This window comes from Ranitomeya imitator, chromosome 6, assembly GCF_032444005.1.
Source record: "Ranitomeya imitator isolate aRanImi1 chromosome 6, aRanImi1.pri, whole genome shotgun sequence".
Classification (NCBI taxonomy): Eukaryota; Metazoa; Chordata; class Amphibia; order Anura; family Dendrobatidae; genus Ranitomeya; species Ranitomeya imitator.
The window spans coordinates 635071-923428 of record NC_091287.1 but is presented as its reverse complement, the minus strand read 5'-3'; the positions used below and the strand labels follow the sequence as shown (position 1 = coordinate 923428).

Genomic DNA, 288358 nt, shown 5'->3' with positions numbered 1-288358 from the left:
GAAACCCCGAATTACAAAAGAAAGGAGAAACCAAGGTAGCAGAACTAGCCCGATTATTAAGGGCAAATTCGGCAAGCGGCAAAAAGGTAACCCAGTCATCTTGATCAGCAGAAACAAAACACCTTAAATAAGTTTCCAAGGTCTGATTAGTTCGTTCCGTCTGGCCATTCGTCTGAGGATGGAATGCAGACGAAAAGGACAAATCAATGCCCATCTTAGCACAGAACGTCCGCCAAAATCTAGACGCAAACTGGGATCCCCTGTCAGAAACAATGTTCTCCGGAATCCCATGCAAAGGAACCACGTTCTGAAAAAACAGAGGGACCAACTCAGAGGAGGAAGGTAACTTAGTTCATCTGGTCCCCTTGCCTATCTTAGAAAAGCGGTCACACACAACCCAGATGACGGACATTTTTTGAGAGACAGGGAGATCCGAAATAAAGTCCATGGAAATGTGCGTCCAAGGCCTCTTCGGGATAGGCAAAGGTGACAACAATCCACTGGCCCGAGAACAGCAAGGCTTAGCCCGAGCGCAAACTTCACAAGACTGCACAAAAGAACGCACATCCCTCGACAAGGAAGGCCACCAAAAAGACCTGGCCACCAAGTCTCTAGTACCAAATATTCCAGGATGACCTGCCAACTCAGAAGAATGGACCTCGGAGATGACTCTACTGGTCCAATTATCCGGAACAAACAGTCTTTCAGGCGGACAACGATCAGGTTTATCCGCCTGAAACTCCTGCAAAGCACGTCGCAAGTCTGGGAAGACAGCCGACAAAATCACCCCATCCCTAAGGATACCAGTGAGCTCAGAATTTCCAGGGGAATCAGGCACAAAACTCCTAGAAAGAGCATCCGCCTTCACATTCTTTGAACCTGGCAGGTATGAAACCACAAAATCGAAACGGGAGAAAAACAGTGACCAACGAGCCTGTCTAGGATTCAGAAGCTTGGCAGACTCAAGGTAAATCAGATTTTTGTGATCAGTCAAGACCACCACACGATGTCTAGCACCCTCAAGCCAATGACGCCACTCCTCAAATGCCCACTTCATGGCCAAAAGCTCCCGATTACCAACATCATAATTCCGCTCAGTGGGCGAAAACTTTCTAGAAAAGAACGCACATGGCTTCATCACCGAGCAATCGGAGCTTCTCTGTGACAAAACCGCCCCCGCTCCAATCTCAGAAGCATCAACCTCAACCTGAAAAGGAAGCGAAACATCTGGCTGACGCAACACAGGAGCAGAAGAAAACCGGCGCTTAAGTTCCTGAAAGGCCTCCACAGCCGCAGGAGACCAATCAGCAACATCAGCACCCTTCTTAGTCAAATCCGTCAAAGGCTTAACAACACTAGAAAAATTAGTTATAAAACGACGATAAAAATTAGCAAAGCCCAAGAACTTCTGTAGACTCTTAAGAGATGTAGGCTGCGTCCAGTCACAAATAGCTTGAACCTTGACGGGATCCATCTCAATAGTAGAAGGGGAAAAAATATACCCCAAAAAAGAAATCTTCTGGACTCCAAAGAGACACTTTGAACCTTTTACAAACAAAGAATTGGCCCGCAGGACCTGAAACACCTTCCTGACCTGCTGAACATGAGACTCCCAGTCATCAGAAAAAAACAAAATATCATCCAAATACACGATAATAAATTTATCCAGATATTCACGGAAAATATCGTGCATAAAGGACTGGAAGACAGAAGGAGCATTAGAAAGTCCAAAAAGCATCACCAAATACTCAAAATAGCCCTCAGGCGTATTAAATGCGGTTTTCCACTCATCACCCTGCTTAATCCGCACAAGATTATACGCAACCCGAAGATCAATCTTAGTGAACCATTTAGCCCCCTTAATGCGACCGAACAAATCAGTCAACAAAGGCAAAGGATACTGATATTTGACCGTAATCTTATTCAAAAGACGGTAATCTATACAAGGCCTCAAGGAACCATCTTTTTTGGCCACGAAAAAAAAACCTGCTCCCAAAGGAGACGAAGATGGACGGATATGTCCCTTTTCCAAAGACTCCTTAACATAATCCCGCATAGCAGTATGCTCTGGCACTGACAGATTGAACAAACGACCTTTAGGAAATTTACTGCCAGGAATCAAATCTATAGCACAATCGCAATCCCTGTGAGGAGGAAGCGAATTGAGCTTAGGCTCCTCAAAAACATCCCGATAATCAGACAAAAATACAGGAACCTCAGAAGGAGTAGATGAAGCGATAGAAATCGGAGGTGCATCATCATGAACCCCCTGACATCCCCAGCTTAACACAGACATCGTTTTCCAGTCCAAGACTGGGTTATGAGTTTGTAACCATGGCAGACCAAGCACTAAGACATCATGTAAATTATACAGTACCAGGAAGCGAATCACCACCTGATGAACGGGAGTCATACGCATGGTCACGTGTGTCCAGTACTGAGGTTTATTCATAGCCAAAGGTGTAGAGTCAATTCCTTTCAAAGGAATAGGGCCTTCCAGAGGCTCCAGACTAAACCCACAGTGGTTGGCAAATGACCAATCCATAAGACTCAGGGCAGCGCCTGAATCCATATAGGCATCGACGGAAATGGCTGATAATGAACAAATCAGAGTCACAGACAGAATGAACTTAGACTGTAAAGTACTAATGGCAACAGACTTATCAACCTTTTTTGTGCGTTTAGAGCATGCTGATATAACATGAGCTGAATCACCACAATAAAAACACAACCCATTTTTCCGCCTATAGTTTTGCCGTTCACTTCTGGACTGAATTCTATCACATTGCATTGTCTCAGGTGCCTGTTCAGAAGACACCGCCAAATGGTGCACAGGTTTGCGCTCCCGTAAACGCCGATCAATCTGAATAGCCATAGTCATAGACTCATTCAGACCTGTAGGCGCCGGGAACCCCACCATAACATCTTTAATGGCCTCAGAAAGGCCATCTCTGAATTTTGCAGCCAGAGCGCACTCATTCCACTGAGTAAGCACCGACTATTTCCGAAATTTCTGACAATATATTTCTGCTTCATCTTGCCCCTGAGAGAGAGCCAATAAAGCTTTTTCAGCCTGAATCTCTAGGTTAGGTTCCTCATAGAGCAAACCCAATGCCAGAAAAAACGCATCCACATTGAGCAACGCAGGATCCCCTGGTGCCAATGCAAATGCCCAATTCTGAGGGTCACCCAGCAGGAAAGATATAACAATCTTGACTTGCTGAGCAGGGTCTCCAGAGGAGCGAGATTTCAAAGAAAGAAACAACTTGCAATTGTTCCTAAAATTCAGAAAACTAGATCTATCTCCAGAAAAAAACTCTGGGATAGGAATTCTAGGTTCAGACATAGGAGCATGTACAACAAAATCTTGTATATTTTGAACCTTAGCAGCAAGATTATTCAGGCTGGAAGCCAAACTCTGGACGTCCATGATAAACAGCTGAGGTCAGAGCCATTCAAGGATTAAGAGGAGGTAAGACGCAGCCAGGCTGCAATTAAGGCTAGGCAGCAAACTCTGAGGGAAAAAAAAAAAAAACTTCCTCAGACTACTTATCCTCCTACTTCAGCCAATACGATTACCACTTTTGGGCCGGCGATACTGTCATGATCCCAATGGCAGGGGATCACAAAAGGACAAGCACACAAAAAACAGAACAAGCTCTAGGGTGATGGAAACTGAGCTGACCGCGATCCTGAACCTAATTCACAACACTAGCAGTAGCCGGGGAACGTGCCTACGATGATTCTAGACGTCTCGCGCCAGCCGAAGGACTAGCTTCCCCTATTAGAAGAAACAAAGACCTCTCTTGCCTCCAGAGAAACACCCCACAGAAATAGCAGCCCCCCACATGTAATGACGGTGAAATGAGAGGAAAGCACATACGTAGTAATGAAAACAGATTCAGCAAAATGAGGCCCGCTAAAACTAGATAGCAGAGGATACAAAAGTGAACTGCGCGGTCAGCGAAAAACCCTACAAAAAACCATCCTGAAATTACCTGAACTCATGTGCCAACTCATGGAACATGAGGAGTAATATCAGCCCACTAGAGCAACCAGCAACAAGGAATCACATAACTGCAAGCTGGACTAAAACAAAAATAAAGCAAAACGTGGAACAGGAAAATCAAAAACTTAGCTTGTCCTGATGATTACAAAAGCGGAAAGCAGAGGTAACAAGACACACTGATTACATTGATCGCCGGCGAGGAAATGACAAGAAAGCCAGGTTAAATAGGAAACTGCCATATCCTGACAGAACAGGTGGACACCAGAGACCGCAGAGAACACAAGTCACCCAGTACCATCAGTAACCACCAGAGGGAGCCCAAAAACAGAATCCACAACAGGAGCAGGCAGGACCGCACGTGTCAGGCTTAGATACAGCACGGAGCAGGCAGGACCGCACGTGTCAGCTTGGATACAGCGCGGAGCAGGCAGGACCGCACGTGTCAGCTTAGATACAGCGCGGAGCAGGCAGGGCCGCACGTGTCAGCTTAGATACAGCACGGAGCAGGCAGGACCGCACGTGTCAGGCTTACATACAGCACGGAGCAGGAGGACCGCACGTGTCAGCTTAGATACAGAACGGAGCAGGCAGGACCGCACGTGTCAGCTTAGATACAGCACGGAGCAGGCAGGACCGCACGTGTCAGGCTTAGATACAGCACAGAGCAGGTAGGACCGCACGTGTCAGGCTTAGATACAGCACGGAGTAGGCAGGACCGCACGTGTCAGGCTTAGATACAGCACAGAGCAGGTAGGACCGCACGTGTCAGGCTTAGATACAGCACGGAGTAGGCAGGACCGCACGTGTCAGCTTAGATACAGCACGGAGCAGGCAGGACCGCACGTCTCAGCTTAGATACAGCACGGAGCAGGCAGGACCGCACGTGTCAGCTTAGATACAGCGCGGAACAGGCAGGACCGCACGTGTCAGCTTAGATACAGCGCGGAGCAGGCAGGACCGCACGTGTCAGCTTAGATACAGCGCGAAGCAGGCAGGACCGCACGTGTCAGCTTAGATACAGCGCGGAGCAGGCAGGACCGCACGTGTCAGCTTAGATACAGCACGGAGCAGGCAGGACCGCACGTGTCAGCTTAGATACAGCGCGGAGCAGGCAGGACCGCACGTGTCAGCTTAGATACAGCACGGAGCAGGCAGGACCGCACGTGTCAGCTTAGATACAGCACGGAGCAGGCAGGACCGCACGTGTCAGCTTAGATACAGCACGGAGCAGGCAGGACCGCACGTGTCAGCTTAGATACAGCACGGAGCAGGTAGGACCGCACGTGTCAGGCTTAGATACAGCACGGAGCAGGTAGGACCGCACGTGTCAGGCTTAGATACAGCACGGAGTAGGCAGGACCGCACGTGTCAGCTTAGATACAGCACAGAGCAGGCAGGACCGCACGTGTCAGGCTTAGATACAGCACAGAGCAGGTAGGACCGCACGTGTCAGCTTAGATACAGCACGGAGCAGACAGGACCGCACGTGTCAGCTTAGATACAGCACGGAGCAGGCAGGACCGCACTTGTCAGGCTTAGATACAGCACAGAGCAGGCAGGACCGCACGTGTCAGGCTTAGATACAGCACGGAGCAGGCAGGACCGCACGTGTCAGCTTAGATACAGCACAGAGCAGGCAGGACCGCACGTGTCAGGCTTAGATACAGCACAGAGCAGGTAGGACCGCACGTGTCAGCTTAGATACAGCACGGAGCAGGCAGGACCACACGTGTCAGCTTAGATACAGCACGGAGCAGGCAGGACCGCACGTGTCAGCTTAGATACAGCACGGAGCAGACAGGACCGCACGTGTCAGCTTAGATACAGCGCGGAGCAGGCAGGACCGCACGTGTCAGCTTAGATACAGCGCGTAGCAGGCAGGACCGCACGTGTCAGCTTAGATACAGCACGGAGCAGGCAGGACCGCACGTGTCAGCTTAGATACAGCACGGAGCAGGCAGGGCCGCAAGTGTCAGCTTGGATACAGCGCGGAGCAGGCAGGACCGCACGTGTCAGCTTAGATACAGCACGGAGCAGGCAGGACCGCACGTGTCAGCTTAGATACAGCGCGGAGCAGAGGCAGGACCGCACGTGTCAGCTTAGATGCAGCGCGGAGCAGGCAAGACCGCACGTGTCAGCTTAGATACAGCGCGGAGCAGACAGGACCGCACGTGTCAGGCTTAGATACAGCGCGGAGCAGGCAGGACCGCACGTGTCAGCTTAGATACAGCGCGGAGCAGACAGGACCGCACGTGTCAGCTTAGATACAGCACGGAGCAGGCAGGACCGCACGTGTCAGCTTAGATACAGCACGTGTCAGGCTTAGATACAGCGCGGAGCAGGCAGGACCGCACGTGTCAGCTTAGATACAGCGCGGAGCAGGCAGGACCGCACGTGTCAGCTTAGATACAGCACGGAGCAGGCAGGACCGCACGTGTCAGCTTAGATACAGCACGGAGCAGGCAGGGCCGCACGTGTCAGCTTAGATACAGCACAGAGCAGGTAGGACCGCACGTGTCAGCTTAGATACAGCACAGAGCAGGTAGGACCGCACGTGTCAGCTTAGATACAGCACAGAGCAGGCAGGACCGCACGTGTCAGCTTAGATACAGCACGGAGCAGGCAGGACCGCACGTGTCAGCTTAGATACAGCGCAGAGCAGGCAGAACCGCACGTGTCAGCTTAGATACAGCACGGAGCAGAGAGGACCGCACGTGTCAGCTTAGATACAGCAGGAGCAGGCAGGACCGCACGTGTCAGCTTAGATACAGCACGGAGCAGAGAGGACCGCACGTGTCAGCTTAGATACAGCGCGGAGCAGGCAGGACCGCACGTGTCAGCTTAGATACAGCAGGAGCAGGCAGGACCGCACGTGTCAGCTTAGATACAGCGCGGAGCAGGCAGGACCGCACGTGTCAGCTTAGATACAGCACGGAGCAGAGAGGACCGCACGTGTCAGCTTAGATACAGCACAGAGCAGGCAGGACCGCACGTGTCAGCTTAGATACAGCACGGAGCAGGCAGGACCGCACGTGTCAGCTTAGATACAGCGCGGAGCAGGCAGGACCGCACGTGTCAGCTTAGATACAGCAGGAGCAGGCAGGACCGCACGTGTCAGCTTAGATACAGCGCGGAGCAGGCAGGACCGCACGTGTCAGCTTAGATACAGCACGGAGCAGGCAGGACCGCACGTGTCAGCTTAGATACAGCACAGAGCAGGCAGGACCGCACGTGTCAGCTTAGATACAGCGCGGAGCAGGCAGGACCGCACGTGTCAGCTTAGATACAGCAGGAGCAGGCAGGACCGCACGTGTCAGCTTAGATACAGCGCGGAGCAGGCAGGACCGCACGTGTCAGCTTACATACAGCGCGGAGCAGGCAGGACCGCACGTGTCAGCTTAGATACAGCAGGAGCAGGCAGGACCGCACGTGTCAGCTTAGATACAGCGCGGAGCAGGCAGGACCGCACGTGTCAGCTTACATACAGCGCGGAGCAGGCAGGACCGCACGTGTCAGCTTAGATACAGCGCGGAGCAGGCAGGACCGCACGTGTCAGCTTAGATACAGCACGGAGCAGGCAGGGCCGCACGTGTCAGCTTAGATACAGCACAGAGCAGGCAGGACCGCACGTGTCAGGCTTAGATACAGCACGTAGAAGGCAGGACCGCACGTGTCAGCTTAGATACAGCACGGAGCAGGCAGGACCGCACGTGTCAGCTTAGATACAGCACGGAGCAGGCAGGACCGCACGTGTCAGCTTAGATACAGCACGTAGTAGGCAGGGCCGCACGTGTCAGGCTTAGATACAGCACAGAGCAGGCAGGACCGCACGTGTCAGCTTAGATACAGCACGGAGCAGGCAGGACCACATGTGTCAGCTTAGATACAGCACGGAGCAGGCAGGACCGCACGTGTCAGCTTAGATACAGCACGGAGCAGGCAGGACCGCACGTGTCAGCTTAGATACAGCACGGAGCAGGCAGGACCGCACGTGTCAGCTTAGATACAGCACGGAGCAGGCAGGACCGCACGTGTCAGGCTTAGATACAGCACAGAGCAGGCAGGACCGCACGTGTCAGCTTAGATACAGCACAGAGCAGGCAGGATCGCACGTGTCAGGCTTAGATACAGCACAGAGCAGGCAGGACCGCACGTGTCAGCTTAGATACAGCGCGGAGCAGGCAGGACCGCACGTGTCAGCTTAGATACAGCACGGAGCAGGCAGGACCGCACGTGTCAGCTTAGATACAGCACGGAGCAGACAGGACCACATGTGTCAGCTTAGATACAGCAGGAGCAGGCAGGACCGCACGTGTCAGCTTAGATACAGCACAGAGCAGGCAGGACCGCACGTGTCAGCTTAGATACAGCACGGAGCAGGCAGGACCGCACGTGTCAGCTTAGATACAGCACAGAGCAGGCAGGACCGCACGTGTCAGCTTAGATACAGCAGGAGCAGGCAGGACCGCACGTGTCAGCTTAGATACAGCACAGAGCAGGCAGGACCGCACGTGTCAGCTTAGATACAGCGCAGAGCAGGCAGAACCGCACGTGTCAGCTTAGATACAGCACGGAGCAGAGAGGACCGCACGTGTCAGCTTAGATACAGCAGGAGCAGGCAGGACCGCACGTGTCAGCTTAGATACAGCACGGAGCAGACAGGACCGCACGTGTCAGCTTAGATACAGCACGGAGCAGAGAGGACCGCACGTGTCAGCTTAGATACAGCAGGAGCAGGCAGGACCGCACGTGTCAGCTTAGATACAGCACGGAGCAGAGAGGACCGCACGTGTCAGCTTAGATACAGCAGGAGCAGGCAGGACCGCACGTGTCAGCTTAGATACAGCATGGAGCAGAGAGGACCGCACGTGTCAGCTTAGATACAGCAGGAGCAGGCAGGACCGCACGTGTCAGCTTAGATACAGCACGGAGCACGCGGACCGCACGTGTCAGCTTAGATACAGCACGGAGCAGGCAGGACCGCACGTGTCAGCTTAGATACAGCACAGAGCAGACAGGACCGCACGTGTCAGCTTAGATACAGCAGGAGTAGGCAGGACCGCACGTGTCAGCTTAGATACAGCACGGAGCAGAGAGGACCGCACGTGTCAGCTTAGATACAGCAGGAGCAGGCAGGACCGCACGTGTCAGCTTAGATACAGCACGGAGCAGAGAGGACTGCACGTGTCAGCTTAGATACAGCAGGAGCAGGCAGGACCGCACGTGTCAGCTTAGATACAGCACGGAGCACGCGGACCGCACGTGTCAGCTTAGATACAGCACGGAGCAGGCAGGACCGCACGTGTCAGCTTAGATACAGCGCGGAGCAGGCATGACCGCACGTGTCAGCTTAGATACAGCAGGAGTAGGCAGGACCGCACGTGTCAGCTTAGATACAGCGCGGAGCAGGCAGGACCGCACGTGTCAGCTTAGATACAGCACAGAGCAGGCAGGACCGCACGTGTCAGCTTAGAAACAGAACGGAGCAGGCAGGACCGCACGTGTCAGCTTAGAAACAGAACGGAGCAGGCAGGACCGCACGTGTCAGCTTAGATACAGCACGGAGCAGGCAGGACCGCACGTGTCAGCTTAGATACAGCACGGAGCAGGCAGGACCGCACGTGTCAGCTTAGATACAGCGCGGAGCAGGCAGGACCGCACGTGTCAGCTTAGATACAGCAGGAGCAGGCAGGACCGCACGTGTCAGCTTAGATACAGCGCGGAGCAGGCAGGACCGCACGTGTCAGCTTAGATACAGCACGGAGCAGGCAGGACCGCACGTGTCAGCTTAGATACAGCACAGAGCAGGCAGGACCGCACGTGTCAGCTTAGATACAGCGCGGAGCAGGCAGGACCGCACGTGTCAGCTTAGATACAGCAGGAGCAGGCAGGACCGCACGTGTCAGCTTAGATACAGCGCGGAGCAGGCAGGACCGCACGTGTCAGCTTACATACAGCGCGGAGCAGGCAGGACCGCACGTGTCAGCTTAGATACAGCAGGAGCAGGCAGGACCGCACGTGTCAGCTTAGATACAGCGCGGAGCAGGCAGGACCGCACGTGTCAGCTTACATACAGCGCGGAGCAGGCAGGACCGCACGTGTCAGCTTAGATACAGCGCGGAGCAGGCAGGACCGCACGTGTCAGCTTAGATACAGCACGGAGCAGGCAGGGCCGCACGTGTCAGCTTAGATACAGCACAGAGCAGGCAGGACCGCACGTGTCAGGCTTAGATACAGCACGTAGAAGGCAGGACCGCACGTGTCAGCTTAGATACAGCACGGAGCAGGCAGGACCGCACGTGTCAGCTTAGATACAGCACGGAGCAGGCAGGACCGCACGTGTCAGCTTAGATACAGCACGTAGTAGGCAGGGCCGCACGTGTCAGCTTAGATACAGCACGGAGCAGACAGGACCGCACGTGTCAGCTTAGATACAGCACGGAGCAGAGGCAGGACCGCACGTGTCAGCTTAGATACAGCACGGAGCAGGCAGGACCGCACGTGTCAGCTTAGATACAGCACGGAGCAGGCAGGACCGCACGTGTCAGCTTAGATACAGCACGGAGCAGGCAGGACCGCACGTGTCAGCTTAGATACAGCACGGAGCAGGCAGGACCGCACGTGTCAGCTTAGATACAGCGCGGAGCAGGCAGGACCGCACGTGTCAGCTTAGATACAGCACGGAGCAGGCAGGACCGCACGTGTCAGCTTAGATACAGCACGGAGCAGGCAGGACCGCACGTGTCAGCTTAGATACAGCACGTAGAAGGCAGGGCCGCACGTGTCAGGCTTAGATACAGCACGGAGCAGGCAGGACCGCACGTGTCAGCTTAGATACAGCACGGAGCAGGCAGAACTGCCCGTGTCAGCTTAGATACAGCGCGGAGCAGACAGGACCGCACGTGTCAGCTTAGATACGGCACGTAGAAGGCAGGGCCGCACGTGTCAGGCTTAGATACAGCACGGAGCAGGCAGGACCGCACGTGTCAGCTTAGATACAGCGCAAAGCAGGCAGGACCGCACGTGTCAGCTTAGATACAGCACGGAGCAGGCAGGACCGCACGTGTCAGCTTAGATACAGCACAGAGCAGGCAGGACCGCACGTGTCAGCTTAGATACAGCGCGGAGCAGGCAGGACCGCACGTGTCAGCTTAGATACAGCACGGAGCAGGCAGGACCGCACGTGTCAGCTTAGATACAGCGCGGAGCAGGCAGGACCGCACGTGTCAGCTTAGATGCAGCAGGAGCAGACAGGACCGCACGTGTCAGCTTAGATACAGCAGGAGCAGACAGGACCGCACGTGTCAGCTTAGATACAGCACGGAGCACGCGGACCGCACGTGTCAGCTTAGATACAGCACGGAGCAGGCAGGACCGCACGTGTCAGCTTAGATACAGCACAGAGCAGACAGGACCGCACGTGTCAGCTTAGATACAGCAGGAGTAGGCAGGACCGCACGTGTCAGCTTAGATACAGCACGGAGCAGAGAGGACCGCACGTGTCAGCTTAGATACAGCAGGAGCAGGCAGGACCGCACGTGTCAGCTTAGATACAGCACGGAGCAGAGAGGACCGCACGTGTCAGCTTAGATACAGCAGGAGCAGGCAGGACCGCATGTGTCAGCTTAGATACAGCACGGAGCACGCGGACCGCACGTGTCAGCTTAGATACAGCACGGAGCAGGCAGGACCGCACGTGTCAGCTTAGATACAGCGCGGAGCAGGCAGGACCGCACGTGTCAGCTTAGATACAGCAGGAGTAGGCAGGACCGCACGTGTCAGCTTAGATACAGCGCGGAGCAGGCAGGACCGCACGTGTCAGCTTAGATACAGCACAGAGCAGGCAGGACCGCACGTGTCAGCTTAGAAACAGAACGGAGCAGGCAGGACCGCACGTGTCAGCTTAGATACAGCACGGAGCAGGCAGGACCGCACGTGTCAGCTTAGATACAGCACGGAGCAGGCAGGACCGCACGTGTCAGCTTAGATACAGCGCGGAGCAGGCAGGACCGCACGTGTCAGCTTAGATACAGCAGGAGCAGGCAGGACCGCACGTGTCAGCTTAGATACAGCGCGGAGCAGGCAGGACCGCACGTGTCAGCTTAGATACAGCACGGAGCAGGCAGGACCGCACGTGTCAGCTTAGATACAGCACAGAGCAGGCAGGACCGCACGTGTCAGCTTAGATACAGCGCGGAGCAGGCAGGACCGCACGTGTCAGCTTAGATACAGCAGGAGCAGGCAGGACCGCACGTGTCAGCTTAGATACAGCGCGGAGCAGGCAGGACCGCACGTGTCAGCTTACATACAGCGCGGAGCAGGCAGGACCGCACGTGTCAGCTTAGATACAGCAGGAGCAGGCAGGACCGCACGTGTCAGCTTAGATACAGCGCGGAGCAGGCAGGACCGCACGTGTCAGCTTAGATACAGCACGGAGCAGGTAGGACCGCACGTGTCAGCTTAGATACAGCACAGAGCAGGCAGGACCGCACGTGTCAGGCTTAGATACAGCACGTAGAAGGCAGGACCGCACGTGTCAGCTTAGATACAGCACGGAGCAGGCAGGACCGCACGTGTCAGCTTAGATACAGCACGGAGCAGGCAGGACCGCACGTGTCAGCTTAGATACAGCACGTAGTAGGCAGGGCCGCACGTGTCAGCTTAGATACAGCACGGAGCAGACAGGACCGCACGTGTCAGCTTAGATACAGCACGGAGCAGAGGCAGGACCGCACGTGTCAGCTTAGATACAGCACGGAGCAGGCAGGACCGCACGTGTCAGCTTAGATACAGCACGGAGCAGGCAGGACCGCACGTGTCAGCTTAGATACAGCACGGAGCAGGCAGGACCGCACGTGTCAGCTTAGATACAGCACGGAGCAGGCAGGACCGCACGTGTCAGCTTAGATACAGCGCGGAGCAGGCAGGACCGCACGTGTCAGCTTAGATACAGCACGGAGCAGGCAGGACCGCACGTGTCAGCTTAGATACAGCACGGAGCAGGCAGGACCGCACGTGTCAGCTTAGATACAGCACGTAGAAGGCAGGGCCGCACGTGTCAGGCTTAGATACAGCACGGAGCAGGCAGGACCGCACGTGTCAGCTTAGATACAGCACGGAGCAGGCAGAACCGCACGTGTCAGCTTAGATACAGCGCGGAGCAGACAGGACCGCACGTGTCAGCTTAGATATGGCACGTAGAAGGCAGGGCCGCACGTGTCAGGCTTAGATACAGCACGGAGCAGGCAGGACCGCACGTGTCAGCTTAGATACAGCGCAAAGCAGGCAGGACCGCACGTGTCAGCTTAGATACAGCACGGAGCAGGCAGGACCGCACGTGTCAGCTTAGATACAGCACAGAGCAGGCAGGACCGCACGTGTCAGCTTAGATACAGCGCGGAGCAGGCAGGACCGCACGTGTCAGCTTAGATACAGCACGGAGCAGGCAGGACCGCACGTGTCAGCTTAGATACAGCGCGGAGCAGGCAGGACCGCACGTGTCAGCTTAGATGCAGCAGGAGCAGACAGGACCGCACGTGTCAGCTTAGATACAGCAGGAGCAGACAGGACCGCACGTGTCAGCTTAGATACAGCACGGAGCAGGCAGGACCGCACGTGTCAGCTTAGATACAGCGCAAAGCAGGCAGGACCGCACGTGTCAGCTTAGATACAGCGCGGAGCAGGCAGGACCGCACGTGTCAGCTTAGATACAGCGCGGAGCAGGCAGGACCGCACGTGTCAGCTTAGATACAGCAGGAGCAGGCAGGACCGCACGTGTCAGGCTTAGATACAGCACAGAGCAGGCAGGACCGCACGTGTCAGGCTTAGATACAGCACGGAGCAGGCAGGACCGCACGTGTCAGCTTAGATACCGCACGGAGCAGGCAGGACCGCACGTGTCAGCTTAGATACAGCGCGGAGCAGGCAGGACCGCACGTGTCAGCTTAGATACAGCAGGAGCAGACAGGACCGCACGTGTCAGCTTAGATACAGCACGGAGCAGGCAGGACCGCACGTGTCAGCTTAGATACAGCGCAAAGCAGGCAGGACCGCACGTGTCAGCTTAGATACAGCGCGGAGCAGGCAGGACCGCACGTGTCAGCTTAGATACAGCGCGGAGCAGGCAGGACCGCACGTGTCAGCTTAGATACAGCAGGAGCAGGCAGGACCGCACGTGTCAGGCTTAGATACAGCACAGAGCAGGCAGGACCGCACGTGTCAGGCTTAGATACAGCACGGAGCAGGCAGGACCGCACGTGTCAGCTTAGATACCGCACGGAGCAGGCAGTGCCGCACGTGTCAGCTTAGATACAGCGCGGAGCAGGCAGTGCCGCACGTGTCAGCTTAGATACAGCGCGGAGCAGGCAGGACCACACGTGTCAGCTTAGATACAGCACGGAGCAGGCAGGGCCGCACGTGTCAGCTTAGATACAGCACGGAGCAGGCAGGACCGCACGTGTCAGCTTAGATACAGCGCGGAGCAGGCAGGACCGCACGTGTCAGCTTAGATACAGCACGCAGCAGGCAGGACCGCACGTGTCAGCTTAGATACAGCAGGAGCAGGCAGGACCGCACGTGTCAGCTTAGATACAGGACGGAGCAGGCAGGACCGCACGTGTCAGGCTTAGATACAGCACGGAGCAGGCAGGACCGCACGTGTCAGCTTAGATACAGCAGGAGCAGGCAGGACCGCACGTGTCAGCTTAGATACAGCACAGAGCAGACAGGACCGCACGTGTCAGCCTAGATACAGCACGCAGCAGGCAGGACCGCACGTGTCAGGCTTAGATACAGCGCGGAGCAGGCAGGACCGCACGTGTCAGCTTAGATACAGCGCGGAGCAGGCAGGGCCGCACGTGTCAGCTTAGATACAGCACGGAGCAGGCAGGACCGCACGTGTCAGCTTAGATACAGCACGGAGCAGGCAGGACCGCACGTGTCAGGCTTAGATACAGCACGGAGCAGGCAGGACCGCACGTGTCAGCTTAGATACAGCACGGAGCAGGCAGGACCGCACGTGTCAGCTTAGATACAGCGCGGAGCAGGCAGGACCGCACGTGTCAGCTTAGATACAGCGCGGAGCAGGCAGGACCGCACGTGTCAGCTTAGATACAGCGCGGAGCAGGCAGGACCGCACGTGTCAGCTTAGATACAGCAGGAGCAGGCAGGACCGCACGTGTCAGGCTTAGATACAGCACAGAGCAGGCAGGACCGCACGTGTCAGGCTTAGATACAGCACGGAGCAGGCAGGACCGCACGTGTCAGCTTAGATACCGCACGGAGCAGGCAGGACCGCACGTGTCAGCTTAGATACAGCGCGGAGCAGGCAGGACCGCACGTGTCAGCTTAGATACAGCAGGAGCAGACAGGACCGCACGTGTCAGCTTAGATACAGCACGGAGCAGGCAGGACCGCACGTGTCAGCTTAGATACAGCGCAAAGCAGGCAGGACCGCACGTGTCAGCTTAGATACAGCGCGGAGCAGGCAGGACCGCACGTGTCAGCTTAGATACAGCGCGGAGCAGGCAGGACCGCACGTGTCAGCTTAGATACAGCAGGAGCAGGCAGGACCGCACGTGTCAGGCTTAGATACAGCACAGAGCAGGCAGGACCGCACGTGTCAGGCTTAGATACAGCACGGAGCAGGCAGGACCGCACGTGTCAGCTTAGATACCGCACGGAGCAGGCAGTGCCGCACGTGTCAGCTTAGATACAGCGCGGAGCAGGCAGTGCCGCACGTGTCAGCTTAGATACAGCGCGGAGCAGGCAGGACCACACGTGTCAGCTTAGATACAGCACGGAGCAGGCAGGGCCGCACGTGTCAGCTTAGATACAGCACGGAGCAGGCAGGACCGCACGTGTCAGCTTAGATACAGCGCGGAGCAGGCAGGACCGCACGTGTCAGCTTAGATACAGCACGCAGCAGGCAGGACCGCACGTGTCAGCTTAGATACAGCAGGAGCAGGCAGGACCGCACGTGTCAGCTTAGATACAGGACGGAGCAGGCAGGACCGCACGTGTCAGGCTTAGATACAGCACGGAGCAGGCAGGACCGCACGTGTCAGCTTAGATACAGCAGGAGCAGGCAGGACCGCACGTGTCAGCTTAGATACAGCACAGAGCAGACAGGACCGCACGTGTCAGCCTAGATACAGCACGCAGCAGGCAGGACCGCACGTGTCAGGCTTAGATACAGCGCGGAGCAGGCAGGACCGCACGTGTCAGCTTAGATACAGCGCGGAGCAGGCAGGGCCGCACGTGTCAGCTTAGATACAGCACGGAGCAGGCAGGACCGCACGTGTCAGCTTAGATACAGCACGGAGCAGGCAGGACCGCACGTGTCAGGCTTAGATACAGCACGGAGCAGGCAGGACCGCACGTGTCAGCTTAGATACAGCACGGAGCAGGCAGGACCGCACGTGTCAGCTTAGATACAGCGCGGAGCAGGCAGGACAGCACGTGTCAGCTTAGATACAGCGCGGAGCAGGCAGGACCGCACGTGTCAGCTTAGATACAGCACGGAGCAGGCAGGACCGCACGTGTCAGGCTTAGATACAGCACGGAGCAGGCAGGACCGCACGTGTCAGCTTAGATACAGCACAGAGCAGGCAGGACCGCACGTGTCAGGCTTAGATACAGCACGGAGCAGGCAGGACCGCACGTGTCAGCTTAGATACAGCACGGAGCAGGCAGGACCGCACGTGTCAGCTTAGATACAGCACGGAGCAGGCAGGACCGCACGTGTCAGGCTTAGATACAGCACGGAGCAGGCAGGACCGCACGTGTCAGCTTAGATACAGCACGGAGCAGGCAGAACCGCACGTGTCAGCTTAGATACAGCACGGAGCAGGCAGGACCGCACGTGTCAGCTTAGATACAGCACGGAGCAGGCAGAACCGCACGTGTCAGCTTAGATACAGCACGGAGCAGGCAGAACCGCACGTGTCAGCTTAGATACAGCACGGAGCAGGCAGGACCGCACGTGTCAGGCTTAGATACAGCACGGAGCAGGCAGGACCGCACGTGTCAGCTTAGATACAGCACGGAGCAGGCAGAACCGCACGTGTCAGCTTAGATACAGCGCGGAGCAGGCAGAACCGCACGTGTCAGCTTAGATACAGCACGGAGCAGGCAGAACCGCACGTGTCAGCTTAGATACAGCACGGAGCAGGCAGGACCGCACGTGTCAGCTTAGATACAGCGCGGAGCAGGCAGGACCGCACGTGTCAGCTTAGATACAGCACGGAGCAGGCAGGACCGCACGTGTCAGCTTAGATACAGCACGTAGAAGGCAGGGCCGCAAGTGTCAGCTTAGATACAGCACGGAGCAGGCAGGACCGCACGTGTCAGGCTTAGATACAGCACAGAGCAGGCAGGACCGCACGTGTCAGCTTAGATACAGCACGTAGAAGGCAGGACCGCACGTGTCAGCTTAGATACAGCACGGAGCAGGCAGGACCGCACGTGTCAGGCTTAGATACAGCACAGAGCAGGCAGGACCGCACGTGTCAGCTTAGATACAGCACGGAGCAGGCAGGACCGCACGTGTCAGCCTAGATACAGCACGCAGCAGGCAGGACCGCACGTGTCAGGCTTAGATACAGCGCGGAGCAGGCAGGACCGCACGTGTCAGCTTAGATACAGCGCGGAGCAGGCAGGGCCGCACGTGTCAGCTTAGATACAGCACGGAGCAGGCAGGACCGCACGTGTCAGCTTAGATACAGCACGGAGCAGGCAGGACCGCACGTGTCAGGCTTAGATACAGCACGGAGCAGGCAGGACCGCACGTGTCAGCTTAGATACAGCACGGAGCAGGCAGGACCGCACGTGTCAGCTTAGATACAGCGCGGAGCAGGCAGGACCGCACGTGTCAGCTTAGATACAGCGCGGAGCAGGCAGGACCGCACGTGTCAGCTTAGATACAGCGCGGAGCAGGCAGGACCGCACGTGTCAGCTTAGATACAGCAGGAGCAGGCAGGACCGCACGTGTCAGGCTTAGATACAGCACAGAGCAGGCAGGACCGCACGTGTCAGGCTTAGATACAGCACGGAGCAGGCAGGACCGCACGTGTCAGCTTAGATACCGCACGGAGCAGGCAGGACCGCACGTGTCAGCTTAGATACAGCGCGGAGCAGGCAGGACCGCACGTGTCAGCTTAGATACAGCAGGAGCAGACAGGACCGCACGTGTCAGCTTAGATACAGCACGGAGCAGGCAGGACCGCACGTGTCAGCTTAGATACAGCGCAAAGCAGGCAGGACCGCACGTGTCAGCTTAGATACAGCGCGGAGCAGGCAGGACCGCACGTGTCAGCTTAGATACAGCGCGGAGCAGGCAGGACCGCACGTGTCAGCTTAGATACAGCAGGAGCAGGCAGGACCGCACGTGTCAGGCTTAGATACAGCACAGAGCAGGCAGGACCGCACGTGTCAGGCTTAGATACAGCACGGAGCAGGCAGTGCCGCACGTGTCAGCTTAGATACAGCGCGGAGCAGGCAGTGCCGCACGTGTCAGCTTAGATACAGCGCGGAGCAGGCAGGACCACACGTGTCAGCTTAGATACAGCACGGAGCAGGCAGGGCCGCACGTGTCAGCTTAGATACAGCACGGAGCAGGCAGGACCGCACGTGTCAGCTTAGATACAGCGCGGAGCAGGCAGGACCGCACGTGTCAGCTTAGATACAGCACGCAGCAGGCAGGACCGCACGTGTCAGCTTAGATACAGCAGGAGCAGGCAGGACCGCACGTGTCAGCTTAGATACAGGACGGAGCAGGCAGGACCGCACGTGTCAGGCTTAGATACAGCACGGAGCAGGCAGGACCGCACGTGTCAGCTTAGATACAGCAGGAGCAGGCAGGACCGCACGTGTCAGCTTAGATACAGCACAGAGCAGACAGGACCGCACGTGTCAGCCTAGATACAGCACGCAGCAGGCAGGACCGCACGTGTCAGGCTTAGATACAGCGCGGAGCAGGCAGGACCGCACGTGTCAGCTTAGATACAGCGCGGAGCAGGCAGGGCCGCACGTGTCAGCTTAGATACAGCACGGAGCAGGCAGGACCGCACGTGTCAGCTTAGATACAGCACGGAGCAGGCAGGACCGCACGTGTCAGGCTTAGATACAGCACGGAGCAGGCAGGACCGCACGTGTCAGCTTAGATACAGCACGGAGCAGGCAGGACCGCACGTGTCAGCTTAGATACAGCGCGGAGCAGGCAGGACAGCACGTGTCAGCTTAGATACAGCGCGGAGCAGGCAGGACCGCACGTGTCAGCTTAGATACAGCACGGAGCAGGCAGGACCGCACGTGTCAGGCTTAGATACAGCACGGAGCAGGCAGGACCGCACGTGTCAGCTTAGATACAGCACAGAGCAGGCAGGACCGCACGTGTCAGGCTTAGATACAGCACGGAGCAGGCAGGACCGCACGTGTCAGCTTAGATACAGCACGGAGCAGGCAGGACCGCACGTGTCAGCTTAGATACAGCACGGAGCAGGCAGGACCGCACGTGTCAGGCTTAGATACAGCACGGAGCAGGCAGGACCGCACGTGTCAGCTTAGATACAGCACGGAGCAGGCAGAACCGCACGTGTCAGCTTAGATACAGCACGGAGCAGGCAGGACCGCACGTGTCAGCTTAGATACAGCACGGAGCAGGCAGAACCGCACGTGTCAGCTTAGATACAGCACGGAGCAGGCAGAACCGCACGTGTCAGCTTAGATACAGCACGGAGCAGGCAGGACCGCACGTGTCAGGCTTAGATACAGCACGGAGCAGGCAGGACCGCACGTGTCAGCTTAGATACAGCACGGAGCAGGCAGAACCGCACGTGTCAGCTTAGATACAGCGCGGAGCAGGCAGAACCGCACGTGTCAGCTTAGATACAGCACGGAGCAGGCAGAACCGCACGTGTCAGCTTAGATACAGCACGGAGCAGGCAGGACCGCACGTGTCAGCTTAGATACAGCGCGGAGCAGGCAGGACCGCACGTGTCAGCTTAGATACAGCACGGAGCAGGCAGGACCGCACGTGTCAGCTTAGATACAGCACGTAGAAGGCAGGGCCGCAAGTGTCAGCTTAGATACAGCACGGAGCAGGCAGGACCGCACGTGTCAGGCTTAGATACAGCACAGAGCAGGCAGGACCGCACGTGTCAGCTTAGATACAGCACGTAGAAGGCAGGACCGCACGTGTCAGCTTAGATACAGCACGGAGCAGGCAGGACCGCACGTGTCAGGCTTAGATACAGCACAGAGCAGGCAGGACCGCACGTGTCAGCTTAGATACAGCACGGAGCAGGCAGGACCGCACGTGTCAGCTTAGATACAGCGCGGAGCAGGCAGGACCGCACGTGTCAGCTTAGATGCAGCAGGAGCAGACAGGACCGCACGTGTCAGCTTAGATACAGCAGGAGCAGACAGGACCGCACGTGTCAGCTTAGATACAGCACGGAGCAGGCAGGACCGCACGTGTCAGCTTAGATACAGCGCAAAGCAGGCAGGACCGCACGTGTCAGCTTAGATACAGCGCGGAGCAGGCAGGACCGCACGTGTCAGCTTAGATACAGCGCGGAGCAGGCAGGACCGCACGTGTCAGCTTAGATACAGCAGGAGCAGGCAGGACCGCACGTGTCAGGCTTAGATACAGCACAGAGCAGGCAGGACCGCACGTGTCAGGCTTAGATACAGCACGGAGCAGGCAGGACCGCACGTGTCAGCTTAGATACCGCACGGAGCAGGCAGGACCGCACGTGTCAGCTTAGATACAGCGCGGAGCAGGCAGGACCGCACGTGTCAGCTTAGATACAGCAGGAGCAGACAGGACCGCACGTGTCAGCTTAGATACAGCACGGAGCAGGCAGGACCGCACGTGTCAGCTTAGATACAGCGCAAAGCAGGCAGGACCGCACGTGTCAGCTTAGATACAGCGCGGAGCAGGCAGGACCGCACGTGTCAGCTTAGATACAGCGCGGAGCAGGCAGGACCGCACGTGTCAGCTTAGATACAGCAGGAGCAGGCAGGACCGCACGTGTCAGGCTTAGATACAGCACAGAGCAGGCAGGACCGCACGTGTCAGGCTTAGATACAGCACGGAGCAGGCAGGACCGCACGTGTCAGCTTAGATACCGCACGGAGCAGGCAGTGCCGCACGTGTCAGCTTAGATACAGCGCGGAGCAGGCAGTGCCGCACGTGTCAGCTTAGATACAGCGCGGAGCAGGCAGGACCACACGTGTCAGCTTAGATACAGCACGGAGCAGGCAGGGCCGCACGTGTCAGCTTAGATACAGCACGGAGCAGGCAGGACCGCACGTGTCAGCTTAGATACAGCGCGGAGCAGGCAGGACCGCACGTGTCAGCTTAGATACAGCAAGCAGCAGGCAGGACCGCACGTGTCAGCTTAGATACAGCAGGAGCAGGCAGGACCGCACGTGTCAGCTTAGATACAGGACGGAGCAGGCAGGACCGCACGTGTCAGGCTTAGATACAGCACGGAGCAGGCAGGACCGCACGTGTCAGCTTAGATACAGCAGGAGCAGGCAGGACCGCACGTGTCAGCTTAGATACAGCACAGAGCAGACAGGACCGCACGTGTCAGCCTAGATACAGCACGCAGCAGGCAGGACCGCACGTGTCAGGCTTAGATACAGCGCGGAGCAGGCAGGACCGCACGTGTCAGCTTAGATACAGCGCGGAGCAGGCAGGGCCGCACGTGTCAGCTTAGATACAGCGCGGAGCAGGCAGGACCGCACGTGTCAGCTTAGATACAGCACGGAGCAGGCAGGACCGCACGTGTCAGGCTTAGATACAGCACGGAGCAGGCAGGACCGCACGTGTCAGCTTAGATACAGCACGGAGCAGGCAGAACCGCACGTGTCAGCTTAGATACAGCACGGAGCAGGCAGGACCGCACGTGTCAGCTTAGATACAGCGCGGAGCAGGCAGGACCGCACGTGTCAGCTTAGATACAGCACGGAGCAGGCAGGACCGCACGTGTCAGGCTTAGATACAGCACGGAGCAGGCAGGACCGCACGTGTCAGCTTAGATACAGCACAGAGCAGGCAGGACCGCACGTGTCAGGCTTAGATACAGCACGGAGCAGGCAGGACCGCACGTGTCAGCTTAGATACAGCACGGAGCAGGCAGGACCGCACGTGTCAGCTTAGATACAGCACGGAGCAGGCAGGACCGCACGTGTCAGGCTTAGATACAGCACGGAGCAGGCAGGACCGCACGTGTCAGCTTAGATACAGCACGGAGCAGGCAGAACCGCACGTGTCAGCTTAGATACAGCACGGAGCAGGCAGGACCGCACGTGTCAGCTTAGATACAGCACGGAGCAGGCAGAACCGCACGTGTCAGCTTAGATACAGCACGGAGCAGGCAGGACCGCACGTGTCAGGCTTAGATACAGCACGGAGCAGGCAGGACCGCACGTGTCAGCTTAGATACAGCACGGAGCAGGCAGGACCGCACGTGTCAGCTTAGATACAGCACGGAGCAGGCAGGACCGCACGTGTCCGGCTTAGATACAGCACGGAGCAGGCAGAACCGCACGTGTCAGCTTAGATACAGCACGGAGCAGGCAGGACCGCACGTGTCAGCTTAGATACAGCGCGGAGCAGGCAGGACCGCACGTGTCAGGCTTAGATACAGCACAGAGCAGGCAGGACCGCACGTGTCAGCTTAGATACAGCACGGAGCAGGCAGGACCGCACGTGTCAGGCTTAGATACAGCACAGAGCAGGAGGACCGCACGTGTCAGCTTAGATACAGCACGGAGCAGGCAGGACCGCACGTGTCAGCTTAGATACAGCACGGAGCAGGCAGGACCGCACGTGTCAGCTTAGATACAGCACAGAGCAGGCAGGACCGCACGTGTCAGCTTAGATACAGCACAGAGCAGGCAGGACCGCACGTGTCAGCTTAGATACAGCACGTAGAAGGCAGGACCGCACGTGTCAGCTTAGATACAGCACGGAGCAGGCAGGACCGCACGTGTCAGGCTTAGATACAGCACGGAGCAGGCAGGGCCGCAAGTGTCAGCTTAGATACAGCACGGAGCAGGCAGGACCGCACGTGTCAGCTTAGATACAGCACGGAGCAGGCAGGGCCGCAAGTGTCAGCTTAGATACAGCACGGAGCAGGCAGGACCGCACGTGTCAGCTTAGATACAGCACGGAGCAGGCAGGACCGCACGTGTCAGCTTAGATACAGCACGGAGCAGGTAGGACCGCACGTGTCAGCTTAGATACAGCACGGAGCAGGCAGGACCGCACGTGTCAGCTTAGATACAGGCGGCATCTGTGAGTGTCGCCGTTTGCGCAGCCGCAGACGTGCTGGAGCCTCCCGTGTAGCGCTCACACGTCGCCCATGCGCTCTCCGACTGCGTATACCAGCCACACCCTCTAACCCAGCCACGCCCACATCTGTCATCAGCTGGGCCACGCCTCCATTTGCTCCGTCAGTAAGAATACGCCCCACTAGAGTTTACGGCTTATTAACGGCAGCCGCGGCGCACTCTGGGAAATGTAGGAAGTTACAACAATTTGCTAAAGTAAATGCAACATCTAAACTACATTATCCATAATACCCTGCGTGTACCCCACCGGCATTTGAGTAAGGAGCGCGCTGATTGGACGGAGAGCCGGCGACACGTGGGGAAGAGTGCGAGGCAAATACCGGGAGACGCGCAGAGAGGTGATCGACGGCCTGAGGTGAGGAAGAGCGAGAACCGGGGAGAAAGAGGGAAAGAACCGGGGAGAAAGAGAGAGGGAACCGGGGAGAAAGAGAGGGAGGAAGAGAGAGGGAACCGGGGAGGAAGAGAGAAAGAACCGGGGAGGAAGAGGGAGAGAACCGGGGAGAAAGAGCGAGAACCGGGGAGGAAGAGCGAGAACCGGGGAGGAAGAGAGAGGGAACCGGGGAGAAAGAGAGAGGGAACTGGGGAGGAAGAGAGGGAGGAAGAGAGAGAACCGGGGAGAAAGAGCGAGAACCGGGGAGGAAGAGAGAGGGAACCGGGGAGAAAGAGAGAGAGAACCGGGGAGGAAGAGCGAGAACCGGGGAGGAAGAGAGAGGGAACCGGGGAGAAAGAGAGGGAGGAAGAGAGAGGGAACTGGGGAGGAAGAGCGAGGGAACCGGGGAGAAAGAGAGGGAGGAAGAGAGAGGGAACCGGGGAGAAAGAGAGAGGGAACCGGGGAGAAAGAGAGGGAGGAAGAGAGAGGGAACCGGGGAGAAAGAGAGAGGGAACCGGGGAGAAAGAGAGAGGGAACCGGGGAGAAAGAGAGGGAGGAAGAGAGAGGGAACCGGGGAGAAAGAGAGAGGGAACCGGGGAGAAAGAGAGAGGGAACCGGGGAGAAAGAGAGAGGGAACCGGGGAGAAAGAGAGAGGGAACCGGGGAGAAAGAGAGAGGGAACCGGGGAGAAAGAGAGGGAGGAAGAGAGAGGGAACCGGGGAGAAAGAGAGAGGGAACCGGGGAGAAAGAGAGAGGGAACCGGGGAGAAAGAGAGAGGGAACCGGGGAGAAAGAGAGAAAGAACCGGGGAGAAAGAGAGAGGGAACCGGGGAGAAAGAGAGAGGGAACCGGGGAGAAAGAGAGAAAGAACCGGGGAGAAAGAGAGAGGGAACCGGGGAGGAAGAGAGAGGGAACCGGGGAGAAAGAGAGAGGGAACCGGGGAGAAAGAGAGAGGGAACCGGGGAGAAAGAGAGGGAGGAAGAGAGAGGGAACTGGGGAGGAAGAGCGAGGGAACCCGGGAGAAAGAGAGGGAGGAAGAGAGAGGGAACCGGGGAGGAAGAGCGAGGGAACCGGGGAGAAAGAGAGGGAGGAAGAGAGAGGGAACCGGGGAGAAAGAGAGAGGGAACCGGGGAGAAAGAGAGAGGGAACCGGGGAGAAAGAGAGAGGGAACCGGGGAGAAAGAGAGGGAGGAAGAGAGAGGGAACCGGGGAGAAAGAGAGAGGGAACCGGGGAGAAAGAGAGAGGGAACCGGGGAGAAAGAGAGAGGGAACCGGGGAGAAAGAGAGGGAGGAAGAGAGAGGGAACCGGGGAGAAAGAGAGGGAGGAAGAGAGAGGGAACCGGGGAGAAAGAGAGAGGGAACCGGGGAGAAAGAGAGAGGGAACCGGGGAGAAAGAGAGGGAGGAAGAGAGAGGGAACCGGGGAGAAAGAGAGAGGGAACCGGGGAGAAAGAGAGAGGGAACCGGGGAGAAAGAGAGAGGGAACCGGGGAGAAAGAGAGAAAGAACCGGGGAGAAAGAGAGAGGGAACCGGGGAGGAAGAGAGAGGGAACCGGGGAGAAAGAGAGAGGGAACCGGGGAGAAAGAGAGAGGGAACCGGGGAGAAAGAGGGAGGGAACCGGGGAGAAAGAGAGGGAGGAAAAGAGAGGGAACCGGGGAGAAAGAGAGAGGGAACCGGGGAGAAAGAGAGAGGGAACCGGGGAGAAAGAGAGAGGGAACCGGGGAGAAAGAGAGAGGGAACCGGGGAGAAAGAGAGAGGGAACCGGGGAGAAAGAGAGAAAGAACCGGGGAGAAAGAGAGAGGGAACCGGGGAGAAAGAGAGAGGGAACCGGGGAGAAAGAGAGAGGGAACCGGGGAGAAAGAGAGAGGGAACCGGGGAGAAAGAGAGAGGGAACCGGGGAGGAAGAGAGAAAGAACCGGGGAGAAAGAGAGAGGGAACCGGGGAGAAAGAGAGAGGGAACCGGGGAGAAAGAGAGAGGGAACCGGGGAGAAAGAGAGAGGGAACCGGGGAGAAAGAGAGAGGGAACCGGGGAGAAAGAGAGAAAGAACCGGGGAGAAAGAGAGAGGGAACCGGGGAGAAAGAGAGAGGGAACCGGGGAGAAAGAGAGAGGGAACCGGGGAGAAAGAGAGAGGGAACCGGGGAGAAAGAGAGAGGGAACCGGGGAGAAAGAGAGAGGGAACCGGGGAGAAAGAGAGAGGGAACCGGGGAGAAAGAGAGAGGGAACCGGGGAGAAAGAGAGAAAGAACCGGGGAGAAAGAGAGAGGGAACCGGGGAGAAAGAGAGAAAGAACCGGGGAGAAAGAGAGAGGGAACCGGGGAGAAAGAGAGAGGGAACCGGGGAGAAAGAGGGAGGAAGAGAGAGGGAACCGGGGAGGAAGAGAGAAAGAACCGGGGAGGAAGAGAGAGAGAACCGGGGAGAAAGAGAGAGGGAACCGGGGAGGAAGAGCGAGAACCGGGGAGGAAGAGAGAGGGAACCGGGGAGGAAGAGCGAGAGAACCGGGGAGAAAGAGAGGGAGGAAGAGAGAGGGAACCGGGGAGGAAGAGAGAAAGAACCGGGGAGGAAGAGCGAGGGAACCGGGGAGAAAGAGAGAAAGAACCGGGGAGGAAGAGAGAGGGAACCGGGGAGAAAGAGAGAAAGAACCGGGGAGAAAGAGAGAGGGAACCGGGGAGAAAGAGAGAGGGAACCGGTGAGAAAGAGAAAGAACCGGGGAGAAAGAGAGAGGGAACCGGGGAGAAAGAGAGAGGGAACCGGGGAGAAAGAGAGAGAGAACCGGTGAGAAAGAGAGAGGGAACCGGTGAGAAAGAGAGAGGGAACCGGGGAGGAAGAGAGAGGGAACCGGGGAGAAAGAGAGAGGGAACCGGGGAGAAAGAGAGAGGGAACCGGTGAGAAAGAGAGAGAGAACCGGGGAGGAAGAGAGAGGGAACCGGGGAGGAAGAGAGAGGGAACCGGGGAGAAAGAGAGAGGGAACCGGGGAGGAAGAGAGAGGGAACCGGGGAGGAAGAGAGAGGGAACCGGGGAGGAAGAGAGAGGGAACCGGGGAGGAAGAGAGAGGGAACCGGGGAGGAAGAGAGAGGGAACCGGGGAGGAAGAGAGAGGGAACCGGGGAGGAAGAGAGAGGGAACCGGGGAGGAAGAGAGAGGGAACCGGGGAGGAAGAGAGAGGGAACCGGGGAGGAAGAGAGAGGGAACCGGGGAGGAAGAGCGAGGGAACCGGGGAGAAAGAGAGGGAGGAAGAGAGAGGGAACCGGGGAGGAAGAGAGAAAGAACCGGGGAGGAAGAGCGAGGGAACCGGGGAGAAAGAGAGAAAGAACCGGGGAGAAAGAGCGAGAGAATCGGGGAGAAAGAGAGAGGGAACCGGGGAGGAAGAGGGAGGGAACCGGGGAGGAAGAGGGAGGGAACCGGGGAGGAAGAGAGAGGGAACCGGGGAGAAAGAGAGAACCGGGGAGGAAGAGAGAGAGAACCGGGGAGAAAGAGAGAGAGAACCGGGGAGAAAGAGAGAGGGAACCGGGGAGAAAGAGAGAGAGAACCGGGGAGGAAGAGAGAGGGAACCGGGGAGAAAGAGAGAGGGAACCGGGGAGAAAGAGAGAGGGAACCGGGGAGGAAGAGAGAGGGAACCGGGGAGGAAGAGCGAGAGAACCGGGGAGAAAGAGAGGGAGGAAGAGAGAGGGAACCGGGGAGGAAGAGAGAAAGAACCGGGGAGGAAGAGCGAGGGAACCGGGGAGAAAGAGAGAAAGAACCGGGGAGAAAGAGAGAGGGAACCGGGGAGGAAGAGGGAGGGAACCGGGGAGGAAGAGGGAGGGAACCGGGGAGGAAGAGGGAGGGAACCGGGGAGGAAGAGAGAGGGAACCGGGGAGGAAGAGAGAGGGAACCGGGGAGAAAGAGAGAACCGGGGAGGAAGAGAGAGAGAACCGGGGAGGAAGAGAGAGGGAACCGGGGAGGAAGAGCGAGAGAACCCGGGAGAAAGAGAGAGGGAACCGGGGAGAAAGGGCGAGAACCGGGGAGAAAGAGGGAGAGAACCGGGGAGGAAGAGAGAGGGAACCGGGGAGGAAGAGGGAGAGAACCGGGGAGAAAGAGAGAGGGAACCGGGGAGAAAGAGCGAGAACCGGGGAGAAAGAGAGAAAGAACCGGGGAGAAAGAGAGAGGGAACCGGGGAGAAAGAGAGAGAGAACCGGTGAGAAAGAGAAAGAACCGGGGAGAAAGAGAGAGGGAACCGGGGAGAAAGAGAGAGGGAACCGGTGAGAAAGAGAGAGGGAACCGGGGAGAAAGAGAGAGAGAACCGGGGAGGAAGAGAGAGGGAACCGGGGAGGAAGAGCGAGGGAAAGAACCGGGGAGAAAGAGAGAGGGAACCGGGGAGAAAGAGCGAGAACCGGGGAGAAAGAGCGAGAGAACCGGGGAGAAAGAGAGGGAGGAAGAGAGAGGGAACCGGGGAGGAAGAGAGAAAGAACCGGGGAGGAAGAGCGAGGGAACCGGGGAGAAAGAGAGAAAGAACCGGGGAGAAAGAGAGAGGGAACCGGGGAGGAAGAGGGAGGGAACCGGGGAGGAAGAGGGAGGGAACCGGGGAGGAAGAGGGAGGGAACCGGGGAGGAAGAGAGAGGGAACCGGGGAGGAAGAGAGAGGGAACCGGGGAGAAAGAGAGAACCGGGGAGGAAGAGAGAGAGAACCGGGGAGGAAGAGAGAGGGAACCGGGGAGGAAGAGAGAGGGAACCGGGGAGGAAGAGCGAGAGAACCCGGGAGAAAGAGAGAGGGAACCGGGGAGAAAGAGAGAGGGAACCGGGGAGAAAGGGCGAGAACCGGGGAGAAAGAGGGAGAGAACCGGGGAGGAAGAGAGAGGGAACCGGGGAGGAAGAGGGAGAGAACCGGGGAGAAAGAGAGAGGGAACCGGGGAGAAAGAGCGAGAACCGGGGAGAAAGAGAGAAAGAACCGGGGAGAAAGAGAAAGAACCGGGGAGAAAGAGAAAGAGAACCGGGGAGAAAGAGAGAGGGAACCGGGGAGAAAGAGAGAGAGAACCGGTGAGAAAGAGAAAGAACCGGGGAGAAAGAGAGAGGGAACCGGGGAGAAAGAGAGAGGGAACCGGTGAGAAAGAGAGAGGGAACCGGGGAGAAAGAGAGAGAGAACCGGGGAGGAAGAGAGAGGGAACCGGGGAGGAAGAGCGAGGGAAAGAACCGGGGAGAAAGAGAGAGGGAACCGGGGAGGAAGAGAGAGAGAACCGGGGAGAAAGAGAAAGAACCGGGGAGAAAGAGAGAGGGAACCGGGGAGAAAGAGAGAGGGAACCGGGGAGAAAGAGAGAGGGAACCGGGGAGAAAGAGAGAGGGAACCGGGGAGAAAGAGAGAGAGAACCGGGGAGAAAGAGAGAGGGAACCGGGGAGGAAGAGAGAGGGAACCGGGGAGAAAGAGGGAGAGAATCGGGGAGAAAGAGAGAGGGAACCGGGGAGAAAGAGAGAGGGAACCGGGGAGAAAGAGAGAGGGAACCGGGGAGAAAGAGAGAGGGAACCGGGGAGAAAGAGAGAGGGATCCGGGGAGGAAGAGCGAGGGAACCGGGGAGAAAGAGGGAGAGAACCGGGGAGGAAGAGAGCGAGAACCGGGGAGGAAGAGAGCGAGAAGCGGGGAGAAAGAGAGAGGGAACCGGGGAGGAAGAGAGAGAGAACCGGGGAGGAAGAGAGAGGGAACCGGGGAGGAAGAGAGGGAACCGGGGAGGAAGAGAGAGGGAACCGGGGAGAAAGAGGGAGAGAACCGGGGAGGAAGAGGGAGAGAACCGGGGAGGAAGAGCGAGGGAACCGGGGAGGAAGAGCGAGGGAACCGGGGAGGAAGAGCGAGGGAACCGGGGAGGAAGAGAGGGAGGGAACCGGGGAGGAAGAGAGGGAACCGGGGAGGAAGAGAGAGAGAACCGGGGAGAAAGAGGGAGAGAACCGGGGAGGAAGAGCGAGGGAACCGGGGAGAAAGAGAGAAAGAACCGGGGAGAAAGAGAGAGGGAACCGGGGAGGAAGAGGGAGGGAACCGGGGAGGAAGAGGGAGGGAACCGGGGAGGAAGAGGGAGGGAACCGGGGAGGAAGAGAGAGGGAACCGGGGAGGAAGAGAGAGGGAACCGGGGAGAAAGAGAGAACCGGGGAGGAAGAGAGAGAGAACCGGGGAGGAAGAGAGAGGGAACCGGGGAGGAAGAGAGAGGGAACCGGGGAGGAAGAGCGAGAGAACCCGGGAGAAAGAGAGAGGGAACCGGGGAGAAAGAGAGAGGGAACCGGGGAGAAAGGGCGAGAACCGGGGAGAAAGAGGGAGAGAACCGGGGAGGAAGAGAGAGGGAACCGGGGAGGAAGAGGGAGAGAACCGGGGAGAAAGAGAGAGGGAACCGGGGAGAAAGAGCGAGAACCGGGGAGAAAGAGAGAAAGAACCGGGGAGAAAGAGAAAGAACCGGGGAGAAAGAGAAAGAGAACCGGGGAGAAAGAGAGAGGGAACCGGGGAGAAAGAGAGAGAGAACCGGTGAGAAAGAGAAAGAACCGGGGAGAAAGAGAGAGGGAACCGGGGAGAAAGAGAGAGGGAACCGGTGAGAAAGAGAGAGGGAACCGGGGAGAAAGAGAGAGAGAACCGGGGAGGAAGAGAGAGGGAACCGGGGAGGAAGAGCGAGGGAAAGAACCGGGGAGAAAGAGAGAGGGAACCGGGGAGAAAGAGCGAGAACCGGGGAGAAAGAGGGAGAGAACCGGGGAGGAAGAGAGAGAGAACCGGGGAGAAAGAGAAAGAACCGGGGAGAAAGAGAGAGGGAACCGGGGAGAAAGAGAGAGGGAACCGGGGAGAAAGAGAGAGGGAACCGGGGAGAAAGAGAGAGGGAACCGGGGAGAAAGAGAGAGAGAACCGGGGAGAAAGAGAGAGGGAACCGGGGAGGAAGAGAGAGGGAACCGGGGAGAAAGAGGGAGAGAATCGGGGAGAAAGAGAGAGGGAACCGGGGAGAAAGAGAGAGGGAACCGGGGAGAAAGAGAGAGGGAACCGGGGAGAAAGAGAGAGGGATCCGGGGAGGAAGAGCGAGGGAACCGGGGAGAAAGAGGGAGAGAACCGGGGAGGAAGAGAGCGAGAACCGGGGAGGAAGAGAGCGAGAAGCGGGGAGAAAGAGAGAGGGAACCGGGGAGGAAGAGAGAGAGAACCGGGGAGGAAGAGAGAGGGAACCGGGGAGGAAGAGAGGGAACCGGGGAGGAAGAGAGAGGGAACCGGGGAGAAAGAGGGAGAGAACCGGGGAGGAAGAGGGAGAGAACCGGGGAGGAAGAGCGAGGGAACCGGGGAGGAAGAGCGAGGGAACCGGGGAGGAAGAGCGAGGGAACCGGGGAGGAAGAGAGGGAGGGAACCGGGGAGGAAGAGAGGGAACCGGGGAGGAAGAGAGAGAGAACCGGGGAGGAAGAGAGAGAGGGTACCGGGGAGGAAGAGAGGGAACCGGGGAGGAAGAGAGAGAGAACCGGGGAGAAAGAGGGAGAGAACCGGGGAGGAAGAGCGAGGGAACCGGGGAGGAAGAGCGAGGGAACCGGGGAGGAAGAGCGAGGGAACCGGGGAGGAAGAGAGGGAGGGAACCGGGGAGGAAGAGAGGGAGGAAGAGAGGGAGGGAACCGGGGAGGAAGAGAGGGAGGGAGAACCAGAGAAGACACTGGAAAAAGAGAGAGAACCGGGGAGGAGGCTGATGGAAGGAGGGAATGTGGAGGACACGGTTTCTGGGGGACGTGTGGGGGGTCGTGGGCTTCTGCGGTTGTCTCCATGTTGCCCCTCATTCTCCTGTCAGTCGCTCCATGGAGTCGTTTCTGATCCTCCATACTCTCCCCCCAGGCTTCTCGGAGTGTCTGACCCCCTGATCTGCAGACATGCCTTCTGACCTGGCTAAGAAAAAAGCGGCCAAGAAAAAGGAGGCCGCTAAGGCTCGGCAGAGGCCCAAGAAAGACAATGGAGAGGTTGGCCCTGAGGAGGCCGAGCAACAGCCTGTGAACGGTACTGTCACCCCCGGTCAGTATCTTCTGGATGCTCCTCGGGATGCTTGGTTTGAGGAACAGAGGATGTCAGGAGCAGCACAGAGGATGTCAGGAGCACGTGGACCCTGTGTGAGGACAGGATGAATGTGGTATAGTACAGGACACAGCAGCACAGAGGATGTCAGGAGCACATGGACCCTGTGTGAGGACAGGATGAGTGTGGTATAGTACAGGACACAGCAGCACAGAGGATGTCAGGAGCACGTGGACCCTGTGTGAGGGCAGGATGATTGTGGTATAGTACAGGGCACAGGAGCACGTGGACCCTGTGTGAGGGCAGGATGAGTGTGGTATAGTACAGGACACAGCAGCACAGAGGATGTCAGGAGCACGTGGACCCTGTGTGAGGGCAGGATGAGTGTGGTATAGTACAGGACACAGCAGCACAGAGGATGTCAGGAGCACGTGGCCCCTGTGTGAGGGCAGGATGAATGTGGTATAGTACAGGACACAGCAGCACAGAGGATGTCAGGAGCACGTGGACCCTGTGTGAGGGCAGGATGAATGTGGTATAGTACAGGGCACAGCAGCACAGAGGATGTCAGGAGCACGTGGACCCTGTGTGAGGGCAGGATGAATGTGGTATAGTGCAGGGCACAGCAGCACAGAGGATGTCAGGAGCACGTGGCCCCTGTGTGAGGGCAGGATGAATGTGGTATAGTACAGGACACAGCAGCACAGAGGATGTCAGGAGCATGTGGACCCTGTGTGAGGGCAGGATGAGTGTGGTATAGTACAGGACACAGCAGCACAGAGGATGTCAGGAGCACGTGGACCCTGTGTGAGGGCAGGATGAGTGTGGTATAGTACAGGACACAGCAGCACAGAGGATGTCAGGAGCACGTGGACCCTGTGAGGGCAGGATGAATGTGGTATAGTACAGGACACAGCAGCACAGAGGATGTCAGGAGCACGTGGACCCTGTGTGAGGACAGGATGAATGTGGTATAGTACAGGACACAGCAGCACAGAGGATGTCAGGAGCACGTGGACCCTGTGTGAGGGCAGGATGAATGTGGTATAGTGCAGGACACAGCAGCACAGAGGATGTCAGGAGCACGTGGACCCTGTGTGAGGGCAGGATGAATGTGGTATAGTGCAGGACACAGCAGCACAGAGGATGTCAGGAGCACGTGGACCCTGTGTGAGGGCAGGATGAATGTGGTATAGTGCAGGACACAGCAGCACAGAGGATGTCAGGAGCACGTGGACCCTGTGTGAGGGCAGGATGAATGTGGCATAGTACAGGACACAGGAGCACGTGGACCCTGTGTGAGGGCAGGATGAATGTGGTATAGTGCAGGACACAGCAGCACAGAGGATGTCAGGAGCACGTGGCCCCTGTGTGAGGGCAGGATGAATGTGGTATAGTACAGGACACAGCAGCACAGAGGATGTCAGGAGCACGTGGACCCTGTGTGAGGGCAGGATGAATGTGGTATAGTGCAGGACACAGCAGCACAGAGGATGTCAGGAGCACGTGGACCCTGTGTGAGGGCAGGATGAATGTGGCATAGTACAGGACACAGGAGCACGTGGACCCTGTGTGAGGGCAGGATGAATGTGGTATAGTGCAGGACACAGCAGCACAGAGGATGTCAGGAGCACGTGGACCCTGTGTGAGGGCAGGATGAATGTGGTATAGTGCAGGACACAGCAGCACAGAGGATGTCAGGAGCACGTGGCCCCTGTGTGAGGGCAGGATGAATGTGGTATAGTACAGGACACAGCAGCACAGAGGATGTCAGGAGCACGTGGACCCTGTGTGAGGGCAGGATGAATGTGGTATAGTACAGGACACAGCAGCACAGAGGATGTCAGGAGCACGTGGACCCTGTGTGAGGGCAGGATGAATGTGGTATAGTACAGGACACAGCAGCACAGAGGATGTCAGGAGCACGTGGACCCTGTGTGAGGGCAGGATGAATGTGGTATAGTGCAGGACACAGCAGCACAGAGGATGTCAGGAGCACGTGGCCCCTGTGTGAGGGCAGGATGAATGTGGTATAGTACAGGACACAGCAGCACAGAGGATGTCAGGAGCACGTGGACCCTGTGTGAGGACAGGATGAATGTGGTATAGTACAGGGCACAGCAGCACAGAGGATGTCAGGAGCACGTGGACCCTGTGTGAGGACAGGATGAATGTGGTATAGTGCAGGACACAGCAGCACAGAGGATGTCAGGAGCACGTGGACCCTGTGTGAGGGCAGGATGATTGTGGTATAGTACAGGACACAGCAGCACAGAGGATGTCAGGAGCACGTGGACCCTGTGTGAGGACAGGATGAATGTGGTATAGTACAGGGCACAGCAGCACAGAGGATGTCAGGAGCACGTGGCCCCTGTGTGAGGGCAGGATGAATGTGGTATAGTACAGGACACAGCAGCACAGAGGATGTCAGGAGCACGTGGACCCTGTGTGAGGGCAGGATGAATGTGGTATAGTACAGGACACAGCAGCACAGAGGATGTCAGGAGCACGTGGACCCTGTGAGGGCAGGATGAATGTGGTATAGTACAGGACACAGCAGCACAGAGGATGTCAGGAGCACGTGGACAATGTGTGAGGGCAGGATGAGTGTGGTATAGTGCAGGACACAGCAGCACAGAGGATGTCAGGAGCACGTGGACCCTGTGTGAGGGCAGGATGAATGTGGTATAGTGCAGGACACAGCAGCACAGAGGATGTCAGGAGCACGTGGACCCTGTGAGGGCAGGATGAATGTGGTATAGTACAGGGCACAGCAGCACAGAGGATGTCAGGAGCACGTGGACCCTGTGAGGGCAGGATGAATGTGTTATAGTACAGGACACAGCAGCACAGAGGATGTCAGGAGCACGTGGACCCTGTGTGAGGGCAGGATGAATGTGGTATAGTACAGGACACAGCAGCACAGAGGATGTCAGGAGCACGTGGACCCTGTGTGAGGGCAGGATGAATGTGGTATAGTACAGGGCACAGCAGCACAGAGGATGTCAGGAGCACGTGGACCCTGTGAGGGCAGGATGAATGTGGTATAGTACAGGACACAGCAGCACAGAGGATGTCAGGAGCACGTGGACCCTGTGAGGGCAGGATGAATGTGGTATAGTACAGGACACAGCAGCACAGAGGATGTCAGGAGCACGTGGACCCTGTGAGGGCAGGATGAATGTGGTATAGTACAGGACACAGCAGCACAGAGGATGTCAGGAGCACGTGGCCCCTGTGTGAGGACAGGATGAATGTGGTATAGTACAGGACACAGCAGCACAGAGGATGTCAGGAGCACGTGGACCCTGTGAGGGCAGGATGAATGTGGTATAGTACAGGACACAGCAGCACAGAGGATGTCAGGAGCACGTGGACCCTGTGAGGGCAGGATGAATGTGGTATAGTACAGGACACAGCAGCACAGAGGATGTCAGGAGCACGTGGACCCTGTGAGGGCAGGATGAATGTGGTATAGTACAGGGTACAGCAGCACAGAGGATGTCAGGAGCACGTGGACCCTGTGAGGGCAGGATGAATGTGGTATAGTGCAGGACACAGCAGCACAGAGGATGTCAGGAGCACGTGGACCCTGTGGGAGGTCAGGATGAAGGTGGTATAGTACAGGGCACAGCAGCACAGAGGATGTCAGGAGCACGTGGACCCTGTGAGGGCAGGATGAATGTGGTATAGTACAGGACACAGCAGCACAGAGGATGTCAGGAGCACGTGGATCCTGTGGGAGGTCAGGATGAAGGTGGTATAGTACAGGACACAGCAGCACAGAGGATGTCAGGAGCACGTGGACCCTGTGTGAGGGCAGGATGAATGTGGTATAGTACAGCAGCACAGAGGATGTCAGGATGAATGTGGTATAGTGCAGCAGCACAGAGGATGTCAGGATGAATGTGGTATAGTACAGCAGCACAGAGGATGTCAGGAGCACGTGGACCCTGTGGGAGGTCAGGATGAATGTGGTATAGTACAGCAGCACAGAGGATGTCAGGATGAATGTGGTATAGTGCAGGACACAGCAGCACAGAGGATGTCAGGATGAATGTGGTATAGTGCAGCAGCACAGAGGATGTCAGACTTTTGTTCTCCGCAGATGTGGATGAAGTGACCCGTCAGGTGGAGGAGTTTGAGCTCCGGAAGGCGGAAGCGCGGGCGGTGACGGGGGTCCTGGCCTCCCACCCTAACAGCACAGACGTTCACATCATAAATATGTCTCTGACATTCCACGGTCAGGAGCTGCTGAACGACACAACCGTGGAGCTGAACTCCGGCCGCAGATACGGCCTCATCGGCCTCAACGGGACAGGTGAGCGCTGTGTCCTCCCCATGTCTCGGCCATTCTCTGCCTGCTGGTCGTGGACTGCCCACTCTGTGCCCTCCCCCTGTCTCGGCCATTCTCTGCCCGCTGGTCGTGGACTGCCCACTCTGTGTCCTCCCCCTGTCTCGGCCATTTTCTGCCCGCTGGTCGTGGACTGCCCGCCCTGTGCCCTCCTCCTGTCTCGGCCATTCTCTGCCCGCTGGTCGTGGACTGCCCGCCCTGTGCCCTCCCCCTGTCTCGGCCATTCTCTGCCTGCTGGTCGTGGACTGCCCGCCCTGTGTCCTCCCCCTGTCTCGGCCATTCTCTGCCCGCTGGTCGTGGACTGCCCGCCCTGTGCCCTCCTCCTGTCTCAGCCATTCTCTGTCCGCTGGTCGTGGACTGCCCGCCCTGTGCCCTCCCCATGTCTCGGCCATTCTCTGTCCGCTGGTCGTGGACTGCCCGCCCTGTGCCCTCCCCCTGTCTCGGCCATTCTCTGCCCGCTGGTCGTGGACTGCCCGCCCTGTGTCCTCCCCCTGTCTCGGCCATTCTCTGCCCGCTGGTCGTGGACTGCCCGCCCTGTGCCCTCCTCCTGTCTCAGCCATTCTCTGTCCGCTGGTCGTGGACTGCCCGCCCTGTGCCCTCCCCATGTCTCGGCCATTCTCTGTCCGCTGGTCGTGGACTGCCCGCCCTGTGCCCTCCTCCTGTCTCGGCCATTCTCTGCCCGCTGGTTGTGAACTGCCCGCTCTGTGCCCCCCCCCCTGTCTCGGCCATTCTCTGTCCGCTGGTCGTGGACTGCCCGCTCTGTGCCCTCCTCCTGTCTCGGCCATTCTCTGTCCGCTGGTCGTGGACTGCCTGCTTTGTGCCCTCCTCCTGTCTCTGCCATTCTGTCTCCTTGTCGTGGACTGCCTGCCCTGTGCCCTCCTCCTGTCTCTGCCATTCTCTGCCCGGTTGTCGTGGACTGCCCGCCCTGTGCCCTCCTCCTGTCTCGGCCATTCTCTGCCCGCTGGTCGTGGACTGCCCGCACTGTGCCCTCCTGTCTCGGCCATTCTCTGCCCGCTGGTCGTGGACTGCACGCTCTGTGCCCTCCTCCTGTCTCGGCCATTCTCTGTCTCTTGGTCGTGGACTGCCCGCCCTGTGCCCTCCTCCTGTCTCGGCCATTCTGTCTCTTGGTCGTGGACTGCCCGCCCTGTGCCCTCCTGTCTCGGCCATTCTCTGTCTCTTGGTCGTGGACTGCCCGCCCTGTGCCCTCCTCCTGTCTCTGCCATTCTGTCTCTTGGTCGTGGACTGCCCGCCCTGTGCCCTCCTCCTGTCTTTGCCCGCTGGTCGTGGACTGCCCGCTCTGTGCCCTCCTCTTGTCTCTGCCCGCTGGTCGTGGACTGCCCGCTTTGTGACGTATTTCTCCCCCCCCCCCCCCAGGGAAGTCAATGCTTCTGTCGGCTGTGGGGAATCGTGAGGTGCCGATCCCAGAGCACATTGACATCTATCACCTGACCCGGGAGATGCCCCCAAGTGACAAGACGGCTCTGCAGTGTGTGATGGAAGTGGACCATGAGCGGACCATGCTGGAGAAGGAAGCTGAGCGGCTGGCACATGAAGATGGTAAGCTGCCTACTGTGCCGTGCCCACGCCTCTCCCGCAGCCTCTGATCGTGTTTCGCCCGCCGTCCCTGTTCTGTTGCCCGCTGTCCCTGTGCCCATGCCTCGTCCGCTGTCCCTAAGCTCTCAGCCTCTGCACGTGCCTGTCACGATTCACACCGTGACCGTCACCCCTACGTCACGGGTTGGGGTGACTTTAGGCCAACAGACGGCTATCACATGTGCAGGGGGGCTTATCTTAGTTATCCCTCCACTGCTAACAATGTGATGAGAAAACACACACAAGGCTATTGACCTCTTAGCTTACAGCAGGGGCTTATTCTAGGTATCCCACTGCTTTCAATATACCACAAACTGCAGGGATTTATGTATATCCCGCTTACAGTTCCACTTAACCCTTGCAGCTCTCTGGCGCCCCCTTACTCTCAGGTCAGATTAGGTACTGCACCCTGGGTAATTAGTCGCCAGAAAGGCTGCCTGCTATGTACTGGCTATTGGGCACGCTGCAGCGACGCGGTAAACTACTCCCACTCAGGCAGGAACAATAATTATCAAACCCGCAGTCGCTTCAGCATAACCCAAAAGTCAGCACACTATCGCTGCCACCAGCTTCGATTAAGCGGGTCCGAAGCTAACCCAACACAACAGTAACAGTAGCGTATTTCACTTCAGAAGACTGGGTAAGTTTAGAGCATGGAGAATGAACTAACATATGATATTATATCCCATAAAAAATTAGGCAGTGCTTTATCAAAAATATTTTATAAAGATGTTACAAATGAGACAATTGCAAATATGTATACGGGTAATTATGAAATAAACAGGGATTAAATGAGAAAAAGTAACACTCACATGTTCAAAGCATGGCAGGCAACCAGGCTAGTGCAGTTTTCCATACGTCCCAGTTCATGGGACGTGCTCAGCTCTTCCAGGAAAAGAAGAAGCAAGCAAGCAGGAAGAAGAGACTCCTCAGAGCCTTCCAGACACTTAAAACCTTAAGGCTGTGACATCACAGAAAGGCTGGCTTATCCAGACCCTCCTCTCTCTACATTCTGCCTAAACTTTAAACTATTCTCTCTAATTTCTATAACTTCACTACAAAACATGACAGTCATACCAAACCCATAATTCATCTCGGATTAACGTGCGCATTCTAATGAGATCAAATATGTCCTATCTGGGATACATATTTACAGAGAAAACCCTACTTCTTTACCAGATGGAGTTAGAAGTTCATGTTTACAGCGGATGACAGCTCCGCCGAGTGACGTTAAGGAATATATATTTTTCCTATTTCTAGCTTAAATCGTTTGCCTAATATCTTACAAAAACTAAACAAAGAATCTTTCATGGATCCTCGAAGTTTCTAGTTCACTTATAGCTGGACAAGAGCTTACACAGGAAATGCCGGTCGTAAATACTTTTGCTCTCCGAGCTAGAGGTAATAAACTCTTCTTCCCCCATCTACATTGGCAAAGCAGCTCTTGGCTGAGTGAAAGGGAAGGGGGCTTGTTAGCCCACAGCCTTGAGCAAGAGAAGCTGCTTATATGATATTTCATACCATATCGTGACAGCGCCTGCCGTCCCTGTGCCCTCGCCCGCTGTCCCTGTGCCCTCGCCCGCTGTCCCTGTGCCCTCAGCCTCTGTGCCCATGCCTCGCCTGCCGTCCCTGTGCCCTCGCCCGCTGTCCCTGTGCCCTCAGCCTCTGTGCCCATGCCTCGCCTGCCGTCCCTGTGTCCTCGCCCGCTGTCCCTGTGCCCTCAGCCTCTGTGCCCATGCCTCGCCTGCCGTCCATGTGTCCTCGCCCGCAGCCTCTGTGCTCACGCCTGCTGTCCGTGTCCTCGCTTGCAGCCTCTGTGCTCAAGCCTGCCGTCCCTGTGTCCTCGCCCGCAGCCTCTGTGCTCACGCCTGCTGTCCGTGTCCTCGCTTGCAGCCTCTGTGCTCAAGCCTGCCGTCCCTGTGTCTTCGCCCGCAGCCTCTGTGCTCACGCCTGCCGTCCCTGTGTCCTCGCCCGCAGCCTCTGTGCTCACGCCTGCCGTCCCTGTGTCCCCGCCCGCAGCCTCTGTGCTCACGCCTGCCGTCCCTGTGTCCTCGCCCGCAGCCTCTGTGCTCACGCCTGCCGTCCCTGTGTCCTCGCCCGCAGCCTCTGTGCTCACGCCTGCTGTCCGTGTCCTCGCTTGCAGCCTCTGTGCTCACGCCTGCTGTCCCTGTGTCCTCACCCGCAGCCTCTGTGCTCACGCCTGCCGTCCCTGTGTCCTCGCCCGCAGCCTCTGTGCTCACGCCTGCCGTCCCTGTGTCCTCGCCCGCAGCCTCTGTGCTCACGCCTGCCGTCCCTGTGTCCTCGCCCGCAGCCTCTGTGCTCACGCCTGCCGTCCCTGTGTCCTCGCCCGCAGCCTCTGTGCTCACGCCTGCCGTCCCTGTGTCCCCGCCCGCAGCCTCTGTGCTCACGCCTGCCGTCCCTGTGTCCTCGCCCGCAGCCTCTGTGCTCACGCCTGCCGTCCCTGTGTCCTCGCCCGCAGCCTCTGTGCTCACGCCTGCTGTCCGTGTCCTCGCTTGCAGCCTCTGTGCTCACGCCTGCTGTCCCTGTGTCCTCACCCGCAGCCTCTGTGCTCACGCCTGCCGTCCCTGTGTCCTCGCCCGCAGCCTCTGTGCTCACGCCTGCCGTCCCTGTGTCCTCGCCCGCAGCCTCTGTGCTCACGCCTGCCAAGCCTCCGGCTCCCTCATACGTGGCTCATGTGTTAGTGATACACTTACCGTAGTACAATGTGACCTCCAGCCTCTCGTCACTTTGATACAATAATTGGGATATGTACATAGAACGTAAAACTAATTGTAACCACCCAACACACTGTGCAGGAAATACACAAATAAGCACCAAAATGATGGCAGAAGTGGCTGCAGTGCACACTGGATAGAACACTGGAGCCTAGATGTGAAGACCATAGTGTCCTGCATTGATGTAATAAACATATCGTACCTCACCATGCGATGTCCAGCATATGAGGCCCACGCAGCCTCCCCGTGTCCAGCATATCAGGCCCACGCAGCCCCTGACAAGGGCACGCTGCTGAAACGCGCGTGGGGGAAGTGGCACCATCACATGGCGAGGTACGATATGTTTATTACATCAATGTAGGACACTATGGTCTTCACATCTATGCTCCAGTGTTCTATCCAATGTGTATTGCAGGCGCTTTCTGTGCGCAGAGTCCCGTCATGCAGAGCATTGAGTACTCGGCAGCTGTGCTCTGCAGGTGAGCAGCACATCACGTCCCTCCATGCGCTGCTTACAAGCATAAAGCAGCTGCTGACCTCAGAACAAGATGCTGCAAGGGAGCGCCAGGAAGGTAAGTGTATTAGTGTAGGTTTTTTTTAAATGATTTCTGATTGGGCCATGCATACGAGGACCAGGGTTGGGAGGCTATCCTACCAAGACGCGATTAAAGGGAATCTGTCACCTCATTTTGTCGCTATAAACTATGGCCACCGCCATTAGAGGCTTATCTACATTATTCTGTAATGCATTCTGTAATGCTGTAGATAAGCCCAGATGTATCCTGAAAGATGAGGAAAACAAGTTAGATTGTGCTCACCCCGGTGCGGTTCGGGGCCGATGGGCGTCGCGGGTCCGGTGCCTCCTATCTTCATGCATTACAGAATGCTGTAGATGAGCCCTAATGGCAGCAGCCGCAGTTTATAGCGGCAAAATGAGGTGACAGATTTCCTTTAAAGAGACATTAATATTCACTGCCCTTCACGCCCATGGGCGTGGAATGCAGTGAATATTCATTTCTCATTAGTAGCGGGCACAGGAGTCAGCCGCAACCCGTGTCTCCAGCCTCCTGTGACCCAATGCCCCGCAGATGCTGCTCCCCCTCCTACCCACCACATCCGGACTATGAGACACACTTCCCATTTTCCTCCACATTTTTTGAGTAAAAAAAGTGTCTTGTAGTTCGAAAAATACGATAGACAGCAAGTGGGCACTGTGCGGAGCGTGGGCCACTGTTCTCAGCCCCTCGGCTGACTCGGTCCACGGGCTGCGCTTAGAGGGTCTGCCCTCTCCTGTGGTCCTGGGACTTCCTGGGCAGACTTGGGAGCTGGTAAAATGCAGTGCGGATTGTCAAGGACACGGCTTGGGTACCCGGTTGGCTAGGGTGGTTACCCGGTTGGCTAGGGTGGGTACCCGGGTGGCTACGGTGGATACCCAGTCTGGGCCTAAACACCTGTCTGACTTTGGGGACGTGTTCTCGAGCCCCATAGTCTTTATGACTGCGCCATTAATCTTGTGCCTAAGAGCAGACAATATAATATCTCTGGTCCAGAGACACAGGCCATGAAGGACGACATCGCGGAAAGTTTGGCTAAGGGCAGTCGTCCCACTAGGAACTTATGACCCCAGATATTGGGAATGATTTCAGGGAGGAGAATTCAGTGCAACCCAGAGGGGCGGTGGTAAATATGGGAGGGGCGAGCGAAGGGTTAAAAGTTAGCTACGCACCTTCAGGGTATGTGCACATGTCAGGATTTTCAGCTGCTTTTTACAACACCAGCAAAGCCTGTGATATTTCAGAAATCTCATGCACAGACTGTTTTTTTTGTGTCATCAGGATTTTGTGCTTTGCTGCGTTTTTTGGACACACAGCATGTCACTTCTTTCAGCGTTTTTTTTTTTTTCTCAGCGTTTTCCACCCACTGACTTGAATGGATGGTAGAAAAACACTGGAAACACGCAGGTTGACTTTTCTTGCAACGTATTTGCAGCAGAAAAGTCAAGGACAGCAGGATGTGACGTCACACTCGGCTCTACTACATCTAGATGGCAGCTGCATGATGCATCCGTACAGCCTGTCATCCAGCAGAGCGGACCCCATCCCGTTCACTTGAATCGGGGGTCCGGCATTAGTGTTTGACACGCTGTTAGAAGACAGCGGAGCACTCAGCTGTGATCGCAAGTGTAAACTTCACCTCCGGTCACTGGTGTCAGCTGATGGGACTACTGCGCCCATCATCTGACACCTACAGCCGCTAATTACAGTGACAGCAGCAGCAGCGGATGGCAGTTTTCATCTGCTCCTACGCTATAAATAAAAGAAAGAAAACCGGCGTGGGTTTCCCCCTATTTTTGATAACCAGCCAGACAAAACTCACAGCTGGGGGCTGGTATCCTCAGGCTGGTAAGGGGCCATGGATATTGGCCCCCCAGCCTAACAATAGCAGCCCGCAGCTGCCCAGAGAAGGCACCTCTATTAGATGCGCCAATTCTGGCACTTTGCCCGGCTCTTCCCACTTGCCCTGTAGCGGTGGCATATGGGGTAATATTTCTGGGGTTAATGTCGCCAGTGATATTAGAGGGAACCTGTCACCCCCAAAATCGAAGGTGAGCTGCGGCCACCGGCATCAGGGGCTTATCTCCAGCGTTCTGCCCCGATGTATCCTGAAAGGTGAGAGAAACAGGTTACATTATACTCACCCAGGGGCGGGCAGTCCGATCCGATGGACGTCACGGTCCGGGGCCTCCCATCTTCTTACGATGACGTCCTCTTCTGGTCTTCACGCTGCGGCTCCGACAGCTGAGCAAAGTACTGCAGAGCGCAGGCGCCAGGAAAGGTCAGAGGCCCTCAACAGGACAGATAAAATACGCCGGAGCCGCAGCGTGAAGACAAGAAGACGTCATCATAAGAAGATGGGAGGCCCCGGACTGGACCGCGACGTCCATCGGACCGCCCGCCCCTGGGTGAGTATAATGTAACCTCTTTTTCCAGGACTTCCCTCCTGACAGCACCCTGGAGGACATCCTCCTTCCCTTGCTGGGACAGGAAACACGAGAGTTCAAAAGGTCATGTCCCAGCCCCAATCCTCTGTTTTTCCTGTCCCTGCAAGGGACGCACGAGAGAAGCTACGCAGCTTACCGGAGCTCAGGGGGATCGTGCGTCTTACCAATACCTTTCCCCCTGTCAAGAGGCTCAGGGCAGAAACCCTTCAGAGGGGGTCCCTCTCCTCCAAAGACCAGGAGTGGGACGAAGCTCCTGGTGGCAGCCGCTCCTCCCGTTGGGAGGCTCTCGGCTGCGGTTCCATGTGGCAGGGAGTCGTGACATCCAGAGCGCTGTAGCGCCCTGCACGGCGTCTTCCGAAAATTCCCAGTGAACCGCGTCAATTCCGGTATTGCGGCATCCATTACTGTCACTTCCGGTGACGCTGTTGGGCTACGTTCACATTAGCGTTATGCATGTTTGCATCGGGCGACGCAGCGGCGACGCATGCGTCATGCGCCCCTATATTTAACATGGGGGACGCATGCGTCTTTTTGTGCTGCGTTGTGCGACGCATGCGTTTTTTTTTTGCCGCAGGCGTCGGGCCAAGAAAACGCAACAAGTTGCATTTTTCTTGCGTCCAAATTTCGGCAAAAAACGACGCATGCGTCGCAAAACGCAGCGTTTTTGCGTGCGTTTTGATGCGTTTTTGTTTGCGTTGTGCGTTGCGTCGCCGACGCAGCGGCGCACAACGCAAATGTGAACGTAGCCTTAGAGCGGGGGAAGTGTGTGCGCTCCAGTGTGGGAACGCGTAGCAGCTGAAGCGCCTCTGTCTAGCGTTGTGAGCTGCGGGGACCTGCTACCTCGGGAGTCGTCATGGAAGGAAACATGCCAGCCGAGGAAGGGGATAAGGGAACCCCCGCTGCCCCCCTGGTCAAGCTAAGAAATCCGGCAAGGTCTCTGCAAAATCCAGCAGATGCCCTATATGTAACATGAAGCTTCCGGACACTCATGGCAAAACCTTGTGTGCAGATTGCACATCTAAGGCTATAAGGGACGAACAGTCTGCACTTTTGTCAGAAATGAGGTCCCTAATACGAGAAGTCCAAGCTTCGTTGTCCAGTATTGTGGAGAAGTCCAGCCCCATTCCCAGCCGCAAGAGAGCCAGACGGGAGCGACACCTAAGAGAGCCGGAGTTTAGTTCTGAGGACAAGTCTGACTCAGAAGACTTTTGTCTCAGAAGAAGAGGGGGAGCTCCCTCAGGGAGCCAGGACCACCAAAGGAAATACCTCTTCCAGGCGGAGGAGACGAATGATCTCGTGCAGGCTGTGCGAAGCACAATGCAGATAGAAGAGACATCTAAGCCACAATCCAGGCAGGACCTGATGTTCGGGGGACTTATGTCACTTTGGGGGACTTGTCACGTCGGCAGACAGTCTTCCCAGTTAGTGAGCATATTAAAGCCATGATACTGGAGGAGTGGAAGGAGGCAGAACGTCGGCTGGTTTTGTCTAAAGACTTCAAGGCTCGTCTACCATTCGAGCCGGAAGAAGTCAAACTATGGGAAGAGATACCCAAAATAGACGTTCCGGTGGCAAAGGTTGCCAAAAAGACAGCCATACCATTCGAGGACTCGTCAAATTTGCGCGATCCCGTGGACCGCAAAGCCGACATACTGCTAAAGAGGGCCTGGAAATTGTCCGCGGCGCTAATTAAGACTAACATAGCAGCTACCTCGGTAGCCCAGTCTATGTACCTATGGATGGGTCAATTGGAAGAGCATCTGTCCAATAAAACCCTGAGGTCCGATATTCTAAATTCTCTCCCTATAATGAGATCAGCCATGGCCTTTCTGTCCGATATGACAGCTGAATCGGTCAGATTTTCGGCTAGAAGTGGTTCATTATCCAACGAGGCTAGAAGGGTGGTCTGGCTAAGATCCTGGTCAGGTGATAATGCCTCTAAAACCAAACTATGTTCAATTCCCGTCTCAGGAGCAAGGGTGTTTGGTCCTTTCCTAGATACTATCCTAGAGTCGGCCTCTGATAAAAAGGGGTTTCCGGAGGACAAGCCTAAGAGGTCTTGGTCCTTTCGGAGAGGGTTTCCCTTCAGGAGACAGTCCGATTTCAGAGGGGGTAGATCCAATAGAGGATTTAATAGGGGTTCCCGTAGCCAGGGCAATAAGAACAGAAGTTTCTTCTTCAGCCCCTCCTCTAAATCTAAGACACAATGACGCCACTTTTATCGGGGGAAGGCTTCACCACTTTGCGGAGAATTGGGCCCGAATCACTCAAAATCAGTGGGTCCTTCGGACTGTCTCAGAAGGCTACAGTATCGAGCTTTACTCCCCTCCGCCCGACAGATACATCGTACCTACGGTGGTTATGCGAGACTCTCCCATGATGATAGACTTACAGGATATGCTTTCCTCAGAAGTCATAATTCCAGTTCCGCCACTAGAAGTAGGCCAGGGACACTACTCTTCCATATTTTTCCATAACAAAACCATCCGGCGACTCTCGCACAATAATAAATCTGAAACCTCTGAATGCCTGGGTCAGGTACAAGAGGTTCCGTATGGAGTCCATACGATCAGCAATCCTCCTCATAGATCGGGATGCAGTGATGTGCACTCTCGACCTGAAGAGTGCCTATTATCCGGTCCCTGTCCACCCCTCATCTCAGAGGCTTCTGAGGTTTGCAGTAGTTCTGCCGTCCGGGACCTGTCACTACCAGTTTCAATGCCTTCCGTTCGGACTTGCACCTCGTATATATATATATATATATATATATTTACAAAGCTGGTGTCAGAGATTGTCGCTTTCCTGAGAAACCAGGGATCATAATAGTCCCATATCTCGATGACTTTCTCCTGGTAGCAAGAACGCCAGAGATTCTGTCAGACCACAGGAACCGAACCGTATCTGTGATGGAACAATTAGGATGGGTCATAAACTGGCAGAAATCTGACCTGACTCCGGAACACAGGAAGATCTTCCTGGGAGTATGTCTGGACTCAAGAAACAGGATATCCCTACTACCCGAGACCAAGCTGGAGGCAATACAGATCCAAATCAGGCTCCTATTAGAACGCAGAGCATCAATAAGGATGGCCATGAGAGTACTAAGCCTAATGACGGCTTGCATACCGTGTGTCAGATGGGCACAGTTCCATTCAAGACCTCTGCAAAGATTAATCCTTTCTAGATGGGACCGTTGTCGGTCTTCTCTGGACAGTATTTTAAAGCTGACGTATCCAGTACGAAGGTCTTTCCTCTGGTGGACACAACCAGAGAAGCTAAGAATCAGAGTGTTATGGTCTACCGATCCCTACGTAGTAGTTACTACAGACGCCAGTGGCTGGGGAGCTCCTCTAAAAGGCAGGATCCAACAGGGGAGGTGGCCAGCAGATGTCATTCACAGCTCCTCCAACTTCAAAGAGCTGTATGCTGTTTGGGAGGCCTTGAGAAGGAACCGACACACTCTTGCAAATTGCCATGTCAGGATACTATCCGACAATGTAACAACGGTTTCTTTCCTGAAACATCAGGGAGGCTCAAGACACCATCCGCTTCAGGAGCTTGCGAGAAGAATATTTCGCTGAGCAGAAAATTCGGTCCTATATAGACCTATTTGCAGACAGGAGAAATTTGAAGGTCTCGATTCTTTTCTCTGAACCCTCGGGATCTCCCGGAAGGGATAGATGGTCTGAGCCAGGACTGGACGGAACCTCTTTCATATGCATTCCCACCTCTGGCACTGATCCCAGCTGTCCTCGGAAAGATCAAGGTGGATCGAGCTCGAGTTATATTGATTGTTCCATATTGGCCAAGAAGGAGCTGGTTCTCTCTCTTCTGGTAGAGCTTCCTCTCAGGGCAGATGTAATCCACCAGGGTCCAGTGTACCACCCGAACCCAGAGAATCTCCATCTCTCAGCATGGATCCTGAAGGGAACATCCTGAAGGCAAGAGGGCTGTCGGACCAAGTGGTAGCCACTATTAAATCCAGTAGGAAGCCAGTCACATCGGCAATTTATCTAAAGATCTGGAAGCATTTCTGTCTGGAGGGTGGCAGGTCTGAGGTTACGGCGGACACTCCCGACTTACCCAGAATTCTAGATTTTCTGCAGGCCGGGTTTGACAAAGGTCTTAAACCAAGCACCTTGAAAGTGCAGATCTCTGCACTTAGCTCTTTTTTTGACTATCCCCTAGCAGCTCTCCCGTGGATAGTTAGATTTATCAGAGCCACCCAGAGGTTGCGCCCCACCATTAGACAATTGTCGCCTTCCTGGGATATTAATTTGGTCCTCAGATTCCTTTGTAAAGATGATTACGCCTCGGCTGATAATATGCCCATTTTAGTCCTCACACGTAAAGCAGCATTCTTAGTAGCGATTACCACGGCTAAGAGGGTGGGGGAATTTCAAGCCCTGTGCGCTAGGGACCCGTACCTCCAGATTAGAGAGGATAGCTTAATCCTTAGACTGGATCCCTCATTTATCCCAAAGGTGGGAACGGTTAAAAATAGAAATCAGGAAATCGTGTTACCGTCCTTTTGTAATAACCCGGCTAATGCAAAAGAAAAAGCTCTCCATTCACTTGATGTCAGACAGGCAGTCTTGGACTACCTGGCAGCCACCAACTCGTGGTGCATTGACCCAAATTTGTTAATTCTGTTTGGAGGAAATAATAAAGGAAAGAAGGCCTCTAAGGCTTCAATCGCTCGTTGGATCACGTCCGTGATCTCTGAGGCCTACCAGTCAGAGGGGGTCCCACCTCCAAAGGGTCTCCATGCACATTCTACTCGAGGGATAGCTACTTCTTGGGCTGAGAGGGCTGGCGCCTCTCTAGAGCAAATTTATAAGGCTGCAACATGGGCTAGCGCCAACACCTTTTGTAAACCTTTTAAGCTTGATGTTTTGTCTGGTCAACATACTGCATTTGGGAGAAAGGTTCTCCAAGCGGTAATTCCACCCTGAGGAAGTGCTTTAGTACTCTGCAGGGTGCTGTCAGGAGGGATGTCCTGGAAAATGGGTATTAAACCTACCGTTAGTTATGTTTTCAGGAGTCCATCCTGACAGCACTGGTTGTTCCCTCCCTGGTGATATTTATATGCATGATGTAATATGACCCTGGCATATGATGTAATACATTCCTGGCATATGATGTAATATGTTCTATTTACCATTAAAGAAATTTTTTTCTGCATTTCTATGAGGCGGTTCTTGTTACAACACTGAGGATTGGGGGTGGGACATGACCTTTTGAACTCTCGTGTGTTTCCTGTCCCAGCAAGGGGGAGGAGGACGTCCTCCAGGGTGCTGTCAGGATGGACTCCTGGAAACATAATTAACGGTAGGTTTAATACCTATTTTCTCATCTTTCAGGATACATCGGGGGCAGAATGCTGTAAATAAGCCCCCAATGCCGGTGGCCGCAGCTCACCTTCGATATTTTTTTTTTTTTTTGGGCTACAGGTTCCCTTTAAGCCCTAAGGTTAGTAATGGAGTGGCGACTATAAGACCCCCATCCTATAGTTGGTACATGTAAATACACAGCCAGAATAAAGTCCTTTTAAAGGAAATAAAACACACACACACTTTTACCATTTTATTATTCAGGTAATCCACGCAACACCTTCGAACTCCTGTAATAAAAATAATAAACCAACACAAATCCTCCCTGGTCTGGCACAGTCCAATATAATGAGTGTCCCACTCAGTAATCCTTATCTGGGGGAGATAAAGTTTACTACAGGGAGTGCTGCTAATGTAGATTGTGAGCCCTCGTGGGCAGGGTCCTCTCCTATAGACTGAGCCCTCGCGGGCAGGGTCCTCTCTCCTCCTGTAGACTGTGAGCCCTCGTGGGCAGGGTCCTCTCCTCCTGTAGACTGTGAGCCCTCGGGGGCAGGGTTCTCTCCTCCTGTAGATTGTGAGCCCTCGGGGGCAGGGTTCTCTCTCCTCCTGTAGATTGTGAGCCCTCGGGGGCAGGGTCCTCTCCTCCTGTAGACTGTGAGCCCTCGCGGGCAGGGTCCTCTCTCCTCCTGTAGACTGTGAGCCCTCGTGGGCAGGGTCCTCTCCTCCTGTAGACTGAGCCCTCGCGGGCAGGGTCCTCTCCTCCTGTAGACTGTGAGCCCTCGCGGGCAGGGTCCTCTCTCCTCCTGTAGACTGTGAGCCCTCGTGGGCAGGGTCCTCTCTCCTCCTGTAGACTGTGAGCCCTCGCGGGCAGGGTCCTCTCTCCTCCTGTAGACGGTGAGCCCTCGGGGGCAGGGTCCTCTCTCCTCCTGTAGACGGTGAGCCCTCGGGGGCAGGGTCCTCTCTCCTCCTGTAGACTGTGAGCCCTCGTGGGCAGGGTCCTCTCTCCTCCTGTAGACTGTGAGCCCTCGGGGGGCAGGGTCCTCTCTCCTCCTGTAGACTGTGAGCCCTCGGGGGGCAGGGTCCTCTCTCCTCCTGTAGACTGTGAGCCCTCGGGGGCAGGGTCCTCTCTCCTCCTGTAGACTGTGAGCCCTCGGGGGGCAGGGTCCTCTCTCCTCCTGTAGACTGTGAGCCCTCGGGGGCAGGGTCCTCTCTCCTCCTGTAGACTGTGAGCCCTCGGGGGCAGGGTCCTCTCTCCTCCTGTAGACTGTGAGCCCTCGTGGGCAGGGTCCTCTCTCCTCCTGTAGACTGTGAGCCCTCGGGGGGCAGGGTCCTCTCTCCTCCTGTAGACTGTGAGCCCTCGGGGGGCAGGGTCCTCTCTCCTCCTGTAGACTGTGAGCCCTCGGAGGCAGGGTCCTCTCTCCTCCTGTAGACTGTGAGCCCTCGGGGGGCAGGGTCCTCTCTCCTCCTGTAGACTGTGAGCCCTCGGGGGCAGGGTCCTCTCTCCTCCTGTAGACTGTGAGCCCTCGGGGGCAGGGTCCTCTCTCCTCCTGTAGATTGTGAGCCCTCGGGGGCAGGGTCCTCTCTCCTCCTGTAGACTGTGAGCCCTCGGGGGCAGGGTCCTCTCTCCTCCTGTAGACTGTGAGCCCTCGGGGGCAGGGTCCTCTCTCCTCCTGTAGATTGTGAGCCCTCGGGGGGCAGGGTCCTCTCCTCCTGTAGATTGTGAGCCCTCGGGGGCAGGGTCCTCTCTCCTCCTGTACCAGTTGTGACTTGTATTGTTCAAGATTATTGTACCTGTTATTATGTACACCCCTTCTCACATGTAAAGCGCCATGGAATAAATGGCGCTATAATAATGCCACCGCTCCTGGCTGTAACCTCCTGGGGAATGAATGAGACGCAGTGATGTCACCGAGCCTGCGCTCCCTCACAGCCTGATCTAGAGTAACCTCTGCACCGTGGGAAAATACCATGAAAGAGGTTACCGCAGGTAATGTATCTATGTATTCTATCTACAGGAAATTTGTTTTTTTCCCCTCTGGGGCAGTCAATTTTCTTGGCATGCACAAAGAGTAAAAAAAACACATGAAAAAGACAAACGCACCTAAACTTGCGTTTTTTTTTTTTTTTTTAATTATTTTTATTAGGGGATTTTTACACTATAGGGGATAATGGGTCAGGAAAGTAATGAAGGGAAAGGAAGAAGATCCGGTTTTGCTGCAGGAAAAAAAAAGCCGCAAAAATGCCCAGTGTGAACTTAGCCTTTGTCTTTGTTCTGCCATGGAAGCCACGTCACGTGTGGAGACGGAGCAGGAGCGAAGAAGGTTCCTGTGGATACGAGATCTCCATCCATCCAACAGCAACCTGCACCCCGCTATTACCTGCACCCCGCTATTACCTGCACCCCGCTATTACCTGCACCCCGCTATTACCTGCACCCCGCTGTTACCTGCACCCCGCTATTACCTGCACCCCGCTATTACCTGCACCCCGCTGTTACCTGCACCCCGCTGTTACCTGCACCCCGCTATTACCTGCACCCCGCTGTTGTCTGCACCCCGCTGTTGTCTGCACCCCGCTGTTGTCTGCACCCCGCTATTATCTATTACTCTGTATAGATTTGTAGTTTCTAGTGCGCCGTTCGGCAATTAAAATATCAATTAAGTTTGGGCCCAATTTTCTGTCCAGTTAAAAAAAAATTCTGTCAGGCTGCCGTCACACTGTCAGTATTTGGTCAGTATTTTACATCAGTATTTGTAGCCAAAACCAGGAGTGGGTGATAAATACAGAAGTGGTGCAGATGGTTCTATTATAGTTTTCCTCTATTTGTTCCACTCCTGGTTTTGGCTACAAATACTGATGTAAAATACTGACCAAATACTGATAGTGTGACGGCAGCTTTAACCTGTTAAATTTCAATTAATTTTCAGTCCAATTAAAGTAATTGGACAGATTCAATAATTTTAAATAAAATGTTCATTTCTAGTACTTGGTTGAAAACCCTTTGTTGACAATGACTGCCTGAAGTCTTGACCTCATGGACATCACCAGACGCTGTGTTTCCTCCTTTTTGATGCTCGGCCTTCACTGCGGTGGTTTTCAGTTGCTGTTTGTTTGTGGCCTTTCTGTCTGAAGTTTAGTCTTTAATAAGTGAAATGCTGCTCAATTGGGTTGAGATCAGGTGACTGACTTGGCCATTCTAGAATATTCCACTTCTTTGCTTTAATAGACTCCTGGGTTGCTTTGGCTTTATGTTTTGGGTCATTGTCCATCTGTAGTATGAAACGACGACCAATCAGTTTGGCTGCATTTGGCTGGATCTGAGCACACAGTATGGCGGCTCTGAAGACCTCAGAATTCATTCGGCTGCTTCTGTCCTGTGTCCCATCATCAATAAACACTAGTGACCCAGTGCCACTGGCAGCCATGCATGCCCGCGCCATCACACTGCCTCCGCCGGGTTTATGCATGCCCAAGCCATCACACTGCCTCCGCCGGGTTTATGCATGCCCGCGCCATCACACTGTCTCCGCCGGGTTTATGCATGCCCGCGCCATCACACTGCCTCCGCCGGGTTTATGCATGCCCGCGCCATCACACTGCCTCCGCCGGGTTTATGCATGCCCGCACCATCACACTGCCTCCGCCGGGTTTATGCATGCCCGCGCCATCACACTGCCTCCGCCGGGTTAATGCATGCCCACGCCATCACACTGCCTCCGCCGGGTTTATGCATGCCCGCGCCATCACACTGTCTCCGCCGGGTTTATGCATGCCCGCGCCATCACACTGCCTCCGCCGGGTTTATGCATGCCCGCGCCATCACACTGCCTCCGCCGGGTTTATGCATGCCCGCGCCATCACACTGCCTCCGCCGGGTTTATGCATGCCCAAGCCATCACACTGCCTCCGCCGGGTTTATGCATGCCCGCGCCATCACACTGCCTCCGCCGGGTTTATGCATGCCCGTGCCATCACACTGCCTCCGCCGGGTTTATGCATGCCCAAGCCATCACACTGCCTCCGCCGGGTTTATGCATGCCCGCGCCATCACACTGCCTCCGCCGGGTTTATGCATGCCCGCGCCATCACACTGCCTCCGCCGGGTGTTACAGATGATGTGATATGCTTTGGATCATGAGCTGTACCGCACCTTCACCATACTTTTCTCTTTCCATCATTCTGGTAGAGGTTGATCTTGGTTCCATCTCTCCATAGAATGTTCTTCCAGAACTGTGCGGCTTTTTTAGATGTTTTTTAGCCTTTTTCATTCTTGATGCTTATGAGTGGCTGCACCGTGCAGTGAACCCTCTGTAGTTACTTTCATGCAGTCTTCTCTTTATGGTAGATTTGGATATTGATGCGCCGACCTCCTGGAGAGTGTTGGTCACTTGGTCGGCTGTTGTGAAGGGGTTTCTCTTCACCATGGAGATTATTCTGCGATCATCCACCACTGTTGTCTTCCGTGGGCGCCCAGGTCTTTTTGCATTGATGAGTTCTCCACCTCAAATCAACTCCAGGCCTTTTATCTGTTTAATTGAGAATGACATAACGAAGGGATTGCCCACACCTGTCCATGAAATAGCCTTGGAGTCAATTGTCCAATTACTTTTGGTCCCTTTAAAAACAGGGTGGCACATGTTAAGGAGCTGAAACTCCTAAACCCTTCATCCAATTTTAATGTGGATACCCTCAAATGAAAGCTGAAAGTCTGAACTTCAACTGCATCTGAATTGTTTTGTTTAAAATTCATTGTGGTAATGTCTATAACCAAAATTAGAAAAATGTTGTCTATATATATATATATATATATATATATATATATATATATATATATATATATATATAATCTATCTGTATATAGCACGGCCCACGCAGTATATAGCACGGCCCACGCAGTATATAGCACGGCCCACGCAGTATATAGCACGGCCCACGCAGTATATAGCACGGCCCACGCAGTACATAGCACGGCCCACGCAGTATATACCAATGTGGGCACCAAATACCTGTGAAAAAAAGAATTAAACTAAAAAATAGTTATATACTCCCCTTCCGGCAGCCCCCGGATCCAGGCCAGGCGTTTAGCGATGCTCCTCGCGACGCTCCGGTCCCAAGAATGCATTGCGGCAATAACACGTGATGATGTAGCGGTCTCGTAGACCGCTATGTCATCTCCGGTCACTGCCGCAATGCATTCTTGGGACCGGAGCGTCGCGAGGAGCGGGAAAGGTGCCAGAAGGTGAGAATGTAATGTGTTTTTTTTTTTTTTTTTTTTGTCTTTTTAAATTATTTTTAACAGATCTTTTTACTATTGATGTTATATAGGCCGCATTAATAGTAAAAAGTTGATCACACAGGGTTAGTAGCAGTGTTAACGGACTGCTAAACCGCAATGGGGGCACTGACTGGAGGGGAGTAGGGAAGGGCAAATTCGCGGCCAGACTGCCGGGATTTCCGTGACAGACAAACAGACGGAAGTGACCCGTAGATGAATCAAAATATATATTTACTACCCTCACTGCAGATTGCCCCAATAACCAGTCCTGACAGGGCTTCCTCTCCGGTGACTACTTATCCTAGCTGTAGTTCCCTGACTGACCTGAGGGTAAGGGGGTGCCAGAGAGTTGTGACTGTAAGCTCCATCACGGATTGGTGATGACGGGGGGGATTTATGTATCTCCCTGGCCCTCTCTCGCCTGTGTTTTCCTTACAATGACCTATTTATTCACCTGACCTTGAGTCACACCATGTACATGTCAGGCAGGTCTTACAGATACTCAGAGATAATATCTTTTACTGTCTGTGTCTTCAAAACAATTTGTTGTCAGAAATTTAATATGCAAATTGCCTCTTCAGGGCAGGGCTCGGGGCCCTGGTTTGTTGGTGAGGCGGGGGGCCCTGGTTTGTTGGTGTCTGTGAAGGAAACACAGTTCCTCCCACGTCACCAATCCATGACGTAACTACACAGGCACAGCTCTCCGGCGCCCCCTTTGTCTCTCAGGTCAAAAAGGGAACTGCACCTAGAGCAAATGACCGCCGGTGAGACTGCCCTGTTACCCACGCTGGGTAGTCTAAGATTCGCAATCAAGAGTAAAAGGATCAGCCCAAAATTAATTTATGACTTAATTGCCTTAAAGGTGCACTAGGTAATTACAAAAAATATACAGTAAAAATATATTAAGAGTTAGTCAGAGTAAAATATAGCAATCATAATACAAGGCTTAGAGGTATAAAGCTGGAGGTCAATTTACCAGGTTGAAGGACGCTTGTGGGGGGGGGGGGCACTCAGCGTTCTGCAGGTCCAAGACTTAGTTGCCGGGCAGCCCCCAGAAAGCGTGTGCTTTCTCCCCTCTGGCTGGCTGGCGGGCTCCCTTAGTTCCTTAGTCATCTTCCTCTGATCTGCCCCACTCTCCAAGGGTCCCAGCTCTTAACCCTGCTGTGTCCCTCCCCCCTGTACCTGGGCGGGCTAAGAATCTCCACCCCTCAGCTTCCCTGCAAGATCTGTATCCAATATCTAAAATGGGATAACTTCTCTCAGGATGATCGGATCAGCACACGGGCGGTACCAGCGCACAAGGTTTGTTCTTCCGGTCGCACAGGGACCAAACCCGGACCCATTCGGTCGGTGGGAGGCTGAGCTCCATATCTCAGGTTCCAGAACTCCCACGGGCCCGGGAGTTGCACTGTTAGATGCACAATTTCTTTAGGGCGAGGGAGATATTTTTTATGAGCCTGTACCTCGAACGATGCGTCCATAATTCATGATTCCATGTTGGAGACGGTTCGACTGGAAAGCCACAATAGACGTGTATCCTGTGGCCACTCGACATGCGTGCTTTAATTGAGCCCCCAGGCACCTCCTTGTCCCCTGCTGGTGTGGCTTCCTCATTGAGCTTTGAAGTACCTTCTGCCTGCTACACTGAACTTAATTCCATTACCATGCTAAAAGGAACTTTATTCATGAGAAAAGGTGGGGGCCAGGAGTGCTAATCTCTGCAGACCTGTGACCAGGAGACATAATGGAGTCACGGCAATCTCTGTTAGTATGCCCGTATGCAAGATGGCGGCTGCTCCCTCCTCACAGTGTCACTGTGATCTTTCTCACTCACGGCTTTGAACACTTCTGGATGTAAGCGTTGTCAGTTTTTTTAGACTGGAAGCTCTCATAGGAGCATTGTTATCGCGACCCTAGTGTGCGCTGATATGGGGCGGGCGACCCTAGTGTGCGCTGATATGGGGCGGGCGACCCTAGTGTGCGCTGATACGGGGCGGGCGACCCTAGTGTGCGCTGGTACGGGGCGGACAACCCTAGTGTGCGCTGGTACGGGGCGGGCAACCCTAGTGTGCGCTGGTACGGGGCGGGCGACCCTAGTGTGCGCTTATACGGGGCGCGCGACCCTAGTGTGCGCTGATACGAGGCGGGCGACCCTAGTGTGCGCTGGTACAGGGCGGGCGACCCTAGTGTGCGCTGATACGGGGCGGGCGACCCTAGTGTGCGCTGGTACGGGGCGGGCGACCCTAGTGTGCGCTTATACGGGGCGCGCGACCCTAGTGTGCGCTGATACGGGGTGCGTGGCCTTTGTTTTCCACTCTCATACACTGGCACAATATTTTGTATCTTGCGTCAATGTGAAATGCTCAGATACCGCTGACTTCTTAGGATGCTTCTTCTGTAATATGAATTCACTCTCAAAATAATTTTGTCCTGTAAAAAATAAGTTGTATTGTAATTCCTGCAAGAATTGGGAATCGTGTAATTTTGGATAGAAATAAAACAAACTTTGCAAAAAATCAATAGTACAGGTGATGACATACACTGGACTATAGCTTTATGCAGTTTATTGAAAGTTTGGATAGGTTTATGAAGTACTTGCCTAAGGGTATGTGCACACGTCAGGATTTTCTAGCAGAAAAAAACCGACAAAAACCGGACATTGCTGCCAGAAATCAGCATGCGTTTTTTTCGCGTTTTTTTTTTTGTGCGTTTTTTCCCAAATGCATAGAATAGCGGGAAAAACACAGAAAATCCGCAAAATTAATGAACATGCTGCTTTTTTTTTACCGCAATGCCTTTTTTTTGCGGAAAAAACCGCATCATGTTCACAAAATTGCAGAATGCATTCTAAATGATAGGATGCATATGTCTGCAGTTTGTAATGCGTTTTTATCGCGAAAAAACGCAAAAAAACCTGAACGTGTGCTCATACCGTACCCTAAATCCTGTTCACACTAGCAGTTCTTGAGAGGAGTGCAGGGCTGCAGGCATTCCTTATCAGTGGCTTATTGTTCTGATCTGTAGAGGAGATTCACTACTGAGCATGGACATAAAGTGCAGCACAGATTCATCTCGACCAAAAGCAGAGATCCTGAGATCAGGAAAAGAACAGACCTTTATAGGAGATTTCACAGCTTCCCCAAATTATTAGGAAAACATTCTCCTTGGTCAGGCCTCATCTGGATACTGTGTCCAGTTCTGGGCTCCACATTGTAAAAAATATATATTGAAAAACTGGAGCAAGTTCAGAGAAGGACGACCAGGATGGTGAGCAGACTGCCAACTATGTCCTACGAGGAACGGCTAAAGGATCTGGGAATGTTTAGCTTGTAAAAAAACAAAGCTAAGAGGAGACTTAATAGCGCTCTACAAATATCTGAAGGGCTGTCACAGTGTAGAAGGATCTTCATTATCATTTGCACACGAGAAACAATGGAACAAAACTGAAAGGGAGAAGATACAGATTAGATAATAGAAAAAACTTTTTGACAGGTGATCAATGAGTGGAACTGGCGGCCACGAGAGGTGGTGAGTTCTCCTTCAATGGAGGCTGGACACATCTGTGTGAGATGGTTTAGTGAATCCTGCATTGTGCAAAGGGTTGGACACGAGGACCCTGGAGGTCACTTCCAACTCTAACATTCTAGGATTCTATGCATTTAAATATTGTACCCAATGTATTATATATTGCCGGAGTCAGTGCATGTTATACCAGCTCCACATCCCTGGTGCTTGCCGCCCTTAGCTCACGCCTTGCTTGCTCTCGCCTCTTCCTGACCTTTCTTTTCTCTTGGCAGCTGAGTGTGAGAAGCTCCTGGAGCTGTATGAGCGTCTGGAGGAGCTGGATGCCGCCAAAGCTGAAGTGCGGGCGTCTCGGATCCTACACGGACTCGGTTTCACCCCGGCCATGCAGCGCAAGAAGCTGAAAGATTTCAGTGGAGGTTGGAGGATGCGCGTGGCCCTTGCCAGGTAAGGCCACAGCGGGGGGAGGAGGAGGCTGCCTGGGCCGTCACACTTGACCTATGCTGACGCTGCTCTCCCCTCCGCAGAGCCCTTTTCATCCGCCCCTTTATGTTACTCCTGGATGAGCCAACCAATCACCTGGACCTGGAGGCGTGTGTGTGGCTGGAGGAGGAGCTAAAGTCGTGAGTAGCTGCCTCCCGTGGGGGCTGACAGAGGGGGCCACGTCCAACACTGGTTACAGACCAGATGGATTCTTGGGTGCGGTGATGGACAGTCATGATGGGAGGTGCCAGGTGGGATTGGCGGCTGCGGCCTCTGGTGGGATTAGGCGGCCTACGGTGTTATTGCGTGGCCGCGGCCTTCGGCGTTATTGGGCGGCCGCGGCCTCAGGTGTTATTGGGCGGCCTCTGGTGGGATTGGGCGGCCTCTGGTGGGATTGGGCGGCCTACGGTGTTATTGCGTGGCCGCGGTCTTTGGCATTATTGGGCGGCTGCGGCCTCTGGTGGGATTGGGCGGCCTCTGGTGGGATTGGGCGGCCTCTGGTGGGATTAGGCAGCCTACGGTGTTATTGCGTGGCCGCGGCCTTTGGCGTTATTGGGCGGCTGCGGCCTCTGGTGGGATTGGGCGGCCTCTGGTGGGATTGGGCGGCCTCTGGTGGGATTGGGTGGCCTCTGATGGGATTGGGTGGCCTCTGGTGGGATTGGGCGGCCTCTGGTGGGATTGGGCGGCCGTGGCCTCTGGTGGGATTGGGCGGCCTCTGGTGGGATTGGGCGGCCTCTGGTGGGATTGGGCGGCCTCTGGTGGGATTGGGCGGCCTCTGGTGGGATTGGGCGGCCTACGGTGTTATTGCGTGGCCGCGGTCTTTGGCGTTATTGGGCGGCTGCGGCCTCTGGTGGGATTGGGCGGCCTCTGGTGGGATTGGGCGGCCTCTGGTGGGATTGGGCGGCCTCTGGTGGGATTGGGCGGCCTCTGGTGGGATTGGGCGGCCTCTGGTGGGATTAGGCAGCCTACGGTGTTATTGCGTGGCCGCGGCCTTTGGCGTTATTGGGCGGCTGCGGCCTCTGGTGGGATTGGGCGGCCTCTGGTGGGATTGGGTGGCCTCTGGTGGGATTGGGTGGCCTCTGGTGGGATTGGGCGGCCTCTGGTGGGATTGGGCGGCCGTGGCCTCTGGTGGGATTGGGCGGCCTCTGGTGGGATTGGGCGGCCGTGGCCTCTGGTGGGATTGGGCGGCCTCTGGTGGGATTGGGCGGCCTCTGGTGGGATTGGGCGGCCTCTGGTGGGATTGGGCGGCCTACGGTGTTATTGCGTGGCCGCGGTCTTTGGCATTATTGGGCGGCTGCGGCCTCTGGTGGGATTGGGCGGCCTCTGGTGGGATTGGGCGGCCTCTGGTGGGATTGGGCGGCCTCTGGTGGGATTAGGCAGCCTACGGTGTTATTGCGTGGCCGCGGCCTTTGGCGTTATTGGGCGGCTGCGGCCTCCGGTGGGATTGGGCGGCCTCTGGTGGGATTGGGCGGCCGTGGCCTCTGGTGGGATTGGGCGGCCTCTGGTGGGATTGGGTGGCCTCTGGTGGGATTGGGTGGCCTCTGGTGGGATTGGGTGGCCTCTGGTGGGATTGGGCGGCCTCTGGTGGGATTGGGCGGCCTCTGGTGGGATTGGGTGGCCTCTGGTGGGATTGGGCGGCCTCTGGTGGGATTGGGCGGCCTCTGGTGGGATTGGGCGGCTGTGGCCTCTGGTGGGATTGGGCGGCCGTGACCGCCTTTCAACAGCTTCTTATCGGTCTGTTCTCTTCCAGTTTCCGTAGAATCCTTGTCCTTGTGTCGCACTCGCAGGATTTCTTGAACGGGGTCTGTACAAACATCATCCATCTGCACAACCGTAAGCTGAAATACTACACGGTGAGTAAGCTCTGTGGTCTGCACTTTGTGCTCTGCAGTCTTGTGCTCTGACCCTCTGCGCTATGTGGTCTGTCACTCTGCTCGGCGCTTTGTGCTCTGGCTCTGCGCTTTCTGCTCTGCGATCTGGTGCTCTGACCCTCTATGCTCTGCGGTCTGGCGCTCTGGCTCTGCGCTTTCTGCTCTGCGATCTGGTGCTTTGACCCTCTACGCTCTGCGGTCTGGCTCTGCGCTTTCTGCTCTGCGGTCTGGTGCTCTGCTGTCTGCCGCTCTGGCTCTGACCCTCTACGCTCTGCGGTCTGGCTCTGCGCTTTCTGCTCTGCGGTCTGGTGCTCTGCTGTCTGCCGCTCTGGCTCTGACCCTCTACGCACTGCGGTCTGGCGCTCTGGCTCTGACCCTCTACGCTCTGCGGTCTGGCTCTGACCCTCTGCGGTCTGGCGCTCTGCGGTCTGGTGCACTGGCTCTGACCCTCTACGCTCTGCGGTCTGGCGCTCTGGCTCTGACCCTCTGCGGTCTGGCGCTCTGCGGTCTGGCGCACTGGCTCTGACCCTCTACGCTCTGCGGTCTGGCGCTCTGGCTCTGACCCTCTACGCTCTGCGGTCTGGCACTCTGGCTCTGACCCTCTACGCTCTGCGGTCTGGCACTCTGGCTCTGACCCTCTACGCTCTGACCCTCTACGCTCTGCGGTCTGGCACTCTGGCTGACCCTCTACGCTCTGCGGTCTGGCGCTCTGGCTCTGACCCTCTACGCTCTGCGGTCTGGCGCTCTGGCTCTGACCCTCTACGCTCTGCGGTCTGGCACTCTGGTTCTGACCCTCTATGCTCTGCGGTCTGGCGCTCTGGCTCTGACCCTCTACGCTCTGCGGTCTGGCGCCTGGTACCACCGCTCTCGTGTCTTTCTGTGCAGGGGAATTACGATCAGTATGTGAAGACGCGGCTGGAGCTGGAGGAGAATCAGATGAAGAGGTTCAACTGGGAGCAGGATCAGATCGCGCACATGAAAGTGAGCGCTCAAGTGGAGCCTTGCGTGGGGCGGTGGGTGTTCCTGTGCTTGGGTGGGGGGGGGGGGGCACAGCGGGTGTACCCGTGCTCGGGGGGGGGGGGGGGGGAGCGGTGGGTGGACCTGTGCTCGGAGGATGAGGGGGCTGTGCTCGGGGGGGGGGGGGGGCGGTGGGTGGTCCTGTGCTCTGAGGATGAGGGGGCCTGTGCTCAGGGGGGAGGTGAGTGGACCTGTGCTAGGGAGGGGGCGCGGTGGGTGGACCTGTGCTCGGAGGATGAGGGGGCCTGTGCTCGGGGGGCGGTGGGTGGTCCTGTGCTCTGAGGATGAGGGGGCCTGTGCTCGGGGGGGGGGGGGGGGGGCGGTGGGTGGTCCTGTGCTCGGAGGTAGGAGGACCTGTATGTGGGCGGCTGTGTGCAGAGGAGGCCATGTGAGATCAGACCTGTGACACTGGATGCTTCGTCTTTCCCCCGTGCAGAATTATATCGCTCGCTTCGGACACGGCAGCGCTAAGTTGGCTCGTCAGGCACAGAGCAAAGAGAAGACGCTGCAGAAGATGATGTCGTCAGGACTGACGGAGCGAGTGGTCACTGACAAGGTGTGTGTGTGGGGGGGGGGAGATGATGATGGGGGTGGGGGGGGAGATGATGATGGGGGTGGGGGGGGGAGATGATGATGGGGGAGGGGGGGTGCCACTTCTTGTTTCTGCCTCGTGCTCAGTCAGCGTCCATGGTGGGCTCTCCACGGCGCGGACCTCGCACGTGTCTCCACAGCGCACTCACCGCATGCGTCTCCACAACGCACTCACCGCACGTGTCTCCACAGCGCACTCACCGCACGTGTCTCCACGGCGCACTCACCGCACGTGTCTCCACGGCGCACTCACCGCAGGCGTCTCCACAGCGCACTCACCGCAGGCGTCTCCACAGCGCACTCACCGCACGCGTCTCCACAGCGCGCTCACCGCACGCGTCTCCACAGCGCGCTCACCGCACGCGTCTCCACTGGTTCTCTGTATTTCAGACGCTGTCGTTCTATTTCCCGTCCTGTGGAAAGATCCCGCCCCCAGTGATCATGGTGCAGAACGTCAGCTTCCGATACACAGTGGATGGGGTAAGCACCAGACCTGACACCTGAGCGGCACCAAGAGGCGCCATGTGTAACCCCCGTCTCTCCACCATTCAGCCGCTCATCTACAAGAACCTGGAGTTTGGAATAGACCTGGACACCCGAGTGGCCCTTGTGGGGCCGAATGGAGCTGGAAAATCCACCTTACTAAAGCTGCTGACGGGGGAGGTGAGGCACAAATCCTCCCTGCGTCTGCCCCTAACCTGTGCTCGCCCTCCGCCTCTCCTCTGCCACCTCGCCCTCCGCCTCTCCTCTGCCGCCTCATTGCCCGTCCCCCTCTCTGCCACCTCGCCCTCCGCCTCTCCTCTGCCACCTCGCCCTCCGCCTCTCCCCTGCCGCCTCATTGCCTGTCCCCCTCTCCTCTGCCCCCTGCCTCATTGCCCGTCCCCCTCTCCTCTGCCCCCCCCGCCTCATTGCCCGCCCCCCCTGCCTCATTGCCCGTCCCCCTCTCCTCTACCCCACCTCATTGCCCGTCCCCCTCTCCTCTGCCCCCGCCTCATTGCCCGTCCCCCTCTCCTCCGCCCCCCCGCCTCATTGCCCGTCCCCCTCTCCTCTGCCCCGCCTCATTGCCCGTCCCCCTCTCCTCCGCCCCCCTCTCCTCTGCCCCCCCCCGCCTCATTGCCCGTCCCCCTCTCCTCTGCCCCCTCTCCTCTGCCCCCCCCCCGCCTCATTGCCTGTCCCTCTCCTCTGCCTCCCCGCCTCATTGCCCGTCCCCCTCTCCTCTGCTGCCTCATTGCCCGTCCCCCTCTCCTCTGCCTCATTGCCCGTCCCTGTTATGTTTGCTAATGACAGGTGTTATGAAGGCAATCCAGAAACACAGTGTGCATAGCGATCAGAGCGCACACAGTGATCTGACAAATACCCAAAAATACAAGAACGAGCTCTGAGACGTGGAAACTCTGTAGACTGCACACCTGATCCTATCCTAAACACAACTAAAAGCGGCTGTGGATTGCGCCTAACAACTACCTAGGCAACTCGGCACAGCCTAAGAAACTAGCTAGCCTGAAGATAGAAAAATAGGCCTGACTTGCCCCAGAGAAATTCCCCAAAGGAAAAGGCAGCCCCCCACATATAATGACTGTGAGTAAGATGAAAAGACAAAACGTAGGGATGAAATAGATTCAGCAAAGTGGGGCCCGATATTCTAGGACAGAGCGAGGACAGTAAAGCGAACTTTGCAGTCTACAAAAAACCCTAAAGCAAAACCACGCAAAGGGGGCAAAAAAAACCCACCGTGCCGAACTAACGGCACGGCGGTACACCCTTTGCGTCTCAGAGCTTCCAGCAAAACAAAAGACAAGCTGGACAGAAAAAAAGCAACAAAAAAGCAAAAAGCACTTGGCTATACAGAGCAGCAGGTCACAGGAACAATCAGGAGAAGCACAGATCCAACACTGAAACATTGACAAGGAGCAAGGATAGCAGCAGTTAACGAGCTCACCAGAACACCTGAGGGAGGAAGCTCAGAAGCTGCAGTACCACTTGTGACCACAGGAGTGAATTCAGCCACAGAATTCACAACAGTACCCCCCCTTGAGGAGGGGTCACCGAACCCTCACCAGAGCCCCCAGGCCGACCAGGATGAGCCGCATGAAAGGCACGAACAAGATCGGAAGCATGAACATCAGAGGCAAAAACCCAGGAATTATCTTCCTGAGCATAACCCTTCCATTTAACCAGATACTGGAGTTTCCGTCTAGAAACACGAGAATCCAAAATCTTCTCCACAATATACTCCAATTCCCCCTCCACCAAAACCGGGGCAGGAGGCTCAACAGATGGAACCATAGGTGCCACGTATCTCCGCAACAACGACCTATGGAATACATTATGTATGGAAAAGGAGTCTGGGAGGGTCAAACGAAAAGACACAGGATTGAGAACCTCAGAAATCCTATACGGACCAATAAAACGAGGTTTAAATTTAGGAGAGGAAACCTTCATAGGAATATGACGAGAAGATAACTAAACCAGATCCCCAACACGAAGTCGGGGACCCACACGGCGTCTGCGATTAGCGAAAAGTTGAGCTTTCTCCTGGGACAAGATCAAATTGTCCACTACCTGAGTCCAGATCTGCTGCAACCTATCCACCACAGAATCCACACCAGGACAGTCCGAAGACTCAACCTGTCCTGAAGAGAAACGAGGATTGAACCCAGAATTGCAAAAAAATGGAGAAACCAAGGTAGCCGAGCTGGCCCGATTATTAAGGGCGAACTCAGCCAACGGCAAAAAGGACACCCAATCATCCTGGTCTGCAGAAACAAAACATCTCAGATATGTTTCCAAGGTCTGATTGGTTCGTTCGGTCTGGCCATTAGTCTGAGGATGGAAAGCCGAGGAAAAGGATAGGTCAATGCCCATCCTACCACAAAAGGCTCGCCAAAACCTTGAAACAAACTGGGAACCTCTGTCAGAAACAATATTCTCAGGAATGCCATGCAACCGAACCACATGCTGAAAGAACAAAGGTACCAAATCAGAGGAGGAAGGCAATTTAGCCAAGGGCACCAGATGGACCATTTTAGAAAAGCGATCACAGACCACCCAAATGACTGACATCTTTTGAGAAACGGGAAGGTCAGAAATGAAATCCATCGAAATATGTGTCCAAGGCCTCTTTGGGACCGGCAAGGGCAAAAGCAACCCACTGGCACGAGAACAGCAGGGCTTAGCCCTAGCACAAATCCCACAGGACTGCACAAAAGTACGTACATCCCGTGACAGAGATGGCCACCAGAAGGATCTAGCCACTAACTCTCTGGTACCAAAGATTCCAGGATGACCAGCCAACACCGAACAATGAAGTTCAGAGATAAGTTTATTAGTCCACCTATCAGGGACGAACAGTTTCTCTGCTGGACAACGATCAGGTTTATTCGCCTGAAATTTTTGCAGCACCCGCCGCAAATCAGGGGAGATGGCAGACACAATGACTCCTTCCTTGAGGATACCCGCTGGCTCAGATAAACCCGGAGAGTCGGGCACAAAACTCCTAGACAGAGCATCCGCCTTCACATTTTTAGAGCCCGGAAGGTACGAAATCATAAAGTCGAAGCGGGCAAAAAATAACGACCAACGGGCCTGTCTAGGATTCAAGCGCTTGGCAGACTCGAGATAAGTCAAGTTCTTATGATCAGTCAATACCACCACGCGATGCTTAGCTCCTTCAAGCCAATGACGCCACTCCTCGAATGCCCACTTCATGGCCAGCAACTCTCGATTGCCCACATCATAATTACGCTCAGCGGGCGAAAACTTCCTGGAAAAGAAAGCACATGGTTTCATCACTGAGCAATCAGAACCTCTCTGTGACAAAACCGCCCCTGCTCCAATCTCAGAAGCATCAACCTCGACCTGGAACGGAAGAGAAACATCTGGCTGACACAACACAGGGGCAGAACAAAAACGACGCTTCAACTCCTGAAAAGCTTCCACAGCAGCAGAAGACCAATTAACCAAATCAGCACCCTTCTTGGTCAAATCGGTCAATGGTTTGGCAATGCTAGAAAAATTACAGATGAAGCGACGATAAAAACTAGCAAAGCCCAGGAACTTTTGCAGACTTTTCAGAGATGTCGGCTGAATCCAATCCTGGATGGCTTGGACCTTAACTGGATCCATCTCGATAGTAGAAGGGGTAAAGATGAACCCCAAAAATGAAACTTTCTGCACACCGAAGAGACACTTTGATCCCTTCACAAACAAAGAGTTAGCACGCAGGACCTGAAAAACCATTCTGACCTGCTTCACATGAGACTCCCAATCATCTGAGAAGATCAAAATGTCATCCAAGTAAACAATCAGGAATTTATCCAGATACTCACGGAAGATGTCATGCATAAAAGACTGAAACACAGATGGAGCATTGGCAAGTCCGAACGGCATCACTAGATACTCAAAATGACCCTCGGGCGTATTGAATGCAGTTTTCCATTCATCTCCTTGCCTGATTCTCACCAGATTATACGCACCACGAAGATCTATCTTAGTGAACCAACTAGCCCCCTTAATCCGAGCAAACAAGTCAGATAACAATGGCAAGGGATACTGAAATTTAACAGTGATCTTATTAAGAAGGCGGTAATCAATACACGGTCTCAGCGAACCATCCTTCTTGGCTACAAAGAAGAACCCTGCTCCCAGTGGTGATGACGATGGGCGAATATGTCCCTTCTCCAGGGATTCCTTCACATAACTGCGCATAGCGGCGTGTTCAGGCACGGATAAATTAAATAATCGACCTTTAGGGAATTTACTACCAGGAATCAAATTGATGGCACAATCACAATCCCTATGCGGAGGTAGAGCATCGGACTTGGGCTCTTCAAATACATCCTGATAATCAGACAAGAACTCTGGGACCTCAGAAGGGGTGGATGACGAAATCGACAAAAATGGAACATCACCATGTACCCCCTGACAACCCCAGCTGGATACCGACATGGAATTCCAATCCAATACTGGATTATGGGTTTGTAGCCATGGCAACCCCAACACGACCACATCATGCAGATTATGCAAAACCAGAAAGCGAATAACTTCCTGATGTGCAGGAGCCATGCACATGGTCAGCTGGGCCCAGTATTGAGGTTTATTCTTGGCCAAAGGTGTAGCATCAATTCCTCTCAATGGAATAGGACACCGCAAAGGCTCCAAGAAAAACCCACAACGTTTAGCATAATCCAAATCCATCAGATTCAGGGCAGCGCCCGAATCCACAAACGCCATGACAGAAAACGACGACAAAGAGCACATCAAGGTAATGGACAGAAGGAATTTGGACTGTACAGTACCAATGACGGCAGACCTGGCGGACCGCTTAGTGCGCTTAGGACAATCAGAAATAGCGTGAGTGGAATCACCACAGTAGAAACACAGACCATTCAGACGTCTGTATTCCTGCCGTTCAACTCTAGTCATAGTCCTATCGCACTGCATAGGCTCAGGTTTAACCTCAGGCAGTACCGCCAAATGGTGCACAGATTTACGCTCGCGCAAGCGTCGACCGATCTGAATGGCCAAAGACAAAGACTCATTCAAACCAGCAGGCATAGGAAATCCCACCATGACATCCTTAAGAGCCTCAGAGAGACCCTTTCTGAACAAAGCTGCCAGCGCAGATTCATTCCACTGAGTGAGTACTGACCATTTCCTAAATTTCTGACAATATACTTCTATATCATCCTGACCCTGGCACAAAGCCAGCAAATTTTTCTCAGCCTGATCCACTGAATTAGGCTCATCGTACAGCAATCCGAGCGCCAGGAAAAACGCATCGACACTACTCAATGCAGGGTCTCCTGGCGCAAGAGAAAATGCCCAGTCTTGAGGGTCGCCGCGCAAAAAAGAAATAATAATCAAAACCTGTTGAATAGGATTACCAGAAGAATGAGGTTTCAAGGCCAGAAATAGCTTACAATTATTTTTGAAACTTAGAAACTTAGTTCTATCTCCAAAAAACAAATCAGGAATAGGAATTCTTGGTTCTAACATAGATTTCTGATCAATAGTATCTTGAATTTTTTGTACATTTATAACGAGATTATCCATTGAAGAGCACAGACCCTGAATATCCATGTCCACACCTGTGTCCAGAATCACCCAAATGTCTAGGGGAAAAAAAAAAAAGTGAACACAGAGCAGAAAAAAAAAAAAATGTCAGAACTTTTTCTTTCCCTCTATTGAGAATCATTAGTTTGGGCTCCTTGTACTGTTATGTTTGCTAATGACAGGTGTTATGAAGGCAATCCAGAAACACAGTGTGCATAGCGATCAGAGCGCACACAGTGATCTGACAAATACCCAAAAATACAAGAACGAGCTCTGAGACGTGGAAACTCTGTAGACTGCACACCTGATCCTATCCTAAACACAACTAAAAGCGGCTGTGGATTGCGCCTAACAACTACCTAGGCAACTCGGCACAGCCTAAGAAACTAGCTAGCCTGAAGATAGAAAAATAGGCCTGACTTGCCCCAGAGAAATTCCCCAAAGGAAAAGGCAGCCCCCCACATATAATGACTGTGAGTAAGATGAAAAGACAAAACGTAGGGATGAAATAGATTCAGCAAAGTGGGGCCCGATATTCTAGGACAGAGCGAGGACAGTAAAGCGAACTTTGCAGTCTACAAAAAACCCTAAAGCAAAACCACGCAAAGGGGGCAAAAAAAACCACCGTGCCGAACTAACGGCACGGCGGTACACCCTTTGCGTCTCAGAGCTTCCAGCAAAACAAAAGACAAGCTGGACAGAAAAAAAGCAACAAAAAAGCAAAAAGCACTTAGCTATACAGAGCAGCAGGTCACAGGAACAATCAGGAGAAGCTCCGATCCAACACTGAAACATTGACAAGGAGCAAGGATAGCAGCATCAGGCGGAGTTAAGTAATGAAGCAGTTAACGAGCTCACCAGAACACCTGAGGGAGGAAGCTCAGAAGCTGCAGTACCACTTGTGACCACAGGAGTGAATTCAGCCACAGAATTCACAACACGTCCCCCTCTCCTCTGCCTCATTGCCCGTCCTCCTCTCCTCTGCCCCCTGCCTCATTGCCCGTCCCCCTCTCCTCTGCCCCCTGCCTCATTGCCCGTCCCCCTCTCCTCTGCCCCCCGCCTCATTGCCCGTCCCCCTCTCCTCTGCCTCATTGCCCGTCCCCCTCTCCTCTGCCTCATTGCCCGTCCTCCTCTCCTCTGCCCCCTGCCTCATTGCCCGTCCTCCTCTCCTCTGCCCCCTGCCTCATTGCCCGTCCCCCTCTCCTCTGCCCCCTGCCTCATTGCCCGTCCCCCTCTCCTCTGCCCCCCGCCTCATTGCCTGTCCCCCTCTCCTCTGCCCCCCTGCCTCATTGCCCGTCCCCCTCTCCTCTGCCCCCCGCCTCATTGCCCGTCCCCCTCTCCTCTGCCTCATTGCCCGTCCTCCTCTCCTCTGCCCCCCCACCTCATTGCCCGTCCCCCTCTCCTCTGCCCCCTGCCTCATTGCCCGTCCCCCTCTCCTCTGCCCCCTGCCTCATTGCCCGTCCCCCTCTCCTCTGCCCCCCGCCTCATTGCCTGTCCCCCTCTCCTCTGCCCCCCTGCCTCATTGCCCGTCCCCCTCTCCTCTGCCCCCCGCCTCATTGCCCGTCCCCCTCTCCTCTGCCTCATTGCCCGTCCTCCTCTCCTCTGCCCCCCCACCTCATTGCCCGACCCCCTCTCCTCTACCCCCCCACCTCATTGCCCGTCCCCCTCTCCTCTGCCCCCCCCCCCCCCCCCCCCCCCCGCCTCGTCCTCACTGATCCCTTCTCCTTTTGTCGGTGCAGCTTCTGCCATCAGACGGGATGATAAGGAAACATTCTCATGTCAAGATTGGCCGCTATCACCAGCACCTGACAGAGCAGCTGGAGCTCGACCTCTCCCCGCTGGAGTACATGATGAAGTGTTACCCCGAGATCAAGGAGAAGGAGGAGATGAGGAAGATCATCGGCCGCTACGGCCTGACGGGGAAACAGCAGGTGCGTGCGGCCAGGGGCAAGAGTGGGGCGGCGGCCAGGGGCAAGAGTGGGGCGGCGGCCAGGGGCAAGAGTGGGGCGGCGGCCAGGGGCAAGAGTGGGGCGGCGGCCAGGGGCAAGAGTGGGGCGGGGCCAGGGGCAAGAGTGGGGCGGGGCCAGGGGCAAGAGTAGGGCGGAGCCAGGGCGAAGATTCTACCCTAGCACAGATCACAGCTGTCAGAAGTTATAAGAGGGGATGAAATCAGTCACACATGATGTAATGTCTGGAGGTTATATCCGTACTGGAGCGTTATAAAAGGGGCTGATATCGGTGTCCTGGCCCATGGAGTTAACCTGACTGAGCACCAAAGTCTCTGGCATCGGTCTGTACCACAATCCGCCCAAGCACCTGCGCCAGATGCTCTAGGTGTTCCTCCCAGAAGATGGCAATATCATCCAGGTATGCGGCCACGTACCCTTCAAGTCCCTTGAGCAGTGTGTTGACCATCCGCTGAAAAGTGGTAGGGGCATTCTTCATGCCGAACGGTATCACGGTGGACTCATACAGTCCAAAAGGGGTAATAAAGGCAGAGTGTTCCCATGCCTCACGGGTCAGGGGAATCTGCCAATATCCCCGGCTCAGATCCATGATGGTCAGGTACTTATCCCCGGCCCACTGGTCGAGCAGGTCATCGATGCGTGGTATGGGGAACTCATCGGTGACCGACAGTGTTGAGCCCCCTGTAGTTCATGCAAACCGGGTTGTTCAGTCCTTTTTGGGGACGAGGACTAAAGGAGAAGCTCACGTGCTGCTGGACGCTTGGATCACCTCTAGCTTCAGCATTTGTTGGCGCATCTGCTTCTGCACCTCATCATAGACCCGATATGCTGAACGCCGGATCGGGGGGGGGGGGGGGGGGGGGTGCAATTTCCGGTGTTCGCTGCTGAACAGCTCCTGGAAGGGTTGCAGGGTGACCTTCACATCCTCAATGGATCCACCTGCCTTGGCTTGGGTGAGCAGATCCAGGAGGGCGTCTGCCTCTCTTCCTTCGGGATGGTTGCACATTAGGAGGGCGCAGGCCTCCCGCTCATGATGGGCCTTCATCATGTTCACGTGGAAGGCCTTACACGGACGTGGTCCAGGGTGACCAGGTATTTGACTGCGTAGATCTGCTGGCACATGAAGTATGGGCTCTCCCAGGCCACCTGAAGCTTGTTCTGTGGTAAGGGGACCAGTAGCCACACCTTTTGGCGCACCTGGTAGGTCCTCTCGCAAGCATTCGGGTCGTGTTTCTGGTCAGTCTGGGCTTGCACCATATTGTCATACACCAGCCGCGTCAAGGTCATCAACTTGTCCCTGAAGTGCACAACATACTCTATGACCGACAATCCAGGGGTGGCCAAGTCCCCTTCCCATGCCTCTTTCACCAGATCCAAGGGCCCCCACACATGTAGCCCATACAGAAGCTCAAAGGCGGAGAACCCCGTTGAGGCCTATGGAACCTCCTGGTAGGCAAATAACAGATGTGGGAGGTACCGCTCCCAATCTCTCCCGTGGGAGTCGACCAACATCTTAAGCATCTGCTTCAAGGTGCCATTGAATTGCTTGCACAGGCCATTAGTCTGCGGATGGTACGGGCTGACCACCAGATGTTGCGTTTGTATTTGCTTACAAAGGGACTCAATCATCTCCGTCATGAACTGGGTCCCTTGGTCGGTGAGCACTTCCTGGGGAAATTCCACTCGGGAGAAAATCTCCAGTAAGGCGGTAGCCACCTTATTAGCCCGAATGGATGACAAAGCTACTGCTTCCAGGTACCGGGTGGCATAATCTACTACGTCAGTATGAAGCATTTTCCGGAGCGGCTACGACTGGACAGCTGTCCAATGAGATCCACAGTGACCCTCCTGAAAGGCTCCTCAATGATGGTCAATGGCGCCACCCCACCTTCCTCACTCTCTGACAGATGTCACACGAACGGCAGTAGGCAGCTACATAGGCCTCCATTTTAGGCCAGTAGAAATTCTGAGCGAGCCTGGCCTTGGTTTTAGCAATCCTTAAGTGTCTGGCCATCGGAATCTCATGTGCGATCTGCAACAATTCCACCCTAAACGGATAGGTTACCACTAGCTGTCGGTCCCGGCGCCACACCTCTGGTGGACCGTTACCGGTACAGCCGTCCCTGGTCCCAGACCACCTGCTCACAGTCTGACTCTATGGGAGGCTGTGCCACCTGCTCCTTGAGAGCCTTCATGCTGTCGTCAGCTTCTAATGCCGCCTGAAACCCCTGACTAGACGTGGCCAGAATTGACTAAACCGTCACGTCTTCTGTCAGTTCCCCAAGACCTGTCTCCTGGCCTCCGTCTGACTCGGCAGCCAGTTGGTCGGAGGTAGGGAAGCTACCAGACCTCCTTGAGGTTACTTGGGCTCTGGTGCTTCCACTCCTGCTGACAGTGGCCACCACTGCTGCGACCATGGGTAGTGCCTGCTTTTCCTCCACTCCTGACCAAGTCGCTGGGTCAGGCAGACTAACCTGGCCTTCTGACATCCCTGATGTGGGGGACTCCTGCCCTGGGACCTTACCTGGTGGCTCCACGTCTCCTGTGACACCACCACTCCCCAGGGTCTGTACCTCTCCCTGCAGCGGTTCTGAACTCAGCAGCCTGGACTCATCTAGGGGCCCTGCACTTCCCGTGGCAGCCTCCCCCACCCTGCAGCTCCATGTCCCCTGCCTCTCCCACTAGAGGACAATAGATCCCAGCACACTGGCAGATCACACCTGAGGACATCTTCACACCTCTCGCCTGTCACAGCTGCCTTCCCTGTGCATGTAGTGTCAGTGTATGGGAAAGTCTCAGATTTTGCTTCCCCCTCCACAGCAGGAGGCACATTCAATACATTAACATCAACCTCATTAGCAGTGGACATTTCAAGACCGTCTATGGGAGCCGAACTTGGGGGTTCAGTGGCCACATACTGGGACACTGCCCCAAATCAGTCCCAAGCAAAACATTGGTGGGAATATTTGCTGATACCCCCTCCTCCCGCATTCCCCTCCCAGCACCCCAGTCCAAATACACCTTGGCGGCGGGCAGTGCCGGTTCGACTCCTCCAATCCCAGAGACAGAGTTTTTCTGGGTACCAAATCCCGGGTAGACACCACCTCAGGCTGTACAAGGGTCATCTCGGCGCCGGTGTCCCACAGTCCCATGACCGCTGCGAGGCCAATGGTGATGGGTTGGTAATTGTCAAGAGACCCACCACCACCTCCCCACAGACTAAACAGTGGACGGGGCCTTTTGGCGCTGGGGACACATGGCCTTGATGTGTCCTGGTTGGTTGCAATGATGACATTGGCGGGATTCCACTGGCCATAGCCGCTTGCAGAAGGGCATACGATCCTGCTTGGCTCGGGTGGACAGATGAGGGGCAGCCCACTGCAGGACTGAGCACATTGGCAGGTTCCTTCAGGAGCATTGGCTGGACTCCCCATTGCCTTGAGCAGCACAATCGTCCAAGTCCTCCCCATCGACCATAGCATTGGCCATTTCCTGGCTTTGGGACCTGGTGCCTCTGGCCATTCTTAACCCTTTGGTTACTGACACAGAAGTGCGACCCGTGAACCCACACACCTTATATTATTTGCACTCTTCACAGTCTAATGCTGAGCTGATCTTATCCCAAAAGCTACCGCTAGTAATCCTTAGTGTGTGTGGGACCCCTATTCCTAGACACTAATATCTCGATCCCACCGCTGCCACCACTTGTGAGGAAAACACACGACGGAGCCGGGAGATACTGATATCCCCACCACCACCACCACCGTCACCAATCTGTGATGGAGCTTACAAAGTCACAGCTCTCTGGTGCCCCCTTACCCTCTGGTCCGTCAGGAAACTGCACCTAGGATAAGAAGTCCCAGAGAGGCTGCCATGTCACTTACTGATTATCGGGGCACTCTGGCGTGAGGGCAGTATATATATCACCAGTCCCAGGCCGGAAATATACACTGCTCACAAAAATAAAGGGAACACTAAAATCCCACATCTTAGACATGAATGAAATATTCCAGTTGTAAATCTTTATTCATTACATAGTGGAACGTGTTGAGAACAGTAAAACCTAAAAATGATCAACGTAAATCACAACTAATATCCCATGGAGGTCTGGAGTTGGAATAATGCTCAATATCAAAGAGGAAAATGAAGTTACAGGCTGATCCAATTTCAGTGGAAATGCCTCAAGACAAGGAAATGATGCTCAGTAGTGTGTGTGGCCTCCACGTGCCTGTATGACCTCCCTACAACGCCTGGGTATGTTCCTGATGAGGTGGCGGATGGTCTCCTGAGGGATCTCCTCCCAGACCTAGACTAAAGCATCCGCCAACTCCTGGACAGTCTGTGGTGCAACGTGACGTTGGTGGATGGTGCGAGACATGATGTCCCAGATGTGTTCAATCGGATTCAGGTCTGGAGAACGGGCGGCCAGTCCACAGCCTCAATGCCTTCATCTTGCAGGAACTGCTGACACACTCCAGCCACATGAGGTCTGGCATTGTCCTGCATTAGGAGGAACCCAGGGCCAACCGCACCAGCAAATGGTGTCACAAGGGGTCTGAGGATCTCACCTCTACCTAATGGCAGTCAGGCTACCTCTGGCGAGCACATGGAGGGCTCCAAAGAAATGCCACCCCACACCATTACTGACCCACTGCCAAACCGGTCATGCTGAAGGATGTTGGAGGCAGCAGATCGCTCTCCACGGTGTCTCCCGACTCTGTCACGTCTGTCACATGTGCTCAGTGTGAACCTGCTTTCATCCGTGAAGACCACAGGGCGCCAGTAGTGAATTTGCCAATCCTGGTGTTCTGTGGCAAATGCTAAGTGTCCTGCACGGTGATGGGCTGTGAGCACAACCCCATCTGTGGACGTCGGGCACTCGGACCATCATCATGGAGTCGGTTTCTAACCGTTTGTGTAGACACATGCACATTTGTGGCCTGCTGGAGGTCATTTTGCAGGGCTCTGGCAGTGCTCCTCCTATTCCTCCTTGCACAAAGGCTGAGGTAGCGGTCCTGCTGCTCGGTTGTTGCCCTCCTACGGCCCCCTCCACGTCTCCTGGTGTACTGGCCTGTCTCCTGGTAGCACCTCCAGCCTCTGGACACTACGCTGATACACAGCAAACCTTCTTGCCACAGCTCGCATTGATGTGCCATCCTGGATGAGCTGCACTACCTGGGCCACTTGTGTGGGTTGTAGAGTCCGTCTGATGCTACCACGAGTGTGAAAGCACAACCAACATTCAAAAGTGACTAAAACATCAGCCAGAAAGCATTGGTATGGAGATGGGGTCTGTAGTCCCCACCTGCAGAACCTCTCCTTTGTGTCTTGATGATTGCCAATAATTTCCATCTGTTGTCTATTCCATTTGCACAAGAGCATGTGAAATTGATTGTCGAACAGTGTTGCTTCATAAGTAGACAGTTTGATTTCACAGAAGTTTGATTTACTTGGAGTTATATTCTGTTGTTTAATTGTGCCCTTTATTTTCTTGAGCGGTGTATATATAAACTTCCGATCCGTCGTGCCAGGATCCCCCAATAATGCCGGGACGGTATGCTGCCACCAGTTCCTCATTAGATATAAACCCGCTCCATTTACAAGCTTATATCGGGTCAGAAACCAACCCCAGGTAGCATTTAAGTACTAGCCGGACTCGCAGACGTGGGAAATAGGGTTTTGAGATTAAAAAGAAAAAAAAAAAAAAACAGCCCAAATTAATTGCAATTTTAATTGCCGAAAGGCGCACTAGGATCTACATATACTGTATATACAGAGTAATATTGGAGCCAGAGGTACAGATAAGAGTAGGGTGCAGGTTGGGGATAGCAGTTAGCTGTATGTGTCACGTTACCGTTTCTTATCACATGTGGATGGAGGGAAGCTCTCGTATCCACAGGCACCTACTTAGTTTCTGGTCCGTCTCCACACGTGACGTGATAGAACAATGAAAAAGTCTAAATGTGTGTAGTTAGCTTTTAACCCTTAGCTCGCCCCCTCCCATGTTTGCCACCACCCCTCTGGGTTGGACTGAATTCTCCTTTGACCTCCTAGCTTAAATAATTCCCAATATCTAGGATGGGTCATAACTTCCAGGGGGAATCCAAACTGGATGACTGACCTCTCAATGGGTTTGTTGGGGCTGGACCAATAGTCCAAACTTGGGTCAGCTAAGGCTACTTTCACACTAGCGTCAGTACAGGGCCGTCGCCATGCGTCGGCTCGACATACCGACGCAAGCTGTGAAAAAAAATTAAAACGGGGGCAGCGGATGCAGTTTTACAACGCATCCACTGCCCCATTGTAATGTCAGGGGAGGAGGGGGCGGAGTTCCGACCGCGCATGCGCGGTCTGAAATTGCAGACTCGACACACAAAAAATCCTTACATGGAACGTTTTTTTGAGCCGACTGTTCGCCAAAACGACGCATCCATCGCGCGACGTGTGGCCATACGCGGCAATGCGTCGGTAATGCAAGTGTATGGAGAAAAAACGCATCCTGTGGGCACATTTGCAGGATGCATTTTTTTCACCAAAAACGACGCATTGCGACGTACGCCAGAAAACGCTACTGTGAAAGTAGCCTAAGTGGTTCTGGAGAGCCAGTCTCGATAGCTCGGTATCCAGGACAACTAGAGAAATGAGACGCGGGGGTGCGTGCGGAGGGCTCCCAGGGTTCTGGTGGTATATTGGACTTAACCCTGAGATGCACGGTACTCTCATAATTTATCTCTAGGGGTCGGTGCCCAAGTGTCTAGAGCTTTCCCTTGCTGTGGTCCGCCTTGCACAAAAGACATCAGGGGGTCCCAGCTCTGCTCCACCTCGCCTTCATTAACACGTGGCCTCTAATTCTCTGGCCAAATCGTGAAGTTCTGTTCTTTTGGGGGATATGTGTACTTTTCCCAAGCGGAGGGGCATATTTCAGGAGTGAAAAGGGAGATCTCAGGATAATCTATGGGGCCTGAATTAATCCAAAATGGAGTCTCCTGTGTCCCTTACAAACCCCTTATAACACTCTAGTACTGATATAACCTCCAGACATTACACCATATGTGACTGATATCAGCCGCTCCGTTGTAACTCCGTGGTGTTATGGGGGCTGGGAGGTTTCTGCTTTCTTTGACTCCTGTTAGTCTCCAGAATTGCTGATAACTGAGAGAACAGGCTGTGCGTACTGTTCCAGGGTGAGTTGGCAGTCTGGTGCTGAGGTTTTCAGGCCTAGTATTCTGCTCTCCGAACGTGTGCCCTTCCGCCCGTCTCCCGTCCATCCGTCTGTCCGCCCTCCTCCCCTCCCGTCTGTCCGCCCTCCTCCCCTCCCCTCCCGTCTGTCCGCCCTCCTCCCCTCCCGTCTGTCCGCCCTCCTCCCCTCCCGTCTGTCCGCCCTCCTCCCCTCCCCTCTGTCCGCCCTCCTCCCCGCCCGTCTGTCCGCCCTCCTCCCCGCCCGTCTGTCCGCCACCTGTACGTCATACCCCCATCCCCTGGTGACGCCTTTCTCTCGACGCAGGTGAGTCCTATTCGTAACCTGTCCGATGGGCAGAAGTGCCGCGTCTGCTTCGCCTGGCTGGCCTGGCAGAATCCCCACATGCTGTTCTTGGATGAACCCACCAATCATCTGGACATTGAGACGATCGATGCTCTGGCAGACGCCATCAATGACTTTGAAGGAGGGATGATGCTTGTGAGCCACGACTTTCGGCTGATCCAGCAGGTGAGATATCGTTCACAGACAGGTGGCATTTTCCATGGAGCCTGGAATTGACTGATGGGTTGTGTTAATGGCAGGTGGCTCAGGAAATATGGGTGTGCGAAAAGCAGGCGGTCACCAAGTGGACCGGAGACATCTTATCCTACAAGCAGCACCTGAAGTCCAGACTAAATGAAGACGAGCCACAACGAAAGGCCAACTAGCCAGCGGAGGGAACGATGATCTGTGTTCTTGGAGTATATGGGAAACCTATGGCAAATAAAACTGCCCCATAGTCATCAGCAACAGATTCATGTGTGCACTGCTCTGTACCGCGCCCGTCGCCCCCGACATCACTGTACTAGGACAGTTGGTGTTCATAGGCCATGGACAGGACTGCAGTGCCGGAGGCTTCGGGGCATCTGCACTCTGTGCCGCAGTCTCCTCATTGATGAGCAAATTTGTCTTTGTTTGTTTCATTTAAAAAATAAAAAAATATATTTATCTGTAATTGAAATGAATAAAGACAGAAACCGAACTGATCATCTTCTATCCGCTGCTTGTCTGTCCAGATCACCAATGCAGTGGTTACAGATGACGAGAAACTGGTACTGAATATACCGCAGTGAACACAGTCCTTATCCGCTGCTTGTCCAGATCACCGATGCGGAGCGGTTGTAGATGACTGTCATGATTCACACCATGACGGTCAACACTGTAACGGATCCCAGCAGTATGTCAGGGATCCCGGGGAGGATATCTTTATCGTCCCCACTACTCACACCAATTTGTCATGAACTGGGGTTTGGTTGCCTCTGGTTCCTTCTGGAGGGGATTTATCTATTTCCCAGTTCCGGTTTGGAACTTGCAGCTCTCTGGCGCCCCCCCTTACTTTCAGGTCAGACTAGCTACTGCACCTAGGGTAATTAGTCGCCAGAACGGCTGCCTGCTATGTACTGGCTATTGAGCACGATGCAGCGAGGGCGGTATAACTACTCCCACTCAGGCAGGAACAATAATTATTGCACAGGACAAGGTATGCTGCCACCAGCTCCGATTGCACCAAAGGTTAGCGGGTCCGGAGCCAACCCAAATCAGTAGCGCAATTCACTTCAGAGGGCTTGGTGTACGTTTTAGAGCAAAAGCTAGTAATTTATATATTTTACTCCATAAAAGAACAGGCAGTGTTTATAAAAGGTATATAAAGATGTTACAATATGAGACAAAGTATATACAAAGCAATTATAAAATAACATGGATTAAAGAAGAAAGATAAAACTCACATGTGCTCTGATCATTTCTAGCAAACCATGCTGGTAGGCGGAGCTCCAAATGTCCCAATTCATGAGAGTCTTTCTGTGGTGAGATCCCAGGGAAGAAGGAGGGTTGGGCTCACTGGCAGTAACTTATACCTGCAGGCTTGTGACCTCACTAAAGGGCTGGTTTGCCTGCCCCCTCCCCTTAGCTGCCAGGGTGCATATTTTGGTATGGAACTTATAAAACTCCTAGATGTGCTTGCGAACCTAGCAGGGTCACAGAACACACATCCCTCATCTTATATCGAAATTAGCTTTCTATTGAATCCAAACGTGATCTAATTATCCCACACGGTTCTGGAGAAATTCGTTTCTCTGGTTCTTTTGGGGCCGGACTCCCGCAAGAGGACCCGCTGTGAAACTCTATTAAATCACATTCCGAATATGTATCCATCATTTTTCTATCATTGATTGGGCCCGAGATATACCCTTTTATTATCTCCCATATACACTGTGTTCCAAATTATTATGCAAATATTTCCTCATATTTTCTGTAAATTACCTATCTGAATTGCAGTCGTTGTTTTTCAGTCATCTACTATTCTAGTATAATTGCAATGTTTTAGAACAAACTGCCTAAGAAAACAGTATCTTTTTTAAAAAAAAAAAAATACACTCAAAATGCATGTTCCAAATTATTATGCACAGCAGAGTTTTCAGCCTTTTTTATTTAATTTTGAACAAAAAAGTGGTCACTTGTGAATTTATAAGCATTATCCGCTTATTACAAAATGAAATCAATCAGTTTTCAAGTGAAAACTTTATTCTAGGTGATGTTATATTTGCACATAGGACCCCTTGTTGGAAAGAAGCTTCTGAACTCTCTCGTCCATTCAATTTGTCAGTTTTTGGATGGTTTCTGCTTCCATTGTTTTGCATGTGGACAGAATCTCCTCCCAGAGCTGTTGCTTAGATGTGACTGCCTCCCGCCATCATAGACTCTCCTTTTGATGATGCTCCAGAGGTTCTCAATGGGGTTGAGGTCAGGGGAAGATGGTGGCCACACCATAAGGTTGTTTATGCCCATAGCAGCCAGAGATGCAGATGTGTTTTTTGCAGCATGAGACATTATGCATTATCGTGCATGAAAATGATCTTGCTGCGGAAAGCACGGTTCTTCCTCTTGAACCATGGCAGGAAGTGTTGGTTTAGAAACTCCACATAGATTATGGAGTTCATCTTTACCCCTTCAGGGATCATAAAGGGGCCGACAATCTCTCTCCCCATGATTCCAGCCCAAAACATTACTCCACCTCCTCCTTGTTGGCGCCTTAGCTGTGTTTTCATGGGGTGTCCATCAACCAGCCATCCTCCATTCCATCCATCTGGACCATCGAGCGTTGCACTCACAGGTGAACAAAACAGTTTGGAAGTCAGTCTTCATGTATCGTTTGGCCCACTGGAGCCGTTTCTGCTTGTGTGCAGTGGATAGAGGTGGTCGACAGGATGGCTTACGCACAGCTGCAAACCTCTGAAGGACCCTGCATCGTGTTGTTCTGGGGACGTTGGAGGCACCAGCAGCTTCAAAAACTTGTCTGCTGCTATGACAAGGCATTTGTGCAGCTACTCTTCTAACCTTACGCAATTGCCTGTTGGAAAGGGTCCTTAATTTTTCCTTTTCAGCATGCACACGTGTGTGCTAGGAATCAGATCAGTTACATACCTCTTGATTGTGCGATGATCACGATGAAGTGTCTTGGCAATGTTGATTGTAGTCATGCCTCGACCTAAATACTCCACAATTTGTTGCTTCTCAGCAGCCGACACATCCTTTTTCTTTCCCATTTTGGCCAAAAATGTAGGCTGCTTAATAATGTGGAACAGCCTTCTTAAGTAGTCTTGCCTTTATTTGGACACACCTGCCAAACTAATTAGCACAGGTATCGGCAATTGCTTTCAGTGATATAAAAGAGCCCTGACACACATCACCATCAATGAGTTTAAATGACAAACAAAAAAATTATAACCTGATCACTCCTAAACTCTTTGTGCATAATAATTTGGAACACAGTGTATAGAATATATATAAAATTCCTTCCTAATTAACATTCCTGGCTTACAGGGGAGGGGGGGGAAGGAGTGTAGAGTTACAGTGGGTCTATAGTAGCGTGTGTAGTGCTGTGGAGGAAGGGGTGGAATCTGCAGTGTGGGTGTTCAGGACCATAGCTACAGGTGCAAAAATCATATGCCATTTTATACATTAACGTGACACCTCCCCCATTTGGTGTGCACTAAGGAGGCAGGACCTCTCGGTACTCCACCATGCGCACCTCAGCAGGTTCACCCTGGTGGGCCAACCCATCAACATTGCCATGCTCTGGCTTCATGGTGCCCCCGCCTATCCGGTGCCCCACGTAGTGGTCCTCACTCATGCCCATCTGGCACTTTCCCGGCATGATAGTCCAGCTCGGTGAATTTGCCTGAGCACCTCCGAGATGCTGCAGGTGTTCCTCCCAGGAGGAACTGAAGATGGCAATGTCATCCAAGTATGCCACTGCGTACTTCTCAAGTCCTTGAAGCAGGAGGTTGACCATCCGCTGGAAAGTGGCAGGGGCATTCTTCATGCCGAAAGGCATGACCGTGGACTCGTACAGTCCAAAGGGTGTGATAAAGGCGGACTTCTCCTGCGCCTCGGGGCTCAGGGGAATCTGCCAGTATCCTCGACTCAGATCCATTATTATCAGGTATTTTGCGCCAGCTAACCTCTCAAGCAGCTCCTCGATGCGCGGCATTGGGTGCGCGTCAGAGGCTGTGATGGCATTGAGCCCCCTGTAGTCCACGCAGAGCCGGGTTGTCCGGACCTTCTTTGGCACGTGAACTACAGGTGAGGCCCACGCGCTCTTTGACCGTCGAATCACCCCCAGCTGTAACATCTCATCGATCTCCTGGCGCATAACCTGCTGCACCTGGTCGGAGATTCGATAGGGTGTTCGCTGTAGTGGGGCATGATACCCGGTGTCCACCTCGTGGACTGCTAACTCAGTCCTTCCAGGTCGGTTGGAGAAAACGGCCCGGAAGAGTTCCAGCTTTGTCCGCAACTGCGACCGCTGGGGTTCGGTTAGTGAGGCCCTTACCTCCACATCCTCGATGGACCCACTGGCCTTGGCTTGGGCCAGCATGTCCAGGAGGGTGTCTTCCTCCCCGTCTTCGGGTAAGCTGCAGACCGGTAGGACGAAAGATTCACGTTCGTGATGAGTCTTCATCATGTTGACGTGAAAGGCCTTTAGCCTACCCCGAGCGTGGTCAAGCGTGGCCACGTAGGTGACCAGGTTGAGCTGTTGGTGGATGACGTACGGGCCCTCACAGGCTGCCTGAAGCTTATCCTTTGGTACGGGGACCAGCACCCACACCTTTTGACCCACGTGGTAGGTCCGCTCCCGGGCGTTCTGGTCGTACCAGAGCTTCTGGTCAGCCTGAGCCTGTGTCATGTTGTCATGCACCAACTGCGTCAAGGTATGCATCTTGTCATGGAAGCGCATGACATACTCCACTATGGACACTTCAGAAGGGTTCGGCTCCTCTTCCCAGGATTCCCTTACCAATCCAAGGGGTCCCTGGACTTGCCTGCTGTACAGGAGCTCGAAGAGGGAGAACCCCGTCGAGGCCTGTGGAACCTCTCGGTAAGCGAATAGCAGGTGGGGGAGGTACCGCTCCCAGTCGCGCCCTTGGGTCTCAACCAGCATGCGTAGCATCTGTTTGAGGGTACCATTGAAGCGTTCACACAAGCCATTGGTCTGTGGGTGATATGCACTCGATACCAGGTGCTTCACCTGCATTCTCTTAGGCTAGGGTCACATTGCGTTAGCGCAATCCGCTAGCGCTAAACGGATTGCACTAACGCAATGTTTTCTATGGGGCTGCAGTCGGGGTCGCGGTAACGTCCCCGCTCTCGCAGATCCCCGATCTGCGAGAGCGGGGAACGGACCGTGGGCGCGCCTCGGAGGCTGCAAGCAGCGTCCGCGGCGCGCCAGGAATCACCGGCGCGTCGCTAACGCGTGCCGAACATGGCACACGCTAGTGAAGCGCGTTCCCATTAGCGTGAATGGGCGCGTTAACGGCCGCGTTGCACGGCGTTAATTTCGCCGTGCAACGCTGTCCGTTTAACGCGGTCCCATAACGCAATGGGAACCCAGCCTTACAGAGAGCTTCCATTAGGCGAGACATAAATTGGGTCCCTTGATCAGTAAGCATCTCCCTGGGAAATCCTACAACAGGGCATCCGCCACCTTATCTGCCCTAGTTGACGACAGAGCTACTGCCTCTGGGTACCGGGTAGCGTAGTCTACCACAGTAAGGATGTATTGCTTTCCAGAGCTGCTGGAGACGGCCAGCGGGCCCACAATGACCACCACGATCCTCTGGAAAGGCTCCTCTTTCTCCATCGTCTCATTGGGGGACACAGGACTGTGGGTGTATTCTACTGCCGCCAGGAGGCTGACACTAAGTAGGTATAAAAAAAAAAAAGTTAGCTCCTCCTCCATAGTATACACCTTGCCACTGGCCCTGACAGCTCCAGTTTATGCTTAGTGTCCGTAGGAGGCACATCTCTGGGTTTTCCCAGATGCTTTTTTCTCTGAAGATAAGACAGGGGCGACGGACCCTTTTGAAGGGGTCTGATCTCCCCAAACCAACAACGGGCGAGCACGTGGAGTGTCGCCTCCACGTATCCTCTCCCGCGACGTGGGATTTTTTTGCCGGACTAAGAACCTGACCACCCTGAGGTAACGGAACCCTAGGTTGTACAGGCATTCATTCCTTGTCCGTGCAGCCTCCACTTCATCACCAATGCACGGCTACGGTGTTTAAAGGAGGCAGACGGTCCCTCTCCTCGCCTTCTGAAGGGTGTAAGGAGTTAGGGTGCCTGCACCGTCTTTTTTATATATGTATATATATATATTTATATGTGGATTTTTTTGGGCTAACCTCATCCGCTCTCAGAGGGCTGCACAGGGGGCTCCTGCTTCATCGCGCGTTCTACTGGTACTGCACAGGTGGCGACTATTATCCGGCGCTGTGCTGGTTTCCAGCGTTATTCCCCACAAGCAAACTTCAGCAGGAGCATGGGCGGAAGTCCCGCCCCTTTTTTTCGGCGGTTTCCTGTTCTCTAGGCAGCCTGAGGCATTATGGATCTTGTAGTCTGAGCATGGGCGGAAGTCCCGCCCTTTTTTCGGCGGCTTCCGGTTTTTCTGTACAGCCTGTAGCATTATGGGTCTTGTAGTCTGGGGGAAGTCCCGCCTCCATCGGCGGCGGTTTACTTCCGGTTTTGAGCACCAAGCTTTCCCGGGAGAGCAGGGGAAGGAGTGAAATCTAGTTCCCTGCTTCGGCCTAAACCGGGTCCATGCGCGGTAACTCCTCCCACTTTTTTCAGGCATCCGCCCTATAATTTAGTATATGTGTGTGATTTGCACAGGAGACATGGTTCAGTGTTTGAGAGCATACGGGGACACAGGACTGGGGTGAGTGCTACTTCCCTCAGCCTGACAACAGTATTTGTTCTAGACCTAGTAGCTCATAAGGAGATACGGAGCATAGCGGCTTTAGAGTCATCATGTCTAGAAACCCTAAGACTCACTCAGTTCTGTATTCCTCATGCATTACCTGTCGGTCTGCTTTTCCGCATGCGCAAAGTAACCATCTCTGTGAGGCTTGTGATTCCGAGCGCGTGCAGGAGCCCCCGTCTGCTACCCTGCCTGTTACCCCGCCGGCTATCCTGCCGGGTGTGCCTGTACCTGGGTCGGCAGTGTCTCCCCCTGAGTGGGTCATATCATTAACGCAGTCTATGGCGTCTCTAACAAAGGCAGTTGAGTCCCTTCAAGCCCCTGTCAGGGACATTCATCCGCCTGTTTTGGAAAGATCCTCCGATTTTCAGGATCCTCCGGCCTGCAGGGGCCGTACTCCCTCTAGGCAGACACAGGGGAAACGATCCCACACAGCGTCTCCCGGTCCGTCAGGTGCATCAGCATCTTTGAATCCCGTCTCTCGATCTCCCTCTCCTGCGGAATTGAGTGAACACGGTTCGGACTATAACTCAGAGGGGTCTTTTGATTTAGAAGCTCCTGGTTATCAGGAATCTGTTGACAGTCTCATTGAGGCCGTTAACCAGACTTTGGGAGTAGAGGATGTGGCCACCTTACCTTCTGGTCATAAGGTGTCCTTTAAGAAATTCAAGCAACCTCATAGGGTGTTTTCTACTCATCCTGAGTTTGAGGATTTAGTCCAACGTCACATGGAGCGACCAGATAAGCGTTTCTGAGGCCAGAAGGCCCTAGGTGCAAGGTATCCTTTTGCTCCAGAGCTTTGTAAAAAGTGGGCAGAATCCCCTTCAGTGGATCCTCCCGTGTCCCGTTTGGCCTCTAGTACGTTGCTGTCTCTTCCTAATGGGTCGTCTATTAAGGATCCGACTGATCAGCTCCTAGAGAGTCTAGCTCGGTCTCTGTTTGAGGCTTCAGGGTCAGCCCTCGCGCCGTCTTTTGCGGCCACATGGGTTGCCAAAGCTATGATAGCTTGGTCAGAGTCCGTAACTAAAGCTCTTCAGGATAAGGGGTTTCCTGTAGAGGTGATAGAGATGTCAAATCAGATATCTTTAGCAGGAAATTATCTGATTAATGCATCCTTGGATGCGGCAAATTGTTCAGCATTGGCTGCGGCAAATGCTATTGCTATCAGAAGGGCCCTATGGCTAAGAAATTGGCGGGCGGACTCTACTTCAAAAAAGTCCCTTACATCCCTCCCTTATCAAGGTGTCCGTCTTTTTGGCGAAAAACTGGATCAGCTTATATCTGATACCACGGGAGGTAAAAGTAATTTCCTTCCTCAACAAAAGGTTAAGCAACCTTTTCGTCGCCAATTTCAAGCAAGATTTAAATCCTTTCGTAACTCCCGGTGGTCTGCGGCACCAAGCGCAGGTCCCCAAAGTCGGCCTGTCCAAGACAGGGAGCACCAGGTCTCCCATAGGGCCAATCCATTGGCAAGAATGCGGTATCAACCATCAAGATCTAGGGGATCTAGATATCCTCGATCTTCGGCTAAATGACGAGGCAGCCTCTCGTTGCTTTCAACAGGGTAGGCGGTCGCCTACTACTGTTCCATCAGTCCTGGCTGTCAGTTGTTCAAGACAGATGGTAAGAGACCTGGTGGTTTCAGGGTACAAAATAGTTTTCCTGTCTCCCTCCAGGCCGTTTTTTTCCATCCAGTCTTCCCAGTTCAAAAACCCGTCTAAGAGCTTTATTCAGAGCAGTCGAGTCTCTTCAGTCCAACGGAGTCATTGTCCCTGTTCCAAAGGAAAAAAGGTTCAAAGGGTTTTATTCAAATCTGTTTACGGTTCCCAAAAAGAATGGGACCGTGAGACCCATTCTGGACCTAAAGTGTCTAAACAAATTCATCAGCACTCGTCGCTTCCATATGGAATCTCTCCGCTCGGTCATTGCGGCTATGGAAAGGGGAGAATTCCTGGCTTCCATAGATATTCAAGACGCCTATCTGCACGTTCCTATATTTCCTCCTCATCAAAAATTTCTACGGTTTTCCATAAGCGAGCGACACTTCCAATTCACTGCATTACCTTTCGGGCTCGCCACTGCTCCCAGGGTGTTCACGAAGGTGATGGCAACAGTGGTGTCAATCCTGCACTCTCGAGGCATAGTCATTCTGCCTTACTTAGACGATCTCTTAGTCAAAGGACCAACTTTTCAGGCATGCAGGGACAACGTCAACATCTCTTTGGACACCCTAGCTCGTCTAGGGTGGCTGGTCAATTTAAAGAAGTCATCTCTAGTACCATCTCGGAAGATCTCTTTTTTAGGGATGATCTTCGACACCTCTCGGTGGCTAACTATTTTACCCCAGGACAAGGTGCTTTGTCTCTGGCAGGAGGTAAAAATTCTTCAGCAGCCGAGTTTCCATTCAATCCGGTTCTGCATGAAGGTCTTGGGCAGGATGGTAGCAGCTATAGAAGCGGTTCCATTCGCCCAATTCCATCTTCGTCCACTCCAACAGGCACTTCTGTCAGCCTGGGACAGGAGTCCTTTGTCTCTCAACCTCAGGTGTCTGTCTCCTGGGGTCAGGCAATCCCTGATATGGTGGATGAGGAGTTCCTCCCTACTTCAGGGGAAAGCCTTTCCTCCAGTTCATTGGCTGGTAGTCACTACGGACGCCAGCCTTCTCGGTTGGGGAGCAGTGTTTCTCCAGCACACGGCTCAGGGTCGTTGGTCCCCAAGGGAATCAACCCTTCCAATCAATCTGTTGGAGATAAGGGCAATTTGGCTGGCCTTGCAGCACTTTCACCATCTTCTGGCAGGTCGCCCGGTGCGGATCCAATCGGACAATGCCACGGCCGTGGCCTACGTAAATCATCAGGGGGGCACTCGCAGCAGATCAGCCATGCGCGAGGTAGGACAAGTCCTCCGCTGGGCCGAGAACAATTACTCTGTGATCTCGGCAGTTTACATCCCGGGCAAGGAGAACTGGGCAGCGGACTTTCTGAGCCAACAGGGTCTTGCGCCCGGGGAATGGTCTCTTCACCCCGATGTTTTTCGGCAGATATGTCTACGCTGGGGAATCCCGGACGTGGATCTAATGGCCACCGGGTCGAATACCAAAGTACCCAGGTTCGTTGCACGGTTTCGAGATACAGGAGCAATTGCCGTAGACGCACTAGTCCTATCTTGGAACCAATTTCGTCTTCCATATCTGTTTCCCCCTCTGGCGCTGCTTCCAAAGGTCGTCAGGAAGATCAAGTTAGAGGGAGTTCCGGCAATTCTAGTCGCCCCAGATTGGTCTCGGAGGTCATGGTACGCAGACCTAGTTTAGCTGATCGTCGGGGTTCCTTGGCAGCTACCAATGCAGCCAGATCTTCTGTCGCAGGGGCCGATATTCCACCAGAACTTAGAGGCCCTGCGTTTGACGGCTTGGCCGTTGAATCTTGGATTCTGACCCAGGCCGGTCTTTCTCAGAAAGTAGCCTCAACTATGGATAATGCTCGAAAGACAGCTCCAGCACGCATTTACCACCACACCTGGAAAGTCTTTCTCTCATGGTGCAGGAAGAAGGGTCTTCCTCCTCTTCGGTTTTCCATTCCTAATGTCCTAGCTTTTCTCCAATCTGGTCTAGACTCAGGTCTCGCTCCAAGTACCCTTAGGAGGCAAATATCCGCCTTATCGGTTCTTTTCCAGCGCAGGATCGCTACCAATCTGCAAGTAAAAACTTTTTTGCAGGGAGTCTCTCATATAGTCCCTCCTTACAAAGCTCCGATAGAAGCTTGGGACCTTAATTTGGTCTTGAGTGTTCTTCAGGAACCTCCATTTGAGCCCCTCCAAGATGTTCCTTTAAGGTACCTTTCTTGGAAGGTTTTGTTTCTGGTAGCTATAACATCCATTAGGCGGGTATCGGAATTAGCGGCCTTGTCCTGTCAGGCGCCGTTTCTACAATTTCATCAGGATAAGGTGGTGCTGAGACCAGCACCTTCCTTTTTGCCAAAAGTAGTCTCCTCATTCCACATTAATGAGGACATTGTCTTGCCTTCTTTTTGTCCTGCGCCTACACACCGGGTGGAAAAAGCTCTCCATACTCTAGATTTGGTGAGAGCTCTGAGAAGATACGTTTCTCGGACCGCTTCTTTTCGAAAGACGGATTTTCTGTTCGTTCTTCCTGCGGGTCATAAAAAGAGTCTCGCAGCCTCTAGATCGACCTTAGCCAGATGGATAAGAACCACTATTCAGGAGGCCTACCGTATCAAGGGTGCAGCCATCCCGGCTGGGGTCAGGGCACACTCTACTCGGGTGGTAGGGGCTTCCTGGGCGCTTCGGCACCAAGCTTCAGCAGAGCAGGTTTGCAAAGCGGCCACTTGGTCCAGCCTGCACACTTTCTCTAAACATTATAATATCCACACTCAGGCCTCTGCTGATGCAAGTTTGGGAAGGAAAATTCTTCAGGCTGCGGTATTGCACCTATAGGCGGTAAGTGCCTAGGGGTTTTTTTTTTCCAGTGAGTCTTCTTCCCACCCTGGGACTGCTTTGGGACATCCCACAGTCCTGTGTCCCCCAATGAGACGATGGAGAAACAGGGATTTTTGTGTTACCGTAAAATCCTTTTCTCCGAGTCGTTCATTGGGGGACACAGCTCCCTCCCTATTCATTTTATTTGTCTATGGGGTTGTTCAGACTGTAGTATTATTCTAGACATGTTGTCTTTGCTCTAATGCTGTTTTGTTTTCTCTATCTCCTACTGCTTGTGCACCAAACTGGAGCGGTCAGGGCCAGTGGCAAGGTGTATACTATGGAGGAGGAGCTAACTTTTTTTTTTATACCTACTTAGTGTCAGCCTCCTGGTGGCAGTAGCATACACCCACAGTCCTGTGTCCCCCAATGAACGACTCGGAGAAAAGGATTTTACGGTGAGTAACACAAAAATCCCTGTATCACTGGCAAAGGGATCAGGGGAGCCTTAATAGCAGGCCCCGCCTTCCCCACTCTTTGACAGGTGACACAGGAGCGGCAGTAGTTTGACACATCTGTCCCCATCTTAGGCCAATAGAAGTGTTGAGACAGCCGGGCCTTAGTTTTGCTGATCCCCAAGTGTCCAGCTAGCGGGATCTCATGGGCAATCCGTAACAACTCACCCTGGAATTGCTGCGGGACGACCAGCTGTCTTTCCCTCAACCACTCCTTTTGTGATTCTCCGGGTACTGTCTCCCGGTATAACCTTCCTCGTTTCCAGAACACCCTCTCCTTATCAGTCACGGAGGTGGATGTCTCGGCGAGTTGTCTCAAACTCTCTGGGCTCGCATCTGTGTGCAGAGCGGCCTGAAACTCCTGGCTAGGGGAAACCAGAAGCGATGTCAGGGTCCCTTCCCCACGGGAACCCTCTTGGACATGCTCTGGGTCCACGTCTGGTTCAGTCACAGTAATGACTGAGGAGGGTCCGGAAGGCAGACAGGTATCTGCGTTCCGGGCACTCTGACTGCGGGTGACAGCAGCTACGTAAGCTGTCACCCCGGGGATTTCTACAGACCCATCAGCCGACGCTGCTATGGGCTCTACCTCCCCATCCACCCCAACACTCTAGGGGCAGTGCTACTTATGGGCCATTTAATTTCCTCGTTGGCACTGGTCAATTGCATGGCATCACCTTCCTCACGGTTCCCATGCATCTCCCCATTTCCTATAGCAGCGACACTTGCCCCTGCTAGGGGTTCCTCAGCCGTCTCACTCCGTAGAGCGACGTGGCTGAGCACGCCTGTACCTATGGACACATTAATCTTTGCAGAAAAATCATTATCCGGTTCAGTTGGCACAGGTACAACATTTTCACCATCAATTCTAGGGAAAAAATGGTTACCAGATTCATCATTACAAGATAAAGCATGGTGAGGTAACACATGCGATTTCCCATCATCATCAGGGTTAACGTTACTCTTATTATCAGATTGGGGAGGGGTGTCGGGAACGTAGTATGCAACCATCCTCCCCAAATCAGTCCCCAACAAAACATCAGTGGGCAAATTATCAGACAGCCCCACTTCCTTCACCCCACTTCCTTCACCCCAATCAATATAAACCCGGGCCATTGGTAAGGGACAGCTGATGCCCCCAGTGACTGTTAGGGTTTTCCCCGGAATGATTTCTTCAGGGGCCGCCAGTTCAGGTCGGATGAGGGTTCGTTCGTTCAGCCCCGGTGTCCTTGAGGCCTGTAGCAACATGGCCTCCCAGAGTGACATGCTGTACGTTGTCACACACCCTCCCAACCACACCACCCACCAAAAGAACTGCTGAATTAGGCCCTGGGGCCTTGGATGGGGGGTTCTTCGGCCTGTCTGGACAGTGGGGACTGATATGACCAGTCCGCTTGCAAAAGAAACACTGGCGAGGTTCGGTGGTAGGTCTGGTGCTGTTGGCCACGGGGACAGGACCTCTGGTGTATTGGCTGGCAGGGGTATTGGCGTTGGTGGCAGACTTACCCCCTCTCCAGCTGGTGGTGACTGGCTTCCGCACTTCCGATCTACGGTTGGCCTCATAGGCATTGGCAATCTGCGCTGCTTTCATCACATCTTTGGGTTCTCTGTCCATCACGAACTGTCGCACCTCAGCTGGGCAAAGATGTAAGAACTGGTCATTGATCATCAGGTCTCCCAGCTGCTCATAGGTGGTCACTGACAGTCCTTGGGTCCACTGGTCATAGTGGGTCCCCAGTCCATGCACCACATCACTGTAACTGTCGTGTGGGCCACATTGAGGTTCCGGAACTTTCTACGGTAAACCTCAGGTGTAAGCTGGTACTTGGCTATCAGAGCCTGCTTGTTGGCCTCATAGTCACCATCTTGTTCTTGAGGGAGGGCAGCAAATGCCTCCAGAGCTTTGCCTCTCAGCCCTGGTATCGGGTATCGTGCCCATTCATCTGTAGGTAGCTGGTACTGTCTGCAGGCTTTCTCAAAGGCCCGCAGAAAAGTGTACAAGTCACCGTCCTTTTCCATAACAGGAAAGCGATTGGGCCGGGGCTTCGGTATCTGAGCGCTGGTGGGCTCACGGCTCCGGGCGGTGGAGGGCATCACCTCCTGCCAGAGCATCTCCAGTTCATATTCTCGCTGGGCTTGGTGCTCAGCTCGTTGGGCCTGGGCCTCCTGCTCGGCTCGGGCCTCTCGCTCGGCTTGCTGGGCCTCCTGGTATTGCTGAATCAGCTGCCGACGTCCTTCATGGTCATCAGTGGGGAATTCTTCCAAGGCCACCAGCAGGTGGGGGTCCAATTCGCCCTGATTGCTAGTAGGGCTGGCATTCAGTGGTTGGACCTCTACTGCAGCACCCCCTCTGCTTGGGCCGGGTTCTGCACCCACTGGGCTCTGGCTGGTTTCCCATTGCACCAGAGCCGCGACCAGTTGACCTTTGTTTTTGTTCGTGGTGTTGATCTGCCACACCCCACACAGGGCAATAAGAGTGTCTTAAGCTGCTTATACCACTCTTCTCCCATTGCAGCCATGGTTGCCAAATAATAGATAAGACAGAAAAACAAAGAGAAGGGTAGGGGATAATTACCATCACACACAATTGTCTCAGGACTAATAAACAGAGTTCATTCTCCAAACTTATTTGCGCAGAGTTCTCGCAAGAACTTTGCAAGTTTTTAGTGAGCGGAATGATCACTCAAACCAAATCACTAATGCTCTAAGATCTCCCACCGCCTTGCCACCAATTTGTCACAAATCCACTCCGCTGCCATCAATACGTCACGATTCACACCGTGACAGTCACCCCTACGTCACGGGTCGGGGTGACTTTAGGCCAACAGACGGCTATCACATGTGCAGGGGGGCTTATCTTAGTTATTCCTCCACTCCACAATGTGATGAAAAAACACACTCAAGGCTATTGACCTTTTAGTTTACAGCAGGGGCTTATTTTAGATATCCCACTGCTCTTCAATATACCACGAACTGCAGGGATTTATGTATATCCCACTTACAGTTCCACTTGAAACTTGCAGCTCTCTGGCGCCCCCTTACTCTCAGTTCAGATTAGGTACTGCACTTAGGGTAATTAGTCGCCAGAAAGGCTGCCTGCTATGTACTGGCTATTGGGCACGCTGCAACGAGGCGATATAACTACTCCCGCTCAGGCAGGAACAATAATTATCAACGCCGCAGTCGCTACAATGACACCCAAAGGCCCCGCACATGGTATGCTGCCACCAGCTTCGTTTAAACTGGTCCGAAGCTAACCCAAAACAGTAGCGTAATTCCCTTCAGAAGACTTAGGGTACGTTTTAGAACAGGAAGAACGAATCTAGTATTTTAAATATTTTACTCCATTAAAATTAGGCAGTGTTTATGAAAAATATTACAAGGATGTTACAATATGAGACAAATGAAAATATGTACAAGGTAATTATAAAAATAACGGGTTAAATGAGAAATTAACACTTACATGTGTTCAGGACATTGCAGGCAAACAGGCTAGTGGGGGGGGGGAGGGAGTTCCCATATGTCCCAGTGCATCAGGGCTAGCAGTCAGGGCTTCCCAGGTAAAACTAACTGCTGGGGGCCTGGCAGAAACGTATAAACCGCAGCCCGTGACATCACCAACAGGGCTGGTTTACCCAGACCCTCCTCTCTCTTCAGTCTTCTAGTTTTCTCCAACAATTCTTATGACTCTGACATGTTCTGGACCGAAAATACACAAATTATAACACACCCAGCGTTCACCTTATTTTAACATTGGCGTTCTAATGAGACCAAATTTGGGCTTGATGCGATGCTTAGTTCCAGAGAAATCCATACTCTGTCCCTGTTGGAACTAGAAGCCCGCGTTTACCGTGGCGGTTAGATCCGCCGATGGACGTTAACCATATATACTTTTATTTTTCCTAGCCTAAATCGTTGGCCCAATATCTTGCAATATTAGGACAAAGAGCCTCATGGATTTTGGATAACTTCTGTACCAGTCCTAGCTAGTACAGATGAGAGGGGCGGGTAAGTTGCTCAGAGCTTGGAATTTATGGCCAGCGCAATAAAACCTCTTTTACACATACACATCTCAGAAACACACAAGGAAGGGGTTTTTTAGCCTGCAGCTTTTGAGACAATGGTCAGAAGTGCAAAAATCCCTCAGCTATGGTTTTTACATTATCGTGACATACGTGTGTGTGTGTGTAATGGCAAGGGAAACATATACACCAGTTTATACATTAACGTGACATTGGGGTCCTATAGCTTCCCTGTATTTGGGGTCCTGTGGCTGCACTGTATATGGGATCCTGTGGCTGCACTGTGTATGGGGTCCTGTGGCTGCACTGTGTATGGGGTCCTGTGGCTGCACTGTATATGGGGTCCTGTGGCTGCACTGTGTATTAGGGGTCCTGTGGCTGCACTGTGTATGGGGTCCTGTGGCTGCACTGTATATGGGGTCCTGTGGCTGCACTGTGTATTAGGGGTCCTGTGGCTGCACTGTGTATGGGGTCCTGTGGCTGCACTGTGTATGGGGTCCTGTGGCTGCACTGTGTATGGGGTCCTGTGGCTGCACTGTGTATGGGGTCCTGTGGCTGCACTGTGTATGGGGTCCTGTGGCTGCACTGTGTATGGGGTCCTGTGGCTGCACTGTGTATGGGGTCCTGTGGCTGCACTGTGTATGGGGTCCTGTGGCTGCACTGTGTATGGGGTCCTGTGGCTGCACTGTGTATGGGGTCCTGTGGCTGCACTGTGTATGGGGTCCTGTGGCTGCACTGTGTATGGGATCCTGTGGCTGCACTGTGTATGGGGTCCTGTGGCTGCACTGTGTATGGGGTCCTGTGGCTGCACTGTGTATGGGGTCCTGTGGCTGCACTGTGTATGGGGTCCTGTGGCTGCACTGTGTATGGGGTCCTGTGGCTGCACTGTGTATGGGGTCCTGTGGCTGCACTGTGTATGGGGTCCTGTGGCTGCACTGTGTATGGGGTCCTGTGGCTGCACTGTGTATGGGGTCCTGTGGCTGCACTGTGTATGGGGTCCTGTGGCTGCACTGTGTTTGGGGTCCTGTGGCTGCACTGTGTTTGGGGTCCTGTGGCTGCACTGTGTATGGGGAGCTGTGGCTGCACTGTATTAGGGGTCCTGTGGCTGCACTGTATATGGGGTCCTGTGGCTGCACTGTATATGGGGTCCTGTGGCTGCACTGTGTATGGGGTCCTGTGGCTGCACTGTGTATGGGGTCCTGTGGCTGCACTGTGTATGGGGAGCTGTGGCTGCACTGTATTAGGGATCCTGTGGCTGCACGGTGTATGGGATCCTGTGGCTGCACTGTGTATGGGATCCTGTGGCTGCACTGTGTATGGGATCCTGTGGCTGCACTGTATTAGGGATCCTGTGGCTGCACTGTGTATGGGATCCTGTGGCTGCATTGTATATGGGATCCTGTGGCTGCACTGTGTATGGGATCCTGTGGCTGCACTGTGTATGGGGTCCTGTGGCTGCACTATGTACCCTCTCCTTATCAGTCACGGAGGTGGATGTCTCGGCGAGTTGTCTCAAACTCTCTAGGCTCGCATCTGTGTGCAGAGCGGCCTGAAACTCCTGGCTAGGGGAAACCAGAAGCGATGTCAGGGTCCCTTCCCCACGGGAACCCTCTTGGACCTGCTCTGGGTCCACGTCTGGTTCAGTCACAGTAATGACTGAGGAGGGTCCGGAAGGCTGACGGTTATCTGCGTTCCGGGCACTCTGACTGCGGGTGACAGCAGCTACGTAGGCTGTCTCCCCGGGGGTTTCTACAGTCCCATCAGCCGGCGCTGCCATGGGCTCTACCTCCCCATCCACCCCCAACACTCTAGGGGCAGTGCTACTTATGGGCCAGTTACCTTCCTCGTTGGCACTGGTCAATTGCATGGCATCACCTTCCTCACGGTTCCCATGCATCTCCCCATTTCCTATAGCAGCGACACTTGCCCCTGCTAGGGGTTCCTCAGCCGTCTCACTCCGCAGAGCGACGTGGCTGGGCACGCCTGTACCTATGGACACATTAATCTTTGCAGAAAAATCATTATCAGGTTCAGTTGGCACAGGTACAACATTTTCACCATCAATTCTAGGGAAAAAATCATTAGTAGATGCATCATTACAAGATAAAGCATGGTCAGGTAACACATGCGATTTCCCATCATCATCATCATCAGGGTTAACGTTACTCTTATTATCAGATTGGGGAGGGGTGTCAGGGACGTAGTATGCAACCATCCTCCCCAAATCAGTCCCCAACAAAACATCAGTGGGCAAATTATCAGACAGCCCCACTTGCTTCACCCCGCTCCCAGCACCCCAATCAATAAAAACCCGGGCCATTGGTAAGGGACAGCTGATGCCCCCAATCCCAGTGACAGTTAGGGTTTTCCCCGGAATGATTTCTTCAGGGGCCGCCAGTTCGGGTCGGATGAGGGTTCGTTCAGCCCCGGTGTCCTTGAGGCCTGTAGCAACATGGCCTCCCACAGTGACGGGCTGTACGTTGTCACACACCCTCCCAACCACACCACCCACCAAAAGAACTGCTGAATTAGGCCCTGGGGCCTTGGATGGGGGGTTCTTCGGCCTGTCTGGACAGTAGGGACTGATATGACCAGTCCGCTTGCAAAAGAAACACTGTCGAGGTTCGGTGGTAGGTCTGGTGCTGTTGGCCACGGGGACAGGACCTCTGGTGTGTTGGCTGGCAGGGGTACTGGCGTTGGTTGCAGGCTTACCCCCTCTCCAGCTGGTGGTGACTGGCTTCCGCACTTCCGATCTATGGTTGGCCTCATTGGCAATCTGCGCTGCTTTCGTCACGTCTTTGGGTTCTCTGTCCATCACGAACTGTCGCACCTCAGCTGGGCAAAGATGAAAGAACTGGTCTTTGATCATCAGGTCTCCCAGCTGCTCATAGGTGGTCACTGACAGTCCTTGGGTCCACTGGTCATAGTGGGTCCCCAGTCCATGCACCACATCACTGTAACTGTCGTGTGGGCCACGTTGAGGTTCCGGAACTTTCTACGGTAAACCTCAGGTGTAAGCTGGTACTTGGCTATCAGAGCCTGCTTGTTGGCCTCATAGTCACCATCTTGTTCTTGAGGGAGGGCAGCAAATGCCTCCAGAGCTTTGCACTGTGTATGGGGTCCTGTGGCTGCACTGTATATGGGGTCCTGTGGCTGCACTGTGTATGGGGTCCTGTGGCTGCACTGTGTATGGGGTCCTGTGGCTGCACTGTGTATGGGGTCCTGTGGCTGCACTGTATATGGGGTCCTGTGGCTGCACTGTGTATGGGGAGCTGTGGCTGCACTGTGTATGGGGAGCTGTGGCTGCACTGTGTATGGGATCCTGTGGCTGCACTGTATATGGGGTCCTGTGGCTGCACTGTATATGGGATCCTGTGGCTGCACTGTATATGGGGTCCTGTGGCTGCACTGTATATGGGGTCCTGTGGCTGCACTGTGTATGGGGAGCTGTGGCTGCAGTGTGTATGGGGTCCTGTGGCTGCACTGTATATGGGGTCCTGTGGCTGCACTGTATATGGGGTCCTGTGGCTGCACTGTATTAGGGGTCCTGTGGCTGCACTGTATATGGGGTCCTGTGGCTGCACTGTGTATGGGGTCCTGTGGCTGCACTGTATTAGGGGTCCTGTGGCTGCACTGTATATGGGGTCCTGTGGCTGCACTGTGTATGGGGTCCTGTGGCCGCACTGTGTATGGGGTCCTGTGGCTGCACTGTATATGGGGTCCTGTGGCTGCACTGTGTATGGGGTCCTGTGGCTGCACTGTATATGGGATCCTGTGGCTGCACTGTATTTGGGGTCCTGTGGCTGCACTGTATATGGGGTCCTGTGGCTGCACTGTGTATGGGGTCCTGTGGCCGCACTGTGTATGGGGAGCTGTGGCTGCACTGTGTATGGGGTCCTGTGGCTGCACTGTATATGGGGTCCTGTGGCTGCACTGTGTATGGGGTCCTGTGGCCGCACTGTGTATGGGGTCCTGTGGCTGCACTGTATTAGGGGTCCTGTGGCTGCACTGTATATGGGGTCCTGTGGCTGCACTGTGTATGGGGTCCTGTGGCTGCACTGTATTAGGGGTCCTGTGGCTGCACTGTATATGGGGTCCTGTGGCTGCACTGTGTATGGGGTCCTGTGGCCGCACTGTATATGGGGTCCTGTGGCTGCACTGTGTATGGGGTCCTGTGGCTGCACTGTATATGGGATCCTGTGGCTGCACTGTATTTGGGGTCCTGTGGCTGCACTGTATATGGGGTCCTGTGGCTGCACTGTGTATGGGGTCCTGTGGCCGCACTGTGTATGGGGAGCTGTGGCTGCACTGTGTATGGGGTCCTGTGGCTGCACTGTATATGGGGTCCTGTGGCTGCACTGTGTATGGGGAGCTGTGGCTGCACTGTGTATGGGGAGCTGTGGCTGCACTGTATTAGGGGTCCTGTGGCTGCACTGTATATGGGGTCCTGTGGCTGCACTGTGTATGGGGTCCTGTGGCTGCACTGTATTAGGGGTCCTGTGGCTGCACTGTGTATGGGGAGCTGTGGCTGCACTGTATTAGGGGTCCTGTGGCTGCACTGTGTATGGGGTCCTGTGGCTGCACTGTGTATGGGGTCCTGTGGCTGCACTGTATTAGGGGTCCTGTGGCTGCACTGTATATGGGGTCCTGTGGCTGCACTGTGTATGGGATCCTGTGGCTGCACTGTGTATGGGGTCCTGTGGCCGCACTGTGTATGGGGACCTGTGGCTGCACTGTGTATGGGGAGCTGTGGCTGCACTGTATTAGGGGTCCTGTGGCTGCACTGTATATGGGGTCCTGTGGCTGCACTGTGTATGGGGAGCTGTGGCTGCACTGTATATGGGGTCCTGTGGCTGCACTGTATTAGGGGTCCTGTGGCTGCACTGTGTATGGGGTCCTGTGGCTGCAGTGTGTATGGGGAGCTGTGGCTGCACTGTATATGGGGTCCTGTGGCTGCACTGTGTATGGGGTCCTGTGGCTGCACTGTGTATGGGATCCTGTGGCCGCACTGTGTATGGGGTCCTGTGGCTGCACTGTGTATGGGGTCCTGTGGCTGCACTGTGTATGGGGAGCTGTGGCTGCACTGTATTAGGGGTCCTGTGGCCGCACTGTGTATGGGGTCCTGTGGCTGCACTGTGTATGGGGTCCTGTGGCTGCACTGTATTAGGGGTCCTGTGGCTGCACTGTGTATGGGGTCCTGTGGCTGCACTGTGTATGGGGTCCTGTGGCTGCACTGTATTAGGGGTCCTGTGGCTGCACTGTGTATGGGATCCTGTGGCTGCACTGTGTATGGGGTCCTGTGGCTGCACTGTGTATGGGGTCCTGTGGCTGCACTGTGTATGGGGTCCTGTGGCTGCACTGTATTAGGGATCCTGTGGCTGCACTGTGTATGGGATCCTGTGGCTGCACTGTATTAGGGATCCTGTGGCTGCACTGTGTATGGGGTCCTGTGGCTGCACTGTATATGGGATCCTGTGGCTGCACTGTGTATGGGATCCTGTGGCTGCACTGTGTATGGGGTCCTGTGGCTGCACTGTATATGGGGTCCTATGGCTGCACTGTGTATGGGGTCCTGTGGCTGCACTGTGTATGGGGTCCTGTGGCTGCACTGTGTATGGGATCCTGTGGCTGCACTGTGTATGGGGTCCTGTGGCTGCACTGTGTATGGGATCCTGTGGCTGCACTGTGTATGGGGTCCTGTGGCTGCACTGTGTATGGGGTCCTGTGGCTGCACTGTAATTGGGATCCTGTGGCTGCACTGTGTATGGGGTCCTGTGGCTGCACTGTAATTGGGATCCTGTGGCTGCACTGTGTATGGGGAGCTGTGGCTGCACTGTATATGGGGTCCTGTGGCTGCACTGTGTATGGGGTCCTGTGGCTGCAGTGTGTATGGGGAGCTGTGGCTGCACTGTATTAGGGGTCCTGTGGCTGCACTGTATATGGGGTCCTGTGGCTGCACTGTGTATGGGGTCCTGTGGCTGCACTGTATTAGGGGTCCTGTGGCTGCACTGTATATGGGGTCCTGTGGCTGCACTGTGTATGGGGTCCTGTGGCTGCACTGTGTATGGGATCCTGTGGCCGCACTGTGTATGGGGTCCTGTGGCTGCACTGTATATGGGGTCCTGTGGCTGCACTGTGTATGGGGTCCTGTGGCTGCACTGTGTATGGGGAGCTGTGGCTGCACTGTATTAGGGGTCCTGTGGCTGCACTGTATATGGGGTCCTGTGGCTGCACTGTATATGGGATCCTGTGGCTGCACTGTATATGGGGTCCTGTGGCTGCACTGTATTTGGGGTCCTGTGGCTGCACTGTATATGGGGTCCTGTGGCCGCACTGTGTATGGGGTCCTGTGGCCGCACTGTGTATGGGGTCCTGTGGCTGCACTGTATTAGGGGTCCTGTGGCTGCACTGTGTATGGGGTCCTGTGGCTGCACTGTGTATGGGGTCCTGTGGCTGCACTGTATTAGGGGTCCTGTGGCTGCACTGTGTATGGGATCCTGTGGCTGCACTGTGTATGGGGTCCTGTGGCTGCACTGTGTATGGGGTCCTGTGGCTGCACTGTGTATGGGATCCTGTGGCTGCACTGTGTATGGGGTCCTGTGGCTGCACTATGTATGGGGTCCTGTGGCTGCACTGTGTATGGGGTCCTGTGGCTGCACTGTAATTGGGATCCTGTGGCTGCACTGTATATGGGGTCCTGTGGCTGCACTGTGTATGGGGTCCTGTGGCTGCACTGTATATGGGGTCCTGTGGCTGCACTGTGTATGGGATCCTGTGGCTGCACTGTATTAGGGGTCCTGTGGCTGCACTGTATATGGGGTCCTGTGGCTGCACTGTGTATGGGGTCCTGTGGCTGCACTGTGTATGGGGTCCTGTGGCTGCACTGTGTATGGGATCCTGTGGCTGCACTATGTATGGGATCCTGTGGCTGCACTGTGTATGGGGTCCTGTGGCTGCACTGTGTATGGGGTCCTGTGGCTGCACTGTATATGGGGTCCTGTGGCTGCACTGTGTATGGGGGGCTGTGGCTGCACTGTGTATGGGGTCCTGTGGCTGCACTGTGTATGGGGTCCTGTGGCTGCACTGTGTATGGGGTCCTGTGGCTGCACTGTGTATGGGATCCTGTGGCTGCACTGTATATGGGGACCTGTGGCTGCACTGTGTATGGGGTCCTGTGGCTGCACTGTATTAGGGGTCCTGTGGCTGCACTGTATTAGGGGTCCTGTGGCTGCACTGTATTAGGGGTCCTGTGGCTGCACTGTGTATGGGATCCTGTGGCTGCACTATGTATGGGGTCCTGTGGCTGCACTGTGTATGGGGTCCTGTGGCTGCACTGTGTATGGGGTCCTGTGGCTGCACTGTGTATGGGGTCCTGTGGCTGCACTGTATTAGGGGTCCTGTGGCTGCACTGTATATGGGGACCTGTGGCTGCACTGTGTATGGGGTCCTGTGGCTGCACTGTGTATGGGGTCCTGTGGCTGCACTGTGTATGGGGACCTGTGGCTGCACTGTGTATGGGATCCTGTGGCTGCACTATGTATGGGGTCCTGTGGCTGCACTGTGTATGGGGTCCTGTGGCTGCACTGTGTATGGGGTCCTGTGGCTGCACTGTGTATGGGGTCCTGTGGCTGCACTGTATTAGGGGTCCTGTGGCTGCACTGTATATGGGATCCTGTGGCTGCACTGTGTATGGGGTCCTGTGGCTGCACTGTGTATGGGGTCCTGTGGCTGCACTGTGTATGGGGACCTGTGGCTGCACTGTGTATGGGGTCCTGTGGCTGCACTGTGTATGGGGTCCTGTGGCCGCACTGTGTATGGGGTCCTGTGGCTGCACTGTGTATGGGGTCCTGTGGCTGCACTGTGTATGGGGTCCTGTGGCTGCACTGTATATGGGGTCCTGTGGCTGCACTGTGTATGGGGTCCTGTGGCTGCACTGTGTATGGGGTCCTGTGGCTGCACTGTGTATGGGATCCTGTGGCTGCACTGTGTATGGGATCCTGTGGCTGCACTGTGTATGGGATCCTGTGGCTGCACTGTATTAGGGGTCCTGTGGCTGCACTGTGTATGGGGTCCTGTGGCTGCACTATGTATGGGATCCTGTGGCTGCACTGTGTATGGGATCCTGTGGCTGCACTGTGTATGGGGTCCTGTGGCTGCACTGTATATGGGGTCCTGTGGCTGCACTGTGTATGGGGACCTGTGGCTGCACTGTGTATGGGATCCTGTGGCTGCACTGTGTATGGGATCCTGTGGCTGCACTGTGTATGGGATCCTGTGGCTGCACTGTATTAGGGGTCCTGTGGCTGCACTGTGTATGGGGTCCTGTGGCTGCACTGTGTATGGGGTCCTGTGGCTGCACTGTGTATGGGGTCCTGTGGCTGCACTGTGTATGGGGTCCTGTGGCTGCACTGTGTATGGGGTCCTGTGGCTGCACTGTATATGGGGTCCTGTGGCTGCACTGTGTATGGGGTCCTGTGGCTGCACTGTGTATGGGGTCCTGTGGCTGCACTGTGTATGGGGTCCTGTGGCTGCACTGTATATGGGGTCCTGTGGCTGCACTGTGTATGGGGAGCTGTGGCTGCACTGTGTATGGGATCCTGTGGCTGCACTGTGTATGGGGTCCTGTGGCTGCACTGTATATGGGGTCCTGTGGCTGCACTGTATATGGGGTCCTGTGGCTGCACTGTGTATGGGGAGCTGTGGCTGCAGTGTGTATGGGGTCCTGTGGCTGCACTGTATATGGGGTCCTGTGGCTGCACTGTATATGGGGTCCTGTGGCTGCACTGTATTAGGGGTCCTGTGGCTGCACTGTATATGGGGTCCTGTGGCTGCACTGTGTATGGGGTCCTGTGGCTGCACTGTATTAGGGGTCCTGTGGCTGCACTGTATATGGGGTCCTGTGGCTGCACTGTGTATGGGGTCCTGTGGCCGCACTGTATATGGGGTCCTGTGGCTGCACTGTGTATGGGGTCCTGTGGCTGCACTGTATATGGGATCCTGTGGCTGCACTGTATTTGGGGTCCTGTGGCTGCACTGTATATGGGGTCCTGTGGCTGCACTGTGTATGGGGTCCTGTGGCCGCACTGTGTATGGGGAGCTGTGGCTGCACTGTGTATGGGGTCCTGTGGCTGCACTGTATATGGGGTCCTGTGGCTGCACTGTGTATGGGGTCCTGTGGCCGCACTGTGTATGGGGTCCTGTGGCTGCACTGTATTAGGGGTCCTGTGGCTGCACTGTATATGGGGTCCTGTGGCTGCACTGTGTATGGGGTCCTGTGGCTGCACTGTATTAGGGGTCCTGTGGCTGCACTGTATATGGGGTCCTGTGGCTGCACTGTGTATGGGGTCCTGTGGCCGCACTGTGTATGGGGTCCTGTGGCTGCACTGTATATGGGGTCCTGTGGCTGCACTGTGTATGGGGTCCTGTGGCTGCACTGTATATGGGATCCTGTGGCTGCACTGTATTTGGGGTCCTGTGGCTGCACTGTATATGGGGTCCTGTGGCTGCACTGTGTATGGGGTCCTGTGGCCGCACTGTGTATGGGGAGCTGTGGCTGCACTGTGTATGGGGTCCTGTGGCTGCACTGTATATGGGGTCCTGTGGCTGCACTGTGTATGGGGTCCTGTGGCTGCACTGTGTATGGGGTCCTGTGGCTGCACTGTGTATGGGGTCCTGTGGCTGCACTGTATATGGGGTCCTGTGGCTGCACTGTGTATGGGGTCCTGTGGCCGCACTGTGTATGGGGAGCTGTGGCTGCACTGTGTATGGGGTCCTGTGGCTGCACTGTATATGGGGTCCTGTGGCTGCACTGTGTATGGGGTCCTGTGGCCGCACTGTGTATGGGGAGCTGTGGCTGCACTGTGTATGGGGAGCTGTGGCTGCACTGTGTATGGGGAGCTGTGGCTGCACTGTATTAGGGGTCCTGTGGCTGCACTGTATATGGGGTCCTGTGGCTGCACTGTGTATGGGGTCCTGTGGCTGCACTGTATTAGGGGTCCTGTGGCTGCACTGTGTATGGGGAGCTGTGGCTGCACTGTATTAGGGGTCCTGTGGCTGCACTGTGTATGGGGTCCTGTGGCTGCACTGTGTATGGGGTCCTGTGGCTGCACTGTATTAGGGGTCCTGTGGCTGCACTGTATATGGGGTCCTGTGGCTGCACTGTGTATGGGATCCTGTGGCCGCACTGTGTATGGGGACCTGTGGCTGCACTGTGTATGGGGAGCTGTGGCTGCACTGTATATGGGGTCCTGTGGCTGCACTGTGTATGGGGAGCTGTGGCTGCACTGTATATGGGGTCCTGTGGCTGCACTGTGTATGGGGACCTGTGGCTGCACTGTGTATGGGGAGCTGTGGCTGCACTGTATTAGGGGTCCTGTGGCTGCACTGTATATGGGGTCCTGTGGCTGCACTGTGTATGGGGTCCTGTGGCTGCACTGTATTAGGGGTCCTGTGGCTGCACTGTATATGGGGTCCTGTGGCTGCACTGTGTATGGGGTCCTGTGGCTGCACTGTGTATGGGATCCTGTGGCCGCACTGTGTATGGGGTCCTGTGGCTGCACTGTATATGGGGTCCTGTGGCTGCACTGTGTATGGGGTCCTGTGGCTGCACTGTGTATGGGGAGCTGTGGCTGCACTGTATTAGGGGTCCTGTGGCTGCACTGTATATGGGGTCCTGTGGCTGCACTGTATATGGGATCCTGTGGCTGCACTGTGTATGGGGAGCTGTGGCTGCACTGTATTAGGGGTCCTGTGGCTGCACTGTATATGGGGTCCTGTGGCTGCACTGTATATGGGGTCCTGTGGCTGCACTGTATATGGGATCCTGTGGCTGCACTGTGTATGGGGTCCTGTGGCTGCACTGTATTTGGGGTCCTGTGGCTGCACTGTATATGGGGTCCTGTGGCTGCACTGTGTATGGGGAGCTGTGGCTGCACTGTATTAGGGGTCCTGTGGCCGCACTGTGTATGGGGTCCTGTGGCTGCACTGTATTAGGGGTCCTGTGGCTGCACTGTGTATGGGGTCCTGTGGCTGCACTGTGTATGGGGTCCTGTGGCTGCACTGTATTAGGGGTCCTGTGGCTGCACTGTGTATGGGATCCTGTGGCTGCACTGTGTATGGGGTCCTGTGGCTGCACTGTGTATGGGGTCCTGTGGCTGCACTGTGTATGGGGTCCTGTGGCTGCACTGTATTAGGGATCCTGTGGCTGCACTGTGTATGGGATCCTGTGGCTGCATTGTATATGGGATCCTGTGGCTGCACTGTATTAGGGATCCTGTGGCTGCACTGTGTATGGGGTCCTGTGGCTGCACTGTATATGGGATCCTGTGGCTGCACTGTGTATGGGATCCTGTGGCTGCACTGTGTATGGGGTCCTGTGGCTGCACTGTATATGGGGTCCTATGGCTGCACTGTGTATGGGGTCCTGTGGCTGCACTGTGTATGGGGTCCTGTGGCTGCACTGTGTATGGGATCCTGTGGCTGCACTGTGTATGGGGTCCTGTGGCTGCACTGTGTATGGGATCCTGTGGCTGCACTGTGTATGGGGTCCTGTGGCTGCACTGTGTATGGGGTCCTGTGGCTGCACTGTAATTGGGATCCTGTGGCTGCACTGTGTATGGGGTCCTGTGGCTGCACTGTAATTGGGATCCTGTGGCTGCAGTGTGTATGGGGAGCTGTGGCTGCAGTGTGTATGGGGAGCTGTGGCTGCACTGTATTAGGGGTCCTGTGGCTGCACTGTATATGGGGTCCTGTGGCTGCACTGTGTATGGGGTCCTGTGGCTGCAGTGTGTATGGGGAGCTGTGGCTGCACTGTATTAGGGGTCCTGTGGCTGCACTGTATATGGGGTCCTGTGGCTGCACTGTGTATGGGGTCCTGTGGCTGCACTGTATTAGGGGTCCTGTGGCTGCACTGTATATGGGGTCCTGTGGCTGCACTGTGTATGGGGTCCTGTGGCTGCACTGTGTATGGGATCCTGTGGCCGCACTGTGTATGGGGTCCTGTGGCTGCACTGTATATGGGGTCCTGTGGCTGCACTGTGTATGGGGTCCTGTGGCTGCACTGTGTATGGGGAGCTGTGGCTGCACTGTATTAGGGGTCCTGTGGCTGCACTGTATATGGGGTCCTGTGGCTGCACTGTATATGGGATCCTGTGGCTGCACTGTATATGGGGTCCTGTGGCTGCACTGTATATGGGGTCCTGTGGCTGCACTGTGTATGGGGTCCTGTGGCTGCACTGTATTTGGGGTCCTGTGGCTGCACTGTATATGGGGTCCTGTGGCTGCACTGTGTATGGGGTCCTGTGGCCGCACTGTGTATGGGGTCCTGTGGCTGCACTGTGTATTAGGGGTCCTGTGGCTGCACTGTGTATGGGGTCCTGTGGCTGCACTGTGTATGGGGTCCTGTGGCTGCACTGTATTAGGGGTCCTGTGGCTGCACTGTGTATGGGGTCCTGTGGCTGCACTGTGTATGGGGTCCTGTGGCTGCACTGTATTAGGGATCCTGTGGCTGCACTGTGTATGGGATCCTGTGGCTGCACTGTGTATGGGGTCCTGTGGCTGCACTGTGTATGGGGTCCTGTGGCTGCACTGTGTATGGGATCCTGTGGCTGCACTGTGTATGGGGTCCTGTGGCTGCACTATGTATGGGGTCCTGTGGCTGCACTGTGTATGGGGTCCTGTGGCTGCACTGTATATGGGATCCTGTGGCTGCACTGTAATTGGGATCCTGTGGCTGCACTGTATATGGGGTCCTGTGGCTGCACTGTGTATGGGGTCCTGTGGCTGCACTGTATATGGGGTCCTGTGGCTGCACTGTGTATGGGATCCTGTGGCTGCACTGTATTAGGGGTCCTGTGGCTGCACTGTATATGGGGTCCTGTGGCTGCACTGTGTATGGGGTCCTGTGGCTGCACTGTGTATGGGGTCCTGTGGCTGCACTGTGTATGGGGTCCTGTGGCTGCACTGTGTATGGGATCCTGTGGCTGCACTATGTATGGGATCCTGTGGCTGCACTGTGTATGGGGTCCTGTGGCTGCACTGTGTATGGGGTCCTGTGGCTGCACTGTATATGGGGTCCTGTGGCTGCACTGTGTATGGGGGGCTGTGGCTGCACTGTGTATGGGGTCCTGTGGCTGCACTGTGTATGGGGTCCTGTGGCTGCACTGTGTATGGGATCCTGTGGCTGCACTGTATATGGGGACCTGTGGCTGCACTGTGTATGGGGTCCTGTGGCTGCACTGTATTAGGGGTCCTGTGGCTGCACTGTATTAGGGGTCCTGTGGCTGCACTGTATTAGGGGTCCTGTGGCTGCACTGTATTAGGGGTCCTGTGGCTGCACTGTGTATGGGGTCCTGTGGCCGCACTATGTATGGGGTCCTGTGGCTGCACTGTGTATGGGGTCCTGTGGCTGCACTGTGTATGGGGTCCTGTGGCTGCACTGTGTATGGGGTCCTGTGGCTGCACTGTATTAGGGGTCCTGTGGCTGCACTGTATATGGGGACCTGTGGCTGCACTGTGTATGGGGTCCTGTGGCTGCACTGTGTATGGGGTCCTGTGGCTGCACTGTGTATGGGGACCTGTGGCTGCACTGTGTATGGGATCCTGTGGCTGCACTATGTATGGGGTCCTGTGGCTGCACTGTGTATGGGGTCCTGTGGCTGCACTGTGTATGGGGTCCTGTGGCTGCACTGTGTATGGGGTCCTGTGGCTGCACTGTATTAGGGGTCCTGTGGCTGCACTGTATATGGGATCCTGTGGCTGCACTGTGTATGGGGTCCTGTGGCTGCACTGTGTATGGGGTCCTGTGGCTGCACTGTGTATGGGGACCTGTGGCTGCACTGTGTATGGGGTCCTGTGGCTGCACTGTGTATGGGGTCCTGTGGCCGCACTGTGTATGGGGTCCTGTGGCTGCACTGTGTATGGGGTCCTGTGGCTGCACTGTGTATGGGGTCCTGTGGCTGCACTGTATATGGGGTCCTGTGGCTGCACTGTGTATGGGGTCCTGTGGCTGCACTGTGTATGGGGTCCTGTGGCTGCACTGTGTATGGGGTCCTGTGGCTGCACTGTATATGGGGTCCTGTGGCTGCACTATGTATGGGATCCTGTGGCTGCACTGTGTATGGGGTCCTGTGGCTGCACTGTGTATGGGATCCTGTGGCTGCACTGTGTATGGGATCCTGTGGCTGCACTGTGTATGGGATCCTGTGGCTGCACTGTATTAGGGGTCCTGTGGCTGCACTGTGTATGGGATCCTGTGGCTGCACTGTATTAGGGGTCCTGTGGCTGCACTGTGTATGGGGTCCTGTGGCTGCACTATGTATGGGATCCTGTGGCTGCACTGTGTATGGGATCCTGTGGCTGCACTGTGTATGGGATCCTGTGGCTGCACTGTATTAGGGGTCCTGTGGCTGCACTGTGTATGGGGTCCTGTGGCTGCACTGTGTATGGGGTCCTGTGGCTGCACTGTGTATGGGGTCCTGTGGCTGCACTGTGTATGGGGTCCTGTGGCTGCACTGTGTATGGGGTCCTGTGGCTGCACTGTATATGGGGTCCTGTGGCTGCACTGTGTATGGGGTCCTGTGGCTGCACTGTGTATGGGGTCCTGTGGCTGCACTGTGTATGGGGTCCTGTGGCTGCACTGTATATGGGGTCCTGTGGCTGCACTGTGTTTGGGGTCCTGTGGCTGCACTGTGTATGGGGTCCTGTGGCTGCACTGTGTATGGGGTCCTGTGGCTGCACTGTATTAGGGGTCCTGTGGCTGCACTGTATTAGGGCTCCTGTGGCTGCACTGTATTAGGGGTCCTGTGGCTGCACTGTATTAGGGGTCCTGTGGCTGCACTGTATTAGGGGTCCTGTGGCCGCACTGTAATTGGGATCCTGTGGCTGCACTGTAATTGGGATCCTGTGGCTGCACTGTATATGGGGTCCTGTGGCTGCACTGTGTATGGGGTCCTGTGGCTGCACTGTATATGGGGTCCTGTGGCTGCACTGTGTATGGGATCCTGTGGCTGCACTGTGTATGGGGTCCTGTGGCTGCACTGTGTATGGGATCCTGTGGCTGCACTGTATATGGGGTCCTGTGGCTGCACTGTGTATGGGATCCTGTGGCTGCACTATGTATGGGATCCTGTGGCTGCACTATGTATGGGATCCTGTGGCTGCACTGTATATGGGGTCCTGTGGCTGCACTGTGTATGGGATCCTGTGGCTGCACTATGTATGGGATCCTGTGGCTGCACTATGTATGGGATCCTGTGGCTGCACTGTGTATGGGGAGCTGTGGCTGCACTGTGTATGGGATCCTGTGGCTGCACTATGTATGGGATCCTGTGGCTGCACTGTATATGGGGTCCTGTGGCTGCACTGTGTATGGGATCCTGTGGCTGCACTGTATATGGGGTCCTGTGGCTGCACTGTATATGGGATCCTGTGGCTGCACTGTGTATGGGATCCTGTGGCTGCACTGTGTATGGGGTCCTGTGGCTGCACTGTGTATGGGGTCCTGTGGCTGCACTGTGTATGGGGTCCTGTGGCTGCACTATGTATGGGATCCTGTGGCTGCACTGTATATGGGGTCCTGTGGCTGCACTGTGTATGGGATCCTGTGGCTGCACTGTGTATGGGGTCCTGTGGCTGCACTATGTATGGGATCCTGTGGCTGCACTGTATATGGGGTCCTGTGGCTGCACTGTATATGGGATCCTGTGGCTGCACTATGTATGGGGTCCTGTGGCTGCACTGTGTATGGGATCCTGTGGCTGCACTGTGTATGGGGTCCTGTGGCTGCACTGTGTATGGGGTCCTGTGGCTGCACTATGTATGGGATCCTGTGGCTGCACTGTATATGGGGTCCTGTGGCTGCACTGTATATGGGATCCTGTGGCTGCACTGTGTATGGGATCCTGTGGCTGCACTATGTATGGGATCCTGTGGCTGCACTGTGTATGGGGTCCTGTGGCTGCACTGTGTATGGGGTCCTGTGGCTGCACTGTATTAGGGATCCTGTGGCTGCACTGTATATGGGGTCCTGTGGCTGCACTGTGTATGGGATCCTGTGGCTGCACTGTGTATGGGGTCCTGTGGCTGCACTGTGTATGGGATCCTGTGGCTGCACTATGTATGGGATCCTGTGGCTGCACTGTGTATGGGGTCCTGTGGCTGCACTGTGTATGGGGTCCTGTGGCTGCACTGTATATGGGGTCCTGTGGCTGCACTGTGTATGGGGGGCTGTGGCTGCACTGTGTATGGGGTCCTGTGGCTGCACTGTGTATGGGGTCCTGTGGCTGCACTGTGTATGGGGTCCTGTGGCTGCACTGTGTATGGGATCCTGTGGCTGCACTGTATATGGGGACCTGTGGCTGCACTGTGTATGGGGTCCTGTGGCTGCACTGTATTAGGGGTCCTGTGGCTGCACTGTATTAGGGGTCCTGTGGCTGCACTGTATTAGGGGTCCTGTGGCTGCACTGTATATGGGGTCCTGTGGCTGCACTGTGTATGGGGTCCTGTGGCTGCACTGTGTATGGGGTCCTGTGGCTGCACTGTGTATGGGGTCCTGTGGCTGCACTGTATATGGGGTCCTGTGGCTGCACTGTATATGGGGTCCTGTGGCTGCACTGTATTAGGGGTCCTGTGGCTGCACTGTATTAGGGGTCCTGTGGCTGCACTGTATTAGGGGTCCTGTGGCTGCACTGTATATGGGATCCTGTGGCTGCACTGTGTATGGGGTCCTGTGGCTGCACTGTATATGGGGTCCTGTGGCTGCACTGTATATGGGGTCCTGTGGCTGCACTGTGTATGGGGTCCTGTGGCTGCACTGTGTATGGGGTCCTGTGGCTGCACTGTGTATGGGGTCCTGTGGCTGCACTGTGTATGGGGTCCTGTGGCTGCACTGTGTATGGGGTCCTGTGGCTGCACTGTATTAGGGGTCCTGTGGCTGCACTGTATTAGGGGTCCTGTGGCTGCACTGTATATGGGATCCTGTGGCTGCACTGTGTATGGGGTCCTGTGGCTGCACTGTATATGGGGTCCTGTGGCTGCACTGTATATGGGGTCCTGTGGCTGCACTGTGTATGGGGTCCTGTGGCTGCACTGTGTATGGGATCCTGTGGCTGCACTGTGTATGGGGTCCTGTGGCCGCACTGTGTATGGGGACCTGTGGCTGCACTGTGTATGGGGACCTGTGGCTGCACTGTGTATGGGGACCTGTGGCTGCACTGTGTATGGGGTCCTGTGGCTGCACTGTATATGGGGTCCTGTGGCTGCACTGTGTATGGGGGGCTGTGGCTGCACTGTGTATGGGGTCCTGTGGCCGCACTGTGTATGGGGACCTGTGGCTGCACTGTGTATGGGGACCTGTGGCTGCACTGTGTATGGGGTCCTGTGGCTGCACTGTATATGGGGTCCTGTGGCCGCACTGTGTATGGGGACCTGTGGCTGCACTGTGTATGGGGACCTGTGGCTGCACTGTGTATGGGGTCCTGTGGCTGCACTGTATATGGGGTCCTGTGGCTGCACTGTGTATGGGGGGCTGTGGCTGCACTGTGTATGGGATCCTGTGGCTGCACTGTATATGGGGTCCTGTGGCTGCACTGTGTATGGGGTCCTGTGGCTGCACTGTATATGGGGTCCTGTGGCTGCACTGTGTATGGGGTCCTGTGGCTGCACTGTGTATGGGATCCTGTGGCTGCACTATGTATGGGATCCTGTGGCTGCACTGTGTATGGGGTCCTGTGGCTGCACTGTGTATGGGGGGCTGTGGCTGCACTGTGTATGGGATCCTGTGGCTGCACTGTATTAGGGGTCCTGTGGCCGCACTGTGTATGGGGTCCTGTGGCCGCACTGTGTATGGGGACCTGTGGCTGCACTGTATATGGGGTCCTGTGGCTGCACTGTGTATGGGGTCCTGTGGCTGCACTGTGTATGGGGTCCTGTGGCTGCACTGTGTATGGGGTCCTGTGGCTGCACTGTGTATGGGATCCTGTGGCTGCACTGTGTATGGGGTCCTGTGGCTGCACTGTGTATGGGGTCCTGTGGCTGCACTGTGTATGGGGTCCTGTGGCTGCACTGTGTATGGGGTCCTGTGGCTGCACTGTGTATGGGGACCTGTGGCTGCACTGTATATGGGGTCCTGTGGCTGCACTGTGTATGGGGTCCTGTGGCTGCACTATGTATGGGGTCCTGTGGCTGCACTGTGTATGGGATCCTGTGGCTGCACTGTGTATGGGGTCCTGTGGCTGCACTGTGTATGGGGTCCTGTGGCTGCACTGTGTATGGGGGGCTGTGGCTGCACTGTGTATGGGATCCTGTGGCTGCACTGTATATGGGGTCCTGTGGCTGCACTGTGTATGGGATCCTGTGGCTGCACTGTGTATGGGATCCTGTGGCTGCACTGTGTATGGGGTCCTGTGGCTGCACTGTGTATGGGGTCCTGTGGCTGCACTGTATATGGGGTCCTGTGGCTGCACTGTGTATGGGGGGCTGTGGCTGCACTGTGTATGGGATCCTGTGGCTGCACTGTGTATGGGGTCCTGTGGCTGCACTGTATTAGGGGTCCTGTGGCTGCACTGTATTAGGGGTCCTGTGGCTGCACTGTGTATGGGGTCCTGTGGCTGCACTGTGTATGGGATCCTGTGGCCGCACTGTGTATGGGGTCCTGTGGCTGCACTGTGTATGGGGTCCTGTGGCTGCACTGTGTATGGGGTCCTGTGGCTGCACTGTGTATGGGGTCCTGTGGCCGCACTGTGTATGGGGTCCTGTGGCTGCACTGTGTATGGGGTCCTGTGGCTGCACTGTGTATGGGGTCCTGTGGCTGCACTGTGTATGGGGAGCTGTGGCTGCACTGTGTATGGGGACCTGTGGCTGCACTGTGTATGGGGTCCTGTGGCTGCACTGTGTATGGGGTCCTGTGGCTGCACTGTATTTGGGGTCCTGTGGCTGCACTGTGTATGGGGTCCTGTGGCTGCACTGTGTATGGGGTCCTGTGGCTGCACTGTATTAGGGGACCTGTGGCTGCACTATATATGGGGTCCTGTGGCTGCACTGTATTAGGGGTCCTGTGGCCGCACTGTGTATGGGGTCCTGTGGCTGCACTGTGTATGGGGACCTGTGGCTGCACTGTATTAGGGGTCCTGTGGCTGCACTATATATGGGGTCCTGTGGCTGCACTGTATTAGGGGTCCTGTGGCCGCACTGTGTATGGGGTCCTGTGGCCGCACTGTGTATGGGGACCTGTGGCTGCACTGTATATGGGGTCCTGTGGCTGCACTGTGTATGGGGACCTGTGGCTGCACTATATATGGGGTCCTGTGGCTGCACTGTATTAGGGGTCCTGTGGCCGCACTGTGTATGGGGTCCTGTGGCTGCACTGTGTATGGGGACCTGTGGCTGCACTGTGTATGGGGTCCTGTGGCTGCACTGTGTATGGGGACCTGTGGCCGCACTGTATTAGGGGTCCTGTGGCTGCACTGTATTAGGGGTCCTGTGGCCGCACTGTGTATGGGGTCCTGTGGCTGCACTGTGTATGGGGACCTGTGGCCGCACTGTATTAGGGGTCCTGTGGCTGCACTGTATTAGGGGTCCTGTGGCTGCACTGTGTATGGGATCCTGTGGCTGCACTGTATATGGGGTCCTGTGGCCGCACTGTGTATGGGGTCCTGTGGCTGCACTGTGTATGGGGTCCTGTGGCCGCACTGTGTATGGGGAGCTGTGGCTGCACTGTATATGGGGTCCTGTGGCCGCACTGTGTATGGGGTCCTGTGGCTGCACTGTGTATGGGGTCCTGTGGCTGCACTGTGTATGGGGTCCTGTGGCCGCACTGTGTATGGGGAGCTGTGGCTGCACTGTATATGGGGTCCTGTGGCCGCACTGTGTATGGGGTCCTGTGGCTGCACTGTGTATGGGGAGCTGTGGCTGCACTGTGTATGGGGAGCTGTGGCTGCACTGTATATGGGGTCCTGTGGCCGCACTGTGTATGGGATCCTGTGGCTGCACTGTGTATGGGGTCCTGTGGCTGCACTGTGTATGGGGTCCTGTGGCTGCACTGTGTATGGGGTCCTGTGGCTGCACTGTGTATGGGGTCCTGTGGCCGCACTGTGTATGGGATCCTGTGGCTGCACTGTGTATGGGGAGCTGTGGCTGCACTGTGTATGGGGAGCTGTGGCTGCACTGTGTATGGGGTCCTGTGGCTGCACTGTGTATGGGGTCCTGTGGCCGCACTGTATTAGGGGTCCTGTGGCTGCACTGTATTAGGGGTCCTGTGGCTGCACTGTATATGGGGTCCTGTGGCTGCACTGTGTATGGGGTCCTGTGGCTGCACTGTGTATGGGGTCCTGTGGCTGCACTGTATATGGGGTCCTGTGGCCGCACTGTATTAGGGGTCCTGTGGCTGCACTGTATTAGGGGTCCTGTGGCTGCACTGTATTAGGGGTCCTGTGGCTGCACTGTATATGGGGTCCTGTGGCTGCACTGTATTAGGGGTCCTGTGGCTGCACTGTGTATGGGGACCTGTGGCTGCACTGTATTAGGGGTCCTGTGGCTGCACTGTATTAGGGGTCCTGTGGCTGCACTGTATTAGGGGTCCTGTGGCTGCACTGTATATGGGGTCCTGTGGCTGCACTGTATTAGGGGTCCTGTGGCTGCACTGTATATGGGGTCCTGTGGCTGCACTGTATTAGGGGTCCTGTGGCTGCACTGTGTATGGGGTCCTGTGGCCGCACTGTGTATGGGGTCCTGTGGCTGCACTGTGTATGGGGAGCTGTGGCTGCACTGTATATGGGGTCCTGTGGCCGCACTGTATTAGGGGTCCTGTGGCTGCACTGTATTAGGGGTCCTGTGGCTGCACTGTATATGGGGTCCTGTGGCTGCACTGTATTAGGGATCCTGTGGCTGCACTGTATATGGGGTCCTGTGGCTGCACTGTATTAGGGGTCCTGTGGCTGCACTGTGTATGGGGTCCTGTGGCCGCACTGTGTATGGGATCCTGTGGCTGCACTGTGTATGGGGACCTGACTTCAGGATCTCAAGCGCAGCTGGTGACTGTACCCACATTGGAATAAGGACCCTCCAGTCAGGACCTCCCTGGACTGATAAGTTACAAGAACATTCGTTAACCATTTGGATTCCGCTTAACTGTTTACTGTTTGCTTTATCTTTATTAACCCCCTGTTTACTCCCTGTGAGGAGAATCTTACTCCTGTTAATAAATTCCCGTCAACAGTTGGTCTGTCTGCTCCGTGGTGACATACTCTACCCTGCACTCTATTACACTTGGCGTAGTCGGCAGGATGCCACACGGTAGCACGGAAAGGGCAGACCAAGCAGTCTGGGGAGGCCCCAGGTCTAGCATCTCCCTGGGAGCCATGTTGGTTAACCTGCCAAAATTCTCGGGGAGCGATGTCATGTTGTGGAGTTGGATGGAGCGCATCCGAGGGATGATGCGGATGCATCCTATGATGCCGGCTTTGCAGGCGGAAATAGCTGTGATGGCCCTAGAGGGGGATGCACGGGACTTTGTTATGCGCAGACCCCCCCCCAGGTGAGAGATACCCTGGTGTTGTGAATTCTGTGGCCAAGCTCCCTCCTGTGGTCGAGAGTGGTACTTCGGCTGGTTCTGTCTATGAGCTTCCTTTGGTGGATGAGAGTGGTACTGCGGCTTCTGAGTTTCCTTCCTCAGGTGATGAGGTTAAGTCGTTAGGTGCTGCTCTATTTAACTCCACCTGCTGCTTTGATCCTGGCCTCCAGTCAATGTTCTAGTATTGGTCTTGCTTCCCCCTGGATCGTTCCTGTGGCCTGTCTTCCTGCATAAGCTAAGTTTTGCTTGTGTTATTTTTGCTTGCTATTTTTTCTGTCCAGCTTGCTTTATTGGTTTTGCTTGCTTGCTGGAAGCTCTGAGACGCAGAGGGAGCACCTCCGTACCGTTAGTCGGTGCGGAGGGTCTTTTTGCCCCTCTGCGTGGTTGTTTGTAGGTTTTTGTGTTGACCGCAAAGCTATCTTTCCTATCCTCGGTCTATTCAGTAAGTCGGGCCTCACTTTGCTAAATCTATTTCATCTCTGTGTTTGTATTTTCATCTTACTCACAGTCATTATATGTGGGGGGCTGCCTTTTCCTTTGGGGAATTTCTCTGAGGCAAGGTAGGCTTATTTTTCTATCTTCAGGGCTAGTTAGTTTCTCAGGCTGTGCCGAGTTGCATAGGGAGCGTCAGGCGCAATCCACGGCTACCTCTAGTGTGGTGTGTTAGGATTAGGGATTGCGGTCAGCAGAGTTCCCACGTCTCAGAGCTCGTCCTTTGTTTTTGGTATTTGTCAGGTCACTTTGTGTGCTCTGAACTTCAATGTCCATTGTGGTTCTGAATTACCTGTTCATAACACCCGGGACAAAATATTACATATACTTGAGACTGTCATGATCTGCATAGTTTGTGGGATTAGGCAGGTCAGAGGTTAATCTTTACGGCCTCATTATGGGATTCTGGGAGGCTTCTTATAGCCTCATTGTTTGCTCATTCCTCGTCGCTTATACTCTGACCCTTGGCCGAGTGTGTGACCCTGTTGTGTCTGTGCTTTGTGCCTGTGCTTTGTGCCTGTGCTACTTTATGCTTCTCTGGTTCTGATCTGGTTCTGTCCCCGTTTAGAGTTCTGCCTGTCCCTCTTGTACTGCGCTGCTATCTACGTGTATGACTCCTTGCTTACATTCTGACTATTCTCTGCTTGCCCCTTCTGTACCTAAATGCCCTTTCCGTGTATGACCCCCGCCTGTCCGACCTGAGTTCCCCTCTCCTCTACTTCAGGTTCCCTATAGAATCCTGCACTCCTCTCCAGCAACAGAAGCCCCGCCCCCTGTGGTCACATGATCGTAGGTCCTTCTGTTCTGTCATACTCAGCACCCTGCTCAGGTTCCATCTATCTGAGCTTTCCCTGTGGTATCTGACCCCAGGCTCTCCTGCAGTGTGGGTGAGTCATCCTGTTCAGCCGTGGCAGTGCGCCGGTGCTGACAGGATCTGGATATTATAAGCGACCATACATTTTTTAGGGTTGGGGAAAGTTGTGTGTTTTTTTTGTGCAAATTAGCAGCATGGATCCCCTGCAGGTTTGACCGATCAGGTCAAGCATTTAACCCAAATGTTCCAAAAGCTCAATGTGGAACAGCACACGATGGCCCGTACCCAACAGCAGTTGGTGGACACCGTGTAGGGGGCCGTTGCGGCAGAGTTTCCTGGTTCTGAGAGGAGGGACATATCTGTGGTATCCCCTGAATCTCCGGTCAAATTACCAATTACCTGATTTTTTTTCAGGGGATAAAAAGGAGTTTAGGTCCTTCAGGGAGGGATGTAAGCTTTTTGTTTTCTTTACGGCCCCGTTCCTCTTGGGACGAGTTCCAGAGGGTGGTGGTCATTATTTCTTTACTGCGGGGTGCCCCCCAAGCATGGGCTTTTTCTCTGTCTCCCACTGCCCCCGAGAGAATGTCTGTCGATGCCTTCTTTGAAGCCTTGGGCCGCATATATGATGAGCCTGAGTACGTATGGCTGAAGATATGGTCATGAGTGTGCGTCAGGGTAAACGCTCGGCTGAGTGGTTTTGTGCGGAGTTTCAACGTTGGGCAGCGGAGGTTTCATGGAACTATGCCGCCCTTCGGGGCTTATTCCGCAGAGGCCTGTCTGAACGCCTCCAAGATACTATGGCTCATCATCCACCACCTGACACCTTGGAGGATGCTATTACTCAGGCCGTGCGCATGGACCGCAGGCTTCGGGCTAGGGTTGTCATGCAGTCTGAGACATCCCTATTTTCCGGCAGCAAAGAGACTGGTGTCGCTCCTGAACCAATGGAGATTGGCGCTGTGAAGAAACCAGATTGTATCTTAATTTCCCAGACAACCATGGTTTTGCAAACCAAAAGAACTGGCTTTTTATCTGTATATTGACTTGTGAATTGAAGTGTTTATGTATGGTGGGTCAAGAAGACAGATCTGCCAACTGATATACTATCTAACATACTGTGTAAAGGTACCTTCACACATAACGATTTCGTTAACGATATCATTGCAACGTCACGCTTTTTGTGACGTAGCAACGATCCCGCTAACGATCTCGTTATGTGTGACAGCGACCAGCGATCAGGCCCCTTCTGGGAGATTGTTGGTCACTGGGGAATGATCAGGACCTTTTTTTGGTCGCTGATCACCTGCTGTCATCGCTGGATCGGCGTGTGTGACGCCGATCCAGCGATATGTTCACTTGTAACCAGGGTAAATATCGGGTTACTAAGCGCAGGGCCGCGCTTAGTAACCCAATATTTACCCTGGTTACCATTGTAAAAGTAAAAAAAAAAAAAAAAAAACAGTACATACTCACATTCCGATGTCTGTCACGTCCCCAGCCGTCACCACTGTGCTCTGCTTTATGGCCGGCGCTGACAGTCAGTGCGGGAAGCTGACTTTTTTTTTACTTTTACAATGGTAACCAGGGTAAATATCGGGTTACGAAGCGCGGCCCTGCACTTAGTAAGCCGATGTTTACCCTGGTTACCCGGGGACTTCGGCATCGTTGAAGACAGTTTCAATGATGCCGAAGTCGTTCCCCTGATCGTTGGTCGCTGGAGAGAGCGACCACACAACGACTTACCATCACGGCCAGGTCGTATCGCTGGTCGTGATCGTTGGTAAGTCGTTTAGTGTAACGGTACCTTAAGTCTGTAATAGTGACTGTACATAGGGTGTGTTCAGCTTTGTTTATTGGTGTGTTTTTATATGCTAATAGTGCTACTTAATCCCATCACCATTGTTTACCTTATCTTCATGTTGGACTGAAGGACCCTGTGTAATTCTAAAAATAGCTTAAGGTACCTTCACACTGAGCGACTTAACAACGATATCGCTAGCGATCCGTGACGTTGCAGCATCCTGGATAGCGATATCGTTGTGTTTGACACGCAGTAGCGATCTGGATCCTGCTGTGACATCGTTGGTTGGAGCAGAAAGGCCAGAACTTTATTTCGTCGCTGGATCTCCCGGCGTCACACACAGGATAGGAGCAGATGCAAAACAGTTTTTTTTAGCATTAGAAAGGATTGTTTCTTCAAAAAGAACCTGAAGACCTACCTCTTCCGGCAAGCCTACAACCTGCAGTAACCACCGATCGACCAAACCACTGCGCGACCAGCTCTATCCTCACTTACTGTATCCTCACCCATCCCTTGTAGATTGTGAGCCCTCGCGGGCAGGGTCTTCTCTCCTACTGTACCAGTTGTAACATAGTAACATAGTTAGTAAGGCCGAAAAAAGACATTTGTCCATCCAGTTCAGCCTATATTCCATCATAATAAATCCCCAGATCTACGTCCTTCTACAGAACCTAATAATTGTATGATACAATATTGTTCTGCTCCAGGAAGACATCCAGGCCTCTCTTGAACCCCTCGACTGAGTTCGCCATCACCACCTCCTCAGGCAAGCAATTCCAGATTCTCACTGCCCTAACAGTAAAGAATCCTCTTCTATGTTGGTGGAAAAACCTTCTCTCCTCCAGACGCAAAGAATGCCCCCTTGTGCCCTTCACCTTCCTTGGTATAAACAGATCCTCAGCGAGATATTTGTATTGTCCCCTTATATACTTATACATGGTTATTAGATCGCCCCTCAGTCGTCTTTTTTCTAGACTAAATAATTCTAATTTCGCTAATCTATCTGGGTATTGTAGTTCTCCCATCCCCTGTATTAATTTTGTTGCCCTCCTTTGTACTCTTTCATTTCATTTCATTTTCATACTCTTTGTACTCTCTTTCATGTAATGTCTTTCATAGGTCTTTAGGCTACGTTCACACTAGCGTTGCGCGCCGCTGCGTCGGCAACGCACCGAAAAACGCGTGCAAACGCACGCAAAAACGCTGCGTTTTTCGACGCGTGCGTCGTGTTTTGACGAAAATCGGACGCAAGAAAAATGCAACTTGTTGCGTTTTCTTGGTCCGACGCTAGCGTCAAAAAAGACGCACGTGTCGGAAAACGCAACAAGCAAAAATGCATGCGTCCCCCATGTTAAACATAGGGGCGCATGACGCGTGCGTCGCCGCTGCGTCGCCCGACGCTAGCGCGACGCACACTAGCCGAACGCTAGTGTGAACGTAGCTTTACTTAAACCCTTGGGGGCGGTGAGTGAAGATACTGAAGCTGCTCCTCCTCCAGTCTTGGTTGAGGGACATATGGAGTTTGAGGTGCAACATATTGTGGATTCCAGGTGGGTTCGGGGGTCTTTGCAGTATTTGGTACATTGGAGGGGGTATGGTCCGGAAGACCGATCATGGGTACCAGCCAGATTGGTACACGCTGACCGTCTGGTTCGTGCATTCCATGCTCGGCATCCTGGGAAACCTGGTGGTCCGGAGGTCCCCCGTTGAGAGGGGGGTACTGTCATGATGCTCAGGATGCTGCATGGTGCTCAGGAAGGATATAATGGAACTTGAGAGAGTACAAAGGAGGGCAACAAAATTAATAAAGGGGATGGGAGAACTACAATACCCAGATAGATTAGCGAAATTAAGATTATTTAGTCTAGAAAAAAGACGACTGAGGGGCGATCTAATAACCATGTATAAGTATATAAGGGGACAATACAAATATCTCGCTGAGGATCTGTTTATACCAAGGAAGGTGACGGGCACAAGGGGGCATTCTTTGCGTCTGGAGGAGAGAAGGTTTTTCCACCAACATAGAAGAGGATTCTTTACTGTTAGGGCAGTGAGAATCTGGAATTGCTTGCCTGAGGAGGTGGTGATGGCGAACTCAGTCGAGGGGTTCAAGAGAGGCCTGGATGTCTTCCTGGAGCAGAACAATATTGTATCATACAATTATTAGGTTCTGTAGAAGGACGTAGATCTGGGGATTTATTATGATGGAATATAGGCTGAACTGGATGGACAAATGTCTTTTTTCGGCCTTACTAACTATGTTACTATGTTACTATGTTACTATGATCTGCACAGTTTGTGGGATTAGGCAGTTCAGAGGTTAATCTGGACGGCTTCACTATGGGATTTAGGAAGGCTTCTTATAGCCTCATTGTTTGCTCATTCCTCGACCCTTGGCCGAGTGTGTGACCCTGTTGTGCCTGTGTCTGTGCTTTGTGCCTGTGCTACTTTACGCTTCTCTGGTTCTGTCCCCGTTTAGAGTTCTGCCTGTCCCTCTTGTACTGCGCTGCTATCTCCGTGTATGACTCCTTGCTTACGTTCTGACTATTCTCTGCTCGCCCCTTCTATACCACGCCGCCTCTCCGTGTATGACCCCGCCTGTCCGACCTGAGTTCCCCTCTCCTCTACTTCAGGTTCCCTGTAGAATCCTGCTCTCATCTCCAGCAGCAGAACGCTAAGCCCCGCCCCCTGTGGTAACATGATCGTAGGTCCTTTTGTTCTGTCCTACTCTGTACGCTGCTCAGGTCCCATCTATCTGAGCTTTCCCTGTGGTATCTGACCCCGGGCTCTCCCGTAGTGTGGGTGAGTCACCCTGTTCAGCCGTGGCAGTGCACCGGTGCTGACAGGATCCTGATAGAGACGCATGGGGACCCCACTGACGTAGGGGAGCTGCGCATGCGACTGTTCCGCTGGGTACAAAGAGAGGGTGAGACCGTGACGCAATATATGAATGCCCTGCAGGAGCTTAATACTGCCATTATACGGAAGGACGGCATAGGTGTGTGGTCAGTTGACATTGTGCTGAGACCAACTGGTGACAGGCTTGCGAGATGTGTTGATGAAACAGGCCCTGCGAGAGCGCATGCGCGTAAAGCCAGGTATGACCTCTGAGGTCGGGAGTGAGGCACGCGCGCAAGAGCAAGGAGTGGTAACGCCAGTGGGGAAGATATGGAGCGGGGAGGTAGCCGCCCCTCAATGGGTAGAAGACTTGAAGAAGGAGGTTAAGCGGGTCCGTGAGGAAGTGGCTGAATATAAGAAGACCCCTGCTGCAGAGTACAGCCCTCTGGTGCGAGAAAGAGAGACCGCCCCCCAAAGTGAGACTAGTGCCACTTGGTGAAGAAGACTGCCGACATGCTACAATTGCAGAGCATCCAGTCAGAATAAAGAGGAGATGACATGGACCCGGGATTCCCGGTTGAAGATAAGAAGAATCTGAGAAGAGATTGAGGGTCTGGGGAACACCCTGACTGCCATTTTGGGGACCAGCGGCATACCCCGAGGTAACGTGTGGAAGCAGCAAGAAAGAGATAGCGGAAATGTGCGTAGCATGAAGAAGGCTTCAGTGGTGGCCCCAGAGTGTAACTCCATATCCTGGGGTGAAGAGCAACCGCAGATGAGAGATGTCTCCCGCCGAAGACGACGATCCAGACTAAAGCGCCCTCCAGACAGACGCAGACGTGAGTGCTGGTCGTGCAGAAGGGTGGGACACATGTCCAGAAATTGCCCTACCCGAGAAGAGCGGTGGCAGAGATCCGCTCACCCCTCTGAGGGTCCTGCTAACTGGAGGGAACGTTGTCCCTGGAGGAAGTATGGCAGGAAGAGAAGAGCCCCACCTAGAGCAAGACAGTACCACAATGTCAGATGCCCAGGAGAAGGGGATAAAGTGCCAAGTGTTCCTGCCATGCTCGTTTTCAAGGTCCTAGTCGATGAGAAGGAGTAACCACTGATGTCGTCCCCTGAGGTGAAGAGTGTGCTGGCTGTCAGCTCACAAGTTCCTGATCAGACAGAGGAAATGGAACAGCTGTTTGAGACAGGGCGTGTGGCTGAGAAGCCCTGGGAAGTGATGCCCGCAGAGCCCGGCCTGCATGGTCTTAATTAATCTGATTCTAGGTTCGACGAGAATGCTCCTGGCAAAGAGAGGGGGAGCTATGGAGAAGAATTACTTGTACTAAGCCCCCAGACTGAGGAGCCCGGGCAAGAAGTCCCTAAAGTTTCCGATAACAACAAGGAAAAGGACGAATCGCCTATGCAACCATCTGCTAGCAGCAAAGCCAAGAAGAAAAAGAAGAGGACAGTGGATGCCGTTGGAAACCCTAATGTTACAACACAAAATTCGTCTGAGGAACTTTCTTCTATGGCTGGCGATGAAGTAGAGGAAGAATATCTCAACCTGACTGATGAACAACTCCTAGACCATTTAGTTTGGCAGTATGTGAAAGAAGAAAGGCAGAAGGAGATGCAAGAATTGCAGGTATCTGACTCTCCTCAAAAGAACAAAGAGAAGCACGAAGAGTTCTAGCCCATGGAATGGCGAGCTTCAAGAGAGGGGGAATGTAAGGAGGTTGCTTTCCCTGATCCTTACCTGGAATCACTTAGTCAGACAGCTGGGTTGTTGGGGGGAGGACTTTCTGCCCTGGACAGAGGGAATCATGTGACTGCTGGGGGCAGAGAGGAAAAGAGAGGGGTGTGGTCAAAAAAGAGTGGGAGAGCAGAGCACGCGAGACAGAGGGGACAGCGCGCCAGAGAGAAAGCAGGCTGCAGCACCGCGCTCCCCGAGAGAGAGTGCTCCCTGTGAGGAGCCTATATTAAGTCACCAATATTAAGAGTCACCCTATATTAAGAGTCACCAATCTAACCCAAGAAGAGGTGCGAAACCGGCTAAATAAGATTAAAATAGATAAATCTCCGGGTCCGGATGGCATACACCCACGAGTACTAAGAGAACTAAGTAATGTAATAGATAAACCATTATTTCTTATTTTTAGTGACTCTATAGCGACAGGGTCTGTTCCGCAGGACTGGCGCATAGCAAATGTGGTGCCAATATTCAAAAAGGGCTCTAAAAGTGAACCTGGAAATTATAGGCCAGTAAGTCTAACCTCTATTGTTGGTAAAATATTTGAAGGGTTTCTGAGGAATGTTATTCTGGATTATCTCAATGAGAATAACTGTTTAACTCCATATCAGCATGGGTTTATGAGAAATCGCTCCTGTCAAACCAATCTAATCAGTTTTTATGAAGAGGTAAGCTATAGACTGGACCACGGTGAGTCATTGGACGTGGTATATCTCGATTTTTCCAAAGCGTTTGATACCGTGCCGCACAAGAGGTTGGTACACAAAATGAGAATGCTTGGTCTGGGGGAAATTGTGTGTAAATGGGTTAGTAACTGGCTTAGTGATAGAAAGCAGAGGGTGGTTATAAATGGTATAGTCTCTAACTGGGTCGCTGTGACCAGTGGGGTACCGCAGGGGTCAGTATTGGGACCTGTTCTCTTCAACATATTAATTAATGATCTGGTAGAAGGTTTACACAGTAAAATATCGATATTTGCAGATGATACAAAACTATGTAAAGCAGTTAATACAAGAGAAGATAGTATTCTGCTACAGATGGATCTGGATAAGTTGGAAACGGGCTGAAAGGTGGCAGATGAGGTTTAACAATGATAAATGTAAGGTTATACACATGGGAAGAGGGAATCCATATCACCATTACACACTGAATGGGAAACCACTGGGTAAATCTGACAGGGAGAAGGACTTGGGGATCCTAGTTAATGATAAACTTACCTGGAGCAGCCAGTGCCAGGCAGCAGCTGCCAAGGCAAACAGGATCATGGGGTGCATTAAAAGAGGTCTGGATACACATGATGAGAGCATTATACTGCCTCTGTACAAATCCCTAGTTAGACCGCACATGGAGTACTGTGTCCAGTTTTGGGCACCGGTGCTCAGGAAGGATATAATGGAACTAGAGAGAGTACAAAGGAGGGCAACAAAATTAATAAAGGGGATGGGAGAACTACAATACCCAGATAGATTAACGAAATTAGGATTATTTAGTCTAGAAAAAAGACGACTGAGGGGCGATCTAATAACCATGTATAAGTATATAAGGGGACAATACAAATATCTCGCTGAGGATCTGTTTATACCAAGGAAGGTGAAGGGCACAAGGGGGCATTCTTTGCGTCTGGAGGAGAGAAGGTTTTTCCACCAACATAGAAGAGGATTCTTTACTGTTAGGGCAGTGAGAATCTGGAATTGCTTGCCTGAGGAGGTGGTGATGGCGAACTCAGTCGAGGGGTTCAAGAGAGGCCTGGATGTCTTCCTGGAGCAGAACAATATTGTATCATACAATTATTAGGTTCTGTAGAAGGACGTAGATCTGGGGATTTATTATGATGGAATATAGGCTGAACTGGATGGACAAATGTCTTTTTTCGGCCTTACTAACTATGTTACTATGTTACTATGGCACTGAGGCTGAGATACCAGCCGTAGTGAAGGCTGGATGTGAGAGTGTGGACTTGGAAGTCTCCATAATCAGAGAAGACGTATCCCCTGACAGTGACCTGAGTGCGCAGCCCCTGTGAACGCACTGTCAAGCCAGGACCCCTGAGTGTGACAAGTAAACTGCTCAATGTGTGTGTAGCATTGCTACTGCAGAAAGACTGCCAGGTCAATATACAGAGACTGTGCAGGAGAGTGGCTGTGTGACTTCCTGCTTCCAGCTTCACTGGGAGAAAAGACTGCAAAGACTTAACCCCGGAGTCTCCAGTTCCCAGGAGACAGAGGAGAGACTTCAGGATCTCAAGCGCAGCTGGTGACTGTACCCACGTTGGAATAAAGACCCTCCAGTCAGGACCACCCTGGACTGATAAGTTACAAGAACACTCGTTAACCATTTCGATTCTGCTTAACTGTTTACTGTTTGCTTTATCTCTATTAACCCCCTGTTTACTCCCTGCAAGGAGAATCTTACTCCTGTTAATAAATTCCCCTCAACAGTTGGTCTGTCTGTTCCGTGGTGACATACTCTACCCTGCACTCTATTACATCTGTACTGTATTTGGCGTCCTGTGGCTGCACTGTATATGGGGACCTGTGGCTGCACTGTATTAGGTGTCCTGTGGCTGCACTGTATTTGGGGTCCTGGGGCTGCACTGTATATGGGGACCTGTGGCTGCACTGTATATGGGGACCTGTGACTGCACTGTATTTGGGGTCCTCTGGCTGCACTGTATTTGGCGTCCTGTGGCTGCACTGTATATGGGGACCTGTGGCTGCACTGTATTAGGTGTCCTGTGGCTGCACTGTATTTGGGGTCCTGTGGCTGCACTGTATATGGGGACCTGTGGCTGCACTGTATTTGGGGTCCTGTGGCTGCACTGTGTTTGGGGTCCTGTGGCTGCCCTGTATTTGGGGTCCTGTGGCTGCACTGTATTTGGGGTCCTGATGTGATTTTCTTCTCACGATGAGAAAGTTCTGTTTCTCGTGGGGATTTTTTGCTTTCTGTGGCTTGGGGCCACTCTGGGCCCCGGTGACATCACTGACCCTGGTCGTCCGAGTGATGGAGACTTGTGGCCCCTACACTGAATTCCTTGGTACAGCGAGTCTTTTGCAGGGTCTTTGGCCCCTTGTTTTTCTGCCTCATGTGGAGCAGGGGTCCTGCGGAGACTTGTCAGTAATTACTGAGATAATTAACATCTCTGACCCTCTGTGCTAATCAGTGAAGCCCCCTCTCCAGTAATCAGAGGGGCCTGAATAGGGCTAATCAGAGGCAGGAAGACTGAAATCAGCGGAGACGGGCGCCAATTATTAACATCTGCACTGCCACCGACAGGCGGTGTGTCAAGAGGCGAGAGCCGTGGTGACACCAACAATGAGCTTCACACCTTACATACCGGCCTGACTAGCAATCCGAACACAGTGCATCATGGGACCCCACTGACGGAATAAGCCCCAGATCATTCCACAATATATCGCTCCCATCATTCCACAATGTATCGCTCCCATCATTCCACAATGTTTCGCTCCCATCATTCCACAATGTATCACTCCCATCTCTCCTGATGTGAAGGGCTCACAATCCAATCATCCAATGCACTGTATCCACAATGTCTACCATTTCTAATGTATACTCTGCTGTGACTGAGTGTACGGCAGAGCAGGAAGGGACAACAGGCTGAGGGACGATCCAACGAGATTTATTAAAGCAGGGAGCATATAACATCAAATATCCATAATGTCCTTCAAGTCCACGAGAAGTCCACAATAAGTCCAAGTAAAGAAACAGATCTGGAGGTGCTTTCCAGTAATCCCGCACCCGATAAACGAAACAATAGTCCTTCCACGAGTCCAACAGAACAGATTCGGGGGCACCTCCCGATAATCCTTGTGCCAGCAAACAAAGCAATAGTCCACACGAGTCCAAGGGATCCCAAAACAATCTCACGAACGACGAGATATGTCCTCAGCTCAAGTCTCGCCCCGTTCGCTTCCGCAGTCACAGATGGACGTGGGGTCTTGCCTCAGCTAAGAATCCCCACTCCTTCTCCTTTTAAGGATCAACTCACATCTGATCTCAAAATAAGAATGGATTGTCTGAGCTCCTGGGATCAGCCCATGAAGGGGGGTAGGGGTCACACCTTCTATTCAATGGTTGGGTCCACCAGAAGATTCTAGACTGGTCGGCTCCGCTTAGTCTATCTAGTATGTACATTTGACTAGCCACCTGCTGTGAGGAAGAATGGCTATTCTTCACTAGTGGTGTTGACAAAGCTTAATTACATTATAGCTTAGGGCTGCAAGTATTGGGGGAAGGAGACATATTGTTACAGGTGAACTCCCAGCATAAGAAAATACATAAATTACAGCTAATAGAAACCAGAGAACAGTTACATCAAATGGCATATTATTCAAATACAGGACAGGGCAAAAGTACATATCATGACAATCCCTTCCCCTCCCAATTTGTGTACGTACTAGGGACCTCTACAGGTCGCTGGTTAAGTACATACAGGCAGAGCGTAACTTACATGTAGCCACGAATTGGCATCGTAGCTCTCCCACATCATTGCCCAGGAGAACATCTGCAGGCAGACCACCCATCACCCCAACCACACATCGCCTGGCCCCAAAACCAAAGTTCAGATCCACAGTGGCTGTGGGAATAGTCCTCCATTGTCCACCAGCCAGTTTAATAACAATCCCAGGTCCCCTATGGATTGCCTCAGGCCGAACCACTCTTGAATCAGCCAGTGTGAGCAAAGCCCCTGAGTCACAAAATCCAATAAGTCTCTGTTCATCCAGCACGACCTCCTGCAAGTGCTTACCTCGATGAGCAGAAGTCGTCATAGCTGCAGGTCGCACACCATAAACTCCTAGTGGTGCAACATGGGTGGGTGAGGCACTAGGCCAGTCCTCACGTAGTGGTGACACGTCGTCCTCCATGGCACTTGGCTGTACATAATTAATAATCCGACTGGGTACAGGATCAATCCTCATTTGAACAGCTGGGCAGGAGGCTTGCAGATGCCCCAGCTGCCCACATCGATAGCATCTGTGCTGGGTCTCACTCCATCCAAAGCGTCCTCTTGGGCGAGGTGTAAGGGAACCTGGAGGCCGGCTCCCACCTGAAGGTGCTGTAGGGGTTTGAGGACGACTCCTCCATGGGCTGGCTGGGCATGAGGCCTGCAGATGCCCCGGATGCCCACAACCATAACACCTGCGCTCTGCTACTTCCTCTCCTCGTCGTATTCCAGAAAATGCAGTAGAAGCAACTGGAGGCACATTTACACGGGTATCAGCATGAGGTGGTGGCTTAGAGGAACGGGGAACAATGGGGACAGAAGAACTGGGGGGCACCGGTGTTGTGGAGCTGGTAGGCCTCTCTCCATCCTCCAACAGAACCCTCCACTGAGGCTTGATGGTGAGAGCCTCATCAGCGAGAGATGCAGCTTCTTCCACTGTCTCTGGTCTCCTCTCAGGCACCCATTCCCTGATCTCAGCAGGGCACTTGAAGTAAAACTGCTCTTTTAGGATAACCTGGAGGAAGGTCTCCCAGGTTAAGGCCCCCTCTGCCTCCAGCCAGCGATGACATATTTGTTTGAGTCTGTGGGCATACATCTTGAAAGACACTTCCTCATCACAGGCTAAAGTATGGAACTGAGTCCTGTAAGTGTCTGGGGTAACAGCATAATGTTCTAGAATAGTCTGTTTAATCTCTGCATACTCACAGTTCCCCCGAGGGTCCATAGCTCTATAGGCTACGGCAGCTCCACCCTCTAAGAGCCCCACCAGATGTCGGACTCGGTCCCTTTCCGGGACTTCTATTAATCGACATTGATGCTCAAAGTCCTGGAAGAAGCCCTCAATGTCGCCTGCAGCCTCATTAAAGGGCTTGAAGTCTTTGCGGGACACTCTGGGGAGTTCCCTCATGGTGGGTGCTGGGGTTACAGTCTGCCTGGAGCTTCTAGCTGCTTCCAAAGCGATCTGCCTCTCCAGCAATGCCATCTCCTGAGCTCTGTGAATGGCCTCCCTCTCCTCGGCTCTGTGAATGGCCTCCCTCTCCCTCTCCTCGGCTCTGTGAATGGCCTCCCTCTCCTTGGCTCTGTGAATGGCCTCCCTCTCTGGAGCTCTGTGAATGGCCTCCCTCTTATCGTCTATGGTGGCCTCTTCTCCCAGCAATGCCAACTCCTCCTCGTACCACACAACCCACTGACTTTTTGGGGTATTTACCTCCGGCTGCAGTCTTTCCTCCATTTGCTGTGAGGATCCTTCCTCAGCATCATCTTGCAGGCGAACTCCTTCCAAAGCCTCAATTAGCTGCTCCTTGGAGAGTCCTTTAAAATGAACTCATACTTCACGGGCCTTTGATTGTAGGCTCCCCAAAGTCCAGTTCTTGTACTCTGCGGTGCTAGTTCCTGATGTTGATGGGCTGTTGTCCTCCATTCCTTCTGCTCTGATCCCACCGCTGCCAACCAGTTTGTGACGGGGTGTACGGCAGAGCAGGAAGGGACAACAGGCCGAGGGACGATCCAATGAGATTTATTAAAGCAGGGAGCATACAACCTCAAATATCCATAATGTCCTTCAAGTCCACGAGAAGTCCACAATAAGTCCAAGTAAAGAAACAGATCTGCAGGTGCTTTCCAGTAATCCCGCACCCGATAAACGAAACAATAGTCCTTCCACGAGTCCAACAGAACAGATTCGGGGGCACCTCCCGATAATCCTTGTGCCAGCTAACAAAGCAATAGTCCACACGAGTCCAAGGGATCCCAAAAAATCTCACGATCGACGAGATATGTCCTCAGCTCAATATATAATCCTAGAAAAAACACACAAAGCACCGAACCTGCAGATAAAGCCCAAATCCCAAAATCCTGGGAGAAGGGGAAGGTTTATAAAAGTCTCGCCCCGTTCGCTTCTGCAGTCACAGATGGACGTGGGGTCTTAGTAACATACATAGTAACATAGTTAGTAAGGCCAAAAAAAGACATTTGTCCATCTAGTTCAGCCTATATTCCATCATAATAAATCCCCAGATCTACGTCCTTCTACAGAACCTAATAATTGTATGATACAATATTGTTCTGCTCCAGGAAGACATCCAGGCCTCTCTTGAACCCCTCGACTGAGTTCGCCATCACCACCTCCTCAGGCAAGCAATTCCAGATTCTCACTGCCCTAACAGTAAATAATCCTCTTCTATGTTGGTGGAAAAACCTTCTCTCCTCCAGACGCAAAGAATGCCCCCTTGTGCCTCTTGCCTCAGCTAAGAATCCCCACTCCTTCTCCTTTTAAGGATCAACTCACATCTGATCTCAAAATAAGAATGGATTGTCTGAGCTCCTGGGATCAGCCCATGAAGGGGGGTAGGGGTCACACCTTCTATTCAATGGTTGGGTCCACCAGAAGATTCTAGACTGGTCGGCTCCGCTTAGTCTATCTAGTATGTACATTTGACTAGCCACCTGCTGTGAGGAAGAATGGCTATTCTTCACTAGTGGTGTTGACAAAGCTTAATTACATTATAGCTTAGGGCTGCAAGTATTGGGGGAAGGAGACATATTGTTACAGGTGAACTCCCAGCACAAGAAAATACATAAATTACAGCTAATAGAAACCAGAGAACAGTTACATACATCAAATGGCATATTATTCAAATACAGGACAGGGCAAAAGTACATATCATGACATCTGCCATGTCAGGTGATCTGCAGTCGCTGCACTCTCAGTAGTGTCGGGGTCTCTGCATTCTGTGGTGTCGGGGTCTCTGCACTCTGTGGTGTTGGGGTCTCTGCACTCTATTGGGGTCTCTGCACTCTGTGGTGTTGGGGTCTCTGTACTCTATTGGGGTCTCTGCACTCTGTGGTGTCGGGGTCTCTGCACTCTGTGGTGTCTGGGTCTGCACTCTGGTGTCGGGGTCTCTGTACTCTATTGGGGTCTCTGCACTCTGTGGTGTCGGGGTCTCTGTACTCTATTGGGGTCTCTGCACTCTGTGGTGTCGGGGTCTCTGCACTCTGTGGTGTCGGGGTCTCTGCACTCTGTGGTGTCTGGGTCTGCACTCTGGTGTCGGGGTCTCTGTACTCTATTGGGGTCTCTGCACTCTGGTGTCGTGGTCTCTGTACTCTATTGGGGTCTCTGCACTCTGGTGTTGGGGTCTCTGCACTCTGTCGGGGTCTCTGTACTCTATTGGGGTCTCTGCACTCTGTGGTGTTGGGGTCTCTGCACTCTGGTGTCGGGGTCTCTGCACTCTGGTGTCGGGGTCTCTGCACTCTGTGGTGTTGGGGGTCTGCACTCTGTGGTGTTGAGGTCTCTACACTCTGTGGTGTTGGGGTCTCTACACTCTGTGGTGTCGGGGTCTCTGCACTCTGTGTTGTTGGGGTCTCTGCACTCTGTGGTGTCGGGGTCTCTGCACTCTGTGGTGTTGGGGTCTCTGCACTGTCGGGGTCTCTGTACTCTATTGGGGTCTCTGCACTCTGTGGTGTCGGGGTCTCTGCACTCTGTGGTGTTGGGGTCTCTGCACTCTGTAGTGTCGGGGTCTCTGCGCTCGGTGGTTTTGGGTTCTCTGTGCTCTGTGGTGTCGGGGTCTCTGCACTCTGTGGTGTTGGGGTCTCTGCACTCTGTGGTGTCGGGGTCTCTGCACTCTGTGGTGTCGGGGTCTCTGCACTCTGTGGTGTCGGGGTCTCTGCACTCTCTGGTGTCGGGGTCTCTGCACTCTGGTGTCGGGGTCTCTGCACTCTGGTGTTGGGGTCTCTGCACTCTGTTGGGGTCTCTGCACTCTGTGGTGTTGGGGTCTCTGCACTCTGTTGTGGTCTCTGTACTCTATTGGGGTCTCTGTACTCTGTGGCGTCGGGGTCTCTGCACTCTGGTGTCGGGGTCTCTGCGCTCTGGTGTCGGGGTCTCTGCACTCTGTGGTGTTGGGGTCTCTGCACTCTGTGGTGTTGGGGTCTCTGCACTCTGTGGTGTCATAGTCTCTGCACTCTGTGGTGTCGGGGTCTCTGTACTCTGTGGTGGTCTCTGCACTCTGTGGTGTCGGGGTCTCTGCATTCTGTGGTGTCGGGGTCTCTGCACTCTGTGGTGTCGGGGTCTCTGCGCTCTGTAGTGTCGGGGTCTCTGCGCTTGGTGGTTTCGGGGTCTCTGTGCTCTGTGGTGTCGGGGTCTCTGCACTCTGTGGTGTCGGGGTCTCTGCACTCTGTGGTGTTGGGGTCTCTGCACTCTGGTGTCGGGGTCTCTGCACTCTGGTGTTGGGGTCTCTGCACTCTGTTGGGGTCTCTGCACTCTGTGGTGTTGGGGTCTCTGCACTCTGTTGTGGTCTCTGTACTCTATTGGGGTCTCTGTACTCTGTGGCGTCGGGGTCTCTGCACTCTGGTGTCGGGGTCTCTGCGCTCTGGTGTCGGGGTCTCTGCACTCTGTGGTGTTGGGGTCTCTGCACTCTGTGGTGTCATAGTCTCTGCACTCTGTGGTGTCGGGGTCTCTGTACTCTGTGGTGGTCTCTGCACTCTGTGGTGTCGGGGTCTCTGCACTCTGTGGTGTCGGGGTCTCTGCACTCTGTGGTTTCGGGGTCTGCAATCTGTCGGGGTCTCTGCGCTCTGTGGTGTCGGGGTCTCTGCACTCTGTAGTCTCTGCACTCTGTGGTTTTGGGGTCTCTGTGCTCGGTGGTGATGGGGTCTCTGCGCTCGGTGGTGTCGGGGTCTCTGCGCTCTGTGGTGTTGGGGTCTCTGTACTCTATTGAGGTCTCTGCATTCCGTGGTGTTGGGGTCTCTGTACTCTATTGGGGTCTCTGCATTCTGTGGTGTTGGGGTCTCTGCATTCTGTGGTTTCGGGGTCTCTGCACTCTGTGGTGTCGGGGTCTCTGCACTCTGTGGTGTCGGGGTCTCTGCACTCTGTGGTGTCGGGGTCTCTGCACTCTGTGGTGTCGGGGTCTCTGCACTCTGTGGTGTCGGGGTCTCTGCACTCTGGTGTCGGGGTCTCTGCGCTCTGTGGTGTCGGGGTCTCTGCGCTCTGTGGTGTCGGGGTCTCTGCGCTCTGGTGTCGGGGTCTCTGCGCTCTGGTGTCGGGGTCTCTGCGCTCTGGTGTTGGGGTCTCTGCACTCTGGTGTTGGGGTCTCTGCACTCTGTGGTGTTGGGGTCTCTGCACTCTGTGGTGTCATAGTCTCTGCACTCTGTGGTGTCGGGGTCTCTGTACTCTGTGGTGGTCTCTGCACTCTGTGGTGTCGGGGTCTCTGCACTCTGGTGTCGGGGTCTCTGCGCTCTGTGGTGTCGGGGTCTCTGCGCTCTGTGGTGTCGGGGTCTCTGCGCTCTGGTGTCGGGGTCTCTGCGCTCTGGTGTCGGGGTCTCTGCACTCTGGTGTTGGGGTCTCTGCACTCTGGTGTTGGGGTCTCTGCACTCTGTGGTGTTGGGGTCTCTGCACTCTGTGGTGTCATAGTCTCTGCACTCTGTGGTGTCGGGGTCTCTGTACTCTGTGGTGGTCTCTGCACTCTGTGGTGTCGGGGTCTCTGCACTCTGTGGTGTCAGGGTCTCTGCACTCTGTGGTGGTCTCTGCACTCTGTGGTGTCGGGGTCTCTGCATTCTGTGGTTTAGGGGTCTCTGCACTCTGTCGGGGTCTCTGTACTCTGTGGTGGTCTCTGCACTCTGTGGTGTCGGGGTCTCTGCATTCTGTGGTTTAGGGGTCTCTGCACTCTGTCGGGGTGTCTGTACTCTGTGGTGGTCTCTGCACTCTGTGGTGTCGGGGTCTCTGCACTCTGTGGTGTCGGGGTCTCTGCACTCTGTCATGGTCTCTGTACTCTATTGGGGTCTCTGCACTCTGTGGTGTTGGGGTCTCTGCACTCTGTGGTGTCGGGGTCTCTGCACTCTGTGGTGTCGGGGTCTCTTCACTCTGTGGTGTCGGGGTCTCTGCACTCTGTGGTGTCATAGTCTCTGCACTCTGTGGTGTCGGGGTCTCTGCACTCTGTGGTGTCGGGGTCTCTGCGCTCTGTGGTGTCGGGGTCTCTGCGCTCTGTGGTGTCGGGGTCTCTGCGCTCTGTGGTGTCGGGGTCTCTGCACTCTGGTGTCGGGGTCTCTGCACTCTGTGGTGTCGGGGTCTCTGCACTCTGTGGTGTCGGGGTCTCTGCACTCTGTGGTGTCGTAGTCTCTGCACTCTGTGGTGTCGGGGTCTCTGCATTCTGTGGTTTAGGGGTCTCTGCACTCTGTCGGGGTCTCTGTACTCTGTGGTGGTCTCTGCACTCTGTGGTGTCGGGGTCTCTGCATTCTGTGGTTTAGGGGTCTCTGCACTCTGTCGGGGTGTCTGTACTCTGTGGTGGTCTCTGCACTCTGTGGTGTCGGGGTCTCTGCACTCTGTGGTGTCGGGTCTCTGCACTCTGTCATGGTCTCTGTACTCTATTGGGGTCTCTGCACTCTGTGGTGTTGGGGTCTCTGCACTCTGTGGTGTCGGGGTCTCTGCACTCTGTGGTGTCGGGGTCTCTTCACTCTGTGGTGTCGGGGTCTCTGCACTCTGTGGTGTCGGGGTCTCTGCACTCTGTGGTGTCGGGGTCTCTGCACTCTGGTGTCGGGGTCTCTGCGCTCTGTGGTGTCGGGGTCTCTGCGCTCTGTGGTGTCGGGGTCTCTGCACTCTGGTGTCGGGGTCTCTGCGCTCTGGTGTCGGGGTCTCTGCGCTCTGGTGTTGGGGTCTCTGCCCTCTGGTGTTGGGGTCTCTGCACTCTGTGGTGTTGGGGTCTCTGCACTCTGTGGTGTCATAGTCTCTGCACTCTGTGGTGTCGGGGTCTCTGTACTCTGTGGTGGTCTCTGCACTCTGTGGTGTCGGGGTCTCTGCGCTCTGTGGTGTCGGGGTCTCTGCGCTCTGTGGTGTCGGGGTCTCTGCACTCTGGTGTCGGGGTCTCTGCACTCTGTGGTGTCGGGGTCTCTGCACTCTGTGGTGTCGGGGTCTCTGCACTCTGGTGTCGGGGTCTCTGCGCTCTGTGGTGTCGGGGTCTCTGCGCTCTGTGGTGTCGGGGTCTCTGCACTCTGGTGTCGGGGTCTCTGCGCTCTGGTGTCGGGGTCTCTGCGCTCTGGTGTTGGGGTCTCTGCCCTCTGGTGTTGGGGTCTCTGCACTCTGTGGTGTTGGGGTCTCTGCACTCTGTGGTGTCATAGTCTCTGCACTCTGTGGTGTCGGGGTCTCTGTACTCTGTGGTGGTCTCTGCACTCTGTGGTGTCGGGGTCTCTGCGCTCTGTGGTGTCGGGGTCTCTGCGCTCTGTGGTGTCGGGGTCTCTGCACTCTGGTGTCGGGGTCTCTGCACTCTGTGGTGTCGGGGTCTCTGCACTCTGTGGTGTCAGGGTCTCTGCACTCTGTGGTGTCGTAGTCTCTGCACTCTGTGGTGTCGGGGTCTCTGCATTCTGTGGTTTAGGGGTCTCTGCACTCTGTCGGGGTCTCTGTACTCTGTGGTGGTCTCTGCACTCTGTGGTGTCGGGGTCTCTGCATTCTGTGGTTTAGGGGTCTCTGCACTCTGTCGGGGTCTCTGCACTCTGTGGTGTCGGGGTCTCTGCACTCTGTGGTGTCGGGGTCTCTGCACTCTGTCATGGTCTCTGTACTCTATTGGGGTCTCTGCACTCTGTGGTGTTGGGGTCTCTGCACTCTGTGGTGTCGGGGTCTCTGCACTCTGTGGTGTCGGGGTCTCTGCACTCTGTGGTGTCGGGGTCTCTGTACTCTATTGGGGTCTCTGCACTCTGTGGTGGTCTCTGTACTCTATTGGGGTCTCTGCACTCTATTGGGGTCTCTGCACTCTGTGGTGTCGGGGTCTCTGCACTCTGTGGTGTCGGGGTCTCCTCTGTTCTCTATTGGGGTCTCTGCGCTCGGTGGTGTCGGGATCTCTGCACTCTGTCGGGGTCTCTGTACTCTGTCGTGGTCTCTGCACTCTGGTGGGCTCTGCACTCAGGTGGTCTCTGTTCTCTATCGGGGTCTCTGCACTCTGGTGGTCTCTGTTCTCTATCGGGGTCTCTGTACTCTATTGGGGTCTCTGCACTCTGTGGTTTCGGGGTCTCTGCACTCTGGTGTCGGGGTCTCTGTTCTCTATTGGGGTCTCTGCACTCTGTGGTGTCGGGGTCTCTACACTCTGTGGTGTCGGGGTCTCTGTTCTCTATTGGGGTCTCTGCGCTCGGTGGTGTCGCGGTCTCTGTACTCTATCGGGGTCTCTGCACTCTGGTGGCTGGCCTCTGCACTGTATCGGGGTCTCTGTACTCTGTCATGGTCTCTGCACTCTGGTGGTCTCTGCTCTCTATCGGGGTCTCTGTACTCTGTCATGGTCTCTGCACTCTGGTGGTCTCTGCACTCTGGTCTCTGCTCTCTATCGGGGTCTCTGCTCTCTATCGGGGTCTCTGTACTCTGTCATGGTCTCTGCACTCTGGTGGTCTCTGCACTCTGTCGGGGTCTCTGCACTCTGGTGGTCTCTGCACTCTGGTGGTCTCTGTTCTCTGTCGGGGTCTCTGTTCTCTATCGGGGTCTCTGTACTCTATTGGGGTCTCTGCACTCTGTGGTGGTCTCTGTACTCTATTGGGGTCTCTGCACTCTGTGGTGGTCTCTGTACTCTATTGGGGTCTCTGCACTCTGTGGTGGTCTCTGTACTCTATTGGGGTCTCTGCTTTCTATTGGGGTCTCTGCACTCTATCGGGGTCTCTGTTCTCTATCGGGGTCTCTGTACTCTATTGGGGTCTCTGCACTCTGTGGGGGTCTCTGTACTCTATTGGGGTCTCTGCACTCTGTGGTGGTCTCTGTACTCTATCGGGGTCTCTGCTCTCTATCGGGGTCTCTGTTCTCTATCGGGGTCTCTGTACTCTATTGGGGTCTCTGCACTCTGTGGTGGTCTCTGTAGTCTATCGGGGTCTCTGCTCTCTATCGGGGTCTCTGTTCTCTATCGGGGTCTCTGTACTCTATTGGGGTCTCTGCACTCTGTGGTGGTCTCTGTACTCTATTGGGGTCTCTGCACTCTGTGGTGGTCTCTGTACTCTATTGGGGTCTCTGCACTCTGTGGTGGTCTCTGTACTCTATTGGGGTCTCTGCTCTCTATTGGGGTCTCTGCACTCTATCGGGGTCTCTGTTCTCTATCGGGGTCTCTGTACTCTATTGGGGTCTCTGCACTCTGTGGGGGTCTCTGTACTCTATTGGGGTCTCTGCACTCTGGTGGCCTCTGCACTGTATCGGGGTCTCTGTACTCTGTCATGGTCTCTGCACTCTGGTGGTCTCTGCTCTCTATCGGGGTCTCTGTACTCTGTCATGGTCTCTGCACTCTGGTGGTCTCTGCACTCTGGTCTCTGCTCTCTATCGGGGTCTCTGCTCTCTATCGGGGTCTCTGTACTCTGTCATGGTCTCTGCACTCTGGTGGTCTCTGCACTCTGGTGGTCTCTGTTCTCTGTCGGGGTCTCTTTTCTCTATCGGGGTCTCTGCTCTCTATCGGGGTCTCTGCTCTCTATCGGGGTCTCTGTACTCTATTGGGGTCTCTGCACTCTGTGGTGGTCTCTGTACTCTATTGGGGTCTCTGCACTCTGTGGTGGTCTCTGTACTCTATTGGGGTCTCTGCTCTCTATTGGGGTCTCTGCACTCTATCGGGGTCTCTGTTCTCTATCGGGGTCTCTGTACTCTATTGGGGTCTCTGCACTCTGTGGGGGTCTCTGTACTCTATTGGGGTCTCTGCACTCTGTGGTGGTCTCTGTACTCTATCGGGGTCTCTGCTCTCTATCGGGGTCTCTGTTCTCTATCGGGGTCTCTGTACTCTATTGGGGTCTCTGCACTCTGTGGTGGTCTCTGTAGTCTATCGGGGTCTCTGCTCTCTATCGGGGTCTCTGCTCTCTATCGGGGTCTCTGCACTCTGGTGGTCTCTGCACTCTGGTGGTCTCTGCTGGCTTCCCCTGGCACACGGCTGGCAGATGACGGGGGGAGCGTGCAGCGAGGACACAGGAGCCTCCCCCCCGCTTCACCCTCCCTGATGTGACAGGAGATGCTCACACGCTGGCAGCCGCTGCCACAGACAGAGACCTCTCGTATGTTGGCCCCATTATTACCCACTGGAGGGCAACAAGGACAATGCACCGACCCAGTGGGGTGGGCAGCACCTTCTCCATAGACTCTCTGATTGGGACCCCCACAGTGAGACCTGGACCCGTCCTCTACACCGGGTACCCCATGTTCATGCCCTACAGACCTCTGCTGATCCCGCAGACTCTGCCGCCCATGACCCCCATGTCCTCGTACTCTGAGCGCCTGAACACCGCTTTTTGTGCCAGTCTGGGGCCGGCGCTGCCCTCCATGGTCGCCCTCAGCACTGCTCTTCCCAACTTCAGAGAACTTCCCAATGGATTTTACACTCCGGAAACTCAGAGGAGATCCCCGAACTCTGCGGAAGGAAACAGAGAGCGAGAATCTGAGAAGACGGAGGAGAAAAGTCTGGAGCAAAGCGGCTACACCGAATCCTACCCCAACCTGGCGGGTAAGAGAGCGGGAAACAGAGCGGGGGACAAGGATGTGAGCGAGGAACAGAGAGCGGGGGACAGAGCATGGGGGCAGAGACATGAGCGGGGGACATAGTGGGGAACGGAGACGTGAGCGGGGACAGAGTGGGGGACAGAGACGTGAGGGGGACAGAGATGAGCTGGAGACAGATATGAGTGAGGAACAGAGAGCGGGGGACAGAGCATGGGGGCAGAGACATGAGCGGGGGACATAGTGGGGAATGGAGACGTGAGCGGGGACAGAGTGGGGGACAAAGACGTGAGGGGGACAGAGACGAGCTGGAGACAGATATGAGTGAGGAACAGAGAGCGGGGGACAGAGCATGGGGGCAGAGACATGAGCGGGGGACAAAGACATGAGGGGGACAGAGACGAGCTGGAGACAGATATGAGTGAGGAACAGAGAGAGGGGGGCAGAGACATGAGCAGGGGACATAGTGGGGAACGGAGACGTGAGGGGGACAGAGACAAGAGCTGGAGACAGATATGAGTGGGGGACAGAGCATGGGGGCAGAGACGTGAGCGGGGGACATAGTGGGGAATGGAGACGTGAGCGGGGACAGAGTGGGGGACAGAGACGTGAGGGGGACAGAGATGAGCTGGAGACAGATATGAGTGAGGACCAGAGAGAGGGGGGCAGAGACATGAGCGGGGAACAGAGAGTGGGCAACTGAGATGTGAGCGGGGGACAGAGATACCAGCGGGGGACAGAGACGTGAGCAAGGAACAGAGATGTGAACGAGGAGCACAGAGAGGGGGACAGAGAGGCGAGCGGAGGACAGAGGCATGAGCGGGGAACAGAGAGGCTAGCGAGGGGACAGAGACACAAATGGAGGACAGAGAGCAGGGAACAGAGACGTGAGTAGGGGATAGAGACACCAGTGGGGGAAAGAGATGCGGGCAGGGGACAAAGACTTGAGATGGGGATAGAAATGTGAGCGAGGAACAGAGAGAGGGACAGTGACATGAGCGGGGGAAAGACGCGAGTGGGGGACAGAGACATGAGCGAGGAACAGAGAGGGGGACAGACATGAGTGGGGGATAGAGTGGGGGACAGAGACTTGAGCTGGGGACAGAGATGTGAGCGAGGAACAGATAGAGGGGGACAGAGATGTGAGCAAGGAACAGAGGGGGACAGAGACGTGAGCAAGGAAGAGATAGAGGGTGACAGAGATGTGAGTGGGGGACAAATATATGAGCGAGGAACAAAGAGCAGGGGACAGAATGGGGGACAGAGACGTGAGCATGGAACAGAGTGGGGGACGGAGATGTGAGCTGGGGACAGAGACATGAGCGAGGGACAGAGGGCGGGGGACATGGACGTGTGCAGGGGACAGGGATGTGAGCGGGGATAGGGACACGAGCGGGGGAGAGAAATGAGCGGACAGGGACGTGAGTGGGGGACAGATGTGAGTGGAGGACAGGTGTGAGCGATGAGACACGTGAGCGGGGGACAACAAAGTCATGAGCGGGGGTCGGAGATGTAAGCAGGGACAAACGTGAGGGGAACAGAGAGCGGGTGATGGAGACGTGAGCAGGAGACAGAGACATGAGAGAAGGATAGAGAGCGGGGGACAGACTCAAGTGGGGTACAGAGAGGCGAGCGAGGGACAGAGGGCTGGCGAAAGGGACGTGAACATAGACGTGAGCGGGGGACAGAAAGCGGGAGGACAGACGTGAGCGGGGTACAGGGATGTGAGCGTGGGACAGGGACGTGAGCGTGGGACAGGGATGTGAACGTGGGACAGGGACGTGAGCGTGGGACAGGGACGTGAGCGTGGGACAGGGACGTGAGCGGGGTACAGGGACGTGAGCGGGGGACAGGGACGTGAGCGTGGGACAGAGACGTGAGCGGGGTACAGGGACGTGAACGGGGTACAGAAAGCAGGAGGACAGACGTGAGCTGGGTACAGGGATGTTAGCGCGGGACAGGGACGTGAGCGGGGTACAGGGACGTGAGCGGGCGACGGATGTGAGCGGGGACAGAGACGTGAACGAGGGACAGACATGAGCAGGGGATATAGACGAGGGCGGGCAAAATAGATGTGAGGATGTGAGTGGGGGACAGAGACGTGAGCGGGGGACGAGTGTGAGCGGGTGACCGAGACATGAGTGGGGGACAGACATGTGAGTGTGGAACAGAGATGTGAACGAGGGACATCTCTATGTGTGCGGGGGACAGATGTGAGGGGTCAGCAACGTGAGCAGGGGCCAATGAAGACACGAGCGGGGAAAAAGTCGTGAGTGGGGGCCAGAGGTGTGAGCGGGAGACAGAGACATGAGCGGGGATAGAGACGTGAGTGGGGACCGACATGAGCATGAATGCATAAAATAAAACCAAATCACCACAAAAAAGCCGGACTCAGCAGATCCAAGATAAAAAGAGGACAGAGACAGGTGAGAGGAGTTCATGTAATGAGCAGAGGAGACAGGTGACAGTCACACATCACCACCAAGAGACAGACTAAATAGGGGAAGCCACATAAAACTGTCCAGCATGGCAAAAAGCAGGAGACAGGTGAGGGTCCGCAATAAGACAGTGAGTGAGGGTCAGACATTACCAATGAAGGCGGCAAAGTTCTCACACTGATGGTTGGTATCCATACCCCATTATGACAGCAAGATAAAGAGGAGAGGACAGAGGCAAGAGACAGGCGAGCGAAACGTGCGGTAATCTCCAACCGAGAGACAGGCGAGCGAAATCTGCGGTAATCTCCAACCAAGAGACAGGCGAGCGAAATCTGCGGTAATCTCCAACCAAGAGACAGACGAGCAAAACGTGCGGTAATCTCCAACCAAGAGACAGGCGAGCGAAATCTGCGGTAATCTCCAACCAAGAGACAGGCGAGCAAAACGTGCGGTAATCTCCAACCAAGAGACAGGCGAGCGAAATCTGCGGTAATCTCCAACCAACAAGCAGGCGAGCGAAACGTGCGGTAATCTCCAACCAAGAGACAGGCGAGCGAAATCTGCAGTAATCTCCAACCAAGAGACAGGCGAGCGAAATGTGCGGTAATCTCCAACCAAGAGACAGGCGAGCGAAACGTGCGGTAATCTCCAACCAACAAGCAGGCGAGCGAAACGTGCGGTAATCTTCAACCAAGAGACAGGCGAGCGAAATCTGCAGTAATCTCCAACCAAGAGACAGGCAAGCGAAATGTGCGGTAATCTCCAACCAAGAGACAGGCGAGCGAAACGTGTGGTAATCTCCAACCAAGAGACAGGCGAGCGAAACGTGCAGTAATGTCCAACCAAGAGACAGGCGAGCGAAACGTGCGGTAATCTCCAACCAAGAGACAGGCGAGCGAAATCTGCAGTAATCTCCAACCAAGAGACAGGCGAGCGAAATCTGCGGTAATCTCCAACCAAGAGACAGGCGAGCGAAACGTGCGGTAATCTCCAACCAAGAGACAGGCGAGCGAAATCTGCGGTAATCTCCAACCAAGAGACAGGCGAGCAAAACGTGCGGTAATCTCCAACCAAGAGACAGGCGAACGAAACGTGCGGTAATCTCCAACCAACAAGCAGGCGAGCGAAACGTGCGGTAATCTCCAACCAAGAGACAGGCGAGCGAAATCTGCAGTAATCTCCAACCAAGAGACAGGCGAGCGAAATGTACGGTAATCTCCAACCAAGAGACAGGTGAGCGAAACGTGTGGTAATCTCCAACCAAGAGACAGGCGAGCGAAACGTGCGGTAATCTCCAACCAAGAGACAGGCGAGCGAAACGTGCGGTAATCTCCAACCAAGAGACAGGCGAGCGAAACGTGCGGTAATCTCCAACCAAGAGACAGGCGAGCGAAACGTGCGGTAATCTCCAACCAAGAGACAGGCGAGCGAAACGTGCGGTAATCTCCAACCAAGAGACAGGCGAGCGAAACGTGCGGTAATCTCCAACCAAGAGACAGGCGAGCGAAACGTGCGGTAATCTCCAACCAAAAGACAGGCAAGCGAAACGTGCGTTAATCTCCAACCAAGAGACAGGCAAGCTGTCAGGAAAGTCTGAATTATTTTCCATTGTTCTGGAGACACAACCAGAGCTGGCCTACTGCTCCTCCCACTATTGGTCTCTGTAGGACCAAATCCTACATGCAGCCCCTCTCTCTTTCTCTGTGAATTCCCCCCTCTCTTCAGGCAAATGGTCAGCTTGGAATGCAGAGTGTTATTGCCTGCCAGGACTAGCAGAGCTGAATGCATTTTTTTTCATCCACAAAAACTCTTTGTCTTCTAAGCTAAACACTCAAAGTCAAATTCAATAATACACATTAATCCCAGAGACATGAAAATTAGATTTCCAGGATCCGGCCTCGAGGTTATGCATGGCAGCGTTTTGAGGCATTTAGGGCTATCAGAAACCTGGGAAATGAATACCTGCCCACCAGCAAATCACAGACTTACGGTGTGTGGACTCTAAAAATATGGTATGATCGCAAGGGAAAAAACATTGCCAATACCTTTGGCCTGTGAGCTTCCAGGCTAAAGATATGAAGAAAGGGAGTTATTGATAACTTTTAAAGCTATGTGTACCTCCCAGAAAATAGCCCATATGTGAGGTCAGCAAAGTGGGAGTTCTTAGTTTTATGGCCAAAGCATAAAACAAGAGCGTGCATCTCAGGCATTCATTCAGAGCCAGGAGAGGCAGCTGAACACCATGCCGTGGTACTGGATTATTTCTTTGGGATTTCTCCTCCCCTTTACTGACACATTATACCTGTGACTGAGATTTAGTAAATTTCATATTTTCATCCGTTTTATTTCATAACTGTTTGTACACACTTGTATCTTGTCTCTTGTTGTGATACCATTTGTATCTTTTGTAAACACTGCCGATTCTTCCGGAGTAAAATTATAAATTTGCTAGCTTGGTTCTTGTACTCTGCGCAATTTCACGCTACCAAACAGGTGTCCGATCCACCTATAAAAGGTCATTGGTGTCAGCATAGTTGTCGTATTTATGTGGTGTTGGTGACTTGATGGTGACTGGATAGAGGTGTATATAGGTTCCTACCAGGAACCGGTGCTATATATGCATCCCATCACATCATGTGCGCTCATTTTCTTATCATCTTTCAATACCCTTATTTGTCAGCAGGGTAACGGGGCCAGACAGCTGCAAGCCCCTGACTAAGTTCGTGACACTAGCGAAACTTGCGGTAATCTCCAACCAAGAGACAGGCGATCGAAACGTGCGGTAATCTCCAACCAAGAGACAGGCGATCAAAACGTGCGGTAATCTCCAACCAAGAGACAGGCGATTGAAACGTGCGGTAATCTCCAACCAAGAGACAGGCGATCGAAACGTGCGGTAATCTCCAACCAAGAGACAGGCGATCGAAACGTGCGGTAATGTCCAACCAAGAGACATGCGATCGAAATGTGCGGTAATGTCCAACCAAGAGACAGGCGAGCGAAACGTGCGGTAATGTCCAACCAAGAGACAGGCGATCGAAACGTGCGGTAATCTCCAACCAAGAGACAGGCGATCGAAACGTGCGGTAATGTCCAACCAAAAGACAGGCGATCGAAATGTGCGGTAATCTCCAACCAAGAGACAGGCGATCGAAACGTGCGGTAATGTCCAACCAAGAGACAGGCGATCGAAATGTGCGGTAATCTCCAACCAAGAGACAGGCGAGTGAAACGTGCGGTAATCTCCAACCAAGAGACAGGCGATCGAAACGTGCGGTAATGTCCAACCAAGAGACAGGCGATCGAAACGTGCGGTAATGTCCAACCAAGAGACAGGCGATCGAAACGTGCGGTAATGTCCAACCAAGAGACAGGCGAGGGTTGGCAAGTAAAAATATGATGAGATAATGTACACACTTATGCAGTGAGAAGGCAGAGACCCACAACGTTGAAACACAAAACTCCTTTAATGTGTTTCTTCACAGCATTAAATGTTCCAATTCACACAAGTGCATATAACACAGGTCTACACACAAATATTTTTTGTAGTCATCACATGTGACTTTGTACTTTTCTGAATCCTCTTTTTGTCCTGATTTCACAGATTCTATATTTTTTCTGTAGCACGTATAGTTTCCATGGAGCATCATAGGAAATATATATAGGAAATATACTGGTGACATTAAGAAAACAGTAATCTACGTACCAGAATAAAATGCTTCACCTTACACAAGAGTTTTTATTGAATCAAAATAATTTCACATGCAACGACAGAAACCAAAATATGAGCAGAAATGAAAAGTGCTTGACTTTAGACTGTGGCTGATAGGATTGTTCAGGCTTGTCCCTATATAACGTCCAGCAGTAATCTGCCATCATTGAGTCGTTCCCTGGTAGCGGTCTTCCATTACTTTAATGTCCTGGTGAAACTACTCGTCTTGTTCGTCACTTACATACCCAAGATTTTGAGGGAAGAAATCTGAAAATGCACTTTTTGCCTTCACATTTAGAGACCTGCGACATCCAAGACGCTGGTCTGCATTTAGCAGTTCCTCAACACCTTCAACATATTCTGGAGATTTTTTTTCCTATGAAGTTTTCACAGATCCACGTGAAGCTTTTCCAGGATCTCAATTCCTTATCATTCCTTCAAACACGTCCTCTCTCATCAGCTCTCTGACCTGAGGACCAACACATGCCCCTTCCTTCAGTTTTGCTGGAGAAATGCTGGAGAATTTCTGTGAAATGTACTGGAACCCCTGTGAATTTGTCTTTGCCGTGACTTTCACAAAGTTATTAATCTATCCCAACTTTATATGTAGCGGAGGAAGAAAGATTTTTGTTGGAGCTGCTAACGGACTATGCTGAACATTGTCCCTACCTGGAGCATCGATGTTTCTCTGTCCTCAGTCACGACGAACATAATGCTCTACTGTATTTCTACTGTCCCATAAACACAAGAAGCCGCAATATTCTGTGAAACCTCCTTGCATTCCCATTAGCAGAACGATCACTTTCACATCTCCACAGATATTCCATTGATGATGCTTATATTGTACAGCATCCAAAAGAACTGACAGATTTTCATAACTTTCCTTTAGATGACATGAGTGAGCAATAGGTATTTCCATTGTGAAGCAACACTGCTTTCAAACTTCTCTGGGATGAGTCAATAAACAATCGGCAATCTGCAATAAAATACTCTTGGTTCAGTTCTTCAAAGAGGCCGTTCGCATTGTTACAGTACACCATTGATCCATCAACTGCGAAAAATTGTGCTAAAGGGGTTGTCCACTACTTTCAATTAACACCCCAATGTATCCCCCCGGGGCCCCTAATGAATTTTGTAAATACCTTCTGTTGCCGTTTTCGCCGGTGAGTATGCCGGCGGCTGAGTCTGGGTCACGTGACCCCCAGGCTGCAGCCGCCGCTAATTTCTGCCGACGTCACGTCAGTTTCCAGGCTCTGGCAAAATTGACGTGACGTCATCAGTAGAAGTGACCTTGCCTCCACAGACAGCAGTCACTCATCAAGAGCGACTGGGCTGTGGGCGGCGCTGGTGGCTGCATGGTTGTGCTGGGATGTGCGGGCGGGGCTAGGCAGGGATGTGCACGCTGTGCTGGGATGTGCGGGCATGGGGGTGGCTGCACTGGTATGTGTGGGCGCCGGGCGGTGCGGCTGCGTGGGATGTGCGGGCGGTGCAGCTGCGTGGGATGTGCGGGCGCCGGGCGGTGCTGGGGTCTGCAGGTGTGTGCGCTGGGTCCGCTGGCCATGCTGGGGTCTGCTTCGGGTGGGGGGGTCATTGGTGTGTGTCTCTGCGCAGGCATCGTCCATCGGGCTCTGCCTGCTACAGTGACAGTGAGTGACACATTAGCCAATGATGGGACAGTAGTTGTTATGAATAGGTAATTCAGAACCACAATGGACCTTGAAGTTCAGAGCACACAAGTGACCTGACAAAAACCACAAAACATAGGACGAGCTCTGAGACATGGAAACTCTGCTGACCGCAGTCCCTAAACCTATCAAACCACACTAGAGGTAGCCGTGGATTGCGCCTAACGCTCCCTATGCAACTCGGCACAGCCTGAGAAACTAGCTAGTCCTGAAGATAGAAAAATAAGCCTACCTTGCCTCAGAGAAATTCCCCAAAGGAAAAGGCAGCCCCCCACATATAATGACTGTGAGTTAAGATGAAAATACAAACACAGAGATGAAATAGATTTAGCAAAGTGAGGCCCGACTTACTGAATAGACCGAGGATAGGAAAGATAGCTTTGTGGTCAACACAAAAACCTACAAACAACCACGCAGAGGGGCAAAAAGACCCTCCGCACCGACTAACGGTACGGAGGTGCTCCCTCTGCATCTCAGAGCTTCCAGCAAGCAAGCAAAACCAAAAAAGCAAGCTGGACAGAAAATATAGCAACAAAAGTAACACAAGCAGAACTTAGCTTATGCTGATCAGACAGGCCACAGGAACGATCCAGGAGGAAGCAAGACCAATACTAGAACATTGACTGGAGGCCAGGAACAAAGAACTAGGTGGAGTTAAATAGAGCAGCACCTAACGACTTAACCTCATCACCTGAGGAAGGAAACTCAGAAGCCGCAGTACCACTCGTGACCACAGGAGGGAGCTTGATCACAGAATTCACAACAGTAGTAGTCCCATCATCCGGCTAATGTTTTGAATGTAAAAAAAAACATACACATACAGTGCATACAACATACAGACATGCAACATACATACAACATAGACACAACAGACATACAGACATACAACATACATACACCATGCAACATGCCACGAGTGACATGCGACGTGTGACATGCGACATGCAATGTGCAACATGCGACATGTGACGTGCGACGTGTGACATGTGACGTGACATGCGACGTGTGACATGCAGCATGCGACATGACATGACGTGCAACATGTGACATGCGACATGCAATGTGTGACATGCGACGTGTGACATGCAACGTGCAACATGCGACGTGTGACATGCGACATGCAACGTGACATGTGACGTGTGACGTGACATGCGACGTCTGACGTGTGACATGCGACATGCAATGTGCAACATGTGACATGCGATGTGTGACATGCAACATGGAACATGCGACGTGTGACATGTGACATGGGTCGTGCAGCATGCGAAGTGTGACATGCAACGTGGAACCTGCGACATGTGACGTGCAACATGTGATGTGTGACATGCAACATGCGACATGTAACATGTGACATGCAACATGCGACGTGGAACATGCGACGTGCGACATGCTACATGTGACATGCGAAGTGTGACATGCGACGTGGAACATGCGACGTGTGACGTGCGACATGTGACATGCGACATGACGTGCAACATGTGACATGCAACGTGCAACATGCGACGTGCAACATGTGACATGCAATGTGCGACATGCAACTTGCGACATGCGACGTGTGACATGCGACGTGTGACATGCAACGTGTGACATGCAACGTGGAACATGCAACATGTGACATGCGACATTCAACGTGCAACATGCAAAATGTGACATGCGACGTGGAACATGCGACGTGTGACATGCGACGTGCAAAATGTGACATGCAACATGTGACATGCAACGTGTGACATGCAGCATGCGACATGACATGACGTGCAACATGTGACATGCGACATGCAACGTGTGACATGCGACGTGTGACATGCGACATGCAACATGCGACGTGTGACATGCAACGTGCAACATGCGACGTGTGACATGCGACATGCAACATGACATGTGACGTGTGACGTGACATGTGACGTCTGACGTGTGACATGCGACATGCAATGTGCAACATGTGACATGCGATGTGTGACATGCAACATGGAACATGCGACGTGTGACATGTGACATGGGTCGTGCAACATGCGAAGTGTGACATGCAACGTGGAACATGCGACATGTGACGTGCAACATGTGATGTGTGACATGCAACATGCGACATGTAACGTGACGTGTGACATGCAACATGCGACGTGGAACATGCGACATGCGAAGTGTGACATGCAACGTGGAACATGCAACATGCGACGTGTGACATGCAACATGTGACATGCAACGTGTGGCATGTGACATGCGACGTGCAACATGCGACGTGTGATGTGCGACATGTGACATGTGACATGCTACATGTGACATGCTACATGTGACATGCGACGTGTGACATGCGACATGCGACGTAGAACATGCGACGTGTGACGTGACGTGCGACATGTGACATGCGACATGACGTGCAACATGTGACATGCAACGTGCAACATGCGACGTGCAACATGTGACATGCAATGTGCGACATGCAACTTGCGACATGCGACGTGTGACATGCAACGTGTGACATGCAACGTGTGACATGCAACGTGGAACATGCAACATGTGACATGCGACGTGCAAAATGTGACATGCAACATGTGACATGCAACGTGACATGCGACGTGTAACATGCAACATGCGACATGTGACATGCAACGTGCAACATGCGACGTGCAACATGCGCGTTGTGACATGCAACGTGCCACATACAGTAAATACATACAGTACATACATACAACATACATATAGACATACAGTACATTAAACATAGAGTACATACTCACCATCACTTGTCACTTTGATCCCCGAAGCCAGTGTCACCTGTAAAAAATATTAAAATAACAAACAAACACTATACTCCCTGATCCGCAAAAATCCAATTAAAACAAGTGTCCCACGACGATCTCCCGTGGAGAACAGCAGCATCAGCTGATGCGACCGCTCTCCAGGGGTTCCATGAATACAATGATGGAAGGTATCCTTCCACGATGTATTCCCCACAATGTATTCCTACGCCCCTGTGAGAAAATAGTCCCTAGTCTCACTTCTGGCACTGCTGTGTGAGAAAGTTCCCACGCAGCAATGCCATAAAGTGAGACCCTGAACTAAGGTAACCTCAGTGATACACAGCAGGATCCATTGTCTCCTGTCAGTGTGTCACTGAGGGTCCTACAGAGCAGTGACATTACCCGATGTCACATCTATAGGGGAGATTGTTGTGGTACACTCGTTATTAATTGGACTACGTCGGACAGGGAGTATACGGTTTATTTTTAATTTTTTGCAGGCGATCGAGTATGGTAAGTATGGTTAAATTAAGAATATTAAAATACTTTTTTCTGGCTGTGTCTTTTTTTTTTACCCTTTCACTGCTATAGGATTAATTATGGATAGACGTCTTATTGACGCCTCTCCATTACTAACCGGGCTTAATGTCACCTTACAATAGCAAGGTGACATTAATTACCCCATATCCCACCGCTACACGGGAGAGGGAAGAGAGTGGCAAAGTGCTGGAATTGGCGCATCTTACAGATGTGCCATTTCTGGGGCGGCTGGTATTTGTAGCCGGGGGGGCCAATATCCATGGCCCCTCTCTGGGCTATGAATATCAGCCCGCAGCTGTCTGAGTAGCCTTTCTAGCTATAAAATACAGGGGGACCCCACATAATTTTTTTTTGGGGGGGGGGTCCCCCTAGTTTACTAGCCAGCAAATGCTACGCAGACAGCTGCGGGCTGATATTGGATATTGGCCTCCCCAGCTACAAATACCAGCCCCCAGCCGCCCCAGAAATGGTGCATCTGTAAGATGCGCCAATTCTGTAACTTAGCCCCTCTCTTCCCACTCCCGAGTAGTAATGGGATATGGGGTAAAAAAAAAGGATTAACCTGATCGCTAAATGGCGTAGCGAGAAAAAAAAAATCAAAAGCAAAAATTGTTTTTTTTTGTCGCCGCGACATTGCATTAAAATGCAATAACGGGCGATCAAAAGAACGTATCTGCACAAAAGTGGTATAATTAAAAACGTCAGCTCGGCATGCAAAAAATAAGCCCTCACCCGACCTGATGTCTCAGAAAATATAGATGCTACGGGTATCGGAAAATGGCGCAATTATTTTATTTATTTTTTAGCAAAGTTTGGAATTTTTTTACACCACTTAGATATAAAATAACCTAGACGTGTTTGGTGTCTATGAACTTAAAATCACCTGGAGAATCATAATGGCAGGTCAGTTTTAGGCTGTGTGCACACGTTGCAGATTTTGGTGCAGAATTTTCTGCACAAAATTTGCATCTCCTGGCAGAAAACGCAGCTACATTTTTGATGCGTTTTTGCACGTTTTTTGCATGGTTTTGATGCGTTGTTTTATGCAGTTTTTGTGCGATTTTGATGCATTTTTGGTGCGGTTTTTGATTCAGCTTTTGGTGCAGTTTTGATGCAGTTTTTTGGCGGTTTTGATGCGGTTTTTGTGCGGTTTTGCGCAGTTTTGATGTAGTTTTTGGTGAGGTTTTGATTCAGCTTTTGGTGCAGTTTTGATGCGTTTTTGATTCAGCTTTTGGTGCAGTTTTGATGCATTTTTGCATGGGTTTTGATGCTTTTTTTATGCTGTTTTTGCACGGATTTTGTGTTTTTTGATACAGGTTTTATGTAGTTTTTGGTGCAGTTTTTGCGCGGTTTTGATGTAGTTTTTAGTGCAGTTTTGATGCAGTTTTTTTTGCGGTTTTGATGCGTTTTTGCACAGTTTTGATGTAGTTTTTGTTGCAGTTTTGATTCAGCTTTTGGTGCAGTTTTGATGCAGTATTTTGGCGGTTTTGATTCGTTTTTTGGTGCGGTTTTTGCACGGTTTTGATGTAGTTTTTGGTGCAGTTTTTTGGCAGTTTTGATGCGTTTTTGGTGCAGTTTTTGAGCGGTTTTGATGTAGTTTTTGGTGCAGTTTTGATGTTTTTGCGCATTTTTGCATGGTTTTATGTCGTTTTTGGTGCTTTTTTTACACGGTTTTGATGCATTTTTGGTGCAGTTTTTGTGTGGTTTTGATTCCGTTTTTGGTGCAGTTTTGATGTGTTTTTGATTCAGCTTTTGGTGCAGTTTTGATGCCTTTTTATGCAGTTTTTTTGCAGTTTTGATGCATTTTTGGTGCTTTTTTGTGCGGTTTTGATGTTTTTTGGTGCGGTTTTTGCACATTTTTTGTATGTTTTTTAATGCTTTTTTATATGCGTTTTTGAAAGCTAAATAAAGATGTATTATTGAACAAAAAGAAAAAGATTTGTGATGTAATTATTGTCCAACATCCTCTTTTACATTTGTCCAACCCACACTCCATTACACACACAGATAGACAGATGGATGAGATGGATAAATAGATCTACATATAGATAGATATATGAATAAATAGATGTATGCATCTATAGATCTATCTATAGATACATCTGGATGAATATATTTATGGATAGATATATCTATTAATAGATGTATGGATAGTGTAGGGTGCATGTCCACTGTCCGGATTACATCCGGATTGGCTGCAGATTGGATGCTGCATACTTGTAGTCCCATCGGATGATGCCTGCACACACCCCCCACAAAGACCCCACACACACCCGAACAGTCCCGCACACACCCAAACAGTCCCGCACACACCCTGACAGCCATACACACCCGAACAGTCCCGCACACACCCGAACAGTCCCGCACACACCCGAACAGTCCCGCACACACCCGAACAGTCCCGCACACACCCGAACAGTCCCGCACACACCCGAACAGTCCCGCACACACCCTGACAGCCATACACACGAGAACAGTCCCGCACACACCCGAACAGTCTTGCACACACCCTGACAGCCATACACACGAGTACAGTCCCGCACACACCCGAACAGTCTTGCACACACCGACAGCCCCACACACGAAAACAGTCCCGCACACACCCGAACTGTGCCACACACACCCTGACAGCCATACACACGAGAACAGTCCCGCACACACCCAAACAGTCTTGCACACACCCTGACAGCCATACACACCCGAACAGTCCCGCACACACCCGAACAGTCCCGCACACACCCGAACAGTCCCGCACACACCCGAACAGTCCCGCACACACCCGAACAGTCCCGCACACACCTTGACAGCCATACACACGAGAACAGTCCCGCACACACCCGAACAGTTGCACACACCCTGACAGCCATACACACGAGAACAGTCCCGCACACACCCGAACAGTCTTGCACACACCCTGACAGCCATACACACGAGAACAGTCCCGCACACACCCGAACAGTCTTGCACACACCCTGACAGCCACACACACGAGAACAGTCCCGCACACACCCGAACAGTCCCGCACACACCCGAACAGTCCCGCACACACCCGAACAGTCCCGCACACACCCGAACAGTCCCGCACACACCCTGACATATACACGAGAACAGTCGCGCACACACCCTGACAGCCACACACGAGAACAGTCCCGCACACACATGAAGAGTCCCGCACACACCCTGACAGTCCCGCACACACTCTGACAGTCCCGCACACACCTTGACAGTCCCACACACACACCCGAACAGTCCCGCACACACCCAAACAGCCCGCAGACCCCACCCGCACACACATACACGCACACAGTCACCGCCCACATTCCGCCCACACACTTCCCTCTTCCCGAACTGCAGCGTTTTTCAGACCCACATCCGCAGCAAAACTGCACATCTTTTTTACATCTGCGGTTTTGCTGCGGATGTGCCCGACTCAATGCAAGTCTATGGGTGCAGAAACGCTGCAGATCCACACAAAAGAAGGGACATGCTGCAGAAAAAAAGCTGCATTTCGGTGCGGCTTTTTCCGCAGCATGTGCGCAAGTCTGCGGCTCCTATAGACATATTGGTTGTGCACTACACTGTGGATTTGATACAATTCCGTGCGGCAAAAAATGCTGCGGATCTGCAATCAAATCTGCAACGTGTGCACACCGCCTTAGCAATTTAGTGAACCTAGCAAAACAAACAAGCAAAAAACAAGTGTGGGATTGCACTTTTTTTTGCAATTTCATCGCACTTTGAATTTTTTTTTTTCACATTTTCTGTTAACACGACATGGTAAAACCAATGGTGTCATTCAAAAGTAGAACTTGTCTCGCAAAAGACAAACCCTCACATGGCCATATTGACGGAAACATTATGGCACTGGAAAGGGGAGCGAAAAACAAAAACGAAAAAAGCTCCAGGGGTGAAGGGGTTTAGAAACATGGATATGGACATATCTATGGAAATAGATATATAGATACATATCTATCTACCTGTCTATCTGTGTGTAATGGAGTGTGGGTTGGACAGAAATGACATCACAAATCTTTCTGAAGAGAGGAGGGAGGGGTTTGGGTGTTTTTGGAGGGGGTGTGGTTGGTTCGGGCTTAGAGGCCAGTGCAATGCATCATGGAACTTGTAGTATTAGAGCACAATAAGTCAGGAGAAAGGAAGGTGTCTATTAACCCCATGAGAGCTGGATCCAGCACTGAAGATGTGCTGCTAAAATAAACACAGTGGATGTTTTCAGCGGCACATAATAGCAAGATTTATGAAAAAAAAAGTTATAGTAGTGGACAACTTCTTTAAAGTGTTACTTGTTTTTGTAATAACAAACTTTGACATCATCATGAAGAAGATTCTTCTGTTTCAACCTAGATGCATGAAGTTCAGCTTTTTCTTTTGACAATGAAAGGTCTCTGATGAGATCATTTAATTCCTGTAGAGTAAAGCGTTCTGGCGGCTCCATCAGCTACATACTCATCTTGACTTGAGGACTCCATGTCTTCGTCAGAAGCTTCAGCTCCATAGTCTTCATATTCTACTTCATTTTCATCCAATCCAGACAATGGAAAGGAACGATCATATGGAACTGGACTAATCGCAGATTCAAGTTCAGGGTAATTAATCTTATGTTTCTTCTCTGTAGAGAAGCCCTTCAGTTTGACAAAACAAAAGTAGCAGTCATCACTATGATTTTGGGGTTTTCTTCAAATCATGGGAACAGCAAACGGCATAGCCACTTTCCTCATATTCAACCAGTCACGAAGACCATTTGAACACCTTGAGCATATCACGAGGGGCCCAGTGTTTGCCTTGATCACCAAGTGCACATTTAAAGTACATCCAGTCCATCTTTGTAATGTCATGAGTGATTGAACGTACTTGGCCTTTTGGGGTACAAGAACCACACACAGCAGAATCTGTCCGGATGATTGATGCACTGTTGGGGCATTTTTATCCTTTCACTCAGATCAAACAGTAGAGTAAGTTCAGTACAATGGTGGTGACAAACTAAAAAAAAAATGCGATGATCCAACCGACTATATGTAGATATTTCCCCAGAGATGACGGAGGCTGCTTGTATTTAGAACTGATCTTACTGGAAGTAATCTGGTAGATAACTATACACTGTGTTCAAAATTATTATGCAAATTGGATTTAAATGTCATAAAGATTTAATTGTTTTGTTTTTCCAATAAACTCGTGGATGATATTGTGTCTCAGGGCTCAATGGATCACTGAAATCAATCTTAAACACATGTGATAATTAGTTTTACAGGTGATTATAATTAAAGGAAAACTACTTAAAAATGATGTTCCACATTATTAACCAGGCCACAGGTTTCAAGCAATATGGGAAATAAAAAGGATCTCTCTGCTGCCGAAAAGCATCAAATAGTGCAATGCCTTGGACAAGGGATGAAAACATTAGATATTTCCTGAAATCTTAAGAGTGATCATCATACTGTGAAGAGATTTGTGACTGAATCTGAGCACAGATTTTCGTTTTTTGCTGAAAAACGTGTTTTCTCTTTATTGTGAACACCAAAAAAGGTAAAGAAATCACCGCAGTGTTTCAAAGTAGGTAACGTTTCGACCTATAGGGTCTTTCTCAAACCTTACTGAAACATAAACAAAAAAGTACAAAACAATCACCAAACATAAATATACAATATATACAACATATACAAAATGGATTAAATTTACACAAAATTATATATAAATATATATGAAATTCACAAGATCCCTCTATATTAGAGATGCGTGCTCTGTTGCCCAAAATCATCTGAGACAAAGCAACAGAAAACAGGATAAGACGGGAACACAGGTGCACAACTTCAGTATTGTCATAGGGTGCTGACATAGCGGCGAGGCACCAAAGAATATCGGGCTAGCAGAGGGCTGCAGGAGAAGGGAGCATCGAGACCACACTAACGTAAGAGAACAGGAGTATTATTAACATACAATACGGCACATAGTGTTGCAGCGGTAAAAAATACGGTATAATAAGCAAACACAGTAAAACAACCATAGTAAGCAGGTCCAGTGCTATAGACCAACCCAGGTGGTGGGATCTCTAAGGAAGAACTAACCTGGTGGTGGAATTTCTAAATGATAGGAAACTAACCTTATAGTTGAAGGAGCAGAGCTGAGAGCATGGAAGGGTGTACAAGTCCCAGTGCGGGCTATGGGAGAAATGGCCACCATATTAAATTGGTAAATAATAAGTTACATAAGCGAAAAAAGGCTATAGCAAGGTATGAAGTAGCATAATTACCTATAGCAGCTTAGGATGTGGTGTCTGCGGTGGTGGTGTGTGGAGGACCGGGGATCTGAGTGCCTTTAAGAGCAGGGCGGCAGGAAGTGTGGGGTGCGCAGCTGTATACCGAAAACGAGGTGTGGTACGCTGGGAGTCAGGGGGCGCATGCGCGGTGTGTACGCGGCAGTGTCCAGGCAAAGGAGAGCGAGCGCCAGAAGCTGTGGGCAGGGTTACAGTGCAGGGAGCCGAGATGCGCATGCGCACTGAGAGCCCAGTGACGTGGAGAGAAGGGACCAAGAAGAGTAAACTGCGCAGATGCAGAATACCTAGGAGGAAACAGGGGAGGATGCTAGAACTAATGTATGAGCTGGGAGCGGACACTGGAAATGTAAACCCCTAGAAGTGCTGAAGGAAACCGTAGTAATGGGAGCAGAGTGTTGTACTGGAGAGGATATACCGCTGGGGTACCTGGTATATGGCATGATGTATGAGCAGACGCAAAAATGGTCAAGGTAACATTGTGCAAAATAAAAGAAAATTATGGCAAAAAATATGGAAAAAAATATGGAAAAAAAATATACATATATATATATATATATATACACACATACATATACATATATATATATATATATATATATATGGAAAGAATGAAAAAATGAAAAATTGAAATGGACATGTAATAAAACGGACATGTGATAAAAAAACAGGTAATGAAAAAACGGGACTGGGATCCCCGGTCCTCCACACACCACCAGCGCAGACACCACATCCTAAGCTGCTATAGGTAATTATGCTACTTCATACCTTGCTATAGCCTTTTTTCGCTTATGTAACTTATTATTTACCAATTTAATATGGTGGCCATTTCTCCCATAGCCCGCACTGGGACTTGTACACCCTTCCATGCTCTCAGCTCTGCTCCTTCAACTATAAGGTTAGTTTCCTATCATTTAGAAATTCCACCACCAGGTTAGTTCTTCCTTAGAGATCCCACCACCTGGGTTGGTCTATAGCACTGGACCTGCTTACTATGGTTGTTTTACTGTGTTTGCTTATTATACCGTATTTTTTACCGCTGCAACACTATGTGCCGTATTGTATGTTAATAATACTCCTGTTCTCTTACGTTAGTGTGGTCTCGATGCTCCCTTCTCCTGCAGCCCTCTGCTAGCCCGATATTCTTTGGTGCCTCGCCGCTATGTCAGCACCCTATGACAATACTGAAGATGTGCACCTGTGTTCCCGTCTTATCCTGTTTTCTGTTGCTTTGTCTCAGATGATTTTGGGCAACAGAGCACGCATCTCTAATATAGAGGGATCTTGTGAATTTCATATATATTTATATATAATTTTGTGTAAATTTAATCCATTTTGTATATGTTGTATATATTGTATATTTATGTTTGGTGATTGTTTTGTACTTTTTTGTTTATGTTTCAGTAAGGTTTGAGAAAGACCCTATAGGTCGAAACGTTACCTACTTTGAAACACTGCGGTGATTTCTTTACCTTTTTTGGTGTTCACAATAAAGAAAAAACACGTTTTTCAGCAAAAACCGAAAATCTGGGAATTTTTTTCCTTGAGTGCGACTGTTGTTGTATGGACATAGTTTGGAGTATCCCTCCATGTTCAGTCTGCACCACCATTAGCGAGAGTGCACGTCTTGTTCGTTAATACTTGAATCTGAGCACAGACAGAGTTCATGCAGATAAAGGCATAATGAGGAAGGTTTCTGCCAGACAAATTCATTGGATTAAGAGAGCAGCTGCCAAAATACCATTACAAAGCAGCAAACAGATTTGAAACTGCTGGTGCCTCTGGAGTCCCTCGAACCTCAAGGTGTAGGATCCTTCAAATGCTTGCTGTGCTGCATAAGCCTACTATTCGGCCACCCCTAAACAGTGTTCATGAGCAGAAACAGTTGCAGTGGTCCCAGACATACATAAAGACTAATTTCCAAACAGTCTTGTTTACTGATGAGTGTCGAGCAACCCTGGATGGTCCAGATGGATGGAGTAGTGGATGGTTGGTGGATGGCCACCGTGTCCCAACAAGGCTGCGACGTCAGCAAGGAGGTGGAAAAATCATGTTTTGGGCCGGAATCATGGGAAAACAGCTGTTAGAGCACTTTAAGGTTCCTGAAGGTGTGAAAATGACCTCTGTAAAGTATACAGAGTTTCTGACTGACAACTTTCTTCCATGGTCTAAAAAGCAGAAACCAGGAGCAAAATCATCTTCATGCTGACAATGCCCCATCTCATGCTGCAAAGAAACCTCTGAGTCATTGGCTGCTATGGGCATAAAAGGAGATAAACTCATGGTGCGGCCGCCATCTTCCCCTGACCTCAACCCTATAGAGAACCTTTGGAGAATCATCAAGCAAAAGATCTATGAGGGTGGGAGGCCGCTCACATCAAAACAGCGGCTCTGGGGGCAAAGAAATACAAGCAGAAACTCTCCGAAAACTCAAGAATGCAAGAAATGTGAAGGTGACATCAAAGAAGGCTCCTATGTTACATGTAACTTGGCCTGTTAGGAGGTTTTGGAGTTAAATGGCTTTTTAGTTCAGTGAATGTGACCTAATGCTGCAAATTCCACAAATGAGACTTTTCAGTTCTTTAAAACATATCAAATGTTTAGAAATTCTACTGTGTCTAATAATGTGGAACAGTGCATTGTGGGGTTTTATTCATTTTGGAGATTATACTGTTATCATTGGGAGGTTTCTTCAATAAAATTCGATGTATAATCTAACGGGTGATGACTTTTATTAGACTGACTGGCATTTGCACCGACCATTTAGGAAAATCCGAGAAAAATGTCATTTGTATAATAATTTGGAACATGGTGTATACAGTTGTGAGGTAAACGAGTCGGCCTACTCCTTACAGATGAACATTTGCAGACAGGCAGTTTCTCAGTCTATTGACGGCTTTCAGGTTCTCTCTCTGTGGAGACCCTCACTCAGTTACACCTCAGTGGCTGAGCTGTTTTCTTCCCTCTGAGGAGACTTGCCCTCCCAGAAATGCAGTGAAATCTTCTCACAATGGCGGCTGTCCGCTGCCTTCCCTTCTACCTCCATGTGGCAGGGCTCCTGTCAGTCTCGCATACCAGTACTTGTTGCCATCACCATCCTTTTCTCACTGACTCAAATCTTACCGCCTCATAAGTTAGCTCCTCCCCATAACATGTGACTTTCAGAGCAGCAGTCATTGGCTGACTGCACTGTCAATACTCCTTCCCATAAAACTCACTATAACTGTCATGGTTCACGGGAAGGATATCTTTATCTTCCCCATTGCTCACACCAATTTGTAATGAACCGGGGTTGTTTGGTTACCCCTGATTCCTTTCTGAAGAGGATTTATCTATATCCCACTTCCCAGTTCTGATTAGGAACTTGCAGCTCTCTGGCGCCCCCTTACCCTCAGGTCAGACAGGGTACTGCACCTAAGATAATTAGTCACAAGAAAGGCTGCCTTACTTTGTACTGGCTAATGGGCACACTGCAGCGAGGGTGATATAACTACTCCCGCTCAGGTGGGAACAATAATTATCAACGCAGTCCGTCGCTACAAAGCCTCCCAAACGCACAGGACAAATCTGCTGCCACCAGCTCCGATTTCTGAAATAATAATGGGTCCGGAGCCACCACAACTTAGCGCAATTCACTTCATAAGACGTGACAGTTCGTTATAGAGCAAGGATAAACAAAACTAGTAATTTTATATATTTTACTCCAAAAAAGGTAGGCAGTGTTTACAGCAGTATAAAAAGGTATTATAAAAGTAGATAAGTCGTATGTACAGTACAATTAAAAATAAAATGGGATTAAAGTTGAAAAACACTTACATTTCGTTCATATAATTTCATCTCATGGCTGACCATGTGCTGTGGGGGATGGGCACACATCTAGATGTAACACAAGGTCTGTCTCGCAGCTAGACCCAGGACAAAAGACTCGTGAAGACTGATGTGTCACTCGCTTTTCTCCCAGCCCAAAACCAAGGTACTCCCCGTGTGGTGACCTCACCCAGAGGCTGAATCCTCCCCTTTCTTAGAGTTATAACAATCCATTTCTATACATAACTCGCTGTATGAACCTCGTATATGAGAATGACACAATGATTAGGATGTTCACCACGTCAGGGGGGTTCATTTAAGTATACACACACGGCATAGCTACATGACCCGCTTAAGGAGAAATCCATTTGTTGAATTCCGTTAGGTGTAGCTCCTAGCGATTTTAGTGAGTTATAGATCTCTCGGTTGACATCAGGAATATGGAATCCTTATATCTCTAGCCCTGATCGGTGCCAGTATACATAACTTTAAAAGAACAAAAGAGTCCCATGCAGTTTGGGAAATCGCTGTACCAGTTTTTGCTAGTATCAGGTGGGAGGGGGATGAGGGGTTTAGGGAGAGACTGGCTTTCACAGCACAGAGCCATAAAAATTCTTCTGTGGGGCTGGCATGCTGGTCTCCCATTACAACTATATAGCAGGGGGAGGGAGTTGCCAGCAGGCTAAGAGAGAAGCAGAGCTTTCTAGGCAGAGTGAAGTGGGGGGGGGGGTCGGAAAAGCCCGCAGCATGTGTCTGAAAAGCCATGGACCTTTTAGGTATATACTCAAAACCTGGCATATTCATATTATCGAGACAATAACCTTTACTGATGTTGTCCCTGTAAGAAAATTCACTATTAAGTAAGATAAGCAAAGAAATGGGAATAACATGGGAAAAACCACATACATTGGAAATGCAGAAATAACGTAATAACAAAAATACTTCTATCTCAGAAACCTTATGTGATAGTGCAACACTAAGCATATTTTTGGAATCAACACATCAAATTCCATAAAACAGCCATATTACCTTTGCTGATGATTTTTTTGTGTTGACCAGTGTAATCTGAGTGCATAGTATTAGTGTCCATTCCACCGCACTACATACTACACGTCATCTTCCGTTTACAGTCACTAAACACGCTGGCCTTCTCTTTGATCAGTAGCTGTGGTCGACTGCACGGTCGTAACAATGTCTTTTACTCACAGCCATACCCAGTCCTTGATATCCTCCAGATTACAGCCGGGTAACATATCCACCTGTTTGCAGCCGTTAAACATGCCAGTCCTCCTTTGGGCACAGGACAGTCCACCTCAGAGACCAGTTACCGTGGACAGCAGCACCGCTGTGTATGCTGCGAGTGACAGGCCTATTGACTCTGCTCTGTCCTGTGTCTCTTCATACAGACAAAGCTCTGCATTGTCCCTGCTCTGCACTCTCACCTACACCAGACTGATACTGGCCCTGAGACACCAAAACCCTTTACTGCAGGGCTTTTAACAAAGAAACCTGGGGCCTTCATATGCCTCAGTGCACAACCTAGTGAGAACACACAGTGACCCCTACCTGTGACATTGGTCACTTCTTCACCATTGCAATCACAGCTACATCTGCAACTGCAATGCCCCCTAATGGCCTCGCTACATCTCTGTGCGCATCCAGGGGAGAACAAACAGCGACCCCTTCCTGTAAAACCGGTCACTGCCTCACACCGTCCTTTCCTCAACTCTAAATCTACTAAAATGCTTGTGCATGGCCTCATCATCTCCCGCCTCGACAACTGCAACATCCTTTTCTAAGGCCTCACTGCTAACACTCTCACATCTCTCCAGTCCATCCTTAACTCTGCTGCCCGACTAATTCCTCTCTCTCCTCGCTACTCCGCTTCTCCCCTCTGCAAATCTCTTCACTGGCTCCCATTCCCTCAGCGTATCCAGTTCAAATTACTAATCCTGACATACAAAGCCATCCACAACCTGTCTCCTCCATATATCTCTGACCTAATCTCCCGATATCTTCCCTCACATAATCTCCGGTCCTCCCAAGATCTCCTACTCTCCTCCACACTTATTCGCTCCTCATCCAACCGCCTCCAAGAATTCTCCCGAATATCCCCCATCCTCTGGAATTCTGTACCCCAACATGTCCGACTATTAACCACATTCGCATCCTTCAGATGGAACCTGTTGTGAATTCTGTGGTCAAGCTCCCTCCTGTGGTCATGAGTGGTACTTCGGCTGGTTCTGTCTATGAGCTTCCTCTGGTGGATGTGAGTGGGGCTGCGGCTTCTGAGTTTCCTTCCTCAGGTGACGAGGTTAAGTCGTTAGGTGCTGCTCTATTTAACTCCACCTAGTTCTTTGTTCCTGGCCTCCAGTCAATGTTCCAGTATTGGTCTTGCTTTCTCCTGGATCGTTCTTGTGGCCTGTCTGCCCTGCATAAGCTAAGTTTTGCTTGTGTTACTTTTGTTTGCTATATTTTCTGTCCAGCTTGCTTTTTTGGTTTTGCTTGCTTGCTGGAAGCTCTGAGACGCAGAGGGAGCACCTCCGTACCGTTAGTCGGTGCGGAGGTTCTTTTTGCCCCCTCTGCGTGGTTGTTTGTAGGTTTTTGTGCTGACCGCAAAGCTATCTTTCCTATCCTCGGTTTATTCAGTAAGTCGGGCCTCGCTTTGCTAAAGTCTATTTCATCTCTGTGTTTGTATTTTCATCTTAACTCACAGTCATTATATGTGGGGGGCTGCCTTTTCCTTTGGGGAATTTCTCTGAGGCAAGGTAGGCTTATTTTTCTATCTTCAGGGCTAGCTAGTTTCTCAGGCTGTGCCGAGTTGCATAGGGAGCGTTAGGCGCAATCCACGGCTACCTCTAGTGTGGTATGATAGGATTAGGGATTGCGGTCAGCAGAGTTCCCACATCTCAGAGCTCGTCCTATGTTAGTAACTATCAGGTCACTTTGTGTGCTCTTAACCACTAGGTCCATTGTGGTTCTGAATCACCTGTTCATAACAGGAACCTGAAAACCCATCTCTTCAGGAAGCTTACAGCCTGCACTGACCTCGCTGCCTCCTCACTACCCACTACCGACTCACCAACACCGGAGGTCCTACAACCATCAACCTACTGTCTTCATCCCCACCATCCAGCAGAGCGTAAGCCCGCAAGGGCAGGGTCCTCGCCCCTCTGTATCAGTCTGTCATTGTTAGTTTGCTTACTGTAATCTATATCTGTAATTTGTATGTAACCTTCTCCCATGTACAGCACCATGGAATCAATGGTGATATATAAATAAATAATAATAATTTTGGAGGAGCGGAGCAACAATTCATTGGCCACAATCACCAACCTCTGATCAACTCTATGTGAAGGAGAAGTACTGCACTGCAAGAGGCAAATGGTGGTCACACCAGATACTGACTGGTTTTCTGCCCCCCCAAACCCTCCAATACTGTAACACTGCACATGTTACCTCAAGTCATTTGAACATGAGTTCGTACCTCTGATGAGATGTTTCTCAAAGGCAAATACACGTTTTGATAAAGGAGTTTTTTATTCAGCAATCATTTTTACATAAATACTTGTTTTTATATTTTAATTTCTCTGGATGGTTCTTTTTTATTCATAGATTTGTTACATACATGGTCTGTTTATTTTTTTCTGTATTTACCATATTTTTTGGACTATAAGACACACCGGACCATAAGACGCACCCCAAATTTTAAGGAAAATAGGGAGAAAAAATGTGTCAAATTGGGGTCCGTCTTACAGTCCAAATTCTGCTTACCGGGGAGGGGTTTCAGCACTGGTGGAGTAGTCACAGAGGTTGTTCGGTGGTCCAGGCTGGTGCGGTGGCCTCTGGGAAATCCCATCCCAGGTTGGTGCGGTGGTGCTGCTGCTCTGTGGGGCTGCAGTGCTCTGTGGGGATGTGGTGGCCTGTGGAGCTGTTGGGCTCTGTGAGGCAGTGGTGCTCTGTGGGATAGCGGGGCTCTGCTGGGGCAGCAGTGGCTCTCTGTGCTGCGTGGGGGGCCCTGCCGGCATTTCGTCAAAGCCCGGAAGCTTCGATGCAGAGGTTTCTGGAAAGATGGCCACCGGGGCGTGGTATGCTCAGATTCAGATCTCGGCAATGAGATCTCTTTCCCCCCACGCAGCAAAGAGACCTGCTGCCACCACACCACAGAGCCACCGCACCACAGAGCACAGCTACAGCCGCACCAGGTACATCAGAACCTTCGCCACTATAAAATACACCCCCATTTTCCCCCAAATTTTTTTGGGAAAAAAAGTGCGTGTTATGGTCCAAAAATTACGGTAATCATTGTTTGTGATGTTTTTGCTTTATGAACTTTGACTTGTCTTGTGCCTGGTTTGGTGTTTTTTTGGGTTGTTTTTTTTTTGAGAGAAGGGAAAAAATAATGAGAGAGCATATAAGAATGTGCAGATCTGACAATCCACTTGTATGGTTTTGTCCTGAGGAAAAGATCCTGCATGACCTTGAAACGCGTTGAGTATTAACCTGTTTGAAATAAAGCTTTGAAGAATTTCATCCGCTATTCATCTTTATCAGCAGCGCAGATTTGGACACATACACCCTGTTTCACCATTATCCTCGGTCTCTGGACCCTTGTCCTGCTTGATCCATGCTTTTTACATGTTGCTTAGTTGCAACAAAACAAGGTGAGCGTACCTCTCCCCAGTGCACCCCACATTTTTAACCAGTTAAGACCCTATTTGCGCTTTATTTGCTCTCCAGAATTTCTACTTTTTACAAGCTAAACATTCCCAGATCCTGTAACCGTTCCTCGTAGGACATAGTTTGCAGTCCGCTCACCATTCTGGTCGCTCTTCTCTGAACTTGCTCCAGTTTCTCAATGTATTTTTTTTAAATATAGTGCCCAGAACTAGACACAGTATTCCAGATGAGGCCTGACCAAGGAGCAGTAGAGGGGGAGAATTACTTCACGTGATCTAGACTCTATACTTAATACATCCTAGAACTGTGTTTGCCTTTTTTACTGCTGCATCACACTGTTAATGCCTCATGTGCAGTCTGTCATCCAAGTATACCCAAGTCTTTTTCACACATGCTGTTGCTTAGTTCTATTCCTCCCATTCGGTAGATGTAATTTTTGTTTTTCTTGCCCAGATATAGAATCCGGCATTTCTCCCTATTAAATACCATTCTATTAGTCGCTGTCTATTGTTCAAGCTTCTTTAGATCCTTTTGAATCCTTTCTCTGTCTTCTCTAGTGTTAGCTATCCCACCTAATAATAATAGTTATTTATATAGCACCAACATATTCCGCAGCGCTTTACAATTCAGTAGTTCATAGGCAAGTCATAAGTAACAAAGTTAAAGATAATACATTAAGGCCAAAATAATGACGACCCTGCTCTTCAGAGCTTACAATCTACAATGAGGTGGGGGAGACACAAAGCACAGGGGCTTATTTACAATGATGATCCAGCCATCTTGAGGAAATGAGGGATAAAGGCTCCATGAGCTAGTACCTAGAGATGAGCGAACCTGTGTCGAAAACATTCATCAATCTCAAATTTGGCAGAAACATAGCACATTCGTATTCGTGTTCGCTTTCACAAGCATTTTTACTCAAAATCTGCAAAATTTGGTCAAAGTTCGATAAATCATTGTGTTTCCACTGTAGATGAGCGAATATTTCAATATTCGGTTCAGATTACGATTGCCAATTTTGCAACATAACTGAACGCCATTGGAATCAATGGGAGGCAAAAACAAACGCATACACATCACCTTCAAAGGAGCCCAAATGCTGCCAAAACACATCAAATGAGGGGGCACACACCAGGAAAGTGGCCTCAAATCACCCACAGAACAATTTATAGCATGGCACTGCAGCAATCAGCCAGGCCTGAGGTATCGGGGTCTGGGACAGTGTTTACAGCTTTCAATTGAACGTCCCAGTAAGACGAGGTGGGTGAGGGATCGGTGTAGACCCCTGTGCTGGGAGAGGGATCGGTGTAGACCTGTGCTGGGAGAGGGATCAGTGTAGACCTCCTGTGCTGGGTGAGGGATCGGTGTAGACCCCTGTGCTGGGAGAGGGATCGGTGTAGGCCTCCTGTGCTGGGTGAGGGATCGGTGTAGACCCCTGTGCTGGGAGAGGGATCGGTGTAGACCCCTGTGCTGGGAGAGGGATCGGTGTAGACCTCCTGTGCTGGGAGCCCTGATACCACATGCAACACCTCTATCTGCTTCCATGCTGAGTCACACTCAGGTGGCACAAATATCAGTTTTGTAGACCACCATTGTCAGAATAATCTAAGGATAGTACCACGGGTAGTTGAGTCCAAGGAAATGGAGGGCTGCTGGTCTCGGAGGCCTACTGCTACGGCAACACACATGAAGGAGACCCAGCCAGATGTGTTCACACTTCTAAATATTAGTGGCAGACACCAACAAAGTGGCATCAATTTCACCACAGTAGAAATAGTATAATGGGCATCAACAGGTCTTCCACTACACCCAATCCAGCAGATGGACACCCAACCAAGGGTGTTCACATTAGGGGCAGACACCAAAGTGGCATCAATTTCACTAGAGTATACCTAGTATAATGGGGGCCGGCACCTCTTCCATTACAGCCAACCCAGCAGATGGAGACTGTAGCTGGAAGGTGCTGGAACCACTGTGCCGTAGCTCTCGGAAAGCCTGGAGAGATGTAACTAGGTGGCCTACCAAATCCAATCTAGGATAAGCAGCAGCAGACGACACCGTGACCCAAGGAGATGGCACCAGGAGCATCTCCAGGACTGACCTACAGAGGGTGGCAGCTGAACCACTAGCATGGGTAGGCTGGTATGGCCCAAAGGAGGGATAAAGAATGCAGATACTGTAGGGACACTGAAACCACGGGGGCAGATGGGACAGACTGAGGTGCAGAAAAGCACTGGCAGGTGTGGACTGGACTGGCAGTTAGACAGATGAGCACAGGCAGGTGCGGGCTGACCCGGCTGAGAAACAGGAGAGCACTGACAGGTGCAGACTGGACCAGGTGTTAAACAGATGGGCACTGGCAGGTGTGGACTGGACCGGGTGTTGAACAGAGAGCTGGCAGGTTCGCCCTGCACCGGGTGTTAGACAAATGGGCACTGGCAGGTTCAAGCTGGACTGGATTTTAGACAGAGGCAAACTGGCAGGTGCAGGCTGGATCAGGTGTTGAACAAATGGGCCCTGGCATGCGCAGGCAGGACCAGCTGAAGAACAGGAGAGCTCTGGCAGGCGTAGATTGGACCATGTGTTGAACAGATGGGCACTGGTAGGTGCAGGCTGTATCGGGTGTTGAACAGAGGAGCACTGGCAGGTGTCAGCTGGAGCGGCTGATGGACAGAAGAGCGCAGATAGGTATGAGCAGATGGGTACAGGATAGACAAGCAGATGAGCGGACCTGGGGAACCTGACAACTAGCAAGCATGCAAGGCAAACTAACAACATTGCTCAGGCACCACCATATTGGAGGAGAAGCCTTAATAATAATAATAATAAAAAAAAAAAATTTTTTTATTTATATAGCGCCAACATATTCTGCAGCACTTTACATTATAGAGAGGCCTTGTACAGACAATAGACATTACAGCATAACAATAATCACAGATCAAAATAGATACCAGGAGGAATGAGGCCCTGCTAATCGCAAGCTACAAACTATGAGGAAAAGGGGAGACACGAGAGGTGGATGGTAACAATTGCTTTTGTTGTTCGGACCAGCCATAGTGTAAGGCTCGGGTGTTCATGTAAAGCTGCATGAACCAGAAGATGTCTCCTACCTATTGGAAGGGAACACCTCAGGGTGACACGCACAGTCCCTTTAAGATGGAGGGAGCACGCGCCCCCTAAGCATAGTTCCCAGGGACCTGCGAGCGGTGCACGCACCCCAGGCCTGGGCAGAGGAAGAAGGAAGTGCGGGACAGGGGCTGCAGTAGTGATAAAGTCGACATCTCTTCCGGGAGAATGAGGCAGAAGACAGTAGGGCGGGTACTACAGAGACCCAATAAGGAGTCTCCACATTTCCAAAAATTAGGGCCTGACACCACCAAAGAAGCATCAATTTCACTAGAGTAGAAATAGTATAATAGGGACTGACACTCTTTCCACTACAGCAACCCAGCAGATGGAGATCCAATCAGGAGTCTTCAGATTTCCAAAAATTAGGGCCTGACACCATGGAAGTGGCATCAATTTAACTACAGAAGAGATAGTATAATGGGGACCGATAACTCTTTCACTGTAGGATGCTATCAGGTGCTTAGGATGCAATGACACACAGGAAGCAGAGCAAGGGTTAACAGGTTCTTTATGTATAGGAACAGTAATGGTACAAGCAGGGGGGTAAGGGATGTGATTGGAGAATGGGAGAAAGTCAAAATGCACAAAAATACAACAGGTTATCTTATCAGTCTTTGTGCGCTGGAGGAAAGTGGCTGGAAGATCCCTCGGCGGCGCCTCAGACAGCGCGAGAGGTCTCCGATCCGGTCCCGCATATGAGCGATGCACTTTCTCCTTGCGACGACGAATCCTCCAGGTTCTTCGGCATGCGATCTCCTGATCCGTGCGCATGGTGGGGCAGAGGTAATAGTGGCACAGAAGAAGAAGCAGAAAGTTCAGTGACCAAGGCCGCAGTAGGAGCACACAGTCCAGTGGACACAGGCACAGGTCGGTCCTCAGTAGGCACCGCAAAGATGGGACTAAGCGGTGCCTCCGAGGTGGTGAGCAGAGAAAAGGTCTGTACTCTATCCTGGTCACTACCCGGTGAGGAAGTCTCTCTAGGACGCATCGGCAATCTGGCTAGGTGGGGGTATAGGCACAGCTAGTGGGCGTGGGTCCGTGAAAAGGGAGTTAACCGTCTAACTACTCACAAGCTCGGTCCCCGCCAGATGTCCCGTCTTCCCGCTCAAACTGCTATTTATGTTGGAGCCGCCCCCTTCAGTCAGGTGCCCTGAACTGCTCCGGTCCACAATCTCTTTCCCCTGAAACACTGGTGAAAGCCCCGATGGTTCCGGCCCAGATACGCAGGAGAGACCGTTAGCTTGGCTCTCCACCCTACACCACAACAGCTAACCCAGCAGATGGAGACCCAACCAGGAGTGTTTACATTTCCAAAAATTAGTGTTAAAATCTGCAGCAACAGCAGGCACAGAAACCACACTAAAGATATCACAGACTGCAATTACACAAGATCAATGCAGCACACTAAAAATTGCAACATCGCCTAGTCTGTACAGTCTGCGATTGGGGTGCAAAAGTCACTGGAGATTTATGACTTATTCATCATGATGAAAGTTGTGCAGTCTACACTTTCAGGGGACAGCCGGCTGCACTTATACGACAGGAGACCACCAGCATTCTGACAGAATGCTGGCTGCCGGGAATGATAAAACCTCAAAGGCGTGTGAGGCGAGCTCAGGCCACTCATGTATTTTTGAAGACCAAAATGTAAAAGGATCCAAACCCTCCCTGATGGTTTTGATATTGAGTTCTAGATACTCCTGCACCATCCTCTCCAGTCGTTCATCACATGTCAGACTTGTACTTTGTTGTGCTGGTGCATGAGATGGTCTAAAAAATGTGTCAAAGGACTCTCAGAAATTTCTTCTGTCACTTATACTGCTCCTGCTAATGCTGTTTTTGAATTGACAAATTGACGTGCTGGAGGTTGGAAGTCTACAGCTGCGATGCGAACTGTGTGCCTCACTGCTGTCTTGGGGAAAAGCACTCTTAAAGGGACTCTGTCACCTGAATTTGGAGGGAACAATTTTCAGCCATAGAGGCGGAGTTTTCGGGTGTTTGATTCACCCTTTCCTTGCCCGCTGGCTGCATGCTGGCTGCAATATTGGATTGACGTTCATTCCCTGTCCTCCATAGTACATGCCTGCACAAGACAAGATGGGACAGAGAATGAACTTCAATCCAATATTGCAGCCAGCATGCAGCCGGCGGGTAAGGAAAGGGTGAATCAAACACCCGAAAACCCCGCCCCTATGGCTGAAGATTGTTCCCTCCAAATTCAGGTGACAGAGTCCCTTTAAGGTTGTGTAAAAGCGTGTTTCGATACTCCAGCATTCGTGGGTCCCTTTCCAGGGTGGTAAGTATCTGGCAAAATTTACTCTCATAATGTGGATTTAAGAGAGTGGCAACCCAGTAGTCAGCACTATTTCGAATCATAACTATACAGGGATCATGTTGCAGCAAAAAGGCATTCATATGTCGGGCTCTTCCATGAGGTTCAGGCCCATGCTGTGCTTTTCGCGGGGTAACACTGATGCTTGTTTCCTCTGTCTCCTCCCACTAATCACGAACCACAGAGAGGGGATGATTATCCTCTTCATCTCCTGACATTTGCTTGTCCGTCACCTCGCCCTCCTCCATTTGTTCCTCGGCTCTTGCACCTTCACTAACAGTTTGGCTGTTATCACCAGCCCCCCTCGATCGCAGTAATCCACCCTTCCTTGGCACCCGCCTGGGTGAGTCTGAAACTTTGAGACATTGTTATCCCTTCCCCATACTCCTCTGCTTCCTCTTCCTCTGTGATGAACACCTCCTCCCGCAGGCTATTCAAAGTTTGCTCAGCATGTAGATGAACAGAATAGTGATGCTGATGTCATTGTCAGCGCTAGCCATCTTAGTAACCATTTCAAAACTGTGCAGAAGGGTGCAGAGGTCCTTAATCTGTGCCCACTACATAAACGTCATATGTTCCACATACATACTGCATTGGCCCAGACTATATGACATGACACACTGTGTCAGGGCTCGTTGCTGCTGCCACAGTCACTGCAACATGTGCAGAGTGGAATTCCACAATGTCGGCACATTGCGTACCAACCTGTTAACTGGCATGGACAAAGTCCCCTGTATCGATGCAAGTCGATGACCTGAGGGGTGCGAACGGCAGAAGTGAGCACACAACTTCCATGCTTTCTGCAGCAGCTCACCCAGGCCAGAATAGTGGCGGAGAAATCACTGTACCACCAGGTTGAGGATGTGAGTTATGCAAGGCATGTGTGTGAGCTTGCCTCAGTGTAAGACCGCCATGAGGTTCACACCGTTATCGGACATGGCCTTCCCTGGATTCAGGTTCAGCGGAGTCAGCCATTGCTCAAACTCAGCCTCGAGAGTGGTCCACAACTCTTCAGCTGTATAATTATGATCTCCAAGGCATATCAATTTTAACACTGTGATTGCGATGAATCCTGGATGCGCAGTCTGGATGTGGTGGGGTTTCGCTCTGCACTGTTGGAATGCATGTCTCGTTAAGGCAGAGGTTGAGGGCGCGGGTAGTGGCCCTAGAGGAGGTGGAGGAGGCAAAAGCAATAGAGGAAGTGTGAAACAGCGGCTTGTCCTGTAAGCATTGGGGATTCCAAGACTTGAGAAGCAGCATCTTCCCCCGCAGACACCAGAGTCATTCAGTGCCCAGTCAGAGAGATGTAAAGCCCTTGGCCATGCTTACCCATCCAAGTATCTGTGGTGAAATGCACGCTGGCAGACATAGATTTAATCAAGGAATGGGTGATGTCTGCAACATGCTGGTGTAGCGCAGGCACAGCTTTCTTAGTGAAGTAATGGCGACTGGGCAACTGTTACTGGGTGACTACAATGGTCATCAGCTTTCGGAAATTGTATGTATCCACCATGTGGAAAGGCAGCATTTCACTGGCCAACAGATTGGAGATGGTGGAGTTCAACTGCTTAGCTTTGTCATGTGTAGGAGGAAACAATCTTTTACATGACCACAACTGCGGTACCGAGGGCTGGCTGCAGTGGTGAGAGTGGCAGAGTTCGGTGAATCAGAGAAACTACTGGACCGTGAGTGAGGTGCAGGCGGATATGTTATAGTGGATTGAAAAAGTTGTAGAGTGCTTGTTCTCTGATATTGGTCAAAAACAGCAGGCATGTCCACTTTCTTTACAGCTGACAGGCTCTCACTCAGCCTGACTGAAGCGGGTAAAGTACTGGAGGGTCTGTGGTCAGAGACCTGCATGACAACACATGGCATGGTAATAGAGGAGGAGGAAGAAGCAGCAGAGGAGATTGATGGGGCAGCTGATGGTTATTGAGGTCCAATGGTCTACATTCTATTGCAATGGGATTGCCAGAGTAACACTTGATGATTGCGCATGTGAAGGTTCTTACATGTAGTAGTCAAATTATTAAACTTTTTCCCTCTACTCAGTTTTTTCTTTTTGCAAAGTTGGCAGATAACATGAGTTGGCTCATCCTTTGTGGTGTCAAAAAGGCCCAGGCAAGGCAACCCTTGCCACCCCTATGATCTGCAGACCCATGAACACTGCTGCCCACAGCCACAGTTGTGGCAGAGGATGCAGTAGTCATCGTGGTTGCATCACTCTGTGTCTGCACCATAGGACGCAACATAACTTCCTCGTCTTCCTACTGATCAGATGACCTACTCAGTTGCGTGCCTCTGGTTTCACCGTAAGTGGGATCTACAACCTCATGATCATCCTCTGTGTTATCTCATTCATCGCCCTGAGAGTCACCCTTCTCTTCCTGCCCGGACAGCACATTACAGCTCGCATGACCCTCAGATATCTGAGTTTCATCAGGATCACATTTTCACCTGGAGGTTAACGTTTGGTGATAAGGGACAGGATGCTTCTCGGACCAAACTTTGTCCTGCCTCGGATCCAAGCTAAAAAATGTATGCATTGATTCAGATGATTTCCTCCTCTTTACTCTGTGAATCTTTGGAGTATACTTCTGATGCCCATGGTATAGAATGTGTGAACAGCTCTGCAGACTCACCCATCTGTGGTTCCCTACAGTCAGTTGGGCGATTGGAGATGGGTGATGAGGAGGAAAGCAAGGGTAATTGGGCTTCCACCTCTGTGGACTGTACTATGTTTGTGTCATGACTCTGCTGTCAAGTGACCCGGGACCATGGGCTCCTTCCCTGTCTCTAACACTAGGAGGCACCCTAGATTGCTCTATTCCTGGAATACTTTGGAAGGCGAAGATGCCGGGGCCTTCAACCTTGCCTTATCGGTGGTGCTGCCATTCACGGTAACTGGTCTCGGATGTGGACAGTCCTGTGCCCGGAGGTGGATGTCCTGTGCCCGAAGGAGGACTGGCATGTTTAACGGCTGCAAAAAGGTGGATATGGTTCCCGACTGCGATCCGATGGATACCAGGATTGTGTATGGCTGTGTTGTGAATAAAAAGACATTAACACAGTGGTGCGGTCACCCACGGCAATTGGTCAGAGGAAGACTGGCGTGTTAAGGGGCTACAATATAAAGTATATAATTTACTGTGAAATCTGAAGAGATCGTGTCTCGCGTTTTTACTGCATTATTACCGCGTTTTTGGTGCGTTTTTTTACGGATTTTTCCGGAGGTTCCCAATACAATAATATAGTGGGAAATCCACAAAAAATCCGCAAAATTAATGAACATGCTGCGTTTTTTACTGCAATGCATTTTTTAAAGGAAAAAAACGCATCATGTGCACAAAAATTGCGGAATGCATTCTAAATGATGGGATGCATAATGTATCCATTTTTTCATGTTTTATAGCGTTTTTATAGCGAAAAAACGTGAAAAATCTGCAACGTGTGCACACAGCCTGTTCCTAGAGGACAACCACAACCAGTCAGCAACACACAGGTTCAGACCCAACAAATGTCTCCGATCAGCTACACTCTTATATTTGGATCCCATGTTTCTCAAATGATTAGTAACCCCCTGCCACACGGACGTAATAGATGATGAAAATTGTTCCTCTTCAGGTAATCCAGAAGAATAATTCTTATTGAATGAGCTGAACTGAGGATTAAGTCCATACGCCCCATAAATCGGGGACATACCAGTAGAATCATGACGATTATTTACTGCGAAGTCAGCTAACAGTAAGTAGGTAACCTAATGCTCGGGATTCTCAGACATAAAACACGTAAGATACAGTTAAGTCCATATATATTTGGACAGAAACTACATTTTTCTAATTTTGGTTATAGACATTACCACAATGCATTTTAAACAAAACAATTCAGATGCAGTTGAAGTTCAGACTTTCAGGTTTCATTTGTGGGGATCCACATTAAAATTGGATGAAGGGTTTAGGAGTTTCAGCTCTTTAACATGTGCCACCCTGTTTTTAAAGGGACCAAAAGTAATTGGACAATTGACTCCAAGGCTATTTCATGGACAGGTGTGGGCAATCCCTTCGTTATTCTCAGTTAAGCAGATAAAAGGCCTGGAGTTGATTTGAGGTGCGGTGCTGCATTTCGAAGGTTTTGCTGTGAAGTAAATATGCGGTAAAGGAGCTCTCCATCCATAAGCTGCGAAAACAGAAAAAACCATCCGAGAAATTGCTACAATATTAGGAGCGGCAAAATCTACAGTTTGGTACATCCTGAGAAAGAAAGTAAGCACTGGTGAACTCATCAATGCAAAAAGACCTGGGCGCCCACGGAAGACAACAGTGGTGGATGATCGGAGAATAATCTCCATGGTGAAGAGAAACCCCTTCACAACAGCCGACCAAGTGACCAACACTCTCCAGTAGGTCGGCGCATCAATATCCAAATCTACCATAAAGAGAAGACTGCATGAAAGTAACTACAGAGGGTTCACTGCACGGTGCAGCCACTCATAAGCATCAAGAAGAAAAAGGCTAAAAACATCTAAAAAAGCCGCACAGTTCTGGAAGAACATTCTATGGACAGATGGAACCAAGATCAACCTCTACCAGAATGATGGAAAGAGAAAAGTATGGTGAAGTCGCGGTCCAGCTCATGATCCAAAGCACCACATCATCTGTAAGACCCGGCGGAGGCAGTGTGATGGCGCGGGCATGCATAAACCCAGCGGAGGCAGTGTGATGGCGCGGGCATGCATAAACCCGGCGGAGGCAGTGTGATGGCGCGGGCATGCATAAACCCGGCGGAGGCAGTGTGATGGCGCGGGCATGCATAAACCCGGCGGAGGCAGTGTGATGGCGCGGGCATGCATGGCTGCCAGTGGTGCTGGGTCACTATGTGACACAGGACAGAAGAATGAATTCTGAGGTCTTCAGAGCCGCCATACTGTGTGCTCAGATCCAGCCAAATGCAGCCAAACTGATTGGTCGTCGTTTCATCCTCCAGATGGACAATGACCCAAAACATAAAGCCAAAGCAACCCAGGAGTTTATTAAAGCAAAGAAGTGGAATATTCTGGAATGGCCAAGTCAGTCCCCTGATCTCAACCCAACTGAGCAGCATTTCACTTGTTAAAGACTAAACTTCAGACAGAAAGGCCACAAACAAACAGCAACTGAAAACCACCGCAGTGAAGGCCGAGCATCAAAAAGGAGGAAACACAGCGTCTGGTGATGTCCATGAGTTCAAGACTTCAGGCAATCATTGCCAACAAAGGGTTTTCAACCAAGTACTAGAAATGAACATTTTATTTACAATTATTGAATCTGTCCAATTACTTTTGGTCCCTTTAAAAACAGGGTGGCACATGTTAAGGAGCGGAAACTCCTAAACCCTTCATCCAATTTTAATGTGGATACCCTCAAATGAAAGCTGAAAGTCTGAAGTTCAACTGCATCTGAATTGTTTTGTTTAAAATTCATTGTGGTAATGTCTATAACCAAAATTAGAAAAATGTTGTCTCTGTCCAAATATATATGGACTTAACTGTAAGTCTCCAGATTCTGGTTAACCCATTCAGTCTGCCCATTAGACTACGGGTGAAATGCAGAAGAAAATGACAGATGGATCCCCAGACAAGTGCAAAATGCCCTCCAAAACTTGGAAACAAACTGTACCCCCCGGTCAGAAACAATATCGGTCGGGATCCCATATAATTTTGCAATGCCCCTGATAAAAATTTGCGCCAAGGTCTTGGCATTTGGTAAAAAGCTGGTAATGCAATAAAATGAGACATCTTACTGAATCTATAAACAACCGCCAAAGTTACTGTATTCCCCGCAGACACGGGTAGATCCGATCCATAATAAAACTGACCGACAAGTGAGTCCAAGATGTACTGCGAATCTCCAATGGTTGGAAAGCCCCTGACGGACAAGTATGACTGCAGGTGGCTACATACTCCCGGACATAATGATGAACACCTGGCCACCAAAAAGTAAGAAGATCAGTGGTGGCTCTTAATACCAGGATGTTTGGCCAAGACTGAATCGAGATGATCACTAAGGACTCTTAGGCCGGCGTCACACTACCGTAGAATATGGGCGAGTGCTATGAGAGAAAACATCACCAGTGTTAATCTACAGGGCAGCTCACATCACCGTTTATGTACTTGGGCGTATTCAGCGTCTCGTCCGAGACTCACCAATGCAAGCCTATGGGTGCGAAAAAAAAAAATCGCACAGCACTCGGACCATGCAAGTGCTGTCCGATTTTTATGCACCGGTGTCCTTTGAAAAGCCGGCAATTCATGTGCCGCATATAGTAAAATCACACTGACGTGATAGACTAGAATAGATAGAATAGATATATACACATAGAAAACATAAATATATAGATATCAGTGACACACACATATATATGTAGAAGAAAAGCCAGCAATTCATCTGCTGTGTACTGTAACACCACTGCAGGAGCAGACAGGATAGAAGAGATGGTTTACACAGTAAATACATATACAGTGGGGAAACAAAGTATATAGTCAGCCACCAATTGTGCAAGTTCTCCCACTTAAAAAGATGAGAGGCCTGTAATTGACATCATAGGTAGACCACAACTATGAGAGTCAAAATGAGAAAACAAATCCAGAAAATCACGTTGTCTCATTTGGCAAGATTTATTTTGCAAATTATGGTGGAAAATAAGTATTTGGTCACCTAAAAACATGCAAGATTTCTGGCTCTCACAGACCTGTAACTTCTTCTTTAAGAGACTCCTCTGTCCTCCACTCATTACCTGTAGTTCTGGCTCCTGTTTGAACTTGTTATTAGTATAAAAGACACCTGTCCACAACCTCAAACAGTCACACTTCAAACTCCACAATGGTGAAGACCAAATTGCTGTCAAAGGACACCATAAACAAAATTGTAGCCCTGCACCAGGCTGGGAAGACTGAATCTGCAATAGGCAACCAGCTTGGTGTGATGAAATCAACTGTGAGAGCAATAATAAGAAAATGGAAGACATACAAGACCACTGATAATCTCCCTCGATCTGGGGCTCCATGCAAGATCTCACCCCATGGGGTCAAAATCATCACAAAAACAGTGAGCAAAAATCCCAGAACCATACAGGGGGACCTAGTGAATGACCTGCGTACAGCTGGGACCACCGTAACAAAGGCTATCAGTAACACACTACGCCGCCAGGGACTCTGATCCTGCAGTGCCAGACGTGTCCCACTGCTTAAGCAAGTCCGGGCTCATCTGAAGTTTGCTAGAGAGCATTTGGATTATCCAGAAGAGTATTGGGAGAATGTCATATGGACTGATGAAACCAAAGTAGAACAAGTAGAACTGTTTGGTAGAAACAAAACTCATTGTGTTTGGAGGAGACAGAATGCCGAGTTGCATCCAAAGAACACCATACCGACTGTGACGCAAGGGGGTGGCAACATCATGCGTTGGAGCTGTTTCTCTGCAAAGGGACCAGGAAGACTGATCCGTGTACATGAAATAATGAATGGGGCTATGTATTGTGAGATTTTGAGAGCAAACCTCCTTCCATCAGCAAGGGCATTGAATATGCAACAAAGGAGTGGCTTCGTAAGAAGCATATGAAGGTCCTGGAGTGGCCTACCCAGTCTCCAGATCTGAACACCATAGAAAACCTTTGGAGGGAGATGAAAATCCATGGTGCCCAGCGACAGGCCCAAAACATCCCTGCTCTAGAGGAGATCTGCATGGAGGTGTCAGGAAATGTGACGTAATATCTTATTTTTTTTCGATCACACACTGAGATCTGCTGCACCTTCCTGCATGTGTAAGTGACATATATAGTAACATAGTAACATAGTTAGTAAGGCCGAAAAAAGACATTTGTCCATCCAGTTCAGCCTATATTCCATCATAATAAATCCCCAGATTTACGTCCTTCTACAGAACCTAATAATTGTATGATACAATATTGTTCTGCTCCAGGAAGACATCCAGGCCTCTCTTGAACCCCTCGACTGAGTTCGCCATCACCACCTCCTCAGGCAAGCAATTCCAGATTCTCACTGCCCTAACAGTAAAGAATCCTCTTCTATGTTGGTGGAAAAACCTTCTCTCCTCCAGATGCAAAGAATGCCCCCTTGTGCCCGTCACCTTCCTTGGTATAAACAGATCCTCAGCGAGATATTTGTATTGTCCCCTTATATACTTATACATGGTTATTAGATCGCCCCTCAGTCGTCTTTTTTCTAGACTAAATAATCCTAATTTCGCTAATCTATCTGGGTATTGTAGTTCTCCCATCCCCTTTATTAATTTTGTTGCCCTCCTTTGTACTCTCTCTAGTTCCATTATATCCTTCCTGAGCACCGGTACCCAAAACTGGACACAGTACTCCATGTGCGGTCTAACTAGGGATTTGTACAGAGGCAGTATAATGCTCTCATCATGTGTATCCAGACCTCTTTTAATGCACCCCATGATCCTGTTTGCCTTGGCAGCTGCTGCCTGGCACTGGCTGTTATGGACCTGGTGGTTAAGAGCACCCGGAACGACCTGATGGTTAAACTCACACAGGACAAGCTCTGGGAAGTGGGAGCTCTGCTGACCGCAACCCCTAATCCTATCACACAACTAGAAATAGCCGTGGAGAGTACCTAAGACGACCTAGACGCCTCTTCACAGCCTAAGAGCTAACTAGCCCTAAAGATAGAAAATAAGCCTACCTTGCCTCAGAGAAATTCCCCAAAGGAAAAGGCAGCCCCCCACATATATTGACTGTGAGTTAAGATGAAAGTCACAAACACAGAAATGAAACAGGTTTCAGCAAAGGGAGGCCAGACTTACTAAACAGACTGAGGATAGGAAAGGTATCTTTGCGGTCAGCACAAAAAAACTACAAAAAAAACACGCAGAGTGTGCAAAAAGACCTCCGCACCGACTCACGGTGTGGAGGTGCCACTCTGCATCCCAGAGCTTCCAGCTAGCAAGATAAAATCATGATAGCCAACTGGACAAGGAAACAATGAACAAATAATTAACTAGCAGGGACTTAGCTTCTGCTGGATTAGACAGGTCACCAGAAAGATCCAGGAGCGAACTGAACCAGTACAAAAACATTGACAGCTGGCATGGAGTAACGATCTGAGTGGAGTTAAATAGAACAGCTAGCCAAAGAATAAACTATGTCACCTGTGGAAGGAACCTCAGAAGCAGCAGCTCCACTCACAGCCACCAGAGGGAGTCCATGGACAGAACTCGCCGAAGTACCATTCATGACCACAGGAGAGAGTTCGAAAACAGAATTCACAACAGTACCCCCCCCTTGAGGAGGGGTCACCGAACCCTCACCAGAGCCCCCAGGCAGATCAGGACGAGCCAAATGAAAGGCACGAACCAGATCGGCAGCATGAACATCAGAGGCAAAAACCCAGGAATTATCTTCCTGACCATAACCCTTCCACTTGACCAGGTACTGGAGTTTCCGTCTCGAAATACGAGAATCCAAAATCTTCTCCACCACATACTCCAACTCCCCCTCGACCAACACCGTGGCAGGAGGATCAACGGAGGGAACCATAGGCGCCACGTATCTCCGCAATAACGACCTATGGAACACATTATGGATGGCAAAAGAAGCTGGAAGGTCCAAACGAAATGACACAGGATTAAGAATTTCAGAAATCTTATATGGCCCAATGAAACGAGGCTTAAACTTAGGAGAGGAAACCTTCATAGGAACATGACGAGATGACAACCAAACCAAATCCCCAACACGAAGTCGGGGACCAACACAGCGCCGGCGGTTAGCGAAACGTTGAGCCTTCTCCTGGGACAATGTCAAATTGTCCACCACATGAGTCCAAATCTGCTGCAACCTGTCCACCACCGTATCCACACCAGGACAGTCCAAAGGCTCAACCTGCCCTGAAGAGAAACGAGGATGGAAACCAGAATTACAGAAAAAAGGCGAAACCAAAGTAGCCGAGCTGGCCCGATTATTAAGGGCGAACTCAGCCAAAGGCAAGAAGGACACCCAATCATCCTGATCAGCAGAAACAAAGCATCTCAGATATGTCTCCAAAGTCTGATTAGTTTGTTCGGTTTGGCCATTTGTCTGAGGATGGAAAGCTGAAGAAAAAGACAAATCAATGCCCATCTTAGCACAAAAGGACCGCCAAAACCTCGAAACAAACTGAGAACCTCTGTCCGAGACGATGTTCTCCGGAATGCCATGCAAACGAACCACATGCTGGAAAACCAATGGCACCAAATCAGAGGAGGAAGGCAATTTAGACAAGGGTACCAAATGGACCATCTTAGAGAAGCGATCACAAACCACCCAAATGACCGACATCCTTTGAGAGACAGGGAGATCTGAAATAAAATCCAAGGAAATATGCGTCCAGGGCCTCTTCGGGACCGGCAAGGGAAAAAGCAACCCACTGGCACGAGAACAGCAGGGCTTAGCCCGAGCACAAATCCCACAGGACTGCACAAAAGAACGCACATCCCGTGACAAAGAAGGCCACCAAAAGGATCTAGCCACCAAATCTCTGGTACCAAAGATTCCAGGATGACCAGCCAACACCGAACAATGAACCTCAGAGATAACTTTACTAGTCCATTTATCAGGGACAAACAGTTTCTCCGCTGGACAACGGTCAGGTCTATCAGCCTGAAACTTCTGCAGCACACGCCGCAAATCAGGGGAGATGGCAGACAAAATACCCCCTCTTTGAGAATACCCGCCGGCTCCGGAACACCCGGAGAGTCAGGCACAAAACTCCTTGACAGGGCATCAGCCCGGAAGCTACGAAACCACAAAATCAAAACGGGAGAAAAACAGCGACCATCGAGCCTGTCTAGGATTCAACCATTTGGCAGACTCGAGATAAGTCAAATTCTTGTGATCCGTCAAGACCACCACGCGATGCTTGGCTCCTTCAAGCCAATGTCGCCACTCCTCAAATGCCCACTTCATGGCCAACAACTCTCGATTGCCAACATCATAATTGCGCTCAGCAGGCGAGAATTTTCTAGAAAGAAGGCACATGGTTTCATCACCGAGCCATCAGAACTTCTTTGCGACAAAACAGCCCCTGCTCCAATCTCAGAAGCATCAACCTCGACCTGAAACGGGAGCGAAACATCTGGCTGGCACAACACAGGGGCAGAAGAAAAACGACGCTTCAACTCCTGAAAAGCCTCTACAGCCGCCGAGGACCAATTGACCACATCAGCACGTTTCTTGGTCAAATCAGTCAATGGTTTAACAACACTAGAAAAATTAGCGATGAAGCGACGGTAAAAATTAGCAAAGCCCAGGAACTTCTGCAGGCTCTTCATAGATGTCGGCTGAGTCCAATCATAAATGGCCTGAACTTTAACAGGGTCCATCTCGATAGTAGAAGGGGAAAAAATGAAACCCAAAAATGAAACCTTCTGAACCCCAAAGAGACATTTCGACCCCTTCACAAACAAGGAATTCGCATGAAGGACCTGGAACACCATTCTGACCTGCTTCACATGAGACTCCCAATCATCCGAAAAGACCAAAATATCATTCAAATATACAATCATGAATCTATCCAGAGTACTCTCGGAAGATGTCATGCATAAAGGACTGAAACACAGATGGAGCATTAGAAAGCCCGAATGGCATAACCAGGTACTCAAAATGGCCCTCGGGCGTATTAAATGCTGTTTTCCATTCATCGCCCTGTTTAATTCGCAAAAGATTATACGCCCCTCGAAGATCTATCTTGGTGAACCAACTAGCCCCCTTAATCCGAGCAAACAAATCAGACAGCAGCGGCAAAGGGTACTGAAATTTGACTGTGATCTTATTAAGAAGGCGGTAATCAATCCAAGGTCTCAAAGAGCCATCCTTCTTGGCCACAAAAAAGAACCCTGCTCCCAACGGTGATGACGACGGGCGAATATGACCTTTCTCCAAAGATTCCTTTATATAACTCCGCATAGCGGCGTGCTCTGGCACAGATAAATTAAACAGTCGGCCCTTAGGAAACTTACTACCAGGAATCAAATTAATAGCACAATCGCAATCCCTATGAGGAGGTAAGGCACCAGATTTGGGCTCTTCAAATACATCTAGGTAATCTGACAAAAACTCAGGGACTTCAGAAGGAGTGGAAGGCGAAATTGACAGCAATGGAACATCACCATGTACCCCCTGACAACCCCAGCCAGACACAGACATAGATTTCCAATCCAATACTGGATTATGGACCTGTAGCCATGGCAACCCCAAAACGACCACATCATGCAGATTATGCAACACCAAAAAGCGAATATCCTCCTGATGTGCAGGAGCCATGCACATGGTCAATTGAGTCCAGTATTGAGGCTTATTCTTGGCCAAAGGCGTAGCATCAATTCCTCTCAATGGAATAGGATACTGCAAGGGCTCCAAGAAAAAACCACAGCGCCTGGCAAACTCCAAGTCCATCAAATTCAGGGCAGCGCCTGAATCCACAAATGCCATAACAGAATAGGACGACAGAGAGCAAATCAGAGTAATGGACAAAAGAAATTTAGACTGTACCGTACCAATGGTGGCAGACCTAGCGAACCGCTTAGTGCGCTTAGGACAATCGGAGATAGCATGAGTGGAATCACCACAGTAAAAACACAGCCCATTCCGACGTCTATGTTCTTGCCGTTCCGCTCTGGTCAAAGTCCTATCACATTGCATAGGCTCAGGCCTATGCTCAGAGAATACCGCCAAATGGTGCACAGCTTTGCGCTCACGCAAGCGCCGATCGATCTGAATGGCCAAGGACATAGACTCATTCAGACCAGCAGGCATGGCAAATCCCACCATGACATCCTTAAGGGCTTCAGAAAGACCCTTTCTGAAAATTGCCGCCAGGGCACACTCATTCCACTGAGTAAGCACAGACCACTTTCTAAACTTCTGACAGTACACCTCCGCTTCATCCTGACCCTGACACAAAGCCAGCAAGATTTTCTCTGCCTGATCCACTGAATTTGGATCATCATAAAGCAATCCAAGCGCCAGAAAAAACGCATTAACATCACACAATGCAGGATCTCCTGGCGCAAGGGAAAATGCCCAGTCTTGAGGGTCACCACGCAATAAAGAATGATTTTTCCTTGTTGAACGGGGTCACCAGAGGAGCGGGGTTTCAAAGCTAGAAACAGTTTACAATTATTTTTGAAATTCAGGAATTTAGATTTATCCCCAGAAAACAAATCAGGAATTGGAATTCTAGGCTCTAACATCGGATTCTGAACCACAAAATCTTGAATGTTTTGTACCCTTGCCGTGAGATGACCTACACAAGAGGACAGACCTTGAATGTCCATATCTACACCTGTGTCCTGAACCACCCAAAGGTTTAGGGGAAAAGAAAGACAAAACACAGTGCAAAGAAAAAAAATGGTCTCAGAACTTCTCTTATCCCTCTATTGAGATGCATTAATACTTTGGGCCAGCTGTACTGTTATGGACCTGGTGGTTAAGAGCACTCGGAATGACCTGATGGTTAAACTCACACAGGACAAGCTCTGGGAAGTGGGAGCTCTGCTGACCGCAACCCCTAATCCTATCACACAACTAGAAATAGCTGTGGAGCATACCTAACACGACCTAGACGCCTCTTCACAGCCTAAGAGGTAACTAGCCCTAAAGATAGAAAATAAAGCCTACCTTGCCTCAGAGAAATTCCCCAAAGGAAAAGGCAGCCCCCCACATATATTGACTGTGAGTTAAGATGAAAGTCACAAACACAGAAATGAAACAGGTTTCAGCAAAGGGAGGCCAGACTTACTAAACAGACTGAGGATAGAAAAGGTATCTTTGCGGTCAGCACAAAAAACTACAAAAAAACCACGCAGAGTGTGCAAAAAGACCCTCCGCACCGACTCACGGTGCGGAGGTGCCACTCTGCATCCCAGAGCTTCCAGCTAGCAAGACAAAATCATGATAGCCAACTGGACAAGAAAACAATGAACAAATAATTAACTAGCAGGGACTTAGCTTCTGCTGGAGTAGACAGGTCACCAGAAAGATCCAGGAGCGAACTGAACCAGTACAAGAACATTCACAGCTGGCATGGAGTAACGATCTGAGTGGAGTTAAATAGAACAGCCAGCCAAAGAATAAACTACGTCACCTGTGGAAGGAACCTCAGAAGCAGCAGCTCCATTCACAGCCACCAGAGGGAGTCCATGGACAGAACTCGCCGAAGTACCATTCATGACCACAGGAGGGAGTTCGAAAACAGAATTCACAACAGACATACTCCTTTCCCCCTCCCTCAGGAATGCTTTTGTTTGCAGCCATGCGTCTTCTGAGTTGTGTGAGAATGATTCATGATGAATAATTTGACCTCAGGTGGTGTCAGAGATATGAAAGTTATATATTTGGGATGTGCAACAATAGGGCTACACACCCGTGCATTTTCTAAGCGCATCGCCTAGCAGAAAGAGAGAAACGGATTACTGCTTAACCAGGAACCCCCATGTCATTCGGAGCATAATGATAACTTTGTCTTTCTTCTACGAGGTTCATACGCCGAGATATGGTTAGAGATGGCTTTTCATAACTTTGAAAAAGAGGAGTATTCAGCCTCCGAGTGAGGTCAGCACAGGGGGAGTGCCTTCGTTTTGGGCACAGGTATAAGATAGTGAGACTTCATTTTTCACTAGCTTTTGTCCAGGAGGCTAGCTGAGAGACGCTCTGTAATGCATCTTGATGTATCACCTCCTCCCCCGCATGGCCTGCTATGAAATGATATGAAAGAACTGTAAGTCTATTTTCATCTTTAATTCCCTTTATTTTTGTAATCGTCTGTATATACGATACTTGTCTCATTTATTAATATCTTTTTATACTTTTGTGAACACTGCCTACCTTTTGGAGTAAAATACAGTGGGGCAAAAAAGTATTTAGTCAGTCAGCAATAGTGCAAGTTCCACCACTTAAAAAGATGAGAGGCATCTGTAATTTACATCATAGGTAGACCTCAACTATGGGAGACAAACTGGGGAAAAAAAAATCCAGAAAATCACATTGTCTGTTTTTTTTTAACAATTTATTTGCATATTATGGTGGAAAATAAGTATTTGGTCAGAAACAAAATTTCATCTCAATACTTTGTAATATATCCTTTGTTGGCAATGACAGAGGTCAAACGTTTTCTGTAAGTCTTCACAAGGTTGCCACACACTGTTGTTGGTATGTTGGCCCATTCCTCCATGCAGATCTCCTCTAGAGCAGAGGTCCCCAACCGCTGGTCCGCGGACCAGGACCGGGCTGTTGAGGTTTTTCAGCCGGTCCGCGGCGCCGCTGACAGCTAGCTTCGCGGCCCTGCGCCTGGTCAGAGCACGCTCTGTGACAGCTCGCAGCTCCCGGCAGAGAACATTATGCAGGACGAGGGGGCAGCCCTCCTGCGCAGCATGGTGTGTTCCTGATGGGGTGGGGCGGCAGGCTCTCCTCACTGACACGCCCAGTGGCGTATCTAGGGGGGGGCAGCCGGGGCATTTGCCCCGGGTGCAGCCGGCAGGGAGGGGCGCAGTCGGGCCGCCTCATTCGGCGGTCCGCAGTGTCTCCCCCCGGCGGCTGCATTCTGCCGTCCCCTGTCAGGGAGTCAGCTGTTCTCTGTGCCGACTGTCAAGCTGACAGCCGGCACAGAGAAGCTGCAGAGCGCCGGATCCCAATGTGTGCAGAGGTGGAGGGGAGCCCCTGCAGGGTGGCTGCGGCAGGCAGGGAGAAATCCGTGCAGCTCCACTGCCCAGCGATCTGTCTTCCTGCTTCCTCTCACACAGACGCGCCGCTGGATGACTGGATGACGTCATCATTCAGCGGCCGGCTGTGTCAGAGGAAGGCAATGAGATGCTGTGGTAGAGTGCGAGGAGAGGTGAGAGGGGTGTGTGAATGTGTGTGTGAATGTGTGTGTGTGAGAATGTGTGTGTGTGTGTGTGAGAATGTGAATGTGTGTGTGTGAATGTGTGTGTGAGAATGTGTGTGTGTGTGTGTGTGAGAATGTGTGTGTGAGAATGTGTGTGTGAATGTGTGTGTGTGTGAATGTGTGTGTGAGAATGTGTGAATCACATTCTCATTATAAATGTCATAATTACAAGATAAGTATGCACTAAGCTCCACCCCTCCATAACTCCACCCCCATATGACCAGAGCCCCACCCCTGCCCCACCCCCACCCCACCGGGCCATGGAAAACTGGTCTTGCTTAAAGCCGGTCCCTGGGGCAAAAAAGGTTGGGGACCTCTGCTCTAGAGCAGTGATGTTTTTGGCTTTTCACTTGGCAACACGGACTTTCAACTCCCTCCAAAGGTATTCTATAGGGTTGAGATCTGGAGACTGGCTAGGCCACTCCAGGACCTTGAAATGCTTCTTACGAAGCCACTCCTTCGTTGTCCTGGCGGTGTGCTTTGGATCATTGTCATGTTGAAAGACCCAGCCACGTTTCATCTTCAATGCCCTTGCTGATGGAAGGAGGTTTGCACTCAAAATCTCACGATACATGGCCCCATTCATTCTTTCATGTACCCGGATCAGTCATCCTGGCCCCTTTGCAGAGAAACAGCCCCAAAGCATGATGTTTCCACCACCATGCTTTACAGTAGGTATGGTGTTTGATGGATGCAACTCAGTATTCTTTTTCCTCCAAACATGACAAGTTGTGTTTCTACCAAACAGTTCCAGTTTGGTTTCATCAGACCATAGGACATTCTCCCAAAACTCCTCTGGATCATCCAAATGCTCTCTAGCAAACTTCAGACGGGCCCGGACATGTACTGGCTTAAGCAGTGGGACACGTCTGGCACTGCAGGATCTGAGTCCATGGTGGCGTAGTGTGTTACTTATGGTAGGCCTTGTTACATTGGTCCCAGCTCTCTGCAGTTCATTCACTAGGTCCCCCCGCGTGGTTCTGGGATTTTTGCTCACCGTTCTTGTGAGCATTCTGACCCCATGGGGTGGGATTTTGCATGGAGCCCCAGATCGAGGGAGATTATCAGTGGTCTTGTATGTCTTCCATTTTCTAATTATTGCTCCCACTGTTGATTTCTTCACTCCAAGCTGGTTGGCTATTGCAGATTCAGTCTTCCCAGCCTGGTGCAGGGCTACAATTTTGTTTCTGGTGTCCTTTGACAGCTCTTTGGTCTTCACCATAGTGGAGTTTGGAGTCAGACTGTTTGAGGGTGTGCACAGGTGTCTTTTTATACTGATAACAAGTTTAAACAGGTGCCATTACTACAGGTAATGAGTGGAGGAAAGAGGAGACTCTTAAAGAAGAAGTTACAGGTCTGTGAGAGCCAGAAATCTTGATTGCTTGTTTCTGACCAAATACTTATTTTCCACCATAATATGCAAATAAAATGTTAAAAAAACAGACAATGTGATTTTCTGGATTTTTTTTCTCAGTTTGTCTCCCATAGTTGAGGTCTACCTATGATGTAAATTACAGACGCCTCTCATCTTTTTAAGTGGTGGAACTTGCACTATTGCTGACTGACTAAATACTTTTTTGCCCCACTGTATATAAAATTACTAGCTACGTTTCTCCTTGCTCTATAACGTACTTACACGTCCTCTGAAGTAAATTATGCTACTAATTGGGTTGGCTCCTGGACCTTCTTTAGTTAAGAAATACGAGCTGGTTACAAGCTAAGTGTCCTGTGCCGGTGGGTAATGCTGGCAGTGACGGAACAAGGTTTTTATAGTGTATTGCTCGGCTGTGGCTGGGAATAATTATATCACCCTCACTGCAGTGTGTGCCCCACAGCCAGTACATAGCAGGCAGCCATTCTAGTGACTAATTATCCTAGGTGCAGTTCCCTGTATGACCTGAGGGTAAGGGGGCGCCAGAGAGCTGCAAGTTCCAAATCGGAACACAGAAGTGGGATATAGATAAATCCCCTTCAGAAAAGAACTGGGCAACCAAACAACCCCGGTTCTTGACAGGAGGAATGGGCCCACATACGACCAACAGTGTGTGCCAACCTTGGGAAGACTTACAGAAAACGTTTGACCACTGTCATTGCCAACAAAGGATATATAACGAAATATTGAGATTAACTGTTCTTAATGACCAAATACTTATTTTCACCATAATTTGCAAAATGAATCTTGCCAAATCAGACAAGGTGATTTTCTGGATTTGTTTTCTTCTTTTGACTCTCAGGCCGGCGTCACACTAGCGAGTTTTACGGACGTATGAGCGCATAAAATACGTCCGTAAAACACGCATTACACACGGCCCAATGATTCTCAATGGGTTAGGTCCTATCAGCCGTATATTACGCACCCGTATTATACGGCTTTCTACGGCTGTACAAAATCGCAGCATGCTACGTTTGTCACCGTATTGCGCAAAAAATACGCCAATGAAAGTCTATGGGGGCGAGAAATATACGGATTACACACGGACCAGCAGTGTGACTTGCGAGAAATACGCAGCGGTGTTAAAGAGAAAAGCCGGCAATTCAGTGCGGTGTACAGTAAAATCACACTGACAGGTTAGAATAGAATAGGTAGAATAAATGTGTACACATAGCATAGGTCTCATATATGTATATATATTAATATTTCATTCAGCGCTAGATAGCTTAAAAGCCGGTAATTCAATTGCCGGCTTTTGCTATCTCCTTCCTAAACCCGACATGATATGAGACATGATTACATACAGTAAACCATCTCATATCCCCATTTTTTTTGCATATTCCACACCAGTAATGTTAGTAGTGTGTATGTGCAAAATTTGGCAGCTCTAGCTATTAAATTAAAGGGTTAAATGGCGGAAAAAATTGGCGTGGGCTCCCGCGCAATTTTCTCCGTCAGAGTAGTAAAGCCAGTGACTGAGGGCAGATATTAATAGCCTGGAGAGGGTCCATGGTTATTGCCCCCCCCTGGCTAAAAACATCTGCCCCCAGCCACCCCACCCCAGAAAAGGCACATCTGGCAGATGCGCCTATTCTGGCACCTGGCCACTCTCTTCCCATTCCCGTGTAGTGGTGGGATATGGGGTAATGAAGGGTTAATGTCACATTGCTATTGTAAGGTGACATTAAGCCAGATTAATAATGGAGAGGCGTCATCCCCCGATGCCCTCGTCATCTGCAAAAGAGTTAAAAAAACAAACAATATTCCTCACCTCTGTGCAGAGATGCTGCTAATCCATTTGTCCCACGACGTGTCCAGCTCTTGTACAGTTAGATGGTAGGCTGCATGACTGTATGATGCGACCATGCAGCCTGTCATCCAGCAGACACACTGAGCATCGTGTGCTCAGTGTCTCTCTGTGAACTCCTATTACCTATCTGAAGGCACAGTGAGCATGAGAAATTTCTCCTGCTCGCGGTGCCATCAGATAGGTCCAGCAAATTCACAGCCAATGAACTCACTTCACCTTTCTGACATCAACGTGAGCGCCAATTTCCCATGGCACTCGTGCTGACGTCACATAGGGCGAGGTTGTAAGTATGGTTTAATTGAGATTATTAAAGGAGTCTGTGTCATTCTTTCAATTAAAGGACTTTTCTCTGGTTGACTGTGTTTTCTTACAATGTGACAATTGGGTTAATAATGGGGGCGTCTTATTGATGCCTCTCCGTTACAAACCTTGGGGCTTGATGTCACCTGACAATACAAAGGTGACATCAACCCGCCCAAACTATCACCCCACTTGCCACCGCTACAGGGAAAGTGGGAAGAGGGAGACAAAGTGTCAGAGTTGGCGCAACTTAGGGATGTGCCTTTTCTGGGGCGGCTGAGAGCTGATGCTTTTAGCCTGGGGGGGATGGGCAGTATCCATGGCCTCTTTCCAGGATATTAATATCAGCCCGCAACTGTCTGCATAGCCTTTGCTGGTTATTAATTATAGGGGGACCCTAAGTAATTTTTTAGGGTATCCCATTTTAATAGCCAGTAAAGGCTAAGTACAGTGGGGCAAAAAAGTATTTAGTCAGTCAGCAATAGTGCAAGTTCCACCACTTAAAAAGATGAGAGGCGTCTGTAATTTACATCATAGGTAGACCTCAACTATGGGAGACAAACTGAGAAAAAAAAATCCAGAAAATCATATTGTCTGTTTTTTTAACAATTTATTTGCATATTATGGTGGAAAATAAGTATTTGGTCAGAAACAAGCAATCAAGATTTCTGGCTCTCACAGACCTGTAACTTCTTCTTTAAGAGTCTCCTCTTTCCTCCACTCATTACCTGTAGTAATGGCACCTGTTTAAACTTGTTATCAGTATAAAAAGACACCTGTGCACACCCTCAAACAGTCTGACTCCAAACTCCACTATGGTGAAGACCAAAGAGCTGTCAAAGGACACCAGAAACAAAATTGTAGCCCTGCACTAGGCTGGGAAGACTGAATCTGCAATAGCCAACCAGCTTGGAGTGAAGAAATCAACAGTGGGAGCAATAATTAGAAAATGGAAGACATACAAGACCACTGATAATCTCCCTTGATCTGGGGCTCCACGCAAAATCCCACCCCGTGGGGTCAGAATGATCACAAGAACGGTGAGCAAAAATCCCAGAACCACGCGGGGGGACCTAGTGAATGAACTGCAGAGAGCTGGGACCAATGTAACAAGGCCTACCATAAGTAACACACTACGCCACCATGGACTCAGATCCTGCAGTGCCAGACGTGTCCCCCTGGTTAAGCCAGTACATGTCCGGGCCCGTCTGAAGTTTGCTAGAGAGCATTTGGATGATCCAGAGGAGTTTTGGGAGAATGTCCTATGGTCTGATGAAACCAAACTGGAACTGTTTGGTAGAAACACAACTTGTCGTGTTTGGAGGAAAAAGAATACTGAGTTGCATCCATCAAACACCATACCTACTGTAAAGCATGGTGGTGGAAACATCATGCTTTGGGGCTGTTTCTCTGCAGAGGGGCCAGGACGACTGATCCGGGTACATGAAAGAATGAATGTGGCCATGTATCGTGAGATTTTGAGTGCAAACCTCCTTCCATCAGCAAGGGCATTGAAGATGAAACGTGGCTGGGTCTTTCAACATGACAATGATCCAAAGCACACCGCTAAGGCAACGAAGGAGTGGCTTCGTAAGAAGCATTTCAAGGTCCTGGAGTGGCCTAGCCAGTCTCCAGATCTCAACCCTATAGAAAACCTTTGGAGGGAGTTGAAAGTCCGTGTTGCCAAGCGAAAAGCCAAAAACATCACTGTTCTAGAGGAGATCTGCATGGAGGAATGGGCCAACATACCAACAACAGTGTGTGGCAACCTTGTGAAGACTTACAGAAAACGTTTGACCTCTGTCATTGCCAACAAAGGATATATTACAAAGTATTGAGATGAAATTTTGTTTCTGACCAAATACTTATTTTCCACCATAATATGCAAATAAATTGTTAAAAAAACAGACAATGTGATTTTCTGGATTTTTTTTTCTCAGTTTGTCTCCCATAGTTGAGGTCTACCTATGATGTAAATTACAGACGCCTCTCATCTTTTTAAGTGGTGGAACTTGCACTATTGCTGACTGACTAAATACTTTTTTGCCCCACTGTATATAGTTGTGAGCTGATATTAACCCCTTAACACCTGAAGCTTTTTCCGGTTTTGCACTTTCGTTTTTTGCTCCCCTTCTTCTCAGAGCCATAACTTTTCATTTTTCCATCAATATGGGCATGTGAGGGCTTGTTTTTTGAAGGACGAGTTGCACTTTTGAATGCCACAATTGGATTTAGCATATTGCGCACTAGAAAACAGGAAAAAAATTCCAAGTGCTGTGAAATTGCACAAAAATTGTTTGTTTGTCTTTGTCACTAGGTTCACTAAATGCTATAACTGACCTGCCATTATGATTCTCTAGGGATTATGAGTTCATAGACACCATAGACACAAATGTCTAGGTTCTTTTTTTATCTAAGTGGTGAAAATAAATTCCAAACTTTGTTAAAAGAAAAAAAAAATGCGCCTTTTTCCAATACCATTTTTTGTGATCTCGAGTTGGGTGAGGGCTTATTTTTTGTGCACTGAGCTGATGTTTTTATTGATACCATTTTGGTGCAGATACGTTCTTTCGATCGCCCGTTATTACATTTTAATGCAATGTTGCGGCAACAAAAAAAACGTAATTCTGGCGCTTTTTTCTCGCTACGCAGTTTAGCGATCAGGTTAATTCTTTTTTTTATTGATAGATTGGGTTATTCTGAACACGGCAATACTAATTATCTGTATGTTTGATTTTATTTTTATTGTTTTATTTTGAATGGGGCGAAAGGGGGGTGATTTGAACTTTTATATTTTTTTATTTTTTAACATTTTTAAAAACATTTTTTACTTTTGGCATGCTTCAATAGTCTTCATGGGATGTTCAGATCGCCTCTATATAGCAGAATTGCTCACTTCTATGAGCGCCGACCACTGGGTGGCGTTCACAGCAAGCCGGCACTGACAACCATAGAGATCTCCAGGAGACCTCAGGTTGTCATGCCAACACACCGGTGACCCGCGATCACGTGACAGGGGTCACCGGTGGGCGTATTTCCAGCGCGATTGCCGGAAGCATGATTTAAATGCAGCTGTCAGAGTTTGACAGCAGCAGTTAACTGGCTAATAGCAGTGGGTGGATCGCAATTCCACCAGCGGCTATTGCGGGCACATGTCAGCTGTTCAAAACAGCTGACATGTCCCCGGAAAGATGTGGGCTCACCGCCGGAGCCCACATCAGAGGGAGAGAGTCTGACATCGGTATACTATTATGCCTGCTGTCGGAAAGGGGTTAATAGCCTGGGAAGCTCTATGGGTATTACCCCCTTCCCAGGCTATAAACATCGACCCCAGCCGTCGACTTTCCCTCTGCTGGTTCCGAAAATTGTGAGGGAGCCCAAGCCATTTTTTTCTGAAAATTACTATTTTATTAATTAAATAATTAAATACATGTACAGAAAGTTGCATACACACTGTACTAATTGCATTTATCACTGACATCTATATATCTATCTATTCTATATGCATTTACTGTGTGTAATCCATTTCTTCTATCGTGTCGGCTCCTGCTGTGATTTTACAGTACACGGCAGATGAATTGCCGGCTTTTCTTCTATGTAATATATGTCACTGACATCTATATATATATGTCACGGATACCACCGTGCTGCCACCAATATGTCACGGATCCCACCAATCTGTCACGGTTCACAGGGTAAATACCTTTATCATCTCCACCACTCACACCAATTTGTCACGAATTGGGGTTGTTTGGTTGCCCTTGGTTCCTTCTGAAGGGGATTTATCTATATCCCACTTCCCAGTTTCGGTGTGAAACCTGCAGCTCTCTGGCGCCCCCCTTACAATAAGGTCAGTTGGGGTACTGCACCTAGGGTAATTAGTCACCAGAAAGGCTGCCTGCTATGTACTGGCTATTGGGCATGCTGCAGCAAGGGCGATATAACTACTCCCACTCAGGCGGGAACAATGATTATCAACGCCGCCGTCTCTACAAAGCCTCCCAAACACACAGGACAAAGTATGCTGCCACCAGCTTCAATTTTCCAAGGATTAATGGGTCCGGACCCAACCCAAATCAGTAGCGTAATTCACTTCAGAGGACGCGACGGTTCGTTTAGAGCAAAAAGAGACAAGCTAATAAGTAGTATATTTTACTCCAAAAAAGGTAGGCAGTGTTTACAAAGCATAAAAAGATATTATAAAGAAGACAAATCATGTGTACATAACATTTACAAATAAAAGGATTAAAATTGAGAAAACACTTACATAGTGTTCAGATCATTTCATACCTTTATAATAATAATCTTTTTTTATATATAGCACTAACATATTCCACAGCGCTTTACAGTTTGCACACATTATCATCGCTGTCCCCGGTGGGGCTCACAATCTAAATTGCCTATCAGTATGTCTTTGGAATGTGGAAGGAAACTGGAGAACCCGGAGGAAACCCACGCAAACACGGAGAGAACATACAAACTCTTTGCACATGTTGTACTGTACAGGGTGGGGCGTGAACCCAGGACTCCAGTGCTGCAAGGCTGCAGTGCTATCCACTGAGCCACCGTGCTGCCCGATATCGTCGTGGCTGGCCTGTGGGCTTTGTATAATGCACACATCTAGATGCATGTCACATCTATAGAGCAGCAGGACCCGGACACAAAGACACTGCAAGAATGCTGTCTCACTAAGGTATTCATAGCCCAAAACCCAGGCACTCCCCCTGTGGTGACTTCACTTAGGGACTGAAACCTTCCCTTTTCTTAGAATATGAAAACTATTTTCATGCATATCTCGCTGTATGAATCTCATATACGAACTACACCAGGTTCCCGAGGTGCACCACGTCGGGGCGATTCTTGTAAGTGTAAGCATGGCGCAATTATATGAACAGCTTAGGGAGAAAGCCACGCTTTGCACTTGTTGTGTTTAGCTGCTAGCGCTTTCAGTAAGTGATAGATCTATCGATGGACATCCAGAATATATCATTCATATATTTCTAGCCCAGATCGGTGCCCATATATATCACACTAATAGAACAAAGAATATCAGGAAAGAAAGTACCAGTTTTGGCCAGTATTCGATGGGAGGGTGGAATGAGGAGTCTAGGGAGCCTTTCATTTGCAGCGTACAGCCATAAAACTTCAGTGATTCTAGTGAAAGTTTTAAATTACACACATAGCAGCAGGCAGAGTGAGACGAGGGGGTTCGGAATGGCCCGCAGCGTCTGTTCTCCGCTCTTGGATGCAGCAGAGCTCAGTGTGCGTGATAATATACAGTCAAATACCCCATGTTCCTCACACCTTCCCCTTTTGGACTGCGCTACGGAGGCAGAACCTCTCGGTACTCCTCCATGTGCACATCGGCAGGTTCACCTGGGTGGGACAACTCATCTGCATTGCCATGCTCCTTGCCCATTTTGTGTTTGATTGTAAAGTCGTACTGCTGGAGGGCAAGGCTCCAGCGTAGCAACCTTCCGTTGGTTCCACACATGGCTTGTAGCCAGCGCAGAGGGTGGTGGTCCGTCACCACAGTAAAGGTGCGCCTTACAGGTAGGGCTGCAAACGTTGCAGGGCCCAGACTATGGCAAGGCACTCCTTCTTGATGGTGGAATAGGCCACTTCTCTTGGCAGAAGCTTCCGGCTCAGGTACAACACAGGGTGCTCGTGGTTCCCCGAGTCGACCTGGCTGAGTACAGCACCGAGGCCAAACACTCTGGCGTTGGTTTGCACCGAGAACGGTCGACTGCAGTCGACTGTTTTCAACACAGGAGCATTTAACAGGGCTGTTTTCAACGCCTGGAAGGCCCCCTCACAGCCATCGGTCCAGTCAACTATGTGGGGTAGCTTCTTCCTGGTGAGGTCCGTCAAGGGTTTTTCCAGGCTACTATAGTTCTGTACGAAGCGCCTATAGTACCCTGCAGTGCCCAGGAAAGACATCACCTGTTTCTTAGTCCTGGGGGTGGGCCAGGACACGATCGCGTCCACTTTCCCAGGCTCTGGCTTTATGAACTTCCTACCTACCCTGTGCCCCAGGTAGTGGACCTCTCTCATGACCATTTGGGACTTTCCCAGCTTGATGGTCAGACCGGCTTGGTGAATTCGCCTGAGCACTTCCTGAAGATGCTGCAGGTGTTCATCCCAGGAGGAACTGAAGATGGCAATGTCATCCAGGTACGTGTTGTGAATTCCGCTCTTGGGCTCCCTCCGGTGGTTGTAAGTAGCATTTTTGTGAGTATTGCTCTTTGGCTCCCTCCTGTGGTTTTTAGTGGTATGGCTGCTTCTTGGATTTAGCTTCAGCAGCTGTTTTCACTGATCGTCTTTCTGGCTCGGCTATATTAGTCTGGCCTTATCCCTCATTCAATTCCAGTTGTCAATTGTTCCTGCCTGGAGTCATTGCTCTTCGGACTTTCCTGACACTCTGACCAGTTCATCAAAGCTAAGTCCTTGCTTGTCCTTTTGCGGTTCTCTTGTTGTGGACTTTGTTGTTCTGCACTTTCTTTGTTTTTGTTCATTTGTCCAGCTTTTCAGTATGGATCTTTTCAGTTTAGCTGGAAGCTCTGGGCAGCAGAGTTTGCCCTCCACACCTTTAGTCAGGTGTGGAGATTTTTGCATTTCTCTGCGGTGGACTTTTTCTAGTTTTTATTACTGACCGCACAGCGTTCTGTCCTGTACTATTTTCTATCTAGCTAGAAGTGGCCTCCTGTGCTAAATCTTGTTTCATACTACGTATGTCATTTCCTTCTCCTCTCACAGTCATTATTTGTGGGGGCTATTCTATCCTTTGGGGATTTTCTCTGAGGCAAGATAGTTTTCCTGCTTCTATCTTTAGGGGTAGTTAGCTCTTAGGCTGTGACGAGATGCCTAGGCAGAGTTAGGAGCATTCCACGGCTGCTTCTAGTGTTGTGTTGAGCTTAGGGACTGCGGTCAGTATAGTTGCCACCTGCTCAGAGCTAGACGCATGTCGCTCCTTAATCACCAGACCATAACAGTACAACTGGCCCAAAATGAGCTGAATGCCTCTCAAAAGAAGGAAGAGAAAAAGAGTTCTGAGCCATTTTTTTTTTCTTTAGTTTGTTTTGTCTTTTTCCTTCCTCTTGATCTCTGGGTGATTCGGGATTTGGATGCAGGCATGGATGTTCAGGGTTTGTTTTCTCGTGTGGATCAGCTTGCTGCAAGAGTACAGAGTATTCAAGATTATGTGGTTCAGACTCCGGCCTTAGAGCCTAGAATTCCTACTCCGGATTTGTTTTACGGGGATAGATCTAAGTTTTTGAACTTTAAAAATAACTGCAAATTGTTTTTTGCTCTGAAACCCCGTTCCTCTGGTGACCCCATTCAGCAAGTAAAGATAGTTATTTCTCTACTGCGTGGCGACCCTCAGGACTGGGCATTCTCACTTGAGTCAGGGAATCCGGCATTGCTTAATGTAGATGCATTTTTTCAATCGCTCGGATTATTGTATGACGAACCTAACTCTGTAGAGCATGCTGAGAAAACACTGTTGGCCCTGTGTCAGGGTCAGGAAGCGGCAGAATTATACTGCCAGAAATTTAGAAAATGGTCTGTGCTCACTAAATGGAATGAGGACGCTCTGGCAGCAATTTTCAGAAAGGGTCTTTCTGAAGCCCTTAAAGATGTTATGGTGGGGTTTCCCCACGCCTGTTGGTTTGAGCGAATCTATGTCTCTGGCCATTCAGATTGATCGGCGCCTGCGCGAACGCAAAGTGGTGCACCATATGGCAGTGTCCTCTGAGCAAAGTCCTGAGGCCATGCAATGTGATAGGATTTTGACTAGAGCGGAACAGAGGGGATACAGACGTCAGAATGGGCTGTGTTTTTACTGTGGTGATTCTACTCATGCTATTTCTGATTGCCTTAAGCGTATTAAGAGGGTCGCTAGATCTGTTACCATTAGTACTGTGCAGCCTAAGTTTCTCCTGTCTGTGACCCTGATTTGCTCATTGTCATCTTTTTCTGTCATGGCATTTGTGGATTCAGGCGCTGCTCTGAACTTAATGGACTTAGAATTCGCTAGGCGCTGTGGTTTTTCTTTGCAGCCTTTGCAGAGTCCCATACCCTTGAGGGGTATTGATGCTACACCATTGGCCAAGAATAAACCTCAGTACTGGACGCAGATGACTATGTGCACGGCTCCTGCACATCAGGAAGATTGCCGTTTTCTGGTGTTGCATAATTTACATGATGTTGTTGTACTGGGTTTTCCATGGTTACAGGTACACAATCCAGTGCTGGATTGGAAATCAATGTCTGTGACTAGTTGGGGTTGTCAAGGGGTACATAGTGACGTTCCTTTGATGTCAATTTCCTCTTCCCCCTCTTCTGATGTTCCTGAGTTTTTGTTAGATTTCCAGGATGTATTCGATGAGCCCAAGTCCAGTTCCCTTCCACCGCATAGGGACTGTGATTGTGCTATTGACTTGATTCCTGGCTGTAAGTTCCCTAAGGGCCGACTTTTCAACCTGTCTGTGCCAGAGCATGCCGCCATGCGGAGCTATGTTAAGGAATCTTTGGAGAAGGGGCATATTCGGCCGTCTTCGTCACCATTGGGAGCGGGATTCTTTATTGTTGCCAAGAAGGATGGCTCCTTAAGACCCTGTATTGATTATCGCCTTCTTAATAAGATCACGGTCAAATTCCAATACTCTTTACCTTTGCTCTCTGATTTGTTTGCTAGGATTAAGGGGGCTAGTTGGTTTACCAAGATTGACCTTCAAGGGGCATATATTCTTGTTCGTATTAAACAGGGTGACGAATGGAAGACTGCATTTAATACGCCCGAAGGCCATTTTGAATACCTTGTGATGCCATTTGGGCTCTCTAATGCTCCATCTGTGTTCCAGTCTTTCATGCATGATATTTTCTGCAATTATCTTGACAAATTCTTGATTGTGTATTTGGATGATATTTTGATTTTTTCCGATGATTGGGAGTCTCATGTAACATAGTAACATAGTTAGTAAGGCCGAAAAAAGACATTTGTCCATCCAGTTCAGCCTATATTCCATCATAATAAATCCCCAGATCTACCTCCTTCTACAGAACCTAATAATTGTATGATACAATATTGTTCTGCTCCAGGAAGACATCCAGGCCTCTCTTGAACCCCTCGACTGAGTTCGCCATCACCACCTCCTCAGGCAAGCAATTCCAGATTCTCACTGCCCTAACAGTAAAGAATCCTCTTCTATGTTGGTGGAAAAACCTTCTCTCCTCCAGACGCAAAGAATGCCCCCTTGTGCCCGTCACCTTCCTTGGTATAAACAGATCCTCAGCGAGATATTTGTATTGTCCCCTTATATACTTATACATGGTTATTAGATCGCCCCTCAGTCGTCTTTTTTCTAGACTAAATAATCCTAATTTCGCTAATCTATCTGGGTATTGTAGTTCTCCCATCCCCTTTATTAATTTTGTTGCCCTCCTTTGTACTCTCTCTAGTTCCATTATATCCTTCATGAGCACCGGTGCCCAAAACTGGGCACAGTACTCCATGTGCGGTCTAACTAGGGATTTGTACAGAAGCAGTATAATGCTCTCATCATGTGTATCCAGACCTCTTTTAATGCACCCCATGATCCTGTTTGCCTTGGCAGCTGCTGCCTGGCACTGGCTGCTCCAGGTAAGTTTATCATTAACTAGGATCCCCAAGTCCTTCTCCCTGTCAGATTTACCCAGTGGTTTCCCGTTCAGTGTGTAATGGTGATATTGATTCCTTCTTCCCATGTGTATAACCTTACATTTATCATTGTTAAACCTCATCTGCCACCTTTCAGCCCAAGTTTCCAACTTATCCAGATCCATCTGTAGCAGAATACTATCTTCTCTTGTATTAACTGCTTTACATAGTTTTGTATCATCTGCAAATATCGATATTTTACTGTGTAAACCTTCTACCAGATCATTAATGAATATGCTGAAGAGAACAGGTCCCAATACCGACCCCTGCGGTACCCCACTGGTCACAGCGACCCAGTTAGAGACTATACCATTTATAACCACCCTCTGCTTTCTATCACTAAGCCAGTTACTAACCCATTTACACACATTTTCCCCCAGACCAAGCATTCTCATTTTGTGTACCAACCTCTTGTGCGGCACGGTGTCAAACGCTTTGGAAAAATCGAGATATACCACGTCCAATGACTCACCGTGGTCCAGCCTATAGCTTACCTCTTCATAAAAACTGATTAGATTGGTTTGACAGGAGCGATTTCTCATAAACCCATGCTGATATGGAGTTAAACAGTTATTCTCATTGAGATAATCCAGAATAACATCCCTCAGAAACCCTTCAAATATTTTACCAACAATAGAGGTTAGACTTACTGGCCTATAATTTCCAGGTTCACTTTTAGAGCCCTTTTTGAATATTGGCACCACATTTGCTATGCGCCAGTCCTGCGGAACAGACCCTGTCGCTATAGAGTCCCTAAAAATAAGAAATAATGGTTTATCTATTACATTACTTAGTTCTCTTAGTACTCGTGGGTGTATGCCATCCGGACCCGGAGATTTATCTATTTTAATCTTATTTAGCCGGTTTCGCACCTCTTCTTGGGTTAGATTGGTGACCCTTAATATAGGGTTTTCATTGTTTCTTGGGATTTCACCTAGCATTTCATTTTCCACCGTGAATACCGTGGAGAAGAAGGTGTTTAATATGTTAGCTTTTTCCTCGTCATCTACAACCATTCTTTCCTCACTATTTTTTAAGGGGCCTACATTTTCAGTTTTTATTCTTTTACTATTGATATAGTTGAAGAACAGTTTGGGATTAGTGTTACTCTCCTTAGCAATGTGCTTCTCTGTTTCCTTTTTGGCAGCTTTAATTAGTCTTTTAGATAAAGTATTTTTCTCCCTATAGTTTTTTAAAGCTTCAATGGTGCCATCCTGCTTTAGTAGTGCAAATGCTTTCTTTTTACTGTTAATTGCCTGTCTTACTTCTTTGTTTAGCCACATTGGGTTTTTCCTATTTCTAGTCCTTTTATTCCCACAAGGTATAAACCGCTTACACTGCCTATTTAGGATGTTCTTAAACATTTCCCATTTATTATCTGTATTCTTATTTCTGAGGATATTGTCCCAGTCTACCAGATTAAGGGCATCTCTAAGCTGGTCAAACTTTGCCTTCCTAAAGTTCAGTGTTTTTGTGACTCCCTGACAAGTCCCCCTAGTGAAAGACAGGTGAAACTGTACAATATTGTGGTCGCTATTTCCTAGATGCCCAACCACCTGCAGATTTGTTATTCTGTCAGGTCTATTAGATAGTATTAGGTCTAAAAGTGCTGCTCCTCTGGTTGGATTCTGCACCAATTGTGAAAGATAATTTTTCTTGGTTATTAGCAGAAACCTGTTGCCTTTATGGGTTTCACAGGTTTCACTTTCCCAGTTAATATCCGGGTAGTTAAAGTCCCCCATAATGTGAAGCAGGTCAGGATGGTATTCCAGATCCTTCGTGATAATGCTCTATTTGTGAAGGGGTCTAAGTGCCTATTTGGAGTTCAGAAGGTCTCTTTTTTGGGGTTTATTTTTTCTCCTTCGTCTATAGAAATGGATCCTGTTAAGGTCCAAGCCATTCATGATTGGATTCAGCCCACATCTGTGAAGAGCCTTCAGAAATTTTTGGGCTTTGCTAATTTTTATCGCCGTTTCATTGCCAACTTCTCTAGTGTGGTTAAACCCCTGACCGATTTGACGAAGAAAGGCGCTGATGTGACTAATTGGTCCTCTGAGGCTGTTGAGGCCTTTCAGGAGCTTAAACGCCGATTTACTTCTGCCCCTGTGTTGCGTCAACCGGATGTTTCTCTTCCTTTTCAGGTTGAGGTTGACGCTTCTGAGATTGGGGCAGGGGCCGTTTTGTCACAGAGGAATTCTGATGGTTCTTTGATGAAGCCATGTGCCTTTTTTCCCGAAAGTTTTCATCTGCGGAACGCAATTATGATGTCGGCAATCGGGAGTTGTTGGCTATGAAGTGGGCATTTGAGGAGTGGCAACATTGGCTTGAGGGAGCTAAACACCGCGTTGTGGTCTTGACCGATCATAAGAGTTTTATTTACCTTGAGTCGGCCAAGCGGCTGAACCCTAGACAGGCTCGGTGGTCCCTGTTTTTCTCCCGTTTAGATTTTGTGGTCTCATATCTTCCAGGATCTAAGAATGTTAAGGCGGATGCCCTCTCTAGGAGTTTTTTGCTGGTTTCTCCTGGAGTCCTTGAGCCGGTTGGCATTCTTAAGGAAGGGGTGATTCTTTCTGCCATCTCCCCTGATTTGCGGCAGGTGCTTCAGGAATTTCAGGCTGATAGGCCTGACGGCTGTCCTGCGGGGAAGCTGTTTGTTCCTGATAGATGGACGAGTAAGGTGATTTCTGAGGTCCATTGTTCAGTGTTGGCTGGTCATCCTGGGATTTTTGGTACCAGAGATTTGGTTGCTAGGTCCTTTTGGTGGCCTTCCTTGTCGCGCGATGTGCGTGCTTTTGTGCAGTCCTGTGGGACTTGCGCCCGAGCCAAGCCTTGCTGTTCCCGCGCTAGTGGGTTGCTTTTGCCTTTGCCCGTCCCGGAGAGGCCTTGGATGCATATTTCCATGGATTTTATTTCGGATCTTCCTGTGTCCCAGAGGATGTCTGTTATCTGGGTGGTTTGTGACCGGTTCTCTAAAATGGTCCATTTGGTACCTTTGCCTAAATTGCCTTCCTCCTCTTATTTGGTTCCATTGTTTTTTCAGCATGCATGGCATTCCGGAGAATATTGTGTCTGACAGAGGTTCCCAGTTTGTTTCCAGGTTTTGGCGGGCCTTTTGTGCTAGGATGGGTATTGATTTGTCTTTTTCTTCGGCGTTCCATCCTCAGACCAATGGCCAAACTGAGCGAACTAATCAGACCTTGGAAACCTATTTGAGATGCTTTGTGTCTGCTGATCAGGATGATTGGGTGACTTTCTTGCCGTTGGCCGAGTTTGCCCTTAATAATCGGGCCAGTTCGGCTACTTTGGTTTCGCCTTTCTTTTGTAATTTTGGTTTCCATCCTCGTTTTTCTTCTGGGCAGGTTGAGCCTTCTGATAGTCCTGGTGTTGATTCTGTGATGGACAGTTTACAGCAGATTTGGACTCATGTGGTAGACAATTTGACGTTGTCCCAGGAAAAGGCTCAGCGTTTTGCTAACCGCCGTCAGTGTGTTGGTCCTCGGCTTCGTGTGGGGGATTTGGTTTGGTTGTCCTCTCGTCATGTTCCTATGAAGGTTTCTTCCCCTAAGTTCAAGCCTCGGTTTATTGGTCCTTATAAGTTTTCTGAGATTATCAGTCCTGTGTCTTTTCGTTTGGCCCTTCCAGCCTCTTTTGCCATCCACAATGTTTTCCATAGATCTTTGTTGCGGAGATATGTGGTGCCCGTTGTTCCATCTGTTGATCCTCCTGCCCCGGTGTTGGTTGAGGGGGAGTTGGAATATGTGGTTGAGAAAATTTTGGATTCTCGTTTTTCGAGGCGGAAGCTTCAGTATCTTGTCAAGTGGAAGGGTTATGGCCAGGAGGATAATTCTTGGGTTGTTGCCTCCGATGTTCATGCCGCCGATTTGGTTCGTGCTTTTCATTTGGCTCATCCTGATCGGCCTGGGGGCTCTGGTGAGGGTTCGGTGACCCCTCCTTAAGGGGGGGGGTACTGTTGTGAATTCTGCTCTTGGGCTCCCTCTGGTGGTTGTAAGTAGCATTTTTGTGAATTCTGCTCTTTGGCTCCCTCCTGTGGTTTTTAGTGGTATGGCTGCTTCTTGGATTTAGCTTCAGCAGCTGTTTTCACTGATCGTCTTTCTGGCTCGGCTATATTAGTCTGGCCTTATCCCTCATTCAATGCCAGTTGTCAATTGTTCCTGCCTGGAGTCATTGCTCTTCGGACTTTCCTGACACTCTGACCAGTTCATCAAAGCTAAGTCCTTGCTTGTCCTTTTGTGGTTCTCTTGTTGTGGACTTTGTTGTTCTGCACTTTCTTTGTTTTTGTTCATTTGTCCAGCTTTTCAGTATGGATCTTTTCAGTTTAGCTGGAAGCTCTGGGCAACAGAGTTTGCCCTCCACACCTTTAGTCAGGTGTGGAGATTTTTGCATTTCTCTGCGGTGGACTTTTTCTAGTTTTTATTACTGACCGCACAGCGTTCTGTCCTGTACTATTTCTGTCTAGCTAGAAGTGGCCTCCTGTGCTAAATCTTGTTTCATACTACGTATGTCATTTCCTTCTCCTCTCACAGTCATTATTTGTGGGGGGCTAATCTATCCTTTGGGGATTTTCTCTGAGGCAAGATAGTTTTCCTGCTTCCATCTTTAGGGGTAGTTAGCTCTTAGGCTGTGACGAGATGCCAAGGCAGAGTTAGGAGCATTCCACGGCTGCTTCTAGTGTTGTGTTGAGCTTAGGGACTGCGGTCAGTATAGTTGCCACCTGCTCAGAGCTAGACGTATGTCGCTCCTTAATCACCAGATCATAACAGGTATGCCACCGCGTACTTCTCCAGACCCTGGAGCAGGTGGTTGACCATCCGCTGGAAAGTGGCAGGGGCATTCTTCATGCCAAAGGGCTTGACCGTGGACTCATACAGTCCAAAAGGTGTGATAAAGAAGGACTTCTCCTGCGCCTCAGGGCTCAGGGGAATCTGCCAGTATCCTCAACCCAGATCCATTATGGTCAGATATTTTGCGCCAGCTATCCTCTCAAGCAGCTCCTCGATGCGCGGCATTGGGTGCGCGTCAGAGGCTGTGATGGCGTTGAGCCCCCTGTAGTCCATGCAGATCCGGATGGTCCGATCCTTCTTTGGCACGAGAACTACAGGTGAGGCCCACGCGCTCTTTGACCATTGAATCACCCCCAGCTGTAACATTTCATCGATCTCCTGGTGCATAACCTACTGCACCTTGTCAGAGATCCAATAGGGTGTTCGCCATAGTGGGGCATGATTCCCGGTGTCCACCCCAATGTACCGCTAACATCGTCCTTCCAGGTCGGTTGGAGAACACAGCTACCACTGGGGTTCAGTCAACAAGGCGTTTACCTCCACATCCTCAATGGACCCACTGGCCTTGGCTTGGACCAGCATGTCCAGGAGGGGGTCTTCCTCCCCATCTTCGGGCAGGCTGCAGACCAGTAGGACGTAAGGTACGTTTGTGATGAGTCTTCATCATGTTGACATGAAAGGCCTTTCGCCCACCCCACGCGTGGTCAAGCGTGACCACATAGGTGACCTGGTTGAGCTATTGGTGGACAATCTACGGGCCCTCACAGGCTGCCTGAAGCTTATCCTTTGGTTCGGGGACCAGAACCTACACCTTTGGCATTCTGGTCATACCAGTGCTTCGGATCAGCCTGAGCCTGCGTCATGTTGTCATGCACCAACTGTGTCAAGGTCTGCATTTTGTCACAAAAGCGCATGACATACTCCACTATGGACACTTCAGAAGGGTTCAGCTCCTCTTCCCAGGATTCCCTTTCCAACCCAAGGAGTCCCTGGACACGCCTGCCGTAAGGAGCTAAAAGGGGGAGAACCTTGTCAAGGCCTGCAGAACCTCTCGGTAAGTGAATAGCAGGTGTGGGAGGTACCGCTCCAAGTCACGTACTTGAGTGTCAACCAGCATGAGCAGCATCTGTTTTAGGGTACCATTGAAGCATTCACATAAGCCATTGGTCTGCGGGTGATACGCACTCGATACCAGACGCTTCACCTGCATTTTATTACAGAGAGCCTCCATTAGGCGAGACATAAATTGGGTCCCTTGATCAGTAAGCATCTCCCTGGGAAATCCTACCCATGAAAAGATGGCCAACAGTCTATCCGATACCTTTTCTGACCTAGTTGAGGACAGAACCACTGCCTCTGGGTACCGGGTAGCGTAGTCTATCACAGTGAGGACGTATTGGTTTCCAGAGCTGCTGGGGACGGCCAGCGGACCCACAATGTCCACTGCGATCCCCTGGAAAGGCTCCTCTATCACTGGCAAAGGGATCAGGGGAGCCTTAAGAGCAGGCCCTGCCTTCCCCACTCTTTGGCAGGTGATACAGGAGCAGCAGTAGTTTGTCACATCTGTCCCCATCTTGAGCCAATAGAAGTGTTGAGACAGCCGGGCCTTAGTTTTGCTGATCCCCAAGTGTCCAGCGAGAGGGATATCATGGGCAATCCGCAACAACTCACTCCTCAATTGGTGCAGGACGACCAGCTGTCTTTCCCTCAACCACTCCTTTTGTGATTTTCCGAGTACTGTCTCCCGATACAACCTCCCTCATTCCCAGAATACCCTCTCCTTATCCGTCACGGAGGTGGGCATCTCGGCGAGGTGTCTCAAATTCTCTAGGCTCGCATCTGAGTGCAGAGCGGCCTGAAACTTCTGGCTAGGGAAAGCAAGAATCGAAGTCAGAGTCCCTCACCCAAGGGAACCCTCTGGGACCTGCTCCGGGTCCATCTCTGGTTCAGTCATGCCTGTGACTGAGGTGGGTCCAGAAGGCAGAACGTTATCTGCGTTCCGAGCACTCTGACTGGGGGTGACAGCAGCTACGTAGGCTGTCTCCCCGGGGATTTCCACAGACATATCAGCCGACGCTGCTATGGGTACTACCTCCCCATCCACCCCCAACATCTCAGGAGCAGTGCTACTTATGGGGCAGATACCTTCCTCTGTAGCACTGGTCAGTTGCACGGTATCAACTTCCTCACGGTTCCCATGCATCTCCCCATTTCCCATAGCACCATCACTTGCTCCTGTTAGGGGTTCCTTAGGCATCCCACCCCGCAGAGTGATGTGGCTGAGCACTCCTGCACCTGTGAACACATCCTCCTTGGGATACAAATGGTTAGAAGGTAACACATGCACATTTTCATCATCAGCATTATCAGTATTACCCTCGGTATTTTATGAAAAATCATTATCAAGTGCATCATTACCCGGTAAAGCATGGTCAGGTAACACATGCAATTTACCATCATTATCAGCATTCGATCGAGGAGGGGAGTCAGGGACGTAGTATGCAACCATCCTCCCCAAATCAGTCCCCAATAAAACATCAGTGGGCAAGTTATCGGACAGCCCCACTTCCTTCACCCCGCTCCCGGCACCCCAATCTATATGCACCCGGGCCATTGGCAGGGGACAGTGGATGTCCCCAATCCTGGTGATTCAGGGTTTTCCCCAGAATATACTTTTCAGGGGCCGCCAGTTCGGGTCAAATGAGGGTTCGTTCAGCCCCAGTGTCCTTGAGGCCTGTAGGCACATGCCCCCCCACGGTGACGTGCTGCACGTTGTCACACACCCTCCCAACCGCCCCATCCACCAAAAGAACTGCTGCATTAGGCCTTGGCTAGCGGTTTCCTCTGCTTCTCTGGATAGCTGGCTCTAATATGACCAGTCCACTTGCAGAAAAAACACTGGCGAGAGTAGGTGGTAGGTCTGATGCTGTTGGCAACGGGGACAGGGCCTCTGGTGTGTCGGCTGGCAGGAGCACTGGGGTTGGTTGCAAGCTTACCCCCTCTCCAGCTGGCGGTGACTGGCTTCCGCCCTTCCGATCTACGGTTGACCTCATAGGCATCGGCAATCTGCGCTGCTTTGGTCACGTCTTTGGGTTCTCTGTCCATCACAAACTGTCGCATCTCAGCTGGGCAAAGATGTAAGAACTGGTCTTTGATCGTCAGTTCTTCCAGGTGCTCAAAGGTGGTCACTGACAGTCCTTGGATCCACTGGTTAAAGTGGGTCCCGAGTCCATGCGCCACATCGCCGTAGCTGTCGTGTGGACCATTTTAGAGGTTCCAGAATTTTCTACGGTAAACCTCAGGTGTAAGCTGGTACTTGGTTATTAGGACCTGCTTGATGGCCTCATAGTCACCATCTTGATCTTGAGGGAGAGCAGCATATGCTTCCAGAGCTTTGCCTCTTAGCCCTGGTGTCAGGTATTGGGCCCATTGGTCCCCAGGCAGTCGCTACTGTTTGCAGGATTTCTCAAATGCCCGCAGAAAAGTGTCCAAGTCCCAGTCATTTTCCATCAAAGGAAAGTGCTCTGGCCGGGGTTTAGGGCTCTTGGATGCAGCAGAGCTCAGTGTGCGTGACAATATACAGTCAAATACCCCATGTTCCTGACAATATATATGTATTCTATGTGTATTTATCTATTCTGCTCTAATCTGTCACATTGTGATATTGCTGTACATGGCACATAAATTGCTATATATATATATATATACTAGATTGTGGCCCGATTCTAACGCATCGGGTATTCTAGAATATGCATGTCCCTGTAATATATGGACAATGATGATTCCAGAATTCGCGGACTGTGTCCGTCGCTGATTGATCGAGGCAACCTTTATGACATCATTGTCACCATGGCAACCATTATGACATCATCATCGCTGTGCCCGTTGCTGATTGGTCAAGGCCTGGCGGCCTTGACCAATCAGAGACGCGGGATGTCTACGTCCTTTATGACATCATCGTCGCTGTGCCCGTTGCTGATTGGTCGAGGCCTGGCGGCCTCGACCAATCAGAGACGCGGGATTTCTACGTCGATGCTGTGTCGGTCTCTGATTGGTCGAGGCCTGGCGGCCTCGACCAATCAGAGACGCGGGATTTCCAGGACAGACAGACAGACGGAAAAACCCTTAGACAATTATATATATAGATAATCTATATATATATCTACATCCTTTATGACATCATCGTCGCTGTGCCCGTTGCTGATTGGTCGAGGCCTGGCGGCCTCGACCAATCAGAGACGCGGGATTTCTACGTCGATGCTGTGCCGGTCTCTGATACTTTTTTTTGCAAAAAAATGTATGTTAAGCTGCTCCACCAATCGCCAAGGTATACCCATAACAGAGCAGTCCTATCTAATGTATATAATCCCTATCTGATGTATTTAAAAACCTGATCATCTGTATAGTACCTGTATAAGCAGGGTTCAGAGAGAAAAAATATACATGTGGACATGCAGGATGGAACAGCTACAATGCAAATGACCCACAGAGGAGTACCTATACAGATGATCAAGTTTTTAAATACATCAGATAAGGATTATATACATTAGATAGGACTGCTCTGTTATGGGTATACCTTGGCGTTTGGTGGAGCAGCTTTCTCAAATTTCTCAAGTCTCAAATTTGGACTCATCAGACCAAAGCACAGATTTCCACTGGTCTAATGTCCATTCCTTTTGTTCTTTAGCCCAAACAAGTCTCATCTGCTTGTTGCCTGTCCTCAGCAGTGGTTTCCTAGCAGCTATTTTACCATGAAGGCCTGCTGCACAAAGTCTCCTCTTAACAGTTGTTGTAGAGATGTGTCTGCTGCTCAGAACTCTGTGTGGCATTGACCTGGTCTCTAATCTGAGCTGCTGATAACCTGCGATTTCTGAGGCTGGTGACTTGGATAAACTTATCCTCAGAAGCAGAGGTGACTCTTGGTCTTCCTTTCCTGGGGCGGTCCTCATGTGAGCCAGATTCTTTGTAGCGCTTGATGGTTTTTTTTCCACTGCACTTGGGGACACTTTCAAAGTTTTCCCATTTTTTCAGACTGACTGACCTTCATTTCTTAAAGTAATGATGGCCACTCGTTTTTCTTTACTTAGCTGCTTTTTTTCTTGCCATAATACAATTTCTAACAGTCTATTCAGTAGGACTATCAGCTGTGTATCCACCAGACTTCTGCACAACACAACTGATGGTCCCAACCCAAATTTATAAGGCAAGAAATCCCACTTATTAAACCTGACAGGGCACACCTGTGAAGTGAAACCATTCCCGGTGACTACCTCTTGAAGCTCATCAAGAGAATGCCAAGAGTGTGCAAAGCAGTCATCAAAGCAAAAGGTGGCTACTTTGAAGAACCTAGAATATAAGACAGAATTTCAGTTGTTTCACACTTTTTTGTTAAGTATATAATTCCACATGTGTTAGTCCATAGTTTTGATGCCTTCAGTGTGAATGTAGAATTTTCATAGTCATGACAATACAGAAAAATCTTTGAGGTGTGTCCAAACTTTTGGTCTGTACTGTATACATATATATACATACAAATACAGTCATGGCCAAAAGTATTGACACTCCTGCAATTCTGTCAGATAATACTCCGTTTCTTCCTGAAAATGATTGCAAACACAAATTATTTGTTATTATTATCTTCATTTAATTTGTCTTAAATGAAAAAACACAAAAGAGAATGAAGCAAAAAGCAAAACATTGATCATTTCACGCAAAACTCCAAAAATGGGCCAGACAAAAGTATTGGCACCCTCAGCCTAATACTTGGTTGCACAACCTTTAGCCAAAATAACTGCGACCAACCGCTTCCGGTAACCATCAATGAGTTTCTTACAATGCTCTGCTGGAATTTTAGACCATTCTTCTTTGGCAAACTGCTCCAGGTCCCTGATATGTGAAGGCGCCTTCTCCAAACTGCCATTTTTAGATCTCTCCACAGGTGTTCTATGGGATTCAGGTCTGCACTCATTGCTGGCCACCTTAGAAGTCTCCAGTGCTTTCTCTCAAACCATTTTCTAGTGCTTTTTGAAGTGTGTTTTGGGTCATTGTCCTGCTGGAAGACCCATGACCTCTGAGGGAGACCCAGCTTTCTCACACTGCGCCCTACATTATGCTGCAAAATTTGTTGGTAGTCTTCAGACTTCATAATGCCATGCACACGGTCAAGCAGTCCAGTGCCAGAGGCAGCAAAGCAACCCCAAAACATCAGGGAACCTCCGCCATGTTTGACTGTAGGGACCGTGCTCTTTTCTTTGAATGCCTCTTTTTTTCTCCTGTAAACTCTATGTTGATGCCTTTGCCCAAGAAGCTCTACTTTTGTCTCATCTGACCAGAGAACATTCTTCCAAAATGTTTTAGGCTTTTTAGGTAAGTTTTGGCAAACTCCAGCCTGGCTTTTTTATGTCTCGGGGTAAGAAGTGGGGTCTTCCTGGGTCTCCTACCATACAGTCCCTTTTCATTCAGACGCCGACGGATAGTACGGGTTGACACTGTTGTACCCTCGGACTGCAGGGCAGCTTGAACTTGTTTGGATGTTAGTCGAGGTTCTTTATCCAACATCCGCACAATCTTGCGTTGAAATCTCTTGTCAATTTTTCTTTTCCATCCACATCTAGGGAGGTTAGCCACAGTGCCATGGGCTTTACACTTCTTGATGACACTGCGCACGGTAGACACAGGAACATTCAGGTCTTTGGAGATGGACTTGTAGCCTTGAGATTGCTCATGCTCCCTCAGAATTTGGTTTCTCCAGTCCTCAGACAGTTCTTTGGTCTTCTTTCTTTTCTCCATGCTCAATGTGGTGCACACAAGGACACAGGACAGAGGTTGAGTCAACTTTACTCCATGTCAACTGGCTGCAAGTGTGATTTAGTTATTGCCAACACCTGTTAGGTGCCACAGGTAAGTTACAGGTGCTGTTAATTACACTAATTACAGAAGCATCACATGATTTTTCGAACAGTGCCAATACTTTTGTCCACCCCCTTTTTTATGCTTGGTGTGGAATTATATCCAATTTGGCTTTAGGACAATTCTTTTTGTGTTTTTTTCATTTAAGACAAATTAAATGAAGATAATACCAAAGAATTTGTGATTGCAATCATTTTCAGGAAGAAACTGAGTATTATCTGACAGAATTGCAGGGGTGTCAATACTTTTGGCCATGACTGTATATATATATATACACACACATGGCTCTGGCAAAAATTAAGAGACCACCATATCAAAACCCTGTCATGGCCGCCCAATCTCCAGACCTGAACCCCACTGAAGACCTCTGGAATGTAATCAAGATGATGGATAGTCACAAGCCATCAAATACATTAGAACTGCCTACATTTTTGCACCACGAGAAGTGTGAGAGACTGGAGGAAAGCTGCCAAGACGCATGAAAGCTGTGATTAACAATCATGATTATTCCACAAAATATTGATTTCTGAACTCTTCCTGAGGTAAAACATTAGTATTGTTTCTAAATGATTATGAACTTGCTTTCTTTGCATTATTTGAGGTCTACAATGCATTTTCTTGATATTTTGACCATTTCTCATTTTCAGAAAATAAGTACAACATTTATTGCTTGGAACTTCGGAGACATGTTGACATTAGTTTATAGAATAAAAGAACAATTTACATTTTACTCAAAAATATAAAGAGAAAAATCAGACAAACTGAACATTTTGCTGTGGTCTCTTAATTTTTGCCAGAGCTGTATATAATATGTGTATATATATATATATATATATATATATATATATAATATATACATATATATTACATATTACATCTATATATATAATTGCCTAAGGGTTTTTCCGTCTGTCTGTCTGTCCTGGAAATCCCGGCTCTCTGATTGGTCGAGGCCGCCAGGCCTCGACCAATCAGAGACCGGCACAGCATCGACGTAGAAATCCCGCGTCTCTGATTGGTCGAGGCCGCCAGGCCTCGACCAATCAGCAACGGGCACAGCGATGATGATGTCATAAAGGACGTAGAAATCCCGCGTCTGATTGGTCGAGGCCGCCAGGCCTCGACCAATCAGCAACGGGCACAGCGACGATGATGTCATAAAGGACGTAGACATCTCACGTTTCTGATTCAGCGACGGGCACAGTATCGACATAGATGTCATAATGGTTGCCATGGCGACGATGATGTCATAGGTTGCCTCGAACAATCAGCGACGGGCACAGTCTGCCGCGAATTCTGGAATCATCATTGTCCATATACTACGGGGACATGCATATTCTAGAATACCCGATGCGTTAGAATCGGGCCACAATCTAGTTATATATATATATATATATATAGTGAGACAGTGACCGGCGTTATTGAGAATGGCTGGTATGTGTCAAAGAGGTGGAGGTGCTCTCTGCTGTAAACCTGGAATGTTTCTCTAGGCCCTGTAGTTCCACAAGTCTTGTTTAGTATATGGGGGCTGGGCTTGCAGGTTAGCCAGAGTTGTGCGGGTCTGGTTAACCAACTACCTCCCATGAATTGGTGTGCCTCATGAGATATAATGAGACTGTTGTTTGGTCATATGGTCTCTGTGTTGGAAGGTCCTTGAAGGTTTTCCTGGAAGCACATGGAGGAGGTCATGTGCCTGCAGAGTCCATGCCGGCTATCTGAGTTGGGGAAAACCACCGTCCTTCTGAGGGTCTGGTACTGACAGGTTGGAGCTTGTCGAGCAAGTCATAGTATGAGTCAGTGGTGCCAGTAAGGCAGCCTCCCTGGAGCTCAAGAGCAGTTCACTCAGGATAGCTACTCTCTTTACTGTGACATCCATTGTAGACAGTGTCACTAACTGTTTAGTTTCCGGGGTACAGCTTACACGCCCCCACAGCCTAAGAGATGTAAATCATTCAGCTGAGGTGAGGGAAACTAAATCTCCAAGCACTATAAAATACTCGGAGGTCACTAGAGCATGCTCGGGAAATCTCGAGTAACGAGTATATTCGCTCATCACTATTGAGCATGCATCCTTTGAAGAGTCATCTGGCACCAAGATCACCTCTTCTGCAGCTTCCACCACCTCTGTGCCTTTGGCCTCCTTTTGGGGCTCTATAATGACAGCTTTGACCCTCTCTTGAGGGCCTGCCATGTCACCCTTAGTTTCCTCTCGATTTTCTGGAATTTCAGAGTATTCCACACACTCCATCTCCTCAGCATCAGGTTCTCTGGAGCCTTCACCATATTCAGCCATCTAACCCTTTCCTGTTACGGCAGATGTGTGTCTATTACAAGTCTGTTCTCTGTGACCTTTGTGGATCCTCGCTCCAACAGCGCTCCCAGAACTCCTCCTATAGCGCCCTCTACCTACCGTTCATCAGACACCAACCTAGCGGTTGCTACGGGCAACATGAATTCAACCACCTTCCTTTTACATTCAGAATCTGGAAGAGAACACACACCTTGAACAACATCACAAAACACTACCTATTCTTTACTCATATTTTCACAGAGTGTAACTTGTTAAAACCTCTTTAGGACCCCCATGTTTTTGGCAACGGGAGGGCTTGCCCTCCTTACTCAGATCCCCCATGCTGCACTGTCTCTCCAATCTCAGAGAGACAGCCCATCTTGGAGTCACTCTCACTCAACCTAGTGTCAGACCCCTTCTCTCAAGCTACGCCGCTTCCAACAGTCATACTTTCTTGTACTGCCTTCACCATCATGTCGCTTAGTTGGGCCCGTCCACCATTTTCCTTGGTCACGCCTAACTCAGGACTTTCAACTCTAGGGGGCACATTCTCCTCACAATCACATCTTATACACAAATACCTCTACCTTTATCCCCCAATCCCACTGTACTTTGAAGTCCCGATCTACTGTATAACCACAGGATACCACAAGTCCGGGACTACACCCACCTCGTGGTACGTGGAAACCTCAGCTGCGACAATGTAAAGGAAAGCTATCCGGAGTCCTTTAATGTCCCCACATATGCCACTTACTTTTGTCTTCGTTCCAGGCAACCTAGAGTGTTCTGGAGGGGCCCTTAGTAAGGATACTCCACTCCCTGGGTCTATCAGTCCCATCACACATTCTCTATCCAGCCAGTTGGGACACAGTCGTGACGCTTCATTGGCCGGGCAATCCACACTATAAAGTAGACCTGCACAGCATGAATCTCGCTGTTCCCGGCTACAGCCCAATGGCACAACTGCTGCCCCTTTTGCCTTGGGACACTCCACCCCTTTTTGGGGTGCATCCCGTGTACTCCCCATGGCCTTCTCAGGCCCCAGTTCACACAGTACACTGATATCTCTCTGGGCTTGCTTTGGCCCTTTAAGAGTTTGTACAACCTGGTCTACCAATGTCCTCTTGCGACACCCCACCAGCTCCTGCTGGTGCTGCAACAGCTCCTGCTGCAGCTGCTGGCTCTCTCCAAAACTTCGTGGACCCACCGATCCACCGCAAGCTGTCTCAAAATTTTTTTGCGGTCTTGCTGATCCACCGCAACCACTTTACACTTCGTGGATGCGCCAATCCACCGCAACCACTTTACTCTTCATGGACCCGCCGATCCACCACAACCCGCTGCTGCAATCCCCACAAGCGCGTCCTGGACAGTTGCCCGCATTCACCACCATATGTGTTATTGACACATTGTTTTCAAGGGAAATATTCGTCAAAACACACATACATACACACACATACACTGTATATATATAGTGAGATAGCACTCACTGAATGTGTTGAGGAATACTCACTTGGCAACGGGATTAAGGCACACAGGAACAGCTTTTCTCTTAAACAATCCATCTGGTTTATTTAGACACAGCTTAAACTGCATAAAGTACAGTCCATTTCTTTAAATCCACGAAACATGTTATGACCACCAGTCTGCTGCGATAGCAGATACACCTGTCTGCCTTTCCTACACGCCCCTTGTCCGAGGTTACCTTCCAGGAGCTCCGCTCCACACACTCTTCCTAGTTAGTCCTGGAAGGTAACCTCAGACAAGGGGGTTGTCGGAAAGGCAGACAGGTGTATCTACTACCGGAACAGACTGGTGGTCAAACTAATCCCAAACTGTTCTTCAACTATATCAATAGTAAAATTATAAAAACTGAAAATGTAGGCCCCTTAAAAAATAGTGAGGAAAGAATGGTTGTAGATGACGAGGAAAAAGCTAACATATTAAACACCTTCTTCTCCACGGTATTCACGGTGGAAAATGAAATGCTAGGTGAAATCCCAAGAAACAATGAAAACCCTATATTAAGGGTTACCAATCTAACCCAAGAAGAGGTGCGAAACCGGCTAAATAAGATTAAAATAGATAAATCTCCGGGTCCGGATGGCATACACCCACGAGTACTAAGAGAACTAAGTAATGTAATAGATAAACCATTATTTCTTATTTTTAGGGACTCTATAGCGACTGGGTCTGTTCCGCAGGACTGGCGCATAGCAAATGTGGTGCCAATATTCAAAAAGGGCTCTAAAAGTGAACCTGGAAATTATAGGCCAGTAAGTCTAACCTCTATTGTTGGTAGAATATGTGAAGGGTTTCTGAGGGATGTTATTCTGGATTATCTCAATGAGAATAACTGTGTAACTCCATATCAGCATGGGTTTATGAGAAATCGCTCCTGACAAACCAATCTAATCAGTTTTTATGAAGAGGTAAGCTATAGACTGGACCACGGTGAGTCATTGGACGTGGTATATCTCGATTTTTCCAAAGCGTTTGATACCGTGCCGCACAAGAGGTTGGTACACAAAATGAGAATGCTTGGTCTGGGGGAAAATGTGTGTAAATGGGTTAGTAACTGGCTTAGTGATAGAAAGCAGAGGGTGGTTATAAATGGTATAGTCTCTAACTGGGTCGCTGTGACCAGTGGGGACCGCAGGGGTCGGTATTGGGACCTGTTCTCTTCAACATATTCATTAATGATCAGGTAGAAGGTTTACACAGTAAAATATCGATATTTGCAGATGATACAAAACTATGTAAAGCAGTTAATACAAGAGAAGATAGTATTCTGCTACAGATGGATCTGGATAAGTTGGAAACTTGGGCTGAAAGGTGGCAGATGAGGTTTAACAATGATAAATGTAAGGTTATACACATGGGAAGAAGGAATCAATATCACCATTACACACTGAATGGGAAACCACTGGGTAAATCTGACAGGGAGAAGGACTTGGGGATCCTAGTTAATGATAAACTTACCTGGAGCAGCCAGTGCCAGGCAGCAGCTGCCAAGGCAAATAGGATCATGGGGTGCATTAAAAGAGGTCTGGATACACATGATGAGAGCATTATACTGCCTCTGTACAAATCCCTAGTTAGACCGTGTCACGATTCCCCTGACCGCTGTCACCACTGGGTCAGGATTCACACCGTGACCGTCACCCCTACGTCACGGATCAGGGTGACTTTAGGCCAACAGACGGCTATCACATGTGCAGGGGGGCTTATCTTAGTTATCCCTCCACTGCTAACAATGTGATGAAAAACCACACACAAGGCTATTGACCTCTTGCTTACAGCAGGGGCTTATTCTAGGTATCCCACTGCTTTTCTATATACCACGAACTGCAGGGATTTATGTATATCCCGCTTACAGTTCCTCTTAACACTTGCAGCTCTCTGGCGCCCCCTTACTCTCAGGTCAGATTAGGTACTGCACCCTGGGTAATTAGTCGCCAGAAAGGCTGCCTGCTATGTACTGGCTATTGGGCACGCTGCAGCGACGCGATAACTACTCCCACTCAGGCAGGAACAATAATTATTAAAGCCGCAGCCGCTACCACATAACCCAAAAGTCTGCACACTATCGGTTTCACTGCCACCAGCTTCGATTAAACGGGTCCGAAGCTAACCCAACACAACAGTAACAGTAGCGTATTTCACTTCAGAAGACTGGGTAAGTGTAGAGCATGGAGAACTGAACTAACATATAATAGTATGTCCCCTTAAAAATAATTAGGCCGTGCTTTATCAAAAATAGTTTATAAAGATGTTACAAATGAGACAATTGCAAATATGTACATGGGTAATTATAACATAAAGGGAATAAATGAGAAAAGATAACACTCACATATTAAAAGCATTGCAGGCATCCAGGCTAGTGCAGTTTCCATACATCCCAGTCCATGGGATGTACTCAGCTCTTCCAGGACAATAGGACAAAGCCGTCCAGAAGGAGAAATCAGCAAAAAGTGCCTCCTCAGAGCCTGCCAGACACTTAAAACATTAAGGCTGTGACATCACAGAAAGGCTGGCTTATCCAGACCCTCCTCTCTCTACATTCTGCATAAACTTTAAACTATTCTCTCTGATTTCTATAACTTCACTACAAAACATGTCAGCGTCCTAAAAAGCTCATCATTCATCTCAGATTAACGTGAGCATTCTAATGAGATCAAATATGTCCTATCTGGGATACATATTTACAGAGAAAACCCTACTTCTTTACCAGATGGAGTTAGAAACTCGTGTTTCATGAGATGTGTAGCTACACCGAGTGGGACTACGAATATATATTTTCGTATTTCTAGCTTAAATCGTTTGCCTAATATCTAACAAAACTAAACAAAGAATCTTTCATGGATTTTTGGAGCCATTTTTCCTGTTCTAGCTGGACAAAGCTTACACAGGAAATGCCAGTCGTAAATTCCGTTCGGCCATAAAACTTCTAACCCCCACACTCTCTGAGAAGGAAAGCCAGGAATTTGCAGCTACAACTGTTACTCCAAGAAGGGGGGGCTTAGCCCACACAGGCTAGAGAACTACTTATGATATTTCATACCATATCGTGACACCTCCCCCTTTTGGTGTGCGCTAGGGAGGCAGGACCTGATGGTTCTCCTCCATGCGCACCTCAGCAGGTTCACCCTGGTGGGCCAACCCATCACCATTGCCATGATCTGGCTCCATGGTGCCTTCGCCTACCCGGTTTCCCAGGTAGTGAACCTCCCTCATGCCCATCTGACACTTTCCCGGCTTGATAGTCAGTCCTGCTTGGTGAATCCGCCTGAGCACCTCCTCGAGATGCTGCAGGTGTTCCTTCCAGGAGGGACTGAAGATGGCAATGTCATCCAAGTACGCCACGGCGTACGTCTCCAGTCCCTGAAGCAGGCGGTTGACCATCCGCTGGAAAGTGGCAGGGGCATTCTTCATGCCGAAGGGCATGACCGTGGACTCGTACAGTCCAAAGGGTGTGATAAAGGCGGACTTCTCCTGCGCCTCGGGGCTCAGGGGAATCTGCCCGTATCCTCTACTCAAATCCATTATTGTCAGGTATTTTGCGCCAGCTAACTTCTCAAGCAGCTCCTCGATGCGCGGCATTGGGTGCGCATCCGAGGCTGTGATGGCGTTGAGCCCCCTGTAGTCCACGCAGAACCGTGTGGTCCGGTCCTTCTTTGGCACGAGAACTACAGGCGATGCCCACGCGCTCTTTGACCATCGAATCACCCCCAGCTGTAACATCTCATCGATCTCTTGGCGCATAGTCTGCTGCACCTGGTCAGAGATTCGATAGGGTGTTCGCCGTAGTGGGGCGTGATTCCCGGTGTCCACCTCGTGGACGGCTAACTCAGTCCTCCCAGGTCGGTTGGAGAACACGACCCGGAAAGGTTCCAGTGTGGTTTGCAACTGTACCCGCTGGGGTTCAGTTAACGAGGCGCTTACCTCCACATCCTCGATGGACCCATTGGCCTTGGCTTGGGCCAGCATGTCCAGGAGGGTGTCTTCCTCACCGTCTTCGGGCAAGCTGCAGACCGGGAGGACGAAAGGTTCACGTTCGTGATGAGCCTTCATCATGTTGACGTGAAAGGCCTTTCGCCTACCCCGAGCGTGGTCAAGCGTGACCACGTACGTGACCGGGTTGAGCTGTTGGTGGACGACGTACGGGCCCTCCCAGGCTGCCTGAAGCTTATCCGTTGGTACGGGGACCAGCACCCACACCTTTTGACCCACGTGGTAGGTCCGCTCCCGGGCGTTCTGGTCGTACCAGTGCTTCTGATCAGCCTGAGCCTGCGTCATGTTGTCATGCACCAACTGCGTCAAGGTCTGCATCTTGTCACGGAAGCGCATGACATACTCCACTATGGACACTTCAGAAGGGTTTGGCTCCTCTTCCCAGGATTCTCTTACCAACCCAAGGGGTCCCCGGACTCGCCTGCCATACAGGAGCTCGAAGGGGGAGAACCCCGTCGAGGCCTGCGGAACCTCTCGGTAAGCGAACAGCAGGTGTGGGAGGTACCGCTCCCAGTCGCGCCCTTGAGTCTCAACCAGCATGCGTAGCATCTGTTTGAGGGTACCATTGAAGCGTTCACACAAGCCATTGGTCTGTGGGTGGTACGCACTCGATACCAGGTGCTTCACCTGCATTTTCTTACAGAGAGCCTCCATTAGGCGAGACATAAATTGGGTCCCTTGATCAGTAAGCATTTCCCTGGGAAATCCTACACGTGAAAAGATGGCCAACAGGGCATCCGCCACCTTATCTGCCCTAGTTGACGACAGAGCTACTGCCTCTGGGTACCGGGTAGCATAGTCTACCACAGTAAGGATGTATTGCTTTCCAGAGCTGCTGGGGACGGCCAGCGGGCCCACAATGTCCACCGCGATCCTCTGGAAAGGCTCTTCTATCACTGGCAAAGGAATCAGGGGAGCCTTAAGAGCAGGCCCTGCCTTCCCCACTCTTTGACAGGTGACACAGGAGCGGCAGTAGTTTGACACATCTGTCCCCATCTTAGGCCAATAGAAGTGTTGAGACAGCCGGGCCTTAGTTTTGCTGATCCCCAAGTGTCCAGCTAGCGGGATCTCATGGGCAATCCGCAACAACTCACCCCGGAATTGCTGCGGGACGACCAGCTGTCTTTCCCTCAACCACTCCTTTTGTGATTCTCCGGGTACTGTCTCCCGGTATAACCTTCCTTGTTCCCAGAACACCCTCTCCTTATCAGTCACGGAGGTGGGCGTCTCGGCGAGTTGTCTCAAACTCTCTAGGCTCGCATCTGTGTGCAGAGCGGCCTGAAACTCCTGGCTAGGGGAAGCCAAAAGCGACGTCAGGGTCCCTTCCCCACGGGAACCCTCTTGGACCTGCTCTGGGTCCACCTCTGGTTCAGTCACAGTGATGACTGAGGAGGGTCCGGAAGGCAGACAGTTATCTGCGTTCCGGGCACTCTGACTGCGGGTGACAGCAGCTACATAGGCTGTCTCCCCGGGGATTTCTACAGGCCCATCAGCCGGCGCTGCTATGGGCTCTACCTCCCCATCCACCCCCAACACTCCAGGGGCTGTGCTACTTATGGGCCAGTTACCTTCCTCGGTGGCACTGGTCACTTTCATGGCGTCACCTTCCTCACGGTTCCCATGCATCTCCCCATTTCCTGTAGCACCGACACTTGCCCCTGTTAGGGGTTCCTCAGCCGTCTCACTCCGCAGAGCGACGTGGCTGGGCACACCTGTACCTATGGACACATTAACCTTCACAGAAAAATCATTATCAGGTTCAGCTGGCACAGGTACAACATTTTCACCATCAATCCTAGGGAAAAAATCATTAGTAGATGCATCAACACAAGATAAAGCATGGTCAGGTAACACATGCGATTTCCCATCATCATCATCATCAGGGTTAACTTTACCCTCATTAGTAGATTGGGGAGGGGTGTCAGGGACGTAGTATGCATACATCCTCCCCAAATCAGTCCCCAACAAAACATCAGTGGGCAAATTATCAGACAGCCCCACTTCCTTCACCCCGCTCCCAGCACCCCAATCAATAAAAACCCGGGCCATTGGTAAGGGACAGCTGATGCCCCCAATCCCAGTGACAGTTAGGGTTTTCCCCGGAATGATTTCTTCAGGGGCCGGCAGTTCGGGTCGGATGAGGGTTCGTTCAGCCCCGGTGTCCTTGAGGCCTGTAGCAACATGGCCTCCCACAGTGACGGGCTGTACGTTGTCACACACCCTCCCAACCACACCACCCACAAAAAGAACTGCTGCATTAGGCCCTGGGGCCTTGGCTGGGGGGTTCTTCGGCCTGTCTGGACAGAAGGTACTGATATGCCCAGGCCGCTTGCAGGTGTGACACGTGCGAGGTTCGGTGGTAGGTCTGGTGCTGTTGGCCACAGGGCCAGGACCTCGGGTGTGCTGGCTGGCAGGGGCACTGGCGTTGGTTGCAGGCTTACCCCCTCTCCAGCTGGTGGTGACTGGCTTCCGCGCTTCCGATCTACGGTTGGCCTCATAGGCATCGGCAATCTGCGCTGCTTTCGTCACGTCTTTGGGTTCTCTGTCCATCACGAACTGTCGCACCTCAGCTGGGCAAAGATGAAAAAACTGGTCTTTGATCATCAGGTCTCGCAGCTGTGCAAAGGTGGTCACTGACAGTCCTTGGGTCCACTGGTCAAAGTGGGTCCCCAGTCCATGCACCACATCACTGTAACTGTCGTGTGGGCCACGTTGGAGGGTCCGGAACTTTCTACGGTACACCTCGGGTGTAAGCTGGTACTTGGCTATCAGGGCCTGCTTGATGGCCTCATAGTCACCATCTTGTTCTTGAGGGAGGGCAGCAAACGCCTCCAGAGCTTTACCTTTCAGCCCTGGTGTCAGGTATCGGGCCCATTCATCTGTAGGCAGCTGGTACTGCCTGCAGGCTTTCTCAAAGGCCCGCAGAAAAGTGTCCAAATCTCCGTCCTTCTCCATAACAGGAAAGTGATCAGGCCGGGGCTTCGGTGTCTGAGCGCTGCTAGGCTCACGGTTGGTCTGAGACAACCCCTGCATTTGCAGTCGGGCTAACTGCAGCTGGTACTCCCGCTCAGCTTGCCGCTCGGCTCGCTGGGCCTCTCTCTCAGCTCGGGCCTCTCTCTCGGCTCGCTCCTGGTATTGCTGGATCAGCTGCAGACGTCTCTCATGGTCGTCAATGGGGAATTCTTTCAAGGCCGCCTGCAGGTGGGGGTCCAATTCGCCCGGATTGCTAACAGGGCCAGCATTCAGTGGTTGGACCTCTGCTGCAGCACCATGTTCGCTGGTGCTGGCTTCTGCGGCCTCTGAGCTCTGAGATTGGTCTCGAGCGGCTTCCCATTGCACCAGATCTGCGACCAGTTGGGCTTTGTTTTTGCTTGCAAAGTCAATGTGCTGTGTCTTGCATAAGGCAACAAGGGTGTCTCTGGTCTGCTGCTCATAAAAGGTTTCTCCCAGCACAACCATGGTTGCCAAATAAAAGATAGGATAGAAAAACGAAGAGAAAGGGAGGGGATAAATACCAGTACACAATTGTCTCACAACTAAAAAGCACTGAGTTCGTTCTCCAAACTTATTTGCGCAGAGTCCTCGCAAGAACTTTCTGCAAGTTTTTAGTGAGAGGAATGATTACTCAAACCAAATCACTAATGCTCTAAGATATCCCACCGCCTTGCCACCAATTGTCACGATTCCCCTGACCGCTGTCACCACTGGGTCAGGATTCACACCGTGACCGTCACCCCTACGTCACGGATCAGGGTGACTTTAGGCCAACAGACGGCTATCACATGTGCAGGGGGGCTTATCTTAGTTATCCCTCCACTGCTAACAATGTGATGAAAAACCACACACAAGGCTATTGACCTCTTGCTTACAGCAGGGGCTTATTCTAGGTATCCCACTGCTTTTCTATATACCACGAACTGCAGGGATTTATGTATATCCCGCTTACAGTTCCTCTTAACACTTGCAGCTCTCTGGCGCCCCCTTACTCTCAGGTCAGATTAGGTACTGCACCCTGGGTAATTAGTCGCCAGAAAGGCTGCCTGCTATGTACTGGCTATTGGGCACGCTGCAGCGACGCGATAACTACTCCCACTCAGGCAGGAACAATAATTATTAAAGCCGCAGCCGCTACCACATAACCCAAAAGTCTGCACACTATCGGTTTCACTGCCACCAGCTTCGATTAAACGGGTCCGAAGCTAACCCAACACAACAGTAACAGTAGCGTATTTCACTTCAGAAGACTGGGTAAGTGTAGAGCATGGAGAACTGAACTAACATATAATAGTATGTCCCCTTAAAAATAATTAGGCCGTGCTTTATCAAAAATAGTTTATAAAGATGTTACAAATGAGACAATTGCAAATATGTACATGGGTAATTATAACATAAAGGGAATAAATGAGAAAAGATAACACTCACATATTAAAAGCATTGCAGGCATCCAGGCTAGTGCAGTTTCCATACATCCCAGTCCATGGGATGTACCAGCTCTTCCAGGACAATAGGACAAAGCCGTCCAGAAGGAGAAATCAGCAGAAAGTGACTCCTCAGAGCCTGCCAGACACTTAAAACATTAAGGCTGTGACATCACAGAAAGGCTGGCTTATCCAGACCCTCCTCTCTCTACATTCTGCATAAACTTTAAACTATTCTCTCTGATTTCTATAACTTCACTACAAAACATGACAGAGTCATACCAAACCCATAATTCATCTCGGATTAACGTGAGCATTCTAATGAGATCAAATATGTCCTATCTGGGATACATATTTACAGAGAAAACCCTACTTCTTTACCAGATGGAGTTAGAAACCCGAGTGTCATGAGATGTGTAGCTACACCGAGTGGGACTACGAATATATATTTTCGTATTTCTAGCTTAAATCGTTTGCCTAATATCTAACAAAACTAAACAAAGAATCTTTCATGGATTTTTGGAGCCATTTTTCCTGTTCTAGCTGGACAAAGCTTACACAGGAAATGCCAGTCGTAAATTCCGTTCGGCCATAAAACTTCTAACCCCCACACTCTCTGAGAAGGAAAGCCAGGAATTTGCAGCTACAACTGTTACTCCAAGAAGGGGGGGCTTAGCCCACACAGGCTAGAGAACTACTTATGATATTTCATACCATATCGTGACAGACCGCACATGGAGTACTGCGTCCAGTTTTGGGCACCGGTGCTCAGGAAGGATATAATGGAACTAGAGAGAGTACAAAGGAGGGCAACAAAATTAATAAAGGGGATGGGAGAACTACAATACCCAGATAGATTAGCGAAATTAGGATTATTTAGTCTAGAAAAAAGACGACTGAGGGGCGATCTAATAACCATGTATAAGTATATAAGGGGACAATACAAATATCTCGCTGAGGATCTGTTTATACCAAGGAAGGTGACGGGCACAAGGGGGCATTCTTTGCGTCTGGAGGAGAGAAGGTTTTTCCACCAACATAGAAGAGGATTCTTTACTGTTAGGGCAGTGAGAATCTGGAATTGCTTGCCTGAGGAGGTGGTGATGGCGAACTCAGTCGAGGGGTTCAAGAGAGGCCTGGATGTCTTCCTGGAGCAGAACAATATTGTATCATACAATTATTAGGTTCTGTAGAAGGACGTAGATCTGGGGATTTATTATGATGGAATATAGGCTGAACTGGATGGACAAATGTCTTTTTTCGGCCTTACTAACTATGTTACTATGTATGATTCGTGGATGTAACAAAATAGACTGTACTTTATGCGGTTTATGCTATGTCTAAATAAACTGGATGGATTGTATAAGTGGCAAGCCGTTCCTGTGTGCCTTAATCCGGTTGCCAAGTGAGTATTCCCCAACACATTCAGTGAGTGCTATCTCACTATATATATATATATATATATATATATACCGTATATACTCGAGTATAAGCCGACCCGAGTATAAGCCGACCCCCCTAATTTTGCCACAAAAAACTGGGAAAACTTATTGACTCGAGTATAAGCCTAGGGTAGGAAATGCAGCAGCTACTGGTAAATTTCAAAATAATACCGTTCATTATGGCCCCATAGATGCTCCATATAAAGCTGTGCCATATTGAATGCTGCTGCTGGTGCTGCAATAAAAAAAAAAAAATCACATACTCACCTCTCTCTTCTCAGGACGCCGGCGCTTTCAATATTTACCTGTTCCTCGTGCGGCTCCGTCTCCAGCACTGACGCTCAGCAGAGGGCGCGCACTGACTACGTCACTGCGCCCTCTAACCTGAGCGTCACTGCCAGAGGACGCTGGAGACGGAGGCGCACCGGAGCGAGGAGCAGGTAAATATAACGCAGCGGTCACAGTTACCGATCATTTACAGCAATGAATATGCGGCTCCTCCCCTATGGAGGCGGAGCCGCCTATTCATTGCTGTAATGAGCGGTGCCATGTGACCACTCAGTACAGGAAGAATCTGCAGCGCCGGAGAAGCCAGGGACTGCAGGGACCGCGCCAGGAGCAGGTAAGTATAACTACACATCCCCCGCTCCCCCTCCCCTGCCGACCTCCCGGTATATGACTCGAGTATAAGCCGAGAGGGGGACTTTCAGCCCAAAAAAATGGGCTGAAAATCTCGGCTTATACTCGAGTATATACGCTGTATATATATATATATATATACAGTGGGGCAAAAAAGTATTTAGTCAGTCAGCAATAGTGCAAGTTCCACCACTTAAAAAGATGAGAGGCGTCTATAATTTACATCATAGGTAGACCTCAACTATGGGAGACAAACTGAGAAAAAAAAAACCAGAAAATCACATTGGTTTTTTTTTAAACATTTTATTTGCATATTATGGTGGAAAATAAGTATTTGGTCAGAAACAAACAATCAAGATTTCTGGCTCTCACAGACCTGTAACTTCTTCTTTAAGAGTCTCCTCTTTCCTCCACTCATTACCTGTAGCAATGGCACCTGTTTAAACTTGTTATCAGTATAAAAAGACACCTGTGCACACCCTCAAACAGTCTGACTCCAAACTCCACTATGGTGAAGACCAAAGAGCTGTCAAAGGACACCAGAAACAAAATTGTAGCCCTGCACCAGGCTGGGAAGACTGAATCTGCAATAGCCAACCAGCTTGGAGTGAAGAAATCAACAGTGGGAGCAATAATTAGAAAATGGAAGACATACAAGGCCACTGATAATCTCCCTCGATCTGGGGCTCCACGCAAAATCCCACCCCGTGGGGTCAGAATGATCACAAGAACGGTGAGCAAAAATCCCAGAACCACGCGGGGGGACCTAGTGAATGAACTGCAGAGAGCTGGGACCAATGTAACAAGGCCTACCATAAGTAACACACTACGCCACCATGGACTCAGATCCTGCAGTGCCAGACGTGTCCCACTGCTTAAGCCAGTACATGTCCGGGCCCATCTGAAGTTTGCTAGAGAGCATTTGGATGATCCAGAGGAGTTTTTGGAGAATGTCCTATGGTCTGATGAAACCAAACTGGAACTGTTTGGTAGAAACACAACTTGTCGTGTTTGGAGGAAAACGAATACTGAGTTGCATCCATCAAGCACCATACCTACTGTAAAGCATGGTGGTGGAAACATCATGCTTTGGGGTTGTTTCTCTGCAAAGGGGCCAGGACAACTGATCCGGGTACATGAAAGAATGAATGGGGCCATGTATCGTGAGATTTTGAGTGCAAACCTCCTTCCATCAGCAAGGGCATTGAAGATGAAACGTGGCTGGGTCTTTCAACATGACAATGATCCAAAGCACACCGCCAAGACAACGAAGGAGTGGCTTCGTAAGAAGCATTTCAAGGTCCTGGAGTGGCCTAGCCAGTCTCCAGATCTCAACCCTATAGAAAACCTTTGGAGGGAGTTGAAAGTCCGTGTTGCCAAGCGAAAAGCCAAAAACATCACTGCTCTAGAGGAGATCTGCATGGAGGAATGGGCCAACATACCAACAACAGTGTGTGGCAACCTTGTGAAGACTTACAGAAAACGTTTGACCTCTGTCATTGCCAACAAAGGATATATTACAAAGTATTGAGATGAAATTTTGTTTCTGACCAAATACTTATTTTCCACCATAATATGCAAATAGAATGTTAAAAAAACAGACAATGTGATTTTCTGGAATTTTTTTTCTCAGTTTGTCTCCCATAGTTGAGGTCTACCTTTGATGTAAATTACAGACGCCTCTCATCTTTTTAAGTGGTGGAACTTGCACTATTGCTGACTGACTAAATACTTTTTTGCCCCACTGTATATGTGTGTGTGTGTGTGTTTTGATGAATATTTCCCCTGAAAACAATGTGTAAATTACATATAGAATTTGTCTATGTAAGGCTGGTTTCACACTTGCGTTTCAAAACGCATGCGTTTTAAAAAAAAACGCATGGTGAAAAAACGCAAGTAAACGCGTGCAAACGCTGCGTTATTTGGACGCATGTGTTTTTGCATGTGGTGAAAAAAACGCGGCGTTTTGACGCGTTTACATGCGTTTTTTCATGCGTTTGCGTTTTTTAAACGCATGCTGAGAAATGTGTGACAGCTGCCAATCATCAAAATAAAGTAAAAAACCCACTATAAACAGAAATAGTTAGGGTTAGGGATCATAACCCTAACCCTAAAGGGATCCTGTTGTGAATTCTGTGGCTGAGTTCACTTCTGTGGTCACAAGTGGTATTGCAGTCTCTGGGCTTCCTCCCTCAGGTGTTTTGGTGAGCTCGTTGGCTGCCTTGCTATTTAGCTCCACCTGAGTCTGTCTTCCTTGCTCCTTGTCAATGTTCCAGTGTTGGATCTGAGCTACTGCATCTTTCCTTGGGCCTGCTGCTCTGCTAGATAAGTGCTTCTAGTTTGTTTTCTGTTTTTTCTGTCCAGCTTGCTATTAACTTTTGCTGGAAGCTCTGAGAAGCAAAGGGGTGCACCGCCGTGCTGTTAGTTCGGCACGGTGGGTCTTTTTGCCCCTTTGCGTGGTTTTCGTTTTAGGGTTTTTTGTAGACTGCATAGTTCTCTTTGCTATCCTCGCTCTGTCTAGAATATCGGGCCTCACTTTGCTGAATCTATTTCATTCCTACGTTTGTCTTTTCATCTTGCTAACAGTCATTATATGTGGGGGGCTGCCTATTCCTTTGGGGTATTTCTCTGAGGTAAGTCAGGCTTGTATTTCTATCTTCAGGCTAGTCAGCTCCTCAGGCAGTGCCGAGTTGCATAGGTAGTGATAGGCGCAATCCACTGCTGCTTATAGTTGTGTGAGGATAGATCAGGTACTGCAGTCTACAGAGATTCCACGTCTCAGAGCTCGTCCTATTGTTTTTGGTTATTGCCAGATCTCTGTATGTGCGCTGATTACTGCACGCTGTGTTGCCTGATTGCCAGCCATAACAGTACAAGGAGCCCCACCAATGATTCCCAATAGAGGGAAAAAAGAAATCCTGACATCATTTTTTTTTCTTAGCTCTGTCTTCAGTCTTTTTTTTCCCCTAGACATTAGAGTGCTTCAGGACACAGCTGTGGACATGGATATTCAGGCTCTGTGCTCCTCAATGGATAATCTCGTTGTAAATGTACAAAAGATTCAAGATACTATTGATCAGAAATCGATGCTAGAACCAAGAATTCCGATTCCTGATTTGTTTTTTGGTGACAGAACTAAGTTCCTGAGCTTCAGAAATAATTGTAAGCTATTTTTGGCCTTGAAACCTCATTCTTCTGGTAATCCTATTCAACAGGTTTTGATTATTATTTCTTTTTTGCGCGGCGACCCACAGGACTGGGCGTTTTCTCTTGCACCAGGAGATTCTGCATTGAGTAATGTTGATGCATTTTTCCAGGCGCTGGGATTGCTTTACGATGAGCCTAATTCAGTGGATCAGGCTGAGAAAAGTCTGCTGGCTTTATGCCAGGGTCAGGATGATGTAGAAGTATATTGTCAGAAATTTAGGAAGTGGTCAGTACTCACTCTGTGGAATGAATCTGCACTAGCGGCTTTGTTCAGAAAGGGTCTCTCTGAAGCTCTTAAGGATGTAATGGTGGGATTTCCTATGCCTGCTGGTTTGAATGAGTCTATGTCCTTGGCCATTCAGATCGGTCGTCGCTTGCGCGAGCGTAAATCTGTGCACCATCTGGCGGTATTGTCTGAGAGTAAACCTGAGCCTATGCAGTGCGACAGGACTATGACTAAAGTAGAACGGCAAGAACACAGACGTCTGAACAGACTGTGTTTCTATTGTGGTGATTCTACTCATGCTATTTCTAATTGTCCTAAACGCACTAGGCGGTTCGATAGCTCTGCCGTTATTGGTACTGTACAGTCCAAATTCCTTTTGTCCATTACCTTAATGTGCTCTTTGTCATCGTATTCTGTCATGGCGTTTGTGGATTCAGGCGCTGCCCTGAATCTGATGGATTTGGATTATGCTAAACGTTGTGGATTTATCTTGGAGCCTTTGCGGTATACTATTCCGTTGAGAGGAATTGATGCTACACCTTTGGCCAAGAATAAGCCTCAGTACTGGGCCCAGCTGACCATGTGCATGGCTCCTGCACATCAGGAAGTTATTCGCTTTCTGGTACTGCATAATTTGCATGATGTGGTCGTGTTGGGGTTGCCATGGCTACAAACCCATAATCCAGTATTGGATTGGAACTCTATGTCGGTAACCAGCTGGGGTTGTCAGGGAGTACATGGTGATGTTCCATTTTTGTCTATTTCGTCATCCATTCCTTCTGACATCCCAGAGTTCTTGTCTGACTTTCAAGATGTATTTGAAGAGTCCAAGTCTGATGCCCTACCTCCGCATAGGAATTGTGATTGTGCTATCGATTTGATTCCTGGTAGTAAATTCCCTAAGGGTCGTTTATTTAATTTGTCCGTACCTGAACACACCGCTATGCGCAGTTATGTGAAGGAGTCTCTGGAGAAGGGACATATTCGCCCATCGTCGTCACCATTGGGAGCAGGGTTCTTTTTTGTAGCCAAGAAGGATGGTTCGCTAAGACCGTGTATTGATTACCGCCTTCTTAATAAGATCACTGTTAAGTTTCAGTATCCCTTGCCATTGATTTCTGACTTGTTTGCTCGGATTAAGGGGGCTAGTTGGTTTACTAAGATTGATCTTCGTGGTGCGTATAATCTGGTGAGAATCAGGCAGGGAGATGAATGGAAAACTGCATTTAATACGCCCGAGGGTCATTTTGAGTATCTAGTGATGCCGTTCGGACTTGCCAATGCTCCATCTGTGTTTCAGTCTTTTATGCATGACATCTTCCGTGAGTATCTGGATAAATTCTTGATTGTTTACTTGGATGACATTTTGATCTTCTCAGATGATTGGGAGTCTCATGTGAAGCAAGTCAGAATGGTTTTTCAGGTCCTGCGTGCTAATTCCTTGTTCGTGAAGGGATCAAAGTGTCTCTTCGGTGTGCAGAAAGTTTCATTTTTGGGGTTCATCTTTTCCCCTTCTACTATCGAGATGGATCCGGTTAAGGTTCAGGCCATCCAGGATTGGACTCAGCCGACATCTCTAAAAAGTCTGCAGAAATTCCTGGGCTTTGCTAATTTTTATCGTCGCTTCATCTGTAATTTTTCTAGCATTGCCAGACCATTGACCGATTTGACCAAGAAGGGTGCTGATTTGGTTAATTGGTCTTCTGCTGCCGTGGAAGCTTTTCAGGAGTTGAAGCGTCGTTTTTGCTGTGCCCCTGTGTTGTGTCAACCTGATGTTTCTCTTCCGTTCCAGGTCGAGGTTGATGCTTCTGAGATTGGTGCAGGGGCGGTTTTGTCACAGAGAGGTTCTGGTTGCTCAGTGTTCAAACCATGTGCTTTCTTTTCCAGGAAATTTTCTGCTGCTGAGCGTAATTATGATGTGGGCAACCGAGAGTTGCTGGCCATGAAGTGGGCATTCGAGGAGTGGCGTCATTGGCTTGAGGGTGCTAAGCATCGCGTGGTGGTTTTGACTGATCATAAGAACCTTACTTATCTTGAGTCTGCCAAGCGCTTGAATCCTAGACAGGCCCGTTGGTCGTTATTTTTTGCTCGTTTTGATTTTGTGATTTCATACCTTCCGGGCTCTAAAAATGTGAAGGCGGATGCTCTGTCTAGGAGTTTTGTGCCCGACTCTCCGGGGTTATCTGAGCCGGCGAGTATCCTCAAGGAAGGAGTCATTGTGTCTGCCATCTCCCCTGATTTGCGGAGAGTGTTGCAGAAATTTCAGGCTAATAAACCTGATCGTTGTCCGGCCGAGAAACTGTTCGTCCCTGATAGGTGGACTAGTAAAGTTATCTCTGAACTTCATTGTTCGGTGCTGGCCGGTCATCCAGGAATCTTTGGTACCAGGGAGTTGGTTGCTAGATCCTTCTGGTGGCCATCTCTGTCACGGGATGTGCGTGCTTTTGTGCAGTCCTGTGGAATTTGTGCTAGGGCTAAGCCCTGCTGTTCACGTGCCAGTGGGCTGCTTTTGCCCTTGCCGGTCCCGAAGAGGCCTTGGACACATATTTCGATGGATTTCATTTCTGACCTTCCCGTTTCTCAAAAAATGTCGGTCATTTGGGTGGTCTGTGATCGCTTTTCTAAAATGGTCCATCTGGTGCCCTTGGTTAAATTGCCTTCCTCCTCTGATTTGGTGCCTTTGTTCTTCCAGCATGTGGTTCGTTTACATGGCATTCCTGAGAATATTGTTTCTGACAGAGGTTCCCAGTTTGTCTCGAGGTTCTGGCGAGCCTTTTGTGGTAGGATGGGCATTGACCTATCTTTCTCCTCGGCCTTCCATCCTCAGACTAATGGCCAGACCGAACGAACCAATCAGACCTTGGAAACATATCTGAGATGTTTTGTTTCCGCTGACCAGGATGATTGGGTGTCATTTTTGCCGTTGGCTGAGTTCGCCCTTAATAATCGGGCCAGCTCGGTTACCTTGGTCTCTCCATTTTTCTGTAATTCTGGGTTCCATCCTCGTTTCTCTTCAGGACAGGTTGAGTCTTCGGACTGTCCTGGTGTGGATTCTGTGGTGGATAGGTTGCAGCAGATCTGGACTCAGGTAGTGGACAATTTGACCTTGTCCCAGGAGAAGGCTCAGCTTTTCGCTAATCGCAGACGCCGTGTGGGACCCCGACTTCGTGTTGGGGATCTGGTTTGGTTATCTTCTCGTCATATTCCTATGAAGGTTTCCTCTCCTAAATTTAAACCTCGTTTTATTGGTCCGTATAGGATTTCTGAGATTCTCAATCCGGTGTCTTTTCGTCTGACCCTCCCAGACTCCTTTTCCATACATAATGTATTCCATAGGTCGTTGTTGAGGAGATACGTGGCACCTATGGTTCCATCTGTGGAGCCTCCTGCCCCTGTTTTGGTGGGGGGGGAATTGGAGTATATTGTGGAGAAGATTTTGGATTCTCGTGTCTCTAGACGGAAACTCCAGTATCTGGTCAAATGGAAGGGTTATGCTCAGGAAGATAATTCCTGGGTTTTTGCCTCTGATGTCCATGCCCCAGATCTTGTTCGTGCCTTTCATGTGGCTCATCCTGGTCGGCCTGGGGGTTCTGGTGAGGGTTCGGTGACCCCTCCTCAAGGGGGGGGTACTGTTGTGAATTCTGTGGCTGAGTTCACTTCTGTGGTCACAAGTGGTATTGCAGTCTCTGGGCTTCCTCCCTCAGGTGTTTTGGTGAGCTCGTTGGCTGTTTTGCTATTTAGCTCCACCTGAGTCTGTCTTCCTTGCTCCTTGTCAATGTTCCAGTGTTGGATCTGAGCTACTGCATCTTTCCTTGGGCCTGCTGCTCTGCTAGATAAGTGCTTCTAGTTTGTTTTCTGTTTTTTCTGTCCAGCTTGCTATTAACTTTTGCTGGAAGCTCTGAGAAGCAAAGGGGTGCACCGCCGTGCTGTTAGTTCGGCACGGTGGGTCTTTTTGCCCCTTTGCGTGGTTTTCGTTTTAGGGTTTTTTGTAGACTGCATAGTTCTCTTTGCTATCCTCGCTCTGTCTAGAATATCGGGCCTCACTTTGCTGAATCTATTTCATTCCTACGTTTGTCTTTTCATCTTGCTAACAGTCATTATATGTGGGGGGGCTGCCTATTCCTTTGGGGTATTTCTCTGAGGTAAGTCAGGCTTGTATTTCTATCTTCAGGCTAGTCAGCTCCTCAGGCAGTGCCGAGTTGCATAGGTAGTGATAGGCGCAATCCACTGCTGCTTATAGTTGTGTGAGGATAGATCAGGTACTGCAGTCTACAGAGATTCCACGTCTCAGAGCTCGTCCTATTGTTTTTGGTTATTGCCAGATCTCTGTATGTGCGCTGATTACTGCACACTGTGTTGCCTGATTGCCAGCCATAACAGGATCCTAACCCTACCCCTAAGCCTAAAGGGATCCTAACCCTAACCCTAAAGGGATCCTAACCCTAAAGGGATTAGGGTTAGGGTTAGGATCCCTTTAGGGTTAGGGTCCCGTTAGGGTTAGGGTTAGGATCCCTTTAGGGTTAGGATCCCTTTAGGGTTAGGATCCCTTTAGGGTTAGGGTTAGGATCCCTTTATCACCTTTATGATGGGGGGTGGCATATCAGTGTGTTTTCTGTTTGTTTTAATAAAAACGCATGCGTTTTTAAAGCAAACAAACGCATGTGCTTAAAAACGCATGCGTTTCCATTGACTCCAATGTATTTTTTGACACAAAAAAACGCATGAAAACGCATGCGTTTTTATGTGTCAAAAAAAGCCTCTCAAAAATACTACAAGTTGCATTTCTGAAAAAGAACGCATGCAGCAAAAAAACGCATGCATTTCAAAACGCGAACAAACGCGTACAACAAAAAACGCATGCGTTTTCAATGTTAAATATAGGGAAAAAAAACATGCGTTTTTTTGTGCAAAAACCGCTGCAGACAAACACGCAAGTGTGAAACCACCCTAAAAGCTCATGTTAAAATCTCATTGCAATCAGATGTAAATCAGATGCTAGTTGTGAAAAATCGGATTGTACTCACATGACACTGGTGTGACTCTCGGCAGGGAGACTCGGACCGATTTTTTTATAAGTTTAATGTGACTTCGGTCTTAGATGAAGATTCACAGGAACAGTTTACCTAATGGACAGGCAGCAAGAGCATCAAGAACCTCTCTTTCCAGATGGGAGCATATAGACACTATAGCCACCCCTTTTTGTAGTATAGGTACCGGTTCAAAATTATTTCCTCCCCCAGGAAAACAACGAGATAAGGCAACTGTCTTAATGTTTTTGTTCCCCGGCCTATATGTGACAAAAAAGTTAAACCTGGTGAAGAACAATGCCCATCTTGCCTGTCAAGGCCTTAGACATTTCGCCGATACCAAATATACAAGATTCTTATGATCCGTGATTACCATAACTGGAAAAAACGCTACCTCCAAAAAATGACACCACTCTTCAAAAGCCCACTTGATTGCCAAGAATTCCCTGTTACAGATGTCATAATTTTTCTCTGCAGACGTCAGTTTTTTTGAAAAATATGCAAATGGTTGCCATTTACCAGGAGACGTACACTGCAACAATACGGTCTCCCACCTCAGTCGCGTTGACCTCGACAATGAAAGGCTGAGAGATGTCTGGCTGTATGAGAATCGGTGCAGATGCACAACACCTCTTCGAGGTATCGAATGCCTCCCTGGCCAGACTGGATCACTTGGAAAAGTCAGTCTCCTTCCCAGTCATATGAGTCAGAGGTGTAGCTACTACCGAAAAGTTTTTGATGAACTTATGGTAGTAGTTGGCGAAACTTAAAAACATAGTAACATAGTTAGTAAGGCCGAAAAAAGACATTTGTCCATCCAGTTCAGCCTATATTCCATCATAATAAATCCCCAGATCTACGTCCTTCTACAGATCCTAATAATTGTATGATACAATATTGTTCTGCTCCATGAAGACATCCAGGCCTCTCTTGAACCCCTCGACTGAGTTCGCCATCACCACCTCCTCAGGCAAGCAATTCCAGATTCTCACCGCCCTAACAGTAAAAACCTTTGTAACGCCTTCAGATCCTCAGGATGATCCCAATCTAATATCGCCTGATCCATGTGAAAACTGGTGGATGACAACACATATCCTAGGAAATGGATCTCCTCAACTGAGAACATACACTTCAAATAATTTACAATCACTGAGTACAGTTGGTACGGAAAGTATTCAGAGCCCTTTACATTTTTCACTCTGTTTCATTGCAGCCATTTGGTAAATTAAAATAAGTTTATTTTCTTCTCATTAATGTTCACTCTGCACCACATCTTGATCGAAAAAAAACAAATGTAGAATTTTTTGCAAATTTAATTAAAAAGAAAACCTGAAATATCCCATGGTCATAAGTCTTCAGACCCTTTGCTCAGACTCTCATATGTAAGTCCCATGTTGTCCATTTCCTTGTGATCCTCCTTGAGATGGTTCTACTCCTTCATTGGAGTCCAGCTGTGTGTAATTACACTGATAGGACTTGATTTGGAGCGGCGCACACCTGTCTATATAAGACCTCACAGCTCACAGAGCATGTCAGACCGAATGAGAATCATGAGGCCAAAGGAACCGGCCAAGGAGCTCAGAGACAGAATTGTGGCAAGGCAAAGATCTGGCCAAGGTTACAACATAATTTCTGCAGTACTCAAGGTTCCTAAGAGCACAGTGGCCTCCATAATCCTTAAATGGAAGAATTTTGGGACCACCAGAAGTCTTCGTAGACCTGGCCATCCAGCCAAACTGAGCAGTCATGGAAGAAGAGTCTTGGTGAGTGAGGTAAAGAAGAACCCCAAGATCACTGTGGCTGAGCTCCAGAGATGCAGTAGGGAGATGTGAGAAAGTTCCACAAAGTCACCTATCACTGCAGCCCTCCACCAGTCAGGCCTTTATGACAGAGTGACCGACGGAAGCCTCTCCTCAGTGCAAGATATATGAAAGCCGCATAGGGTTGGTAAAAAACATATGAAGTACTCCCAGACTATGAGAAATAAGATTCTCTTTGGCGATAATTCTAAGAAGTATGTGTGAAGAAAACCAGGCACTCCTCATCACCTGCCCAATACAATCCAACAGTGAAACGTGGTGGTGGCAGCATCATGCTATTATTATTATTTTATTATTGTTATTAATTTATATAGCACCATTAATTCCATGGTGCTGTACATGAGAAAGGGTTACATCAAAATACAAATATCACTTACAGTAAACAAACTAACAATGACAGACTGATACAGAGGGAAGAGGACTCTGCGCTTGCAGGCTTACATTCTACAGGATGGTGGGGAAGGAGACAGTTGGTTGGGGGTTGCAGTAGCTCCAATGGTGTTGAGGTGGCCGTGTGGTCATTACAGGTTGTAGGCTTTCTTGAAGAGATGGGTTTTCAGGTTTCTTGTGAAGGATCCAAATGGGGTAGATAGCCGGACATGTTGGGGCACAGAATTCCAGAGGATGGGGGATATTCGGGCGAAATCTTGGAGGCGATTGCGTAAGGAGTGAATATGTGTGGAGGAGAGAAGAAGGTCTTGGGAGGACCTGAGATTACGTGAGGGAAGATACTGAGAGATTAGTTTGGAAATACACGGTGGAGAAAGGTTATGGATGGCTTTGTAGGTCAGTGTTAGTAGTTTAAACTGGATATGCTGAGAAATTGGGAGCTAGTGAAGGGATTTGCAAAGAGGAGAAGCGGAGGAGTAGCGAGGAGAGAGATGAATTAGTCGGGCAGCAAAGTTAAGGACGGACTGGAGGGGTGAGAGAGTGTTAGAAGGTAGGCCACAAAGGAGGATGTTGCAGTAGTCAAGGCGGGAGATGATTAGGGCATGCACAAGCATTTTCGGGGTGATTTTTCGGGGGGCAGGGACAGGACGACTGGTTGTCATTGAAGGAAACATGAATGCAGCCAAGTACAGAGACATTCTGGATGAAAACCTCTTCCAGAGTGCTTTGGACCTCAGAATTGGATGAATGTTCACCTTCCAACAAGACAATGACCCTAAGAACACAGCTAAAATAACAAAGGAGTGGCTTCAGAACAACTCTGACTATTCTTGACCGACCCAGCCAGAACCCTGACCTAAACCCACTTGAGCATCTCTGGAGAGACCTGAAAATGGCGTCCACCAACGTTCACCATCCAACCTGATGGAACTGGAGAGGATTTGAATGGAAGAATGGCCGAGGATCCCCAAATCCAGGTGTGAAAAACTTGCTGCATCATTCCCAAGAAGACTCATGGCTGTACTAGCTCAAAAGGGGCTTCTCCTCAATACTAAGTAAAGGGGCTGAATACTTATGACCATGGGATATTTCAGTTTTTAGTTTTTAATAAATTTGCAAAAATTACTACATTTGTTTTTTTTTCCAGTCAAGATGGGGTGCAAAGTGCACATTAATGAGAAAAAAAGTGAACTTTTTTGGATTTACCAAATGGCTGCAATGAAACAAAGTGAAAAATTTAAAGGGGTTTGGATACTTTCCATACCCACTGTATATGTAAGACCTGTCTTACATGTATCTGTGTGACTCAAGGTCAGGTGAATAAATTAATATGTCATCCAGATAGATTACAACAAATCTACCTACTAGATGACTAAAGATGTTATTAACAAAGTTCTAAAAGATGGCGGGCGCGTTCGTCAACCCAAAAGGCATCACCAGGTTTTCATAGTGTCCCTCAGGCGTATTGAATACTGTTTTCCACTCATCCCCCTTTAATGCGAATGAGATTATATGCCTCCTGAGGTCCAGTTTTAAAAACCAGTTTGCTCCTACAACCTGATTAAAGAGGTCCAGGATGAGAGGGAGCAGCTATGGAACCCGGACCGTTATCATATTGAGTTTGCGGAAATCTAGGCGTGGGCGTAACTCCCCATCTTTTTTCTTTACAAAAAAGAACCCCACGGCAAATGTGGGATCAGGATGGTCTGATATGGCACTTTGTCAAATTTTCAGAGATATAGTCCTTCATGGCCTGTGTCACAGATCCCACTCCGTGCTGCTACCCATTTGTCACGTACCCGCTCTCAGAACGTGACTTGGAGTTGCGCCTGCAAGGGTTAATCTATCTCCCCTCTCTCAGTCCAGCATTCAATCTCTGTCCTATGCTGTAATGGGAGCCACACACCCGATCATACACACTGCCACCACTCACCGAACACGATGGGCGATGAGTCCCGGAAATATTAATAATACTGTCTACCACTCATAAAGGTCAAACACTTTAAGACTATGGATTCTTTAGAACATACGAGGTTCAACTTGTTAAAGTTTTATGCTTTAATACAAAAAAGATTCAGTGCTTACAGTAAAGAAAAAAGTATAAAAATATGGTAATAAAAACACATACAGGTATGCAAAACAGTATAAAATAAACAGGAGAAAAGTTACAGAAAATAGCTAACTTTGTAGTCTGCTTTCTGCTCCCTGAGGGTAGGATAAATATAGACTGGATCACATCAGCTCGGCTGCCCCCATTATGTGAACAATTTTGAATGCATACAAGCCAAATTTATAAAGTCACACTGGAGGTCAGATTTCTAGACCAGCCCGTCAATTGATATTCTAATTGCTTGCACCACAGCCGAGCCCCCAATGAATATGTTATTTTTTCTGAGATTCTTTGTGTAAATCTTCCCACAGATAGTGTCTGGCTGTAATTGACATCTCTCTTCCAAAGGTGTGAAGCGTTTCCTCTCCTTCCTGGTCCTAGCTAGGCCCCCTGATGAGATTGGAGACAGAAGTCTGCTGCCTCAGGATAATACATATTAACACCTGGGTGCGACCTGCAGCCTTCAGGACAGATGTTAAATTATTACTAGTCACACAATAAACCTATACATAGTTCACTGCACACATATATATTTATACATATTTCACTACACCTCCCTGCTTATGAGCGTGCGTGGGGGTTGACATACAGGTCAGCTCCCGAGCACATATCTGGTTCTGCTCCCACCTTGGCGAGATAGGCTATCAGCATTGCCATGATCGATTCCTTTCTTATGCTGAATTGTGAAATCATATTGTTGTAACATCAGACTCCATCTAAGCAATTTCCCGTTGTCCCCAACTACTCTGTTGAGCCAACTCAATGGGTTATGATCTGTGATCACAGTGAAGTTGCGCCCATAGTTATGATTGCAGCTTCTGCAGAGCCCACACAATTGCCAAACATTCCTTCTCAATGGTCACATAACTGTTTCAAAGCGGTTTATGATCCATGTAGACCTGGACATTTGATTATCTGATCACTACATTTATTGTGTCCTGCTGTCTCAACTGAGTTAGATTGATTGCTAACGAGAGGGAAATAAAAAAAAAAAAAAAGATCTAAGAGCTAGCCTTCTATAAATGTAGACATGCAGGGATGCATTCGTGCACTATTATTCGTGTACATTTATTCAAAGTACTTTTTTTCTAAGTAGTTCGGCAGTTATAACATTGCAGTTAGACAGGGCAGGAGACAGGTAAGAAAAACTAAATATATTCACTCATCCCTTGAAACAGAACAAATACTCACCATATGTATTTGTATATTCTATATCCTGACAGCCAGTGACTCCATCTTAGGTAAGGGCAAAAGTAACAGAACTGAGGGCAACAGCAGACAGAAACAGATGTACAGTCCAAGTCCTTACAGTGCCGTTTGCACAGTCAACACATGCTCGTGTTTTGGGGTTCAGTAACGTCAGCTGATCCCCAGCTGTGTGTGCTGCAATTTTCTCCCTCAACATTAGTAACATAGTAACATAGTTAGTAAGGCCGAAAAAAGACATTTGTCCATCCAGTTCAGCCTATATTCCATCATAATAAATCCCCAGATCTACGTCCTTCTACAGAACCTAATAATTGTATGATACAATATTGTTCTGCTCCAGGAAGACATCCAGGCCTCTCTTGAACCCCTCGACTGAGTTCGCCATCACCACCTCCTCAGGCAAGCAATTCCAGATTCTCACTGCCCTAACAGTAAAGAATCCTCTTCTATGTTGGTGGAAAAACCTTCTTTCCTCCAGACGCAAAGAATGCCCCCTTGTGCCCGTCACCTTCCTTGGTATAAACAGATCCTCAGCGAGATATTTGTATTGTCCCCTTATATACTTATACATGGTTATTAGATCGCCCCTCAGTCGTCTTTTTTCTAGACTAAATAATCCTAATTTCGCTAATCTATCTGGGTATTGTAGTTCTCCCATCCCCTTTATTAATTTTGTTGCCCTCCTTTGTACTCTCTCTAGTTCCATTATATCCTTCCTGAGCACCGGTGCCCAAAACTGGACACAGTACTCCATGTGCGGTCTAACTAGGGATTTGTACAGAGGCAGTATAATGCTCTCATCATGTGTATCCAGACCTCTTTTAATGCACCCCATGATCCTGTTTGCCTTGGCAGCTGCTGCCTGGCACTGGCTGCTCCAGGTAAGTTTATCATTAACTAGGATCCCCAAGTCCTTCTCCCTGTCAGATTTACCCAGTGGTTTCCCGTTCAGTGTGTAATGGTGATATTGATTCCTTCTTCCCATGTGTATAACCTTACATTTATCATTGTTAAACCTCATCTGCCACCTTTCAGCCCAAGTTTCCAACTTATCCAGATCCATCTGTAGCAGAATACTATCTTCTCTTGTATTAACTGCTTTACATAGTTTTGTATCATCTGCAAATATCGATATTTTACTGTGTAAACCTTCTACCAGATCATTAATGAATATGTTGAAGAGAACAGGTCCCAATACCGACCCCTGCGGTACCCCACTGGTCACAGCGACCCAGTTAGAGACTATACCATTTATAACCACCCTCTGCTTTCTATCACTAAGCCAGTTACTAACCCATTTACACACATTTTCCCCCAGACCAAGCATTCTCATTTTGTGTACCAACCTCTTGTGCGGCACGGTATCAAACGCTTTGGAAAAATCGAGATATACCACGTCCAATGACTCACCGTGGTCCAGCCTATAGCTTACCTCTTCATAAAAACTGATTAGATTGGTTTGACAGGAGCGATTTCTCATAAACCCATGCTGATATGGAGTTAAACAGTTATTCTCATTGAGATAATCCAGAATAACATCCCTCAGAAACCCTTCACATATTTTACCAACAATAGAGGTTAGACTTACTGGCCTATAATTTCCAGGTTCACTTTTAGAGCCCTTTTTGAATATTGGCACCACATTTGCTATGCGCCAGTCCTGCGGAACAGACCCTGTCGCTATAGAGTCCCTAAAAATAAGAAATAATGGTTTATCTATTACATTACTTAGTTCTCTTAGTACTCGTGGGTGTATGCCATCCGGACCCGGAGATTTATCTATTTTGATCTTATTTAGCCGGTTTCGCACCTCTTCTTGGGTTAGATTGGTGACCCTTAATATAGGGTTTTCATTGTTTCTTGGGATTTCACCTAGCATTTCATTTTCCACCGTGAATACCGTGGAGAAGAAGGTGTTTAATATGTTAGCTTTTTCCTCGTCATCTACAACCATTCTTTCCTCACTATTTTTTAAGGGGCCTACATTTTCAGTTTTTATTCTTTTACTATTGATATAGTTGAAGAACAGTTTGGGATTAGTTTTACTCTCCTTAGCAATGTGCTTCTCTGTTTCCTTTTTGGCAGCTTTAATTAGTTTTTTAGATAAAGTATTTTTCTCCCTATAGTTTTTTAGAGCTTCAATGGTGCCATCCTGCTTTAGTAGTGCAAATGCTTTCTTTTTACTGTTAATTGCCTGTCTTACTTCTTTGTTTAGCCACATTGGGTTTTTCCTATTTCTAGTCCTTTTATTCCCACAAGGTATAAACCGCTTACACTGCCTATTTAGGATGTTCTTAAACATTTCCCATTTATTATCTGTATTCTTAATTCTGAGGATATTGTCCCAGTCTACCAGATTAAGGGCATCTCTAAGCTGGTCAAACTTTGCCTTCCTAAAGTTCAGTGTTTTTGTGACTCCCTGACAAGTCCCCCTAGTGAAAGACAGGTGAAACTGTACAATATTGTGGTCGCTATTTCCTAAATGCCCAACCACCTGCAGATTTGTTATTCTGTCAGGTCTATTAGATAGTATTAGGTCTAAAAGTGCTGCTCCTCTGGTTGGATTCTGCACCAATTGTGAAAGATAATTTTTCTTGGTTATTAGCAGAAACCTGTTGCCTTTATGGGTTTCACAGGTTTCTGTTTCCCAGTTAATATCCGGGTAGTTAAAGTCCCCCATAACCAGGACCTCATTATGGGTTGCAGCTTCATCTATCTGCTTTAGAAGTAGACTTTCCATGGTTTCTGTTATATTTGGGGGTTTGTAACAGACCCCAATGAGAATTTTGTTACCATTTTTCCCTCCATGAATTTCGACCCATATGGACTCGACATCCTCATTCCCTTCGCTAATATCCTCCCTTAAAGTGGACTTTAGACAAGACTTTACATAGAGACAAACCTCTCCTCCTCTCCGATTTTTACGATCCTTTCTAAACAGACTGTAACCCTGTAAGTTAACTGCCCAGTCATAGCTTTCATCTAACCATGTCTCGGTTATTCCCACTATGTCAAAGTTACCTGTAGATATTTCTGCTTCTAGTTCTTCCATCTTGTTTGTCAGGCTTCTGGCGTTTGCGAGCATGCAGTTTAGAGGATTTTGTTTTGTTCCAATCTCCTTGCTGTGGATTGTTTTAGAAATGTTCTTACCTCCCTTCTGAGTATGTTTTCCTGGTTCTTCTTTGTTCGAGTCTAATGTTTTTCTTCCCGCCCCTTCTTCTTCTAGTTTAACGCCCTCCTGATGAGTGTAGCGAGTCTTCTGGCGAATGTGTGTTTCCCAGGTTTGTTGAGGTGTAGTCCGTCTCTGGCGAGGAGTCCATCGTACAAGTAATTCACACCGTGGTCCAGGAATCCAAATCCTTGTTGTCTGCACAATCGTCTTAGCCAGTTGTTCGCATCAAGGATCCTGTTCCATCTCCTGGTGCCATGCCCATCTACTGGAAGGATAGAAGAAAAAACTACCTGTGCATCCAGTTCCTTTACTTTCTTCCCCAACTCTTCAAAGTCCTTGCAGATTGTCGGTAGGTCCTTCCTTGCCGTGTCATTGGTGCCAACATGTATCAGAAGAAATGGGTGGACGTCCTTGAAGCTGAAGAGCTTTGGTATCCTATCGGTCACATCCTTGATCATCGCACCTGGAAGGCAGCATACTTCTCTTGCGGTTATGTCCGGTCTGCAGATGGCTGCTTCTGTGCCTCTCCGGAGTGAGTCTCCCACCACCACCACTCTTCGTTGCTTCTTGGCTGTACTTTTTGCTGTCACTTGTTGCTGTTTGCCCTTTTCTTTTTTGCTTGCTGCTATTGCTTCATCCTTAGGTGTGCCATCTTCATCCTCTACAAAGATTTGATATCGGTTCTTCAGTTGTGTGGTTGGTGATATCTCCATCGTCTTCTTGCTTCTTTTGGTCACATGCTTCCACTCATCTGCTTTTGGAGGTTCTCTGACACTTTTTTCACCTTCTGTGACCAGTAGAGATGCTTCTGTTCTGTCTAGGAAGTCTTCATTCTCTTTGATGAGTTTCAAAGTTGCTATTCTTTCTTCCAGACCCCGCACCTTTTCTTCTAAAAGCGCCACTAGTCTACACTTCTGACAGGTGAAATTGGATTCTTCTTCTGGTCGATCTGCGAACATGTAGCACATACTGCAGCTGACCATGTAGGTTGTCACATCTGTCATGTTGCTCCTAGATCCTGCTGACTTGCTGTGTGTTTTCCTTCTTGTGTAATCTACTCAGCCAAGCTTTCTTGCAATAATGTTCTACAGGCAAAAATTTGCGTGCCTTATGGCGCGCGGTTTGGTGATGCTTTCCAAGCAGCTGGTCCCGACTGTACCCAACGATCTTCTTGCTGAGGGAGACTTTTCGCTTTTCCCAGAAGGCACCGGGAATATGCAAATTATCCTCCTCAAGCTTGAATCCCTGGTTTGGTGATGCTTTACAAGCAGCTGGTCCCGGCTGTACCCAACGATCTTCTTGCTGAGGCAGACTTTTCGCTTTTCCCAGAAGGCACCTGGAATATGCAAATTATCCTCCTCAAGCTTGAATCCCTGGTTTGGTGATGCTTTCCAAGCATTGACACCACTACAGATTTTAAACTTGCTCCAATTAGGCCTCAGCCTACACTCTGTTTCTCATGTAATCCCTGGGCTCCAACACCGCCAGTTGCTGCTCAGAACTGTCTTTGGCACGGGTACTCCCTCCTGCCCAGCCTGGTTCCAGCACGCCAGCTGTTTCCGGGTAGTGTCAAGGTCACTTTGCCTCTAATACGTTGTCCTGTCGGGTTGCGGTTGGGTTAGCCAACTCTATGGAGCCTGCAGTTTAGGAGCTTCCTATGTGGGCTGCGGGAACTGGCAATCAAGGCTGGTTCCGTAGTGTCAATAGGACAAGCTCCCCCTGTAGGACTGTGGGCTTTCGGTAACTATGGCCGGCTCGCGGCCTAGCAATTTTTTTTCCCTGTGGACCTTCTGCTGCTTGAGTTCCAGCACCATTAGCTGGTTCTTTGGAAGACAATCTTGAATAGGTCCCCCTGGTTCCAGTACCGTCAGCTGGTTCCAGGCAGAGCCTTTGGCTTAGGTGCCTCCTTCTGGGTATCCGAGTTCCACCAACGTCTGGTGGTCCTTGGTAGTGCTTTCTGGCACGGGTACCTCCTGCTTAGTAACCGGGTTCCAGTACCGTCAGCTGGTCCTCGGTAGTTCCATTGGCTCTTGTAGCTTCGGGTAGCCATCCGGGATCCAGTACCGTCAGCTGGCTCTCGGCAGTTCCTCAGCCTTCTTGTACCTTCTGCTACATTTCCAAGATCAAGCTAGTGGAAATGGTTTTTGCTAATCACTCTGGATCTCCCTGACGGCGACCCTAAGGACGACGACCCTGAAGACCACCCTGAAGAAGACGACCCCGGAGACGACGACCCCGGAGACGACGACCCTGAAGACCACCCCGAAGAAGACGATGACCTCGGAGACGACGACGACCCTAAAGACCAAGAAGCAAAAGAACAAGAAGCTGCAGAACAAAAAGCAGAAGAACATTAAGCATAAGACTAAAAATCAGGGCAAAAGATATTATCTTAATTATAAGCAGAAGAAGACTAAGCAGTGTATGGGGGTGAGTCCGTTCCTCCTCGTGGTGCTCCTGGAAAAAAACCTGCTGCTGCAGGCCAAACTGAACGCGGACAAATCCTGTTGTAAATCTTTTGTGACAGGCAGAACGGAAGGTGTAATCTTCAAACTTTTATAGATAACAACTACAGGAATGCCTGTCACAAATAAGAATATGATGAAGAAGAATATGAAGAAGATGAAGAAGTAGAATATGAAGAAGAATAGTTGAATAAAAAGAATATGAAGAATGTAAAAAAAAAGAATAATAGGAAGAAGGTGAAGAAGAAGAAGATGAATAAGGTGAAGGAGAAGTTGATGAAAAAGATGCTGCTGCTGAGGCTGATGAAGAAGAAAGTGTGGGAGAAGTAAAAAAGAAGGTGAAGAGCATGGAAGTAGTGAAACTTAAATATCTGACAAAATATAAAAAATCTTAACATAGTCAATATCTTTGTAACTCCGAACGTCTTAAAAAAAAAATAATTCCTGCTATTCCATTTGATTGGGCTAAACCTCTATGCCTTTAAATACTCCTCCACCTCCCCCAATACATCCTATATTATTCTTAGTTGTTTTCCTTCATGTAGAATTAACCTACAAGGAAAGAAAGGGTTTATTTTAATTCCGATATTTTTGTCCCATTGACTTGCATTGGTATCGGGTATCAGCGATATCCGATATTTTTTGGATATCGGCCGATCCAATCCGATACCGATATTTCCGAATATCGGAAGGTATCGCTCAACACTAGTCCTCACAGTTGTTTTCTTTGTCCCCCATATAGAATAGGACATAACTCGTATGGTGACTTGAGCCTTTTTACAGGGACTCTAGCATGCCCCGGGCTCTATAGGTGTCACCGTGTCTCCTGGGTATTAAGGCGGACAGGTAACGTGCAGTTCAGCTGTCCTGACGGTCTCTGATGTAAGTCATAGAGTCCTTACAACCTCGGTTGTCTAGCTACCGGTTCTTTGTGCCTCAGATGGAGGCAGCCTTCTCTTAGCTGGTCTCCCCTGATATCTTTCCCCTGTGCTTCGCTCTCCTTCACGTTCACGCGCACTCAACGATGTTCCGCTTTCTATAGGTCTCTTTGTCCAGGAGCTTCAGCACTTTCTGGCTGAACGGCCCCTCCAGTCCTATAGACTGCTCTCTTTTCTGTCTCTCACAGTCTGACTTTCCTTTCCCTCCAAACCACAATATATATAGGGGAGTTACCTATCAAATAGGACCAAAAACTCCCCCATGTGGCCTGGAGTGTGAACTTATGTGTATGGTGGTTACCTGATAAGAGTTATCCTTCATCGCTTTCAGGCGTAACATCACTCTCCCCGTGAGGAAAGCAATGCTACTGTGACGACCAGGACCCTGGGGCGCCACATATGTAGATTGAGGCCTCGGACCTGGAAGAACACAGCATCAATTAACTTAAATCCCACCCCACTGTCCAGAAATGCAGAAATCTACCTTAGTTTCACCCAGGTGAATTTCAGCTGGCAGAAAAAATTGTGTCCTACCCGCAGAGGTGATGAGTACACCCGGATTGTTAACCTCCCCACAACCCGGGCCTCTTAGTTTTTCGGCGGCTGTTTACTGTGAGAAAAACGCCCAAGCTTGGGGTCACCCTGGAGGAGCAAGATTATTATCCCCACATGCTGCTCCTCTGTACCCGAAGAAACAGGACGTAACCTAAAGTACAGTTTGCAGGACTCTCTGAAAACAACAAACTTGTCACGACCCCCAGAGAACCTGAGAGGCAAAGCGAACTTGGGCTCCACTATGGTTTGCCTGGGAGATGAGATCCCCACACCAGATGTATTAGGGCAGAGGTGTCAAACTGCATTCCTCGAGGGCTGCAACCAGGTCATGTTTTCAGGATTTCCTTGTACTGCACAGGTGATAATTTAATCACCTACACACATAATGATTGCAGCACCTTGTGCAATGCTAAGGAAATCTTGAAAACACGCATGGTTTGCGGCCCTCGAGGAATGCAGTTTGACACCCCTGTATTAGGGTGCTGCAAAACAAGTTTATAGATCTTCCACCTCCAGACTGAGCTGCTGCAGATGACTTGCCAGAGCAGTGATAGCATCCATAATGGATCAGAAAATGGTTACGGTCAGAGCTAATGTCATGACTCAGCTGTCAGGTGACCCAGGACCAGGGGCTCCTTCCCTGTCTCTAACACTGGGGGGTGCCCTAGCTTGCCCATTTCCCCAGGAAACTTCTGAAGGTGAAGATGCCAGGGCCTCTACCCTTGCCTTATCTTCTGAATCAGCCCTCCGTCTGTTCTCTTCCTCCAGAGGGAAGTTGCCGAGCACTGCAGTACACCAACCCGATGAGCGAGGCAACATGAACAAGGGGTAACTGAAGATACCAGGCATACAAATATTCACTCACATATAACAGTGAAATGCACTGGGGGGGTCGAGGATGGGGAAAAAAACTAAATAAGAGGAGGGAAGGGAATGATCACACTTACAAACCCACACAACAGTCACAGATAACTCTTCCAAACTCCTCATGAACACCAAAACATCTCTTCTCCAAGCCATGCAGCATAACCTAGCTCTGGCAATGTGGAGTGGATAACCAGCTCAGCTGAGAGCTCAAACTGCCAGAGCTCCCAACAGGGTCGATTAATCCCTGTTCAAAAGAAATTAACACCATTTAAAAAGAAGGTGAAGTGCTTCTTTTCAGCGCAGGAGTAGGATCAATCAGACATTGCGCTCTTCTGGCTCCTCTATGTTGCAGTAACCCCATTACAGTGTGGTGTTGAGGTAGAGGAGAGGCCACTTGATACAGCGCTTGCCATCCACTCAAGCACATGCTCTTTCTGAGCATCATCAACAAGGCGTACCACTGTGCGTCTGTCAAAGAAAGGTAGTGGAGTAGCCAGTCTAGTAAGAGAAGTTGTCAGTTGTCTTTGCATAGAATGTGATGTTGTTGATTCACTAGTGCTTTCACAAACAATACCACCTTCCCCACGTACACCTTGAACACCTGTTGTCATGGGGGATTCCCTGTTGAGAGGAACAGAGGCCGCAATCTGCAGACCGGATATAACCTGCTAATACATGTAAGGACACCACAAGAAACGACCTGGAAACCATCTGCAGTGACTTTAAAAACTTAGGTAAGAAAGTGAAAGAACTGGGAGTGCAGGTGGTCTTCTCTTCCATCCTTCCAGTGGATGGCCATGGAACAAGGGGATGGAATAGGATTCTGCAGGTGAACAACTGGCTAGGTCGATGGTGCCATCAGCAAGGATTTGGATTTCTGGATCATGGAGTGAATTACCTATACGATGGACTGCTTGCTAGAGATGGGGTGCACCCATGGAAAACATGTATTTGGAAGTTGCCTGGTTACACTCATCAGGAGAGTTTTAAACTAGAACAATGTGGGAAGGGAAGCAAAAGGCCAGAAAAAGCCATACACATGACAAATACTATTGAGAATCTGCTGGTAAAAGTGGAAAGGAAGAACAAAGACAAAAAAATCTAAATAAGATAAATATTGGAGGAAGAGAAGCCAATCACAAACTAAAATGTTTCTATACAAAAGCACAAAGCATGGGCAACAAACAAGGAGAATTGAAACTACTAACACAGGAGAAGAAATATGATGTCATTGGGATCACTGAAACTTGGTGGGACGATACACATGATTGGAATACAAGGCTAGAAGGATACAACTTATTTGCAAGAAACAGACTTGATAAACGAGGAGGAGGTGTCGCATTGTATGTTAGAAAAGCATATATCTGCACAGAGATCCAAGCTTCAGAGACTGGGAGTTCTGTGGAAACTGTTTGGGTAAGAATACAAGGAGAGAACAGAAAGGACACCATTGTAGGCATTTACTACAGGTCACCTGTGCAAGCTGAAGATATGGATGAACTCTTTATGCATCAAATGGCCAAGTTCTCCAAAAAATATGACAAAGTGGTCATGGGAGATTTCAACTATCCAGACATGTGTTGGTAATCTCTCTCAGGTAAAACTAACAGGTCAAGCAAATTCTTATCCTCTCTTGCTGACAATTTTATCTTCCAAAAGGTAGGGGAGAAAACCAGGGGATCTGCTACCTTGGATCTAATCCTTATAAACAGGGAGGAAATGGTTGAGGAGGTAAGAGTTGCTGGAACCCTAGGAGGTAGCGACCATGCTATTTTAGAATTTTGGATAACTAGAGGGGGAAGACCTGTGAAGACTCAGATGTCAAGGTTATATTTCAGAAAGGCAGATTTTAAGGGACTCAGAAAGAGAATCGGAGGGATCCAATGGCTGGATATCCTGAAGGACAAAATTGTCCAGGAAGGTTGGGAAATCTTGAAAAATGAGATTCTCAAAGCACAATCGTTAACAGTTCCAAAAAGAGAAAAGAATACAAAGCATTGAAGGAAACCAGGATGGATGAACACAGAATTTAAACACATGCTAAAAAGGAAGAAAGAAATGTTTAACACATGGAAAGATGGAGGCATATCTAAAGAAGAATATAATGCTGTCTGCAGAACCTGCAGGGCACGAATCAGATTATCTAAAGCTGATGATGAATTAAGGCTTGCAAGAGATGTCAAAAGCAGTAAAAAGGGATTTTGGGGATATGTCAAAAGTAAAAGAAAAGCCAAAGATGCTATAGGATTTTTACAGGATGGAAATTCTGAAATGGTAAGAAAGGACGTGGAGAAGGCAGAACTTTTAAATTCCTATTTTGCATCTGTTTTCTCTCAGAAAGGAAATGCAACATCAACTGATCTTCACTGTCCTATTAAAGGAATAGAAGAATACAGGTTATCTATAAAGAGAAAGATAGTGAGGAAACACTTAGCATAAATGAATTCAAGTCTCCAGGTCCAGATGAATTACACCCCAGAGTACTGAAGGAGATAGCAGAAGAAATTTTTGAACCACTCTCCATTATCTTTGAAAATTCTTGGAGAACAGGAGAAGTCCCAGAAGACTGGAGAAGAGTAAATGTCATTCCTATCTTCAAAAAGAGAAAGAAGGTGGACCCAGGGAACTATAGGCTGGTGAGTCAGACTTCCATACCAGGAAAGATCTTTGAATAAATTATTAAACAACATGTATGTAAGTGCCTGGATAAGAATGAAGTGATTAACCAGAGTCAGCATGGGTTTGTAACTAATAAGTCATGTCAGACTAACTTAATTTCCTTCTATGACAGAATCACTGACTGGGTGGATCAGGTAAATGCTGTAGGTGTAGTATATCTTGACTTCAGCAAAGCATTTGACAATGTATTTCACACCATCCTTATTGAAAAAATGACTAAGTATGGAATGGACAAGGCAACTGTTAGGTGGATTCATAACTGGCTTAGTGATCGGACCCAAAGAGTGGTCGTAAAAGGCTGCACATCCAGTTGGAAGAATGTCTCAAGTGAGGTACCACAGGGTTCTGTCCTGGGCCCTGTATTGTTCAACATCTTTATCAATGACTTAGATGAAGGAATTGAGGGTAAACTGATTAAATTTGCTGATGACACAAACCTAGGAGGGATAGCTAATACTGAGGAGAGAGGATTCAAAAATATATAAATAAACTGGAGCAGCGGGCAGCAACTAACAGAATGGCTTTTAACAAGGAAAAATGCAAAGTACTACATCTGGGCAATAAAAATTCAAAAAGCATTTACAGAATGGGAGGCATAGGGCTAAGCAACAGCACATGTGAAAAAGACTTGGGTATAATAATAGATCATAAACTGAACATGAGTCAACAGTGTGATGCAGCAGCAAAAAAGGCAAATGCAATTCTGGGATGTATTAACAGAAGCATACAGTCTAGATCATGTGAAGTCACTATTGCCCTCTACTCCTCCTTGGTCAGGCCTCATCTGGAATACTGTGTTCACTTTTGGGCACCACATTTTAAAAAAGACATCAACAAACTGGAGCAAGTTCAGAGAAGAGCGACCAGAATGGTTACCGGTCGGCAAACCATGTCCTATGAGGAACGGTTGTAAGATTTGGGAATGTTTAGCTTGCATAAAAGAAGATTGACAGGAGACTTAATAGCTGTCTACAAATATCTCCAGGGCTGTCACATTGTAGAAGGATCATCTTTATTATCATTTGCACAAGGAAAGACTAAAAGGAATGGGATTAAACTGAATGGGAGGAGACACAGATTAGATATTAGAAAAACTTTTTGACAGTTAGGGTGATCAATGAGTGGAACAGCCTGCCACGAGAGGTGGTGAGTTCTCTCTCCATGGAAGTTTTCAAACAGGCTGGACAGGCAAGGGTTGCCTTTTCTTTTTTTGAGACAGGAAAGACTGATGCAACGCACGTTATTTGCCAAATTTGCGAGAAAAAAACTCAGTACAAGCAAAAATTGCAATAATTTGACATCTACATGCATGAATCTCCACATGCGCAATCGATATGCCTTAGTCTGGGAATCTCACTGCGCTAAAATGTCGACTAGCGGTCCTCGCCAACCTCCAGCCGTCCCATCATCCACATCTGCTGCTTTTTTCTCCTCTATCACTGTAACAGAGTGCACCCCAGCCTGTACACAGGGACCATACTGTAATCAGGCTTACATTAGCATTCCTTGCCCTGTATCTGTGGGGGCATGCTTGTCTTTGTTCCCCTCTGCAGGGGGCATCTCCAATACACAAACCTGTAGAGAGACTGCAGATAGGGTTTCTGGAACTTTCTTAATCCTTAGAGCTATGTTTAAGGGGGTGGGTGTTGGGATCAGCCCCTTTGTTGGGCAGAGATACTAAAGGTACCGTCACACTGAGCAACTTTACAACGAGAACGATAGCGATCCGTGACGTTGTAGCGTCCTGGATAGCGATCTCGTTGTGTTTGACACGCAGCAGCGATCAGGATCCCGCTGTGCCATCGCTGGTCGGAGCAAGAAGTCCGGAACTTTATTTGGTCGTCAGGTCAGCGTGATTCGTCATGTTTGACAGCAAAAGCAATGATGCCAGCAATGTTTTACATGGAGCTAACAACCAGCGAGAACGAGAAGTGAGTCGCCGTTACGTCACTGGATCGCTCCTGCATCGTTCTGGAGTTGCTGTGTTTGACGTCTCTACAGCGACCTAAACAGCGACGCTGCAGCGATCGGCTCGTTGTCTATATCGCTGCAGCGTCACTGTGACGGTACCTTAAGAGTGGTAGGACAACAAGCCACATGTTCTGTTAGTCGATGCTGTGTGCTTTGGAGGACAAGGATCTGCAGCTGCATCTGGATCCTGGTATCATGTATGGAGATTGGAGATCATTTTGCCACATGGAATTGTGATGTCTCACCACCCTACTGGATTTAAGGACTGAATCTGAAGACTGTTAATTTGTGGTGACTTGCGAAGGGCTGGGATCTTATGCTGAGGTGAGATCCCGGTGACCATGTGTATTGTTAGAAGCTGCCACATGGGACTGTGTTGTGTCCCTCATCTGCTGGAGCCATTGAATTCACTCAAGGACTATTTCTATTTCCCTGGCGTCGGATTGCCGCCCGCGGATCTGCTCTCTTTGTGTGGACTCATTGTGGACTCATTACAGACGCTGCAGAATTATTATCATTAGTGCTGTCCCAGTTCCCTGTTCCAATAACTCTTGTTGGATTGTTTATTGTCCTGGTGTCTCTTTCTGCTCTGTCACATACCCCATCACAATCACTTTGCCATATCTTCTTACACAGGTCTCTGGCCGCAGAAACTCCACTTATTTATCCCCTACAGTCAGGGTGAGTGAGAGCCCGTTAGCTGTTACGGAAGAGGATATGACTGGTGTTTTTATGTCACCTATCACAAAACATCTTTCTCAATCCACCATAACATCTCCACCTGCACCTCACTCACAGTCCAGCAGTTTGTCCTGTTCTCCATACTCCACGGTCTCCAAGCACAGGAGCCCTCGGTCCCACAGTTCAGATCACGTAAAACAATGCTTCCACCTGCACATGCTAAAGCTATGAGCTTGAACGCCACCATCTCCAATCTGTTGGCCATGGAAATGCTGCCTTTCCGCCAGGCGAATACACATGGTTTCCTCAAGTTGATGGCCATCACAGTCCTTGAGTACTGTCGACATTACTTCTCTAAGAAAGCTGTAACTGCACTACACCAGCATGTCGCAGACATCACCCATTCCATTAAAAAATCTATATCTGCCAGGGTACTCATCACCACAGACACGTGGATGCGCAAAGATAGGCAGGGGCATTACATCTTGCTGCCTCTGCACTGGGTGACTCTGATGGCAGTGGGGACAGGCGGTTAAGGTGCTGCTCCACAATTCATTGAATCACCAAGGCTTGCGTGCCAAACCCCTGTATCTAACATTTCCTCCACTGCCTGTGGCTCCTCCACCTCCTCAAGCGCCTCCTCCTGTGCCCTCAATCCCTCCCTTAATCAGACACACATTCCAATAGTGCAGATAGAGTCCCCCCTCCATACTGCGCAGCCATGGCTCACCGCAATCAGGCAGTGTTAAAATTGATATGCCTTGGAGATCACAGTCACAGCTCAAGAGTTATGGACTGCTCTCCAAGCTGTTAGAGCAATGGCTGTCTCCACTGAAACAGGAGCCAGGGAAGGCCGTGTGCGATAAAGGTGCAAACCTGGTGGCAGCTGTATGCTGGGGCAACCTCACACACGTAACTTGCATGGCTCACGTCCTCAATCTCATGGTACTGCAATTTCTATGCTACTATCCCGGCCTGGATACGCTGCTGCAGAAAGCACATCATCAGCATCACTACTATGGTCATCTACATGCTAAAACACGCTTTGAATACTGTGCGTGCGGAGGTGGTGGTCCCAGAGGAAGAGGTGGAAGCAGGGTAGGATGCAGAACGGATAACAATATCTCAATATTCCAGACTGTCGTCACACAGGCAGGTGCCATGGGAGGGTGGATTACAGTGATCGGTACTGTGAAGGTGCAGGAACTGAAGAACAAATGCAGGAGGAAGAGGTGATGGACATGCCACAGTCAGTAGATGAAGAGGGTAATGATCCCCTCTCTACTATCTGTGGTTGGTGGGAGGGGATGGAGGAAGCAGCCTTGAGTGTTACCCCAAGAACAACATACCATGAACTTGGACCTCATGGAAGCGCCTGACACATGAGCGCCTACTTGCTGCACTACATCTGCAACATGATGCCTGTATTGATATGATTAGAAATAGTGCTGACTACTTGGTGTACCGAATGGAAGCGGAGGCACAGATGTTGCAGTGTACATTAGTTTATTGCAATTTTAGTGGAACCACAGGATCACGGCCCAGGTGGCTCCGACGGGGGTGTGACTATGTGAGCCCCAGACACCCATAGTAAGACCCCTCGAGCAGGGTCAGATTTGAATGTCTGAGGGACGCAGGTGCTACCACCAGTTAGACCCCGGACATGTGGCAGCTGGCCCAGCAGAACAGGTGGACTGGCCAAGATAACAGGTAGCGGTGGGTTAGACCGACTGGCAGTGCAGATGTTGTCCTCGATGATGGGAAGACGAGTAGCTGAGCGTGACGGAGCAGGCACAGGCAGCACTGGTATCGTCCAGGGTAGCAGAGTGACGAGCGTCAGACCATCTGAGACGACAGTGTTAGCAGTGTACTGGCTGGACACGAACGATAGACAGAACGCAGGCACAACAGTACAAGGAACGGGAAGCTAGCAACAGGAAGCACTTGTTGCTCCAGCGCCTCCTCTATGGCAGAGGACCCAGAAATAGTACTCACTGTTCAATCATTGGTTCGGAGCATATTTGAAAAATGTGCGCTGTCTCTTTAAGAGACCGGGAGTGTGCGCGCCCTCAGAATCATACCTGGAGACCTGCTGGCTGCGTGCCAGGAAGCAGCAGGAGGAGAGTCAGGGACCGAGGCCGGGCGGCAGGGAGCGGACTGAGAGCAGGGACTCCAAAGGGAACCCTGTGGAGGTACGGGCGCCGGTGCTACACTTGGTTGCCACTCTGTTAGATCCATGTTACAATAGTAAATTTTGTCAGATGCTTCCCCCCTGAAAAGGGATATATGCATACTGGAATATCGAAACACACTTGTAGACAATTTTAAGAGTGGTTTTCCCCAAGACAGCAGTCAGGAACACAGTGTGCATCGAAGTTATAGACATCCAAGCCCCGAACGTGAAGGCATCATCGCAAAGATATTAGCAGCAATGTAAGTGGCATAAGCAATTTCTGTCAGTCGTTTCACCCATTTTTTTAGACCACCCCATGCACCAGCAGAACAAAGTACGAGTGTGACACGTTGTGAATGACTGGAGAGGAAGGTGCAGGAATATCTGGAGCTCAATATCAATGCCATCAGGGGTTTTTGGATCCTTTTGCATTTTGGTCTTCAAAAACAGAAGAGTGGCCTGAGCTCGCTGTCATGCCTTGGAGGTTAAGTCATACCCGGCAGCCCGCGTTCTCTCAGAAAGTGTCTTCAGTGCTGCTGGTGGTGTCCAGATGGATAAGCACATCGAGCTGTACCCTGAAATTGTAGACCACCTAACTTTCACCAAAATGAACAAGTCATGGATCTCCAATGACTTTTGCATCCCAGTCGCAGATTCGGCAGACTAGGTGATAATGTCGTTTTTAGTCTCATGCATTGACCTCACGTGATTGCAGTCTGTGACACCTTTTTTGTGGATTCTGTGTCTGCTGTTGCTACTGCTGCTGATGTTATAAACTATTTTTTGAAATGTGCAGAGTGGAGACCCTTTTCATCCTGTGAAAATTCTATAGTATTTTTGACTTTTCTTTTGCTTTTGATATAGCCCCACAATCCTTTACTGCTTTGTTCTCCCTTACAAGCCTCACTTCTTTACTGGCTTTAGCTCTTCTAACTCTTGCCCTGCATTCCCTGCAAACAGCATTATATTCTTCTTTAGGTATGACCCCCATTTCCATTTAATATACATTAAATTCTGTGTTCATCCATACTGGTCTCTTTAACCCCTTTGAGACCTAGCCTGTTTTCACCTAAATGAACAAGGCCAATTTTTACAATTCTGACCACTGTCACTTTATGAGGTAATAACTCTGGAATGTTTCAATGGATCCTGGTGATTCGGAGATTGTTTTCTTGTGACATATTGTACTTTATGACAGCGGTAAAATTTCATTGACATGACTTAATTTTTATGCCCTTAAATAAAGGTACCTTCACACATAACGATATTGTTAACGATATCGTTGCTATTTGTGACGTAGCAACGATATCGTTAATGAAATCGTTATGTGTGACAGCGACCAACGATCAGGCCCCTGCTGGGAGATCGTTGGTCGCTGAATAAAGTCCAGAACTTTATTTCGTCGCTGGACTCCCTGGAGACATCGCTGGATCGGCGTGTGTGACACCGATCCAGCGATGTCTTCACTGGTAACCAGGGTAAACATCGGGTAACTAAGCGCAGGGCCGCGCTTAGTAACCCGATGTTTACCCTGGTTACCATGCTAAAAGTAAAAAAAAACAAACACTACATACTTACCTACAGCCGTCTGTCCTCCAGCGCTGTGCTCTGCTCTCCTCCTGTACTGGCTGTGACGTCACCGCTCTGCTTTCCGGCTCCCAGACAGTACAGGAGGAGAGCAGAGAAGCAGAGCGCAGCGCTGGAGGACAGACAGCGGTAGGTAAGTATGTACTGTTTTTTTTTTTTTACTTTTAGCATGGTAACCAGGGTAAACATCGGGTTACTAAGCGCGGCCCTGCGCTTAGCTACCCGATGTTTACCCTGGTTACCGGCATCGTTGGTCGCTGGAGAGCGGTCTGTGTGACAGCTCTCCAGCGACCAAACAGCGACGCTGCAGTGATCCGGATCGTTGTCGGTATCGCTGCAGCGTCGCTAAATGTGAAGGGGCCTTAAGAGTCATATCGCACAAAATAGTTAATAAATAACATTTCCCACATGTCTACTTTATATCAGGACAATTTTGGAACCAAGTTTTTTTTTTGTTAGGAAGTTATAAGGGTTAAAAGTCCACCAGCAATTTTTCATTTTTTCAAGAAATTTTACAAATACAAAACTAATTTTTTAGGGACCACCTCACATTTGATGTCACTTTGAGGGGTCTATATGAAAGAAAATACACAAAAGTGACACCATTCTAAAAACTGCACCCCTCAAGGTTCTCAAAACCACATTCAAGAAGTTTATTAACCCATCAGGTGCTTCACAGGAATTTTTGGAATGTGGAAGGAAAAAATAAACATTTACTTTTCTTTCACAAAAATTTTCCTTTAGACCTATTTTTTTTTACTTTCACAAGGGTAACAGGAGAAAATGCACCATAAATTCTGTTGTGCAATTTCTCCTGAGTACGCTGATACCCCATATGTGGGGGAAATCTACAGGGCTCGGAAGGGAAGGAGCGCCATTTGACTTTTTGAATGCAAAATATGCTGGAATAATTAGCGGTTGTGATGTCACGTTTGGAGAGCCCCTGATGTGCCTAAACAGTGGAAACCGCCAACAAGTGACACCATTTTGGAAACTAGACCCCTGAGGGAACTTATCTAGATGTGTATTGAGCACCTTGAACACACAGGTGCTTCACAGAAGTTTATAGAGTAGAGCAGTGGAAATAAAAAAAATCACATTTCTCCCAAATAAATCTTTTTTAGCTCCATATTTTGCATTTCATAAGGGTAACCGAAGAAATTGCTCCACACAATTTGTTGTGCAATTTCTCCTGAGTACGCCGATACCCCATATGTGGGGGTATACTACTTTTTGGGCGCATGGCATGGCTTGGAAGGGAAAGAGCGCCATTTGACTTTTTGAATGCAAAATTTGATGGAATAATTAGCGGACGCCATGTCGCGTTTGGAGAGCCCCTGATGTGCCTAAATAGTGGAAACCCCCACATGTCACACCATTTTCGGAACTAGACCCCTTTGGGAACATAATAATAATAATAATCTTTATTTATATAGCGCCAACATATTCCGCAGCGCTTTACAGTTTAACAGTTTCAAACACAACAGTCATAAGTAACAACGTTAACAATACAATAATTAAAGCACAATAATCCGCCCCTGCTGGTGAGAGCTTACAATCTACAATGAGGAGGGGAGATACAAAGTACAGGTGTGTATTTACAATGATGTATTTACAATGAGGGTCCGGCCATCTTCAGGGGGTGGGGGGTAGATGGGGATAGTGAATGGGCTACACACACACAAACACAACAGTCATAAGTAACAACGTTAACAATACAATAATTAAAGCGCAATAAGCCGCCCCTGCTGGTGAGAGCTTACAATCTACAATGAGGAGGGGAGATACAAAGTACAGGTGTGTATTTACAATGATGTATTTACAATGAGGGTCCGGCCATCTTCAGGGGGTGGGGGGTAGATGGGGATAGTGAATGGGCTACACACACACAAACATAACATGACTTTGTAACACAGGTATTTGGATGCAGTGACGCAGAAGCACAGAGCAGGGGCTAACAATTACTTATTTTATCAATACAGAGATAATCTCCTTGCAGGGAGCAACAGGAAATAAATGAATAAAGGATGAGAGGAGAACAAGGGGAAGATCATTCAGAATGACAGTCTATATATTAATTCCACTTAACGTGAGTCCGCTCTATGCTTCTCCTCCTGAGTCAAATGGTTGGTTGGTGGACTGAGGCCGCTGCTGAGTTCTTCTGGCTTCTCTACCTACCAATTCTGCAGCAGGCGGTCACCGGTCTCACCTGCCGAGCCCCTAGTCCGTTATGCTGCAGCTACGCAAAGTGATATTCACCACAATCCTCCACTCGGCGTGTGTTCCTCGGCACATCTGCCGGAACCTGGGAGCCCTCACTGTACCCGGCCGTGATCACTACTATGCGGCCTATCTTTCCCCGCAGTTCAGAGCCGTTCCTCCCTGACTCCTTTCATTGGTGGGAAGCCCGGTTCTTTTCCCGCCTAAACCCTTTTATACCTCCTTGGCTCGCCACGCCCCTTCTACCCAGGTTAAGGGTTTGCTCCGTATCCAATCTCCTTTCCTCATGCAGCAGTAGGTTCGCCCCCAGCAGTTCTGGACCCAGTGTTGTGTCAGCACCCACAGCCCGGTCTTCTCCTTTACACGGTCACACAGTAAAAGACGCTTTTTATTGCAAAAACTAGTTTTGCGTCATCATATTTTGAGAGCTATAATTTTTCCATATTTAAGCCAACAGAGTCATGTGAGGGCTTGTTTTTGTGGGACAAGTTGACGTTTTTATTAGAACCATTTTCAGGCACATGACTTTTTTGATTGCTTTCTATTCTGATTTTTGGGACACAGAATGAAAAAAACCAGCAATTCAGTAATTGCTTTTTTTTCTGCATGTGATAAAATTGGTAAGGCAGTTTTATTCTTCGGGTCAGTACGATTACAGCAATACCTCATTTATATTTTTTTATGTTTTGGCGCTTTTACACAATAAAAACTATTTTATAGAAAAAATAATTATTTTTGCATCACTTTAGTCTGAGAGCTATACGTTTTTTATCTTTCTGCTGATGTATGGTGGCTTGTTTTCTACGGGACAAGATGACGTTTTCAGAGGTACCATTTTTATTTACATCCGTTTTTCTGAATGTGTTTTATTGTACTTTCTGTTGGGCTGTATGATAATAAAGTGTTGTTTTTTGCCTCTTTTTTTTACGGTCTTCACTGAAGGGGTTAACTAGTGGTAATGTTTTATAGAGCGGGTTGTTACGGACGTGGCGATACCAAATATGTGTACTTTTATCGTATTTTTATTTATTTACATAAATAAATGTATTTATTGCAAAAAATATATATATTTTTTCTTTATGTATGGACTTGTTTAAAGAAATTTTTTTACACTTTATAATATTTTTTCTTCACTTTAGTACATTGTCCCAGTATGGGACATTACTATATTACAGCAGATCGCTGATCTGACACTTTGCACAGCATAGTGTCAGATCAGGATCTAACAGGCAGGGAAGGAGGCATGCTCACAAGCCACCTCCCTGCAGAACCCGGAAGGAACCCGTGGCCATCTTGGTGCCGGGGGTCTCCATGGAGACTGTGACGGGGTTTGCGACAGAGCAGAAAGAGACACCAGGCCTATAGACAATCCAACAAGATTTATTGGAACAGGGAACTGGGATAACACAAATGAAAGTAGTCCTGCAGTGTCCGTAATGAGTCCACAATGAATCCACACAAAGGGAGCAGATCTGGGGGCGCCACCCGGCAATCCGACGCCAGGGCAATAGAAATAGTCCTTTAGTGAATTCAATGGCTCCAGCAGATGAGGGACACAACACAGTCCAACGTGGCAGCCTTTTACCCTCCACACTCTGGCAACAGGATCTCGCCTCAGCATAAGATCCCAGCCCTTCCCAAGTCACCTCACAACTGAACCAGCCAACACATGAGTCTATTGTTCGGTGTCCTGGGATCCACTCTTCCATGGGGGAGGGCTCCCCCCACTGGTTGTTGACTCATGCCTGATTATATGGCAGTCCAGGGACACAGGTCTGGGGAGGGACATGCTGTTACAACCCCTTCCCCCCTCAATTTGTGTACAGACTAGTGACCTCTACAGGTCGCTTGTCAAGTACACGTAATCATAGCTAACCTGACTCATGGTTCCTCCTGCCTGGATAACCCATCTGCATTTTGGTGTTGGCTGCCTCTTCTATATTGTAAAGTAAAGTTATAAGGTTGCAGAGCCAGACTCGATCGTAGTAAACGTCCATTGTCCCCAGAGACTCTTCAGCCAGGTGAGGGGATTGTGATCAGTAACAACAGTGAATTCTCACCCATACAGATACGGTCTTAGTTTCCTGAGGGCCCATACTACAGCCAGGCATTCCTTTTCAACAATTGCATAGTCCACTTCCCGGTCCAGCAGTTTCCTGCTGAGGTAGGCAATGGGTGCTCCTCCCCAGCAGCATTCACCTGGCTGAGTACAGCTCCCAGTCCATACGAAGAAGCATCCGTCTGCACAATAAATCTCCTCTTGCAGTCTGGAGCAGCCAGAACAGGATCGCCGATCAGAGCGTCCTTAAGCAGAATAAAAGCCTCATCACAGGCTGGAGTCCAGGTCACCACCCGGGGCATCGCTTTTTTGGTGAGATCTGTAAGAGGCTTGGCCATAGTGCTGAAATGAGAAACAAATTTTCGGTAATAGCTAGCAGTTCCCAAGAAAGCTATAACCTGTTTCTTGGTTTGGGGTATAGGCCAGTCTCTAATAGCCTGGATTTTGGCAGGTTGAGGACGGAGCTTTCCCCCTCCTACTCTATGCCCTAGGTACTGGACTTCACCCATCCCCACTTGGCATTTATCCGATCAAATGGTTAGGCCTGCTGCAAGAATCCAGTCAAGAATAACGGCTACTTGATTCAAATGTTCCTCCCACGTCTGGCTGAAGATAGCAATATCATCTAAGAAGGCACAAGCAAAGCCATCATTATTATATAGGCTGACCTTTCTCTCCCTCCCTTCCGTTAGAGGAATTTGCCAGTATCCCTTATATCACCAAGGTGGTGACATATTGGGCCCCAGCTAGCCGGTCTAGAAGTTCATCAATACGAGGCATTGGGTAAGGATCACTGATGGTATGGTCATTTAGTCGCCGGTAGTCCACACAGAATCGAGTACGCCCATCTTTCTTGGGTACTAACACCACAGGAGAGGCCCAAGAGCTATGGGAGGCCTGAATTACACCGAGCTGTAACATCTCCTCCAGTTCGTGCTGCATGGTGTTTCTAACCGATTCTGGTACTTGGAAAGGGGCCTGCTGTATGGGACGTATGCCTGGAGTGTCTACATGATGTTGGGTTACTGTGGTTCGACCTGGTCCAGATGAGAAAGCAGCCTTTCTTTGATGGAGCACTCCCAGCATTTGGTTTCTCTGTAAGAAATCCAGGTAATCTTTCAGAGGAACCTGTTGCACAGTGGATGGGGCCCTCGCTGCTGCCACAAGATCAGGTAGTGAGTCCTCTTCCTCCTGACTGTTCTCTGAAGCAATCCAACAGCTTGCTATCAATGGTGACTGGTACTCCTTAATCATATTCACATGGACAGTTATTGTCTTAAACCCTGGTCATCTAAAGCAAGGAGGTAATTGGTGTCATTAAGTTTTCTGAGAACCCGGAATGGACCCTCCCATGTTGTCTGCAGTTTATTTTGCTGATGGGGAACAATCATTAAGACTTGTTGGCCTTCTGCGAACTCCCGATAGTGTGCTTTGCGGTCGTACCACGTCTTCTGTCTGGTTTGAGCCATCCGTACATGATCCCGAGCAAAACTAGCAAGTCGGGCTAGAGTCTCCCGAAGCTTTAGAACATATGGAACAACAGGGGTTCCTGTATCTTCAATTTGCCCCTCCCAATATTCCTTTAGCAGGTTTAAAGGTCCTCTGACCTTTCTTCCATAGAGAAGCTCAAAGGGGGAAAACCCTGTGGACTCCTGGGGGACTTCCCTATAGGCAAACAGGAGATGGGGTAGGTACTTCTCCCAGTCTGAATCCCTGTCAGTGAAGGCTCTTAGCATATTCTTCAAAGTGCCATTGAATCTTTCAGAGTCCATTTGTTTGAGGATGATAAGGTGTCGTTCGGATAGCTCGTACTCCACAAGTGCGCCACAGACACTGAACCAGCTCCGACATGAATTGTGAGCCTTGGTCTGACAGGATCTCACTTGGGAATCCTACTCTGGTGAAAATGGTAACCAGGGCTTCGGCCACCTTGGCTGCAGAAATACTGGGCAGGGCCACAGCTTCTGGATATTGGGTGGCATAATCCACAACAGTGAGGATATACTGCTTTCCAGATTTACTAGGTTTAGCCAGGGGTCCAATGATATCGACAGCTACTCTTTAAAAGGGTTCTTCTATTATAGGGAGTGGTTGCAAGGGTGCCTTTGGGTGATCTCCTGGTCGCCCTCTACGCTGACAGATATCGCAGGTTCGACAGAAATGCGCCACGGCATGAGAAATCCCAGGCCAATAGAAAATTTGAGTCAATCGTCTCTCAGTGCGGGTTTTCCCTTGATGGCCAGCAGTAGGAATGTCATGAGCAAGGTGCAATAGAGAAAGCCTGTATTTCTGAGGAACAATCAACTGTTTGCTATATGTCCAGGGTTTATCTAGGGAGTCAGGGTTGGTAACCCAATATAGAAGCCCATTTTCTCTGATAATTGTTTCCCTGTTTTCCCCTAACTGCCCTATTTCAGCACGAGCTCTAAAACTTGCTAGGGTAGGGTCTGTCTCTACCTCGTGTCTAAACCGAACATTATCCCAAGTGACACTCATATGATCCCCACAAGATGAGTCCCTCACCGGCTGTGATGGCAGTTCTGGTGGCATTCCTTCTATTGATGGTGTATTCACGTCCACATCTGCTACTCTCTTGGCTTGACTTCGAGTTACCGCACCGACAAAGTGACATTGAAGATTCCCCACATCGTTTCCAAGAAGAACGTCTGCAGGAAGGCCACTCATCACACCAATCATGCATTATTTGGCCTCAAAGCCATAATCCAGGGTCACCTGGTGTGATGATCTCTATAGGCAATGTCTGTGGACATGGTGAGATGATTTCTGTAGAAAAAGATGTACCTCCAGCCAATTCAATGGCAATTCCTGGCTCCTTTTGAATTGCTCCTGATTGAATAACTTGGGGCTCGGCTATAGTGAGAAAAGCCCCAGTGTCACGAAAAACAACCACTTTTTGCCCATTTAGCATGACCTCCTGTAGATGTTTGTGCTAAAGATCAGATGAACAGGTGGTGGTGGCTCGCACCCCATAAACTCCTGGTTGGGGAGCCACTATATCAGAGTCACTTGGCAAATCGTCAGGGGGTTAATCCAGCTCTTCTCCAGTTGAGGGTGTCTGTAGATAATGGACAGGCAAAGGTGGTTTGTAGCGGTTCTGCCTCCGAACATCTGGACAGGTGGCTGGCAGATGACCAGGTTTCCCACATCCATAACATCTGCGTTCTATGATTCTGTGTTCACGTCGTATTCCCAAAGATGAGGCAGTAGTGCTGGAGGCTACATTCACATGGGCTTCCCCATGAGTTGGTAGTCTGGTGGGACGGTGAACATTGGAGGCTGCCAAGGCTGGGGGGCTGTTAGTATTTTTCTCACCGACTATTAGTTTTCTCCACTGAGGTTTGATGGTAAGAACCTCATCAGCTAGAGCAGCAGCTTGCTCCACTGTCGCTGGTCTCCTCTCACGCACCCATTCCCGGATCTCCATGGGACATTTGGTGTAGAACTGTTCTTTTAGGATGACCTGGAGGAAGGCCTCCCAAGTTAAGGCCCCCTCTCCCTCAAGCCAGCGGTGACATACTTGTTTGAGCCTGTGGGGATATATCTTGAAAGACATTTCCCCCTCACAGGCTAAGGAGCGGAACTGCGCTCTGTGTCTGGAGTTACAGCATATTGTTCCAAGATGGTGTATTTAATATTTCCATAATCGCAGTTCCACTGAGGGTCCATAGCTCTATAGGCTTCAGCAGCTCCACCCTCTAAGAGCCCCACTAGATGTCTGACTCGCTCCCTTTCCGGAACTTCCATTAATCGACATTGATGTTCGAAGTCCTGGAAGAAGCCCTCAATGTCACCTGCAGCCTCGTTAAATGGCTTAAAGTCCTTACGGGACACCCTTGGAAATTCCCGCATGGTGGGTGCTGTAGTTACAGTCTGTCTGGAGCTTCTAGCTGCTTCCACCATGTGCTGCATCTCCTTAGCTGTACGAATAGCCTCTCTCATATCTTCTATGGTGGCCTCATCTCCAAGCAATGCCATCTCCTCCTCATACCACACAATCCACTGACTTTTTGGGTATTTACCTGCAGCTCCTGTGTTTCCTCCCTTTGCTGTGGGAATCCTTCTGCAGTGCCATCTTGCAGGCAAGCTCCTTCCAAAGTCTTAATTAGTTGGTCCTTCGTCAGTCCTTTGTAGCAGACTCCTAATTCACGGGCCTCTGTTTGTAGGCTCCCCACAGTCCAGTTCTTGTATCCTGAGGTTCCGGTTCCAGACATTGACGGGCCGCTGTCCTTCATTCCCTCTGCTCTGATCCCACTGCTTGCCACCATTTTGTGACGGAGTTTGCGACAGAGCAGAAAGAGACACCAGGCTGATAGACAATCCAACAAGATTTATTGGAACAGGGAACTGGGATAACACAAATGAAAGTAGTTCTGCAGCATCTGTAAGTAGTCCACAATGAGTCCACAATGAATCCAAACAAAGGGGGCAGATCCGGGGGAGCCACTCGGCAATCCGACACCAGGGAAATAGAAATAGTCCTTTAGGGAATTCAATGGCTCCAGCAGATGAGGGACACAACACAGTCCAACGTGGCAGCTTTTTACCCTCCACACTCTGGCACCAGGATCTCGCCTCAGCATAAGATCCCAGCCCTTCCCAAGTCACCTCACAACTGAATCAGCCAACACATGAGTCACATACAGCTGACACTCGCAAGCGATCGTGGTGGTGCTCAGCGTGTGGCTGCGGCGATTGCAGCACCATACTAGTACTGCTCTGGTCACAAATGCACCTGCCACAGAGCAGTACTAGTACGGCGAAGGTCGCAAAGGGGTTGAATGCTTTCAATTCTTCCTTCTTTTTGGGACCAATTGTGCCGTGAGAATTTCATTTAGCAAAATCTCCAATCTTTCTTGGACATTTCTGGCCTTTAGAACATCCAGCCATTGGACCTTTTACACCCTCTTTCCGAGTTCATTAAAATCTACCTTTCTGAAGCCCAACCTTAAAGTCTGAGTCCTCGCTGGTCTTCCTCCTCTTGTAAACCAAAATTCGAGGATAGCATGATTACTGCCTCCTAAATTTCCAGCCACCTTTACTTCCTCAGTTATTTCCTCCCTGTTGGTAAGAATTAGGTCCAAGATGGCAGAACCTCTTGTTCTCTCTTCTCCCTTTTGAAAAAAAGATAAAGTTGTCAGCAAGATAAGGTAAGAATTTTCTGGACCCAGTACTTTTGCTTGAGAGATTCCTAACCAATATCTGTATAGTTAAAATATCCCGTGATCACTATGTCATACTTTTTTAAGAACAGACATCTGATGGAAAAAGATTTCACCCATATCTTCAGTCTGTCCAGGTGGCCTACAGTAAACACCTACAGTAGTGTCCTTTCTGTTCTTCTCTCCTTGTATTCTTACCTAAACAGTTTCTGCAAAGCTACCATTCTCTGAAGCTTGGATCTCTGTGGAGATATACATGTTCCTAACATACATTGAAACACCTCCTCCCCTCTTGTTAATTCCTTTTCTAATAAATAAGTTGTAGCTTTCAAGGTTGTATTCCAATCATGTGTATCATCCAACCAAGTTTCAGTGAGGTATATGACATCATATATCTCTTTCTGAGTTAGCAGCTCCAATTCTCCTTGCTTCTTTCATATGCTGTGTGCATTAGTATAGAGGCATTCTGGTTTGTAGTCAGTTTCTCTTGCTCCTCTATTTTCATTCAGAATTCGGTCATTTTGTTCTTTATTTCCACTTCTCATAGCAGTGTTCTCAAAATAATTAATTGGATACACAACTAAAGGTACACTAATTAAATTTGCTGATGACACAAAGCTAGAAGGGGTAGCTAATACTAGACAAGAGAGAGAGAGAGGATTCCAAAAGATATAAATACACTGGAGCAGTGGGGAGTAACTTACAGAATGGTTTTTAACAAGGAAAAATACAAAGTACTACATCTGGGCAATAAAATGAAAAAAGCATATGCAGAATGGGAGGAATAGGGCTAAGCAACGGCACATGTGAAGACTTGGGTATGCTAATAGATCATAAACTGAACATGAGTCAACAGTGTGATGCAGCAGCAAAAAAGGCAAATGCAATTTTGAGATGTATTAACAGAAGCATACAGTCTAGATCACGTGAAGTAATGATTGCCCTCTACCCCTCTTTGGTCAGACCGCACCTGGAATACTGGGTCCAGTTTTGGGCACCACATTTTAAAAAAGACATCAACAAACTGGAGCAAGTTCAGAGAAGAGCGACCAGAATGGTGACCGGTCTGCAAACCATGTCCTATGAGGAACGGTTGCAGGATTTGGGAATGTTTAGCCGCAAAACAGAAGACTGAGAGGAGACTTAATAGTGGTCTTCAAATATCGAAAGGGCTGTCACATAGTAGAAGGATCATCTGTATTCTCATTTGCACAAGGAAAGACTAGAAGCAATGGAATGAAATTGAATGGGAGGAGACAGATTAGATATTAGAAAAAACTTTTTGACAGTGAGGGTGATCAATGAGTGGAACAGCCTGCCACGAGAGGTGGTGAGTTCTCCTTCCATAGAAGTTTTCAAACAGAGACTGGACAGACATCTGTCTGGGATGATTTCGTGCATCCTACTTTGAGCAGGGGGTTGGACCAGATGACCCAGGATGTCCCTTCCAACTCTATCATTCTATAATTCTATGACATTAGCTGCCATGTCTACAGAGATCATCAAGCCATGTCTAGAGATCAGCCTTGTCTAGAGATCATCTAGTCATGTCTGCAGGGATCGTCCAGTTATGTAAACAGAAATCATCCAGCCATGTCCATAGAGATTGTTCAGCCATATCCATAGAAAACGTTCAGCCATGTCTACAGGGCACAGCCAGCCATACCTATAGAGATCATCCAGCCATGTCTATGGGCATTATCCAGACAAATAGATTGAGATAATTCAACCTCATCTAGAGATCATTCGGCCATGTCCACAAAGATCATTTGGCCTTGTCTACAGAGATCATCCAGCCATGTCTACAGGGATAATTCAGCCTTGCCTAAAGAGATGATCCAGCCATGTCTTTTTAAAATCATCCAGCCAGGTCTACAGAAATTATCCAGTTATGTCCATAGAGATCATTCGACTTCATCTACATAGATCTTCCAGCCACACCCACAGAGATCATTCAGCAATGTCCAAAGAGATCATTCGGCCTTGTCTATAGAGGTCATCCCTGTTATGATAAGGTAATTCAGTACCACAATGGACATAGTAGTCAGAGCACATACAGTGACCTGACAATAACCCAAAAACATAGAACGAGCTCTGAGACGTGGGAACTCTGCTGACCGCAATCCCTAATCCTCTCCAACAACACTAGAGGCAGCCGTGGATTGCGCCTAACGCTCCCTATGCAACTCGGCACAGCCTGAGAAACTAGCTAGCCTGAAGATAGAAAATAAGCCTACCTTGCCTCAGAGAAATACCCCAAAGGAAAAGGCAGCCCCCACATATAATGACTGTGAGTAAGATGAAAAGACAAACGTAGAGATGAAATAGATTTAGCAAAGTGAGGCCCGACTTTCTGAACAGAGCGAGGATAGGAAAGGTAACTTTGCGGTCAACACAAAACCCTACAAAAAACCACGCAAAGGGGGCAAAAAGACCCTCCGTACCGAACTAACGGCACGGAGGTACACCCTCTGCGTCCCAGAGCTTCCAGCAAGCAAGGAAAAAACAAATAAGCAAGCTGGACAGAAAAAACAGCAAACAAAATAGCAAAAGCGGAACTTAGCTATGCAGAGCAGTAGGCCACAGGAACTATCCAGGAGGAAACAGGTCCAATACTAGAACATTGACTGGAGGCCAGGATCAAAGCACTAGGTGGAGTTAAATAGAGCAGCACCTAACGACTTCACCACAATACCTGAGGAAGGAAACTCAGAAGCCGCAGTACCACTTTCCTCCACCAACGGAAGCTTACAGAGAGAATCAGCCGAAGTACCACTTGTGACCACAGGAGGGAGCTCTGCCACAGAATTCACAACACATCCCACCATGTTTATACAGATCATTCAGCCATGTTGATAGATTATCCAACCATGTCCACAAAGTTCATTCAGCCTTGTCTATAACGATCATCCAGCCATGTCCGCAGAGATGATTTGGCCTTTCCTATAGAGATCATCCAGCCATGTCTATAGAGATCATCCAGTTGTGTCCTCAGATATCATTTGGCCTTGTCTACAGAGGTCATCCAGCCATGTCCACAAAGATCATTCCATGAAGTCTACAGAGATCATTCAGCCTTGTCTACGGAGATCATTCAGCCATGTCTACAGAGATCATTTAGCCATGTCTATAGAAATCATCACGCCATGTCTATAGAGATCACCCACCCATGTCTATACAGACGATTCAACCATTTCCATGGGCATCATCTTGCCAGGTCTGCAGAGATTATCCAGCTATGTTTATTTAAAATCAACCATCCATTTCTATAGAAATTATCCAGCCATGTGTATAGAGATCATCCGGCCATATCTATAGAGATCATTCTGCTCTATCAACAGAAATCATTTGGCCTTGTCCACAGAGACCATCTGGCCTTGTCTATAGAGATCAGCCTTCCATGTCTATACAGATCATTCTGCCATGTCTATAGAGGTTATCCAGCCATGTCCGCAGAGATCATTTGGTCTTTTGTACAGAGATCATTCAGCCTTGTCTACAGAGATGATCCAGCCATGTTCCCAGAGATCATCCAGCCATGTCTATACAGACTATTCAGCCGTGTCTATAGATATAATTCAGCCATGTCCGCAGAGTTCATTCGGACTTGTTTATAGAGATCATCCAGCCATGTCTACAAGGATAACTCAGCCTTGCCTAAATACGGTAGATATTCCAGCCATGTCCATTTAAAATCATCCAGTCAGGTCTACAGAAATTATCCAGATATGTCCATAGAGATCATTTGGCTTAATCTACAGAGATCTTCCAGCCACACCCACAGAGATCATTCAGCCATGTCCAAAGAGATCATTCAGACTTGTCTAGAGGTCATTCCTGCCATGTCTATACAGATCATTCAGCCATGTTGACAGAGATTATCCAGCCATGTCCACAAAGATCATTCAGCCATGTTCACAGAGATCATTCAGCCTTGCCTATAGTGATCATCCAGCCATGTCCGCCTAGATGATTTGGCCTTGTCTACAGAGATCGTTCAGCCATGTCTATAGAAATCATCCAGCCATGTCTACAAAAATTATTCAGTTGTGTCCACAGGGATCATTCGGCCTTGTTTACAGAGGTAATCCCCCCCTGTCTTTACAGATCATTCAGCCATGTTGATAGAGATTATCCAGCCATGTCCACAGAGATCATTCAGCCTTGTCTAGAGATCATCACGCCATGTCTATAAATATCATCCAGTTGTGTCCACAGAGATCATTCGGCCTCATCTACAGAAATCATCTCACCATGTCCACAGACATTGCCTATAGAGATCATCACACCATGTCTATAGAGATCAGCCAGCCTTATCTATACAAATAATTCTGCCATGTCTATACAGATCTTCTGCCATGTCCAGAGATCATTCATCTATGTCTATTGAGATCATCCAGCCATGTCCACAGGGATCATTTATTCTCAACTTACAATCACTCTCTGAGTCCCTTCTCCCTCTCACAGACATAGCTTCCCTTCATGACACAGATGCTGCTGCCACTTTTTATAACACCACAATAACAACAACACTCGATTCGGCCGCCCCACTCATGCATAGTAAAACTCGTACAATTAACAGGCAGCCCTGGCTGACCAGCCTGACCAAAGAATTGAGACGGGCTTCCAGGATTGCTGAGCGGAGATGGAAGCGATCCCACTCTGCCGACCACTTCACTGCATACAAGCAGTCCCTCGCCAGCTTCAAGTCTGCGCTCACTGCCGCAAAACAAACTTACTTCTCATCCCTCATATCCTCCCTGTCCCACAACCCTAAACAGCTTTTCAACACTTTCAATTCTCTACTCCGTCCCCCCGCACCTCCTCCTTCCCCCCTCATTTCTGCTGATGACTTCGCCTCTTTCTTTAAACAGAAGATCGATACGATCAGAGAAAGCTTTGGCCCACAGCGCCCACTGCCCCTCTTAGCTGCTCAACCCTGCTCCTCCAAAACCAGCTTCTCCACCATGACAGAAGATCAGCTCTCCACCCTCCTGTCAAGATCACACCTCACCACCTGCACGCTTGACCCGCTCCCATCCCACCTCATCCCTAACCTTTCCACGGTCTTCATCCCAACCCTAACGCACCTCTTCAACCTCTCACTCACAACAGGTGTCTTTCCCTCATCCTTCAAGCATGCCAAGATCACACCCATCCTCAAAAAGCCCTCCCTCGACCCATCCTCTGTGTCTAGCTATCGCCCGATATCTCTTCTCCCTTATGCCTCCAAATTGCTGGAGCAACACGTCCATCTTGAACTGTCCTCCCACTTCTCCTCCTGCTCCCTCTTTGATCGGTTACAATCAGGCTTCCGTTCCCATCACTCAACTGAAACTGCCCTAACTAAAGTCACCAATGACCTACTAACTGCCAGGAGCAAGCGACACTACTCTGTCCTCCTTCTCCTGGACTTGTCTTCTGCCTTTGACACTGTAGACCACTCCCTTTTGCTACAAATCCTCTCATCCCTTGGCATCACAGACTTGGCCCTTTCCTGGATCTCGTCATATCTGACAGACCGAACATTCAGTGTCTCCCTCCCCCACACCACCTCCTCACTTCGCCCCTTGTCAGTCGGTGTTCCTCAAGGCTCTGTTCTAGGACCCCTACTCTTCTCCATCTACACTTTCGGCCTGGGACAGCTCATAGAATCCCACGGTATGCAGTACCATCTCTACGCTGACGACACGCAGATCTACCTCTCCGGACCTGACCTCTCCTCCTTGCTTACCAAAATCCCGCACTGTCTGTCTGCCATTTCAGCCTTCTTTTCTGCTAGCTTTCTACAACTGAACATGGACAAAACAGAATTCATCATCTTTCCCCCATCTCACTCTACCCCTCCACCAGACCTATCCATCAATGTCAATGGCTGCTCACTATCCCCAGTCCCACACGCCCGGTGCCTCGGGGTGATCCTCGACTCTGCCCTCTCTTTCAAGCCACATATCCAAGCCCTTGCCTCCTCCTGTCGTCTCAAACTCAAAAATATTTCCCGGATCCGTGCTTTCCTTGACCGCAACACTGCAAAAACGCTAGTGCATGCCCTTATCATCTCCCGCCTCGACTACTGCAACCTCCTACTCTCTGGACTCCCCTCTAGCACTCTGGCACCACTCCAATCCATCCTACACTCTGCTGCCCGACTAATCCACCTGTCCCCCCGCTATTCCCCAGCCTCTCCCCTGTGTCAAGCCCTTCACTGGCTTCCTATCGCCCAGAGACTCCAGTTCAAAACCCTCACACTGACATACAAAGCCATCCACAACCTGTCTCCTCCATACATCTGTGACATGGTCTCCCGGTACCTACCTACACGCGACCTCCGGTCCTCCCAAGACCTCCTTCTCTACTCCCCTCTCATCTCTTCTTCCCATAACCGCATCCAAGACTTCTCCCGTGCTTCCCCCATACTCTGGAACTCTCTACCCCAACACATCAGACTTGCGCCTACCATAGAAACCTTCAAAAAGAACCTGAAGACTCATCTCTTCCGACAAGCCTACAGCCTGCAGTGATCCTCAACCTACTGAACAGCCGCACAGCCAGCTCTTCCCTCTCCTAGTGTATCCTCACCCACCCCCTGCAGACTGTGAGCCCTCGCGGGCAGGGTCCTCCCTCCTTATGTACTCGTGTGCCTTGTTATCTGCTCATGTTTAATGTATTTGTCTATATTTGCCCCGTATTCACATGTAAAGCGCCATGGAATAAATGGCGCTATAAAAATGTATAATAATAATAATGTCCATAGAGATTATTCAGCCTTGTCTACTGAGATCATTCCGCCATATCTGTACATATTATTCAGCCATGTCTATAGAAATCATTTGGCCATGTAGATGTGCAACCATATTAAATCATTTATCCATGTCTGCACAGATCATCCAGCCATGCCTGTATGATTATCTCTCATAATGAAGTGAGGTCACCTTTGGAGACAGATAAAAACTTTCGTTGCACATGTTTATTTTGTGAACCAAAATACAGACCTCATAAGCCTCGCATGATGTTCAGCTTCTTTCCCCCACTTGATCTTAACCTTCTTCTCAGACACCAGCAGCATTGAGTAGCCACAATCATGAAACCACAAAGAGTGGTCACTAATAATATCAACTAGAGAATAAGGAAAATGAGAGGAAACAAGGTGTGTAAACCAAAGCAAAATGATTTCTTCTACAAACTCTCCAAAATACGACACCTGTCTTCTGTGATCCTTTTCGTGTGCTTTAGCTATATTTACTCCAATGCTTCTTTGTTTTGTAGGAGACTCCAAGATGTACAGCTCAGATGAGGAGAAAATGGAAGGAAAAATATCAGAAACAGGTTGCAGTGACCATGATGAGGACACTTCTGGAGAGAGCGGTGATGAGAATATTGCAGATCAAGGCAACAGCCCAACAAGGCCCAGGATAAAAGGAAAGAATGCTTCCCAGGATCCAGGGAGAGGTGGAGCTGGGACTGCTGGGAAGAGTCGAAGACGCAGGACAGCATTCACCAGTGAGCAGCTCTTGGAACTGGAAAAAGAATTCCACTGTAAAAAATACTTGTCCCTCACAGAAAGGTCACAGATTGCCCACACTCTTAAACTTAGTGAGGTTCAGGTGAAAATTTGGTTTCAGAATCGCAGAGCAAAATGGAAACGAATTAAAGCTGGGAATGTCAACAGCCGTGCAGGGGAGCCTGTTCGTAACCCCAAAATTGTGGTACCTATCCCTGTGCATGTGAATCGTTTTACTGTCAGGACCCAACAAATGGATGGTGCCCGGCCATAGAAAGGCAGAAGGCTCACGAAAGAATCAGATGTAGACAGGTCAATGTTATCACAGATTTACAACAAAGGAATCAATGAACTCGGGAAGGTTTAACTCACCGTGACCATAAAAAGGGACATTTTTGGGGGGGTTAGGGTTACAGTCATCAATAGGCCACATTCAGTATTCAGTATTTGGTCAGTATTTTACATCAGTATTTGTAAGCCAAAACTAGAAGTGGGTGATTAATACAGAAGTGGTGACGGGTTTCTATTATACTTTTCCTCTGATTGTTTCACTTCTGATTTTGGCGGCTTACAAATACTGATCATCACTCCTGACCTGCCCCAATATAGTGAGCTAGATTTAACCAGCGAAGAATGACAATGGTTCTGGTCATCCCAGATATTGGACCAAGCCAGTGGGTTGATACCTTGGACGGCAGCAGTCAACATACACGTAATTATGTGAAGGTCTAATGGAAAAGACACCATGCTGCAAATATTGAGTAGGACTATGATCGGCCCAAATCTTTCCTATCTCCACCACTACTTCCTCTCTTCATATTCTATAGATCAGAAATGAGAACCATTCTCAGCTGCATGGGCAGGAGCCACTGGCTTTACTCCATTCTGGCTGACTCTAATGACCCGGATTGAAGACATATAACTGTATGTGGCCCCGAGATCTGGTGGCATGAGGAGATATTGTAATGGAAACAGCCATGATTAGTGAGAGGTCCTTATCTCCTACTCAGGAGGCAGAACAGATTAAGTGGAGGTTTTGTTAGTAAAGTTCAGTAAACTGAACTGTACATAACTCCGCGGTTTGACCACTCACAAATTATGGGAAGTTCCACCCAGAATTACCAACGCCTTCAAGTATGATTGCAAGACTCCGGGTCTTCGATGATGGCTGCAAGATTCTGAGTCAACTCCTTAAGTTCTCTCCTTGTTCTGTCATCAACAATAAAAGTCATTGTGATCTTGTGTCTTTGGGATCACTATCTCGTTTATTGATGCCCATCACTGTAATCCATGGAATATCCAATACTTCTGACATTGTTTTTACCTCCCTCCCGATCATTATAAACTGATATAGTTTGCTGGATCCTTGTGGGCTATGGATATTGCAATGCCTATAAACTTGTGGAAATGCACAAATCCATCAAGGATCAGCCATTGCTGGTGGGTGGTGTATTCGGAGACCCACACCTGCTTATGATTATACACCGCACTGTAACTTGTAAGGGGTTTTCTTCGGACTTCCTTGCACAACTGTGTCACTAGTTTCATTAAATATGCAAAATTTTGTGATTGTAATCATCCAGTGGTCTACATCGCAATGGCAACTTCAGAAGTCCATGGATGCTACTTCTGTTAATGGGGTGTACAGTGTCACACGAGGCCCAGCTAATATATCTCTTCTGATAAATGGTAAGGGGGAAATCAAAAACGATTGTGTGGTTTACCTCTGGTGAGATCTTCTACTACCATGGAAAATATGATTGTCTACTGGGGTTAATACAGAAGTGCAGGAAGCTTCAGTTCTGCATTTACCAAGCAAGGAAGGTGTGTAATATATTTCATGGCCCAGAAGCAAGAAATGATCTAAAGTCTTGACTGATATTTGTATGATTGCAATTTTCTTCACGATTGACTTAAGTGCAGTCATTGTAATAAAACAATAGAAGCCTTTAGAGTAAATGCTCAAAACATTTTCCAAAATCCAGGGGAGTAAATAGCTGGGATTATTATTTTTGCGCAAAGATAGACATGAGGTGCAGATTTTATAATCCGCAGCATGTTGTGTATAATTCATTGCAGATTTCACCCATTCCCACAAAATATCAGCATACAGCAAAATGTAAAGAAACCCTGAAGGAATATACTCCACATCACAAGCCTCTGCAATGTACGACCTGTTCAGGTAGCATCTATACCGCATGCAGCCCATGATCATCGCCAACTGACCCTTGACTCGGTCACTTCAACAGTCATCTACACATAAAAACTAAATCCATTTATTGCACTATGGGAGGCAATGGGGCTTTATCTCCAGAATCACAACTCTAGATTTCGGGGGCTACATTGTACATAATGGTATCCCATGGCTTATATGCCCTTTACACTGGTCCCTGCGATCTTTTACTTCCATAACACGCGGGGGCACACCTCTGAAGATTTGTGGACCTTTGTGAGTTTGGTGATGCAAGTTTGATGCCTGCAAATATCTGAAACTAGAATAGGATTACAGACCTCACTTGTGAAGAAGGTTCTTGTATCATTGTGTCTCCTGATGGACCGCTCAGAGTAGCAAACACTGAGTATTTATTGCTCTTACTGGAGCCGTCCATTGGTCCATGACAGGACACCTCCAAACGGATGGCAAAGTAAGCAACATCTTCAATGGTGCATGTAACAAAAGCTTAGATCTGTGAATGATCTCCAGTCCTGCAGCTTGAGGAGCAGGCTCTGTGGTACCAAGTAGTTTCACAGCAGGAGTTGTGGGGAATGTCAGTTACTTGTTTGTATAGAAATTTTGACCATGTGAGAGTCATGATTGCCCCAAGCTTCCACAAATTAGAAACAGTGCTCCGATAGTGACTCCAGGAGCGTAGTTATACCTGGGTTCAGTCGAGAGTCTTAAAACTTCAAGGGTGATGATTCCTCACTGAGCTGAAGAGAACGCTGGACACCAAAGCAGATCTCCCCTACACATGCTACGACATGACATGATCTATACATTGCCATACACTACGATACCTGGCACTCTGTAGTAGGGTCTTTGTTGGGATGGGTATGGGGTGATGTGGAGGAAGTGAGCCAGTGTTTCTTTGGTGGGGGGAGAACTCATCTGGCTTCATAATGAGTCTCATCTCACTGCAGTTACCACTTGTCATAGCTGAAGGTGTTAATGAATTTCATAGTACTTGTAATCAAGGCAGTCTATCTGTAGGGTGATTAAGAAGCCCCCTAGGGGTTTCCCATCCTCTGCTTCCTCTTCCATTCCTGCACAAATCCAACGGAGGGGGGGAGGGCAGAGGAGAGACAGGTACAGAGCAAAAAATAAAGTGTGTACAATAGGCAAAATAAATAATAATAAAAAAGGTCTGAGAGCAACAATGAAGAGATAATTAAATGACTGAGGTAAATAAGGGACAAGAGTGATGGTGATCAAAAAACAAAGCCTAAATGTGGGAGAGGATGGAGGAATGGAGACCACGGAGTGAGGGTGAAGAAACAGTACCAAGTGTGGGTGAAGGTGGAGGAACATAGAACCAAGAGGAAATGAAGATGGATAAGCCTAGAGACTCAAGACCGACTATGGATGGAGGAAAGTAGTAATAACAAAGGCTGAGAATGGGGACTGTAGAGCGAAAAATGGATGAGAATGGATGAATGTATATCCATGAATAGGTGAAATTGAAGGGACAAAACTCCAAGAGTAAATGAGGGCGGTAGAACGAACAACCAAAATTGGATTTGGATAAAGTAATGATGAACCAAAAGTGTGTGAGGCTGGAGAAACTTGGACGAGAATGGAAGAAATTTACACAAGAGTAGGGGTGAATAAAGGAAAACAGGCTAAACACAGAAAGTGGGTTGAGAAAAGTAAGAAGAGAGGATGAGGTTAAAGGAATGCAGACTGAACAATGGGTGAGGAGGAAGAAATGAGTACACACAACTGGGTAAAGATGAGAAGCACAGACCCAAGGGTGAAGGAACATAGAACCAAGACTGGGCACAGATGGAGGAATGTTGTTGAGGATGGTGGAAAGAATGGGAGAGGGTGGAGAAAAATAGACCTATTAGTGAGTGAGGGTAGAAAAAAGAAGTACCAAGGGTGGAGGATGTAGGAGTATATACTCAGCGGGGAGTTAGGGTTAAGGAAAATAGATGCAAGGATGAAGGTGGAGAAACATAGAATTAAGAGTGCATGTGGATGAAGGAATATAGACAGGAGATAGGGTGAAAATGGAGTGACATACATTAAGGTCCAAAAATATTTGGCCAGTGACTACAGATGAGTGAATATTTCAATGTTTGGTTCAGATTACGATCGCCGATTTTGCAATATTTGCTGATTAATTCATTGAATATTCGACAAATGCCACTGGTGTCAATGGGAGGCAAAAACAAACGCTTACACAACACCTTCAAACAGGTCCAAAAGCTGCCAAAACACATCAAATGAGGGACAGACACCAGGAAAGTGGCTAAGTCCAAAAAAAAAGAAGTAATGTTGGACCTTGTTTTTATTTGAAAATCATTTAAAAAAAATCACATCAGGGTAGTCAGTAATTGGTTGACGCATTTCGGCAAGAGCCTCAGTCGCAACAAAAGAAACCCTCATTTTCTCCTTGGAGGCCCGGATGGCATCCTGTGTGCGGTCCCAAATGTCACAAGCCTCCACCGCCCAGTCTGCCACCCTAGAATCGGTGGATGACACGGGCATGGGCACAGGGACACGCGGATGCTGGCCGTAATTATGGAGAAAAGGAGTCTGCCTAATGGAATCGGCTACGGCGTTGTTCAAGGCAAATTCCGCCCAAGGTAGCAAAAAAGCCCAGTCATCCTGCCTAGCAGAGACAAAATGCCGCAAGTATGTCACCAGAGTCTGGTTGGTCCTCTCTACCAACCCATTCGTCTCGGGATGGTATGCAGAGGAGAGATTCAACTCTATGCTGAGTAAACGGCAGAGCTCTCTCCAAAACCGAGACGTGAACTGGGGACCCCGGTCGCTGACAATTTTATCAGGCATTCCATGTAAACGGAAAATATGTTTTATGAACAACACCGCCAAGGCCCGTGCAGAAGGTAACCGTGGAAGAGGCACGAAGTGCACCATTTTAGAGAAATGATCGGTGACAACCCAGATAACGGTGCAGCTACGAGACTTGGGTAAGCCCACCACGAAGTCCATCCTGCCCGTTTCCCAGGGCCTGTCTGCCACCGGTAGGGGGTAAAGCAACCCAGCAGGCCCTTGCTGAGACCGATTCTGGGCGCAGGAAACGCACACCCGAATATAGTCCTCGACATCACAGGCCATATGTGGCGACCAGTACGTTCTCGCCAAAAGCTCAGATGTCCTTTTGGTCCCAAAATGCCCACCTACCCTGGACGAGTGAGCCCAAGCGAGAACCTCTGGTCGCAAATTCGCTGGCATGAAAGTCTTGCCCGGGGGCACAGACTCTAGCGAAACCGGAGCTACAGTTCTCAGGCTCTCAGAAGGGATAATAAGCCAAGGCTCCTCCTCCTCAGATGACACTACGGAGCGGGAGAGAGCGTCGGCGCGAATGTTCTCCCCGGAGAGAAAATGAAGAGTAAAATGAAACCGGGAGAAGAACAGGGACCATCTAGCCTGGCGAGAATTCAGCCGCTGGGCCGTCAGTAGATATACCAAGTTCTTGTGGTCAGTGAATACCTGGAAGGGAAAGCGAGCTCCCTCCAAGAGGTGTCTCCACTCTGAGAAAGCCAACTTCATGGCTAACAACTCCCTGTCCCCGATGGAATAATTCCTCTCCGCCGGTGTGAAGGTCTTGGAGAAGAAGCAAGGATGCTTCCGACCTTGAGCATCCTTTTCGAAAAGGACTGCTCCAGCACCAACGGATTAGGCATCCACCTCCATGATAAATGGCTTATCTACATCGGGGCGATGTAGAATGGGAGCGCTAGTGAAGTGTGACTTAACCGAGAGGAAGGCTTTGGAGACATCCTCCGACCACAACTTGGGATTTGCTCCTTTCTTGGTGAGGGCAACCAAGGGAGCTACCAAAGTTGAGAAGTGTGGGATGAACTGACGATAGTAATTAATAAACCCCATAAAGCGATGCACCGCTTTAAGTGATACATAACCAAACCCTGGGCAGAGATGATATAACCAAGGAAAGGCAAGGACTCCTGCTCAAACACACACTTCTCCAACTTGGCGTAGAGGGAGTTTGCCCGTAAGAGGTCAAAGACTTTGTGAACATCTCTCCGATGGGAGTCAATATCTGGAGAGTAGATGAGAATATCATCCAGATAGCCTACGACCGAGGTGGTGAGCATATCCCGGAAGATATCATTAACAAAGTCTTGGAAAACGGCTGAGGCATTACAGAGCCCGAAGGGCATCACCAGATATTCATAGTGCCCATCCCTGGTGTTAAAATCCGTCTTCCATTCGTCCCCCTCACGGATGCGAATCAGGTTGTAAGCACCCCGCAGATCTAATTTTGTAAATACCCTTGCTCCCCGTAGCCTATCAAAGAGCTCATAGAGGACAGTCATAGGGGCGGTGAGGCAGAATGGTCTCCGCAGCCTTTTTGGAGAACACGTCTGTATAGGACCAATAGCACTTGGGAAGGGAAGGAAGATCTGTGGGTATCTCTGTAGTGGTAACCTGAACGCACTCCCTCACACATCTGCCCTAACATGATTCACTCAACCCAATATCCTCCCAGAGGTCCACTCAATATGGGGAGTGGAAACGGAGCCAGGGTACTCCCAGCAGAATCTCGTCTATTCCCTCGGGAAGGACAAGAAGGGAAATAATCTCCTGATGGAAAGGGGATATGGATAATGTGAAAGGGATAAGATAAAACCCACTTTCGCCCGTTCCGTAGGAAAGCGTGCAGCCCCGAATCCCCGACATAGCTTACTGTCACCAGCAAACTTGTCTGGAAGCGGGAGACGGGATAAAGTCGGAGCAGGAGTGGCAGAGGACAAACTGGCTGCAGCCACACTAGCAGCCTGAACAGTGACTGTGCAACATCCACAGCTGAGGATGTGCGTTCTAGAGCAGTCAACCTACCCTCCGGCTGCTGGATGTACCGCTGTAGACGCTGATCGTCTGCCATTAAGTAGCCAGACCCCCGCGCTAGTATTGTTAGGGCTAGCGGAATGCACCGAGTACTTAGATGAAGTTATTGGTGCGTTCGCAGCCCAGGGTCCACCGTGCAGGAGGAACCTACTGCTAGTAAATGGCACTATATGGCGGTATACGCAAACTCTGTTACCTCACAGAGTTGCTGATATAGAAAAGGACTGTGTCCTGTTAAGCTCACAGGAGCACACAGATAACTGCTGAGCAGATAGCAGTCAGTGGTCATGCAGTCAGGAAAGCACACAACCAATTCCTCACCGGAGGAGACGATATTCTAGTGGCTTATTTCAGCCGGGCCCTGAATACATGCAACCAAACTCCTGACCGGAGGTGCCGGTATTCTAATGGCTTTTACAGCCGACCCTGACCACAGGCATACATGACCACACTGGCGCAAAGCACATAACAAGGATTAATACTAGCGCATGGCCGTGCGGTCATGCAAACCTTTTATAGCTGCAGCAAACACAGGACCTTCCCAGAAGGACCAATGAGAGGCTGCCACAGAACTTGAGCAACTTTAGGACCTTCCTAGAGGACCAATGGGAGTTGCTGCTGTACCTGAGCACGTGACCCTTGATCTCCAATGAGAGATCTTACCTGGGCATGCTCAGAAGGGGAAAAGTAGGACTTAGTCCCAAAGACGTCTGTTCGCCGCGGACCAGTACTGGCTACAATGGCAGAAGCTGGAAAGACAGCAGTAACCCTTTGCAGAGTGTCAGACTGAGCGAGACACTGGGACCGATGTCTCTGTTGAGCAGGCTCCACTGCAGGAGAAGAAAAGGAGACCACAGCGGAGATTTCTCGAGATTCCCCATGTGCAGAGGCGGGAACTCGATCCCTATCAGTAGGAGACCCTCGGAGCAACGCGATCACATCGCGTTGCTCCGAGGGTCTCAGGGAAGTACGCAGGGAGCCCCCTCTCTGCGCGATGCTTCCCTATGCCGCCGGAACGCTGCGATCTTCTTTGATCACAGTGTTTCGGGGGGTTAATGTGCCTGGAGCGGTCCGTGACCGCTCCTGGCTCATAGTGCCGGATGTCAGCTGACAACCGGCCGCGCTCCCCCCGTGAGTTTGGCTGATTGCGCTGGACGTACTATTCCGTCCATGGGAAGTAGGGCCCATCCTACATGACGGAATAGTACATCCAATGGAAGAAAGGGGTTAATGATACTTTTCCTGTGATTGCTCCCCTCCTGGTTTTGGCTTACAAATACTGATGTAAAGTGTGAACATGGCCTAAAGCTGAGAGTCGGCCCCTATTGATTATATAACTGGATCTTGAATATGTTTTGGTAAACAGCTTAAATGCCAAAACTTGTGTCACTGTCCAAATATTTCTGGACCTAACTATATGTATCTAAGAGGGGAAGGATGAAGGAGGGCAGACCCAAGAGTGAGAGTGGACAAACATGGAGCCTTATTGATGATGAAGGAATGTGAATGATGGATATTTAAAGGGGCCCCCAGCCCTGACTGACAGCCGGCCCCAATGTAGAGCCAGTGTCAGTCATAGGGGCGGGTTCAGTCACTGCTCCGAGTATACAGAGAAGCCACTGTAACCGCCCCCGACTGACAGCCGGCCCCAATGTAGAGCCAGTGTCAGTCATAGGGGCGGGGCGGGTTCAGTCACTGCTCTGAGTATACAGAGACTGCTGTAACCGCCCCCGGCCCTGACTGACAGCCGGCCCCAATGTAGAGCCAGTGTCAGGCATAGGGGCGGGTTCAGTTAGTGCTCTGAGTATACAGAGCGGCCGTTGTAACTGCCAGCTGTCAGTCAGGGCCGGGGGCGGTTACAGCAGCCTCTGTATACTCAGAGCAGTGACTGAACCAGCCCCGCCCCTATGGCTGAATACTGAATGCTGGTGGGGAGAACTAAGATCATTTTCTCCCCACTGCATTTTGTTGCGTGTAGGCGCCAGACATCATCATAGTGCTGTTAACCTGCAGATTAACCCCATATGTGCAAGTTAGCAGCTTTATTTCTGGTGACAGGTCCCCTTTAAACTAGATCCAAGAGTGAGTGAGGCTGGAGGAACAAACACCAAAGAGAAGGTGAAGATGGGAGAATGAAGAGATGACTGGGTAAGAGCTCCTAGAACCAGACAGGGCTGAGGGTAAGGAACAAAGAAATGAATTCCAGGGCCGAGACGTAAAATACAAGATCTTCTCCAAAGGTTCTCACATTGTATGGCTGCAGATTATAACATCACTGATTACTCACTCCTGTTCACCATTTATCATCAGTACACTTGTTTTAAAGCCTGCACCTTCACGAGAAGACCTCCACAATTCTGGTTAATGCTCCCGAGAACATAAATTGTACTCTTAAGGCAAGTAATAGACAAGTTCAAGTTTATTTCACAGCACACACACAAGACAACAGATTGTATGTACAGAGCAATATAAATATATACTGTACAATGTATACACCGAGAAAAGAAACTCCCCGCAGTGCGAATTGTCCACCTCGGAACGATGACCGTAAACTTCTAAAACAAGCCGCCAGTAACACCAAGAATAGAATCAGCCTCTAACCACAGGTCAATCCAAACAGAAAAAGGAAGCAAATGCCGAGAATAAAATTCCAATCACTTTATTAACAACAATTTTTAAAAAAAAGTTTCTTAAAAAATGAAGATACAGATGCACAATACAACCGCCCAAATAATACAGCCCTATGCACTATATCAATGTCTCCATAAATGACCAACCATATGGCTCAAGTATCACATCTAGACTTATTGCTCCTCGTGGTACATAGTGGCCCTATGCATGGGAATATGTGAGTCCTTTGGTGGCCTATCCCAGCCTACAACCTTCCTGTATACTATGTATACACCATATCACTGGTTGTCGCCATGTGAACCATCTATCCTCAAAAGGTGCAAATGTAATCAGATTCTATCAATCAGATAAAGTGCACAGTGCTTTACAACGTATATTGAGCATACGTACAGGTAGATAGGGCAAGTGCCTCGAATATAGTATTCACTACAACAACCATAGATAAAAGTTGGAGATCGGCATACATTAACATAAGTATGAAAGGGTATACGACCTAGTCAGGATGCTGATCTCCAACTTTTATCTATGGTTGTTGTAGTGAATACTATCTTCGAGGCACTTGCCCTATCTACCTGTACGTATGCTCAATATACGTTGTAAAGCACTGTGCACTTTATTATCTGATTGATAGAATCTGATTACATTTGCACCTTTTGAGGATAGATGGTTCACATGGCGACAACCAGTGATATGGTGTATACATAGTATACAGGAAGGTTGTAGGCTGGGATAGGCCACCAAAGGACTCACATATTCCCATGCATAGGGCCACTATGTACCACGAGGAGCAATAAGTCTAGATGTGATACTTGAGCCATATGGTTGATCATTTATGGAGACATTGATATAGTGCATAGGGCTGTATTATTTAGGCGGTTGTATTGTGCATCTGTATCTTCATTTTTTAAGAAACATTTTTTTTAAATTGTTGTTAATAAAGTGATTGGAATTTTATTCTCGGCATTTGCTTCCTTTTTCTGTTTGGATTGTACATTGTTGTGGGAAGCGCCATGCTTAAGCCTTTTTGTATCTAGGTCTAACTCTAACCTCAGGTGCAGACAATCTCAGTGTAGGGCGGAATGGTCGATTACTTGTGGATGTCATCACCAGATTGCACATTGCTGCGATCATGGAGCTCTCCATCAGACTGCAGCCAGGTAGCATCCCGAGAACCTGCACTTCTATACAGAATGATCTGAAGTCCGCCGACCACACTCTGAGCTCAGATCTCCAGTTATTCAACCAGTACAGGGGATACGGACACAGAACCTCCAGCAGATTGCCATCGTCGATTTCAGGCCTTCACCCACACACACTTGGACCTGACCTTACCACAGTCAGGACTCTACTCGGACTATCAGATGCTCCTCATTTCTACCCCAAACACCATTCTCAGCCTTCAAGCTAGCACCCCACAAACACATGCAATACTTGGAGGAGAGGGCAGCTGTTCTGGCTAGGAAGGGGTGAGGTTAGCCACACCTCTCTAAAAGGACAAAAACAATGAGCATGTCAATCTCCATCCGCCCAATCCTTTTCTGCCTCAAGTCCTCCACATTAGATGGTCGTACTCTTCTCATTGATAAGCAGCATAAATACACACAAGGTGCTCCAGCAGATGATTTCTGGATAATTGCCCTCCTTGACACTATATACAGCCAATAAGTGAGATCTGGTAACCGGAGCACCTCAGCCCTTTTCGGTGCCTCTCTTCTCCCGATGGAGCCTTCTCCTTTTCTCCGTAGTCAGGTTTATACATTTCCATTGTATGTAATGGCTATCCTTCACCCAGGACGTAGTCTTCAGGTTCGTTATCTTCATGGTGTTATCTGCACCATTCATGTTGAAGGCTGCTGTCACATACAGCAATTTGATTTTTTGTCTATTAGTGTAGTATGCAAATGTGTCATTATCGCTGTGATCGGACATAATAAGAATTTCTTGCTCGATGGGTTAATCATGAGTAAACACAAGACTGGATCAGACTTCACTCTTTAGACAGATCTATCGTGAAGGCGGCTGAACACAAGAAACACAGTTAGAAGACAGGTTTTCCAGCCACCTCCATCACAGATAAGCTTGTTCAGAGAGGCTATGGAGTATGGATTTGGCCTATTAAACCCGACAATTATTAGGTGTAAACATGACTATACTGGACTTGGTCTGATAGACGGGACAACCATTAGGTGTAAACATGATTATACTGGACTTGGTCTGATAGACGGGACAACCATTAGGTGTAAACTTGACTATACTGGACTTGGTCCGATAGACGGGACAACCATTAGGTGTAAACATGATTATACTGGACTTGGTCTGATAGACGGGACAACCATTAGGTGTAAACATGACTATACTGGACTTGGTCTGATAGACGGGACAACCATTAGGTGTAAACTTGACTATACTGGACTTGGTCCGATAGACGGGACAACCATTAGGTGTAAACTTGACTATACTGGACTTGGTCCGATAGACGGGACAACCATTAGGTGTAAACTTGACTATACTGGACTTGGTCCGATAGACGGGACAACCATTAGGTGTAAACATGACTATACTGGACTCGATCTGATAGACGGGACAACCATTAGGTGTAAACATGATTGTATTGGACTTGGTCTGATAGACGGGACAACCATTAGGTGTAAACATGATTATACTGGACTTGGTCTGATAGACGGGACAACCATTAGGTGTAAACATGACTATACTGGACTTGGTCTGATAGACGGGACAACCATTAGGTGTAAACATGATTATACTGGACTTGGTCTGATAGACGGGACAACCATTAGGTGTAAACATGATTGTATTGGACTTGGTCTGATAGACGGGACAACCATTAGGTGTAAACATGATTGTATTGGACTTGGTCTGATAGATGGGAAAACGAATAGGTGTAAACATGACTATACTGGACTTGGTCTGATAGACGGGACAACCATTAGGTGTAAACATGAGTATACTGGACTCGGTCTGATAGACGGGACAACCATTAGGTGTAAACATGACTATACTGGACTCGGTCTGATAGACGGGACAACCATTAGGTGTAAACATGACTATACTGGACTCGGTCTGATAGACGGGACAACCATTAGGTGTAAACATGACTATACTGGACTCGGTCTGATAGATGGGACAACTATTAGGTGTAAACATGACTATACTGGACTCGGTCTGATAGACGGGACAACCATTAGGTGTAAACATGACTATACTGGACTCGGTCTGATAGACGGGACAACCATTAGGTGTAAACATGACTATACTGGACTTGGTCTGATAGATGGGACAACTATTAGGTGTAAACAGGAGTTCACTTGCTAATATTGTTGGGAATTACTACAGCTTATAGGCCAATTTATAGATGCAAATTCTGCCCATCACTGCCTACATAGAAGCTGACTGGCTCTTGTCTAATGGGCTATTGTCACGAGCCAACACATTTGCAAGGGGACATCATTAGTACAATGGTTAGGTCACTATACAGAATGGTGTTGTCAACTAGATATTCCACATCTACATTGGGTGACACGATCCAATCAATCCTTTAAATGGCCATCAGGACCTCAGTCTTTCAGCCTCAACCCACGTGCTTCATTAGTTTGCGATCTGACCACCCACACTTAAGTTCTTCATTGAACGCTAGTCATGTTGCTTCACAGCAGATGGAAGAAGATGGGAAAGACCTCATAGATGTGGCATATCACAGTCTTATACATACTGTACATATGTATGTCCCTGCAGAAAGCCACACACACATAAGCCCACCCTATGTACCGACTAGCATTAGTAACTACCGGAGATGTACAGGCTGGGAGATACTCACACTATATATGATGCACCAGGTGTTTTAGGAAGAATGACACACAGAGGACAGACCACATTGATCAGTGGCGTCACCATAAACATGGCATTTCATGGGATTGTGACCTTACACAACAAGGACCCCCATTTCCAATATTCTCTACCCCTACTAGTGACAGATGTCGGGTGCATTAAATATCCGTACCAAACAATAATTTATAGTAGTGTTAAATACACAGCTTCATGAGACAGATCCGGCCATACACAATGGTCCATGATAGAAATGAAGGATGCTTCTCAAATCCTGGTGCTTCAGCAATTTGTAGGTACAATCATGGGGTCTCGGGAGGTAACATCCTGTATCCTGAGAATCAAAGACGATTATCTTCTCTAAAAGGAGTTAAAAATGGCTGCCAGAGCCACATCACCAATGTGAGAATGTACCCAGATCACAGAGGTCACAGGCGAATTTCAGAAGCCAGAGATAGTCAACTACCATCAAAGAGCAGGTGTTGGACTGCAGTGGTCATTAGGACAGCCATACTGGAGGAGAATCTCGGCACACTCTGTACTGCCAGCCCGGCGGGCATACGACAGCGGTGAAAGCCCCCGAGCGTCACAACATTTGACATCCACACCATACTATGAAAAGAGGAAAAACAGATGTAAATAGATGATGATACTCCCAACTCCAGCCCAACTCAAAGTCCGAATAACTCACCCAGGTCAGGAGCTGCGTACACACAACATTGGCCATTGCAGCAGAAAGATGTAGAGCAGATCGACCATCGCCATCTCCATAGGTTTCATTCACCTCCTCCTTGGTCCCATGTGCAAGCAACGTGACCACCATCCGTAAATCATCCTCCACCACGGCCCGTAACAGCTGTTGTCCAAGAGGTACATCAGATGCCGGCAGAGGGCACAAAAACAATTTCTGCTCATACTTTGCCCGGATCCAACGTTCCTTCTCTTCCCTGCATCACAACATAAGTCAGAAAAGACAATGGTTATGTTCATGAGATGGCGCAGAGAAAAAGGTATTAAAGTAGAAGAAGGTGTTCAGAGAGCGGTGAAGGAGGCTCCAAGTGGATAAGAGAGGAGACAAGAGACAGTGATGATAGCTACTGAGCGTTTGCACCGGGGTCACTCCGCAGTGCGGCCACAGGGAACCTGTTCCATTGCCTCTACCGAGGACTTACGTGGATGTCACTGATCTTACAGACTATTTTCATCAGTGTTTCGTCAGTGTGTCAGTTTTTTGCCATCAGTGCTTAATCAATTTTTTTTTTTTTTACATAGAATAAGTTTATCCAAGCTTCTATCAAACAAACATGAAAATCAGACGACATACAGATGGCATTCAAGTGCTGTCCAATTCCTTAACGCCAAACCTATAGATTTGCAACCCCATCTCATGTACAGCACCAAGGAATCAATAATAATTTGCATTGGTGAGATTGATCTGTAACTTGGTGTAAAAACCGACATCTCTACATGTTTTAGTGCAGATCACTTGGTCCACAAAAATACACATGATCAGCTCCATAGAGTAGAATGGGCACGAGTTCTCTCTATGAAAAACGGAAGCCTGAATTAGGCTGATGAGAGCGCTGACAGTGAGTAGAGCTATATCTTCATAATAATGCTGACCCCTCTCGCACAGAAGACGGTGCAGCCGCGGTGTTCCCTACCACCCACAATGCTCTGGTGAAGTAGCATAAGAGAGTGCAGCGACACCTAGGCGGTGTCAAGAAGATAAAAGGCCGGAGCTGCTACAATGTCAAAACCTCTGCAATATAGCAGTGACTATAGGGGTGACCAGTGCGGGGGAAGGGCCAAGAATTCATGGGAGTTGTTCAAGCTTGTAGCAAATTCAGCAAAGTCTGGACGCTTGGCAGCAGGTGATCAGAAGCATGCATTTTATATAATCTGCTCTCTGCGGAAGCTTTGTTTTGATGGTGCCATGGTATGCGGTGAGTGGGATTCCTTGAAGTTCCCGGGATTCTTCTCCCATCCCATAGACACGAGTCTATGTACAGCTGCTTGTATGTCCTCTGTTACAATGTAAGGTAGAGCTGGAATTACTCCGGACACAATTTTCTACTTAAAAGTAGAGAAAACAGGGAAAAAGAAAAAGCAATAGGGTCTTAACCGATAAACAATGAGGTGTAAAGGAAGGGAAACCACTCACCTAGCATGGCTGCTACAAAACAACGTGCATCTCACATATATAATTATCACACGGCTGCTGTGAGGACACCGGTCTTGAAAGGACCAAATTGAATGAAGACAATGTGACGGAGGTGCCACTCATGCGCTGCCAATGATGAATCCACAGAGGTTTCTGTCCTGATGAAGAGGTGTTGAGTGGCCTCGAAACGCGTTGATTCTGTAAACCTATTCAATAAATCATTCAATATATCCCATTGGATATACTGTGGAATCATCATTGGTAGCGCATGAGTGGCACCTCCATCACCTTGTCATCAATCTTCTACTTAGACACTGCTCTGCTGATCAGGGACAATCTGCTGCCTAGCATGAGAAACATGATTGCACCTGAAATGAATGAGATGGAACGAGCAGGAGAAATTACAGATAAATGATGTGGTACCTCCTGGTACAGGGAATTCGCGACAAACACATCTACAGAGTATGGACATCACAGAAGCAAAAGATAA

General features: G+C 50.1%; 3 protein-coding genes across 7 annotated transcripts in view; 2 read left to right on the top strand and 1 right to left on the bottom strand.

Moving 5' to 3' along the window:
* Positions 1–23478: 23478 nt before the first annotated feature.
* ABCF2 (ATP binding cassette subfamily F member 2) lies at positions 23479–77738 on the top strand. Of its 2 annotated transcripts, none has more exons than XM_069729031.1 (14): positions 23479–23729; positions 31533–31706; positions 35815–36027; positions 37435–37617; positions 57795–57966; positions 58047–58142; positions 59753–59855; positions 60759–60854; positions 61327–61446; positions 61872–61961; positions 62034–62144; positions 69275–69466; positions 77007–77210; positions 77285–77738. In XM_069729031.1, exons 2-14 carry the CDS (start codon positions 31568–31570, stop codon positions 77408–77410), a joined length of 1845 nt encoding a protein of 614 aa, XP_069585132.1. In that variant the 5' UTR covers positions 23479–23729; positions 31533–31567; the 3' UTR covers positions 77411–77738. The 2 variants fall into 2 exon arrangements, with proteins under 2 accessions (XP_069585132.1, XP_069585133.1); XM_069729032.1 differs by having other exon boundaries at positions 23642–23729; positions 31533–31691.
* A 59394-nt stretch (positions 77739–137132) lies between these two features.
* GBX1 (gastrulation brain homeobox 1) lies at positions 137133–274123 on the top strand. Its single transcript, XM_069729030.1, has 2 exons — positions 137133–137609; positions 271936–274123. Exons 1-2 carry the CDS (start codon positions 137207–137209, stop codon positions 272442–272444), a joined length of 912 nt encoding a protein of 303 aa, XP_069585131.1. The 5' UTR covers positions 137133–137206; the 3' UTR covers positions 272445–274123.
* A 7508-nt stretch (positions 274124–281631) lies between these two features.
* Positions 281632–288358, bottom strand: part of AGAP3 (ArfGAP with GTPase domain, ankyrin repeat and PH domain 3) — a 494399-nt gene continuing 487672 nt past the window's right edge. For 2 of the 4 annotated variants that reach the window (XM_069729029.1, XM_069729028.1), the window contains 2 exons: positions 286396–286651; positions 281632–286316 (listed from right to left, as the gene is read on the bottom strand). In XM_069729029.1, coding sequence (XP_069585130.1) covers positions 286173–286316; positions 286396–286651 — 400 coding nt within the window. In that variant the 3' untranslated portion in view covers positions 281632–286172. The remainder of the gene's footprint in view (positions 286317–286395; positions 286652–288358) is intronic. The other 2 variants (XM_069729027.1, XM_069729026.1) reach the window with 2 other exon arrangements.

What these genes read in the sequence shown, in the direction of transcription:
- ABCF2 (XM_069729031.1), top strand. Translation starts at nt 31,568, where the DNA reads ATGCCTTCTGACCTGGCTAAGAAAAAAGCGGCCAAGAAAAAGGAGGCC. An exon ending in GAACGGTACTGTCACCCCCG is followed by an intron (nt 31,707 to 35,814) that starts GTCAGTATCTTC and finishes TGTTCTCCGCAG; the next exon opens with ATGTGGATGAAGTGACCCGT. An exon ending in CTGGAGGAGGAGCTAAAGTC is followed by an intron (nt 58,143 to 59,752) that starts GTGAGTAGCTGC and finishes GTTCTCTTCCAG; the next exon opens with TTTCCGTAGAATCCTTGTCC.
- GBX1 (XM_069729030.1), top strand. Translation starts at nt 137,207, where the DNA reads ATGCACCGACCCAGTGGGGTGGGCAGCACCTTCTCCATAGACTCTCTG. An exon ending in ATCCTACCCCAACCTGGCGG is followed by an intron (nt 137,610 to 271,935) that starts GTAAGAGAGCGG and finishes TTTGTTTTGTAG; the next exon opens with GAGACTCCAAGATGTACAGC.